This window comes from Periplaneta americana, chromosome 5 (assembly GCF_040183065.1).
Source record: "Periplaneta americana isolate PAMFEO1 chromosome 5, P.americana_PAMFEO1_priV1, whole genome shotgun sequence".
Taxonomy (NCBI): Eukaryota; Metazoa; Arthropoda; class Insecta; order Blattodea; family Blattidae; genus Periplaneta; species Periplaneta americana.
The window spans coordinates 23,445,446-23,733,803 of record NC_091121.1 but is presented as its reverse complement, the minus strand read 5'-3'; the positions used below and the strand labels follow the sequence as shown (position 1 = coordinate 23,733,803).

General features: G+C 35.0%; 1 non-coding gene across 1 annotated transcript; it reads left to right on the top strand.

The window, feature by feature from the left end:
- The first annotated feature begins 250,369 nt into the window (after positions 1–250,369).
- TRNAT-UGU (transfer RNA threonine (anticodon UGU)) lies at positions 250,370–250,441 on the top strand. The gene has a single exon. It is a non-coding gene; the product is annotated as a tRNA-Thr (tRNA).
- The last annotated feature ends 37,917 nt before the right edge of the window (positions 250,442–288,358 follow it).

The following is a 288,358-nucleotide window of genomic DNA, read 5'->3' as shown; positions in this document are numbered from 1 at the left end:
TCTGTTCCTCTCTCAAAGTGGGAGTCCAAGTTTCACAACCATACAGAACAACCGGTAATATAACTGTTTTATAAAGTCTAACTTTCAGATTTTTTTAACAGAAGACTAGGCCTAGATGACAAAAGCTTCTCAACCGAATAATAACACGAATTTCCCATATTCATTCTGCGTTTAATTTCCTCCTGAGTGTCATTTATATTTGTTACTGTTGCTCCCAGGTATTTGAATTTTTCCACCTCTTCGAAGGATAAATCTTCAATTTTTATAGTTCCATATCGTACAATAATCTAATCACGAGACATTATTATTAGTATTATCATTGTTATTATTATTATTATTATTATTATTATTATTATTATTATTATTATTCTTTTTCTACATAATAGGCACAGAGGCCTGTTCCGGCTCAAAAAATCTCTCCATCTGATTCTAGGATGACCGACATTTCTATGACCTTCTGGTTTATAATACAGAATATTTTACTTAGATATTCTAGTAGGATCCATTCCCAATTAGTGATTATAGCAGCTATTTTTATTTGAAACATTTTTTTTTTATTTAGGTTAAATATATTTAAACTATACAGAGCTGCACGCATTGTATTCTTCATCTAATTGGGAATATTAAATCCAGACGTTTGACATGAGCAGGGCAGCATATAACGCGTACTTATGGGTAAATTCAGAAATGTAGATAGAGTGTTAGCTGGAAGATCCGAGGCGTAGATGGGAGGACAATATTAATATAGATTAGAGAGAGGTGAGATATGATGGTAGGGACTGGATTAATCTTGCTCAGGATAGGGACCGATGGCGGACGGCAATGAAGCTCCGGGTTCATTGAAAGTCATTTGTAAGTAAGTAAGTATGATTTTGGATTATTTCGTTCTCACCTCTTCATATGACATATCATACCCAAGATAATTAAAAAAAGAAACTTATTCTACTGGTTAATTATTTATAATTATTTCTGATGTGATCGTTGCTTACCTTCAAAGGCCATTACTGCAGTTTTATTGCTTGATATGAATAAATTATTTTCGGAATATGTATGGTAAGACTTTCCTGTGTTAAATTTCAACGTACCTCGTTCACATGTTTCCACCTATTTATGGGTCATCTTCAGAACTGGTCGTTGTTGGTCTTGGCGCCAATTGTTCTGTTTCCTGTGAGGGTGTGACCCATGAATAGGTCGAAACATGTAAACGAGGTACGTTGAAATTTAACACAGGAAAGTCTTGCCATACATATTCCGAAGTGATACAGTGTTAAAAGTTGTGTAATCAAGATGCATAACAAATTATTATTGTTAGTAATAATTATAATAATAATATCAGTAATAATAGTAATAATAATAGCAATAATAATAATAATAATAATAATAATAATAATAATAATAATAATAATAATAATAATAATAATAATATATTGTAAATTTATTCCAACTCAACAATGTAATTTTATTATCTCAACAATAATTATCACTCTCTACAATTTAACTGCACTCCCGTCAACAATGGAATTTGCTCTCCGCACAGCAACACAGCGTTCGTTATTGCACTCCACAAACGACAATGACAATTTACTTGGACTGTTAACAACAATGAACTGTTAATCTTAACTAATGTTCACAAAGTACTATTTACAACACAGAACTGTCAGTTCTCAGTTCACAGCTCGTTTGTCTTGGCTAGTTCTTCTAGCTCAGTCACTCGCGTTCACAGAATCTCGAACCCCAGACCTTCAGAGACGATCCGCTGCACTTCGAACTCAGGTCCCCCAACTGCGGTCCACTGCACTCGAACTCCGGGCTTCAGGCTCCACAGTTACGGACACAACTCAAGTCGCGCTCTGGTCTCGAAGCTGGCTTCATTGCTACACTGACTTTAACAACACTGACTGACTGACTGACTGACTCAAGTTCACTCGCGTTTCTTCTTTTATAACTAAACCATAGTTACGAGAAATTTCTACGGGTGTCCTCTCGAATTATCTGGATATCTCCACTGGGACGGACTTCTGGACGATTCGGGAGGGTCCGTCCCCCCTTCGCTCCGCACGTAGCAGTTTGCTTCCTTCCTCACTCGGCAGTAGCAGATGCGCGTGCAACCTCCCCTCGCCGCGTTGCCGTAATACACCCCCTCTGCCCTCTCAGCATGCTGATGCTCCCCGTACAGGCGTTTCGTCTGCCGCGCGCCCTGTCGGACACGGGTTCGAACCCCGGTGCAGCTGTCACAATATCTTCACATATAAGCCTTCATAAGGTCAATAAACACGAGTAGCCTGTATTCAGTAAATAGTAAGCTATAGAAGGGCTACCTTCAAGGGTTGAGGATGCTAATTAACTTGTTAGAGTAAAGTATATGATTGAACAGTTGGTAATGTATTGTCAAGTCCTATAAAGAAGTCAAAGTTATAACAGTCCATATCGAGACAGTTTTATTACATGATTTCATAGTTTATAGCTCTTTATGGCACGACTGAGAGGAGAAGAAATCCTGAACGACCTTCCTGAGTAGGAGCACACGCTGAATGCATCAAGCTTGCGGCGATTATACAATAGACTTCCTTTTTAACATATAATTTGTTATGATTATAATTTCTAATCCTTTTACAACTGTTCAACTGCTAGTTAGGAGCACGCCGACTTCATTTAGCAGTACTAAGGAGAACAACAACCTGCTGCTGTGAAAGTAGGACAGAGGAGTTTAAGGAACGTGTTCATAAAGCACAAGATAAAGTCATCATTATTATAATCGCTATCAGCATCTTATCAAATATGCAAGTATTATCGAGATCTGAATTCATACGTTTTCCTTACCTACATTTAATTTTCTATTTTTTTATACATCTTGATTACACAACTTTTAACACTGTATCACTTCGGAATATGTATGGTAAGACTTTCCTGTGTTAAATTTCAACGTATCTCGTTTACATGTTTCGACCTATTTATGGGTCATCTTCAGAACTGGTCGTTGTTGGTCTTGGCTCCACTTGTTCTGTTTCCTGTGAGGGTGTTTTCCTGTGGTATAGTGTAGAGTCAAAGAGTGTGTGTGTTTTGAAGTTGAGTTGTGTGTTGAGAATTTCGTTGGGGGTTTTTTTTCTTTGTGTCATATCTTCTTTTTGTTCAATTTATTCTTCATTTTTTCCTACTTATCATAATATTTTTTCATATATATTTTTCTTTTACTCCGATTCACTTACAGTAGAACCTCTATTATCCGTGGTAATGAAGGGAGTGGACTGAACGGTTAATCGAAAAAAATCGGATTATCCGTACCATAAAATATTTTCATAAATTAAGCATATAATACTTGGTTTCATAATTTGAAATCCCTGCCATACTGAAACTATTGGTGTCTTCATACTGCACACTATACAATGTTATGCTGGTTATAACTAATGAAAACAGTGAAGTGCAATAATACGTAATACTTTGTTTTATTCTATTAAATTGCGCATATTTCTAATGCATTCTGATGCTCTATGAGCCACAGTTTTTCGTTTCCCAAACAGCCCAACACTTTTTCTTTGGACATTTTACACAGAATGACCAGATGATGCATAGGTTTGCAGTTGTGTGAAAGTTTTTGGGGTCATTTCTTTCAAAGCTGTTAGTGACTATTTTACAAGTTGTGAAAAACCTCCTCCCAAAAGTGTTTCTACTGCCGGTAACGGTAGCATTCCTACTACACAGGTCTACTGTGTAACGGTAAAGGCTGGTAATACCCTCCCGTAGAAAAATGCGTGTTAACATATTGTACAGTACTTAGTATTTTTCTGCAGCAAAAAAAAATAAATAGCGACAGAGAAAAAAATCGGATAATCCACCAATCGGTTAATAGGGTGACGGATAATCGAGGTTCTACTGTATTTTTATACCTAGTTCTTATTCGTTTCTTCATTACTTGTTTGTTTCTCTTCTATTATTCCTTACGTTTTTTCTTCTTTCTTCCTCCTGATCAAAACGAAGATTGTGATTACGGTATATGAAAAAACTAAAAAAATTATAATTTTCACAATCCTGTCCTCGATAAACAACCAAGTATTGGCACAGCGTCATTAAATAACCAATTAAAATATCAAATTTTATCAATGACTTCCACAACCTATTGATAGTCATAAAATCATAGACTTTTTCTAAGTCTATAAATACCATATGTAGGCCTGTTTGTTAGCCTTTTGATAACATATTCTCAGTAATGTGCCTGCCATCATGGAGAATTGCTCCGAATCAACAGACATAATACGGTTCGTTCTCTCATCGCAACTTCAATCCGTCAGAATGCTTCCCATGAGGTTTATGAGGAGGTTGGTTGCGTCTCTTCTGATGGCTCTACTAGACGTGCTGATATCATCATAATTGATCGGCAGAAGGATAAGGGTGTCATTCTCGATCCCGCAATCCGTTTCGAGATGCATGAGCAACAGCCACAAGAGGTGTGTCGTGAAAAACAGTCATATATGAGCCTTGTTATCAGCATCTTGGAGAACAATACTACATCACATATTGGACAGTTTTTGGGCTCATGTTCGGTGCCCGTGACACGATCCCACGACAAACTTTAAATCAACTTAAACAATTTAAAAATTTCTGATGCAACGATTAATGCCATAGGATCTCATGTATTAAAATCATCCTTAGCTATAATTAGTAATCATTTGTACCCAACAAACTTTTATTGTATATGATTTCCTATGTTTTCGTATCATTTATCTTAATGTTTTCTTTTTCCTTTCAAATTATCACACAATTGTTTTTAATGATTATTCTTTATGAATTGATTAGTAGGCCGATCTATTCGAACGCTTATTTAGGGCGGCTTTTTTTTTTGTAAAAAATTAACGATTAACAAACATATTGTTTAAACATGATTTGTTTGCTGTAAAACCTCTTTGTCCTAAATACTGGAGATAATTTCTCTTCTTCTTGAATCAGAGAATTGATTTCCATTGGAATTAGGGAACTTATGTTTGATGGTATAAAAACCGTAATTTTTCTCTCTCGGATGCTGTTAATTATCTTGAACTGAAGTTGGTCGTAAGAAAAAATTATTCAGAAATATGTATTGCCATAATAGATCATTTAATTTGTAGAATATAGCTTATATCCTCTCAAATAGTTACAGCGTTCAATATTTGTCAAAATATGAAAATAATACACATTCTTTCTATTACTACGATCAAGAGTACTAACCAATTAATTTTTCGTTGCTTTATTTAAAATATACACGTTGTTCTTTTTTAAATCCATTTCACAATCGCCTGAAGAAACGAAATGAAATTATTTTCTACACATGCGTGAGATTATTTGAATAATTCTTCAAGCAGGAAAAGAAAAGAAAGTTGAAATTATAGTTATGTGAGATAATTGCTATGTCAACTTAAATATTTGAAGACAACGGTAACGTCCTACAAAAGTAATTCTGTAATAGAATTTTTGTTTGATGGTAGCAGCTGGATATAGCTTGAGGGAAAATATTATGTGAAACAAAAACAGAAAGAAGAATAATCTATTTAATTACCAAAGATAAGTTATAAATTATTTGAACGCAACCTGTTTCTTTTCAAAGCTAAGTAAAGATTAATCCATTTGATTTGTAAGTCAGTAGAAAAAAAAATAAAAATTACAAAGCAGAAAAAGTAGTTGTTATAATTCAACAATTGTTCGTAGAAACATGAACTACTAAGTGACCAGTTGTCATTGAATGCGCAGGTAGTACCAAGCTTTTGTGAGGGAGCGACCTTAATGTGCCGCTGTTGCCTGGAGCGACCTCACCCGGGGTTGCGTGATGTGCCAGTCGCTGGTTCATCACTTCACCCGGCCAGCGATAGATAATACCGCCACGAGGAGAGCCGCCACAAAACACACAGTCAGACAGAAGGATGGACGGACAGGGACTGCTGGAATGCAAGGGGCCTTGGTCCGAACATCTAGCCTCTCGTAAATTTCCACTTCCTGTCCAGTTTCCAAAAAAACTGATTGACTTGTATCAAAGTCGGGCTTTCATTCAAGTTCATTTCCAATTCAACGATTTCTTCTTCGTTAAGAATGACTGAAGGCCTAAATAAGAGAAAAACTTCAAATGAATGGCGACACTTTCAAGGTAAACCAATTCACAGGCGAACTTATCAAGGTTACTCACGTGGCAAAAAATAATGCTATCCTCAAGTAGATTAAATGATTATGGCATGGTGGGTGAGTCAAAAAGGACTAAAGGGACTTGGTTCCACAAGCTATTTTGACATAAGAGTTTAGAATTTTCCCATTCTTTATATCTCAGATAAGATTAATTAAATTTAGGCTATATCTAAGTACCATTATCCTGAAATAATAAATGATATCCAAAATGCAAGTATGATTATGTTACAGGTTTTATAGTTTTATCCTGACATAGGGACTAATTCGCTCTAGCCACCACCGCGATTATTGCTAACTGCTTCGAAGATCAACCCGTTCACTGACTCGATAACTGAATGAATAACATACAGTAGATGAGTACCTAGCTGAATGTTTGATTGACTGACTTGATGACTGAATGAATAACTAGATGAGTAGCACGCTGATGGATTGACTGACTTGGTATGTGAATGATGTTTAGATCGCTGACTTATTGACTGACTCGATAAATGAGTGGATAACTACATGGTTAGCTAGCTAATTGACTCAATAACTAAATTAATAATTAGATGGATAACTCGTTGGCTAATTGGTTGACTGACTCAATAACTGAACGAATTACTATATTGGTAGCTTGCTGACTGATTGACTGACTCTATAACTGAATGAATAACTAGATGGGTAGCTCGCTGACTGATTGACTGACTCTATAACTGAATGAATAACTAGAAGGGTAGCTCGCTGACTGATTGACTGACTCTATAACTGAGTGAATAACTATATGGGCAGCTCGCTGACTGGTTGACTAACTCGATAACTGAATGAATAACTAGATGGGTAGCTTGCTGACTGATTGACTGACTCTATAACTGAGTGAATAACTAGAAGGGTAGCTCGCTGACTGATTGACTGACTCTATAACTGAGTGAATAACTAGATGGGTAGCTCGCTGACTGATTGACTGACTCTATAACTGAATGAATAACTAGATGGGTAGCTCGCTGACTGATTGACTGACTCTATAACTGAATGAATAACTAGATGAGTAGCTCGCTGACTGATTGACTGACTCTATAACTGAATGAATAACTAGAGGGGCAGCTCGCTGACTGGTTGACTAACTCGATAACTGAATGAATAACTAGATGGGTAGCTTGCTGACTGATTGACTGACTGACTCTATAACTGAATGAATAACTAGATGGGTAGCTCGCTGACTGATTGACTGACTTGGTATGTGAATGATGTTTAGATCGCTGACTTATTGACTGACTCGATAAATGAGTGGATAACTACATGGTTAGCTAGCTAATTGACTCAATAACTAAATTAATAATTAGATGGATAACTCGTTGGCTAATTGGTTGACTGACTCAATAACTGAACGAATTACTATATTGGTAGCTTGCTGACTGATTGACTGACTCTATAACTGAATGAATAACTAGATGGGTAGCTCGCTGACTGATTGACTGACTCTATAACTGAATGAATAACTAGAAGGGTAGCTCGCTGACTGATTGACTGACTCTATAACTGAGTGAATAACTATATGGGCAGCTCGCTGACTGGTTGACTAACTCGATAACTGAATGAATAACTAGATGGGTAGCTTGCTGACTGATTGACTGACTCTATAACTGAATGAATAACTAGATGGGTAGCTCGCTGACTGATTGACTGACTCTATAACTGAGTGAATAACTATATGGGTAGCTCGCTGACTGATTGACTGACTCTATAACTGAGTGAATAACTAGATGGGTAGCTCGCTGACTGATTGACTGACTCTATAACTGAGTGAATAACTAGTTGGGTAGCTCGCTGACTGATTGACTGACTCTATAACTGAATGAATAACTAGATGGGTAGCTCGTTGACTGATTGACTGACTCTATAACTGAATGAATAACTAGATGAGTAGCTCGCTGACTGATTGACTGACTCTATAACTGAATGAATAACTAGAGGGGTAGCTCGCTGACTGATTGACTAACTCGATAACTGAATGAATAACTAGATGGGTAGCTTGCTGACTGATTGACTGACTCTATAACTGAATGAATAACTAGATGGGTAGCTCGCTGACCGATTGACTGACTCGATAATTGAATGAATAACTATATGGCTAATTCGCTGATTGGTTGACTGACTCAGTAACAGAATAAATAACCAAATGGTACGGTAGCTCGCTGACTGACTTGATAACTGGATTAATAACTACATGGGAAGCACGCTGACTGACTCGATAACTGAATGACTATGAGTAGATGGTTATCTCTTTGGCTGATTCACTGACTCGATAACTGAATGAATAATTGGCTGGCTGCATAGCACGATAAGTGACTGACTGACTGATATTTTATATTTATTATATAATAGATCACAGACAAGTACATACAAATAAATCAATTTAACCCTTACATTACACACTTTACAACAATTTTACACAAAGATATAGTATTATTTAAATACAATTTCTACAATTTACATATTTACATGTTTTTGTTTTATCTTGCACTTGGTTTTAGTTTTGTGCAAGACTCAACTCATTCTAGAATACAAATAAAATAAGCTTTAAAAACCTATTTGTTTGATAATTATTTATTTATTTATTTATTTATTTATTTATTTATTTATTTATTTATTTATTTATCTGACTGACTGACTTACCGAATCAACGAAATATTTATTTGATAAACCATTCGATTAAACGATCGATTAGCGAATCGACTATAAGAGTTTTTATTTGGTGAAAAATGTGTTTTCTGGTATCAGACTATATTACATTCTCTTGCTTTTTAGGGAATAGAAGAAATCATATTGACCTCATTTGTTAGTGAAATATTGTACATACTGTACACGTGTTCATTGGCGATGTGAAAAGAGTGTACCGTTAAACTGTAACGTGATAAGCAATTGTACCCGCGGCCCTCGTATGACATAATGGAGGTCGGGCGTGTGAAATGACAGGCCAGATCAAATACTTGCCTTCGGTCACAAACAAACAAAATTCGGTAACGACTGTGTAATTCTAATTGCCATCGGTCGTTTCATAACAACGTACTGATTAAATGAATCACAATGACGTCACTGAATGTATCGCAAATACAGGATACATCGTTATTATTAAAATGTTATCATGCTTTATCAATGAATAACATTAAGAGTAATCAGGATCCGTCTGTGCTTATCTGTTTAACAAATATTGGTTGTTATAATACTTGTCACATTAGTTTATTCAGTTTTTAACGTTTTCGGCTTGAATAAGCCATCTTCAGAAAAGTTATGATATATGCCTAATTACATGAATGAAATTGGTACATGTCTATATAATACAACATAGATGAATCAGTTGAAATTATAAGTCTCTATGGTGATAAATATTGAACATTAATTGATTAAAATATTAAAACAAGGGCTATATGAGCCATGGTCAAAGGTTATTTAAAATACAAAAATATTAAAACATGTGCAATAATGTTACAATTACTATAGGGTAAACTAGGGTCTGTTGGACAGTCCGGCATATTGGACACTCTGTACTTTAAAGTGTTACCTCGCCACTTGTGGGCAACACATTCTGCTAGAAGTCAATGACGGAAGTAGCCCCACTCGTGGCTACTTCCTTCATTGACTTCTAGCTGAATGTGGTGCCCACAAGTGGCGTGGTAACACGTTAAAGTATGGAGTGTCCAACATGCCCGACTGTCCAACAGACCCTAGTTTACCCTAATATATTTTTTCCACCTTGTATCAGATACTGTATATTATAGCTGCTTCGGCGGCAGAAAACAAGCATACATAAAATACAAAGAAAAAGAAATTAATTTATCGAGTAATGGAACTTGAGAAGTGGTTGTGATATTTTTATGCTCTCCTCACATAGCCTACTGGGCAAAAAATCTAATTTGAAAGCTTGATTCTAAATGTGATAGGTAGGCCTAGTACTTGAAATCAAAGTATAGTGCATTTGTAGAGTAATGCAAGTCCTCCCCAGAACACTCAGATGAAATTACATCATTCATCCGCGTCTAACGGGTTCTCTCTCAGTAATTGGCATGAAGGTCCTGATCGTTTTCTAATCGCTCTCAGAATTAGAAGGCTGGAGTAACAAAGCTACAACTAACAACAAAATATCTTGTTTCGAACATCAGTTCACTAACACTCCCCTATAATGACTATTGTCAGAAAGTTAGTCTGGAAAAGTGGACATTAATGACAGAAGTAGTAACATTAGGAGAGATTGAAGAAAGCGGAGTAACTTTACCTGCGAGACAAACAGGATGCTGTGGAGACGAAGAGAAAGTTACTGTATGAAAATATTTAATAATATTTTTCAATAAATTATTATTGTATTGATACCAACCAAATCTTATTGTAGATAATTAAGTTTTTTTTTAAGTTTTATCATGGATATTTATAACATTAATTTACATTTTCTTTTTTCTTTTGTTCATTTGAATTGATTAGGATGCCCATATTTTAAATCCTGGATTTGGACAGCTATTGATATGATGATACTATCTTTCCTATATACAAGTAATTACAATTTGTCGTCCACACCTGTGGAGTAACGGTTAGCGCGACTATCCGCGAAAACAGGTGGCCTGGGTTCGATTCCTGGTCGGGACAAGTTACCTGGTTGAGGTTTTTTCCGGGGTTTTGCCTCAACCCAATATGAGCAAATGCTGAGTAACTTTCGGTGCTGGACCCCGGACTCACTTCACCGGCATTATCACCTTCATCTCATTCAGACGCTAAATAACCTAAGATGTTGATAAATCGTCGTAAAATAACCTACTAAAATAAATAAAAATTACAATTTGTCGTAAGCAAGCACTTGAATACATAGCTAACAGATATTAAGTACATACTGGAACTTAGAAAGGCCAATGAGTTGCAGTATTTTGTATAATATGTTAATTGTACCTATTTTTTTTACATTAGGCCTACTTCTATAAATTTATGCAAATTATGATTATAATAATTCTTAATGATGAGTGTGACTTATCTGTTATGTTTATAATGATTATAGTAGATAAATTGGATAAATTGATCTTTAAACTATTGATAATGATAAACAAGATGACGGCAAGAACAGAAACTAAAATTGGATTTTTAACAGTAGAAAGGTGCTAAGTGAAAAAAATACGTATATATATATATATATATATATATATATATGTATAATATTTCACTAGAATGGCGCAAATTGCCAAAGGGTATTACACATCAACAGGGCTAGGCCAACAGAAGATTGTAGAGCGTTATTAAGACCACCAAAATATGGCAGTAGTGCGAAATTACCAAGGCTCTCTCATAAAAAAGGTGAATGTGCCATTTGTTTTGATTTCTCTCAGTTGTTTACTTGTCGTGTTAATAGTGAAGTTATGGCAAAATACATTATACCGTGGTTTTTTCTACAAACAGGAAGATCAACGTAGGTGGATCTTAAATACAACATAATGCGTAGGTAATGTAGGACTATGAATTACATAGAAACAAACGGTCTTACTAATAAACCATATATAGTTTTATACGAGACTTATGCAGAGTTGAGACAGAAAACGTTATTAATAAACCATGCATAAGCAATGAATGTATAAACAGCCTGTAATTATACATGAGAATTGCTTTGCAGCAGTTATATAATATACGAAACCCCTTGTTTAAGCGTTGTAGTATAGGCCTATAGAGAAAAAAAAGGCCGCTCCTCTAACAGATGATCGTATCGATTGTCATTTTATGATGATGATTGCCTTGTAACCACAGAAGAACAAACCAAAGAGCACAGAATAATTAGAATAATATTGCTGTAGCTGTAGTCTTTGACCAAAATATAGTGTGGTAATCGATCAGACTAAATTGTACGATACTTAGCGCGGCAACCTAGCGCGCACTATCGGCTGTAACAGAGAACCTCAGTTATTCTAATATCTTTTGTAATGAAGTAATGACGAAACTATGAAGTAGGTATGTAATAGTTGCATTGTTATAGAAGATGCATGTAGTGATTATTAATTTATAAGTAAGGAATCTATACACGACTTATAAACGAGCTATTCACTGAATAATTTCAAGGAAAAAATTGTTCCGGGGCCGGGTATCGATCCCGGGACCTCTGGTTGAACGTACCAGCGCTCTTTCCAACTGAGCTACCCGGGAACTCCACCCGACACCGTCTCAACTTTTCCTTTTATATCCACACAACTCGCGTGGGCTGACGAAACGCCAGAAACCCACATCGAGTGCTCGACTTGGAATTGTGGTTTTCTGTTAACGTACACAGTGACGTATATATTATGCAAATCTAGTCTTTCACGTAAAGCTCCCTGTAAAGCAGATTTGAATAATTTCAAGGGAAAAATTGTTCCGGGGCCGGGTATCGATCCCGGGACCTCTGGTTGAACGTACCAGCGCTCTACAACTGAGCTACCCGGGAACTCCACCCGACACCGCCTCAACTTTTCCCTTTATATTCACAGAACTCGCCTGGGCTGACGAAACGCCAGAAACCCACATCGAGTGCACACAATCTCTGTGTGACTTGGAATTGTGGTTTTCTGTTAACGTACACAGTGACGTATATATTATGCAATTTTTCCCTTGAAATTATTCAAATCTGCTTTACAGGGAGCTTTACCTGAAAGACTACATTTGCATGAGCTATTCACTGTTAAACGTTTGTACAAGAGTTTTTATTAGGAGTTTGTTATTTACTTATTTATATTTATTTCATTTGTTGTAAGACACATAAAATGTAGTCTATTACTTCTAGATGACACAGCTGGCTTGTTTTAAACTTTTCAATTCCTAGTGTTAAAAATTCAGAAAATGGGGGAAATATCATTGAATTAGCACGTTTTTTTTTTTTTTTGTATGTGACATGAAAATGCAGAATAAAATGCAGTGAACTGACACCCAAGTAGGAAATAGGTATATTTTTTAAGTGATTCATGGATTTAGCGGTGGCTGAATGGTCAGACCTTCAGACTGTCACGCAGGCGGCCCGTGTTCGATTCCCTGTCAGGTCTGGGATTTTTTCATTGACACTTGTGACTGACAAGGTTGCAGTTGGGATTTTTCCAGGAGTTCTTCCGTTATTTACATCATTCCGTCAGCATTTCTTCATGTCATTATCATTCCGTAGCGTTCCCCGAACGACGGCCGGCAACGCATGGAGGGGCTGGCCTAGGAACGAGTGGGGTTGCCTGCTCGAAACCTGGACCAAAGAACCTTAGTGTAGTCGGCCGGTGTAGGTTTGGGAATGCGTCATCAGAGGGCTAGCGCAATAGATCTGAATAAGGTCGCAGTGTCGCCCTCCGTTAAATTCAATTCAATTCAAGTTATTTATGACCAACAGCAATCAACACTACCGACATTTCTGCTGGGTCTCTTTACTGTCATACCAATACAACGATGTCAACATAGAACGTATAGTAATAATGATTAAGTCCAAATTGTAAATAAAGGTGGTTTGCTTTCAGTATCCATAACCACTTTAATGGAAGTATTTGCAGAAATTAACATATCTGTGAGTAATAAATGGATCATAGTACCTAAGAAATGTTTATGCGACTTAACAACTTTCATAATTTTATGAAGTTTGTTTGTCCCTCATTGTGATAATTTTAGTAGTATCATCATTAAGGGGGGGCAGAGGTGAATATTTCAAAATCCACTGAATTTATCCGATTTGTTTGAAATTGATCATGGTTACTAAGTATGTTATTAGTAATGGACATACCAAGTTTCAACTTTCTAAGTATAATAGTTCTGTAAATATTAATAATTTTATAAAACTTTACATCGTTTGATATAAAATGCTTCATGCACCATATTGTAAGAAATTTTCAATATTTGTTTTTATTTATATGTTCAGAGAAGGTATATAAATAATGATAAGTATTAGTTTATTATGGGAATAATATAGTAATACCAGTTATCTTGGTTTTAATTTCATACTTTTAAAGGGCACAAAATCAAAAACTAACATCGGAATATGAAAATAAAGATAATAAAAATGGAAAAAACCAAATTTTCATATTTCTTCAGTTTTGTTCGAAAATTTCACCTCTGCCTCCCCTTAATAAACTATTAATAAAGAGATATTCAGCTAAAGCGAGAATCGAACCCACGCCCGAGCGCAGCTTCCGATCAACAGACAAACATGCTATCACCTGAACTACACCGATGGTTTGTAATATAATGCATTAAGTAGTGAGATAAATATACGAATTCTTGGTACTAGATCCAAAAGTTTGTAACCCTCTTGTAGATGAAGTCTGTAATTATTTATGCGAGAAAAAAAGTAACCCACAAACAAGATACCAGGAATAACACATAAAGTAGGTCTAAACATCCATCTAGTTTAAAAGCTAAGCTGAAGTACTAATTCAGATTTTAACCTTTCATGTGAATTAAGTTATAAATTATTCCTTTTCCAGATTTCTCCCTGTGAATTAGAATGCTGTGTGTTTTAAAGCAGTAAGTTCTATTAATAAATAATGCATTACGAAGATGAGCTAGCCTAAAGCGCAATTCAATGTTATACCCTGCTGGTTGGAAATGGTTGAAATTCTCAGAAAACTTAATGCATAACTCTATTACAAATACAAAACTTTTAGTCACAAAATTCTTTGCTTCTGATAGGACTAACTGTATATCCTAGTTCTCCATTCTTCTTATTTAAGCCTAAATGCTCATCACATATTAAGATTAATATCACACTGTGGTTGAAGTTCACAACAGTAATATGTTCTCATTCTCTGAAAGGCCTTTAGCGGTCTCAATTTACTAGTAAGGTGTGTCATATTACTTTGCATCTCTCTTCCCTGTATCGAAATGACACAAATTCTGCTTAACCATTGCATAAAATTGTAAAAATTGTAGAAAATTACTAAATTGTAAAACTGTAAAGATTTGTAAAAATTGTAATTGTAATATTGTAAAATTTTGACTTGTTCCATACCTTAAAGCTTCATTGCTCATGTAAGATCTATGGAATGAATGAATGAATGAATGAATGAATGAATGAATGAATGAATGAATGAATGAATGAATGAATGAATGAATGAATAACCCAGACAGTTTAAAATGACATTTCTTCAGATCTTGTGAGAGGTTAAGGCGATGAGCTACTGAAAGTAGCCGAATTTTGACAAATTTTATATTTTTTTTTTATTTTCGCGCTAAAAAAAGTACGACTTCATGAAAATTTTATATAAATATTTTAATCATAAGTATAGGCCTACTTTTATCTTTTATACTATCTCTAGCCGTACCCGTGCGCTCCGCTGCACCTGTTAGAAATTAGGAACAACAACGCTATAATCTGAGGCGGCGCGGCGGTGAAAATGTATTGTATTGTTATTTAAAAGTCTAGTATATCCTTAAAATAAATATCAGTCCTATCAAAAGTTTATATAGAATAAAACTTATCGGAAATCATTTTTAAAGAAACGTTTGTTATGTAACATTTTTCACAAAAAGCAATAATAAGCGAAATATTTCGATTTATTTAATTCAGGCCCCTTTAAATAAAGTATTTTGAATGCCATATAGCCTAAAATCTAAGTTACAACGAACTTAATTCATATTTCAATTTTCATCGAAATCCGTTCAGCTATTATCGCGTGAAAAGGTAATAAACATCCAGACAGACAGATAGACAGACAGACATACATACAAACAAAAATGTCAAAAAAGCGATTTTCGGTTTCAGGATGGTTAATTATACATGTTAACAGCAATTATTTTTGGAAAATCGAAAATTACCAGAAAAATTTTGGCTACAGATTTATTATTAGTATAGATTGGTAGAAGTTGTGTTAATGTATGTATTATGTGTAACCAGAACTTCAAATTTAATTATCTCAAAAAATAAATTTTTTACGTTTTCAACCACACGTCTTCATTTTATTTTTCAGTGTTTAAAGCTAGAGCGATGAAACTTGGCATACTTATTCATTAATATCTCTGTTGTGAACCGGAGCATTTGATTGGCTGTTTTCAACATAGTGTTATTACTAGAGAATTATACGTAAGGCAGTATTATTTTTTTATTAATGTTTGAACATAGATGAAATTATTTTTTTATAAATGAACAAATTAGAGTAGTACATTACTAATGCTCCATTGTATAATATGCAGTGTTATCTTTAAGAAAAATATTAGATTAAAAATAATATATATATATTGTTTTTTAGAAACAGGATTTTCACAAAGAAAATTAAAGAAATAATAACTTTAATTTTTTTAATTGTTTGTAATACGCAAGAACTGAACAGACTGCAGTGGACTATAGTGGACTTTATGTTGTCAGCAAACAGCTGGGTACATTAAGAAGATTGAATTAATTGTTTTAAGACAGGATTGAAATTTAGAATGTGTGATTGTGATATTGGTATGCATATTTCAACTCTCGAACTAAAAATTGTGCATTTTATAAATTTCATAAGCGCATCGCCTTAGTGTGTGCAACACTTTTATAGGCTTCATTAAATTCAGCCGAAAACCATAGATATTGTAATAGTAATCAAAATCCTTAGCATATTTCCCAGGAAAAAATGAATCCAACACCTCTTTGTTATAGATGTATAACATAAAGTAAACTTGGCTGGGGCAAAATTATCAGCACCTATTTCTCAACACACCAAGTTCCCTTGTTTTGCAGATAGATTTCTCCTCGAGCCAAAGTCTCGATAAATTAAAAAAAAAAAAAAATAAATTGTTAACTGCCTCCCATTGGAGGTAGCCCAGAAGAACTCAGTATACTCTTCTACATGAATTTTACAATATTAAATGTTTACATAAATTTTTGTTGACAGAAAATTAAAATAAACCTATATGAAATATAAAGTGAAGAAAAAGAAATTAAACAGAGTGAATATGATGACTCAGAATTTGGCAAGAGCGTTTCAAAACTGAAGTTATGATGTCAGTATTAAGTGTCTGTGGTAATTGAAAAGTCTTCCTGAAGCTTTCAAAGAACTTGGAATAACACCACGAGCTCCAATAAGAAGACCAAGGCTGTTTTCGAAAATAAAACTTGTTAAAAAGGTTTACAATAAATCATCCAAAAAACAGTAGTGCTTATTTATATTAAAACATACATTCACACGCATACACATACATACATACATACAAGCACGCACGCACACACATACATACATACATACATACATACATACATACATACATACACACATACATACATACATACATACACATATTGGGCAAAGAAATACTAGCGTTCATGCTATAAATTTAGAAGAGTAAAGTTAGGATAATTTAATCTAGGATAGATAAGAATAGGCACTAGATATAATGAAAGACTCAGATTTTCATAACAAAATAACAAAGCTACATACGCCAAGAGAGTGACAGAAACGAGGCATAATGTATTATATTGTATTACCTGATTGTGTTTTTTCCGAGGTTTTCCCCAACCATAAGGCAAATGCCATGTAATCTTGTGGCGAATCCTCGGGCCTCACCTCATCTCACTACATCTCACCAAAATATTGTAGAAAATTGTAAGAAATTGTAGAAAATTGCAAATTCGTAAAATTGTAAAAATTCTAAAATATTGTAAAAATTGTAACTGTAATTGTAATCCTGTAAAATTTCGACTTGCTCTACATCTTAAAGCTTCATTGCTAATGTAAGATCAATGGAATATAATAAATGAAATGAAATGAAAAAAAAAATGAAACATACAGCTAGCAAGACATGTAGTGTCACCAGTGGCGTAGCGTCAATGTAAGCTAAAAAGCTTAGTTTCCCCAGTTAATAATAATTTCATAATAAACCTGCAGTTTATGAAGAAAATTATTTATTAATTTTAATAGAATTTATATTTACGCGTTAAATATTGTGATGCGGCAGCTCAGGACTATTTGTGATGCAGCAGTAAACAAGAAGCCTGCACACACCAGCTTCCAAACAGACTGGTTTCTTCTGTGTAATCCACCCCGCAGATTTTCCATCCCTTTCTAACTAAACTACCCTAGTCGCAAGGCTCGCAAGAAGCTAGCTTTAACATTTAAAATAAGTAGTTTCCGAGTTATCCCTTTTCGTCAGTTGTGTTCAGTTGAAGTGTTAGTGTGCATTGTGGCTGATATAATAAATTATGAGCGAAATAACAGTTTTTGACGCTAATTTACTTGAATTTTTTAGGACAATTTAGGACTGACTTACGAACAAAAGTGTGATTTAAAAAACAAATGACCGACTCGCTTGCTGTCAATGAAGGACACAACCAAAAGACAGACGCATACTTACGTAATGATACTAATATTGTGATTTCTCTAAGTATGACAGGGAGTAAGCTAATGTTATACGTATACGTGCCTATTTGTTAAGAGATATGTGCAAACCGTGAAATCATATTTTACTACGTATCATTTGAGGTCATGCCTTATTGGTGTTACTTACGATGTACCAACCAATCTTCGACTGCTGACTTGAAATTGACTACTATTTATTTTAAGACTGTATTTTTGTAATACGTTTTCTCATATTGCATGAAAGACAACTTGAGTTAGCTTCCCATGCTCAAAATTTCATGCTACGCCACTGAGTATCTATCACCTTTATTGTAATGGGTCATGCTGATGAACTAATATAAAAAATGCATACATACAGTAAATACACACACATACATACATACATACATACATACATACATACATACATACATACATACATACAGTCCACACCTGTGGAGTAACGGTCAGCGCGTCTGGCTGCGAAACCAGGTGGCCCGGGTTCGAATCCCGGTCGGAGCAAGTTACCTGGTTGAGGTTTTTCCGGGGTTTTCCCTCAACCCAATACGAGCAAATGCTGGGTAACTTTCGGTGCTGGATCCCGGACTCATTTCACCGGCATTATCACCTTCATCTCATTCAGACGCTAAATAACCTAGATGTTGATACAGCGTCGTAAAATAACCCAATAAAAAAATACATACATATATACATGCATACATACATACATGCATGCATGCATACATACATACATACATGCATGCATACTATAACATACATACATACATACATACATACATACATACATACATACATACATACATACATACATGCATGCATGCATACTATACTATACAAGACTGCGATGCACTACAGTATGCTACACACATAAAGAAATGTGCACATTCTATGCTTTCAGCTAGTTGATCTTAAAACAAGTGCCTTACCACTGGGATCGTTCCCAGAGGCCCTGAAGCGGATAGCAGAGACAATGAGCGGTTCTCTCTTGTTTGGTTTCCACCCCCAAACGTGCCGCAGACGTAAGTTGATCCCCAGATTCCCACCTGGACGCAAGGCGCCACCTAAGTGAGGTAAATGTGTTCTTGTTAATTAGAGGCGGGTTACTTTGGCCAAAGTTCAAGATTGAGGGCTACCGCAGGCCGCGTCCGGACCATAAAACCTTCCACCTCGCCAACACGAACAATTTCCACGCGGCGATGCCTTTTTAGTTGTTTCGTTTACTCTACACCTTCAATGGTAATTCTGATTCCTCCTGCAAAGTAAACTCTAAATCCCGTTTAGCTTGTTAATGGAAAGGGAGGCGTAACTCCGTTGCTAGCTTTAACTGGTGGTCCCTTTCAGGAACATTTTTAAGTTCGTATAAAAGAGATACAACTATTTCAAGCTGACAGCCGAGCAATAGAGATAAAAACGTTGTCACTCAAAAGCAAAAGATAATGGTTTTTGGGTGGTCCAATAGTTTTTATATTGTTAAGCTAGTAGATGAATTCGTTCCAATGCTTTGATTTTTCCAATTAAATTTTAATTAGTTGGAACATTTGAGTTTCATCTACTGTTAAATCTGTTATTTTTTACGGAGTAAACCTTTGTTTTTTTATTTCTCTGAAGTTCCTCGAACGATTTAATAATTCAAAAGCCGTTTTAATTAATGTGGTTAGGAATTTATAAGATCAATGTCAGAGGAAGATTAAGACTGTGTTTTCCAATGAATGTATGCCGAACAACTCTCTCCCACTATTGTTTTTATAACTCGATTGGTATATCAAATATAAGAGAAAAAACAAAGTCTCAATTCCATGAATCTTTAACATCTGATATCGTCAGTCTTGTTCATTCTTCAATGAACACAATGATAATAAAATTACAAGAATATAATGACTTGAGATGTTACTTGCTCATTCCAAACTTTCTGTAAACGTGAAACTTTTGAAGTACAGGAATTATGATGCAGGCTCGTATTCATAATTGGTCTCACCGGGGAAATGCCCGCGAGCGTGAGTTCCTTTCCTCATAAGATCCATATATCTTAATGTCGTCTGTCATCTGATATCTTCTTCTGCCTCGAACTCTTTTTCCGTTCACTATTCCTTCCAGTGCATCCTTCATTAGGTTGTTTCTTCTCAGCCAGTGACTCAACGAATTCATTTTCCTCTTCCTGAATAGTTTCAGCATCATTCATTCTTCACCTCAACACAGCTTCATTCTGTCTGTCCACTTCACATGCTCCATTCTTCTCCATACACACACTTCAAATGCTTCTGTTCGCTTCTCTTCACGTCGTCGTAATGTCTATGTTTCTGCTCCATACAATTCCACACTCCTTACAAAGCACTTCACTAGTCTCTTCCTTAGTTCTGTTTTGACAGTAAGTCTTAATTATTGTGTTTTAATTGATATCACAATTCCGGTTATGTTAATTAATAAGTTGAAATAGAGTAATTAAGACTTTATATGATAAAAGCTTATACCTCCAATATCAAACTACTAATAAACAATATGTATAAAATTTTAATTAAACTCTAAAATATGGCTTCCGAGAAAATGGTATCAAAAAAGAATCCGAATTTTTCATTCCATCGTTTAGTTACTGGCAACAGAAAGAACATAATCCTATAGCGTTTACTTATTTTGGCTATCAGTCAACTTATCACGGTCAGTTTTGTGATTGGTGAAAGATTTGAATGTCTATCTGCTATAGATCTGAAGAAAATTCAATTTTTTATGAAGTAAGGTAAAGTATGCGGAACAGCTGACAGTCATTACTAAGTGTCCTTCAACATGTAACAAATATATGCTTAGGCTATATTGTAACATTTTGTAGTCTACTCCATTTGCACCTTGATTGCCGCGATCAGATCCCGAAATTTGTGTCTAATTCTACACAGCAAAGTAAATGCTTTCCGAAACATCAATGAAACAGCAAGAACTAGTAATAAATCTTATGTGTTATAGTTATGTTTCTGTAATAGCTAGGTAAATAATAATGCAATAACTAGCCTTGATAAATTTGATAGGTTTTAAAATTTTGTAGGTAAGCTAAAAAGTATTAAGTGGTCTGAAAAGTCATTGCAATTAGTATGATTTGGTATATCGCCGGAACGAGATGTATGTTAGTTACCACCGGTTGCTCCAAGAATCGATAAGTGCAACTTAATATTATAAGAAAAAGATACCAACTTCTAGACAAACTTGTTTAGATCTATAGATTTTTGATTATGTAAAAAAAATGAATTTATGAATAATCGAAAGAAATATTACAAATATTTTAAAGAATCGCATGTAATTTTATGAAATTGTACGGAGATCACACAAAAATGCAGGTAACCATGTATATTTCTATCGAAAAGTTTTTTTTGTCAAGTTAGTCTTCGTCAGAGATCATAGTCTATATTTCCATAGTCAGAATTTACCTATTTAGGACGCTTTTCAGACCTTTATTGTCTTCCTGTACGATATTTTAAGAGGGAAAGTTAAGATTTATTCGAGAAAAGACTTTTTTGCATTCAGTGAGCGATATTAAATCCTGCTCTTGACGGTACTTCTCAGACTGTAATTAATACTTTCATGTCATTAGGGATTAGGGTAAAGGTTGGTAAAATTGTGATACGGGTAATATTGTGACAGTTCTAGTTCTTTTTGAAAATTCATTACAGTTTTACTGAGCGAGAGAAGGACCGGTTTTGTGCAGAAACTTGTCCATGAACATTCCCTTAATATGTTGACGTAAAAGAAACCCATCTTCCTCTTGCTCAGTAAAATTGTAATAAATTCTCAAAAAGAACTATCACAATATTACCGACCTTTGCCCTATACCAAAATATAAAACTTATGTAGGAAGCTCAATCTGAAGTTAAAGTATTTCTCACTATTTTTGTTAAAAACATGACGTGCTTTGTAGGTTGATTTATTTATGTAAAAATTAAATTTTGTGCGTTGCAATTACTATTAAGAGCACTGAATCATCACTCCCTTACTTCAGAGTTATTTTGTAGGAGAGATAAAAATAATAAAATATAGTTGTTGTGAGTATGAAAACTTAAATGCCTAGGTGTGAAATATAGAGGCCGTATTCAAAGACATTCTTAACGTGAGCTTCTGGTGGATGATCAGCGAACTAACGTTTTTCGTATTCATAAATCAGTGTTAGCGATATGATATGATATGATATGATATGATATGATATGATATGATATGATATGATATGATATGATATGATATGATATGATATGATATGATATGATATGATATGATATGATATGATATGATATGAATCCTGTACAAGTAATCAATCGATAGCTGGGGCTAGTTTAGCACGCTCGTGGCACGAGCTAGCGAAATGTCTATGCATAGCACCCTAGATTTCGTTTGTATTTTAGAACACGTTTATATGTTTATTTCAAAATCAGTACTTTAGTATGATAAAAGGAAAATAAATAAAATAATAAGACAATAAAATGAAGATCAGTGGGGATTAAAACTCGTACACTCTCTTGTCATGATATCGAGTATTATATTTTCATTACAATATATTACATTCTAAATCTTGAGCACATATCTCTTTCAACAAGAATGTTTTGTCTGATCGTCTGATAAGCTATTATTTTGAATGTATCCTTGAATCTTTCCCGTTGGCTACTTTCTAAGATATGCTTAACCACAAGATAAAGGTACAAGTTTAAGGAAGTATATTATTAAGGATTTTAACTGATAAAGTATCTGAAAATATATAAGGATATATTTCCACACCAGGAACGGATCTTCAGGTCACGTAAGATTCTATTTTACAGCTTCAAAGTGTGTAACGTGCCACACCCATTATTGAATGCATTAGCATGAACAAATGTTAGCGTGTGAAGTCTCATTAATAAGCTGATTTAATCTTTTAATCAATTTTATTCGTATTATCATACGCATACACTAATACATCTCTCAGACCTTAAATGTGAGGTTCTTATAGTAAGTTATCTTGAATTACCACCTTACTCAATAGCGTGTTCTTGTTCTATAAAAATTAGTAATTTTCAATTACGGAAGGAAGGGTGTTCAACAGCTATATTTCATCACACCCGGTCGTTAGATCTTCTAAATTATGGTAATTTGATAAATTATTTTATACTGTTAAAGAAATTGAATTCTATTTTAGATAAAGTATTTATTCATAAGTTTCAATAGCGGACGTCAGCATGTTAGTGTAAGCACGCGTTGAAAGTGAAATATTTTTTTCTTCCTCTTTTTTTTGTAATATTAAATAAACTTATTGTTATTCAGAAAATTTTAAAGCATATGTCCATGCGTTAGGTATCACACAATGCGGTACAAACAGAAAATACTATAATTACTATTTGATCGTCGGCAAATAGTAAGATGTGTATAGTAGAATTTCCTGTTATTTGCACACTCATAACACTGCTTTAGGACCATTTCTCTAAGAATATTGTTAGGCATACACAATTTTAAAAGGGTTGCAGATACAAAAGTAATTTTAACATAAGCCCTTATTTACAAAGAAAACTTTATGAATATAATTTTACATTCCTACTGAATTGATAGTATTTTCATATAAGAACTAGGCCTACATAACTTCAAATACTTGGGGTGTACTATAAGTAGTAACATGAACTGCTATCGAGAAGTCAAATAGGATAGCAGTGAGAAAGGGAGCTTTTAATAGGAAACGGGGCATCTTCAGTGCACCTCCGGAAAAAGAGCTAAGGAAGAGACTAGTAAAGTGCTTTGTGTGGAGTGTGACATTGAGTGGCGCAGAAGCATGGACTTACGACGAAGTGAAGAGAATCGACTGGAAGCTTTTGAAATGTCGATATGTAGAAGAATGGACAGTGTGAAATGGACAGACAGAATAAGAAATTAAACTAGGTTGGAAAGAGTGGATGAAGAGAGAATAATTCTGAACCTTATTACGAAGAGAGAAAGGAATTGGCTGGATCACTGGCTAAGAAGAAACTGCCTAGTTAAGGATGTACTGGAAGAAATGGAAAACCGGAAAAAAGTTCAGGCAGAAGACGATGTCAGAGGATAGACAACTTTAATATAATAATAATAATAATAATAATAATAATAATAATAATAATAATAATAATAATAATAATAATAATAATTTATTTATTTATTTAATCTGGCAGAGCTAAGGCCAGTAGGCCTTCTCTTCCGCCCAGCCAGACTCTAATTCTAATTGAATGGTTACATAGTTATTACATTAATAGCCTATCTAAACCATAAAACAACATGAAAGTAAATAATGAAAGTTGGATAAGTAATGCTAGTGTGACAATAATAAATATTGGTAAGAAATAATGATGATGATGATGATGATAATAATAATAATAATAATAATACTAATAATAATAATAATAATTATTATTATTATTATTATTATTATTATTATTATTATTATTATTATTATTATTATTATTATTGCTATTATTACAATGAGATAATTGATAATTTAAGTATTTATTCTGTGATATATACAACCATTAAACATTAAGAAACCTGAAAGAACCATTATTGTTAACAAGAATTGTTAGAAAAATATTTCGTTAATCTACATTCTTAAATTGGTTTGATGTCTGACAGTCCCTGATGTTACTCGGTAGGGAATTCCAAAGCGTCCACACCTGGGGAGTAACGGTTAGCACGGCTGGCCGCGAAACCAGGTGGTCCGGGTTCGAATCCCGGTCGGGGAAAGTTACCTGGTTGAGGTTTTTTTCCGGGGTTTTCCCTCAACTCAATTTGAGAAAATGCTGGGTAACTTTCGGTGCTGGACCCCGGACTTATTTCACGGGCATTATCACCTTCATATCATTCAGACGCTAAATAACCTAAGATATTGATAAAGCGTCATAAAATAACCTATAGTAGAACCTATATTATCCGTGTTAATGAAGGGGTAGGCTGAATGGTTAATCGAAAAAATCGGATAATCCGTACCATAAAAGATTTTCGTAAATTTTGTGAATATGCTTACACACTCTATGGTCTTGTATTGAATACGCTGATTTAAGTGTGGTTGTTAACAACGGGTTAAGTTGCAAGGAAACTCCTTATAATAGCTGTCTGTCGGAAGACAGGAAGAGTGGACGTTTCATGTTGTAGATTTACGTACCAGTACTTTATATAGTTTATTTATTAAATTGCAAAAAGTTGTGATTCCAATCTCGTATTCTGAGATGAGCCACAGTTTCTCGTTCCCCAAACCACTCTATTTCCATTTTTTTATACTTAGTACAACACGATTTCTTTTGATACCCGTGGAAGAAATTCATATAGAAGTTATACAGTACAACAACTAGAACAGCAGACCGTACTGTGTAATGGCGAAATCTTGTAATAATCCTCTCTCGAAAAAATAACGTGCTAATGTAATGTATAGAACTTCATATATTTCTGCAGAAAAAAGAAGCAAGAGGAAGACAGTCGGATAATCCGACAATCGGTGAATGGGGTGATGGACTTAAAAAAATTCCAAAGCCGAGGAACAGCCACTGTGAAAGAAGATGAATATGAGGATGTTCGGTGGGAGGGAATGGATAATATTGAGGAGTGTTGTGATCGTGTGTCTAGGCTATGATGGGTGGATAAATTTTGAAAACGAGACGCAAGATAGACAGCAGTGGAGAAATGAAATATCTGAAAGAGAAGAGAAAGACAGTGGATTTTCCTACGATCTTCTAGATGGAGCCAGGACAACATTTCGAGGGATGGTGTTACGTGATCAGCCCGGCGAATATTGCAGACGAAACGGACGCAAATATTATGAACACGTTGTAGTCTCTGCGCCGAAATAACGCTTAGGTCAGTAAGCAGAATATCACAGTAATCGAAGTGGGGCATCACGAGTGTTTGCACTCTTATCGTATGTGGAGACTCAGAGGAAGTCAGAAAAAGGGAAGATTGGAAAATGTTGTGTTTGCAGTGAAAGACCGGCCCTTGTGCGGAAGCCATGCATGAATGAATGTAATAAACAGCCATAAAATTTTGCAGCAAAGAAGAGAAGTAATGTAAACATTAGTTTATTAATATGAAATTGATCGAAAATGAGTATTAACTATTTGTAACGTTAAAATTGTAGTTAGTTATGCAGTACTAATATTAGTAGTACAAGCATGAGTACATAACAGCAGCTAATTACAGTACTATATTTTTACAGACTGATACTTGAAACTTTTTGGTATATTTTCTGTATTCAGATTTTCGATAGCTCAGCATGACCCATTTCCGAAAGGACTTCGATATATGGAAGTTCAACTGTATATTCATGTTTAGATACAATACTACTGTATTATAAAAATATACAACATTTAATATTTCATTTTCAATATTTTTTGTATCTTTAGAAAGAAATAACGATAAGTATGAATAATATTTCAAGAAACAAAATTTTTGTACAATAAAAACAACGTTATTCTCTAACATATAATTCAAATTATTTCGCCTGAGAACTGTACAATAGAGAGACAGTTACAGTGCAATTGGTTGTACCCATGTTTGCTTGTAACTGTGTTTTCCTAGGAAAGTGATATGTTCTCGCATTCAACAAAGCAAGAGAAATACAGCGAGTCGTAACTAACATCTGTTGACTTTATGGACTAGAATGAACAAAAATATCCATGTCGCACAATTGTGTGATCACTATGCAAACATGGGATGCAAATGTACATACAATATTTTCTCCAGAAAGAGAAAAATAATATTATCACTAGTTACATCGTAATATATTTAAGTGTAAGGTCCCTAACAGACAATTACACAAAGAAATATCACAGGTATCCATATTTTTAGGGGAAATATATTACCAATAGGCTGATGTGTTTATTTCGATAGTGCTTACACAACACACCAGTACTATTGAAAACGCTATTTTCAAAATAATTAAGTAATATGCAAATCTAGCTTATTAATAAAGTATTAGTGTATAAAAAATATAATTAATTACACTCTCTTAATACAACAACACAGAAAAATGTTCTGATTCCTACATTTTATTTCATTTATTTATTATTGCTAGTAAATTTGAAATGAATACAAATTAATAAATACAATGAAAGATAATCTAGCCCACTCCTGAATGAGTAAGACTCGTGCTCAGGAGGGGATTCCAATACAGACAAAATAAAATTAAAATTGAGAGTGAATACAGATTAAATAGTGTTTAATATAGTTAAACCCAAACTATAAATCCAATACAATTTTTTTTAAGTCAAAAGTGTCCAAAATCAATTTATTTGTGTTAGGCCTATAATATGAATCTGTATGTGTCTGAATCTGTATCTGATTAAATCACTAATAGTGCTTTAATTTTCTTACATTGATTATATTCACGATTTCATTTCATTACACTTATTCTTTTCCTTCAATACATAGGTTTCATTAGCTAATATGTTTTTATTTCCTTATATCGAATATTTTCAACCCCTAAATGTTTAAAAATTAGTTCTTATTTCTTTACACCGAAGGTTTTAATCAGGCCTGCAGAACTGTAGCCCTTGAGAGCGACTGCTTTCCTCCCCTCTTTTACCCCACCCACCTTTTCTACCTGTGCGGTCACGGCGTTCTAATTACACTCGGCTGCATCAACATTCATTCTCGGGGCGGAAGTCGATCATCCCCAATAGAAGTGGAGTGAGGCTGACGTCATAGTTCCCCCTACTTTGCGAGTTCTGCAGGCCTGGTTTTAATGATATGTTTGTACATCTTTCTAACCCTCGCTGGCAAACATTCTACGTCCATACACTTTCGTCTCATTTCACTAGTGAGCCACTGTTACTTTCTTCCGATGTTTCTCTCAACTGCAAGGTGAATGCTAGGTAATTTCACATCGAATCCTCGACTGATTTCATAAAACATTTCGCTAACACCAATGCAACCTACATTTCGTAAACTCGTTGTCATTACAGTGTCATTAAATAATGGAATAGAAATAGAAATAACGGAGGAGACAGAGCAGACGAAGCATAATAGAAGAAAGAAGAGAGAGAGTAGAAGAAAAATATACACAGCAGAATGAATAAGAACAAAAGGAAGGAACGCGAGGGAGAACAAAAAGAACTGGAGGAAGTAATGCAGCAGAAGAAGCAAAGCAAATAAAATGAACGAAAAGGGTAAGTAGGAGAATATGAGCAAGTGAAGAAATGCAGTAAGAGAAGAAAGAGGAAGAAAGGTAACGGAGAAATATATGCAGTAACATAAACAGGAATTAGAGAATATGAAATGGACAAATATGATATGAATATAATCAAATCTTAAAGTAAAAAGGAGAAGATGCTGTGTGACAAAAAGTAATTTGTCAGATGGAAAAATAATATATTATTTTGGAATGACAAGTTTAGGATTATGACAAAAAGAAGGACTACAATAAGAATAACGATAAGGACCAAGACAAATACAATAATAATCACGACATGGACCACGGTAAAAACCATGACAAAGATATCAAGGATCATGATAAAGACAAGAACTACGACAATGGCAACGACAAGTTCCACGATAAGGATCACGACACGGACCACGATAGGTACCTGCAATAAGGGTGTCTACGATAATAACCATGGGAAACAACAAGAACCATAACAAGGATCTTAACGCGATTCTTCTCGTGATCTTTATTGTGATCTTTGTCGTGATCTTTACCGTGGTACTTGTCATTGTCCTTGTTGTCTTTGTCATGGTCATTATCATGATCGTGTTCCTTATTGTGTGAGGTGGTTATCGTGATCCTTGTCGTGGTGCTTGTAGTGGTCCATGTAGTGATTCTTTATCGTTGTCCATGTCGTCGTCATTGTCTTTATTGTGCTTGTTGTCGTTCTTCTCTTATCATGATCCTTGTTGTCTATATCATGGCCCTACATTTGTCATTCGAAAATAATATTATTTTCCCCTATTTTTCAAATGGCTTTTGTGTCACATAGTATAAGAACTACAGTACTTTAGTTTTAACTAATAACGGAGACAGAGATATGTCTTCCAATATAAGTTTGACATAGTAATAAAGAAGAGAAATGGAGTGCCCTTAATAACAAATATGAGGTTCAGTTTTATAAGATCTTTCCAATATAATTTACGATCTTGAAGTATATAGAGTGTAAATGAATGAGTTTTACAGACTACAAAAGACTAAAGTGGATACGAAATAGGTCACGTATCCATTATAAACATTATTATCGATATTTTATGAAGCTACAGTGATGAAATAACAAATACTCTACATTAACTAAAGTATAGCTCGGGTAGTGATGTAAGTTCAAAGCATTTTTTGTATTAAATAATTGTATTTATTTATCACAGAAGCTTTAGAAGTGGCAGCCAGCGGCATTGACACCAAAGAATGTTGCGTTCCTCTCTTGCTTGCTTTTGATGTTAGTGGCAGACTTAATAATTATGATATAAGAACATAATTATAAAATAAAATAAAAAAAATCATTAACTTTACATCACTACGAGAAAGTTAGTTCATCTGAAGCACATATTTATTTATTTTTATTCAAGTAATTTGCCTTCGGTCCCCATATTTTAACTAGCGAATGTACAAAATAAAAGTATTCTATTGTGAAATTTCAACGCCAGCGTTTTTCCAGGTAGTCTGAGGATCTTCTTTCTCTTCGTGCATGCTATAGATCGGGGGATCTTTGTGAACTCATTCTTTGAAGATGGGATTTCCAATTGTGTTGCCATTGGTGGACGTATTCTAGAGGTGACTCAGTTCTGAGTTCATTAAAAATATCAATATTCCGTTTCAGGTCCCAATTTTAATATATCCTGCTGTTCTGTACATGAACCGCATTTCAGAGGCTGTTATTCTGATCTCATCATAATGTCCATGCTTCGCGCCATACCTAAATAGCTACGGGCCGTGTTAAGATGCTGAGATGTATTCTAATGCGCTTATGAACAATGGACCGTCTCATAACTGTATTAATAATGCCTGTTGTTCTGTTGTACCATATCTAATGATTATAGAGAGAATGAAGAGATTACATTCGAGGTGAGAAAAGTTATTTATTGTCTCAATTACCTTCTTATAAACATAAATCTTACTTTGTAGTGATTCTTTTTCACAAAAGTCATAATTTTTTTCTGTCTCTTGATATTTTGATATTGTATTTATTTGCTACTTATTGTAAATTATAAATCGATCATCTTCTAGAGCAGCCGCGGCGAAAATGCGACTCACGAGCACATTGTGGCTCGCAGTGCTTTTCTCTCGCTTCCTACCTACAACTCCCACCCTCTCACTCAGTGGAGTCAAACTCCGTTCTATTTGTATTTGTCTCGGACCTGCGAGTGGCGTATTGTCGCAATATCTCTCTCGAAACCATGTACCTCTATAAAAAACGAAAGTTTCAAGTAGGATGGGAGGATGCATTCTTTTGCTTACAATATGATGAAAATATTAAATGTATGATTTGTTCACAAATATTACTAGGAAAACGGTTGTATAACATAAAACGGCATTATAAGTTACTACATGTTACTGATGAAACATTAAAAGGTTAAGTGTTATTATTATGACTATGATTATTATGATTATTATTATTATTATCATTATTATCATCATCATCATCATCATCTCTGTACGTCGATTCTTTTACAGCAGATGTACGAATAATGCGGTTAGATTTTCAATTTAAACTCACAGATTTACAATGTGACGTTAAATGAAAGCTAGATGTAAGGACTTGACAGATATTGAACTTTTCAAATCTTTGGAAAAAAGTAAATATTTGAAACTCCGTTCTTTCGCTTGCTCTGTTAAAGCCATGTTCGCTGTAAACTTACGTTTGTGAAAAATTATTTTCAACAATGAAAATAGTAAAAACCAAATTTATATCAGACTGACAGACAAATACCTTCGTGATCAACTACGATTGGCAGTAAGTGACATAATTCCTGATTTTGAAACTTTGTCGCAGAGACATTCTGAAGACAGTTAATTTTATGTTGTGATAATGTGTCCTATGTTTTCTTGTTCATTTCTTTCTTCGTTATACGTCCTAAACATTAACTTCCCCTTCGGTTGTCCGCCTCCCTCCATAGGTGCTATGCACGTTGCAGCTTACACAGTGGCTCGGCGCACCATGGCCTTTTCGCCACGGCTGTTCTAGAGTGTCGGAAGGTCTAAAACGTCTGCAAAGTGAAGTGTATTCCATCTACTCTCAGTTTTCTGTGAATTGGTATAATTCCTTGCTGTGCTTGCCTCCATTCTATTATTATCCTATTCATATAAATTATGAAAAGGACATAGTCCACACCTTATCTAATTAGAGTATTGATTTCATTCCATTCAAACATTTTCCCATTTAATTTGTTCGAAATTATATTTGTTTTACATATTTCATAAATATTTTGAATATGCTGTTGTGAAACACCATGATTAGCTAAAATATTTAGTAACTGAAATTTATTCACTGTGTCAAAAGCTTTCAAATTCTACAAAGCGATATATTCGCCAGATTAATAAGCATTGTTATTATTATTATTATTATTATTGCTATTATTATTATTATTATTATTATTATTATTATTATTATTATTATCGAAGTAAAATATGTTTAGAAAACAAAATTCTGGAAAGGGCAATTAAATTAAATTACTTCGGGTACAATTTATCTTTTCAATCTGAAAGGGATATATCCCAGAAAATCAACAAATACACTAAAACTGTGAGCATAAAAAATAATGTTTTCAATCCAACAATTGTTCAGAAATATACCCGTTTATGCCTGTATAATATTCTCGTAAGTCCAGTTTTCTTATGAAAGAGAGGCATAGAACTTAAGTTCTCATGATATTAGCGGAATCACAGCATGTGAGATGAGATTCATGAGGAGGACTGCGGTATAGGCTACACTAAATTCGACCACAAGGGGAATGAGGATATCGTGGAGGAACTGTAGGCTGAACCAACGATGCGATGCATTTGGGATATCAAGAAAACTGAAAAAATCACGTCAACAGAATGAGCAACAACAGATTTTCAAAGGCAATCTTAAATTATCTACAAAGGGGGAAAGGATCCATAGATAGAAAACTAAGCCTAATAGTTGTCAGGATGATGATGATGATGATGATGATGAGGACGACTGTTATTATTATTATTATTATTATTATTATTATTATTATTATTATTATTATTATTATTATTTTATAGAATCCGTAAGATTGAAAACTATTTCCAAGATCAAATGAACTTACACAGATTAAAAAAAAAAAATTCGAATCAGTGTTAAGATTAACTGTCATAGAATACAACATCCATAAGTAGTTACATGTCCAATTTCTTTGTAACTGACCTACATAATCTATTCTAATACCGGCATGAGAAAATAGCTACCTCATATGTTTCGTAGGCGATGTTTTAATATGTAAGCTATAGATTACAGAAGCGTCAACCCAGACGCATATCAACGAGGAAATCTGCATATTATAGCCTGTTAAATGCGTGAGTTATTGCTGGGGGCGCCTCCAAATATCACCAGTTCATAATACCTTCCTGCGGTGCACAATACAGGACGGAACTGATCCATAGTTTTCTGATAATTTATGGCTCCACACTCCCATAGTCAGGATTTGAATTTCTGTGCTTCGCAGCTCAGTAGTTCGTGTTGTAAACTTTATTAACATTTGATTCTTTGCGGTTAGCAATCAGTAGAACGTTTGTAGTTCCACACTTTGTATTGAGATATCGGTTAGATTTAATCATACTAATAAGGGAAGGTTACTTTGGAATTTCCTCTTCGTTAAGATGAGATCAGAGGCCCATATTACCTATGTCAAATTATTCATATTTAAATATTTACAATAATCCGTGGCGTGTACAGCCGGCTGCTGGCCTCACGGCCACATGACGAAGCAGAGGTGGACGATCATCCAACCAGAATGGAGGAATCGTGTGGTTAGCACAATGAGCCTCCCAGCCGTTATAGCTGGTTTGCGTAACCGAATTTCGCTACCTATCGTAGCTACCCACGTGCATCACAATGCTGAGTGGGCACCGGTCCCATACACTGGCCTAAATTTCATAAGAAAATTTCTTCCCCCATGAGGTCTCGAACCAGCGCGCATTCCATAACGAACGTCCTAGAGAAGACGTCTTAGACCACGACGCCACGGCGAGGGACATTTAAGTATTTATATCAAGAAATATTTTTATGAAATTTGTATTATTTTTGTCATTGTTTGTATTTGTTGTTATTGTATGTGTTATCTGGTAGGATGGAAGAAAAGGCCCTATGGCCTTAATCCTGTCAGAGTAAATAAACAAATTAGTAGATAGATATAAGATGAGTTTGATGATCAAGTTTTCTTCTTAAACATATTTTAATATTTTTTTATGTAGTAATATTAATCTTGCTCAGGATAGGGACCGATGGCGGGCTTATGTGAGGGCGGCAGGTTCCTTAAAAGTCATTTGTAAGTAAGTAAGTAAGTAATTAATTAATATTAATGGGCGAATGGTATTCTGTGATAATCCACCCCATTCTATAATTCCATACTGTATTATAGACTGAACCAGGAATAAAATGATGTTCTAATTAGGTTTACTGGCATAAAGCGATGCAGTTGAAAAAATTTGTACAGAGTTTTACGTAATTTAATACATAAGTAGTTAATATGATAATTCCATTTTAAGTTTTGATCGATGAAGATATCTAAATATTTCACATGGGTTGATGGGAGTAGTTTAGGACAATTGCAATTATTATAGATATTTGCACAATTATTGCTATGAATTTTTGAATTATAATTGTTTTCCACTTTCTAATAGCGTTTCACTTTCTGCTTTTCATATAGTATTTTTTTTCATTTTCTTCTTTAGGCCAGAAGCTGCTTGTCATTTCAGCCACAGTCAGGATTATTTGTACTGTTCATACATATAGCTATAGTTATCTGGGCTGGTGTCACGTTACGACAATGTCATCATAATATGTGAGTATAATTTCAGGTTGGACAATCCAAAAAAAATGAGAACGGAAAAACTTTCTTGATACGCACTTAGACTTTTGCACTTAAAAACGGAATGAAACTCGTAGCCATGCGTTGAATTCCGCTGAGTGAAATATTTCCTTATAAATGACGACCGAGTTGTGACACGGACCTCTGGCCGTAGAAGTTGTTTTGTAGGCTTGTCGTTCTTCTCAGTCACGGGTCTATCTTTTCCTATGTCCCCTTCTCGACCTTCCTTCCGAATTCTTTGCATTCTTTTACTGTCGTGTGTAATATCAGTCAAATAGCTGACGAGCTTTGGAGCTAACATAGCCATTTCAAATCAATGCAGTTACCTTCCCAAGAACACGAAATATGAGCTTCATTTATTAAAGAAACTGGGTAGTGCAGACGATCAAGAATCACATTTTGTTCTGTTTGTACCTTAAAAATGTAACCTTTTCCCTAAATAAACAAATTGTAGGTTTGTATTCTTTCGAGTACAATAAAAGAAATAGTTACAACTTCAAAAGTACGCGTTCAAATGGGAAAAGGTTGATACTATTTAAAGATGAGATCTGAAAGTTTCAATTTATTGTTGTTGTTAGATGAGTCATGCATCACGCACATGCGTAGATCATTTCATTTGATAAATCTTATCGTACTTTGCGTCTTGGGGAAGAGTTAGTCGCTATGTGGACACCACAGCAGAAAGTCTTTTGTGTGCTATCATTAGGAGAACAAAAATCTGTGATTCGTGTGCAGCGCGTGTTGAGTCATTGGTTCGAAGCCGTTCCAAAGCATGTATCAATAATGAAATGGGACAGGCAGCTCAGAGGAACTGGAAGTTTGTTATCCAAAGCAGGTAAACATTCAATGCGTAAAGTGTCTCAGGAAGAGGATCACCTTATATCGTATGGCCTGCCAGATCACCAGACCTAACCACCTGATTTTTTCCTGTGCTTATTTGTTAAGGACCAGTATGTGATTTGGCAGACTTACAGAAAAGAATTTATGCTGCTGTCAACATAATATGTTAAAAAGGTAAATTTTCCTTGTATGACGGTTGTCACCGTTTTGACACTGGTATCGTGTCTTCGTCAGCGTCTGTTGGACTACTGCTTGTCTTGCTTCTAGTTTCGTTGTATCCTATGATGAGGGTATGTTGTTTTGATGGTCGTGGGGATTGTTTGTATGTTATGTATTATTAAATTGAATAGACCTAATGTATAATGTACTGAATAAAATTGTAATTTAATATTAATTATATGTTTTGGATATACTATTGTGTGCTTGTATATTTCTAATTGTTCTAATATGTTTTTATCATGGATTGTTTTGTGTGATGTGCTATCTCCATACATATCTGATTTTGTTATTGTAATATTATAATGATGTGTTCTGAGTAATTTGACGTAGTGTATTGTTTAGTTCCGTATTGTTTTAATATGCTCATCACTAATAACTATACACTCACTCATTCATCCACTCACTTACTGTTTCTTATTTCTAACGGTGAAAATTCATATTTGGTAACAATTCATGGGACGTTTTTGAAATTCATAACTGGTTATTATTGAAAACAAGCATTATGGCCTAAAATGTTGCACAACACTGGAGATAATGAAAGTAGTTTCTGATTGACTAAACACTAATTTTATTTTACTGAATTGGAAGGTATTTCTTCAACAGTAATTCCACTAGAGGTTTTGATTTATATAGAGAAAATAAAAACTCGAGTGGAATTTAATTGACTATTATACCATTAGAAGAAATAAAGTAGCCTACTCTAAAACAAGAAAATATTAATTGACTTACAAAATGAGACACAAGATGAACATTTAGCTTCCTCCATGTTTCTTTTCCCTGTAACTGAAGATGACATTATTATTTTGGTTAAGAAGTTAAAAAATAATGTTGCTCCTGGTATAGATGGAATTAAGAATAATACTTTCAAAATTATTATCAAATATATATATATATTAAAACCCATGGTTCATATTTTTAACTTATGTTTTGAGCAAGGTATATTCCCAGATGTTTTGAAATGTGCCATAGTAATTCCAATATACAAATCTGGAGATAAAAATAATTTAAATAACTATAGACCTATATCTTTACTTCCAACATTTTCAAAATTGCTTGAAAAATGTTTAAAGAATAGATTAATAAATTATTTAGAAAAACATAAAATCCTCTCTAAAAATCAGTTTGGTTTCCGCAATAATATTTCTACTGATGATGCTCTTATTAATGTTACTGGAAAAATTATCAATGAACTAGATATCGGAAACAAATGTTTGGGTATTTTCTTGGATCTACGGAAAGCTTTTGACACTATCAATCATAATTTACTTTTGGACAAACTACATACTATTGGAGTTAGAGGTAGCTATATTTTTAAAATTATTCCAATCATATTTTAGTAACAGAAGGCAAATGACCAAAATTGAAGATCAATTTAGTGAATAGAAATATATAGATATAGGTGTACCGCAAGGAACAATTTTGGGACTTATTTTATTTCTAATATATGTTAATGATCTGCTAAATATAAATTTAGAACAATTTAATGGATCTATATATTCATATGCGGATGATACAGTAGTTATTTTCAGTGGTTTTTCTTGGCAGGAAGCATATAGAAATGCAAATATAGGTGCTAACATTGTTAAAAAATGGCTTAATTCCAACTTCCTTTCTTTAAATATATCTAAATCAACTTTAGTTCCTTTTTCGTTAACAGCTACCAGTGTTCAAAATTTAAAATTCAGCGATAAATATAGACTAATAATACACAGTGAAAATTGTTTAGATCCCAAAAGTTGTAAATGTCCTCCTCTGAAAGAAGCCACGCATGTCAAATATCTGGGTATCATTATTGATCAGAATTTAAAATGGCCTCATCACATTACTTATCTTTGTAAGAGGCTTCGTAAAACAATTTATAAATTCGTTAATCTTCGATGCTACTTACCTATTAGATTTCTACGAAATGTTTATTTGGCCATTATTCAGTCTATCATTCAATATGGTATAATTGTTTGGGGTGGAAGTACAAAAATTAATCTTAGCCCGTTAAATTTACTACAAAAACGAATAATTAAAATTTGTTTGAAGAAACGTTTCGACTATCCAACTAAATTAATTTATTCTGAATTTAATGTATTTAATATTGAACAAATTTTTAAGTATACGCTGTTAAAATTTTATCATAAAAATCGTAATAAGTTTGTATTACAGACACACAATTATGTCACAAGACAAAATATTAATTCAACATTAGTAGAACCTAGATGTCTCACATCTGCTGGTCTAAAGCACAGCATACATTTTGGCCCTCGGTTGTACAATGCTTTAACTAAATTACACCCAGAACTTCTAACATGTAACGCACTAACATATAACAAGACAATTAGAAACGTGTTAATATCTTCAATTTGATTAAATAAATTTATAGCCTATGTGTATGAATTAATCAACCTATATTATATTTGTATTCTATAATTTTGAAATATATATTAGCCCTACTTTTCACGTGCGATATTATTCTTCTCTAGTGTTAATATTATATTATATAATTCCATCGCCGCTGTAATTATATTTTAGTTCCTATTTTATTTCACTTATTTATTTATATTATTATTATTATTTTTTTTTTATTTTAATATTATATCTGAACTGCGACCGAGCACGAGCGCTGCTCATTCGGTCTCAAATTTTGTTAATACTACTATATCTTCCTTTTATATTGGTTGTATTATCTTTTTGTATTTCTCTTTGTTTTGTTTTGTAATTATATTTCTTTATTATTATTCTGTAAAAAAAAATCTTTTTACTAATGTTAGATTCACCAAAACGTTTCGATGGAACCTCCAATTTCAGTTGACTGTCTATGTGGGAAACAAATGATCGCAAAGGATGTTTTACAGTACTGTAGAGAATTTACAGTTTGAAATGTTGGCAAACAAAGGAACAAATGCTAAGGATACGATAAAAACAAACAAATACTAGGAAAATAATAAAAATAAATAAGTACAAGGGAAGTGATAAAATTGTGCGATAAGCAACCATGACTGGTTGATAGCGTCCTTTCGTACCGTTTTATTGGTCAAAAGTAATGTGACGTAGTAAAAGTGTAATAGTCAACAGTAATCTCACTAGAGGTTTTGATTTATCTAGAGAAAATCAAAACTCGAGTGGGATTTAATTGACTATTACACGATTAGAAGAAAGTATATAAAGATTAGAAGTAACAAAGTACCCCAATACAATAAAATATTAATTGGCTTACGAAAATACAACTGTCTTCAAATGTATTATTGTACCATCTCAACATTACAAATATTACGCTAGATGCATGATAGATGGCAGTAGTGTCTTTATACAGACACTGTAATGATTACTATTCAATAAATCTTAATATTAAACGATCTCTGATACGTGACTATCCATAATATCATATAGCAGAAGTTCTTTTTATCCTCTCAGAGCAGAGGCTATAACATAACGTAACTAATATACACAAGTGTTAGAAAAGTTTTAATTAACGACGATGACATAAAAAATAAACATGAATAATTTTAAAAGGAATAATTATTGAATGTACAATTTTCAAATTTGAATGTGGTTGGTGGTTCAATTGATGTTATATTGGACGTGTGCGTAATAGAAGTGGAACTCGTTGATTTAGGCCTACATGGTGTATTCAACTTATTCAGAATTTCCGAATGAATAATTTTGAAAGGAATAATTATTGAATGCACAATTTTCAAATTTGAAGTGGTTGGTGGTTCAATTGATGTTATATGGACGTGTGCATAATAGAAGTGGAACTCGTTGATTTAGGCCTACATGGTGTATTCAACTTATTCAGGATTTCCGAATGGTGCTCTTCATTTATTTGTAAATAGGATTTCAGAAGATGCATAGGTATGATCAGTGATTTTTATTAATTCTTGTTCTTGAATGCCAATGCGAGTCATATTTGAAACTGCTGTGCATCGACTGGAGTGGTTTGTAATTTTATATATATTTTTGACGTCCAGACGAGCGCAGTTTCAAATGTTGGCAAACAAAGAAACAAATGCTAGGGACGCGATAAAATTAAAAAAATGCTAGGGACGCGATAAAATTAAACAAATGCTAGGGACGCGATAAAATTGTGCGATAACCAGCCATGATTGGTTGAAATACGTCCTTTCGTACCGTTTTATTGGTCAAAAGTAGTATGACGTAGTAAGAGTGTAATAGTCATGATAATATCATGTCATAAACTATTTAGTTTCTACACAAATATTTACTCTCTTGTTGCCTGTACAGTATATATATAAAGAGAAACTACGTCTGCTTTCAGTATTCGTAAAAAATCTTGTTTCAATTGACGAGAAAGAGGAATATTACGAGGGAAAATATGTTTCGTAAATAAAGAGGTGTCAGTTGTACTGCTTACATTTACCTATCTGTTAAGTTGTAATTTGCCGGTGCTACGTTGCGTATATGCCCTCAGTCTAATGAAGTGTTTCAACCTAACTGGATGTGAAGTTTCACTCCCACAGAAATAAAATTCTAACCTGTAATTATATACGAAATTATATTTCAAAGCCTCTTGTCATCAACCCCGTTCCTTTTACATAAGATGTCAGTCATAAATATTTTAAGAGCTGATTTCTGATTGGGTGGGTTGCATCTATATCACGTCTTTGTTTTTAATTTCCCTCTTAAATTGGAATTCGTCCCGCTTGTTCGGGTGTGTTGGGAGTCCCGGCAATTAGGGCGCAGTCTAACCGCGCGGCCTCATTTCTAAGTGCAGTGGGTGTGGTGTGTGCTTGATTAACGCCGATAGCCGTTTTATTAATTCAATCTACAGGGTGTTCAGAAAAATAGTATGAGGTGGACAACACCAATAGAAGTGACAAAAACACATACAATTCCGAACAACAGAACAACGGCATTCAATATTTACCTAATCCTTGTGGTGTGGTCAGTGTTTGAATTGACTATTACACTTTTTTTTATTTATTGAGTATGCCCCAACGACTATAACTCATATGTAGGGGCTATACAAGAACACATACATAATATGTTATACAATGTAATTGAAAACGTCATGAAACTAAAGTCTGTGAAAAACAAACAATAACACAAGAATTTGTTAAGGGGAGTGGGTAGTGATGCCTATACGATTGAAACATTTCGATACAAAACTTTAGTTCACTATTTCTAGGCTTTTAGTGCTCAGAGTGGAATAAGAAATTATCATGGTTATACAATCAATCATTCTGAATTCAGTGGTATAAAAGACAACTAAATAGTTTCGTATCCAAGTGCAAAATAAAGGCCCCAACCGATAACCTCTTTTCCCACTTTGCTAAGTGTACCTCATTCTTCAGGTGCATATTACTTGCTACAATCTTCACTCATATACTTTGTATTTTGTTAAGTTATCAAGTAATTTATATTGTAAGTTCTAAAGCAAAATTTAGTTAAATACTTCATCCCTAGTGAAACAGAAAAAATATTGAATTTTCTTTAACATTTCTTGCAATTTTTTTCAATGCGTATATACTTTTTCTCGTGTTATGTGTGTGAGACATTCTTAAACCCGTAGGTCTACTGTATAGAACATAGCCTGCAGAAAATACTGTAAAAATTTCATGTAAATTGATTCAGTAGTTTCAGAGAAAAATGCACTTGTTTGAAAAATGTCAACTGCATTTAAAAAAAGAATGAAGTATGAATTAGATGCACCGCCAAATTTAAAGAGGTAATTTAAAGGGCATATCTGTACATTTATATTATTTTGAAGAGGAAATTTTGTACTCTTATTTTTTTAAAACACAAAATAAAAAAATCGAATTTTTGACCCCTAATCACTACCTGGTTCCCTTAAAGAAAGAAAGCAAAATAAGAACAAATAGTAAATAACATAAAGTTTTGGGCAGAAAGAAGAAAAAGTTTGAAACCATGAAATAAATAAATCAACTGAGAATTAAAATAAATAATCTTCCAAAAAACGTATTTTTGAACAATTCTTAAAACACCGGCAATTTGGTAAAAATCTACATTCTAAAGGAAGTTGGTTAAAAGTTGTTGTTAAAAATGGTTAAGTCCTTTCTTTCCATAAGTTACCTAGCTATGCTGAGAAAAATATATATTATCTTTTTGTCTTGTTAAATAAGTATGTATATCTTTATTAAACCTCATACTATTTTCGACCAATAAAACGGTACGAAAGGATGTGTTTCAATCAATCATGACAGTTTATCTCTACAATTTTATCAATTCCCTGTCATTTGTTTAATTTTATCACTTCCTAGCATTTCTTTGTTTTTATCACTTTCCTAGCATTTGTTTGTTTGCCAACATTTAAAACTGCAAATTCTTTAAAACATGCTTTGCGATCGTCATTTGTTTCCCGCATACATAATGAATTAATAATTTGGCTTCCAACATCACAGAACATACATAAAGGAGCTTTATTTGAGGAACTGTAAAGTTTGTGAATAAACAAGGTACAATACAGTATGAAGAATTTTACAGCAGGTGTTCCAAATTACATGAATGCATATCTCTAGTCTTCTCCACCAACACCCGCGAATGCGTTCGAGAAATCCTGGTTCATTAATAATAATAATAATAATAATAATAATAATAATAATAATAATAATAATAATATAAATATTGATAATAATAATAATCATCATCATTATAATAATAATAATTATTATTATTCTTTATTTATACTGGCAGAGTTAAGGCCATAGGGCCTTCTCTTACACTCTACCAGGTCACAAAGTCTTCATTTGCTAGAATGCGATGCTGCAATTCTTCAGGTGTGGTGATGTCTGTTGTGTACACTAGACTTTTTGCAGGACTCCATAAATAAAAATCCAAAGGATTTAAATCCGGTGATTTATATACAGGTCCTCCTCTACCTATCCACCGTACATCATATTCTCTGTTTAAATATGTGTAGGAAATGGGATGGGGAGAGTGGAGCATATGTACGAGCGGTTAAACTCCGTTTACATTTCTAATTTATATAGTTTAACAATTTCGATCTTTAAACTTAAATAATTTGGCGGTATTTTAGTCTTTTTAGAGGAATCTGTCCCTTAATCGATAGTCCGTTATGAATGTTGCCGCTTTAACGTATATCCAGGCGATCGGTTCTCTGGCGACCTCTGTCACCAAAAAATGGCATTATCTCATAAACGGTTAATTTGCGGACCCATGTTTAGTGGAATGTTTTCCTTCTCTCCGTCTTTACTCCTCATCCCTAAATTGTTTACCATCACTTTTGAAACACCCTGTATATAGAGCCTATTATGTACACATACGATGGTAAAGTAAAATAAAATAAAATATAGTATTAAAGAAAATATATTTTTTATTTTATTACTTTACTCTGAGTGCTGACGTTCACGCAATCATTGTTACTTTATTAAATCGCCTGTTGATTTTATAAATCAAAGAGAATCTGTGAACGTGGGTTGTCAATATCCCATATCTTATACCATGTTAACCTGACATCAGGTTTGTGGGAGTGGGCTATTACTTTGACGCCTGTTTATTCATGCAGTTCCATTAAGCTTCACATGGAATTAATTCACTATAAGTAATTACATTTTCAAATAAACTAAACGTCAATCGGAATTTCACTTTGATTACAAACTAGTAAATAATTTGTTGAGCGAACCTCTGAAGAACACCTGATAGTTAATCACTACGAAAATATTCAACGATCCTTTGTTTACATATGTATACATACATAAATTTAAATAAACTCTTAAGTGTGGTGGTTCTGGTAAACACTCAATAAATTATCTCACAATATCGACAAAATATATACCACACACATGGAGTTGTGTGTTTAATATCACTACTTTCGAAATGTTAGACACACTCTAACTGTTTTGTAGTATCTCAGTGTACTGTGTAGGGGTTTATCAGTTTACCAATCTCGCTCTGTTGTTACGGGTGTCCGTACTGTGGAGTCTGTAAACGTATACTGTCCTCATTTGCGTGTCAGCGCTTCCGGCTATACAAATACAACGGATCTGACTTCGATTCCTTGGATGAATGTCACTTTTCTTATGTTTATCTCTTATATGTTGCCCCAAGCTGTGATTTTGTGCTATTGTAACCAACTAATAATAGTCTTTTTCTTTAGTATACAGCCTCCACAGCTTTGCTCATTATTTCCTCAAGAATAATAATAATAATAATAATAATAATAATAATAATAATAATATAGTAGTATTTGTTCATACTGTAAATGGATAAATACCTGGTGGCAGTGGTAACTAATTACACTCAATAATGACAATTAATAATAAATTAATAATTAATACTAAAATAATAATAATAACAATAGTATAATAATATTAACAAGGAGCACTCTAAATTAAATTAAAGTAAACTAATTTGTATCTTAACACTAATAATAATAATAATAATAATAATAATAATAATAATAATAATAATAATAATAATAATAATAATAATTTATTTATTTAATCTGGCAGAGCTAAGGCCAGTAGGCCTTCTCTTCCGCCCAGCCAGACTCTAATTCTAATTGAATACAATTGCTTACATTGTTATTACATTAATATCTAGACCATAAAACAACATGAAAGTGAATAATGAAAGTTGGATAAGTAATGTTAGTGTGACAATAATAAACATTGGTAAGAAATAGTAATAATAATAATAATAATAATAGTAATAATAATAATAATAATAATAATAATTTATTTATTTAATCTGTCAGAGCTAAGGCCAGTAGGCCTTCTCTTCCGCCCAGCCAGACTCTAATTCTAATTGAATACAATTTATTGCTTACATAGTTATTACATTAATATCTAGACCATAAAACAACATGAAAGTGAAAAATGAAAGTTGGATAAGTAATGTTAGTGTGACAATAATAAACATGGGTAAGAAATAGTTATAATAATAATAGTAATAATAATAATAATAATAATAATAATAATAATAATAATAATAATAAGAATGAGATAATTTAGATATTTATCTGTGATATATATAGGCCTAACCATTAAACATTGAGAAACCTGAAACAGCTATTATTGTTAACAAGAATTGTTAGAAAAATAATTCGTTAGTCTATTCTTAAATTGGTTTGATGTCTGACAGTCCCTGATATTACTCGGTAGGGAATTCCAAAGCCGAGGAACAGCCACAGTGAAAGAAGATGAATATGAGGATGTTCGGTGGGAGGGAATGGATAAAATTGAGGAGTGTTGTGATCGTGTGTCTAGGTTAAGATGAGTGGATAAATTTTGAAAACGAGACGCAAGATAAACAGGAGTGGAGAAATGCAATATGTGAAAGAGAAGGGAAAGACAGTGGATTTTCCTACGATCTTTTCCTAAGTTCGAAATAAAACCCACGAGTATGATATGTTCATACATGCACAAGTACCTTTCAACACTACAATCATTTCGCTCTCAACTCACTCACTGCACTGGAACTACGACACATTTCACTGATACTATCCTGATTTCACTAACACTTCAAAAACATTTCACTGTTCAAATACTTTGTTCTACCAATATAAACTATAAAACTTCACTGACACAGCACACTTTGACTGACACAACACACTTCTTCATTGATGCAACACTTCAAATAACAAAACATCTATTACACCCTTTAAATAGTGTGCATAATATACTACCGTCTATTATCGAAGTCCTTAAGCCTATTTTAAATACATTTTTGGTTATTGGTAAAGCCTTTATTAAGTCTGCAGGTAAAGCATTCCAGTCCCTGATAATACGATTCAGAAAAGAAAACTTTCCAGTGTCCGTCCTCTGTCTTTTTTCCATCAATTTATATTAGTGGTCGTACCTTGAGTAATTTGGCGGCTGAAACCTAGTTTTTATTACTCTCCAGGCAAGCTCACCTCTCTATGTTTTGAACATTGCAGTAATAATAATTTCCAATACTGACCTGTAATATAAGCCACGAGGAAAAAGAGATGCTAGCCGTCCTATAAACAATAGCCTGAGTAAAGCTAGAACAGACTACCGCTCTAATCCTTGTCGATAATCGACATTTTCGCTGAAAGATAGCAATAACACATTTTTTTTAGTCCCATCACCACGGCATGGCGCGTCCTCAGGTTGCGGATAGAGGAGACGGCCTCCAGATATGGAGGGTAGATGCGAATATATTGAATAAACAGTCGTGAACAGCCGATAAGGGGTGGTCCTCCAGCTTGGGGGTTGGGTGAAAGGCTAACAACCCATCACCGTAAAAAACAGCTTGTTACGAAACCTAATATTATTCAGTTGAGAAGCTATTGTCATCTAGTCTGCTGTCAAAAAATCTGAAAGTTAGAATTTATAAAACAGTTATACTATCGGTTGTTCTGTATGGCTGTGAAACTTGGACTCTCACTTTGAGAGAGGAACAGAAATTAAGGGTGTTTGAGAATAAGGTTCTTAGGAAAATATCAGGGGCTAAGAGGGATGAAGTTACAGGAGAATGGAGAAAGTTACACAACGCAGAACTGCACGCATTGTATTCTTCACCTGACATAATTAGGAACATTAAATCCAGACGTTTGAGATGGGCAGGGTATGTAGCATGTATGGGCGAATCCAGAAATGCATATCGAGTATTAGTTGGGAGGCCGGAGGGAAAAAGACCTTTTGGGGAGGCCGAGACGTAGATGGGAGGATAATATTAACATGGATTTGAGGGAGGTGGGATATGATGGTAGAGGCTTGATTAATGTTTCTCAGGATAGGGATCAATGGCGGGCCTATGTGAGGGTGGCAATGAACCTGCGGGTTCCTTAAAAGCCAGTAAGTAAGTATAGTCAGCTATTCCTATTGCTGTACCAAAATATTTTCATTAATGATTTTTGTATAGATGCGAATGTTTTAGGACATGACTGTAGAATGAGCAATAGGCTATAACTCTTAATTCTATTTGAAGTATATTGTAAAACGCAATCCTCTATTTCCAAAAATTAAGCGGAAGTAACTAAGAAGTTTAATCCTTGTAGCTGAACGTAATACAGATGATGATGATTATGATGACGCAATCTGTAATACATTTTCACATAGTTTTAGGCGAGGTGGTGAGGAACATAAGAATGATTTTAATCTACAGATTCAAATTCACATCGTCATCTCTTTCCTTTTACTTTTTCTTGATTTGTTGTATTTGTTTCTCTTTTCCTTTCGCTTCAAGTTTTAAGCCTTGGGGTGTCTTACAAATCAACAAAGAGTTGTCATTCTCTCTTCCACGGATGGCTCATAGATTTATTTTTTCTTTCTGGATGATATTTCAGCACTGCTTTCGAGATTTTGTTAGAGCTCATTCTTTGGGGATGATCTTTGCAATTTAATTCATAATCAGGATTGCAGTTCAAAAGTGGTTGAACGTTGTGTTCCCTAACGTAGGGTACTAATTTTCAATTTGTATACGTAATGACAGTTTATTGTGGTTATAAAGTTGTTCCATAGTCAATTGTGTAGAAAATATGAAAAACCATAGGTATATATTTAAAAATATAACAGAAAAATGAGCATTTATAACACAACTCATAAACTGCATTAGGACCTACATTTTATTTTCAATGATATTCACAATCTTTATAAATAAGTAAAAAAAAAAAAAAAAAAAACGTTAAAAATACAAATATCATAATAACACTCAAATTACAGCATAAACGTTTCACGCAATTACTTGGATCCCATGAATCCCTTGTCCTTCCCCCCCCCCCCCCCGGATTTAGTGATTCCTCCAAAGTACATATACTATAAAGAAGACAATGGAAATTCCTCTAGGCTATTACTTAGTAACAAAGTCATTGTACCTGCCGAATTTCGAACTAAAGTGTCTTTGTATAAAAGCTGTACGCTTACTGATTACTCTTACATTATTTAAATCTGTAGAAAGACTTCTGTACGGTACAAATTTCACAGGGCCTAGAGTAAAACAGACCGTAAATCCACGTTTATACAAGAGTTCACTACATGTTTCGTATCAAGTTATCCGGCATCGGCATTCAGCGCACAAACTGTCAGTAACAGAGGTCAGAGCAAGCATCACAGATTTACCACTGATTAGATCTAGAGATAAAGTGTGGCCTAATGCTCTCCATTTAAAACGCCGTTTAATTAACTTTCCTTAACTTCTCATAATGAGGGTGTGCGTTGAGGTATTTCCACTATTAGGCCCTAATGCCCGAAACCAATTAGAAGCAACGTTAACTTCACCACAATCTCAATTAAAATTCAGAGTTGACGCTCAATTTTGAAGTCTTTCATTAACACTTAAAGGAATGTATAAAATTATAACCCATTTCAAAACATAATGAAAATAAGGAATATGGACTAACTCGTAACAAAACAAGACAAGAGATGCATATGTATTGCATTGTATTTTGTCTGTTTAAACAAATATATGTATATATATACAATTATATTGGGATTTCAATTTCATTGACGTCTTCAGGTTGACCGTCTTCGTTTTCTCTATCATGTCAAGATCATCTTCCAAATTTCTTGTTTTATCACTGCTGTTATTCCATCTCGCCAGGTAGTTCTAGTTTTTTCCATCTTCCTTCTGGTATCCACTAGAATACACTTTTGGGAAGTCTGTCTACAGTCATCCTTTGCAAGTGCCCATATCATCTCAACTGATTGGTTGAGACGTCATCCAAATTTGTGTATTTTATTCCCATTTTTTGCCTAATAATTTCATTTTTAATATTTTCTATATTTCCGTTGTCTATACTCGTAATTTAGCTTCATTTGTTTCCTTCAATGGCCAAATTTCTGCTCCAGAAAGGGTAGTATCACAGTCTATATAGTCGCGAAGCTTGAGTTGTTGAAGTTGCTAGGAACAATAGACTGTGCAGGTACTATTTCGCATTGTCTGTAATGAGGTGATAGTAGCGATTTAGTGGTTAGCAACTATCTATGGATGCATATTTATTACATATTGAGCTTCGTGACTGTGTATACTAGATTGTAATAGTTTTAACATTGTGATATGAATTTTTTTTGTTTTGTTGTTGTTATATTCTCGTTTCACAACACTCCACTTAAACTTAATAGAGAAAAATTTACCTTTATTATTGCTATGTTTAATAAAATTTCCACTTTTACTTATATTTACTCCTAAGTATTCTACTTCGTCCTAATCTCTTGTTCTGTAATTATTTGTCCTTCAATTTCAACATTGTGCGAATTATATCAATAATCATGAAATATACCCACTCTGTCTCCGAAACTACGAAATATACACCAAAATCTTATTCACTGTTGTTAAAAACATGCTTGTGACTTTTGTTTCAGTCAATTTGTAAATCAATTAGTATTTCTGTATGTTATCTGTGGACTCTATGTAGATTTACTTTTACTATATCAATGGCTACCGAAAAAAATTAATTTGTGTCGTCGAATGCAGTATGTTATGCACCGGAGGCTATAGGTATATTTTGATGCGAAGAGGTTTTGGCGAACTATTAGAGCACCACAATGAATTTGATGTGATTTTTTTTCAGGAAGTTTGGTTACTTACATGTAATGTGGACAGTAAGAGAGGGGAACTTTTCTGCGTACACGAAAATACTCACTAACTTTCCCACAATTCCTCGTGCGGGCAATGTAGAAACCATGCCTAGTTTATATTTTCTCTATGCTGATGTGTCATATGTGTAAACAAAAAAAATAATAAAAATTTTATAATATTTATTTATTTATTTTGCTAATAAGTGTAACAAAAAATATATTATAAACAGAAAAACTTTAGCTGGCCTCTAAAAGAGTAGAATTCGTGCTCAGGGGCGGATTCCTGAATTGAAATTAAGAAGTATATAATACAATTTGTCTTATGTCTACTACGCAATAAGAATATATAAATTTAAATTTACAATTTTTCATTTTTTATAAACTCCACACATAACTTTTTAAATTTAATACTAGAACTATTAGAATTGACAAGATTAGGATATTTAAATATATATTTGTTATATATTCTTGGGCCTAAATTATTACTATGATTAAATACAGTAGCAGTGTTGCATTAAAAATTATTTTGATTTTTATGTATGAATTTTATTAATACAATATAATAAATTTGTCTTATTTTAAGAACATTAAAGTCTAAAATCAATTTTTGAGTTGGAAAATCAATAGGTTTATCAAGACATATTTTAATTATTTTCTTCTGTAATAAATAAAGTGGTTTAAAATTGGGTTTAAATAAGCTACCCCATCCTATAATTCCATGCATAATTACTGATTGAAATAAAGTTAAGTATATTGTGCGTAATAAACTTATTTACAAGTAATTCCTCAATAAAACAAAATAATATGAAACATAACACAATACATTAAATTTACAAGCTGTAAAAAATACTCACCGAATTGACAACCTACTTTACGAAATACCCACAGCAAAAATGATAAGTTTAACACCGAAAACACCCAATTTATTTTACCAAAAAATGCGGTTCCTATGTATTATCAATGAGATTCAGTATTAATAAACACACTATACTTCGAAAAGATGCCACTTCTTATAACGAACCGGAAATTTTTTAAGCGGTTGTTAATACAGATGTTACCTGATTGCAGTATAAATGATACCCTAACCTCACTACTCCTGACGACCTGTCGTACGAGAGAGATATATGGGCTTGCTATTAAAATTGAGATGCTTCACTTCCGAGAGAATGGGATATAAAGAAGCGACCCACGCCGAGAAAACCGCCACTCCTCAGGGGAAGGAAGGTGGGTTCAAATAAACGTTTAAAATTATGGTTTGGTTTAAAGTAAAAGAATTCGTAACGTAATTGTAGAAGTAGGTATACAGACCTGAGAAGCACGTGGAAGACATTTTATTAACCTGAAGGTGGAAGGCGAACTCTAGCGATACGTCCATCATAGGGAACTATTACGCTGAGTCCCAGCTAGGCACATTTTCACCCAAAAGGGCTGACTGTGCTGAGGTTCCCTCACTGTGACCTAAGTTGCATGCAAAACATGCGACTCAGAACAGTATTAAACATAAGCCAGGTCTGCACAAGTTTTGCGCTCTCCGAGCCGGCTCACAGCTCATGAGCGGAATGCAGATATTAACTGCGCTCTGTATAAAGGTGGACTGGAAGAAGGGGTGATCTCGTACAAAATATACACAAAAGGAAATACAGTACTGGTAAGAGTGTTTATGAAGTGAATTCCCGTTCAGTGCTTGCAAAACATCTTGGACTATTATTAATTAATAAAGAAATATTTATTTTACAGAAATAATAGAAATTCTATAGCTACTTAAATGTACAATATCATTTTGTTATATTTTTATTTATCAGTACATCAAAACGAGGTTTTACGCTGTTGGCAGCTGAAAGGAACAGTAGCCTACTGATCGGAATGAAACATCAGTTACAGATGTTCGATGTCTGCCTTTATTAAAGTTGATTATAGAAAACAGTTGCTCACAAATATAAATGTTGAGCCAAACATAGCAATCATTTTCACAGCGAGCCTGTGTAGTCATAGATATTATTGCTAATGTTTAGTCTTGTAAAACTCAACCAGGCTAGTAGTATTATTCAAAAGATCTTTAGCTCTTAGGTCACAATGAAGATCAATAATTTCGTGCTGTAAATCGTTAAATGTTAAATGTTACGTTCCGTCTTTTAGATTCCTCCATACTGTACTATAGCAGTAGGTAAGCATCGTGAAACAGTTACTGAGAATAGGCCTACACACTGCACTCCACTAGATAGCTGAGTGGTCATTTCCCTCTCCTCCACCTATAGCAAGTCTGTGTCATTCTGACGTATGAAGCAGGAATTAGGAGAGGGAGAGACCGATTTATTAGCGAAGTAATATCTCCATATTTTTATTACATGTATTCGCGGGGATGTTCTGGCGACTTCGTTAGAATTAGCTTCCCACACAGGTGTTTCGTCACTTGTCAGCGTCGGACAGATTTAGGGCCACCTTGTGCGTGATTGTATATAGACACTCAGCGATGCGTAAAAGCCGGAGTTAGACTGGACCCGTGGGAAAGCAATTGCAAGCTTGGGTTTTCCAAAGAACGGGGTTCTCCAAATCGACAAACTAATTTGATGTTATGGGAAATCCAAAGTTTAAATTTAAAGATGACGTATTTCGCGCCCAATAAGAAGAGATCTTGGTTCAGCTTATGAGGTCACTTTGGACCAATAGAGAATAGATTTTAGGCCAGTTAAGTGACGTAGTTTTTAACCAATAGGATAGTTAGTTTTAGCGTAGGATAGGTTTTTATAAATAAGGGTGACGGGGCGCGGAGAAGGGACTACTATTTTCGCTTCGTGTCGACACAATCACAACATCTCATCGTGTCGGCGGCCCTACATACAGGGCACAATCAAAACAACTTTACATCGTGTCAGCGGCCCTACATACAGGGCACAATCACAACTTCTCATCGTGTCGGCGGCCCTACATACAGGGCACAATAACTACTTCGTTTTGTGTCGACAGGACGACGACTTCTTTTCGTGTCGACGGCACGACACACTGAGTTTTTTGGTGTCGGCGGCCCAACTTAATAGTCTTTCTTTAGGCGAAGACTCGATAGATTGAACTTTGTCATCGGCGAGACTACTCGCCAACGTTTAGGAGCTTCGATCATAGTGTACGGGACAGAGTATTGAATTTATAGTATCGGATAGAGCTTATGCAGAGCTGCAACAGAGTCGATACAGAATTGCGACCAACGATTGAATTATAAGTCAGCCGGAAATACATACTCTAGGGTTTACCAAGTGAATACGACAATAAACTTATAGTTTTGGAATTTACACTGCCTTTTATATAAGTAGCCGGCTTGGGATTATTCCCGACATCATCCTACACCACAACCGTACCTCGGCTACCCTGAGTGAATCTCACGCAACACCGAGACGCTCCCACCCTCAAATGGCGCCCAACGTGTGGTCACAATAACCACCCACCCTCAAATGGCGCCCAACGTGGGGTCACAATAACCAACCCACCCTCACGTATCTTCCTCTCCGTTTCGGCGAGCGGTAAACACAGCTCTCCCGCTCCGAAGGAGCGCGCGCGCTCGTTGAGCGCTGTTTGTGCAGGTATGATATAAGCGGTACCCGTGCAGTGATTGTGTGGTCAGACCTCTGACTTGTCACGCAGGTAGCCCGGATTAAAGTCCCGGTCAGGTCTGGGATTTTTCATTTAAAAATCCATAGTGACACTTGTGGCGGACAAAATCGCAGTTGGGGATTTTCTCGGGGTTCTCCCGTTTTTCCCCATATTAGGCACCTACATCATTCCGTCACACTTCTCCAGTTCATCATCATTCCACAGCATTTCTCAATCGCCGGCTGGCGACGCAAGGAGGGCGGCTGGCCTAGGGACGAGGGGGGTTGCCTGCTCGACTTCTGGGTACGCAGCGAACCTTAGTGTAGTCAGCCAGTGTGGGTTTGGGAATGCGCCTAGCTTGAGGGCTAGCGTAATAGACCGTAACAAGTACCAGTGCTGGGCCATAATGTCCCTCCTCCCGTAAATTCAATTCAATTCAAATATAAGCGGTTGAAATGTTATTACCCACCCAATTTAAGGAAAGATAGATACTAAAACTGTCTGCCTTGTTATTTATTCCAAACACTTTCTCAATTTTACTTAAGAGACAACTCGACATTCGCTGCAGTTTCTTCTTACAAATAGAGACGATATTTCAATATTTTCCCCGCTGCTATTTTCCAGTTCTTTCAGGATATGTGGATTATTTTTATACATTTTACATATAGAGATTCTCCGAAATGAAAGCCACAAGAGGTTAGACCGGGAGAGATAGGGACTACACATTTCCAATGAAAATTGTATCCTCGAACACCGTATAAATTTCGTTATTTTTAAAGCAGGTGCCACAAATGTTTGAAACAAAATAGCAGGCAGGTTCAGTATCCTTTTTAATTAGGGTCAGTAAATAACGTTTTGACTTTTTCTGTTTAATAATGTGTTATATTGGAAGTTTGTGGTTTGTCGAATGACCCATACTGCGTTGTCTCCATGAACAGCGTGTGGGAACGCACCAGGCAATGGCATAGTAGGCGTTTTCCACGCCGGAGTTTGCTCACTCGGTAGAAGCATCATTAGAGACAGTAAAAGTTGTAGCTACTTTAGTGTTAACAATTACAACAGTGGTAGTAATATTAGCTATAGGCCGTAATTGTAATAACAGAAATAACTGTAATATTGGTAGTAATAACAGCGGTAGTAGTAGAAGTAGTATAGTCGAAACATATGGAGAAGTACTTTTTCTGTTTAATAATGTGTTATATTGGAAGTTTGTGGTTTGTCGAATGACCCATACTGCGTTGTCTCCATGAACAGCGTGTGGGAACGCACCAGGCAATGGCATAGTAGGCGTTTTCCACGCCGGAGTTTGCTCACTCGGTAGAAGCATCATTAGAGATAGTGAAAGTTGTAGCTACTTTAGTATTAACAATTACAACAGTAGTAGTAATATTAGCTATAGGCCGTAATTGTAATAACAGAAATAACTGTAATATTGGTAGTAATAACAGCGGTAGTAGTAGAAGTAGTATAGTCGAAACATATGGAGAAGTGCAAAGTGAGTCAGCCAAGGCTAGACCGGCGTCAGCGGAAAGTCGTATGCATAGTAACTGCTGCGCCATCGCAGTGGTCAGACATTTTGCTCACGTACGTTCCGTGTTTAGTTACGTAAACACGTTCACACTTTACAACCAATATCATATATCAAGAAACAAATACGACAACAGACTCATAAAAACTGGAATACTAGATGGACGACGTGCACAACCGGATCACTAACAAGAGACACCTACTTCCCAACAATCCACGACCGACTCAAAAGCCATCACTTCAAACCCACTTTCGTAACAACGCAGTTTTTTCTGGACATGGGAAATTTGGCACTTACTTCGACAGATTCAACATTCCAGCAGACATCGACTCTACATGCTCCTGCCGCGAAGACCTTCACAGTGCGAAACAGCTTCTATTTGACTGTCCTATTATTGAAGCAAAGAGATTTCAAATAAAGTCACATCTTCTAGACTGCAACACCGAATACAGGACTCCACTAAGTGAAGTGATCAAAAAACCTTGTTGCTACAGACAATTCATAGACTTGCTAAACTTTATTTTTAAAATACTGTACATATATATTTCACCATTATCTGTGTAAAAATAAGTAGTATAGATAAGTACTATACCGTATAACAAAACTAAAACCCTAGCATACCGCTTGGTGAATTAGGGTTCTTTTCCACGGATATTTAATAATAATAATAATAATAATAATAATAATAATAATAATAATAATAATAATAATAATAAACACGTTCACACAGTCAAGGTGGAGCTGTATACCGTACATTTAGAATGCAATAGTGTGTCCATTATGAAATATAATCTTGAACACTGAGTGTTTATTTGCGACAACTTTGTGAAACACGAATCTTGGAGAAGAGTTGTAACAAACTACCTTCAGTCGTTCCCTGTCGTGTAGCTCATCAGGTAGGGTGTCACAGTATTCAGTAATAATAGGTACGAAACAATTGAAATTAAAACCTTACAAAATTCGTGTAGTTCAGAGGTTAACGGAACCCGATTATCAGAGCAGACTTAGGTTTTGCATGTGGTTCCAACAATCAGTGTATGATGGACTACTTGACTCCACCTTAAATTTTTATAGTGATGAAGCATGGTTCCGCCTCAGTGGTTAAAAGTAAATTTTACGCGAATAATCCATATTCACTTGAGGAGCTGAAACAAAATATCAACACGAAATTCAAGCCATTTCGAAGAATGAACTGCCGCGAATTGCTGGACATGTCTTTAGAAGATTTATAGCCTGCTAGATATCACAAGAACATGAATTGTGAATTCAGTAAGTACATCATTACGCAATACTAACTGCAAAAGCGCGGAACGAATCCTCCGCTTATGGTAGCGCCGTTACGTATGAATCAGCCGCCGTGAGTGCGGTTAGGATTCTAGCCCTGGCTGGTTGACTCTGTATTACTTCTCACAGATCTTAATGCGGCGAGTAATAGTAGCAGTAGCAGTAGCAGTAGTAATAGCACTAGCTGTAGTAATCCTAATAACAGTTTGAAACTCATCAGAAAAAAGCACGTATTACTAGTACGGAGATCCTTAACTTTTTACGCTTACTTTATTCCTATCTTATGATAACTCATTTCATGAGCCTAGATTTCGGAATCCGACAGTCTATTGTCTCAATTTCAGTTCCGGCCCTGGCCTGTGGTGCCCCGCATACCATGCATAAAGTAGCGGAGAGGGTGTTGAGAGTCAAATTGTAATAATTTTCTAGGCGAGTATATTTCGAAGTCAAATGAGATGCGATATATCACATAAGCTGTTGATTTCACGACGGATAACAGGCATTCTGGCAACAGATGGTCACAGCCATGAGTCCGCCAAGGTCGAAATCCTTCCTCAAAATTTCTTCTCGTATTATGAGCATAATTCATGCTAATTCAACCGAGTTACACATTCTTTGATATTTATGTTATTCTATGAAATAAGACAGTTGGTGAAGTCTCAGTCGTAGATTGAACATGGGAAAGGATATCCTTCCTTTCTTCCTTCCTTTCTCCCTTTCTTCCTTCTTGTCTTTCTCTCTTCCTTCCTTCTACCTTCCTTTATTCCTCACTTTACTTTTTTCCTTTCTTTCTTCCTTTCTCCTTTTCTTCTTCTTTCCTTTCTTTCTTCTTTCATTCCTTTCTTTCTTCCTTCCTCCCTTCTTTACTTTCCATCTACCTTTCTTCCTCTTCTCTTCCTTCCTCTCTTCCTTCTTTCCTTTCTTTCTTCCTTTCCTTCTCCCTTCCTTTCTTCCTTCCTTACTTTCTTTCTTATTTCCTTTCTTTCTTTCTTTTTATCTTTCTTCGTCAGTTTTGCATCACCTTATATTAGAGACTTGCAATCCAACGAGATGTTGGAGAGCATGTTATCGAGGTTTTTTCTAGGGTTTTCCCTCAACCTAATATGAGCAAATGCTGGGTAACTATCGGTACTGGATCCCGGACTCATTTCACCGGCATTATTACCTTCATTTCTTTCAGACGCTAAATAACCTGAAATGTTGATACAGCATCGTTAAATAACCCACTTAAAAAGTCCTTCTTCTTAGACGCTTTTAGCCTACATAAAAAATATAGGAAAAGCATTGGACATCTAAAGAAACGCTGGATTCAAGAAATCTGGACACTTACCAAAGACAGTGTCCATGTTCACACTCGAGATTCCTGGTGATGTGTACATGGCCAAGGGGGTGATAATGATGGCTGTAATGGTAATGATGGGAAGGGAAAAAAGTGTAATACGAAATATAGCGTCTGAATATGCAGTGAAAATTAATCCCGCGAAAGTGAACATACTTTGAAAATAACGAACGAATGTGAACTAACGTTCCTGTAAACTGTAAAGAAACAAGATTATAGCCTACTATTTTCTACATAATATAGATTTATCACATACATACTTTTTCTCTTCGTTTTGCGCAAGGTGTTAATAAAACAAAATATTAATTTAAATGACGGTTGGAGGCGAATATTCTATGTTTTTTTTTTTACAGTAATCTAGAACATATAAATGTTTCTCTCTGTCTTCTCTCCTCCGGGTGAAGAAAGTTTTCATCTCTGAGTGGGAAGTTTGTTTTATATTTTTATATTTGTTTCGCTTCATTGCCTTCGGGTCCATATGAAATTTCATTTTCTACTCCTCTTCACTTCACATCATAACATTATTTTCTTTTCCAATCAATACGTACAGTATACGCTACACTCCATTTTGTAAAATATCACACATTTTATTGCCATAAACATATTCATTTTTTGTTCCACTATTATTATTTTAATTGGTTAATTTACTACGCTTTACCTACTGCTGTGGTTATCTGGCGTCTGAGTGAAATGATGATAAGGCCGGCAAAATGAATCCAGGGTCCATCGCCGAAAGTTACCCAGCACTGGCTCTTAATGTGTTGAGGGAGAATCCCGGAAAAACCTTAACCAGGTAACTTGCCCCAACCAGGATTTAAATCTGGGCCCGTTCGTTTTACAGTCAGAATGCGTTACTCCACAGCCGCGGACTATTATTATTATTATTATTATTATTATTATTATTATTACTTACTTACTTACTTACTTACTTACTGGCTTTTAAGGAGCCTGGAGGTTCATTGCCGCCCTCACATAAGCCCGCCATCGGTCCCTATCCTGAGCAAGATTAATCCAGTCTCTATCATCATATCCCACCTCCCTCAAATCCATTTTAATATTATCTTCCCATCTACGTCTCGGCCTCCCTAAAGGTCTTTTTCCCTCCGGCCTCCCAACTAACACTCTATATGCATTTCTGGATTCGCCCATACGTGCTACATGCCCTGCCCATCTCAAACGTCTGGATTTAATGTTCCTAATTATGTCAGGTAAAGAATACAATGCGTGCAGTTCTGTGTTGTGTAACTTTCTCCATTCTCCTGTAACTTCATTCCTCTTAGCCCCAAATATTTTCCTAAGCACATTATTCTCAAACGTCCTTAATCTCTGTTCCTCTCTCAAAGTGAGAGTCCAAGTTTCACAACCATAAAGAACAACCGGTAATATAACTGTTTTATAAATCCTAACTTTCAGATTTTTCGACAGCAGACTAGATGATAAAAGTTTCTCAACCGAATAATAATAACAGGCATTTCCCATATTTATTCTGTGTTTCATTTCCTCCCGAGTATCATTTATATTTGTTACTGCTGCTCCCAGATATTTGAACTTCTCCACCTCTTCAAAAGATAAATTTCCTATTTTTATATTTCCATTTCGTACAATATTCTCGTCACGAGACATAATCATATACTTTGTCTTTTCGGAATTTACTTCCAAACCTATCTCTTTACTCGCTTCCAGTAAAACTCCCATGTTTTCCCTAATCGTTTGTGGATTTTCTCCTAACATATTCACGTCATCCGCATAGACAAGCAGCTGATGTAACCCGTTCAATTCCAAACCCTCTCTGTTATCCTGGACTTTCCTAATGGCATACTCTAGAGCAAAGTTAAAAAGTAAAGATGATAGTGCATGTCCTTGCTTTAGCCCACAGTGAATTGGAAATGCATCTGACAGAAACTGACCTATACGAACTCTGCTGTACGTTTCACTGAGACACATTTTAATTAATCGAACTAGTTTCTTGGGAATACCAAATTCAATAAGGATATATTATTATTATTATTATTATTATTATTATTATTATTATTATTATTATTATTATTATTATTATTAATTATCACTACTTCCATACATAACATTGCGATTTTACCTGCTTTCGCGATATTTGGTACCAGTTCGAAGCATTGAAAAACGACCATATTCGCTCCTTTAGTAACTAATCTTAAAGTGAATGCCACTGTAGTTTTCGATGTTCACAACATGATTGCCTCTTTAAGAACAGCTTCAACAGTCACCGCTTGAGCCTTTTCTCTGTTGTGAATATGTGAGTGTGGTGACTAGGTATCGCTTTTGACACTATTCTCGCGTCCTTCAGTGATATCACCGGCCTAGTTTTTGACAATCACAATTTAAGATCATAGAAATCTTTTCACACATTCCTCGGCCTCACTTCACTTAGGGGAGAGTTGGGTAGTATCGGACATCGGGTAATATCTACCACCAGATCGTAGTACCTGAATGACATGGTTACGTTTCTGTATGCGACATCACAGAAACGTAACCATGTCATTCAGGCACTATCATTTGGTGGTAGATGAAAGAAACTCACTGTCCAATATTACCCGATGTCCGATACTACCCAACTCTCCCCTAGGCCTAGATATCCCCTAAACTAAACCACTAACCTTGTCACATACCCTGTAAAAGACCGGCTCTTCTCGGGAATTACCTTAATTATTAATAGACCTACAGAAGAATATCAGATAATTCGGTATAAAACGTTGGTGAATATGATGACGTCATTGAGGATCAGTGTAGGCCTATTGAGTATTGATTGACTTTTTCTTTCTTTTGAAAAATTATGCCCTGTCTTTCAAATACGAGGTTTCATAACTATCTAATATCAATAGATAACATTTTGGTTTAGTAGCCATGTCGTAAATTTTCATGGAGTAGATTATCGAACTCTGGTTACCAAGCGATGGCAATAATGTCAGTCCATCGGTGTGGAGTAATGGTTAGCATGTCTGATTGTAATACGAGTGGACTCGAGTTGAAATCCTGATTGAGACAAGTTACCTTATTGAAGTTTTCTGGGGTTTTTCCGTCCACCATTAAAAGCAGATGTTTGGTAACTTTCGGTGCTGAACCCTGAACTTATTTCGCTGACATTATCACCTTCATCCCAATCACTAGATAACCATTTCAGTTGATACAGCGCCGTAAGATAAACAAAGAAATATCTAAATTGTTAATAGGCTAATTACTGCATAGCTTTTACTATGGCAAACTTCAGGAAAAACACCTAGGGTAAATGCTGCTAATATTGTGATATGTGTAATATTGTGATAGTTCTTTTTGAGAATTTATTACCTACAATTTTACTGAGCGAGAGGAAGATCTTTTCTTGCGTCAACGTATTAAGGGAATGTTCGTGGACAAGTTGCTTGCACAAAACCGGTCCTGCTCTCGCTCAGTAAAATGTAATAAATTCTCAAATGTAGTATCACAATATTACTCGTATCACAGTATTACCAACCTTTACCCTATATATTCGAGTTTTTGGATTTTCGGGAAATTGGATGGAGAAAAGTATCCATTCCGGAAATTGACTATTCAAAATATTCATCATCATCATCATCATCATCGTCATCATCATCATATTCCAGGCACGAAATTAGGCCATTGTTGGCCTGTTTCGGTTCCAGCTATACAGGAACCAATAGACGTTTCTGTGGACGTCCAGGTCGTCTTCGTCCTTGAGGGTGTTATTTTAGCATTTCTTGGGGGTCCGGCCAACTTCCATACGAGAAATATTTTCAAGCCTTCTATAATAATAATAATAATAATAATAATAATAATAATAATAATAATAATAATAATAATAATAATAATAATAATAGTAATAATAATAATAATAATAATAATAATAATGGCTTTATTTAACCTGGCAGAGTTAAGGCCGTAAGGCCTTCTCTTACACTAAACCAGAATTAAAACTTCCTTACATAGTTGAACATAAAACTGGATCGGAATTAAGTAATTACATACTGATACAATTTAGGTACATAATGAGCTCAAAAGAGGTAGTTACATAAAAATTTACCTCATAAAATAAAAATAAACATAGTGGAATGCATATTAATGTTGTTAGAATCAAATACGAATCACATAAAAACAGAAGCCGATAATTCAATAACAAAAATGTACACGGTAAAAATAAAAATTAACACATTAGTATACATATTAGTATTAGATTACAATTAAGTAGGATTAACATAATTAAACAAACCAGAAACCGACAATTGAATAAAATGTACACATAAAAATAGATTAATAATAATAAAAACACCACAGTGGGATACATATTGGCGTTAAGTGATAAATGAACATGATTTAAATTATTACACAATAAAAATAAGAAACAAAAAAATAAAATAAAATAAAAATAAATACAGTGGAACACATTGCATTAAATATTTGCAACGCGTTAGGTGTGGCAACTCATAATATATTTTTCTAATTTACATTTAATGGAAATTAAAGTTCGGCAGCCCTTGACTTCAGGCGGCAGAGAATTCCAGTGACGAGAAGTAGCAACAGTGAAAGATGAAGAATAAAGAGATGATGTGTGGAGTGGTATTTCTAGCGTGTTGTCATATTGTGACCGAGTATTTAAGTTATGATACCGAGAAAGACTGTGGAATCAGACAGATAAGTAAGAGGGAGCAGAGGTGTGCAAAATTCGGTATAAGAGAGAAAGGGAATGCCATCTTTTACACCTATCTTACTTATAAGTTGATGTAAAAGGAGCAGGTAAAGCAGATTGAGAAAAAAGAAACAAAAAAAGAAAAAAGAAAGAAAGAAGAAAAACTTGTCCACTGAGATTTACCATAGACGAAATAGCCATGAGGCTGGTTTCCTTGACAACTTCTCCTTTTCTAGCAACTGTTATTTTATCATTGCTCCATTATGCCCTTATGACCATAATTATTATCAGTTCACGTTTTATCAAAAACGTCGCAGTTGGCACCTAAGGGATATTAAACGAAGTGTCATTACTCCGCCAAGTTACAAGTCTGCTAGTACAATTCTGACGTCTCACATTGCTTGGAAATGGGACGATCAATCTCTCCATTAGTGGGGGTAAAGATTTTACTGTTAACGCTTCGCTCTTTGCAAATAAAATTCGTCACAATTAGTGGGCAGCACAGATTGCACAAACAGGACGGTCGAGGGGAAGAAGGGGCGGGAAACAAATCATGCCTCTGCAGACATTATTAGATTCTCAGCAGATCCTCGGAATTGTTGATGCAATGGGAATATATAACCAATTTGAAATGATACTGAAAAGTAAGACTGAAGTCTCGTTATCGGAATCCTATAGTAGACAATATCAAGAGCAGCCAAGAGACAGTACTAGCAGTGTACAAAACATTGCCTCTCGAAGTAAGATTGATTCGAAGTTATTTAATAATAGCAGCGTTTTATTTCTTGTCTTAAGCTTTCCAATGAAGTCATTGGCCGTTCCTTCTTTTATTTTAGATAACCTGGACTCATACTACACCTTCGATTGCATTTCTCGCCTATCAGTCACATTACAGCATTTTCGGTATTTCTCTAGTAGAGTCAACTTGATAGTCTTCTTGTGTCAATATCATAACTTGCTCTAATTATATTTTTATCGTACTTCTAAGAGTATTTTTATCTGTAAAGTTTATGTTCGATCTACACCATTCATTCATAGTATTTTTTTAACCAAGGAGAGCACTTTCACTGCAAACTCAGCTTTCTCCAATCTTCCCTATTTTCTGCCTTCCTATTTGTCTCCGCACATGATCCATATACCTTAATGTCGTCTAACATCTGATAATTATTATTATTGTATAAATTGTATAATACGGGATAATTCCGTCACTTTGTCATCCATATTGTTGCTGAGCATAGATGTATCTTTCTTTTAACAATCCCGCTGTCAGATGCCGGAACAGTTGCCCGCTGTTCTAGCAAATAGTGACGCAATGTTGTACAGGCTGAGTGTGCGCAGCGGCGTGGTATATTAATTACAGGGTGTTCATTTCAAAGTGTGTCATGACGTCACTGTTGATGAGTCAGCGATTTGAAGCGAGTTTCAGCTTTTGTGTCAGAGAAGTTGCCTAGTAATCAAACGTTCAATCTGAACTTGAGAATATGTATGGTATAACTTGAACGTCGTAGCAACAGATGGAGGTCTGTACGGTCTGTGTGATACCATAACCTCTTTCGAACTGTGTATTGCTTGGGCAAGTCGTACATCGGTTGAGTACGGCAACATTCCACAATACAAATCAGATGCTCCGTGTCCATGTTGACCGTCGAAGTTAATGTCAACAAATACGTAAGTAATCGTCTTAACCCTCTCCACATATCCCGACAGTAAGAAAAAACTCACCTCAGTACGTGTTTCGAAACACTTCACATTCCTGCCACTACCGACGTTACCGTACGTATCGGTAAGTACTCTTCTGAATGAACGCCGTACTTACTATGCAACTTCTCTTGCACATAAGTAATACACCTCTGCGGAAGTGTAGGAAGATTGAATTCTCTAGGCTCATCGGCTAGCCACATGACGGCATACAGCGAGCCATGACACACTTTGAACTGAACACCCAGTAGAAACCATCATAACGTAATGTCATAACAGATATCTTTGCGTGGAAATAAAATTCTGACCCCGCATTACCTGACGGGACATGCGTGGCTCTTGGAAACCACTGTTTAAGGCATCCTGCCTAGGACTCGCATGCGTCGGTTCAGAAAAACCAAGGCTTTGCGGAATCCACGCTGGTCCGAGTCCTCATAGCAGAAGAAAATTTTCTCATGAAATTTCGACCTGTGTAGCCTATGGAACCGGTAGTCACCCAGCATCGTCAAGCTCTTGGGGAGTCACGATAGGTAGCGAAATTCGGTTACGAAAGTCAGCTATAACGGCTAGGGATCATCGTGCTGACCACATGATACTTCCATTCTGATTGGATGATCGTCCACCTCTGCTTCGGCATGTGGACGTGAGGCAGCAACCGGCTGGTTATCATTATTATTATTATTATTATTATTATTATTACTACTACTACTCTGAATGTTTATTGTCGAGACCGAGATATTTCTCTTTAGTAGTTATAAATTTGCTGTCCACTGTATCTTATTTAGATTCATCTTTGGGTATTAATTCATTATTCTGTTCTTTAGAAAACTTACTCGACTGTCTTGCTTTAGTCATATCAATCCTTCTACTACCTTTCTAGAATTATACCTAACAACTTGTTCTGGTCAATTCCATATTTTAAATAATTATCCTATATCTCTCTTCCATTAAGTTTCAAATTGTAAGGGCTTTTTTGGAATCATCAGTTCTTCCATGCTTTTAAGATCCCTTTCTAGTTTTATTTATATTATTCTACTGTAGTTCGTCATTTACTGAGAAAAAAAATAATTTCCCTGTGAATTTTCGTTAGGCATCCTAATCCATTTTTCTGCAATCTTTAATTGGCCTTAAGGGATTAGGTACAGCTCACAGCAGTAAAATTTATGGAAATATTCAACATTTTTTTCCTCCATTACTGTACCTTGTACAATAATGAAATTTTGTATTAGTAAAACACTGTCCTTCTGGTATATGAAAACAATATTTTTACGATTAAAAAAAATTATATAAATTTTTAATTCAAAATGGTGGCAGTTCACTGTGTAGTGATGTAGTGTTTCCCTCATAACTCATACACTTGTTAACTTTTTTATGTTCTCTCTCTTTTATTTTATTACTGAAACTCATATTTACAATATCTTGCTCTTTCGACAACATTCCTTAATAGGTCTAAATAATATTATTTTTTTACTTTTTTTGTCCATTTTTTAAATGAATTTATTTTTATGAGACAATCTATCAAAGGTAGAGAAGTGATCTTGGATCATATTGTAGATATGACACGCATAAATACACACAAAAATGTCATTACAGAATGTTGGATAGTTTTTTAGTTATGTAGGAAACACTTCAACACTGCACAGTGAACGTAATTTTGAAAAAAAAAAAACAAAGTAAATATTTTTTTTTTAATTTGTAAAGATATTTTTTCATATAGCAGAAGGGCAGCGTTTTACACATGCTAATTTTCATTATTGTATATGATACAGTAAAGAAGGAAAAATATGTTGAATATTTCCACAATTTTACTCCTGTAAACTTTACCTAACCCCTTAAAACTTCATTCATATTGCTTGAATATGGGTGGGAAAGTCCTCCTTCATAAACTAAGGTTCACTGCCACGGAGTAAAGTATTGGGATAGCCTTCATCTTGTAAAATTTAAACATTTTGTTGTACCTATATGCGTTTCTCAGTATCCTGTTTATTGTGCCACACATTGATGGCCATGCAGATTTAAAGTAAAGTAGTTTTCTATATAATTGTTATTTTGTACTTGTTTCAGTATTTAGCTTTCAATAAAATTTCAGATTTAATTCCGGCTGAATATTTTCTGTGGAATGATATTGGTTTAGTTACTTGCTATCTGGAGATAATATTCCTTTCCACTCGTATCTTTTTTTCCACATAGTTATTTTTCACTAAAGTACAGAAATTGTCGAATTTCAACGTGAGATGAAATTTTAATTATTTCATCTTTGTTATTTTCTTGAACTTCTTGATAATGTTGTCACAGTAATGAATTCAGATACAGATATGATTACAAGTAATTTCTTTTCATTTTATTTCTACTTTATAAATAACATTGCAATTTGAATAGTTTGAATATGAAATCCATTGTGTATTTAACATATTTTTGTCACGAAATATATTTTGTGCGAGATTGTGCGTATTTGCTTTGTTTTCCGCACAGAACCAATAAGCGGTAAGTGTGAAATACCACATTCAGTATTCCCAACGTAACACACATAACAATCTCCCTCTTCTTACCGCTTAAGCGCGACATTCATTTTACTGCTTTAGGCTTTTAACATATTATTTTTAGAGACGTTTAACATAGTAATAATTATAAATTGGAAACTTACCACTGCAATTTCACCTAAATTGCACAGTTAATTATTGTTTTTAAATATTTGCAAAAATTAAGTAAAGTCTACTACTCCACGAAAGCTATTGTATTCCTGATACAAGTAACATTAAGGAAGCCGTGAAAAAATCAACAAGACTCCAGATGCCGATGTAATTACTGCAATATGTTATATAAATAATATTGTTAAAATATTAAAATGAAAAAATAAATCATTACATAACCTTACCGTTTGTTTTAAGTTCGCATTTATAGACTGGGGGAAAAAAAAGATAGACGTATATCACGGCCTGCTGGAGTATAGATATTTTTGTTTTCTAAAGTTGCCGTCATTTAACAGAAACCAAGATGGAGATTTCATTGCAACTAATTAGAAATTCGTCTTTCAGGTATGTAATAAACGATCTTCGCACAAAATAATGTAGGATACACGAGCGGTATGTTTGTTTTCATGTTCTCGGAAATTAAAAAAGCTCAACTGCGTTTCGCTTTTTCAATCTTTTCCTCGAACATGAAAACGTCAACATACCGCTCTTGTAACGTATATTACTATTCCTTTAGAAGTTATTATTACCTGTCTTTACTCCATAATATTCGTTTACCGATACGTTTTAAAATATGTATTTTTCTACAAATAATACATGTAGAGTTAAATAGAAATGTAACAAGGAAATGTTTTTATTGTTTACATTACTATCAACGACCGCAAAGCAATGATATATCTAGTTCTGTAACACAAAGAAAGTCTCCAAGTTTTTCCTGAAGCTTCTCACGGTCTGCAGTTAAAGGTCAGACAGCTTGTACAGCCAACCCGTAGGCGTAGCACAAATCTACGATCTTTACATATGAGTGCGCACTACACAGGTCCAGTGTGAATCACACCATAAGCTTTTGAATGTACGTAAATGAAGAACCTTTGTTTCTCTTAACCGTATGTGATAAAAGTGGATCTAGGCAAAGTGTAGAAAGTTATTTTTCTTCATTGAAAAGAAAAACGGTATGAGATCTAAAATATTAGTACCAATCTCGTGTGATTCTTGTGGTAGCATGACCAGATGAAGACCAATGAACCTGAGTTCGATACTTGGCAGGGAAATGAAGATTTAACTCCCTTCTACAGAGACTGAAGAAGTCCACGGGTAAAAAACAAATGCTCGGGAGATTATATAAAATTATTGTACGATAAGCAGCCATGATTGGTTGAAACACGTCGTTTCGTACCGTTTTATTGGTCAAAAGTAGTATGACATAGTAAAAGAGTAATAGTCTTAATAATTTGCTAAGTATGCCTACATATTTATGTACAGATGCGGAATTAAAATTTGGAGAAATTTTTTATGGGAGCCCACTTATATGTAGGCAACAATTTCACATGACTGTGCAGAATTAGCATATATACAGGGGACGTTATTTGCTGCACATACGCAGTGTGTTCTTTTATTTTTTTTATTTTAGTAGGTTATTTTACGACCCTTTATCAACAGCTTAGGTTTTTAGCGTCTGAATGAGGTGAAGGTGATAATACCGGTGAAATGAGTCCGGGGTCCAACACCGAAAGTTACCCAGTATTTGCTCATATTGGATTGAGGGAAAACCCCGGAAAAAACCTCAACCAGGTAATTTGTCTCGACCGGGAATCGAACTCGGCCCACCAGGTTTTGCGGCTAGACGCGCTAACCGTTACTCCACAGGTGTGGACCCAGTGCGTTCTAAGCGAAATTTATACAACAACGGAGCTCCAAATTCTATTTCCGTATCTATACACTTTCACATTAGATAAATTCGGGCTCTACTCATAAGTAACAACAGCTTTGTTTCTCTATGATAAATTATCTAGCTTTAATTATTCAGGTAATCTTTTCGTACTTTGATTTTATTGTAATTGTAAATTTAATACTAACTGTAATATTATTTGTAATTGTAATTGTAAATTTAATACTAATTGTAATTTTATTGTTGATATTGTAGTTGGAATCTCCTGGTAGAGGGGCAGAGAAGGCCTGACGGCCTTATCTCTACCAGGTTAAATAAATAAATACTACTACTAATACTACTATATTAAAATCCTGCCCAGAAAGACTTAGCAATGTTTATAAGGTGAAGACTGTGACTATAAATTAAGACTTTATAACAGTATTAAGTTTTTTGACTTGTTCCATATTCTAGCTGTGAAGCAATGTCTGAATACCATGGAATTTTAATAAATACAATACAATAAAATACAATACAGCAAGATGGTGGTAAGAACTGGTGTTATTGTAGCGAGAGGAGAGTAAGTACTGCTCTGGTAAACTGTTTCAACAAATTTCTGTACATCAAAACAAGTATTCGCCGGAGTTTCAAACGGGTTCTTCCAGTTAAGTTCATGGATTCAATAAGAAGACTTAAAATATTGGGAAGTAAAAAGAAAATATGTCCCATTTGATGTAATAGCAGTTGTAATCGAGTTTAGAATAAGTTGTCACTTCTTACGCCATCTCCGTCCTGACCAATCTCTATAATTAATTTATAGTTTTTATTGTGGCAACGGGCCATAATCACTTGCTCCACTTATGCATGGACATATTTCCAATTTCTTTCTTTTTTTCCGAATAGGGGTCAATATATCATTTTAGTCTATACATTGTACGCCGCTTGCTCCAAGTAGTGTGTTGATGTAGTGGTTCAAATATCTTAGGAACAGTGAATGAGCTTTTGACCTTGAGATAATTAGACCCAGTATAAGATATACCAGTCCGCCCTCGGGGCTAGGTAATTTTAAAATGACTAGTATAGAATGGATATATGTCTGTGTATATGTTATTTTGTGTAGCCTGGATTTGTATGGCAGAAGAAATAGCCTCCAGGAGATTTTGGAATCCTTTCAAAAAATCTTGGTCGCTTATTGCCGTGTTCCAACCTCCCCTTGACGAGCAAACCGACCAACGAAGATGCTCGTTAATGCTGGAACTGAACTATAAAGCTACTACTCATGTCAAAAATATGTTACCGCCTCTATTACAGGTGGTCCTGTTTACACACTATTCCCACGGTGAGAAACGCTGGCTATACATACAGGGAATCCGATCGCCGGACCGGTTCTTGGATTCGTATTTTATATCACCTAAGACTTTCGATAACCAATTAAATCCGATAAGAGTACAGAATTACTGCATAACTTATTAAAATGTAACGGTACCTCGCACAGTACAACCTCACGTAGTGCGTCAGTTAAATGAAATGTAATAAATAATTGTGGTATTAAATTCAGAAATTTCAATAATAATTTTTTTATAATTTATTTACTTATTCGTTAATTCATTCGGTAATTTATTTAATGCATTATTTTTTTCTTTTCCTTGACAATTTTTCCTTTATGTATTATTTATTATTCCTCATACTCACTTCATAATTTTCTTCTCTTCGGTCCTTTAATAAATCTGTTTGCCTGTCTGTCCGTCTCACCCGTATACCATCATTCCTGGCATACTTTTCTCTTCTTTTTTCTGTTTTATGGTTTCCATTCTATCATTATTACCCTTCATTCATATTTATTTAATTTCCTTATATACTCTTCCTTTGATGTATATTTCACTATATTTTTTTTGCGTTCCTAAATTATTAATAATTACCTTCGTTTCTTCTCTCTTCATTCTAATTTCTCTACTTTCTTTAACCTCTTTTCTTTTATTACTTTCTTTCTCTCTACCTCTCATCCTTTCTATAACCTCTTTTCTTTAATAGTTCATGCGTTGATTGCTTTTCTTTTCTCTTCCTTCTTTTAATCTTCTTCTCTTTCACCAATTTCCTTTAGTTGTTTGTTTATTAATTACTTTCTCTTTTTCTCTCTTCCTTATTTTTTCTATTCCTTTCTTTCAACTCTTTTCTTTACTTGTTTATGTGTTACCTCCTTTTCTTCTCACTTACTTTTTCACCTCTTTTTCTTAGTTATTTATCCCTTACTTCCCTTCTTCTCTCTTCCTTCTTTTATTCTCCCTTTCTTTCACCTTTTTCCTTTAGTTCATTTTTAATTCCTTTCTAGTCTTCTCTATTATTTTTTCCTTCTTTTTCTTCCATCCTTTCAACTCCTCTCTTTTAGTTGTTTGTTTGTTACTTTCCTTTCTTCACTCTTTTCTCTGCCTCTTTCTTTCACCATCTTTCTTTAGTAGTTTATTCTTATTTATTTTTTATCTCTCTCCTTCTTTCACCTTCTTTCTTTACTTGTTTACTTATACTTACTCTCAAATATGTTTGTCTTAATATTATTTTTTGCATTATTTATTACGGAGTATTTAAGACCATTGCTCCTTCCTTTTCACACAACCAGAAAGTGACATATACATACAAATAATAAAAACGGCAGTAAAGTTAATAGTAATACTCAAATATAAAATCATTATCTAGCAAGTTAATGATCTTACAAGTAATTACATATTTTACTAAACATGAAAGTTTCCTTATACTTAAGTAATTTACAGAAGTAACAATTTACAATAAAATGTGTTAATTTAAAAATAAGATTATTACACTACAACTTCAGAGTTAATAGAAAATGTATATTCTAATTCTGCTTCATACTAGGCTTATAATGATTTTGTACATAAGTACATAGAATAACCTATGAAAACCAGCTAACACAAATCAATTCCATGTAGAAATAAACGATTTTTAATTCTTAATTTAAACTGATTAACCGTTCGGCAATCCCTGATATAACGAGGAAAGGAATTCCATGGGCGACAAACTAATACGGTGAAAGAGGATGAATAGAAAGAGGTATGATGACGAGAAATTGATAACAAGACTTGAAGTTGATCCCGTAAAGTTGTAAGATATTCAAAGCGAGTTATCTGGTATTTTGGAAAATAGGTGAGTATTACCATTATTATTATTATTATTATTATCATCATTATTATTATTATTATTATTATTATTATTATTATTATTATTATTACCTAGAGAAATGGTGGACGCATCAGCAATCTAAGATCACACATTACACAGATATTTTCTACTTCTTTGTATAGGCCTATAAGTACAGTTCGACCAAGTTAAGTCTGCGAGCCGAGAGGGGAAGTTAGAGACAGTTCTGTAGTGAAAAGAGGCGGTAACGAGAGCAGACCAGTACAGTCTCATATGACAGCAAAGTTTTCCTACTGTGCTTCAGTTCATAGAGCGGTAACAATTTAAGACGCTTTGAAATAGACTGTACTTCTACTTCTGCTTGACAGTGAGGTTTGGCGTTCTGATTGGCAAGCGTGGGCGTAGGAGAGAAAGTTGCATGAGGGGGGAGGCAGCGTAACTATTGCCTTTATCTGAAGACAAGGACAACAAATGCGTGCGCTCCGTAGCGTATTTTAAACGATGTGCACACGTTGAAATCTGAGCGTCAAGTGACCTATGTGGCAACTGTGTTTTGCCTCTACATTCCATCCCGATATCCCCACTCGCAGACTTGACTTGGACGAGCTGTACATTCGTATATAGGCTATAGATGTATGTTTTTTTTTTTTTCTAACCGGCCAGAGGCCGTTTTCTGTTTTCGTCTTCACTTGTTTCCTTTGTTTTACTTACACTAATACAAACACAACACCCATGCTCGAGGCGGGACTCGAACCCACAACCCTTCGGACCAAGCGATAGAGGCACGCCGTGCCCCTACCGCTTGAGTTATCCGGGCCGGCCGAATAATAAATTTTAAAGCAATGTATCGCGCGTGCTTCATCGTTGGATTAGGTAGGACTACATAGGCCAAATTACAGGTAAGACATTTACTTAGGCATTAATATTACACAGATATATGCATACATAAATGCCTCATTAAATTATAGCCCTTCAATTATAGGTAAGAGAGTGTTTAGCAACTTAGAATAGCATAGGACATAAGCATAGAAACTTTTATTTCTTTTAGAACAACTACTACCAACGAATACGTAAAAAAGACTAATTAAAACAAAAGGTTCGCTAAGAAAGAGACCAATACCTGCATTCCTCTTCTCTTTGCTTTTTTCTTTGTTACAGTGTTACATTCAGCATTTCAATGCAGCCAGTTTTTGTCAGACTCGTGAACATTTGAATGGGTGCTGAGCGGTATTTTTAATTTCCTTTGATATTTCCATCGGAAAATTCCAACGTAATGAAATGACATATACAGCACATCCAAGAAATTGTGTTTAATTGAAGCTCAATGTAGCTACCAGGAATACGTCTGCGATTCAAATTACAAAATTGTCTTTAAAATTGCTGTTACGAATATCATAAATGTTTTCTCTTGTAGCCTACTAAGGTTTGGCTGAATTAGTAAACTTTTATATAGGCCTATGCATAGTTGCCGAATCCGATGTTATGATAGTACATTATGCAACGACCTTATAATGGTAGTAATTAAGACGCAAGTATGTTTGTTTATGAAACTCGCTTGCGCTCGTTTCATAATTTTCATACGAGCGTCTTAATTACCATTATAGGCAAGTTTCATACGACTTTTTATGCTCGACCATATTTCTAACTTGAAATTATTCAAAAGTAGGTCATGTTATAGTTATGTGAGAGCGAACTGACCTGAATTATGAGATGTACGCAGACGCGAAAGTATTGATTTTTTCCGAGGCCGAATGTCATTGACCTTGATATAACGTTGAGAAGTCTTGATATAACCTGGAAATTGATTTAGAATTGAAAAACGAGATGACAAATTGAATTAATTTGAATATTATTTACAATTAACGCTAATTATTATAGTAACAGAACATAACCTTCTGCGACAGTATTAGACTGCCAGCCTCCGTGACTTTTCGCTAATTGTCTTCCGATTGCATATCCGAGAATAATCGATACTTGCGGTTTTATAATGGTACAAAGGTGATTTGTTATTGGCTGAACACCTGAACTTTAATGAATAGGTGTACTTTAATGAGGTGCATTAAAGGGCTACTACCAGGTGTATAATTACTACATTTCGGCATGGTCGAGGATAAAAGAAATTAACAGATTGCAAGATTAAATGTAGCATCAGAAGGTATAAATATTTAAAGTTTCCAGGATAGATATTTATAAATACATTTTTATGTCTATTTTAACTCAGTGTCAGAGATATTGAACGTTAAAAAACAAACAGAATTAGAAATACGTTGTAAATAACCGCGCATGTGGCTCTGCGCTAGTGGTCCGCCCAGGTGACCCGAGTTCGATTGCCGGGCTGATCGTGATGTAATTTCTGGAGATTTTCTCGGAGCACTACAATTCTGTTCTTTCTTTCCACTAACATTTTCTACTTTCCCTTCATTTTATATAGCATATGAAATTAGTAAAAACAGGGTGTGGTGAAATATCAGGGATTAGGTGGGATTTCTAATGCTAATATACCTTATAAGGGCTTGAGATTCTAAGGTCTTCTATAGGGGTCAGATCTTCCCCTGCAGATCTGAGACAGAAGAGCCCGTCTATTAATGTCGTATTCACGAATTCCACCCAATGACCGTCGGAGTTGGAAAATTGTCGCATAGGCTTAGAATGTGCCGTAGTTGACTACAATGAGGCGCTCTTCACTATAAGGTAGTAGTTAACATCCTTAGTCTGTGGGCTGAGTAGAATTAATTCTGCATATAATATACAATTTCTACATAAGGAACTTTATTTATTTATTTATTGTTTGTTTGTTTATTCGTTCATTCATTCATTCGTTAGTTAGTTCGTTCGTTCATGCATTCGAAAGCTGTTCAATGACACTTCACTATCGAATTGAACTGTTCTGCTATATAGGATCTGATAATCAATAGAAGTGTCTGGGACAATAGCCTATCTCTTCTCATTGTGTCTTACCTATTGATTCAGGCATCGAGGCTATTAAGCGGCTTCATGTTTATTTATGGATCTCATGCAATAGGTGTCGTTGGAATATTATGCGGTGCAATGCAGTTCCGTTTCTTTATGTTTCTTACTTTCTTTATCCACTAAAAACTTTACTGTCACGAGGATGAAACAAAGGCCAATTTTAGTACAATATTAAATTGTTATTAGTGATAACTTTACTTTTAATTTTTCTTCAGTCAGTAACATTCGAATTAGGGGTGCGCTGCATGAGAAAATCATGAAAAGCCACAGATTTGTTCAAATGATTATATCCAAAAAAGTATTTTGTTGAAAATAGCCAAAATTTTAACTGAAGAATATTGCTGGAGAAACTTAAATGTAAAGTGAATCGGGGGGAGATAACTATCGGGGGAAGATGCTTATTTCTTTGTAGTTAGTTTTACATTCTTCCAAGAGAGAACGCCACGCGCATGTCCGCATGATCACTGAGACAGTTGAATGTCTGTAGAGTGGAAGCTAACGCATTTTGCCACGTCTTATTGTTGTAACAAGAAGAAAAGCAAGAAAACAGCTCATTTTTCTGCTATAAAATAATTGCAAAGGTATGTTAAAACTTTAATACATCCTTGAATTCGTAATAACTGTCAAACCTTTGTAATGGATATTGTAGTAAAGGTTCTAAACTTTGTATTGTTAACAACCAATGACCTTCTTCCGCCATCTTAGGTTGCGTCACAGCACTAGGCATCTTACCCCGATACTTGGGGAAGATGATCACTTTTTTCGGGGTAAGATGGCAACTTGTTGCAAGAGTTTTATTTGTTGTTTTAGTGCAGGGAATGTGTAAACATTAGTAAGATCCTCTGATAGAAGACAGTGGATTGAGGACAGACTTCAATTTGCGACGGAACATGTTATAACAGAGGGTATGAACTGTTTTAGAGCATCGCAAGCACATGGAATTTCTTACCGTACCCTTAAATGCGTCCTAAAAAAGAATGATGACAAAAAATGTACTGGATTGAATTCATTGTGTGCAAGAAGTGATTTCACGAGTCTTGCACACGACAATAAAATATGTACAGTGATTGTGTTCCTAAGGAGTGATAAACTTGTGAGCTTTAGATTAAGTCAATTTTGTTATATACATGTATCAAACCAAGTTCAGGTAAAATACATATATCAGTAAATGTGTTAATTGCATTTTCAATCTTACCCGACTGTCGGGGAAAGATACCTACAGTGCAGATAAGAAGAAAACCTGTATATATAAACAAGGTAATTAATGTTTTCTCTTTTGTACCAAAAATATAGTTTCAAAATACCTTCCAGACTTTGATATTTCAATACGAAATTCAAAACTAAATGTATGTATGTATGTATGTATGTATGTATGTATGTATGTATGTATGTATGTATGTATGTATGTATGTATGTATGTATGTATGTATGTATGTATGTATGTATGTATGTATGTATGTATGTATGTATGTATGTATGTATGTATGTATGTATGTATGTATGTATGTATGTATGTATGTATGTATGTATGTATGTATGTATGTATGTATGTATGTATGTATGTATGTATGTATGTATGTATGTATGTATTTATGTATGTATGTATGTGTGTATGTATGTATGCATGTATGTATTAACACTACAATTGGGTATACACCCGGTGGCAGTGATATATAATATACAATAATTACAATTACATGAAATAAAATAAATAAACGTAAATGAAATAAAATAAAATAAACGTAAATCTTTAAATAGTAAATGCAATAAACCTAGGACTATAAATAAAAACTATTCTATAATAACGCCTAACGATAAGCAAAAGTAAATCTAACATATAAGTACTTCTATTTCACCCAACTATTACCAATTTAAGTAATTACATATCACCTTAATTAATTACATACCAACTTAATTACATATCATCTTAATTAAGTACATATCACCTCAATTTATTTACATATTAACTAAATTACGTATCAATTAACTTAATTATATATCAACTCAATTAGTTACATGGCACAACTTAAATAATTACACTGCACCTCCAATTACATTTTCAGTCTAATCTTCTCAACCTTTCCTTAAATATATTGATTTTAAGAGGACCACCCTGAAAGATTGCCGCAGGTAAGCTGTTCCAGTCTACTATTGTGCGGTTAACAAAGGAAAATTTTGCCACGTCCGTTCTTTGTTTTCTACATTTAAACTTCCTAATAAGATCAGCCCTTCGTAAGTATGATGGCGTTGCTAATCTAGCATTGATGTCGGTCCATGCTTTGTGTCCCATTTGTGCCTTGAACAATGCGGTGAGCCTGGTTTTTCGTCGCCTTGATTTGAGAAGTTCCCACCCTAAATCTTTCACTATCTCCTCACCATGTCCCTTCCCCTTTTTGAAGATGAACAGTATCTTAAATTTTCAATCAAAGAAAAAATCAGTCATCTTCCCCGGATCCACTCTATTGTAAATATTCATAATTTAAATACATATGTCACTATTGTATTGGTTAAGGCTGGTTGAGTGAAAGGGAAGGCCTTATAGCCTTAACTCTGCCAGCAAAATAAAACATTCTAATCAATTACAGCGGTCCCTCAACTCCAAGATCCCAAGAGCTAACACGAGAACCAGGGGAGAGTCAACGGTACGTATCATTACCACCAGCACTAATGGCCAGTTCGGTGATGGCCTACAGCTGACTCTACATTGGAATACGCCAGAAAAATGAAAAAGAAACGGAGATGATGAGAGAGGGAAAGTGTAATTTATGATGGCGAAATAAGTTTCATATCCAACGCCGAAAGATAGCCAGCAAGTCTGCTTTAGTGTGTTAAGGAAAAGCTCGGTAAAAACTCAACCAGATAACTTGTCGCAACTAGGATATGAACCCGAGCCTACGGTCAGACATGCTAACCTTACTCCAGAGCGATAGTCTACAAGATAACCTGCTCCGACATTGACTTGATTAGCTTAAATTTCCATATAGTCCCGCTGGAATTTTAACCCAGAACTCCACTTGTATTACGTCATAAAACTACATTTCTCCATCTTCCATACAAAATTATCATCGATGCTCACAGGCAAAGCTCTGTTAGCAGAAATATTCGCAAGAAACGGACCGTTGTGGCACAAGCAGCAAGAAGAGAAACTCAATGGGACGTCCGGGTGAGCTCCAAGAAAGAAGAAGAGAGAGAAAGACTTGTGATATATAAAAAGTCACGGCAATATCAAGGCATACAATACACTTGAGGTAGGAAAAAAAAGCCTATATCCAAGAGTTGATTAATGCTGCGTACGCTGCAATAATCTATACACGTCAAGGGTGATGAATGTTGCAAAAACAAACGACGACAATAGAACGACGTTTCGGTTCTTATTAATAAAAAAGGAGAGAATTTATTTCTTCTTTTTACCTTTATTGAATGAAAATTCTTGATCATTGTTATCAGCTTCTTTGACTGTTGTAATTCTCATCAAAGTTGTTGTCATATATATTTTGACATTTTATTGTGTGCTTTGATATTGAATGTTTTCAGATAACAACAGAAATACTAGACCATTTGTAGTTTTATATTGTTAGTTCTGGAAGATATGTGTTGGTATTGTTCAGTTTAGAAGGCTTCACTGCAATTTGCCGGCATCAAAGACTTGAAAACTATTCGATTGTATAGAAGAAAAGAGACGACGTGTCAAACTAAGAGATAAAGTGTCACGAAGATAAGAAAGACATATATACGAAACACTGACTGCTTATTTCTATCGTAATTTTCCATATAATGTCATACATTTTTAATGAGAAAGGTTATGAAGCTGCGAGTGGTATTTTATTCATTATCTAACGTTAGTGCGACCGTTAATGGAATAAGGAACTACATGTTGGGATCCCTATAGAATATATCAGGTAAATTCGTTAGAAAGAATCCAGTATAGGGCAGCGAAATTTGTTAAAGGTAAAAGAGAAGATGGAAACGATACGATAAAAGAACTTAAATGGGAAACTTTGGAAAACAGACGTAGGAAAACTAGAATAACATCATTGTATAGAGCACATCTAAGTCAGAAAGCATGGGTTGACATAACGGCTCGATTAGAAAAGCCAACTACTATGGTAGGAATGATCATGATTTTAAAATCAAATGTAGGAAACAGAAAACGGATGTAGGTAAATTCTCATTTTAAATAGAACTATAAATGATTGGAATGATCTACCTGCTTCGGCCTTTGAGGGCTGTCCTTCCTTAAGGAGATTCAAGAAGAACTTAAAAAGCTGTGTATAAAGTGCAAATTAAAATTAAGGTGACATTTAACATTTAATTTCTTTAAGGTGACATGTATTTATTTAGCCTGACGAGTTACTCCCTTCGTTTGAATTGTAAATTATTTAAAAATAGCGTGTAAGAGGGCCTTAGACTAGAAATGTTTAGTTTAAATGTAGTTCTGTTTATAAGTATGCATAAGGGTGTAATTATCTGTCTTATTTGAACTGTTGTATCAGTGAAGCGAGGTGAGTCAGTGAAGTTATGGTTTTACAGTGCAGTGAATAGTTCCGATCAGTGATAATTTATAGCCTCAATGAAATGTGTTCTATAGTATCAGTGAAATGAGTCCTAAAGTGTCAGTGAAATGCGTCATAGTGCCACTACAGTGAGTGAGATGAGAGTAAAGTGAAAGACTATTGAAACTTATGTAAGGCCGATACATATGTAATTATTGTGTTAAATTGTATTGTGTATTCTTATTGTATTGTGTATATAATTGTATTGTGTATTGTAATTTTATTGTGTATTGTTTATATTGTGTATACCAGTGCCATCGGGTGCTTGCCCACTTGCAGTGTAAATAAATAAATACATACATACATACAAAAATGTGAGATCCTGGAAACATTCTTTAAAAAATTGCCTACGGTTTATTTAACGACGCTCGCAACTGCCAAGATTATATCGGCGTCGCCGGTGTGCTGAAATTTTGTCCCGCATACTTTTTTTAATGAAGAGTTCTACAGTGATAAGAAAATTCGTTAGATTAAAGCTATGATGTGAATATTATAAAATTATATAATATTCTGTCTTATTCATTATCAACATAATGCAGAATTGAAATTATATAAACGTTAGATATTGGCAAGTTAAAACTACTACAAATAAGATCTAAGATTTAGAAAGGGGAGGTTTAGATAGTCTAAATGATCAAAGTGAAGATCGAATAAAACCACAGGAATCCAGTCTACATAGGAGAAGAAAGGCAGTAACCGATTTCAGTGTGCCTACTTACATAATGATTTTACAGAGATTATACTGTATTTCTAAATTGATGGTAATTTATAATACGCAACCTCAAAGGTTAGTTAGAGATTACAATATTTGATGATAAAGTGACAATAAAGAGACGGTAATAGGTCATGATATGGACAAGTAAGATACTAGAAGAAATAGCTTTGTCATATTATAATCCATTTCGAATCCCTCTTTGTTGAGAAACTCTACAATAAGCGAAATTGAACGCGGTGAATACCAACAGTAATACTGAGGTAGTCTGTTCTTGTAACAAGCCGGCGTCACTTGAGCTCGTAGTTGTTCGCGTAAGCACGTGGTACTGAAGTATAATTTCTGCATCCTCGGCGTGTGTGGTTATTAAACATGAGTAGAAACCCTCTCAAAAGCGGAGAAAAACAAATAGTCTTAAATGTATATAATAAGTTAAGTGAGTTTTAATTATAGTAATTATAAAGTAAATGTTTCCTAGGCAAACGAATGCATAGTAGTGAGGTTAGGCCTACTTGACGAGTAACGGGAAATATTTAACATGAAACAGAATGTACAACAGTAGGCGGGAACACGTACTGAGAATCTATGGCGCCAAACAGCGGCCAATGAAGCCCCACTTCAGTCACGTGCTATTGTTTATGTTAGGATTTATCTTACAGCGAAAAGATTATAGTGTAATATGTAGGTAGTTGACGATGTATGCAAAGGAGGAGGAAAGAAACTGGCCATCCTACCCCATTATCTCCTGGCATAGTTTCCTCATAAGTGGTGACTTTTTGGTATCACTTGTGAGGTTGAGACCTGTCTTCGAACAGTTGACTAAACAATGATGATAATTTCATTTTTGGTTTGGTTTTCCGATAAGCTCACTATAATATAATAATAATAATAATGATAATAATAATGATAATGATAATAATAATAATAATAATAATAATAATAATAATAATGTCGAACCGGGTTTAAATGATGGTTCGAGTATAAAATTGGAGAACAGTGACCATATTCGTCCCAAACGCTAAATTTTTAACTTCGTTTCAAAAAATTGAAACGAATAGTTTAGAGTATGATTGGGATGAGACAGAGTGAGTAGAGGTCAACACACATTATAAATAAAAGTATAACATCACTCTGCAGTGAATGAGCCGACCGTTCGTAATACAATCACAAATTATGTAGTAATTAGAGTAGAAAGGAAATACATATATTTTTCCAACCATTGTGTACAGAATTGAATGGCAACATTTGTCTGATAGCGACTTCGTGCTAAAGTGATTCAGAGTCACAATCAAAGCAAGAGAGAATAACTGTAGAACCTATCTACTTTAAACTTAAAGCACATAATAATGAAACAGCAGCAATAAGTATAATATATTACACTGTACAATGTAATGTACAATAATCCTGACATTTGTATTTCGTCTATGAATTTGTGGGTTTCTACTACTGTCATTTCAATATATAAAAATTTTTAGACTCTAAAATGATTTCCAAAAATATAATTTATCAACTGTGTATTAGAAATCCATTTCTGGTTGCATACATTTTTATCAATGTTAAACCTGCGATATGATTATCTTCTACAGCACTGTGGAAAGATTAATTGACAAATCCAAGAGGATGGGTTCTGTTGTAGATCTGTCCATATAGGGAACGTCACGTAGTGACGAAAAGATTCAGGAAACGGTGACTGCCAAATTCTACGTCAGTTCAAAGAAGTCAATCCTGCGAACAGCCTGGAACTGAACGTTCCCAGGTCCACCGTCCAAGCTGCAACTTCTGAATAACTCAGCAAAAAATGATCCTGACCGCTGCACAGAGTGCAATTTTCCAAATTTAGGTGGACAAAAATCAAATTTCGGCTTGTTTAGTTAGAAATAGGTGAATATGAATTCATGTTCTTTGAAATTTGGAGAATGTTGTGAGGAATATCTTTTACTGTTTTATCAACAGTAATCTCACTAGACGTTTTGATTTTATCGACAAATCTGCGAGTGGAACACGAGTGGGATTTAATTGACTATTACACGATTAGAAGAAAGTATATAAAGATTAAAAGTAACGAACTACTCCAATACAATAAAATATTAATTGACTTACGAAAATACAACTGTCTTCAAATGTATTATTGTACTATCTCAACATTACAAATATTACGCTAGATGCATACTAGATGGCAGTAGTGAGCAATGCCTTCTCGTCGAGAAGTTCTCAATCTATGCATGATGGTAATGTTACTAGTCAAGAAGGCTTTGTTGATTCAGTTTCATTTTTATTAAAACAGTTGCATTCCACTTCAATTATCCGAATCCCAGTAATCAACGTCACTTGACAGATGATTTTCAATAAAGCTTAATATTAAACAATCTCTGATACGTGGCTATCCATAATATCATATAGCAGGAGCTATAACATAACCTAACCAATATACACAAGTGTTAGAAAAGTTTTAATTAACGACGATGACATAACAAATAAACATGAATAATTTTAAAAGGAATAATTATTGAATGTACAATTTTCAAATTTGAATGTGGTTGGTGGTTGAATTGATGTTATATTGGACGTGTGCGTAATAGAAGTGGAACTCGTTGATTTAGGCCTACATGGTGTATTCAACTTATTCAGAATTTCCGAATGAATAATTTTAAAAGGAATAATTATTGAATGTACAATTTTCAAATTTGAATATGGTTGGTGGTTCAATTGATGTTATATTGGACGTGTGCGTAATAGAAGTGGAACTCGTTGATTTAGGCCTACATGGTCTATTCAACTTATTCAGAATTTCCGAATGAATAATTTTAAAAGGAATAATTATTGAATGTACAATTTTCAAATTTGAATATGGTTGGTGGTTCAATTGATGTTATATTGGACGTGTGCGTAATAGAAGTGGAACTCGTTGATTTAGGCCTACATGGTGTATTCAACTTATTCAGGATTTCCGAATGGTGCTCTTCATTTACTTGTAAATCGGATTTCAGAAGATGCATAGGTATGATAAGTGATTTTTATTATTTCTTGTTCTTGAATGCCAATGCGAGTCATATTTGAAAGTGCTGTGCATCGACTGGAGTGGTTTGTAATTTTATATATATTTTTTTTGACGTCCAGACCAGCGCAGTTTCAAATGTTGGCAAACAAAGAAACAAATGCTAGGGACGCGATAAAATTAAACAAATGCTAGGGACGCGATAAAATTGTGCGATAAGCAGCCATGATTGGTTGAAATACGTCCTTTCGTACCGTTTTATTGGTCAAAAGTAGTATGACGTAGTAAGAGTGTAATAGTCAGCAGAAAGCTATTTAAAAGGGTATACACAACGAGTTCTTTCTAATACTTTTCGCTTCTGTTCAGTCGTAGACAGAGAGACTTACTATATGGGTGAAAAGGAGCCAATTGTTAGTGATTTATTGTGTTATGAAACATAGAATCTGTTCAGATAGGTATGTTCTTACTAATGCAACTTTAATTTTAAGTTTATATTTTTCTTCATATACTACGGTTTAAATATCACAAATGAAAAAAAAAATTAAGTTCTCCAAATATAATGTGAGTTTTAGTACAGTGGGTCATGTCCTGTTAAACGTTTTTTTACCATTAAATACAGTACCATTTAGAGTGTTGAATCCTTTTTTTAAATTTCGCACGTTCTTGTGCATTTGTCAGTAATAAAATTGGATCAGAACGAAAATCTAGTAGCTGGACAAAATTAAACTTTAATCCTATTGACCAATTAAGAATTTTTAGTTTAAATGTAAAGAAATTTGATGCGAACAAATGTAACGTAGTAAAATTCCTTTACAGAAGAAGTTACATTTATTCGGCTCAATGTTCTGCACATTTAAAGCACAAAATTAAAATTCGTTCAATCATTTATTATCATAATACACTACTTTCTTAAATTGACTGAACAGTTTGGAAATTAAATTAATGGATTTCATTGAATACGCTATGAAATATTTCATATGAAACAATATTTATCTCGAAAAGGATGTAAAAACGAGAAACATTTTATTGAACAGTTTTGTTTGAAATATCTGAAAAAATAACCAACTGAAATTAATGACACTACTTACGGTTTATTCTGTATATAACTCTAAGAGCTTCCTGTTTCGCAACGAAACGATTGGGAGCTCAACTATCATACCGTTCTTGCACTAAAAGATCGCGCATATTTTTAACGTATGAACCAAGCAAAACATTTATTTGTCCAGAAAGTGGAGCCACTTCCTTTTTGCAGGGAGCCCTTCAATTATGATGGCAAAATGAGTCCGAGGTTCAACACCGAAAGATACACAGCAGTTCTGTTTCAATTGGTTTAGAAAAAATCTTGGGGAAGAAGAAAGTGAACTGGGAAGCTTCTCTTTGACGCTAAGCTTCTATTTGCATCTAGCTAATAAACCAAGCCCCCACCATAAGGTTCTAATTATCTGTCTATTAGTCCCGTCACAACATAAAACTAAGTAACATTGTTTCATAGGAGTACGATCCACTTTCGCAAAGAACTGCATGTACTGTATTTCTGAAATGTTCAGTTCGAAGTCACCATTCACGGGTTTCAGAAAACATTTTTTCTGGTACTGGAACAGTTTTGGTGTTTACTCTCACTAACTCTCTACTCATACTATTCGTTACAGTCCACACCTCTGGAGTAACGGTCAGCGCGTCTGGCCGCGAAACCAGGTAGCCCGGGTTCGATTCCGGTCGGGGCAGTTTACCTGGTTGAGGTTTTTTCCGGGGTTTTCCCTCAACCCAATACGAGCAAATGCTGGGTAACTTTCGGTGCTGGACCCCGGACTCATTTCACCGGCATTATCACCTTCATTTCATTCAGACGCTAAATAGCCTAGATGTTGATATAGCGTCGTAAAATAACCCAATAAAATAAAAAAAAAATACTTGTTACAATTTCGATTTAGTGAATTTGTGGCATTAATATTTTTGTGATGTACCGAAGTAGTCTACATATGATATTTCCGTGCAGGAATTCTGCATTACCGTATGATGAAGGATGAGTGGAGCGGAGAAAAATTCTCTCCAGCACCGGGACTCGAACCCGGGTTTTCAGCTCTATGTGTTAACGCTTTATGCACTAAGCTACAACGGATAAAGCGTCAGCATGTAGAGCTGAAGACCCGGGTTCGAGTCTCGGTGCTGGAGAGAATTTTTTTCTCCGCTCCACCCATCCTTCATCATTATGGCATTAAATTTTGGTTTTGGTTTTGATGTTGTGGCCTCTTGAGCCTTTACCTTCTAACAGGAATAAGAGTTTCCCCGAAATCCTCTTTCAAAATTAAAAACACATTTCTGAATATTACTAAATGCGATTAATTTCGCCTCTGTAATCCTCTCAGTAATGATTAAATTTCTGTAAATCCGCTACATTAACTATCACAATGACGTACTGAATTCATTATCAGCTGCAAACACTTCGTCCAATTATGCTACGATTTTGCGTCCTTGCTGACGCATCGATGGACTTTGTGGTAGAAAAAGTAAACATTAAAGAGTTTTTCTCGGAATACTCAAGTTTATCTCTTTCACTCCACCAACACTTTACAGTTTCTCCTCATTACATCTATCATATTCAATAGTTAGAATTAGGCGGGGATGATAGTCTTGGAAGTTGTACTGTTTTCCGATGCTGAAATAATATTTAAAGACTTTAGGCTTAGTCTGGGGATGGAACCTGGCTCTCTCAGGACTGAGGTCGCATGGAACGCACGTCAGCGCCAGATTCACCAAAGTAATCTAGGCGACTTGTCCTAATATAGACCCAGATCTTGGAAAGCCAACTAGTCACCTCATTCAATTCACTGACATTTATAAAATAGAGATAATATCATAACATATTATGTTAAGATCCATTAATTATATAGTATCTTGAACACATCAAGTCTTTGGATCCTTAATGTGTATATCGAATGCCTACCCACTTCACTAGCGTGATTCGGGTTCCGCACATTGCAGATACATCGCAGGACTGTGACCCATTTTCAAGTTGCACACCACTCCGGTGGGCCACGTTATGCTGTGTGGAGAGTTATATCGTTTACTAGAGTGAGTGTATGTGTAAGTGTAGTGTAAGGAATCGGTGAGATGATGATGAAGATGAGGAAGGAAGAAGGGGGAACCCGGTGCCGGAACGTAGCCTACTCCTGTCCAATTACACCAAAGAGACCGCCAGGCTTAACGTCCCCGTCCGACGGATGAATCACTATGAATAGTGACATATGCCTTCTCTTCTTATGCACTGCGAAGAGATTTGGGATTTAACTCAGGGGTATTGTTGTAGAATCTAGTGATTAGGGGTTGTGCACCGCCACCTCCCCTATTCCCGAAGTATAAATTTTACACCGAACGGCTTCAGGCTGGTATTTATTTATTATTTTATGCTTTATTGGCATCTTTTCCTTTATTAGTTATTTATTTCTGACCCCGCCGGGAATCAAACCCGGTCCGCTAGTCTGGAGGCAGATGCGCTACCACAGAGTTAACTCGGCGGACAGGGAGCCTTATGACCCGTCCAGGAGAACTCTGAAATGCAAGAATTCCTGATCTTTTTTTCATTTTGAAACTGGATGGTCAAAGTCCCGTTTTTCCTTAGCTTTACGGCCTATGTGATAATGCAAGTTTTGGAAATCTGTTATCAATGTCAATGTGTTGTAGGCATTGTTGCTGGTATTCTTTCATTCCCTCATATAGTATTCTGTATTTTGAAATTTATCAAATACTCTCATTTATTGTTCAATTTAAAAGGGTGAATCTTAGGAGAGGTCTTAGAAAACATATCTGTGCCGCTTGCAACACTTTTTGTTATTTGTTTATGTAAAAGCCAAGTTTCGCATCGAAAAGTTTTAAATTACATTGAGTAATCTTAATTCTGTGCCATAATTCTATTTTGTGTATTGTATTTTTGCAGTTCATTTCTATATTTGTACTGTATTCAAACATTGTATTCCCTAAGCAAATGAACCCGGTCACCTGTTCAATGATTTTGTCATCATCATCAGTTTCAATTTTAACCCTCCGAAGATGTTTGCCACAAATTTCCGTAACTTTCATTTTCCATGTAGTTATGTTTAAGGCATATTTCATGAGAATTTTGTGTACATGGTACTGTGTTTCCCGGTTTTAAAGATCTAAGTAGTTATTTTAGTTATTGTTTTATAATTATTAATAATAATTATTTAGTATTGATACGTTATTCGGCTTTAATGGATTCTGGATTTTCAAGAAATGAATTTAATTCATATGTTTTTATTATTGCTCTGTCTTTTAAGTTTTTATTTTATTAATGTAAATGTTATGGGGGATAAGCCCTTTTGTACGTAGCTCATCTTGGTATTTAACAATAGTAATTTGATCGTCTGCACATAGAAAATGTCTTCACAATTTCACTTTTGAAAAATTCTTCTATTGATTTAAGTTCGTCGTAGGAATACATTTTAGCATCTAAAGAGTTAATTTTTTGTTCATAAATTCAACTGCTATTAACACTCATAGATGAAGACATGGAGGGAATAATGATGAATGTCACATTTTCATTATTCTGAGATATTACAATTTTAAAGTTTGAAACTGTAAATAGATACAATACTTGCAATTAAATTGCACATACATATTATAACAATGGATTCACAAAGTTTCGTGAAGTTTTGTTTACTAACAATGGAGAATGAGCAACAATAACGTTGTAGTGAACAAATAAAAGCGGAAATAAAGGTAAATGTCTAAACCCTTAATTGTATAACGCTGTTAATATCCTACTTTACTTGATTTAACTCAAACTTGGACGTGTGTAAAACCATATATGCAATTTAACACTATAATTATATAAAATACTGGATCAAGAGAATGTATTTACATATCTTCTGAAATCATTCACAGTGTGGTATATTGCCATAGAATAGCTTTCATTCTTCTTTCGTGAGAAGCTTTGACAATTCCTGGAAGTAAAAAATTAAATAAGTAAAATATTGTATAGTACTACAGATGTAAACTAGTGACTAAATATTAATTATTAAAAAATACCTTCAAATCTTTCCACTGTATCAAAGGTATTGGTAGGATCTCGGTGTAAGCAGGACCTGGTATAGTAAATTCCCCCTCTTGCAGCCTTGAAGGTGTTTTCCTTGTATCTGTGATATAACTATTGTATTCCATGATGTGTTGTAGCTCCCAGATCTTAATGACATAATACGTGGCTGTTCCATTTCCACGTTTACTTGTGTCAGAGGTCTAGTACGTACATATAAGTTACTCTTGTATTCTCCACTAGAGGAGAATAATACTGTCCATTCTTTAAAAAATATCTGATTGCACTCAACAACTTGGAATGGGCTTGGCTTAAGTCTGCTGTGCCGTATAATTTCATACCAGTCTTTAGACACTGCAGTTGGTGATATTGATATTGAATATGGTCATGAATTGCATTCTTAGTTTCATCACTTATAGCATGTAGTCGATTTTTATGCTTCCATCGTACAGCCTTTCCACATTCTTTCAACTGCTCCTGTAATGTTCTTGCATATATCCCATGGAGAGCCATTTTAAGAGTGTTATTTCAATTAAACCACTCAAATAAAATTTTATGCTCATTTCGGGTATCTATTAAAATATACTATTTCAAATATAAATTGTGAATAAAATTGAAACATTTGAAATTTGAAACAATTTGAAACAAAATCTCTGAGCATCACGATCCGGCAGACTATTAACATGTTTGATGATACCATTCCTATCTAGTTCAGTAAAGTTTTGAAAACACTTCAATCTAGTGCACTTACAGTCCTCTCCTGTTTCATGTATTTGGGTTTCAGTTTTCTTTGTATCATCGATATACGGTCAAGCTTTCGTTTCTTCTTCGTACTTTGACTCAATTCTGGGTTTATATGTAGATCCATCACAAGAGCAATCTTTCACCACATTTAACTCAATACTAACTGATATTTAGCTTCACTAAAGACAATAGAAATAAAGCTTGACTTCAATTCCAACAATGTAACACCAATCACATAAATAATAGTAAGAATTTCGAACTAAAAACAACTAAAGCATTCAATTTTAAAGAAAGATTGGAATGGACATTCATCATTTTTTCGTCAAATACTAGGACTCTCATCAGTCTTCCATCTTCCAACTTATATTAAATCAAGAACATCACAGGACCAGTACTGTTTTTGACTCAAATGAATATACATAATGAAACTACATGAGTTTCTCTAACAACTGACACCATAATCTAAAAATGTAAAAAAAATTGACCTTCATCATTATTCCCCCCATGTCTTCAGATATAAATGCATATGCAAAAATCACTTCAAGATTGAAGGACAGTTTTCTGTTTATGATACCAATTTCAGAATTGCTCGAATGTGTTACAGATACTGTCCTTAAGTAACATTGGTTTAGGAAGAAAATTTTAATTTGAGTGTGTTGCGGCAAGAAATTAATCTGATCTTCAAAGTAAAGGCCAGCGGATTCTATGTTATTGAGCCACCTTCTGGTTTTTTATGTGAAGGAACAAATGATACCCATTTCAACGGTTTCCAAGTTTTAGAAATTTCTTCCACACAGAAAGTGAGCCATGGATCAAAACTTGTGTTAATCTGAAAGCGCAAGATCAGAGCTGCATGCCTGATGTGATAGCAGTACGATTTCTTCCAATTCCTGAATTTTTAATGGTTGTTTGAGCTGTATAGGATCTCGCATTATCCTGTTACAAGGCAATTCTATTTCGATTAACTAATGCCGAGTATCTCTCCCTCAATTTTTTTAACTCGTTCTAGCTGTTGAGAATAAACATCCGCATCGACTGTTCGTCCCACTGTCTTCAAAATTCCATTACTTTGTGTCCTAACTAAATTTGTTTAATTATGATTTCGGCAGGTTCACGGGGGTCGAACCCGGTATACTTGGATGCGGCTGAAGGTCCAGCCGACAATGGGTTGTGCAAAGCACGCATGTTAAAACAACCCGACAAAAATGCTATTCAACTGCAAATTTTTAATTTTATTTTACAATTTTGTTCTGTGTTTAATAAGCTTATATTCTCAGTTTATTTTTCTCTGTCTAACCTTTCGTTTGCTACATCTCCCTTTTTACAAATATACGCTCGTGGTAGACAATAAACAATACTTGTAACAACAAACGAATCAGAATTGGAAGTTGAAACATTTTTTTTAAGTCGTATCTACAGTTACGCTCATTTCAATTAATAAAAATAAATCTCAGTTACACAGTCCGAGTTCATTTTGTTCTCACGTTAATTTAACTTTTAAAGAGCATTTTTATTTTCCTTCAAAGCACGAAGTTCTTCTATTCTTGATACTCTGTCAATTAACTCCTCATTAGCTCGCTTTTACACGGGACCACATATTTTTAATTAGAGGGAATAAAACCTCACAAATATGTTATATTAACACGAGAGAAGGAAGCATCAAAGCCTTGACTAATTAGCTTCCCACAGCGCTGGTAAGTCTGAAACAGAAGCAATCAAAATACATACAGACCAAAGTATCTTGTCTGTACTAAATAAACCATATTAAATTGCGAGACGGGAAACATTTTCGTACTCTATTCACAGTATGCAGGAGGTTTAAAAACTGATAAAACGGAGCTTGAATTCTGCATGAAAGCTGGGTTCGAATACCACCTAGGACATTACTGACATTCGCTGTGAATGTAGGATATACTCGACTAATTTCGTGATTCTAAGCTTTCGGTGCAAAAATAAGGTTCGAATTAAAAAAAGAGTGATATTAATGTACGTTCATTAATAGGGTTCAGGAAGTTACATGTTAATATTTTGACCTCAAATAAATTTATGCAATAATAATTACAAACAAGCAATATAAATAAACAATAATAATAATAATAATAATAATAATAATAATAATAATGGTTTATTTTAACTGGCAGAGTTAAGGCCATTCGGCCTTCTCTTCCACTCAACCAGAATGATAGAAAATTACTACAATGCTATGAATATAACATAATTAATACAATACAATTCAAAGCAATACAATACTACAATACAAGAACAATATAATACATAATTAATATAATACAATGACAATTCTTTTCATCTTCACAACACCAATAAAATAATTATGTAATAATAGTAATAATAATAATAATAATAATAATAATAATAATATTAATGATAGTCATACCTAAAATAAATTAAATTATTAAACTCGATCACAATTATAACTTCAATTTGACTGCGCCCGTAAGAAATCTTTTATCCTTTTCTTGAAAATTTTTATTGTCTGGCAGCCCCTAATCTTCTGAGGTAGAGAATTCCATTCACGGGGGACTGAGACAGTAAAAGAAGATGAATAGTGGGATGTTCTATGGGCAGGAATTGCTAGGATATGGCTCTTCTGTGACCTGGTGTTTAGATTGTGTTTAGAGGATAAGTAGTTAAACCGGGAACGAAGATAATTTGGAGTAGAAGTGTGGAGAACTCGAAACAGAAGAGAGAGCGAATGAAGTGTTCTACGGTTACTAAGTTGCAGCGAGGATAAAGATTTGAACGAGGATGTAATGTGGTAAAATTTGTGAGCATTACTGATGAATCTGACACACATATTGTGCACACGCTGTAGCTTGTTCGAAAGCTCAGTTGTCAAGTCTGTAAGTATTACGTCGCAATAGTCAAATAGTGGTAGCACGAGGGTTTGCACTAAAGTCTGTTTTAATTCTGGCGGGAGGAAGTTTCTGAATGGGTTAAGAGAATGCATATATGCACTCTATAAGGGCTGATATAATTTCGTGATAGTAAAAGAGTATTTTCGTGATAGTTCTTAGATTATAAATATTTAGGAGTGTTTCATTATTTCTTCATTTCTTAGTTGGTTTAGTATTATGCATCCTTTTGTACTTCTCAGAAATCTCATTTTCGCACTCTGTATTTTGCTTTTAAATTTCTGTGTAAATACCAATGCTTCGGAACTGAAGAGAAATGTGGGTACAGCCAATGTTTTATAAAACTTTAACCTGGTTTCTTTTCTTGTTTTGTTTTTAAATGTCCGATGAATGGTACACATATATTTTGAAATTTTTATTTTTTATTTTTTTGGTTATTTCTTTTTCTGCTTCATTATTTACATTTACTTCATAACCTAGATAGTTGAGATTTTTTACTTGTATTGTGTATTGTATAATTGTATTGTGTATTGTAAATTTATTGTGCATTGCTTATTTTTTGTGTATTGTTTATATTGTGTATACCACTGCCTCCGGGTGCTTGCCCACTTCCAGTGTAAATAAATACATAGAATACAAAAATATGTTTGTCATCAAGCGTGACATACATTATTTAAGTGGTACAGGGAAAGTTGCAAGTGCTCTTCAGTCTTTTGCAATATTACCACGTCATCAGCGTATAATAAAATGTTCATACTTTTTAAGTTTATGTTTATTATTGCAAGCAAAAATTACATTCATTAACAAAGATTTTACAATACTACTGTAATACTCGTATATGAATATTCTTAAATATTCGAAATTGATTTCCCAATCTCATATTCAAATGCTTTACAAATTCTTGTATAAATAAAATTGCAACACCCGAAAAATCAAGATGCTTGAGGTCGGGCGTGACAAAAAAAAAACTTGTTTCCCGATTCAATTTTATGCCAAAATTAATAACCCTTTTCCAATTTTGGATGATGATGATGATGATGATGATGATGATGATGAGTGGGTGAGATAGTTCCTCTGTTGATTAAAATTTCTTCAGTTATTGCATTTTCTGTATTTATTTTTGACTTGCACGAGAGGCCTTTTAATGCACTAATTAAATGCTGTGGGTAAACTTTTCTCTCATAGTAGTCCATAATTTATTCCTATTCACAGAGTTAAAAGCCATTTCAAAATTAATAAAGTTACATTGATTTATGGCCTAATTACTGATAATAGTAACATTCTGTTGTGACTCATAGTGTTATTAGAGTAAGAATTTAAAATTCTGCCATTTTTACGACGGATCCCGGAAAGGGTGGCCGTACTCGGTCCGGAAAAAGACATTTTCTACGTCAATAAAGAAACTCAATATATTCGTTAAGAAACTTGCTCAAAATTAACCTAACTACTAAAACAACATAGACAAAAATTTATATGCTATATGTATTTTAAACTATTGTTGTGTATTGTTAGTAAAATAACATGTACAAAAATACAGCCTTAATTCTTCCCTGAAGGAGTAAAAACTCGAGCTCAGGGAGTTATCTAAACACATACCTAAGACAAACAAAAATAATTATTTGGCACAAAGTGGGTCAAGGAAAAAAAATAGGAATAAATTAACTTTAAAAATACAATTTCAATTTTAACAATTTCAATCATACAAATACATATACAAATTAAATCAATATATATTCTTTAAAAATTAAATTCCTAACGCTACTTTTTAAATTTCTGATGCTAAAGTTTCCCAAATTTCGGTATTTTTTCAATTATTTTATTATATGACCTTGGACCAAAATAGGTACCATGGTTAAGAGCTGTGCTTGTGAAACTCTAGTCGTATAAAATCGGATCTTTTAGTTCCAAATTTATGATGATACAATTTGAATTTATTACGATTTTTATGTATAATGTTTAATAAGGCAATAGCTATAATAAATTTCTTTAATATTCAAAACATTAAAATCAGTGAATAAAAGCTCGGATGAGTAATCAATTGATTTAGTAAGGCATGTTTCACTTATACTTTTCTGAATAGGTAGTATTAGTAGAGTGAGATTAGAATTACAAGCATTTCCCTATCTTAAAGTCTTTCTTCTTTTATTGCTAGGAAATAATATATAATAGGCGCGTTAAAGAATAAGTTAGGAGACACGGATAAGCAATAATGTTATGTTATGTTTTATTTAACGACGCTCGCAACTGCAGAGGTTATATCAGCGTCGCCGGATGTGCCGGAATTTTGTCCCGCAGGAGTTCTTTTACATGACAGTAAATCTACTGACATGAGCCTGTCGCATTTAAGCACACTTAAATGCCATCGACCTAGCCCGGGATCGAACCCGCAACCTTGGGCATAGAAGGCCAGCGCTATACCAACTCGCCAACCAGGTCGACGACAAGCAATAATGCATTGCTAATAAAACAGAGAAAGATTCGATCCATCAGTCTACATTTGAGAACCCAACGAGGAACTGAAAAAAAAAAAACGGAGATCAAAAACTCATTAGAAATAGCCAGAGGCTCACAATAAATGGGCTGGGCATGCGTTAAAATGGGATAGTAACAAGTGAACGAGAAAAATTCTGCCACCAGCCGAGAATGAACTCCGGAACTTCTGATCTATAGTCAGCTGCTGCACCAACTGAGCTACCGAAACACTACTTGCTTGAAGACAGAGAAGATAACATTAATGGATAGTTCCAATAGTGATGTTATGAAAAAATAGCTTGTAAATTATTTTCAATTGCCACTGTTTATTTTCCACCCGCTACATATTGGTACTTGTAAATCGGATTACCACCTCCTCCTTTCTTATTCGTGACAACGCCCATCATTTGCATGCTGCTATATATCAGTGGAAGTGGTTATGTTCAGTAACAAACTGAGCGAAGACTTGATTGCCCGGCTAACGAACTAATTAATTTGTAAATGACCTTCCCTGAATATTCCGACTAGGCCTATCGTTCGCCTCTAATTCTATTGCAAGCGATTACTTCAACCACGGGAATTCATTGTGGTCATACCACACATCTATAAGCAATCGTTATAGCTAAACATTTAGAGACAAATGGGCACGAAGAGACAAATATAGAAAGAGGGGAAGAAAGAAGGAATGAATGAGGAAGCAACGAAAATGAATAGAAAATTCAGGTAGGATCAATTCATTGAACAATAAAATAAAGAACATTTCATGACTGATTGACTCATTGATCGACTGAAAGAGAAAGGAAGACAGAAAGTATGGATGAATGAATGAATGAATCAGTGAATGAGTAGAGAAAACACATAAATATATAAACGGCAAAAGTGCCGTTTTCCATGTAACGGGCACTATTTTGAATTTCGACTATATTACTTGGATTTATTTTAGTACATAAAGATACTGTTGAAGCTGGGTTTCAAGAAACATGATTATTGTACGTCAATATTCTACTACATATACTGAAACTGACACCTATAAAATTAATTAAATGGGTGAACTTACTATAATTACTGGTATTACCATGGATTTGGTGAACAGCAGGTAGAACAAAATTATCTACGAGCGAGATAGGCTATAATCACAGACTTGGTTAAATGTAGCTACATGGAGACAAATCACATATACAGCATACACATAAATTAACTAAAAAGCAATTATTAACTAATGCACCACTGAGAAAAATAAGATAAAGACATGCCTAATTATAAAAGAAGGGAGAATAACAAAAGAGAAGGAAGCAAGTAAAACCAAAATAACGACGCAAGAAAAGATAACAAAGTTTCAGCAAATATCACCTAAAAAGAGGAAAAAACGAAGCAAGAGAAAATAATGAAACAAGAGAAAATAATGATAGGAGAGAAAATGTCGAGTTAAGTCAAAATAACGAAAGTAATTAAAAAAAATGTAACTGAAAATGAGAGACTAGCAGAAGCAGAGAGAATAAATAAAGAACAGAAAGTGACTGAAGGAGAGACAGTAACTAAAGAAGAAAAAGTAACTTAAGAAGAGAATGTAATTTAAGAAGAGAAAGTAAAGAAAGAAGAGAAAATAACGAAAGGAGAGAAAAAGAAAATTACGGAAAATATAAAATAACGAACGAAAACAAAATAACCATACGAAAAATTACGAACTAAGGGAAAGTAACGAAATAAGATGAAGGAATCAAATAGAGAAAGTAACGAAACTAGAGATAGTAATTAAGTAAAAGAAAATAACTGATAAGGAAAAGTAAGTGAGAAAGAGGAAATAAAGAATGAGGAGGAAATAACGAAAGATGAGGGAATAACGGAATAGGGGAAAATTATGAAAGAGGAGAAAAAACGAAAGTAGAGAAAAAACAGCAAAGTAAAGTGGAAAATAACAATAGAAAATGAAATAACGAAAGAAGAAAAAATAACAGCAAAATAAAAAAATGGAGGGAAAATGACAGAAGAGGGAAGAACGAAATAAGATAAAAACGAAAGAGGAGTAAATAACAAAAGAGAAGAAAATAACCAAAGAAGAGAAAATAGCGGAACAGGAGAAATTAACCAAAGAGGAGAAAATAACGAAAGAGGAGTAAATAACGAAGGGGAAACAAAATTTATAACAAGAGGGGGTAAAATAACGAAAGAGGCGAAAATAACAAAGAAGGAAAGAAAACCGAAAGAGGAGAAAATAACTAAGGAGGAGAAAATAACGAAACAGAAGAAAATAACCAAAGAGGAGAAAATAGCGAAAGAGGATAAAAATAACCAAAAAAGGGACTAATCAAAAAGAAGAAATTACGAAGGAGGAGAGAATACAGAAAGATGAGAAACTAACTAATGAGAACAAAATAACCAAAGATGAGAAAATAACGAAAGAGAGCAAAATAACCGAAAAGGACAAAAATAATTAATGATGAGAAAATAACAAAGGAGGTGAAAACCAAAGAGGAGAAAATAATGCAGGAGAAAGTAATGGAGAAGGAAAGAGAGAAATGAGAGAAAATAACGAAAAAAAGAAAAAAAAAGAACAACGAAAAAGAGAAAAGAACGCTTTTTCCTCATTTGAATTGTTTCCGTTTCCTGCTTTTTTTTTCTTTTGGTATTATTTTCTTCTTTAGTTATTTTCTCTTCATGCGTTCTATTTTCGTTATTTTCCTTTCTTTCGCGATTTTCTCTTTTTACTTTATTTTCTCTCCTACTGGAAACAATGACATAACAAAGAAAAAGAAAGTAACGGAAACGAAGTAACAAATAAAATGATATAGCAATGGACAATAGTGGAACAATTAAAAAAAACGGAGCAGTGAAAAGTAACGGATGGAAAGAATATAACAAGGAAAGAATAAGTGGCTTAAAAGAGACAATAAGTAATGTAAGGAAAATGGCGAAAGATAAGAAGAAAATGGGGAAGTTCGTATAAACGATAAAGTGGAATCAAAAAAAGAAATAAATTTAAGGAAAATAAAATATTTGGTAATTATATTAATGGGTAAATGACGATAGGAAAAAAAGTAATCAAGGGTAAATAAGTGGAAAACGTATAATAAAAAGGAGACGAAATATTCAATGTTTTATTATTATTATTATTATTATTATTATTATTATTATTATTATTATTGAATATCAGCAGAGGGCCCTATTTTACAAAGTATTATTAGTGTTATAATTATTTACATTTCTGTTATAATTAATTTACAATTACTAGAAATTAATTAGGATGTCAATTAAAAGAAAAGTGATTAAGATATATAAAGAGAATATTAATAATATAGAGCCTATAATATAAATTGACAATTCATAAGAAAGAATCATTAATATGAAATTTAGGTCAGGGCAGGGCGGAACTAGAAAATGAAAAAAAAAATTCGAATAAGCGGCGCAAGAAATTTACTTATGAACTGAGCTGGGTGCATCCTAATAATGATGATCATAACCAAGTAACTTCCTTCTCACAGTATATTAGGTTATTACATCACTCAATTACATTGTCTCCCGCTGCGTTGCGACCTCGGATATTTATGGAAGATGTCCTACGGAAGTCTCCTTCCGTCTTTGCATGCAGGGACTTCTTCTTCTTTTTTGCGTCGAAGTGGTGTCCACTGAGTGCAGCCGCCGGACACGATGATAAATTCTTTCAATCTTTGTCGTGGAGCCGCAACTAATGCGCTCAATTAGGAAGCATTCAGAGTTTGTGTGCCGGTGGATTTAATCTAGGTATCCTGTTCACCGCGTGAAATAAGCTGACCTTAGAGCTGCAGACTGGTTGATGGTGTTGTTGCTAAGCCCCGTGTCCAATCAATTAAAACAATATGTTTGTTCAGAGCCACCTCTGAATATTTACCATTGTGCTGTCGTGTTCAGTGAGAACTCGAATGCGATCCACAATCCGAAGGTAGATTTCTGGTTAATGTACAATGCGCTAATCTCACGAACTATATGTGATTATTATGCTATTATTACGTATGTTTTATTTTTCTCACCTAATTCGGTTTTTTGGAAAGATCCACCTGTGAAATAACATACGTTTTCTACAAAGACTAAGTAACCTTGAATAATTTCAAGGGGAAAATTGTTTAGGGGCCGGGTATCGATCCCGGGACCTCTGGTTGAACGTACCAGCGCTCTACCAACTGAGCTACCCGGGAACTCCACCCGACACCGTCTCAACTTTTCCCTTTATATCCACACAACTCGCGTGGGCTGATGAAACGCCAGAAACCCACATCGAGTGCACACAATCTCTGTGTGACTTGGAATTGTGGTTTTCTGTTAACGTATACAGTGACGTATATATTATGCAAATATAGTCTTTCAGGTAAGCTCCCTGTAAAGCAGATACCCGGCCCCGAAACAATTTTTTCCTTGAAATTATTCAAATCTGCTTTACAGGGAGCTTTACCTGAAAGACTAGATTTGCATAGTATATAAGTCACTGTGTATGTTAACAGAAAACCACAATTCCAAGTCACACAGAGATTGTGTGCACTCGATGTGGGTTTCTGGCGTTTCGTCAGCCCAAGCGAGTTGTGTGGATATAAAGGGAAAAGCTGAGACGGTGTCAGTTGGAGTTCCCGGGTAGCTCAGTTGGTAGAGTGCTGGTACGTTCCACTAGAGGTCCCAGGATCGATACCCAGCCCCGAAATAATTTTTCCCTTGAAATTATTCAAATCTGCTTTACAGGGAGCTTTACCTGAAAGACTAGATTTGCACTAAGTAACCTTCTTTTAAGAAAAAAGTTTTCAAACAGATTTTTTTTTCTGAGAAGGGACCGATGGCTTGCAACGAAGCCTGAGACTTATTCCGTTTACCTCACTTGGAAAGGGATGATTGTTTTTAAGTCCCCAGGACAGCACTCCTATATCGTGATTCACTGTATGGTGCCATCTATCGATTCAGCTACACATCGCACAATTCCGATGGAGTCCGCTATGAAACCCCTTCCCCCAGTGATTTTTGCAGCTTCTTCAAATAGATTCTATCTCTATACAAGTCACGACATATATCCTGATGCATCATGCATTGACCTGAAGATCACGTTACTGTAGGTATCATGATTCATTATTGTTGCCATTTATTGGTTCAGCTACACATTATCCAGTCCCGATGGAGTCCACTTCGAAAGTCTAGGATGGCGGAGGGTCCCCATAGGATTTATGCAGCTTCTTCAAATTAATACCTTCTATATGTAAGTTACGGTACTGCATCCTGCTGCATCCTAAGTCGATCTCAAACTATAGAAAGAATAATAGATGAAAGGAAAATTAATTCGAGAGTCAACGCCCAAAGTTATCCAGCAATTCTGCTTCAATTTAGTTGAGATGGGAATCATAGGGGGAGAAAAAACAGCCAGATAACTTGTCCCAACCAGGACACGAAACCAGTATCAAGTACTTCTTTCCACTCCCTTTACACAGCTTCTTTATACTCTTTTGCCTCTGGAATTCTGCCCCTAATATAGGCGGTTTCAGGAAATGAACATCTATGACAAATAACAAGTCAAATCTTAGTCTCTTTAAGGGGAGATGATGGTATTTTTTGCTGAAAAATGAGTAAATTAAAAAAAAAAATCTTTAAAATGCTCTGTGATACATGTAGAATGCATAGCATAATATTTTGTGGATATTTGTGCCCTTATCAGACGTTGAGACGCCATTTTTAAACTACCTGCGCTATGGATTTTTAAATCACTCGCCTCCTTTTATCGGTTTATGGTAACTTCATTTTTTTTTGCTACATTGCCAGACAAAAATGGATATAATTTCTGAAGTATTAAAGATACATGCATGAAATTTAGAACACACATTCTTTAGGCTATTAGGAAACTTTTCTCTGTAACAGAATTTCGTTAATTGATTTCATGTTAAAACTACGTCCGTTTGTTTGCAAGAAAGGAATTCAGAAAAGTGTTATTAAATTTTAATTCTTTATTTTACAACCGTAGGGACTAATATCAACATTCTGTTACATACAGTTTGTAGAGCATTCGTTTGCAAGTACATTGCAAAAAACTGGATGAATCTACTTTTAAAAATGGTTTAGATATATCGATTTTAGTAAAATCCTGCATTGGGTATATATTTTTTTTCAAATCTGGGCCCCCAAATAATTTTTTTTCAAAATATTTTTATTTGGTTGAGTTGCTACAGCTATGAGCTCTCTACATACAAAAAATTAATATTTACCAAATAGAAAAAAGTTAAAAAAAATACCGTCCTCTCCCCTTAAGAAAAATAACTGTAAAAACTTTCCCGGCAATATATTGAGGAACTTCGTTTCGGCACATTAATATAGATCAACTTTTAAAGTAGCGTGGGCCTATATCCTTAAAATATCACAATCCAATTAAACGTTCTTTTAAAAATCACAATAAAAATCCTATGAATAAAATTATATTATGAGTATTTTCATTTATTATATGCTAGTTTCCTTTTCCATGTATGTAATGAATATACTTCTGAGTCTTTCCTTATGATGTGAAATATGTGGAAAACCAGGTTACGTTGTAGAAGATCTAAGAATGGACACAGATGTAACAGTTATAGTATGAAATACAATGACTTCACCGAGCAAGAGGAAATGCATTTGTAAAGGTTATTACCAGAGCTACGATTCCAGCAAATGCAACAAGAGCTTCGTAACGGTGCAGTGCTTGTACTGCAGCTCTCATTATCCCATTTACATACTCTATACCAGCAGATTTACTACGAGTTCGTGGCTCGAATCTCTCTCAGAGCCTTATATCTGCTAAGTCCCACAATAGCGTATGAAGCCTGTACTCATAATGTTCAATACAATGAGTGAACATCTCCTTCATGCATAACCAAATATATGAACAGTTCGTGCTTTCTAATTCTACTTAGCTTGGAGATCTAGCGTTATATGCTCATGCTTTGGAAAAATTACCTCGTCATCATGATCTGTCTTCCAAGACTGCACCGAATTATTATTATTAATATTAATAATAATAATAATAATATTATTATTATTATTATTATTATTATTATTATTATTACTTACTTACTTACAAATGGCTTTTAAGGAACCCGGAGGTTCATTGCCGCCCTCACATAAGCACGCCATCGGTCCCTATCCTGTGCAAGATTAATCCAGTCTCTATCATCATATCCCACATCCCTCAAATCCATTTTAATATTATCCTCCCATCTATGTCTCGGCCTCCCTAAAGGTCTTTTTCCCACCGGTCTCCCAACTAACACTCTACACGCATTTCTGGATTCGCCCATACGTGCTACATGCCCTGCCCATCTCAAACGTCTGGATTTAATGTTCCCAATTATGTCAGGTGAAGAATACAATGCGTGCAGTTTCTGCGTTGTGTAACTTTCTCCATTCTCCTGTAACTTCATCCCGCTTAGCCCCAAATATTTTCCTAAGCATCTTATTCTCAAACACCCTTAACCTATGTTCCTCTCTCAGAGTGAGAGTCCAAGTTTTACAACCATACAGAAGAACCGGTAATATAACTGTTTTATAAATTCTAACTTTCAGATTTTTTGACAGCAGACTGGATGATAAAAGCTTCTCAAACGAATAATAACATGCATTTCCCATATTTATTCTGCGTTTAATTTCCTCCCGAGTGTCATTTATATTTGTTACTGTTGCTCCAAGATATTTGAATTTTTCCACCTCTTCGAAGGATAGATCTCCAATTTTTATATTTCCATTTCGTACAATATTCTGGTCACGAGACATAATCATATACTTTGTCTTTTCGGGATTTACTTCCAAACCTATCGCTTTACTTGTTTCAAGTAAAATTTCCGTGTTTTCCCTAATCGTTTGTGTATTTTCTCCTATTATTACTATTATTATTATTACTATTACTATTATTTTTATTACTACTATTCTAAGGTTTCGTAACAAGCTACTTTTTACGGTGATGGGTTGTTAGCCCCTTTGTCCAACCCCCAAGCTGGAGGACCACCCCTTATCGGCTGTCCACGACTGCTTATTCAATATATTCGCAGCTGCCCTAAATATCTGGAGGCCGTCTCCTCTATCCGCAACCTGAGGACGCGCTACGCCGTGGTGATAGGAAAATATATGGCCATTGGGAAAGTTCAGGATAACATACAGGATTTGGAATTGAACGGGTTACATCAGCTTCTTGTTTATGCGGATGACGTGAATATGTTAGGAGAAAATCCACAACCGATTAGGGAAAACACGGAAATTTTATTTGAAGCAAGTAAAGAAACGGGTTTGGAAGTAAATCCCGAAAAGACAAAGTATATGATTACATTTCGTGACGAGAATATTGTACGAAATGGAAACATAAAAACTGGAGATTTATCCTTCGAAGAGGTGGAAAAATTCAAATAGCCTATCTTGGAGCAACAGTAACAAATATAAATGACACTCGGGAGGAAATTAAATACAGAATAAATATGGAAAATGCCTGTTATTATTAGGTTGAGAAGCTTTTGTCATCTAGTCTGCTGTCAAAATATGTGAAAATTAGAATTTATAAAACAGTAACTGTTTTATGAATTCAATTTCACAACCATACAGAACAACCGGTAAAATAACTGTTTTAGCTATTACCGGTTGTTCTGTATGGTTGTGAAATTGGACTCTCACTTTGAGAGAGGAACAGAGGTTAAGGGTGTTTGAGAATAAGGTTCTTAGCAAATATTTGGGGCTAAGAAGGATGACGTTAGAGTAGAAATGAGAAAGTTACAGAACGCAGAACTGCACGCATTATATTCTTCACCTGACATAATTAGGAACATTAAATTCAGTCGTTTGTGATGGGGAGGATATGTAGCACATATGGGAGAATTCAGAAATGCATATAGAGTGTTAGTTGGAAGACCGGAGGGAAAAAGTCCTTTGGGGAGGCCGAGATGTAGATGGGAGGATAATATTAAAATGGTTTAAGGGAGGTGGGATGATGATAGAGACTGGATTAATCTTGCACAGGATAGGGTCCGATGGCGGGTTTATGTGAGGACTGCAATGAACCTGCGGGTTCCTTAAAAGCCATTTGTAAGGAAGTAAGTATTATTATTATTAGTAATAGTAGTAGTAGTAGTAGTAGTAGTAGTAGTAGTAGTAGTAGTAGTAGGAGTAGGAGTAGCAGTAATAGTAGTGTTTAAATTAATTACAGTTGCTGATATTAATCAGTATCGAAGTTCCACTTTCAATATTTATAATGAAAAAATAAAAACATTACAATTCTACGAAAATCGCCGCAATCTATTGGTACAAATTCCGGACGTATAGGCCTACTAGACTAAATACTACCAGTTTCATCTGTCTTGAATTAACGATATGCAGCAAGAGAACCTGCAAATAATTATGAAATCTAAGCTTCACGGAAATAGCACAAAGGGTCACATTGACTGTCCTGTGAAATGTCAGCCTGAGTGTCACGCAGACCGCACGACATCTCCCTATTACAAAACCCCTGGAATACGGTGAGCTTGATTCTCTCTACAATATCACGCTCTCTTGAGCACTTACTTCATGCAAGCAATAAACTAGACTACAAGACACCATTACTACAAAGGATGGCTAATGTAATACTCGCAGAGAATTAAAATGAAGCACTACGAATGTTAAAGCTGTGCCTTTATAGACGAGACTCGTGAAATACATTATAGAGTGATTCAATAAAGTTGACACGAGATGAAACAGATGACTGTTTTACAAAGAGAAGCTAATGAGATAAAGAATCCATTGATGGAAATATCGGAATCTATCCCAGACACATTGTTAATTTCGTAATTTAATTTAATTCTTATGTTTCACATTTCGGTGAATAAGGTATGAGGATTAGACTGATTGAACAATACGTAATATCTAGTGTATTTAAGACCAAACAAAACGTAATTCAGTACTTGGAATCTACAAAATCTTAACTGTGCATTTAAATATTTATTATTATTATTATTGTTATTATTATTATTATTATTATTATTATTATTATTATTATTATTATTATTATTATTATTATATATGTTAATCGAAAGTTAGTGATTAAGGGGTTACGTATAGCCGGAAGCAGTAAAACTTTTGGAAATATTCAACATTTTTTTCCTCCAGTACTGTACCTTGTGCCATAATGAAAATTGGTATGTGTAAAACACTGTCCTTCTGCTATATAAAAAAAAAATATTTTTATGATTCAAAAATTATTTATATATATTTCTTTTTTCAAAATTCAAAATGGTGGCAGTTTACTGTGCAGTGATGAAGTATTTCCCTCATAACTCATGAAATTGTTAAATTTTTCATGTTCTCTCTCTGTTATTTTATTGCTGAAAATTATGTTTACAATATCATGCTCTTTCAACTACATTCGTTAATAAGTAACATTTTTTTTTAATTTTGTGTTAGAAGAAAATACTGATGTTTGACCATTTTTAAAAATGATTTTACTTTTTATCAGACAATTTATCAAAGGTAAAGACGTGATCTTGGATCATATTGTAAATATAACATGCATAAATATCCTTCACACAAAAAATTTCATCATAGAATGTTGGACAGTTTTTGAGTTATGTGGGAAATGCTTCATCACTGCACAGTTAACTAAATTTTATTATTTGAATTTCTCTCCATACATATAGGCCTACGATAATTTCGAGCTATTCGTTATATTATGTTTTTCAATTTATATTTATCTTATTATTTCTTCTGTATATTTTCATAATTGTATACGTCAAATAGAATAATTCAATATTGAAATACATTACCTATTCACTCCTTTGAATATATTATTATAATCAATTCCAGTTGTTGACAAAATCATCTCAACATCCCCATCCAGTACTGACTAAATTCTTCTTGAGGTCAACTGAATACATTATTCTATTTTTTATTTTAATTTTTCATTCTTTTAAGGTGTTTTATTTCATACATTGTTGCCATCGGCTTACCACTGCCCTCATACCAATGCAACCCGATTTACACTGACGTATTGAGGGAAGCATCGAGCAATTTGCTAGAGTGGTCTCTTCATCATCAGCAAGCCAATCGAGATATCGGCGTACGGCATAAATGGCTTCTGCGTTAATTATAATTTGCATACAGTAATAATTGGAGACGCGTTACGTCATACGAGGGTAGAATGGGGAAATTAACTTAAATACATTTGGTAATACAAATGTGTGTTTGAAAGTGGGGAGTGAACGCGTGGAAATGTACAAATTATACAACCGAAGGGCGTGTCTAGTAATAGAAAATAGTTCAAACATTTCATTAATCTGATACTTCTAGCAATTTAGATTGATGTTTTCAGAAGTTTTTGGTTTTCATGCATGCCATTAGATAAGAAGTCGGCCTAGAACTGTTTATAAGAGGAGTAAAACCAAGAGTTGCGCTTTGTAGAATTACGAGATTTACTACAGATAACAAAAACTCTTACTGACGCTTTAAGGTAAAATTTACCTGTCAGTTTTTCTTCATAATACCATGTTTCCCGGTTCACCAGTGTCTCAATAAGATTACAAAGTTAGTGGCACAACACAAATCAAGAAAAATATTTTTCCCTTTTTATGTTAAAATAAGAAATTTTTCACACTTCAAAATAAATATTTTTTAATATAGGGTAAAATGGGGTCTGTTGGACAGTCGGGCATGTTGGACACTTTGTACTTTAACATGTTACCTCGCCACTTGTGGGCACCACATTCTGCTAGAAGTCAATGACGGAAGTAGCCACGAGTGGGGCTATTTCCGTCATTGACTTCTAGCAGAATGTGGTGCCCACAAGCGGCGAGGTAACACGTTAAAGTACAGAATGTCCAACATGCCCGACTGTCCAACAGACCCTAGTTTACCCTATAGGTCAAGAATGAAAGCTCACTGAATTGCTTTGTTCAGCAAGGTTTCATTTAAATGTTAAAACTGAAGAAGAGAAGTTTTGGAACTATATCTAAGATAAGACAGGTTTTGGAAACAACATAGTTGGGAAGGCATGATTTGGAAAAACACAAAATCTTCAATGTAAATTAATTTTTTTGTATTACAAGACTTCAAATCAAAAGTAATACATTGTTAGAGAAGTAGTTTAATGTCAATGATTAATAAAAAACTGAAATCCTACTAAAAAACTCAAAATACTCTCATAATTAGAAACTCAATGTAAATTACATTTTGTATTAGAAGATTTCAAATCAAAAGTTACACATTGTTAAGGAAGTAGTTTAAGGTCAATGATTTGCAGAAAAAAACTGACAGCTTACTATTCAAAATAATCTATAATGAAGAAGTTTTCAAATCTTCTTAAGCACAATGAATTCATTCAGAGTTTGGTTCACCACAACAGTCAACATCTGATTCAACATTCTGGACTTCATCAGTACGATTTGCATTCAGGAGGTTCATGTAGAAAGATAACACCGTTCTGCATGGATTTTGTTGTTTTGAAATAAATTAGCGTTTCTGAACCACAATTTCACACTGAATGCAAAACGGAAATCCGTTTTCGCGTACCACGTCAGAATTTTTTACAATTCAAAATTGTATGTTTTCAATATTTTTCGTAATATAGTAATATTACAGTGTTCTTTGCATTTGTTAAAAAGGCACGACAGCCTAATATTTAAACTTTATTATTTAAAATGTGACATAATATATTTGATTATGTTTGTATTTGATATTTATTAAAATCCACTAACTAATATCCTCTCATGAGGGATGTACAAAATTGTGTCCTCCCCCTTAAAATGAACTGAGGTTAAGACATCCGTTGTTTATTCTTGGAGATTTTTATCTGTCTGGAACCAACGAGCGTATTCCGAATCTCACCGGTGAGCAATCCGATGGCATCATGGTGTTCCGAATTCCACCGATGACGTCATTGATGCTCCACCGGTGTCGCACCGGTGCCATCAACTTGCAGAGGTGGTGGCAGTCTCCATCAGCCGCCATCAGTGAATCTGATTGGTTCTTGTATAGGGCGGAAATTAGCAGACAAATGACATCGTGCACTGTTGTGTCATGGCGGTATGTTCTGCTGTATTGTTTGTAATGAGCACAACGTAAAAACAATATGTTAATGACTTATGAGTGAACATGTCAACGGACCAGTTTCTTACTACCGGTTCAAGAAATAAGTTGTTTATGATCTCTTTTCTTTGAACGAGATGGCAGTACGGAAATTTCGCAAAATTTTGCTAGCGTAGCACAGATAACCACTTAACACAGTCGCCATGACAGCATCGATCCTTCCAGCAGTTTTGTTCCTTATTTCGTTGCAACGTGACGTCATTGATGCCACCGGACCGGTGAGATTCGGAATACGCTGAACGTTATCTATAAACAGGAAGTTGAAATGTTTAGTGTCTCAGGCCATAAAAATAATTATGAAGGAAATATTTACTCTTAGAGATTGCTATTAAAACTAACAATGAATTAGAGAAATGGCAGAGGGTCCACGTATATTTATTTATGGAAGTGCAATCGAGCTTATGAGGCTACAGATTTCCTTACTGAGATAATAAACCTATCCCCTTTTAAAAGTTGTTTTAAAATTAGAGGTTCAGTTTTGTGTTGTTGGTTGTCGCGTAAAAGTGAAGTGTGTGAGTTCTCATTTTCTGCGAGAGTACAACTTAATAGCGTTGTTTCATAGAAATCTCGAAACGTGGTTGTGTAAATGATCCAAGTTTATTTTTCTATATATGTGGGTCATAAACGTTGGTAAAACAGAGACAGAATACGACAGCTTTTGTAAAGAATACTTACTTTCAATATTTTGGCATTAAGTTAGGAGGCCAGGACAAATCCTGGTGCCCCCATAAAGTGTGTCGTAGATGCGTTGAAGAATTGAGGAGTTGGAAAAATGGAAAAAGGAAATCATTGTCCTTTGATATCCCTGTGATTTGGAGGGAACCTACAAATCATGGAGACGATTGTTATTTTTGTGTAGTTAAGGTAGCCGGATATACTGCTAAAAACAAGAAAGAATATCTATATCCTAGCATTCCTTCTGCCATTCGGCCCGTACCTAATGGTCCTGATATTCCCGTTCCGGTACACGCTGAATCAGATACATTGCCATCTGCATCCAGTAGCAATGAAACTGAATCCCCAGTGGATCATACTCATAAACCAGATAATACTGGCGATGATAGATGTTTTAATCGAAATGAGCTTAATTATTTTAGTGAGGGATTTAAATTTGCCTAAAGAATCAGCAGAACTATTAGGTTCTAGGTTAAAAGAAAAGAAAGTATTGGCTGAGGATACATATTTTTCATTTTACAGGCATCGTGAGAAGGAACTTGTCCCTTTTTTGCTGAAGAAGAAAATTTAGTGTATTGCCAAGACATCATTGTCGTCTTAAAATTTTATAACATAAACTATAATTCTAAAGAGTGGTGGTTCTTCTAGATTCTTCTCGGAAAAATCTTAAAGGTGTTTTGCGTCATAATGGAAACATTGCGGACTATTGCTGGATGTTGAAAAGGAACTGCTCTGAACAACATGCGAGAAGGCCAAAGAGGAGAAAATTTGAAGTGCAATATTGAGTTAAGATTATGAAAGTGCTTATAATTATTAATTAATATTAATTAATGATTAATTAGTGGCAAACAACAAATTGTGGCCTAGTTTTATTCACAATGTTCTTGTTGAAAATAATTTTTATGATGTTTCACAAAGCTATAATTTCATTTCTGGTTACTCATGAATTGTCTGAAAACCTGACGTGATGGGGGAAATGGAGATTATTTTCGAATTCAGCACAAAAAATCCGTTCAGAATCGCCTATCAGATTGTTAACAACAGAAAATAAGTTTTGAAATGCGGAACGGTGTAATTTGGCCTGATTTTTTCATCCATCGCCGAAATATTTTGTTAGAAGATCGTTAACATAATTTAATTTTGCTTCTTTAATGATGTTCCTTTTGCGAATAACTTGAGGCTTAATATAAAAAAAATTGTTTTGCCCCTTTTTGACAACACTTCTATGGAGTATGGAGTAGGCAAGATATGGCTGACACATTTTGGAACATCAATCATATTTTCTCCTATTAAATTGAATGGGAGAAGATTTTTTGTACATCATTTTGTGACAGTATTGTGAATTGATCATAGTGTGTAGTAGTGTACTTATCTGAATTTTCGATTTTTCGGGATAAAACACGTTTTGGAACTGTAGGACTCAATTGGTCAGTTAAGTATCAAAAGCTTGTTCATTGGCTGCGAACTGTTCGCGCTGAATAATCGGTATTGTTTTCTCTTACCGAATAATTATGAACATTTCTATTATGGAAAAAGAAAAAGTAGTAGTGTACTAGAATGTGAAGAGTCCACTGCAAGAATGATGGATGTCATTTGGAATACATTTTCCAGGAGAAGCAATTGGAAGTTTGAAATGCTTAGCGCTCAAAGCTTAACTGTGATTTTCCGATCATTACTGGACAATGACTATCAGTGTTAATGCCATATAACTCTCTATGTATATTCTATATGTCTTAAGCTATGCATTGAGAGTCTTTGTTCATTTTCGACAAGAAAGTGACATCCATCATTCTTACAGTGGACTCTTCATGTATAATCCAGAAATGTAGATTATATTTCTGTGCTAAAAGTTCTATGTGTGGTAAGTAGAAGTTAAAGGTTTCCTGGGAAAAGTCTTACTACGCATTTTTTTAGTTGGTTATTTAACGACGCTGTTTCAACTACTAGGCTATTTAGCGTTGGTGAGATTGGTGATAGCGAGATGGTACCTGTTGAGATGAGGCAGAGGATTCGTCATAGATTACCTGAAATTCACCTTACTGTTGGGGAAAACCTCGGAAAAAACCCAACCAGATAATCAACCCAAGCGGGGATCGAACCCACGCCCGAGCGTAACTTCAGGCCGGCAGGCAAGCGCCTTAACCGACTGAGCCACGCCGGTGGCAACTAAGTAATGAATTTTACTTTAGCTATACGTCATTTTTTTAAGATTAGTGAAAATGAAGAACAGTATTTATATTTTTATAAAACTGCCATTTGACTGGTTCCTACACTACAGTGGCGTCCGGTCTTCTGTAAAACAAATCTTGTTATAACATTAACCACCCCTGCAAGAGTCCTGAGAACTCCCGTAGTGAGCTAATAAACACGAGAGGCACAAAAAATAAATTTCTTATTCTTCGGGTCACGATCCTATCTTTGGAACATGACGTCCGTCGTGCCTACTTAAATGAGCTGTGAGAACTCTTTATACTCAGCGGGCCGGCTGGTCTTCATGCAAGTCTTCTTACATTGTCCAGTCACTTCGAAAGAAGTTCAAGTTATTTCTCATTGTCACGCTGGTACATACTAGTTCCTTCGTTATAAAATTTAAGCAAGAACTCCATAAACTATAATGCACTGATAACATTTTCTGCAAACTAAACAGTTTCGTCGAACCAGGATCGATTCCCAGTGAGGAGCTGAAGATTTATGTCGCTAAATAGGGGATTTTTGCGCTCTTTTCTATTAACATTATATGAGAGATAATCTGGCATTATTCTTATTTAATAATAATAATAATAATAATAATAATAATAATAATAATAATAATAATAATAATAATAATAATAATAATAATAATTTATTTAACCAGGCAGAGTTAAGGCCATACGGCCTTCTCTAACTCTCAACCAGGAGTAAAACTGCGTTACAAAAAACACTACAAATTTACAAAGTACACTACAATTTTACACACAAAACTGAATAAGATAATAGTAATAATAATAATAATAATAATAATAATAATAATAATAATAATAATAATAATAATAATAATAATAATAATAAAATGTAAACAACAAGTAAGTAGAAATCAGACATAATATATAACATACAGAAAGAAAGGAAAAAGCATAATAAAATGTGTACAGCAGGTCAAAAATAAATGAGACATACAAAGTATAAAAAATAAGACAATTATTGATAATAATAATAATAATAATAACAATAATAATAATAATGATAATAATGATATATTTAACCTGGCAGAGTTAAGGCCATACGGCCTTCTCTAACACTCAACCAGGAGTAAAACTGCGTTACAAAAAACACTACAAATTTACAAAGTACACTACAACTTTACACACAAAACTGAATAAGATAATAATAATAAAATGTAAACAAAAAGTAAGTAGAAATCAGACATAATATATAACATACAGAAAGAAAGGAAAAAAGCATAATAAAATGTGAACAGCAGGTCAAAATAAATGAGACATACAAAGTATAAAAAATAAGACAATTATTGATGGTAATAATAATAGTAATAAAAATAAATAATAATAATAATAATAATAATAATAATAATAATAATAATAATAATAATAATAATAATAATAATAATAAGAGTAATAAAATAGTGCAGTAAAAACATACAATGAATACAATATTTTTAGGTACATACAGTAAGGAAAATTATGATTATATATAGCTCAACTTATCACATTATAGATATACCATTATCAGAAAATATGAATACAAAAATATAAAATAAGTTAAATATCACTAGAACATAAAAAAATGTGAATACGTGGAAACATGCAATACAACACATGTCATAATAGTAAGTTAGTTTGGCAACTCGTCATAAGATAATTTTCTAACTTGGATTTGAAAGATTTCAATGTTCGGCAGCCCTTGACTTCCGGCGGCAGAGAGTTCCAGTGACGAGAGATAGCAAGAGTGGAAGATGAGGAATAAAGAGATGATGTGTGAAGTGGAATTTCTATTTATTTAAATTATTTAAATTATCTAAATTGCTTAATTCTTAATTGCTGTTTCCATTGCCGGAAAACATTTCCAATATATAAATTAAACAACAGAGGAGAGCCCACGTCCTTGACTTATACCTATGTCCATTTAAAGCTGACAGGTATCCCATTCAATTATTTTGAACATGTTATATCATAATGCAAGAAGTATAATTTGAGAAGATGTTTAATAAATATTATCTAAATTTGTGACAAAATTAAAAAATAAAACTGACAAGCACAAGGAACCGAAATTTTATGAAGTAGTAGTTACTCTGCAATAGTAATATACGTTACAAGAGCGGTATGTTGACGTTTTCATGTTCGAGGAAAAGATTGAAAAAGCGAAACGTAGTTGAGCTTTTTTAATTTCCGAGAACATGAAAACAAACATACCGCTCGTGTATCGTACATTATTTTCTGCGAAGATCGTTTATTACATACCTGAAAGACGAATTTCTAATTAGTTGCAATGAAATCTCCATCTTGGTTTCTGTTTAATGACGGCAACTTCGAAAAACCAAAATATCTTTCTTCAACATTGTTGCTATAAAACGTTTTCTATGTTTACTATACTCCAGCAGGCCGTGATATACGTCTGTCTTTTTTTCCCCCAGTCTATAAATGCGAACTTAAAACAAACGGTAAGGTTATGTAATGATTTATTTTTCATTTTAATATTTTAACAATATTATTTATATAACATATTGCAGTAATAACATCGGCATCTGGAATCTTGTTGATTTTTTCACGGCTTCGTTAATGTTACTTGTATCAGGAATGCAATAAGTTTCGTGGAGTAGTAGACTTTACTTAATTTTTGCAAATATTTAAAAACAATAATTAACAGTGCAATTTAGGTGAAATTGCAGTGGTAAGTTTCCAATTTATAATTATTACTATGTTAAACGTCTCTAAAAATAATATGTTAAAAGCCAAAAGCAGTAAAATGAATGTCGCGCTTAAGCGGTAAGAAGAGGGAAATTGTTATGTGTGTTAGGTTGGGAATACTGAATGTGGTATTTCACACTTACCACGTATTGGTTCTGTGCGGAAAACAAGCAAATACGCACGATCTCGCACAAATTATGTATGAAGGTGAGTCATGGGGTCCTTAAAAATGGGATTCTTAAAACCGCCATCAGAGTGACACAAGCGATAGAGGTATGGAATGTTTCTACCGTTTGTCCCAAGAGTTGTGGGTTCGAGTCCCGCCTCTGACGTGGGTGTTGAGTTTGTATCAGTTTAAGAAAAAGGAAACCCAAAAAGACAAAACTGTAAAACAAAGAAAACTTTAGGAAAATAGTCTCTGGCGGAACAATTAAAAATATACCTTAAAGGATGTAAACTAACGAATTAAAGTTAGATCAATGTGTTTGTAGATATCGATGGTGCTAAAAACGCTCATTTCTGTGATAATCGTGAAATATCAATACTGTCCATAATGAGAAAATAAAAGCATTATAGAAATTTGCAGACAATTTTTTTCTCTTTTCACTTGTGTCCCTAAATCGCGGAAAAATATGCTGCAATCAAAGTCACAGATGTGTCTGAAGTACCATACCCTGTAGAGCAGTAATTTCTAAAATGTGGTAATTGTACCACGATTTGGAAAGTGGTATGCCATAAGAGTGTGAAAAGGAAAAACAATAACAATTGTCAGCATGCAATTAGCACAATCGCCAGTTTCTCAGTTGTGATGATGACAATAGCAATAGTTTTTTTTTCGCTTCTGTGTTTTCATTATTCACAGAAAAACAAATACCAGCGCTACTGCTTTAATATCAATGTTTCCGAAACTTGCAAGAACAGTCTAATATCTAATATGGAATTATTGCTCTGGGTGGAACTCCAAATATTTCTTTAGATTCTCTAATTTTGTTAACAAAAATGGATGTTCTAAGTCTGTTTAAACACCTACGTCTACAGATTATCATTTTAAACCAGGCTTGCAGAAATGGGCGCCAATTGTGGCATACGTCATACGGCAGATTACGTCACTCATCCCTTCCTTCCACCCCTGCGTCACTGACTTGCTAGGGGAGGGGATTTTTATTCAGTGTCTGTGTTATGTGATTGCATACGGGTCACAGATACGTCATTCAACGCCGGTGGACTGTGGACGGGGAACCAACGCTTTCCCCATATCTTCACCCCTCTCTCGCCAGTTCTGCATCCCTGTCCTAAACTCATTTTTTTTTTCTGAATTTAAAACCTAAATTTAAATAACTATAAAAATATATACTAAGAAGTATTATCACAAAAATCACAACATTAAAAGAACTAACATTTTTCATAATGATTGGTTTAAAACACAGTATTAATCTAGGTCGAGATTGTAATAGAGCACCCTGAATTTTAAACACTTTCCGATCCTAAGCTAAAGAAATTAAATATCTGGTTATATCTTAGATTGCATTTATGTTCATTCTATTTATACAGTCTTTTGCGCTTTAATTTTTTGTTTATTTTTTATACTTTTATTTTTTTATTTTTTATTGGGTTATTTTACGACGCTGTATCAACACCTAGGTTATTTAGCGTCTGAATGAAATGAAGGTGATAATGCCGGTGAAATGAGGCCGGGGTCCAGCACCGAAAGTTACCCAGCATTTGCTCGTATTGGGTTGAGGGAAAACCCCGGGAAAAACCTCAACCAGGTAACTTGTCCCGACCGGGATTCGAACCCGGGCCACCTGGTTTCGCGGCCAGACGCGCAGACCGTTACTCCACAGGTGTGGACTATTTTTTATACATTTCTGTAGGAATATGTTGACTTTTTGTATATCTCCCATGTACAGGGACATCATTTTATTTTTACTTCAATTTTTATTGTACGTGCGTTTCTAAATGTACTTGACTCCCACCCCTTTCACTAATGTCCTTGAAAACTTACGGCCGCTGTTGCTAGCAGTAAAATAAACAGTACAGAGTACAGTGTGTTTCAGAAATATGTTGTATTTTCTATAGAAGAAAGAGCTTATTTTATTGAAGTTTATTTTCACACAGGTATCGTGTGTAGCATAACTGAATTTATCTATGTGGACTGAGTATAAGTGAAGATTAGAGTTACCGAAAGTACGGTACCCTATAATATGGTGCGATGCGAGTTTTGTTTTACTGTTCGTAGGTATGAAGGACGATGATGGAAACTGGAATTACAATATAACCGAATGTGAACAACAGTTTTTTTTTTCACAATTTTCTGATTATATCATTACGGAATATTTTCGTAGAAATGTCATTAATCTGGTAGATAAATTTAGAGCAACAGAGTGTACAGAAAGGAAGAAAAGTGTAAAATGGCCAACAAAGGTGACAGAAGATGCTGTGGAAGATGCTAGAGAAAGGATGCAGCGAGGTCCTAATAAGTCGGTCAAGAAGCTAGCTGTAGACATTGGGGTTTCTTACGGAAATGCTCACAAAATTCTCAGGAATAAGTTAGGTTAGTAATATGCTCAATAAAGTAGACATTGCATAATGAATATAACCGCCTGAAGAGTTGAGCTTGTCAAAAAAAAATTGTTACTATTCTGCTGTTTTTTGATAAAATACTGTAAAAGTAATGATCAAACTGAAAACCGTAATACTGTATTTCCCTGTAACATAAATGGATACATTACTTTTCTCTCCTCCTATAGCTAGTAAAATGATTTGTTTACATATTGCACTAGTAACACCAAACTCCTGTAATGGAAGGGGGGTAATAGTTTTTCCGAGTACAGCCAGGTTAATGTTAAAAATGTTGGTAAAAATAAAGTGATGTCCCTGTACTTGAGTTTTTGAATGTACTTCACTCCCACCCCCTCTACTTACAACCGTCCACCACACAGAACCAAGGCCGCGTATACAGTCAAAGTCGCCGTACAGTACTGAGTTAGTAAGTATGGTACGTTTCAGAAATATTTTCGCGTTTTCCAGTGACGAAAGAGCTTTCAATATTGAACCAATTTTTGCACAGGTACTATCTGGGCTGTCTTAGCTCTTTTCTGAAAACATTAATTTCTGTTAGGAATTGGACTTCTACGTAATTTTATACAACTGTTTAAAATAACTTAAATAAAAGAGCCTCGTTAAGTAATTAATTGTCACGTGATTTTTCTCCTTTCTACGACCCTGCGACAAACTCACTTGGACGGATAGTAGATAGCATGTCTGAGTACTTTTATCTTTTCGGATCGGGTAGAAGTGAAGATTGAATTTACAGTACGTAAGATACTCTTTTATGGAGTAGATACACAATTAATTTAACATGAGTTACTAGTACGAAGGACGAAACTGGTAGGCCTAATTAAAATTAGGTACAATAGGCTATATTGCGATAATGTGCACAAAAGAACTGACGCCTGTATCGAAATGAACGGCCACCATTTTCAAAAATGTATTTAAATATCCATATTATGATTATTTTTTTCAATTTAACTTCATTCTCTATATTGTGTGCTAATGTCCTGTAGACAGTATAATATACACTGCATAATGAATACGTCCGAATGGATAGCTCAGTTCGTGAGTAAGAACACTTATTGTTAATACAGTACTGTATTTTTATTAAAGAAAATCCTAATGAAGATTATCAAACTCAAAATCGCGATATTTTCTAGTTTACGTAAATGGATGAACTACTTTTCTTCCCTCCTATACCTAGTAAAGCGATTTGTTTGTATTTTACGCCAGTATCGTCGAACTCCAGTCGTGGAAGGGGGTAGCAAATGGTGTTTCCGTTTCTAAATTGTTAATCCTAAGGTATAGCCAGGTTAATATTAGAAATGTTAGTAAAAATAAAATGATGTCTCTGTACATGTAATACACTTAGTCATGAGTTCTGCTCATAGAGGTGTTCGTGATTCGTTATATTATATTTTATGTAACTTAGTATAAAATAAATAGGCCTATCAATAATGTTATTATTTATGCATATGCCTAATGCTACGTACAAATATTTCAGGCTATTATAGAACTTGTCCTGGATATTTTTTTTTCAAACAATCATACAATATCGTTATAGCCAGGCAACATACATTTCAGAGAGTACAGAAACCGAATACTCCTATCGGTCAGATTGAATTGGAGATTAAGTCATATAGAACAATGATGTCATGCGCGAATCGAGAATGGAAGCACTATGTTTTGAATGTTACCTGGAAAATTTTATTATAATTGGACTGTTACGAAGAAATTACACGGAACGATTATTACGTAAGTGTTTTGCATATGCAACACAACTAGGACAATATTCAGTTCAATAAATCTGTATAAAGGATATCTTTGCTTACTAGTCCTTTAACCTAGTTTAGTCGCTTAACATAACTTCAAACAATTCTCTTTCAATGCTTAAATTTATAATTTTCATGGTTTAGTAGTCTAATTTATCTAAAAGTTTTTCTTCTGGCTGAAATTAATATAGAAACCAAGTTGAGCGCAAGCAATGCAGGTGCTACTGAGGGTTGGAGAGCTTCTATGGTTTGATTTAATTAAGAAGTGGCTGCGAACGGGGTCAATAGCAAAGGGGGCAAAATAAAATTACATATTACGTTCATACACGAACGATATCTCTCCTAGTTTAGATGTCAGTTTCTCGCTGAACTTTGGATAGTTTCCTACAGGATGGGCAAAAGTTTTGTCTTCTCTTCAACGGAAAAATTATACAATTACTTCATAAATGTCTGACAAATACTTAAGAGACTACTGTGGTAGATTAAGTTAATTACATGAGTAAATTTTATTATACACACTAAATAAGCCTCGCTAAACCGATTTCTCATTCAATTAATTCAGTACATTTAGACTTCTCATCATCATCATTCACCAAACACGAATTTAGGCCATAAGTTGACCTGTTTCGGTCTCAGGAATACAGTCGTTTTTGTGGGCGGCCAGGTAGACGTCTTCCTTATGAATGGTAATGTAATACAGAATTACGTATCCTAGTTGGTGGTATTCGTGACATAACATGTTGGAGTCATCTTTTCCTACAATTGTAAAGTTTTTCTTCTAACGGCTGTATGTGCAGTTCCTCTAAAATATCCTCACTTCTCTTATAGGCGAACAGACTATATCCAGCTATATATATCCAGTATATATTTAGATTTCTACCCTACTAAATATCATTGATTTAGAGGAATACTTTTTGTGATTTCTAATTTATTTTCTAATATTCCATTTCTAAATATTTATCTCTCCCAGATATTTAAATTCTTTCACTTCTTGTATCTTCTAATGTCATATTCTAAAATATCTTCTTCATCAATTCACACATAGGCCTACATTATTTTATTAATATTGTAAATTTATTCACAAAAATAATGCGACTTTTATTTACCCGTCAACAATGGGCATTCAACTCAACACAGCAACACAGTAATCGTTATTGCACTTCACCGAACGACAATGACAGTTCACTTGTATTATTGAGAAGAACAACAATGTACTCCTAATTTCAACTATTGTTCCCAAAACACTATTTACAAAACAAAACTGTCAGTTCTCAGTTCATAGTTCGTTTGCCTTGGCTAGTTCTTCTAGCCCGCTCACTCAAGTTCACGGTACATCGAACCCCAAGCCTTCCAGATACAGTTCACTGCACTTAGAACTCGAGACTTCCAGATAAAGTTCACTGCACTTCGAACCCAAGCCTTCCGGATACGCTGCACTCGCCTGGACGCTGCCACAGTTGCGGACCTACTCAAGTTCACTGCACGTCGAACTCAGGTTCACCTCGTTCCAAGGCTTGAAGACTAGCTAGCTCTCTCACAGCTGACAAACTAACTGACTGACTCACTCGCTCCTTTTATTCATTTAATCACACGTTCTCGAATCTTCTGTGTCGCGAAGCCTCTGGAACCCGCAACAATCGGTCTTCAGAAGTTTCCTTACTTCCGTCGCCAACTCCGCGCCGGGACCGCAGTCTTCTTTCCCCTCGCCGCGCCGAAGCGTCCACCGAAGCTCGAGTTGCGCTTCCCCAGCGCCTTCCTTCTCCCCAGACGCGCGCGAAACTCCCCGACGAGGCCAGACACGACTAGAATGTTCGGCCTGCCGCCACAATATTTATTTATAATTTCAATTATTAATATTTTCCTCGATTTCTTTGCTATATATTTAAAGCTGTCTTCTTCTCAATAATATTCTATTCTGTTTATAATCTTGCAGTTAGTTTGAAGAACTGATTTGTTTGCATTTCTGCATCTGCTGTGGAGATCCAGTGATTTAAGCAGTTTGAGGGGAGAATTCTACTTGATCTCATTAAGAGTTCCCTTGGCAACATTTGAAAACCTATTCGAAACTCTTGATTGTCGCTAATAATCGGTCGTCCCTTACTTTCAGAATTTGTTTTTCGCATTAAATACAATTATCAAAATACTATTTATTCCATCTAAACAGAAGTTTATAAGCCCCTTTAAGTAAAACAAATGTGTGGTTCTTCATGACAATTGTCCATATTTGAACACGGTACGTGATGAATAAGAGTCACTCTATTATTGAGAATAATCCTTACTGGGCTGAAAGTGATATTAAAGCCAACAAGTAATGAAAGAAACATCGCCTTATTTACCAAAACAATCGCAGTAGAACTGAATAGTCTAGTGTTTACAAAGCAAAATCATTAGGATTACCCTGCATTGTGCTGTGGTGCGCACAGGTTTACCAGAGATTCATTTCCTCGGTCAAAGAGGAATTTCGAATAGTCCCTCATAGTCCATCGGCGCATTGGTAGTTAGCAGACCAACTCTTCAAAAGACTAAGCTTGCAAAGTACCTGCGAGCAATGACTACGTTAAAAAAAAGTAACCTGCCCTTGTGAACGGAGCTTTATATACGCAATAATTACCACTTGAGCGTCCTATATCCTAGCAATAAACCCCAGCTATGGTACATATTGTTCGATGAATACCAGTAAATCATATATTGCGTGTGAGTGTGTATGTCTGTGGAAAATGGGCAAATATTACAACACAACTTGCTGCTGTATAGATAGGTAGTCTGTTGCAGGTCTATTAATTCTGATGGTGAAGTTCGAACTAGTCCTCATACCCGTCCTCCGATACGTTCTGCACCCCCTTGCTCCCAGATCCACGCCCCCAATACTACTCTCCATTACACGGGTTATGAATTAATAATCTCTCTTCTCTCTCCGCTTTTGAAATAGGGTAGATACGAGTTCTATACAGAATCCTCTCGCATTCTTTTTTAAACTAGTATGTAACTATACTTATTTGTTACGTGTCCAATTTATTAATAATGTAATCACTCTTTTTGCAGTAGACTAGTACTTTTTTGTTTTGTATTGCTGTCTATTCTCCAATAAAATTTTTTATACAGAAATATCCATAATTATGATTTATAATTGAGGAAGTTAAATTCATTTCACTCTTCAAAACCAAACCAATATCCACAGCAATAATAACCAATACTAATGAAAACTTTATATGCAATTTTATATTCACATTTGATAATTCACACAGATAGACAAGGCAAAAAATATAGACAATCATAAATTTTATTTTACTGATGCCGTACTTTGACATGTATAATTGTTTTGTTCCCTATAAATAAAGTTATTAACTATAAGCATTTAACTCAATAGAATTAAATCAATTATAGTGTTTTATCTTTGCTGGGAGAGTGGTGCACTATTTACGTTTATGTATTCAACAGCTTCTGCTAATATCACTTGGCATTTTTTTCTCACTATGAAAAATATTAGAGAAATACGTTCTGTTTTGTGAAGGATTTAGTTTACGACGTCCATCAATATCTTCGAGCTGTTATTGTCCAAGATTACATAGCCTTATTGCATTTAATCAATCATTCCTTCGGGTAAAAAGTCTTTCAATAATGATTTAATAATAATATTAATAATAATAATAACAATAATAATTTATTTATTTAATCTGGCAGAGCTAAGGCTAGTAGGCCTTCTCTTCCGTCCATCCAGACTATTAGGTCTTTCTTTCGTCTACGTATACATTTCAGATTACTGTTTACTTATGCACTTGTATTAATTGTAGATCTGGTTGAGTATAAGAGAAGGTCTTAAGACCTTAAGTCTGCCAGATACAGTGCGATTATTTAGTCCTGACAGTCGCCGGAGATGTGCGCCTGGGACAGGTGAGTCTATTTAGTTACGCCAAGAGGTGTTTGGATTATTCACTCGCTTGCCTTCGGAGCGATCGGGTGTCATGCGTGCGGTAGAGTGGTATGTTTCCAGTACAATTATGCTGTCCTTCATTCCTTTACCGACCGCTCGCCCCTATCTCTACTCCGGAACTCTCCCCACTCCTCCTATTACTTCTCCTCTTTCGCGTCGTTGAGCTGTCAGGACTAAATAATCGGTCTGTAAAATAAAATGAGTTATTATTAGACAGTCTTTCAAACGAATATTTTTAACATGCTTATACAAATTTCAGTTGGAACATTAGCTTTTATACAAATCGACCTTCCAGTTATAACACCCTGTAAAGTTGATTTGAATAATTTCGAGGGAAAAATTGTTTCGGGGCCGGGCTTCGAACCCGGGACCTTTGGTTAAAAGTACCAACGCTCTACCAACTGAGCTACTCGGGAACTGTACCAGACACCGATCCAATTTTTCCCTTTATATCCACAGATCTCAAAGTGGGCTGACAACCGTCAAGCAACCAACATTGAGTGCAAACTAACTTTGTGTGACTTAAATTGTGGTTTTCTGTTAACGAACAGTGACGTGTCATTATACAAATCGAGCTTTCAGGTATAACTCTCTGTAAAGTTGATTTGAACAATTTTCCCCTCGAAATTATTCATTAGCTTTTATAGGCCTAGAATTTTGTCACCCATATAATGTGAAGTGGGCGAAGAAAGAATAATTCTCAAACTGATCAGGAAGATAAATAGGAATTGGCAGGATAACTACCTACTGAAGGGTGCACTGGAAGGAATAGTGAACGGGAAAAAGGTTAGGTTCAGACAAAAATATCAGGTGACAGACAACACTAAAATCCATGGATCATATTATGCTGAGACTAAAAGGAAGGCGGAAAAGATGTAAGATTTGGAATGCTGGGTTTGTAGTGAAAGAATTGGCCTCGGGCAAAAGTATGAATGAACAAACGAAGGAATGAATTAATTAATTGTGAACATGTGCGTACAGTATTAATTTATTTTAATTACTATAATAATGTAGTAGTTATTTATGTAACGTGTGTAAAGTGGAACTTTTTTGCACGAGTTGACAAATTCTTACCAAGAGTCTTAGACAGCAAAAGAAATTTTATTTATTACCATAATAATAACATATTCCTAAATGAAATCGATTTTACTTTCATAATAAAAACATACCAACCATGTCCATAGAGAACAGAAGCTTCAGTAGGTATGGCAGACAATAATGGTAGTAATGTCCATGTTTCAAGGTGATTGATGTTCCCACAAGCGGTATAAGCACAAAGAAACAGCACTTGAAAGATGGCGACACTTTCGCACGAGTATACTAGTATGGAGCACAATCCGTTGTGGGATTTTTCTGGGAAAAATATCTGACTGCAAAGGAAGTTATAAAGATATTTTGTGCTATGTGGTGAGCATTGTCCTTCATGTCACGCTGTCCACATTTGGGTGCAGAAGTTCTCTTAAGGATGGACAAGTATCGAACACAGAGTCGGTCTGCCAGTGGAGATTGTTACAAAGGCAAATATGCAACAGATTGCCTACTTGATGTGAACAGTCGGGATAAAGGGAACGATTTGATAGCACGGAGAGTCACAGGTGATGAGTATTGGGTATATCATTACTAAAGACAGGAATTTATCCACAGACACTACAAGGTTAGGTATGCATTGAGTGTTCGTTGAAAGCACGAGAAACATATCCCCATTCAATTGCTGCGATACAAAACACATTTCAGTTGTAACCTGGCCATACCTCAGGCTTCACTTCATCCATGACGTAACAATAGTCTAAGCACAACTAACCTAATATCCTCATGTTGCGGTATAAATTTCTACCTTTAATTATTACCTACCCGACACAAAGCATGTAATCAATGCTCGTATGAAAGATACATTCGTTCCGCTATCTTCTAAGTGATTGTTTTGCCGCTATCTTGTAACTGATTGTTTCGCTTGAGCGCACATCGATCGACATCTGGATAACACTGGTAGGTACCGGTAATACTAATATTTATATTATTGTTATGTGATATTTTCAGGGTAATTTTCGAGAAGAAGTACACCAAAAGAGGTATAATTTTTTTATTTTATTATTGCCTTCTACGAGAGGAGAGGAGAGGAGAGGAGAGGAGAGGAGAGGAGAGGAGAGGAGAGGAGAGGAGAGGAGAGGAGAGGAGAGGAGAGGAGAGGAGAGGAGAGGAGAGGAGAGGAGAGGAGAGGAGAGGAGAGGATTTATATATCTACCTCTTATAAACTGACTCAAATACAAAACAGTTGAGACTAACTGACTCGAAGCATTGTGCCGTCCAGAAATGTGGCTCAAATTCGTTGCACCGGGTGTACTATTAAAGTTAAGCGATTGTTGTTTGTTATGTGTTGGAAACAGAACTCCATACATTTGTTACCTCGAGATTAGATTAATTTGTGGTCTGCACTATGTTCCGATTGTCTTTTACCTCCGTGATAAACCCAGTACTAAATTTGATAGGATGCTGAGTTTATTCCGAAGAATTTACAACCCTCCTGAATTGTACCTTGGAACTTACAGAACCTCAACCTCTGTTTATTAATGGTTAGCATGCCTGGTTGTATAACGAGCGAGCCTGGGTTGAAGTCTTGGTTGGTACAAGTAAACTGGTTGAGTTTTTTTTCTCGGATTTTTCATCAATCTCTTAAGAGCAAATGCTGGATAACTTCCGGCTCTGAATCCTAGAATCATTTCGCTGGCTTTATCATCTTCATTTTACTCAGTCCCTAGGTAACCATCGAACTAAGTAACCCAATTAAGGACCTTCGAAATCTTCGCCAGTTGCTCTGCTTTTCCTCCAATATGCAATACATTACGTTACAAAAATGTATTAAAAAGTGATATTTAGAAAACAAACTGGCATAATAATAAAAATGAGAAACGCAATTGAAATGTTAATTACAGTGAAACCTCTCCTTTCGGACACCCCCAAGATACGGACACTTCTCATATAGGACAGATTTTTATGTCCCAACTGAAATAATATAGAAATAATGATAAATTTAATTCTCGTTTACGGACACTCTCAGACACGGACACGGACAGCTGTTTCACAGTCCTAAAGCTTGCTTTACCTCCTGACTGCGGACAGAACTTGGATTTCAAGACCTAATGTGTTACAAAAATGGAAAATTTAGTTTTCAGAACTGTACAGACATTCCTTAATATAAATGAAAACAATAAGGGTCCCGTAGGCTACCACTAGCCCAACCGGCTACCCCTTGTTAACTGGAAGATGGTGGATAAATAAAGTCATAAAATTTAACCTGTGTGATGGGTCCAAGATTTCCGCGATTGTGAAATTGTATTCGATACATGATAGGGTTAGTAGGATTATTCTCTTCACTTCAATCAGTTGTTCTGTTTCGAGAGACATGGCACCTGAACGTAAAGTTTAAGTTGAAAACTATAAATTACAGTACAGCATATCTGTAGATCTAGAATAAAATTGCATGACACAGTACTGTGTTTTTCTTCTTCGGTCTTATCTACTGTAGTTCAAAGTTGCAAAGAATTTACTGTAGTATACTGTATTTAGAATTAAACTACAGTAATATATTTCATTTAAAGCGTGAAGGGATACATAATGCATGTTATAAATATACTGTTAGATTGGGGAGCCTCCCTCCCAATAAAGGACACCTCCCAGATGCGGACAGATTGTTACGTCCCTTCGATGTCCGTAAATGAGAGGTTTCACTGTACTTTTATGTATGAAATATGCGTCCAATAAAAGACTAAAAAAACAATTACGGTATTAATGTAATTTGAAGAATAATTTTGTCTATGGTGCACGAAGATATATCAACTTAAGCATTTATTTACTCTATGCGAAAACTGGAAACGAAATGTTCGTACGTATTCATTGAACACTCTCAAAAGGATCTATTTTAACGTCAACAAAATTATGAAACAATAGTAGAATAATTTAGTTTTGCAATGCTTGTTTATGCGCTCATAATTGGACATACAATACTCAAACAATTTTCGAATGTGAATGCATAATAATGCCTCTTGATGAACTGTTTATTGTGCCCCAACGTTGTAACCAAGGTCATTAGCGAGCAGTGAAGTCAATCTTTGGTTTTAGCGGTTTTGGGTTTGATTCCCGATAGGAAAACAGAGATTTTTGTGATTTATGTGATCGTGTTTCGTTACCACCATATGTAATCAATTGTTGGTGAGGCTTGGACCACAGTTGCGAGGGAGAAAACGATTCGGCAAATAAAAGATTTTTGACGATTTCAGTTTGTGGCTGGTTTACAAAGAAATGTACTGTTATTTGTAAATTACCGCACCTCATATCCAAATTATGTATTTCGACAAGATGAACACTACAGTAACGGACTAATCCAAAGGAAAACAACAGATTAATTATTTGTATAAAAATATTGTTGGTAAAATATTCATTAAGTAAGATATTTAAACTGCCTAAAATGTTATACTTGCAGTTTCCAAGGAAAATATGAACAAATTAAAATGAAAATATGTCACCGTACTTGTGAAATAAGAAAACCAAACTCGTACATAAAAGTTACAAAAGGGTCATTCCAAGTTGCGCTTGTGATATTTTGACAGCAGATTCATTTACAAAAGACACTGTAGATTAAATGTTTTAAGAGCTAACATTTTTATTTTCATATATTATATGAACCATCAACTTAATTCAGTTATGAAATTTTGAGTTTGTTAAGAAGAATACACTTAACAAAAATAAAATGTCAATTTTTGTTGCGTGTGTGACGAAATGATACATCTCCTTCTCACGCAAGTGAAGATTGTATTATAATTGTTCTTTTGGATTATGAATATGATATAAATAAAATGTATACTTTTAAGATGATGTAATAGAAGTTGCTGAGGAACATTAACATCCCACGTAAATTCTAATTTGAAAATGTTGCGTGTGTGTCACTTGGAGACATGTTAGGATTACATATTTTTATCAACAGCAATGTGACATAGATATTTTTTATTTACAAAAAAAATATCACTGCTATTGAAATTAATTAAAAAAATAAACACATAGCCTACAAATTTCAAACATTGTTACAAAAATTCATGTAAACGCAAGCACAGACAGAAGCATACTCAATTTAGTCCTATGTGCTTGAAAAACTAACCTGATTTGCTGCAAAATTTCAGAGTAGATTGTGGAACATCTATACAGCAAGTTTTTCAAACAAAAACAAGCAAAGATGATCAGAGCAAGCAACGTATCAGGTGTATTTTGCCTATTGTCAGCAATACTATTAATGCCAAAGTAAAATATGCATAGACATTAAATAATTTAATACTTTCATAAAATTAACTGTTTGTCTGGTATAAAGGTTCATGTACTCTAGAAATATGGATATTACAATTACTTTGAAATATTTTAATTTTTTTTTGCATACGGGGTCCTTTGACAAGGAATGGCCCAAAAGTTACAAAACAAATCCAATAAAGTTTCATTAAGAATTAGTAGTAATTAAAACAAGAATATATGCTATGATTCAGAGTTTTATATAACATACGCTTTTATCATAGAACACGATAGTAGTATTGATTATTATTAGATAAGATGTTTTTAAAGGGGATAATATTCGTTAAATAATTGTTGAGTAAACAGACAAATTTCGAGAAATATTGGTCCAAAACCATTTCCTTTACACAACAAATTCCGTTTTCATTCGCTATAATTCTAAGTCAGGTCTATGGAGTGGAAGTACATTGCATACAGTATACAGAGTTCTTAATTCCTCTCTTCAATGGAAGCTGAAAGCTTACTTTTAGTCTCTCGTTTCCTATGTTGTCTTAACCCTTAAATTCGCAAAGTATCCTATAGGATACAAGAGGTTAATAGGCTATATGCTATAATTTTAATAGAACAATAGAAAAAAATTGGTAGGAAAATTAAAATTTCACAATATTGTACGACATATAAAATATGGACATTGCGATAGTTGTTTTCTTTACAGTCCGACACGGTTTAATAAACTAATGTGAGAAATTAAGTATTGCCAATTTAAGGGTTAGCCTCGTGACCACTTACTTACAACAGATTTTTGCTGGTTGAGTGACTGATCATTGATAAAGAATTTATGTTATTCTTTTTATAGTGCAGTTACTGTAATTTATATAGTAAATAGTTATACGTGTAACAATATTGTTTTCGACATAACGGATTCTTCTGGTGAAGGAATTTTAGAATGAAAAAAATATTATCAAGAAGAAGGCATTTAAGTGACAGACATGAATTGTTTTTATGTATAATGACAGAGAATTTGAGCAAAGATTTAGGTTAAGTAAGGATTCGTTGCTTTGTTGCTTTCAAAAATTGAAACAAATATATGCAGACAGACAAATCGAAATCTTCCACTTTCTTCTGTGAACGAAGTTTTAACAACGCTGACATTGTATGCTGTTGGAATTTTTCAGGCGGTCTTGGGTGATTTTGTTGGGGTCCACAAATCAACTATTTGTTGAGGAGTTAGGAATGTTACGTATGAAAATGCTTTGTTATCATAGGATCTCGAAAACTCCCCAAACTCACAGAGGGCTTCAGCAAATTTCGGGTCATTTCTCGCAGATGTTGAAAACCTCTTGTAATATTACCTATGACAACCCAGTTAATGAGCATGTCAGAAAGCAGCTCTTTTTCTGGAAAAGGACTTTCAGAAAGCTTATATGCAATTATTTGCATAGGTAAGGTAGATCAGTATCAATAAAATGTCAATGTTGTATAGCTGTCTGAAATGGAAGCCGCAACTAGCGATGTGAATTCGTGCTGCGATGTGCCACATTCCAACACAGCGGAAATTGTAAAATCAATTAGCATACATTTTGTTTCGCGTCATCTGTTTAATGGGCTATGAAAAAGAGAGGCCGCTATATGCCCTCCCATTTCCGATTCCAGTTGTGAGATGAATCCTACCAAATTTGTGAACTTGCTTTTCCAAAGGTGCCTTCACACTGGGAAGAGTTATTGCGAAGATTAGAAAAATTCTTACATATTTTCTGGATTTATTTCCTATGTCACGACAGTAGTGGAAGTTCAGAAGGCTTATAAAATGCAAAAGTAACATGTGAATTTATATATTTATTATAGATTACGAAAAAGCCTTTGACAAAGTCTTACGGGGAAAACTATGGAACATAATGAGGAACAAAGGATACCCCATCCAACTAATAAATGTTATACAAAGCCTGTATCAAAATACATTAATTACGATTGACAACGGAACAGGCACAACAGCTGAAGTAAACGAAGGTGTTAAACAAGGCTGCCCGATGTCTCCAGCACTTTTTAGTATATATATTGACGAGGCCATTAAGAGATGGCAAGATACTATAACGGGGGGTATAAAACTGGGAAATACAGTTTTAAACACAACTTTATTCGCTGATGATCAGGCTATCATAGAAGAAACAGAAGATGGACTACAAATGCATCCTTCAAATTACAGAACATAATGACAGAATATAACTTGAATATATCTACTACGCAGACAAAATCAATGGCCTTTATAGGGAAAAATCCACTTAGATAAAAAATTATTATAAATAATAAAATAATCGAACAAGTATCCAACTTCCAATATTTAGAGTCTAATGTGACACACGTGTAACCAAAACGAAGATATAAATATGAAAGTTCAGAAATTTGGGAGAATATGCGGAACCATCAGGAGACACTTACGACAGAAAACTACAAAAGAAACGCAACTGAAACTTTATGAAGTAGTAGCCACACCAGTCCTAATGTATGGATGCCAGAATTGGACCTTAAAAAGGAAAGATAAGAGGAAAATAGAGACTTCGGAAATGAAAATCCTAAGATCAGTTGCAGGGACTACTCTCCTAGACCATAGAAAGAACACTGATATCAGAACAGAGCTGAATATATTTAACATGAACAACAGAGGGGAACAACAGAAGAGAAATTGGCATGATCACATAATTAGAATGAATGAAACGCGACTTCCCAAAATAATGCTAAATTATAAGCCCAAAGGACGTAGAGATGTTGGGCGTCCAAGAACAAGACGGACTGACGATATTCCCTGAGGACGGAACAGGTCTGAAGGCCTAAACCTGAAAGTTGATGATGATGATGATGATGATGATGATGATGATGATTAAAAATACGTCTCTAAGTTAATTTAAATATCTTGATTACTCTTTGTTTATATGAAACAATATAATATCAAGGTTTTCACCGTACAAGAAAATAACTGACTAATGTCAATAGCCATAATCGTAGAATTTCAGGTTAAAATCCAGAGAATACGGTTTCGAACACAGAAATAGAAATGCACTTCAATGTTCCTTATGTGTGTAAGGAATGGTTACAGACCAACTCTAGTTTCCTTCTGTTTCTCTTGTATTCTACACGAGACTACCCGTCATACTGTAAATATGAGTGACATATTTTAATCTGATCCATAAAATATAAATTAAGAATGCAGACATGCCCTTTACATCTGTTTAAAAAAGAATTACAACAATAACAATATATTAATTTATTCATAGTGTTCGTTCATAGTACTTCACTAGACTTATGGCCGGTTTTTCCAAGTATTGTTAGAAAATTTACTTACTTACTTACAAATGGCTTTTAAGGAACCCGAAGGTTCATTGCCGCCCTCACATAAGCCCGCCAGCGGTCCCTATTATGTGCAAGATTAATCCAGTCCCTACTATCATCATACCCCACCTCCCTCAAATCCATTTTAATATTATCTTCCCATCTACGTCTCGGCCTCCCTAAAGGTCTTTTTCCCTCCGGTCTCCCAACTAACACTCTATATGCATTTCTGGATTCGTCCATACGTGCTACTTGCCCTGCCCATTTCAAACGTCTGGATTTAATGTTCCTAATTATGTCAGGTGAAGAATACAATGCGTGCAGTTCTGTGTTGTGTAACTTTCTCCATTCTCCTGTAACTTCATCCCGCTTAGCCCCAAATATTTTCCTAAGCACCTTATTCTCAAACACCCTGAACCTATGTTCCTCTCTCAGAGTGAGAGTCCAAGTTTCACAACCATACAGAAGAACCGGTAATATAACTGTTTTATAAATTATTATTCGGTTGAGAAGCTCTTATCATCCAGTCTGCTGTCCAGAAATCTGAAAGTTAGAAAATTTAACGACTGTTAAATTCTAAACAGTTTGTTAATTAATAAAATTGTATGTTTTCAACACCAGTGTGGTTTAACAGGTTGTTAACAGTTTGTTAATTTTAAATGTAGGATTTCGGGCAGTTAACTCGTTTAACAGTTAGTTAAATATGGCCGATGTCCCCACAGCTGTTCGAACACAAGTTGCGAAATTAATATTTTGTGTCTCTCTGTAGGGAATGTTTAGCATATGACTAGTAATATAGCATTTAAAAAATACTTTGGACTGTTTAAATATATCAGTGTTATTTTATTTCTTTCGTATTTCGTATCCATAATAGCAATGAGGAAATATAACCTTACTTTGTAATTATTATTCAGCACGTCACCTACAACTTTCATTTGTCAACTGTTTGTTTATGGAGCATGGCCTACTATAACAGGTTGCCATTTTATGCAAGTTTCATGACTCACTCTATAATGTAGAATTTAAAGATTAATTTTTTCCAATCAAAAATAGTCTTACATGTGTAGAATCATTACCAACTGCTGTTGAGTAGTTAAAATAGTGCTAACAGACGTTATAGTTAAGTCTTGGTTATCTTAAACAAAATTATGTTGAACAAATGGAAAATACATTAACAAAGCGTTAAAAATAAACAGACTGTTAATTTAACATTCGTTAAGCAAAATTAAACATTACTTAGACAACTGGCCATTACAGTCAAGTTTTATGTAAGATAAGTTATAAAGTGAACAATTCATTAAAAATTTTACGAATATTAACAGTAAGTAAAGGATAAAATAAAATATTCAAAACCTGGAAGTCACATGTCAGAAGAAGACAGATAAATAAAAGAAGAAAGTAAAAAACAATTGAAAAGAAAAATAAAGAAAATATAAATATGATGCCTAGATTCGTTCATTTCTTGTTGTTTTCTTAAGCTTGTGTTAATGAAAGAGGTGAAATATCACAGACTTCATAATAATATTCGTGCGCTTTCCGTGCTTCTACATGTGAACGCCCCTCGCATGCAACACCCAGCACATTTTATGAATGGAATTCCTCAGCAACCGCACTATGGCGTAGTTTAGTTTCAAGACACACAAGATTCGCATTATCATTCTGTCAGAGGACCACAACGACCGAACCTTCAGTTCATAAAAATCTTGCCTGGTCGCATTGGAATCGGACCAATGATCTTGAAACTTGAGTGGAGAATTCCAATGTCTTGGATAATTTAGCTTAATTCTACTGAGGTTCAAGCTTCAGAACTGGTTTGTATGTTAAGATATGCTATCCAACTCGAATCTCTGGACGGCCCAATTAATTTTCTGATCTGCGTCCACTGTGGTTACTTCAATGTAACATTCTTTTTCATGTCTGATATCTGGGTAGGTAATGAATTTGAAGTTAGAAAGGACCAGCAGAACTTCTACGAGTTCTTTAGGGGTACGAAGTTCATTAACGTTTGGGAATATCATAGTCTACTGGTGAAGAACTAGAAAATCGCGAAACAATGTTCTTGCGTTGTGTTCTCCAAGTTTTATCTTTAATTCAAAGTACATTGTGATACATTTTTTCTTGATATTCCCCGACTTCGCTAGAAAGATATACTTGAAACCTTATGGAAAGAGGAGGCGGATTTCTATTATTATTATTATTATTATTATTATTATTATTATTATTATTATTATTATTATTATTATTATTATTATTATTATTTAGTAGTAGTAGAAATATTAATAATTTATTATTATTATTATTATTATTATTATTATTATTATTATTATTATATTATTATACCAGAACAATGGAAGGAGTCCATAATTGTACCTATTTTTAAAAAGGGGGACAAAACCAACTGTGGTAACTTTCGAGGAATATCACTTTTGTTGACGTCGTACAAAATTTTGTCCAATATTCTTTTGAGAAGATTAACTCCGTACGTAGATGAAGTTATTGGGGATCATCAGTGTGGTTTTCGGCGTAATAGATCGACTATTGATAAGATTTTTTGTATTCGACAGATAATGGAGAAAAAATGGGAGTATAAGGGTACAGTACATCAGTTATTCATAGATTTCAAAAAGGCATATGACTCGGTTAAGAGATAAGTATTATATGATATTCTTATTGAATTTGGTATTCCCAAGAAACTAGTTTGATTAATTAAAATGTGTCTCAGTGAAACATACAGCAGAGTCCGTATAGGTCAGTTTCTATCTGATGCTTTTCCAATTCACTGCGGGCTAAAGCAGGAAGATGCACTATCACCTTTACTTTTTAACTTCGCTCCTGAATATGCCATTAGAAAGTTCAGGATAACAGGCAGAGTTTGGAATTGAACGGGTTACATCAGCTTCTTGTCTATGCGGATGACGTGAATATGTTAGGAGAAAATTCACAAACGATTAGGGAAAGCACGGAAATTTTACTTGAAGCAAGTAAAGCGATCGGTTTGGAAGTAAATCCCGAAAAGACAAAGTATATGATTATGTCTCGTGACCAGAATATTGTACGAAATGGAAATATAAAAATTGGAGATTTATCCTTCGAAGAGGTGGAGAAATTCAAATATCTTGGAGCAACAGCAACAAATATAAATGACACTCGGGAGGAAATTAAACGCAGAATAAATATGGGAAATGTGTGTCATTATTCGGTTGAGAAGCTCTTATCATCCAGTCTGTTGTCCAAAAATCTGAAAGTTAGAATTTATAAAACAGTTATATTACCGGTTGTTCTGTATGGCTGTGAAACTTGGACTCTCACTCTGAGAGAGGAACATAGGTTAAGGGTGTTTGAGAATAAGGTGCTTAGGAAAATATTTGGGGCTAAGCGGGATGAAGTTACAGGAGAATGGAAAAGTTACACAACGCAGAACTGCACGCATTGTATTCATCACCTGACATAATTAGGAACATTAAATCCAGACGTTTGAGATGGGCAGGACATGTAGCACGTATGGGCGAATCCAGAAATGCATATAGAGTGTTAGTTGGGAGACCGGAGGGAAAAAGACCTTTAGGGAGGCCGAGACGTAGATCGGAGGATAATATTAAAATGGATTTGAGGGAGGTGGAATATGATGATAGAGAATGGATTAATCTTGCTCAGGATAGGGACCAATGGCGGGCTTACGTGAGGGCGGCAATGAACCTCCGGGTTCTTTAAAATCCAGTAAATATTAATATGTTATAATTAAAAAATAAAAGCAATACATTTTTAAAAATTGCATAGGTCATGGGAGGAGATCTGTATCAGAAAGGAAAATTAAGAAAGTCAGAAGAAAAACCGCTTAGAAGAAGACACTGAAAAGATCGTTTACGAAATATTCAGACTATATTGATAAAAGTTTGAAAACAATATTGTATGTATGGTTGGTATTAGTTATATGTTCGGCATATGTAGATGTATTGTGTCCTCTGGTTATTGTTTCAATGTGTTCTTTGTAGCGTGTTTGGAATGATCTGCCTGTCTGCCTATTGACTGAAACTAGTCAACAAGATAATCTAGTTAATTAACACGTGAAAGCATAAGCATATATATTTCATATAGCGAAGTGATATATTGTCAAAAGATGTTTAATCAAGATTTATGAAAATGGTACATTAAAAAATGTCAGCTGTAGTGTATGCAGAACGTTGAGTGGGAACTACGGCCTTAAGACCGAATTCTATCTATGACATGGATATATGCCCGCTGTCAATGAAGTCCCATGTTGTGCAAGACGATTAGGCGCCATATTACCTTAAGTAACGGGAGTCCCTCAAATATCTGTGAAATATCTGGTGGAAAAATGTTAAAAGAGAGACAAACTCCAACAAGAATACGAAAAATTCTCTATGTATAAGCGAAAAGAAACATAATGTGTACATATGCCGTTCTTTGAAATATGTATACACTTGGAGAACATCTAAAAATCAATGTTATGGAATATTACTAACTATACACGATATAAAACGATCTGTTAAATTTGAGTAGTTACAATGTTGAGTGGGGAGTATCCAGTTAAAATAAGACGTAATGATAATACCAGTCTCAACGCCTCTACCGCCCTCTATTTCGCTTTAGTGGCCGTCTAGCAGAGTGGAGAAGAGGACGATTATAAATTTGAATGGCTCGACGAAGAGTTCCCACTAAGAAACACGCAGCCAGACAACATTTAGTTAGTTAACATCCTCCCAGGACTTGTAAGTAATAAACGGCTAACTTTATTGGCAGTTAAAATTTTAACTCGAGTTAGCTAACAATTTAAATAACAGAGCTTCACAGAATATCGTGCACTTAGAGTAACTCCAGCCCTGAGATATTTAACCGGAAAATTTCATTGGTAAAACTTTTAGAAGAAAAAATAATAAAATAATAAAAAAGAGAAACGAAATTAGGTTAATGTGGCGACGAAATAAAGATCCCTTTTCAGTGCAAAATTTAATAAGTACTAAGAAGAGATAAGACTCGCCGTTAGAAGGGGTGAAAAAACTTGTTGAAACTCGATTTAACGTGGGTGAGCATTTTCAAATGAAGGGAGATATTAATACCATATTCTCCAGACTCTTAAGAAGTTTGAGAATTCAAACACAGTAACATAGCAGCCGAGAAAGAATACTCAACCTTTTTTCCTGAAAAAATTCAATTCCGTTTAGATGAACAATGCACTTGGAGTAAGACAAGTAGCCCAGAGTTTTGGAGCTTTCGTATTGGTCTATTGGTACCAAAATTGTTTTCAAGGACTCGAGAATCGCACATTCTTTACAGTTTCACTTTTTTTGTCTTTAATTAAATAATTCAACACAATCTTCATTATTCGCTCGTTTTCATACTCTCTCTCGCTATCATAATATTAATACTCCATCACAACGCGATAACACGCTAGAAATTCCACTTTACACATAATCTCTGTATTCCTCATCTTTCACTGTTGCTACCTCTCGTCACTGAAACTCTCTGCCGCCTGAAGTCAAGGGCTGCAGAACATTGAAATCTTTCAAGTCCAAGTTAGAAAATTATCTTATGACGAGTTGCCAAACTAACTTACTATTATGACAAGTGTTGTATTGCATATTTCCGCGTATTCACATTTTTTTATGTTCTAGTGATATTTAACTTATTTTATATTTTTGTTTTCATATTTTCCGATAATGATATATCTATAATGTGATAAGTTGAACTATATACAATCATAATTTTCCTCACTGTGTGTACTTAAAAATATTGTATTCATTGTATGGTTTGTACTGCACTATATTATTATTATTATTATTATTATTATTATTATTATTATTATTATTATTAATTGTCTTATTTTTTATACTTTGTATGTCTCATTTATTTTGACCTGCTGTTCACATTTTATTATGCTTTTTTCTTTCTTTCTGTATGTTATATATTATGTCTGATTTCTACTTACTTGTTGTTTACATTTTATTATTATTATCTTATTCAGTTTTGTGTGTAAAGTTGTAGTGTACTTTGTAAATTTGTAGTGTTTTTTGTAACGCAGTTTTACTCCTGGTTGAGTGTTAGAGAAGGCCGTATGGCCTTAACTCTGCCAGGTTAAATAAATTGTTATTATTATTATTATTATTATTATTATTATTATTATTATTAATTTATTAAAATGTACTATGTATTTAATACTCAACCACATTAACTCAACATTATTTGGTTTCTGGCAGACCGGTACAAAGTCCCCATAAAGGATTTAAAATTTACAAGTTTTTTTACAAACATCTAAATGTTCCCAATTCATAATAGAATTTTCTTCATTACAAATGACGCACTGAGGTGATGGTAAAATACCCAGTTTATATAAATATTCCGCCAGGCAGTCGTGTCCTGTGGCAATCCTTATTGCAGCTACAGTCTCTTTACCGGGATGATCAGGAAGTATCTCTGACTTGTCAACAAGACCAGCCCATTTCTTGCCATCACTATTGATTTATTTTTTTAGATCAATTACATAACAACTCAGAAAAGATTAGAATTCAAATCACAATGAATAAATAAACTTGTTGAAACTCGATTTAACGTGGGTGAGCATTTTCAAATGAAGGGAGATATTAATACCATATTCTCCAGACTCTTAAGAAATTTGAGAATTCAAACACAGTAACATAGCAGCCGAGAAAGAATACTCAACCTCTTTTCCTGAAAAAATTCAATTCCGTTTATATTAACAACGCACTTGGAGTGAGACAAGTAGCCTAGAGTTTTGGAGGTCTCGTATTGGTCTATAGGTACGAAAACTGTTTTCAAGGACTCGAAAATCGCACATTCTTTATAGCTTTACCTTTCTTGTCTTTAATTAAATAATTCAATCCATCTTGAGTCTTACGTACACTACTTTTTTAACACTTTATTACAGAAGATTGATAAATGGACAACTTACTAGTGTTATGTATTTAAGCACGTGGGCTTACAGCTGTTTCGGTATATACAGAAAACCAACCACTACCACCACACACATACACAACACATCCAACCACCCCACACAACACAAACAAGCTGCATTCAGGACAATGGTACACAGATTACTCACCACACCCATCAGCCAACAACACTACAATGAAGAAGTGAATACAATCAAATACATAGCACAAGAAAACGGTTAAAATCAAAAAATAATAGACAACATCATAAGGAAGACAAAACAAAAACATAACATACCCAAAAACACAAGAACACAAGAAATACATCACACTAACATACGAAAACAAAAACACACATAAGATCGCATCCTCATTCAAAAAGCAGAAATACAACATAGCATATAGAACAGAAAATACACTACAAAGACATCTCAACACACAACCAACACAAACAAATAAATACAACCACACAGGCGCATAGAAACTCACATGTAATAGTTGCGACAAATTCTACATTGGACAGACAGGCAGATCATTCCAAACACGCTGCAAAGAACACATTAAAACAATAACCAGAGGACACAATACATCTATATATGCCGAACACATAACTAATACTAACCATACATACAATAACATAAATACAGACATGGAAATCCTACACATCCAACCCAAAAACCAAAAACTCAACACACTAGAACAATATGATATATACAGACACACTAAAACACACCCAAATCAAATTCTCAACACACAGATCAATTTTAGAACACACTCACTATTTGACTCCACATTACAACACACAAACACACCCTTACAACAGGCAGCGATATCAATATGACGCTATGATCCAGTAGACTCTGACGATGTCGTATATACCGAAACAGCTGTAAGCCCACGTGTTTAAATATATAACACTAGAAAGTTCCCATTTATCAGTCTTCTGTAAATAATTCAACACAATCTTCATTATTAATTCGTTTATTAAAATAACAATACATATATTTTTAAATCAATTACATGACATCTCACAAAAGATTAGAATTCAAATCACAATGAATAATAAGGAAGGGAACAGTGTGGAAGAGAACACTCTTTATTATGTGTATCTGAAAATTATTACATCGGATGGAAGTAATATAACTGTACGAATTTTAACAGCTTATTACTTGTATAGAGGACAACACAATTTCTAATATCGTATTAGTCCCAAATTAATAATTTTTTCAGAACAAATAATTTTCCCCTAAATGTTAACAGTGTTTTACCTCATAAGTAGATCTACTATCCGTATGATTCTGGTTTTTACTATTATTATTAGAGATACTGATATGGACTGATTTATCCCTTTGCAGTTTTTAAATAAAATTGACAGTTTTCTTACAAATTGAATAGAAAGATTATCAAGTATCGTAATTTCCTACCATTAGGAAATCTGGCAGTCTACTTCAGTGGCTGAGGAACAGAAGGCTGCTGCTCAGATCTGGGTTTATGTTTATTCGTAGTTGAGCTAGCAATGCACTGTTGCCAATTACACAGACTTTCTGCTTAAATTTATAACTGAAATAAACTTAATTACAAAAACACATAATAGGTTCCTGACTTTAAATTCCATTTTATTCTTTCTTAGTTCTCGTATTTATTTCCTCTTTGTTTTCCGTCTTCCCATTTTATTTCTTCCCGTCTTCTCTTCCTTCTCTCTTTCATTTCTTTATCCTTATTTCTCTGTCCTTCCCACCTTTCTTTCTGTATTTCCTTAGATTTTATGCATTTCAATAGTTTCTTTCACTTCCCTCTTTTTCATTCTTTCTTTCGTCCTCTTTTTCTTTCTTTCTTATCTTCATTCGTCTCCATTCTTTTATTAGTGAATGTAACTTCCTGTTTTTACACCACATTTTTCTCCGAAACTTGTGCGGTAGGCCTATGTCAATAATTCTTCTTGTATTTTTGTTTGTTCATTGCTACATTTTTTAAGAAATTTCTAGCATTTCTTTATTCAATGACGAATATGTTCAATGTAGATCACTTGAACTCGAAAGTTCCCCATTTTTTCTAGTGCAGCTTCAATTCTTATTCTGTCCATTTCACACGCTCTATTCTTCTCCATATCCACATTCAAAATGCTTCTAGTCGTTTATATTTACTTCGTCGTAATGTCCATCTTTCTTCGCCATATAATGCCACACTTCATACAAGGCACTTCAGTAGTCTCTTCCTTAGTCCATTTTTCAGAGATCCGTAGAAAATACTCTTTTTTTCTATTAAAGGCTTCCTTAGCCATTGTTATCCTCCTTTTGACTTCCTAGCAGCAGCTCAAGTTAGGTCTACTGCTTACAGTACACCCAAAGTGTATTCAGACTCTTATTCAGACGCTTGTAATGCCCCATTTTGATTATTGCGATTCCTTGCTAACCAATGTAAGTTCACTCTTAACTGAGAGATTACAACGTGTTCATAATGTGTGCATACGATTCATCTGCAATACTCGTAAATTTGACCATATAACACCTTCCCTCCAGTTACTTTCATGGGTGCGTCTGAAGGAACGAAGAACAATACATTCACTGTCTCTTCTGTTTAGAATCATGCATACTTCTACTCCGAATTATCTGTTATCGCGCTTTCAATTTCTTACAAATCTTCGAAACCGACATCAAGCACTTCTTTCTACCCCTCATCATAGAACGTCTTTATACTCATTCTCCTATACTGTAGAAATACCTCGCTTCTGGAATTCGTTACATAATGACGTCAGGGACTGCCGGACTTTATCACAATTCAAAATTAAATTGGAAAATTTTGTCTTAGTTTATGTCTTTAGGTATCGCTAGAAGTATTGATTTGTGTTTTTTTCTATTTCTTTTTTAATCTAAATTAAAATTGCAAGTTTCTTGTTTGTTAGTTAAATAGTTAGGATACAATTAATTAATCATTTAAAGTTTGTGTGACTGCAACCTGTGTATATTTTTGTCTGGCTTTACTTTGTATATAGTGTATTTTTTCTGTTTATTTCTATTACATATTGTATTTGTATTCCTGGTGTTGTGAAAGAGAAGGCCTGATGGCCTGAACTACACCAGGATAAATAAATAAATAAATAAATAAATAAATAAATAAATAAATAAATAAATAAATAAATAAGTAAATAAATAAATAAATAAATAAAAAAGTATTCGAAACCGATCACTTGTTCCACTGTCTCATTTCAAAGTTTATCTTCTTTATTTGTGTTCCAAGCAATATGGTAATCGTCTTGTTTTATTTATCTTCGTCATTTAGCTCCAGTAGCATATCCCTCATCCTCCTCTTCTGCTAACAATGCCGTATCATCAGAAAATCTTACGCACTTTATTTTTCTTTCTCGTACTGCCACCCCTCCCATGTTCTGAAAGCTTAAAAACTAGAATGATTACTGGGAAGTGTTAATTATGTTACTGGGGAAAACCTGACATTAATTTTTATCTGCAAGCCTCCTAATCAGGTATTTTACGCGTCGTAAATCGATGGCAAGAATTCTTCAGTTTTCCTTTACTTCCAAATGAAATCTTGCAAACGAATTTTCCATCATTAAAAATTAATCTTTTTAAGCTAGTCTTGAATTATTAACATTTGCTCTAATTTTAAGCAAGAGACTTTAGTGAAATAAGTCAAACTGCAATTTTGCACAAAAATGTACTGTAGAGGGACATGAAATTTATCTTCCACAAGCAGACAAAATGCGCAGTATAAGGCACTACGTTCTAAACATAACAATGGCGCAGATAGAATGGTCAGTGGGTAACGTTTTCTTTACGTGCAAATAAAAAGGGCGTTAATATTATGTCGCTTGCATATAATATGCACTATACTCACCCGTGGGGGTGGACATATAGCAGATAAAACGCTTATATGTACAGGTCCGTATAAATCTTATGTAAACCCCGGCGACAGAATGGCGCTCAGATAAACCCTCAACCCCATCCCCCACCTATCAGCAATCCTCTCCTCTCACTCACCCCCCCCTACCTCCCCCGCTGGACGTGTAATCTGGGCCGCGTAACTCTAGGGGCAGGCGAGGATTTCATAGTGTCCAAGCATTGTTATACCTACGTGTGTATAAGAATGGGAAGAAGGGTATATATGTGTGAGATACAGTGAAGGAAAAAGGGGGTAGGAGAAGTAATTCATCCATGTTTTTATATGCGATAGTTTGTTGTTATTTCCATGTCATTTCTCCTCGTTTCTCTTATGTTTACTTGAAGGAAAGAGAAGTAGTAACAAAGTAAAAAGAAAATACAGAGTAAAAAATAATTCATAAATTTTCATAGGTATATGGACTTATTTTTTGCACGTTTTGATATGTCCTACATTTCATATTCAGAGCGGATAACTATTGTCATTTTATTTCCCATGTTTCTTTTTTTATGAGGATGGAGAGTAAGGTTTGACGATAAAGGGGGTGAAAGAACTTTCCATCGTCCTGGGGTAGTATAGCAAGCATTTTCTCTTACCCTCCTTTAGATTTTCCCTCGCCTTGTCTACACATCTGTCTATGTCACCTCTCCTTTTGTTGTATTCTGTGACAGTTTCACCATACCATTTCTCTCACTCTCCATTTCTCTTCCATGTTTTCTTGGCCTCATCTTCCACAGTGTTAAGTTTGTTACAAAAAGGATGAAAAAATGACGCAGAATGTGAAAAAAAGAGACATTACAACATACGGAAGCAAAATAGGAGAGAAAACATAACATGAGTTGTAGAAAATGGGAAATGAAATATATATATACTAACAAATTTGTCATCCGGAGATTAATTAAGATTTCATGGCCAGCGCAGCTAAAGAAGAAACTTCTCCTTCCCTCTCTTCCTGTTTACCACCCCCTTAAGTTGACAGTTTCTACCAAGATGTCACTTTACGAGTATAAACCCCTTTGCCCAACCCTCTCCGGACCGTCGGATGGATATATGTGGGTGGGTTGTTTCTGGTACAGCAGTTCTTGTTATAAGTTATAACCCCCTCTCGCCATTTTACTTCCCTGCTAGGCTGGTTTTGTGAAGTCAGACAACTTAATCCTATTTAAGCACTACTATAATTAGCATATAGTATAATTAGACTAGCCTTCTGTATAGAATCTCTCCGGTCCCAGTGACTAAACACTCATTCAGTTCAAGCGACTTGTAGACACGTGCAACAACATCCCCCACCACACACAAGCAAACAAGGACAAATTAACACACATTTTTTAAAATTATGTGACACACTTAAATATACGAGTATGGATGGCCTTTAGAAAATATATTATCTTCTGCAACAAAAACCATCAACAATCTGACTGAAGTCGTTTCAAATATAGGCCAATGATACAAATGAAACACGATATATAATAATTTTAAAACGCATTATGAAATACACTTACTTATTTACTTACTTACTAACTGGCTTTTAAGGAACCCGGAGTTTCATTGCCGCCCTCATATAAGCCCGCCATTGGTCTCTATCCTGAGGAAGATTAATCCATTCTCTATAATCATATCCCACCTCCCTCAAATTCATTTTAATATTATCTTCCCATCTACGTCTCGGCCTCCCTCTTTTTCCCTCTGGCCTCCCAACTAACACTCTATATACATTTCTGGATTCGCCCATACAGGCTACATGCCCTGCCCATCTCAAACGTCTGGATTTAATGTTCCTAATTATGTCAGGTGAAGAATACAATGCGTGCAGTTCTGTGTTGTGTAACTTTCTCCATTCTCCTATAACTTCATCCCTCTTACACCCAAATATTTTCCTAAGAACCTTATTCTCAAGCACTCTTAACCTATGTTCCTCTCTCAAAGTGAGAGTCCAAGTTTCACAACCATAAAGAACAATCGGTAATATAACTGTTTTATAAATTTTAACTTTCAGATTTTTTGATAGCAGACTGGATGATAAAAGCTTCTTAACCGAATAATAACAGGCATTTCCCATATTTATTCTGTATTTAATTTCCTCCCGAGTATCATTTACTTATATTTGTTATTGTTGCTCCAAGATATTTGAACTTCTCCACCTCTTCAAAAGATAAATTTCCAGTTTTTATATTTCCATTTCGTACAATATTCTCGTCACGAGACATAATCATATACTTTGTATTATCGGAATTTACTTCCAAACCTATCTCTTTACTTGCTTCCAGTAAAATTCCCGTGTTTTCCCTAATCGTTTGTATTATGAAATACGCACATAGTAAAATCTTCCATAGATCCAAATGAATTTATTACACTCTAATTAAATGAAGTATATTATATATTATATTTTGATAACATAGGATAACAGATATTGAGTGTAGGCCTAAATTATTCTAAGTTCAATATATCTGGTACAACATTTCTCACAAAGCAAGAAGGAAATTTCATTAGATATTAAATTAGGATTATATTCAACTTCTAAATCTATCTGTCATCTGTCCGTGTTTTATTCGCTTTTTCTATTCCTACGTTTTCCTCTTGTCCCGCACCGTGGCGTCGTGGTCTAAGGCATGCCGCATAGGACTCGCGTTACGGAAGGCGCGCTGGTTCGAATCCTCATGGGGGAAGAAATTTTCTCATGAAATTTCGGCCAGTGTATGGGATCGGTGCCCATCCAGCATCGTGATCACTTGGGGAGCTACGATAGGTAGCGAAACTTCGGTTTCGCAAACCAGCTATAACGGCTGGGAGGATCATGTGCTGTAGCGCCATGGATTTTTACGTTTGTCTCTCAGTACTTCCATTTTCCATAGACTGAATAGAAGAAAACGAGAATACGGTTGTTGAAGAATGCCAGTTTTGAAATAGTATGGTCATGTTAACAGAGTGGAGGATGAGAAAACACAGAAGCAGGTATGGAGATGCGAGTAGTAGATGGAAGAATGAGAGAGGAAGACCTCTAATTAAATGGGAAAATAGGATTGAAAGAATTGGACAGGAACGGGGAGAGACAGTGGTGGATATGAAGAGATTGTGTGCAGACAGATGGGAATGGGAGGAATAGATACAACAAAGCTACTCCGACATTTAAATGCAAAAGGGATGTGAAGAAGAAGAAGGCGTTCTTCAATCTGAACTTGAGAATGTGTACGGTATAACTTGAACGTCGTAGCAACAGATGTCGGTCTGTATGGTCTGTGTGCTACCATAACCTCTTTCGAACTGTGTTTTGCGCCGGCAAGTCGTACGTAGGGTATTTGTTATCATCGGTTGCGTATGGTAACATTCCACAACACAAATCAAATGCTCCGTGTCCATGTTGACCGTCGAAGTTAATGTCAACAAATACGTAAGTAATCGTCTTAACCCTCTCCCCATATCTCGACAGTACGTATTTCCAAACAGTTCACATTCCTGCCACTACCGGCGTTACCGTACGTATCGGCACGTACTCTTCAGAATGAACGCCGTACTTGCTAGCCAACTTCTCTGCCTCTTAGATTATACACCTGAGCTGCGGAAGTGTAGGAAGATTGAATTCTTTAGGCTCATCAGCTAGCCACATGACGGCATGCAGCGAGCCAAGACACATTTTGAACTGAACACGCAGTAGTGTGTGTATAGGCCTATGTGTGTTTTTTTTTTTTTTTCAATTTAGAAAGTCATTATATAAATGAGTTTCTCATAATACATTCTATTCCATAGATGAATAATTTCAGCTTGATCAGATAAATTTCTTGTGTTTTTATTTTCTGTTATATTTTTATGTGTAACATTTTACTTGCCATTATTTCTAGCCGATATTAAATTTCATGTTCTTTCTTGGCTCTACCCATATCAACGTACATGCTGCTGATGAAAATTATGAATAATAATAATAATAATAATAATAATAATAATAATAATAATAATAATAATAATAATAAAGTATAATATAGTGTATGTCAGTGTTCTATATATCTGTAAACTTACTTACTTACTGGCTTTTAAGGAACTTTTGCCACCCTCACATAAGCCCGCCAATGGTCCCTATCCTAAGCAAGATTAATCTATTCTCTATCATCACACCCCACCTCTCTCAAATCCATTTTAATATTATCTTTCCATCTACGTCTCGGCCTCCCTAAAAGTCTTTTTCCCTCCGGCCTCCCAAACTAACACTCTATATGCATTTCTGGATTCGCCCATACGTGCTACATACCCTGCCCATCTCAAACGTCTGGATTTAATATTCCTAATTATGTCAGGTGAAGAATGCAATGCGTGCAGTTCTGTGTTGTGTAACTTTCTCCATTCTCCTGTAACTTCATACCTCTTAGCCCCAAATATGTTCCTAAGCACCTTATTCTCAAACACCTTTAACCTATTTTCCTCTCTCAAAGTTAGAGTCCAAGTTTCACAACACAACCATAAAGAACAACCGGTAATATAACTGTTTTATAAATTCTAACTTTCAGATTTTTTGACAGCAGACTGGATGATAAGAGCTTCTCAACCGAATAATAATTTGTGTTTAATTTCCTCCCGAGTATCATTTATATTTGTTACTGTTGCTCCAAGTTATTTAAACTTCTCCATCTCTTCAAAAGATAAATTTCTAATTTTTATATTTCCATTTCGTACAATATTCCCGTCACGAGTCATAATCATATGCTTTGTCTTTTCGGGTTTGACTTCCAAACCTATCTCTTTACTTGCTTCCAGTAAAATTCCCGTGTTCTATATATCTGTATGCAGAATCATTATTATTTACTTTAAATGATTGAGCCTGTTTTTCCGCCCCTTTTGTATAAGGATTAATAACTTCCACTAGTCATTTACAAATCGAGATATTTCCTGGGAAAATATTGAGAATCTCTCAAGGACATCGCTTAGGGCAAAGGAAAATAAATAAATAGAAAAGAGGGACACATGCAATATCTATGGGAGGGGAATAAAACTAATTTTCCTGGTGATAATTGGTTACAGGTCATAATGATTTCTAGCCATTAACGTCTCATTTCTGTACATTATTGTACTTGAGAATCCTTCTAGTATAGTATTAATATGATACAATTCTAGAAATATACATTTGCTCTCCACACTTCTCTATGTAAATCTACAAGATTTTTTTTTCCGAAATAAAACAGTGAAATCTTTTTCATTATCATTACAATGAGTTTCTATTTTAAATAACTACCGCTGATATAAGAGGCACCTCGTAAACATTTTATGAATTTCTAAATGAAAATATTACCCGTGCATGAATTCCAGCTTCACGTTATTTCCTTTATAAAAATATACGAACATCAACACTTGTCTTGTGTAAGACACTTTCAAGTCCAATTTGCCACGGAGTTAAAATTTCAGACCATCTCATTGTAGTGTTTACGACGTCACTTTAATATCACAAATGTAGGCAACCAGGCAAGCAAGCGTACTCCAGCTTACATCGAATTATTTCCAGACTTGTAAATCTAAACCATGAAACAAGTGGAACATCGTCTGGAGGCGGGATCGTGGAGGCTGAAGGAAGATTGCTCGCTTGCTCCTGCAATGACTTGTGTTCGTGTAACACCAGGAAGCCAGCTTGTTTCCTATTACAATCATCTAGACGAGAGAACTTTGTTAGCTCTGCAGGTTGACAACAATTCTCTGAAAAGCTTTGCCCAGGGCAAGAGATCCCTTTCGAATGTTACTTAATAAATAATGGTCGGCAGTTCAGGTCTTCAGTGCTACTTGGGATCTCGATCAATTGGTCCGACAATCTTAAGAGTTCTCTAGATTACACCCTCTTTCACCATTAGAATTTACTTATTTGACACAGCGTAGCCTGGACTGGGACAAATAGCCTGCACACTTTTAGCTCACAGTGGCATCTCATGAGGAATAAAAATTATTTGAGGAATGCGAGGTCGCATACAGAAATATATTTTAACCCTTTGTTGCCGGACATAAGAAAAAATTATATTTCTACAAATTGTGAAAACCTTGTGTAACCTTCTAAATCATTGTACAAAAATATAAAATTAATAAGGTTTGCAGAAAAAGAAATTTGCTTCTTGGAGTTTTATTATCTTTCAAACCGTCTTACCATACTCTAGAGAGGCTTATATGTAACTAAATCACTAAATCTACATATATTTACAATAAATTACTACAGAACTTATATCGCATTTAAAGTATGTATATTTTTTTAGCACCCAAACATGGAATGCACTTGGGAAATCAAATTATTTCCGAGTATGCCTTACAAGATTTATTGTTAGCAGAGTGATAACTTTTTTACTGAAAGGTAGTTTCTAATTTCAGTTTTCAGAAAATTCATGCAACTAAATCCTCACTCGTTATGTCCAGTATGCAATGGAATTGTTGCGACATGCTGTATAACTAAATCAATAATAATAATAATAATAATAATAATACTGATTTATTTTAGCTGGCAGAGTTAAGGCCGTAAGGCCTTCTCTTCCACTCAACCAGCAAAAAGTGTATATACATATGCATGAACTTACAAAGTATTCAACAATTTGATTTAGATGAGAGTTACATGCATACAAGACTTATTTACGAATTAAACAACAAAATACTAGGAACTATTAATTAAACACTGAAATAAACTGTGTAGCAGAATTAAGCTAAAATACATAGAATGTTAATATATTTCAAATAATATTAGATAATAGAAAGAGGTTATTATGAGACAATTTTGAAAATACAGCACAATCAGGATGATGTCTAAAGAAAAAAGTAACAATGTAGTCAGTGATAGTTTAAATCAGTATGATTGGAGTGAAATGCTAATAAGGTTATCTTTTAAGCTGTTCTTAAAGATGTTTGTTGTCTTGCAGCCCCTAATACTTTGTGACAGGGAATTCCATTGTCGCGAGGTGGATATTGTAAAATATGATGAATAACAAGATGTTCTATGAAGAGGTATACTTAGCGTGCCACAGATAAGTGATCTGGTATTTACGTCGTGGTTAGAATATAGATAAGAGAAACGAGAAGAAAGGTAATTTGGTGTTAAGGTGTGCAGAATTCGAAAGAGTAAAGACAAAGAGTGTAAAGTTCTACGTTCTTTAAGTCGGAGCCACGAAAGACTTGCGAAGGAAGGTGATATGTGATCATATCGTCGGATGTTGCACACGTATCTGACGCACATATTCTGAGCTCGCTGTAACTTGACTGACAGTTCAGAACTTAGGTCACTTAATAAAACGTCACAATAATCGAAGTGCGGCATTACTAGGGTTTGTACTAGGGTAAGTTTTAGTTGCTGGGGCAAGAAGTTTCTCAGGCGACTCAAACAATGAATGGAGGAACAGATTTTTTTTATCGTTTCTTTAACTTGAAAATTCCAACTTGGATTATTATCAAAAAAGAAGCCAAGATTTTTTACGACAGATGAATAATGGATTAGCGTGTTGTTAAGGGTAACAACTGAAAGATTACTGTTATTAAGGGAGTTAACTAAACGCTTATGTCCAATAATTATGGCTTGAGTCTTACTTGGATTAAGTGCGAGTCCGAAATTGGCCGCCCAAGTGGAGACAGTGGCTAGGTCACAATTTAACTTGTCAATCGATTCATTGATAGTATTGGGTCTAGAATGTATGTAAAGTTGTAGGTCGTCGGCATAGAGGTGATATCGGCAATATTGTAAGTTCTTTGATACGTCATTAATGTAGATAGAGAAAAGTAGTGGTCCTAATACGGAGCCCTGCGGGACTCCTGCCTTTGTGCATCGCCATTGGGAGAATTGATTATCAAGTGAAACACACTGTTGGAGGTCCCGTAGGTAGGAGCCCATCCAGCTCAAGGTATTGTCTGACAGGTGCAAAGCCTTCATCTTTGCAAGAAGCAAGTCGATATCAATGGAACCAAAGGCATTGCTGAAATCGAGAAGAGTTAGTGCCGTTACTTCACCCCTATCCATAGCTTCACGGATGTCCTCAGTCACTTTAAGTAGGGCTGTAGGAGTGCTGTGTCCATGCCTAAAACCCGATTGATAGTCATCAAGGAGAAATTAGGGAAAACTGTTCACTTAACTTGTTAACATAAATACATAATAAAATGTTACCAACTACATTGAAATCCTATTTCTGATTGAGGTTCTGTCTGATATGTGCGTCTATTACCAGGCAGTACATCTCACTTGTTGGTATGTGTCAGAGGAAGAACATTTCTTTGTACAGTATGCATCTGAAGTCTGATTAGTGTAATATGCAGCTAGTTGGCGATGTGTGCAATGAAGGGGGGAAGGAACTAGCTACCCTACTCCACTATCTGCTGCCCTACTTGCCTCATAAGTGGTGCCTTCTTGTGAGGTTCATACCTGCCTTGGGACAGTTGACTAAACAACAACAACAACATTGAAATCTATTCGTAAACATCTATTGCTCAGTACCTTCTTGAACATTTTCCATTCCATCAACATTACATTTAAATTTAAATTCTCCAGAACTAGTTAGTTCATACACATCTCTGATTTCATTTCCTCCATAATCATCTTAGTTTTTGAAGTTTTGTCAAATCCAATGTGATTGTCGCATTTTTGCACATTTAGCCTACACTGAAAGTCTTCCACATTTTTAGAAGTCGAATAGAAAAATGCGACTGTGGCTTAAACCCTGCCTCCCACCCATCGGTACATACATTAATCTACCCGCCCACCACCCATCTACCCACATTTTCACCCGTGAATCAAATAATCTATCAATCAACCAACGAACCAAATCAATCCACCAACTCACACAACCACCTGACAACTGACTCATCCACGTTATGCGTTGATTAAATTATTATCAAAAAGTTAGTGTTTAATTGTTTTAAACTTATTAGATATCCATAAATTCATGTTTTAGAGTATGAAAATACCGTGTTACTATTGTCCTACATGTTGATAGCGGTAAGCACTTAACCTGTGGCCAGACGAGAGAGTTGAAGTAGTTTCTGCTTTTATTCAGGTATTAATATTACCTTTTTATGTAATCCATTATTGCATTGTAACAAAACTCGAATCGATACAAAACTCAAATTTTATCATATATATTATTTTAATGTACCGAAGTACATATGATAATTCCATGCAGATATTCTGCGTCATCATACGATGAAAGAGTAATATAACGGAGAAAAATTCTCTCCGGCTAAGGGATTTGAACCCGGGTTTTCATCTCTACGTGCTGATGCTTCATCTACTAAGCCACACCGGATACCCACCCCGGCGTCGGACAGAATCGTCTCAGTTTAAGTTCCAACTCTTGGGTTCCCTCTAGTGGCCGCCCTCTGCACTACGTCATAGATGTTTATGAACGTAGGATTGAAGTCCACACATGTGCTGAAGTGCACTCGGTATGAGTGACTAGTTGGCCGGGATCCGACGGAATAAGCGCCGTCTTAAATCACGAAGTGATTTACGCATATCATATACATTATTTGAATGTACCGAAGTACATATGATATTTCCATGCATATATTCTGCGTCATCATACGATGAAAGAGTACTGGAACGGAGAAAAATTCTCTCCGGCGCCGGGATTTGAACCCGGATTTTCAGCTCTACGTGCTGATGATTGATCTACTAAGCCACACCGGATACCCACCCCGTCGTCGGACAGAATCGTCTCAGTTTAAGTTCCAACTCTTGGGTTCCCTCTATGATATGCGTTGGGGTGGGTATCCGGTGTGGCTTAATGGATAAAGCATCAGCACGTAGAGCTGAAAACCCGGATTCAAATCCCGGCGCCGGAGAGTATTTTTCTCCGTTCCATTACTCTTTCATCGTACAAATTTTATCAATTGATGTCTGTATTGCTAATGTATGGTTCACAGAATTGGGCACTAAATAGATCTGACAAAGGAAAATTTAAATAATTATAAAAAAGTTTTTAAGAAAACTTGCTGGTGCTACTTTCTTTCATCAAAGAAACAACGATGAAGTCAGACATAGACTAAATACATTTAATCTAATGGAACAATTATTTTAAATAACAATAGCTGGTATGATCACATATTGCAAATAGAGCCTAATAGAATAAGAAAAAAGGTTCTACTTTATAAACCAAAAAGGCATAGAGTTGTTGGTCTCCTAGAACACAATTTCCGAAACTATTTGAAAGAGTGACTCACTTTTGGACAAGACATTCTTTGCGATCCCTTCTCCTACTTCCTTACCGGGATTTAACTTCATTCAAAAAATATAAGTTCCTGTAAAATCGAAAACAACGATAATTTTACTCGCAACCAGTGGACACCACTCAACTTCTAATGCACCGATAACTGTAAGACGAAACATCGGAATATGCAAAACTATTTTCCAATTCACCTTGGGTTCTTAGACAGATTTTCCTGCTGATATGTTTTTCAAACACTTAAAACACTTTGAACAGTAGTTTGCAAGGCCAAGATATTGACATAATAACAGTCAGAGACAAAATCATGTGCTGTACAAGGAAGCTCGTTTTTGGACAATATCACTTGACAAGGAGAAATTTGATTCATTGTAGTGACTTCACGGAAAATTTATAATATTACAACAAACACTAAGTTTGTATTTGCAGACATACAATTACATTTCCACAGTATTGAGGTATACGTCGACTCTTAGAATAGAAATCCCCCTTTCTTCCTTAATATCTTTCAAACTTTCGTGACATGATTCTTGGGAGTAAAATGAGCAATTTAAATAATTCAAAATTTAAAATCGAATTTGGAGGCCCAAAGAAAAATTTTTATTTTGAAAAAGTTAATAACATTTTGGACCGAACTAACTCCATTAGAAACTGGTGTAGGGTAAAACTTCTTTCGCCAAAATGATCCCCTACGTATGGAGAATGTTACAGACTAAAATTATTTATTTATCTTGAACGATACAAAAGATATGCCACATTATATAAGAACTTTAGAAAAAATATATATGTATATTTGTATAGTTTTGGGAAAAAATAATTATAATTGATCGAAAATAATAATATTAATTTACAACATAGCCACATATTTTAGTTTTAATTTGGTACCTCAATGAACTCTTCTGCCAAATTGGAAGTCTACTTTTTGTCCGTCGGAAGGATAACAAATGTCGGAAAATGTGAAATTGAACAGACACTGAAGATGGCATAAGGTATAGAAAGTATATTGCGCTTATATTATAAATGCCTGAATAATTATGAAATTGTTGAGATAATAGGTACAAATTATATATTTTTGGAAACTAGAAGAAATGAGCTTCCAGATGAGGTACAAACATTATTTACCAAAATTTTGAAGAAATCTGACATTTCTAGAGTCGACGTGTACCTTAAATAAACTTTTTCGTTTATATTTTCCGAAGAAGCTCAAAATAAATACGACATTCACAAATGAATATGAACTTGTCTTTGGACTATAACGTTCAATTGCAAGAATGCCTCGAGCTTAAAAGAATCTCTTACATTTTTTTATAGCACTTGCAAACCTGTATTTACGCAAAATAAGTTTCTCGTCATTATTACCATCGTAACAGAAGCGAAAAAGTTTTTAAAATTGAAAATTATATCAGTGTATGTGTATCGAATATAGAGTTCAGATTTGAGAAGCTGTTTTTTCAAAAAGGGCTTAATTATCGCATTAATTATTTTTTTACTTAACTACTGAAGCATTTTTTATTTTTATGTTGAACATTGTTTATGTTTTTAAACACATAAAAATGTATGTTAATAAGGTGTTTGTTTTATTTTTCAAACCATTTCACGACCCCCCCATCTGCTCTTCCGATGACCCCCTACTTTGGGAATCACTGTCCTAGAACCAGATGGAGAGCTCCTCGAGCCGGAAGGGGCCTTCGGGCCTACCATATGAGCAGTTCAGAGCAGAAGTGGTGTAAGTCAAAATTAGGTAATGAGGTTTAAAGTAAAAATTCTGTAAAATATAGCGCAAAGTAGCAATTAATATGTCCTTCGTGCTATCCACTGACTATTACTAGTTTAAATAAATGCAATATTAATTGCTACTTTCCGCTATATTTTACAGAATGTTTACTTTAAACCTAGTTACTCATTTTTGACTTACACCACTTCCGCTCTGAACGCCTCATATAGAAGGTGATGATGATGGTTATTGCATTGTTTGAAGCAGAGAAGTTCTTTTTAAGATGTAGGTGATGCTCAAACCAATCGGAACGGTTGAAACTTATCTTTTACGAGACGGGACGGTAAGGTTGCGGGAATTTACGAATTGCTTCTGAACATTCTAAGCTCTAGTAATCCCTCCAATTTTAACACTCAAATGGACAATGGTTTCAGGAATATTCCTATTGTTCACTGATTGTACAGATACGAAGTTGTTAACTGACGACGTGTTTTTATAAAAGATTGACTTGTCTTAAGTTTCGAAGAAGTCTGACGAGACGTGTGACCTCACAGGTCAGAGCTTGGATCTGTCTGTGAGATGGACCTCTTGTGGGTTAGGTTAGACAAATGACCTGTCACGATACAGTAGTTGTTCACGCAAGTAGCGTGCATCCTTCCTGCCGCCGCAGCAAGGCAAGAAAGCCACCACAACGTTGGGCAGTTCTCACGCGGAAAATTTCCTCTTGCTTATAGGCCTACATGAATTTAGTTAAAGCAGAACAATCACACCTTAGAATTTGATTTGGATGCAATTATCAACTACCAGCTAATTTCAATTAATTAAAATGGTTCACTAAAAATACTGTCCAGAAAGATAGCATTTCTGGCTGAAACTCAGCAGTACCCGGTTCGATTTGACGATCGTGTTTTTTAGTAGTAGGCCTTAAAAGTTAGAATTCCCACACTGAAACTTGTTGCTAGGAAAACCATTCTTTATAACTAGGCTTCGAGACTTCGGACCCGATAGAACAGTTCAGTGGGAAATCTGCATAACGGCGTACTGAGTATAGTGGTAAAGCGTACAGTGGGTGGGGGTACTTTAGAATGAATGCCAACAAATACGCAAAGGAAATCGCTCTGGATTTGAAGGTTCTGATGAATAATTTGGTTTTCATACAAACCTATTTCCAAACTGTGTCTGAAACTATTACGCGGTTAGAAAAGTCAGAGAAAGAGATGCCGGAAGCCCTCAAATTAGTTGAGGAAATGACACAGAGAATTAATGAGACACCAAGTACACCGGTTACTGACCGTGTAAAACAGAAGTGGAAATCAATTTTATGTAAAAATAACGGATATGGTGCATTGTGTAATACAAACAGCAAATTAGTGGATATAGAGTCACCCTAGAATAAATGACTGTCTCTTAGAGACTGCAATGATGTTAGGTTTTTTTCATTTTGCCGCTATAAAGTCATGCGACGTAGAGCGCATCTTTTCACAGTACAAACTGTGTCTGGTAGACAGCTGAAAAAGATTTACGTTTGAGACACTGAAAATGTATCTTGTAGTACATTGCAATTCGGTACTGTAACTGCACTTCCTAAAGACGACCAATAGGATAAATGAAGGAATTAAAATTGCTACATGTTTATTTCCACCATTAACATTGTGTATAATTAAACACAAATGCTTATAAAAGACAGGAGAATAAATGTTTTTCACATTCTTTTGACATTGTCATTGTGTAATGTATATTTATTTTCAGAATGTCCATATGTGTGTGTTTCCCCATATTACCGTACTCTATTCTAAATAGCAACGTTGTTACCTCAGCACATCTGTACCTTTCACTACCTGCAGCGAGTCAACAGCCTATAGTACAAGCACAGTAAACTTATTGTATCGGATCCGAAGTCTCGAAGCCTATTCATAACATACTACTATACTGAAATAGACCCATTACATTGTACTTATTGTTACTTAGTTACCGTTACAGTGCAGTTTTGTGAAGGCTTTGGAATAATATTGCACTAAATTTTCAATGCAAAATATATTGTATAGGTATTTGAAATTTTAAAGATATGAACATGCAAAAAATTTTGTACAATACACGTTTGTGAAGTCATTATAAATTCTCGGGAATTGAAAAACTCGAAAAACTCGCTTTACTCGTTTTCCAAACTTTTCCTTAATTTTGTAAAAAGGACTTCCCAAGCCTGTATCGTAATATAGGCTTACTATTACGATATGAGTATCGTAACGTTTCATATTACAATACTAGTTTGATAACTTGTCGAGTATTGGAATATGAAGTTACGATAAGTATACCCACTTTGATAAATAGAATGTTTTTTTTTTTGTTTAAAAGTAATAATTGTATTATTTCTATTAGTTCTGAACATGTCTTTTGTGGAGAGGTGATTGTATTATTATTATTATTATTATTATTATTATTATTATTATTATTATTATTAGTTTTCTTCCTACGAGAGGCGATTCGTTTATATTTGTTTTATTAGTTTTAAACGCGATAGGTTTTTGTTTATAACAGAAGGACAACAGTACTAGGAGAAATAAACAATCATTATTAAAATGAATTCACACAAGGATTCAGATATTAAATATGCTGAAAATTCTGCTATTGGATGTTTAATACCATCGAAATACAGCGTAAGATATGAAGTGGAATATAAAAAAATAGAAGGTTGGTATTTCAAGAAAAATGTATAAACTGTGTCGGAGATGGTCATGCCGCCACAGTTAAATAATAACAGTATCATTACCTAACTAATTGCTTAGGCTAATAGACGAATTCTTACCTAATTAAGTAGTTGCGTAATAAATGTGTTTACAATATTTTTATTAATGGTGTGAAGTCCACAATACGCAATCAAAAGGAATAAATATACACTATCTACCAAAAAGTAATTGGGCACTGTTTTTGCCCCTTTAGAACCTCGTGATACCACCTCTTGTTGCCATAACAGCAGCCACCCTGTCAGGCATGCTCTCCACTAGTTTGGGTAGGATATCCACTGGAATGCATCGCCATTCCTCTTGGAACATGGCACTCAGTTGGACAATGGAAGTTGGCCCCATGTTTCGGCGGCTAGTATGCCGTTGTATGCAGACAATAATGTTCACCGGTTGGACTGGCCTGCACAGAGTCCTGATCTCAATCCCATTGAGCACCTTTGGAACGAATTGGACCGGCGATTGAGGTCTCGGGAGATGCGGCCAACTTTCATTGTCCGAGTTATAGCAACAAGTGGTGGTACCACGATGTTCTAAAGGGGCAAAAACAGTGCCCAATTACTTTTTGGTAGGTAGTGTATTTATCTTCCATAAGTACCAGGTATGTGTCCCTTATATTGTGCGAGTATTTTCATTGCCTTGTCTTAAGCGGCGACCTTGTATCATTCTAAATAGGCCTACATGTCCAAAGAATTCCATTTCATATCAAAATGTAATGCTTATTTACAGCCTCTACGAGAGTGACCACGAAACGGGTTAAAAGAGACAAATTCTTAAATAAAATAAAGGGAGTGTTGACGATGTTGAGGGTAATGAAAATGATCATGAAGAACGTGAAAAGAATGTTAGTCAAAATGATCATAACAAGAAACAAGAAAGTGAAAAAAAAGTCGACGAGTTCATATCGTTGAATGCTGCATAACTATGTAGAACTGCATCTGAGTAGTGATGGAAATAGAACGAGGGAAGCAGGAGAACAAAGAGAAAATAATGATAACGGGAACATAAGGAAGACAAGGGGCATTAAAGAAGAACAAGGACGTAATAACGACGACGAATAGGGTGGCAGTAATCAAAATGATGATGATGGGGATGATGATAACAATATAGACGATAGACGGTCAAATCGTGTTAGGTTTATTTTATCTCACATCAGTATATTTTACGATTTGTACACTCGATACATGGAACTAGTTTATATTAATCTATTTTATTTGTACAACACATTCAATTAGTTATTCAAATATTAAATTATATAGTGAACAAGCCAGATTAAGCGAAAGGTCGCTCATTGGACAACTCAGGAGCCCTGTTTAAAATAATTCTTACTCCAAACGATTGCAAATTTTTGGGCTACTAGAAATTTTGGTGACCGAAATTGGAGCTGATGATAACCCTACGTCATTTTTAAAATGTTGTCTTTTTTCGTTCTTCTTTGAGTTCATATTTGGCATGACATGGTTTTTCGATCCCTAAATCGATTATTTCTTCCAATAACTATACGATTTGAAACTCACTACGGAACACTCTTTTTAATTTTTTTATCGAGATATCCGTCAGATGAAATTATCCGAGACTAGAGCAGATGATAGTTGCTCTGGGGCAGGAGAAAGTTGCGTCTACAGAATGTTGTATTGGCATTGAACTGTCTATCTTTCTGGCTCTTACTAAAATAGAAGATGGGATGAAATGTGAAATTAAAATAAGTTATTGCAAATTAATGTGGAAACAATCTGGCAACCTTGGAACAAATTTTAGGGTTGATGCATTCAAATTACGTAATTGATATTTGATATACTAACTGAATTTTTGTGAAAGAAATAAACGTGAACTAATTTATACTTATGAATAGTAAACAAAGACGTTCCTAGAAACACTTCAGACTGTGTTTCTATAAGGTAAAGTACCCAAATAAGAGACACTTTTTTTAACTGCTTATAAGTGAGGATGGGAGTAGACATTTATAATCTTAATGGGTGCAATACACACAGCATTTCGTCTATTTTTACCGGGTAGAATTGACAATGCAAATTTTAATCAGTTTTTATTGTTATATTAAATTAAAAAGAAATAAAACTGGGAAATAATGATGGTTTGGAAAGAGGTTCCAAATAAGAGATACGTGTGTTATTTAACTTTATTTTTTAACGTGGACAAAAATGATGAAAGAGTAATGGAACGGAGAAAAACTCTCTCCGGCGCCGGGACTTGAACCCGGGTTTTCAGCTCTACGTGCTGATGCTTTATCCACTAAGCCACACCGGATACAACCCCGGCGCCGAACAGAATCGTCTCTGATTGAGTTCCAACTCTTGGGTTCCCTCTAGTGGCCGCCCTCTGCACTACGTCATAGATGTCTATGAACATAGGACCGAAGTCCACACATGTGCTGAGGTGCACTCGTTATGAGTGACTAGTTAGCCGGGATCCGACGGAATAAGCGCCGTCTTAAATCATTTCGTGATTTACGCATATCATATATTATTTCAATGTACCGAAGTACATATGATATTTCCATGCAGATATTCTGCGTCATCATATGTTCATAGACATCTATGACGTAGTGCAGAGGGCGGCCACTAGAGGGAACCCAAGAGTTGGAACTCAATCAGAGACGATTCTGTTCGGCGCCGGGGTTGTATCCGGTGTGGCTTAGTGGATAAAGCATCAGCACGTAGAGCTGAAAACCCGGGTTCAAGTCCCGGCGCCGGAGAGAGTTTTTCTCCGTTCCATTACTCTTTCATCATATGATGACGCAGAATATCTGCATGGAAATATCATATGTACTTCGGTACATTGAAATAATATGTGGACAAAAAGTATTATCATTGGGTGAAAATTGAAGCAATATATAACATTGTTAAATCATGTGGATACTTTAATAAATTGAAGAACATTTTAAAATTGAAGGGGATAGTGCGACAGTGGTCTAACTCCTCTTACCAGCAATTTTGTTGTTTATTGATTTTTATTTGAAATATGTAGAGACTATTTCACGAATTACGCACTTATGTTTTGATGTTTAAGTAAAGTAAATATTGTCAGACTAGCCAATTTTAATTTATTTTAGCTATTGATATTATTGTCATCTCAATGAATAGTAATTGTAGTCATTAATAATGATAACTTAATCATTTAAATTAGTAATTTTTGTAATGAATAATTGAGGACAATGGATAATTACAAATTGACCTAATTCGTAATTAATTTTAATTAATAGTTCGATTAATCTTTCATTGGTTCTTACGTACTTTATGGCAGACAAACTGACACGACTAGAAGCATTAACGCCTTTCGTAAACTGTCAAATGTGAGCATCATAATAAAACCAAATAAGGGTTCTAAATAAGAGATATTATCTCTTAATAGGACCCCTAGGTATCTCTTATTAGGGAACGGAATAAATAAAAATGAAATAGCTTCCCAAGGTCATAAATTATTACCTTTCTTATTAGCAATCTACCTCATTATATGCAACATTTTCCCCTGCAATTTTATAAAATTAATAATAAATTTGTTGTACCTTACATTAACTGCTGTTCACTTCCTCAACAAAGACCATCAAAAAATTCAAAATGTGAAAAATTACTTTTCTTGCTCTCAGCTGCGTTGCTTACTTTCAACTGAGGTTAGACAAAGAACACGATGCCTTAGAAGCACAAACATTGATTTACCATAGTTTTCGAGAGATGGGAAATTATACCGGAGAAATTAACAATGTATCTCTTATTAGGAACCTGTCTCTTATTTGGGTACTTTACCTTACTTTACTTTGTATCAGCATTTTAGACTTAACACTATCATGAGTTTTATGTATCGATACATTGTTTCGTACACTAATAGACTTGATAATTATTTCCAAATGTAAATTTATTGCAATCAGATACTAACATATTCTTTTTCACTTAAGACTTAAGTGCGTATACATAAAACTCTAGAATTAATAGGCCTATTATTCATTATTATACATATCAAATTTGATGGTTTATTATAAGGAGAAAAGCTTCCATTATGTAAATTAATAATTTAGATATCGTAAAAAACGAGTTATAGGCTATCTGATTATGCTATACAAAGGCGGAAACGTTCATACATTTTTTTAAACAATTAACATGTACAGAGTGTCTCAAATTGATGTATACGCACTTTGAAACACTATTTCTCAGCAACGAGATGAGACAGAAAAGCGATTTTTGCGGTTTTGTATTCCTTAAGGGTAAATGTACGAGAACGACCACAATTATTACCAGAAAATGCAGGCTCTACATTTCTAAAATTTTATAAGGAAATGAACTCACAATTGGACAAAAATTACAAGGTATCACAACAAGACTTATTAGAACTTAAATATCTGATAAAAGTATAAAAAGGTTACTAATAATATTTTTAAGAATTTACTTTTTACTTTAAATTAAATTTTCCAAAATTTGGACATTTTCACACGTATTATTTCATAACTCCACAACCATTAGAGATGGAATTTTGAAATTTATTACACTGATTTAACATGAATTTATGCAAAAGGTAGACTACAATAATGCCCATTTCTTTGAAAATAGAAAACGTAGGTCACAAAACATTATGTAAATTTTAATATATTTTATATAGGACAAGTAAAAAATTAATTGTATTAAATTAAACAACTCTACATGTCTGAGAGTAGTCTACTTTTCAGAAATAAGTGTTTATTACATTCAGGAAAAATATCAAAGATGTAAGAGAGACCATAACAATGTTATGGTTACTAAATGTAGGCCTAACTGCAGAATTTTTTTTTTCATACCCTGATAAATCTAGTTTGAAAAATATTATTAGAAACCTTTTCTTATACTTTTATCAGATATTTAAGTTCTAATAAGTCTTATTGTAGTACCTTGTAATTTTTGTCCAATTGTTAGTTGATTTTCTTATAAAATTTTAGAAATTTAGAGCCTGCATTTTCTGGTAATATTAGTGGTCATTCACGGACATATACCCTTAAGCCCATACATGTTCAAAATGGCCCCCTTCTGCCACAGTACACTCCAAAGAACGACGTATAACAGAGCGACATACCAACTGGATTGTTACTAATGGAATATCATTACACACATGTTCAATCTGAACTCTCAGTTCCTTCAGTGTCTGTGGTTTTGTGGCGTATACTGAGTCCTTTAGAGCTCCGCATAGGTAGAAATCTGGAGGGGTTAAATCCGGAGTTCGAGGCGGGAACTCGGCAGCACTTCCTCTTCGTCCTATCCATCTCTAGGTCGTCCTCATTTAGTGCTCGCAAAATTCGATGAACATTGGATTTACTGAAATCTCACGCGAAAATTCTCTCATTGACTTCTTTGGGGATTGTGCAAAAGCCTGCATGACTGCATCAACACTCTCGTTACCGGTGGAACATCCCTTTCTCCGCACTACTCTTTCAACACACCTTGCACCGTTCCTTCGACTTCGAACATGTCTCAGATTCTTGTGATAGTTAACCTTGTTGGTGGTTATATTCCAAATTCAACCCTCCAACGTCACTGAACATCAACAACATTCTCCACTTTCCAATAACATTTCAGTATCCACTTACGTTCATCGAACGATAATTTCACCGCCTCGTCATGTTTGTTTTTAAACAGATGAACATGTTTCCATACTTCCCACTGCGTTCTGAATCAGAAACCGCAAAAATCGCATATCCATCTCACTTCTTTGCTGTGAAATAGTATTTCAAAGAGTGTAGGCCTATAAATTAATTTGGGACACTCTGTATTAGCAAATGTTAATATTGTATTAATGATAAATCATAAGATTAATCAATTACAATACTTAATAACTGACTTATCGGAAAAAGCAAACATGAATTGTAAATTACTTAACACAATCCCTTGACTGAACAGTTATATCTAGTAACTCCGTTATATCGCACTATGATATTCAGTATGTATCAACTAAGATCTTATTGTTATTGTTGCATTACCCAATCAGCATCGGAAAGTTCATTGACGTCACAGCTGACATACGAGCTCTAACGATTATTATGTCTATGACCTAGGATAATTAACGTCACCATTTAATTGACTCACTTAATCAGCTGGATATTGGCTAATAGCCGAACTGGGTTGTTCTAATTGGAGTGCATTATATTTCATAACAGAGTCTACCATGTTTATGTTCAGCAATCGGTGGGTTCACAATTCCAAGTTTCACTCCAACTGGAAACTCATCTTATTGCAGACAGATCACATATTGGGTGTGATTGTCATTGTAATTCCGTATTTTTTAATCTGGATTCTACGAACTTTTATATTGCTTACCGGAAGAGGTTCAGAAACTTGTAACTGCATTTTTGCGAAACAGAGCTGAAATACTTCTTCTTCTTTGGTATAAGCTTGAAGCTTGTTAATAACAAGACATAGAATCTCGCCATTTTCTTAGTCTCCCAATGCTTCGTCATCCCTCAGGTATACTCTCTTGTACGCCCCTTACCAATCTATCATCTCGTGGAGTAACGGTTAGTGCGTCTGGCCGCGAAACTAGGTGGCCCGGATTCGATTCCCGGTCGAGACAAGTTACCTGGTTGAGGTTTTTTCCGGGAGTTTCCCTCAACCCAATATGAAAATTCTCGGTGTTGGACCCCGGACTCATTTCACTGGCATTATCACCTTCATCTCATTCAGACGCCAAATAACCTAAGATGTTGATAAAGCGTCGTAAAATAACCTACAAAATAATCTATCATCTCCCATTCTTGATACATGTGATTTTCATTCCTCTCTTCTTGTTATAACCCATATAATAATAATAATAATAATAATAATAATAATAATAATAATAATAATAATAATCCGTGGCGCTACAGCCCGTGAAGGGCCTAGACCGACCAGCCGGCTGCTGGCCTCACGCCCACATGCCGAAGCAGAGGTGGACGATCATCCAACCAGAATGGAGGTATCGTGTGGTTAGCACGATGATCCCCCAGCCGTTATAGCTGGTATTCGCAACCGGATTTCGCTACCTATCGTAGCTCCCCAAGTACATCACGATGCTGGGTGGGCACCGGTCCCATACACTGGCCGAAATTTCATGAGAAATTTCTTTCCCTATGAAGACTCGAACCAGCGCGCATTCCGTAACGCGAGTCCTAGGCGGGATGCCTTAGACCGCGACGCCACGGCGCGGGACTTATAACCCATATAAGAAACGTAAAAGTTTATCTATTCTGTGATTTATGGTATTACAATGTAGAGTCTATATATCGTTTTCAAATTGCAAAATGTACTAAAATTTGTCCGGTTGGAAGAAAAAAAATATATACGTTTAAAACTCTGCTCCACATCTGCGGATATGGTTGGGGAATGTTTATCATCACGAATATCACTTGAATTTCGCCATCTTTCGTACCATCTGGAAATTTACCTCTTAGTGTATCTGCAACCAGATTAAGAATACTGTATCCAGAACCTCACATGTTAGAAGATGCGGCACAGCTGGACTTTCTGTTTTCATCGCACCAACGAACACAGCGGCTATGGGGCAATCAATGGAATCTGTGGTTTCGTCTATGGAAACCCAGATTTTCTCATTTTGTAATTCATTTGTAATGTACGGCATATTATGCAGTAGTCATAGAGCTTTTTCTGCAAGGCTGATTCATCTAGAATATGGCTATATGTGTATTTTTCTTGAAATGTGAGCACTTTAGTCTTAATCTGTTAAAGGGTTCCTGAAGTAAGCTAACTCATCCGGTAGCAGCAGAGCGCATGATGATGTTTTCTTAGACAACTTATCCTCCAGATGATGTTCACAAGCAGTACTGAGGGCTGAAGCACAGTACGCAATGCATCGATGCTGCACAAAGCGTGCAGAACTACTGGGTGTTCATTTCAAAGTGTGTCATGACGTCACTGTTGATGAGTCAGGATTTGAAGCGAGTTTCAGCTTTTATGTCAGAGAAGTTGTCTATTAATCAAGGCGTTCAATCTGAACTTGAGAACGTGTACGGTATAACTTGAACGTCGTAGCAACAGATGGCGGTCCGTACGGTCTGTGTGCTACCATAACCTCTTTCGAACTGTGTTTTGCGCGGCCAAGTAGTACGCAGGGTATTTGTCATCATCGGTTGCGTACGGCAACATTCCACAACACAAATCAAATGCTCCGTGTCCATGTTGACCGTCGAAATTAATGTCAACAAATACGTAAGTAATCGTCTTAACCCTCTCCCCATATCTCGACAGTAAGAAAAAAATTACCTCAGTACATGTTTCGAAACAGTTCACATTCCTGCCACTACCGGCGTCACCGTACGTATCCTTAAGTACGCTTCAGAATGAACGTCGTACTTTCTAGGCAACGTCTCTAGCACATATGTAATACACCTCTGCGGAAGTGTAAGAAGATTGAATTCTCTAGGCCCATCGACTAGCCACATGACGACATACAGCGAGCCATGACACACTTTGAACTGAACATCCAGTATAGTCTGTGCATTTCGAACGGGAGGCTCAAGGTCAAGCAATGGACTGCATTTCCCATGCGTGCTTACCCCCACTCCTGGACCGTTTTCCTCATGAAAAGTCAGCTGGACCAATGGCGCGGCATGTTAGAAGGGAAGGGGACCAGCCAGAGCTTAGGAGAAGGGGTATAGTGTGGAGGAGACGAAATGACCTTGAGCCATCGGTTCGAAATGTACAGACTGTAGTGAAAATATAAACTATATATATCTCAGACTTAGCTTTAAGAGCTCCAAATTCCGGTCCTTGATTATAAACTAAGGTAAACAGGAGTAATCCAATACTGTCTTTCTGCAGAAATTATAGCAATTAAATTTTCACTGTGATCTCCTAGGTGAAATGCCGCCGTTCTCACAGTGAAATATTTGACTGTATTTTCTAATCCGCTGCGATCTGAAATCCGCAATTTCCAACTGGGTATGTGGGATATTCGTTACTTCATTATCGAGAGAGATGAAAGCGCAGGTCTGACGAATTGCAGCAGCTGAATGCAGCGTGATGAGGCAGTTGTACAAACATGCATGCGCATTTACATACCGTCCATCATTCAATTATATTCCCGGGCTATACCACTGTTTGTATTCTGCTGCCAATTTCGTTCAATTCACGGAAAAATACTTCCCCATTCATACAAACATTACGTGATTCGACCCGACAAGTAGGGCACGTTCTGATTTATGCGTACAAAAAAAGAGTGGACGTATTCATGACTTAAACTGGGAACTACACGTATAGAGTGCAACGATTAAGCCATAGTTTAACGTTTTGTCGAAACACGATCGTGAGTTGAAAATCCGTCTAAGATAGAGGTATTCTGAAATTAATTCTCTTTATAGTATTTGGGTTGCTATAATAATTTTAATACTTCAGTAATAATAATAGTAATAATAATAATAATAATAATAATAATAATAATAATAATCGTTATTAATGTGACCTGTGCGGTGGATGGGTGGTCATACTTTCTAGCATACTAATTAAAAAAAACACAAAAGAGGACAATTCTTCATAATCATCATCCTCATTGACCATCATTCTCTTGTCGTATCCTTCTTTCAGAAGATCGACTCCAATAGATATGCCTCCAATAAGATCCCATGCTTTTTCTTCGTACAAGTATATTTCTTCCCATTCAATTCAATTCAATTTATTTGGCCATTAGACATACAGCTTTAGGCTTCGTCAGAATACATTGAAAAAACATATAAATACATTTTATGCTCGACCATGCCGAAATGTAGTAATTATACACCTGGTACAGACCTTTAATGCATGTCATTAAAGTACACCTACTCATTAAAGGTCAGGTCTTTCAGCCAATGACGACTCAGGTTACAACTGTTCAGCCAATGACAGGTCAGCTTTCTACCGTTATAAAACCGCAAGTATCGATTATTCTCGGATATGCAATCGAAAGAGAATTAGCGAAAAGTCACGGAGGCTGGAAATCCAATACTGTCGCAGAAGGTTATGTTCTGTTACTATAATAATTAGCGTTAATTGTAATAACTTCAATTTGTCATCTCTTTTTCAATGTCTAATTTAATTTCATTGTTATCTCTGTAGGTTCTTATGGCCTAGCAAGGTCAATGTGAACATCTGTTCCTCGGAAAAAATCAATACTTTCGCGTCTGCGCACATCTCATAACATACGGGACATTGGTCAAGGTCAGATACAAAGAAAATTAATAATATCAAGTTAGAAATATGGTCGATCATAAAAAGTCGTATGAAACTCGCCTATAATGGTAATTAAGAAGCTCGTATGAAAATTATGAAACTCGCTTGCACTCGTTTCATAAATATCCATACTTGCTTCTCAATTACCTTCATTATAGGCTCGTTGCATAATGTACTATTAAAAAACACTAATAACAGAAACAGTAAAATTGAAGTAATACAATGAAAACATGAAATAATTTGAAACTTTTAAATTGAAGAAAACTAACTAAATTGCAATTAAACTTATTTATTAAATTACAATTTTATACAAATTTGTGTTAAAAAAACTCAGCAACAGAATAAAAAGGATTATTTAATAACCAATTGTAAAATCTAGTTTTGAAACTATTGATTGGTAATTTATAATATTGACTTGGGAGCTTATTATATAATTTCACCCCCATAATTAAAAAGTTTGTGTTGCTCTTGTGTAATCTACAATATGGAATATTAATTTGTTCACTATTTCTAATTTCATGATCATGTACAGTATATTGGCCACTAATGAGTAATTGTCGATATTTTGTCGAGTGTAAAGTACTAGATCATATATATACAAATTTATGATTGTTAAAATCCGTGATTGTCTGAAAAGTGGCCGACAATGTTCCAGATAGTTTGATTTACATAAAATTCTAATGGCTTTCTTTTCATACAATGCCGAGCAGAAAAACCGCAACACTTGAATAAATTTGAAATATCAAACCATAATAGAAACTATAAGATTACTATGTGCATCTATGGACCTGTTTGTGATAGACAAGGGTTTATTAAATTTTTGGAAAGAAAGTATATGAATTCGGTGGTTCATGACACCCTTTTTGCCAATTTCTGTCCCTCATCCTATATTTATTGTTCACCTCTAATTATGACCATGGAATATCTTGATGTATATTTTTTTTACTGCATAAAAATCTCACCTCTAATTATGACCATTATTTATCTTAAGGTATAGTTATTGAGAGTTTAGCTCCTACTGGGTAATTTCGAACAAATTTCATAATTTGACCACATTACAGAGATTTCCATGTATGTATGTATGTATGTATGTATGTATGTATGTATGTATGTATGTATGTATGTATGTATGTATGTATGTATGTATTTACACTGCAAGTGGGCAAGCACCCGGTGGCAGTGGTATATACAATATTAACAATACACAATAAAATGATAAGCAATACACAATAAAATCAACAATACACAATACAATTTACAACACATATACAATTTTATACAAAATACAATAAGACTACACAATACAATTTAACACAATAATAATAAAACATAAAATAAAATACCTAATTTTACAATACAACCTACATAAGTATAGGTCCTACATAAGTTTCAATAGTCTTTCACTTTACTCTCATCTCATTCCCTGTAGTGGCACTATGACGCATTTCACTGACACTTTAGCACACATTTCACTGACACTATAGAACACATTTCATTGACGCTATAAATTATCACTGATCGGAACTGTTCACTGCACTATAAAACCATAACTTCACTGACTCACCTCGCTTCAATGATGCAACAGTTCAAATAAGTCAAATAATTACATCCTTATGCATACTTATAAACAGAACTACATTTAAACTAAACATTTCTAGTCTAAGGCCCTCTTACACGCTATTTTTAAATAATTTACAATTCAAACCAAGGAAGTAAACTCGTCAGGCTAGATAAATACATGTCACCTTAAAAAATTAAATGTTGAATGTCACCTTAATTTTAATTTTCACTTTATATACAACTTTTTAAATTATTCTTGAATCTCCTTAAGGAAGGACAGCCCGCTGCAGGTAGGTCATTCCAATCATTTATAGTTCTATTTAAAAATGAGAATTTACCTACATCCGTTTTCTGTTTCCTACATTTGATTTTAAAATCATGATCGTTCCTACCATAGTACGTTGGCTTTTCAAACCGAGCCGTTATGTCTACCCATGCTTTCTGATCTAGATGTGCTCTATACAATGATGTTATTCTAGTTTTCCTACGTCTGTTTTCCAAAGTTTCCCATTTAAGTTCTTTTATCGTATCGTTTCCATCTTCTCTTTTACCTTTAACAAATTTAGCTGCCCTATACTGGATATGTATGTACTGGATGTTATGATATTAATTTAAATTTCTGAATTTCTTGCTGTTTAGTACCCAATCTTTTTTATATTATTACGTGTGCAGAGATTTAAAATTATCTCTGCTCACCCAAGGGACAGACAATTTTACAGTCTGTGGGACATATCATCGTTTATGCCGTCAGAGTGAAAACGTAGACATCAATCTGAATTATTCACAGTGCTTGATCAAAGTCGGCAGCACTAAATCCTTGAGTAGTTAATATACGTAACAATGGATTTACCCAGCGCTTATTAATGTTGTATTCCTGGCTAAATACCCTCCGGTTATGCCCATTACTGTATGAAGACTTGAGCTTTGTGGGCAAGATGAATTTCAAAGTGGCTTTCGCGGTCTGTTTCAAGTTCTTATACAGGTATCATTACACACGCGAGGGTGGTCGCGTCCGTTCCCAACGCTCCCCTTTCGTAAAAGTTAAGTTTCTCATCTACAAGCAATTACGGTTTATGAAAATGAAGCATGGCGAACTCCCATGCTTTCTTCGTCTCGACACGTGAGTGGTTATAAGACTCTGGCTATCTACGTACGTGTTCGTAAAGAAAAAACCGTACTCCATCATTGGGAAGAAGTGTAGACTCAGCAATCGCTCAAAGAGTTATGAGGAACAGAAAAGTTACTAGATAGAGTCAGTCGAGGATCGAACTCGATATCTTTTTGTACTCACAATTATACAGGGACATCATTTTATTTTTACTTCAATTTTTATTGTACCTGAGTTTTTTAATGTACTTCACTCCCATCCCTTCCACTAAGGAAGTTCCAACTCCACACAGAATCAAAACCGCAGATAGTAAGCAGTACTGAGTTACTGAGTATAGTACGTTCCAGAAATATGTTCGCGTTTTCCAGTGACGAAAGAGCTTTCAATATTGAATCATATTTTCGCACAGGTACTGTCCGTTTGCCTACGTCGCATCCCGATTTCCCCCACCTGCTTCTGCTCGCCCCTCTGTAATAGCTGGGCTGTCTTAGCTCTTTTCTGAAAACATTAATTTCTCTTAGGTATAGGACGTTTACGTAATATTATACAGCTGTTTAATTTAACTTAAATAAAAGGGCCTCGTTAAATAATTAACTGTCACGTGATTTCCTCCCTTTCTACAATCCTGCGGCATAACCACTTGGACGGACAGTAGATAGCATGTCTGAGTAATTTTATATTTTCGGGTCGGGCAGAAGTGAAGATTGAATTCACAGTACGTAGAGTAGGTACAGAATTATTTCAACATGAGTTACTAGTACGAAGGACGAAACTGGCAATTGGAATTAGATGCAATAGTCTATAGTGCGATAATATGCACAAAAGAACTGAAGCCTGTATCGAAATGAACGGCCACCAATTTCAAAATTGTGTTTAAATATTCATATTATGATTATTTTTCAATTTAACTTCTTTCTCTATATTGTACGCTAATGTGCTGTAGACAGTATAATATACACTGCATAATGAATACGTTCGCATGGATAACTCACTTCGTGAGTAAAAACACTTATTCTTAATACAGTACTGTACTTTGATTAAAGAAAAACCTAATGAAAATTATCAAACTCAAAATCTCGATATTTCCTAGTTTACGTAAATGGATGAACTACTTTTCTTCCATCCTATACCTAGTAGAGTGATTTGTGTTTTACGCCAGTATCATCGAACTCCAGTCTTTGAGGGGGGAGCAAGCGGTGTTTCCGGTTCTCTAAAGGTATAGACAGGTTAATATTAAAAATGTTAGTAAAAATAGAATGATGTCCCTGTACAATCGCTAATTTTAACGAGGCGATTCGGTATGGCAATATCTTTGTTTACACATTCTTAAGTTTACAAATAAAGTGAAAATATTTGTGTGATATTTGATAAATTTTATTATTTTTTTTAAGTGTTACTAGCATTATATGGTACTAATTTTTATTGTATTTATCTTATGCATGTAACCTATAAGATAAAACATTGTAATAAATATAAATAGATCATTTTCTTAATTAATAACAGTGTATATATCCAATAAATGATTTCTTAGCATCGCCACAGATACACTTGATTATACTTGTCACTATCTCTTGTCACTAGAGTGTTCTTGAAATTTATATTTTCCGCCATTCATAAAATCTTTTGATATACCTCTTGCGCAAAAAGGGAGATCTATAACTGAAACTAGATTAATATATTTCAGTATTATTTGTATTCTGGTAATAATGAACAGTTTGACTCGTAGACATTTTGTTTTTGCAGCATTATCTTCCCATGATTCTACCAGAAGATTCGAAGAGAACGGCAGTTACGTAGACTTTCGGCTCCCCACCTACTACCATTAATCTACAACACAATGTCAATACGGCAGTTGCTGTCGTCTGCGATAAAACGAACTTTTCTGTTGATTTTCGAGTTTGGCACTTTTTCCGGTTATTATATGCTTATTTAAGTTGTGTTAACTCTCGCTAGTGGTTTTATATTTTATTTTATCCGTCTTAGTATTTATGGGCGGCCGGGTAGCTCAGTTGGTAGAGCAGCTGACTACGGACTGGAAGGTCCGGGGTTCGATCCCAGGTGGTGACAGGATTTTTTCTCGTTGCCAAACTTTCAGAACGGCCCCGAGGTTCACTCAGCCTCCTATAAAATTGAGTACCGGGTCTTTCCCGGGGGTAAAAGGCGGCCAGAGTGTGGTGCCGACCACACCACCTCATTCTAGTGCCGAGGTCATGGAAAGCATGGGGCTCTACCTCCATGCCCCCCAAGTGCCTTCATGGCATGTTATGGGGATACCGTTTTCTTTTTCTTTTTTTTTTCTTAGTATTTATTTCATTATTGTAAATATTTTTGTTTTATCACTATTATTATTATTATTATTATTATTATTATTATTATTATTATTAATGAATTATTTTGTATTACAATCTTTGTATCATTTCTGTCACTATTGTTCTATTATTATTATTATTATTATTATTATTATTATTATTATTATTATTATTATTATTATCATTATTAATATTATCATTATTGTTACTATTATTTCTATCATCAGCATTATTATTTGATCTCTGTAAAATTTATGTAGACTACTGGACTGTACCCGAGCAATAGCATATGCTCATTTCGGGTATTTCATATGTATTCATTTCAAATGTAAATTGTAAATAAATTTGAATTTGAATTTGAATTTGAACTAGGTTATTCAGCATTGACATGACGAGATAGAACATGATGGGGATGAAGATTCGCCAAGAATTATCATACATTAGCTAATATTCTTGTTTTGTGGGAATGATGCAATACTGAGTTCTTAAAGTAATACGATCGATCAAGTAACAGAATAAAGAAATATAATTACAAAACAAACAAAGAGAAATACAAATAAAATAATACAAGCAATATAAAAAGAAGATACAGTAGTATTAACAAAATTTGAGACCGAATGAGCAGCGCTCGTGCTCGGTCGCAGTTCAGATATAATATAAAATAAAAAATAATAATAATAAAAATAAATAAGTAAAATAAAATAGGAACTAAAATATAATTACAGCGGCAATGGAATTATATAATATAATATTAACACTAGAGAAGAATAATATCGCACGTGAAAAGTAGGACTAATATATATTTCAAAATTATAGAATACAAATATAATATAGGTTGATTAATTAATACACATAGGCTATAAATCTATTTAATCAAATTGAAGATATTAACACGTTTCTAATTTTCTTGTTATGTGTTAGTGGGTTACATGTTAGAAGTTCTGGGTGTAATTTAGTTAAAGCATTGTACAACCGAGGGCCAAAATTTATGCTATGCTTTAGACCAGCAGATGTGAGACATTTAGGTTCTACTAATGTTGAATTAATATTTTGTCTTGTGTCATAATTGTGTGTGTGTAATACAAACTTATTACGATTTTTATGATAAAATTTTAACAGCGTATATTTATAAATTTGTTCAATATTAAATACATTAAATTCAGAATAAATTAATTTAGTTGGATAATCGAAACGTTTCTTCAAACAAATTTTAATTATTCGTTTTTGTAGTAAATTTAACGGACTAAGATTAATTTTTGTACTTCCACCGGCACGAAATTGGCCAAAATATGTTCTTGAAATTTATTATGCCACTGACTGGAAATTATAGAATTTTACCTATTAAAACAATGGCAACCATTATGTTGTAATTTAATTATTATTGAACAATTGTAATTAAACCATATTATGCCTGAGCAGCAATTCTGAGTGGGAAAATGTCAGTTCTGTGACGTGTCTCTGACTACATCTTCAAAAGCAATTTCATTGTCATTCTAGCAATTATAAGAGTAAAACAATATTTGACAGGATTAAATGTTAGCATACCCGTGTCATTAGAACTTATAACATATTCAAGCAAAAATCTTTTTAATTTAACAAATAATGTAATGCCTTAATTGAAATTTCATTACAATAACCGTTAAAAATGTTGACAATCTAAAATCACTTCTAACGATTAATTTTAGCTTGGACTATTCTAATGATGACAATGACGAAGTTCTTGACAGAGATTATCCTCAAGAATCATCTAAATATACACCACGACGTAATACATTTTGCTTCGTATCAGTTTGGTTTCTAACGTCGTTACGAAGTAGTTTCTCTGCTTGTAGAAACATGTAAATAAAACATTACTGACAACTTGTAAAGTAACAAGTTACAGCACATATAACTTTCACTTACAACGTCAATTTCCTTCCGCTACACACAGAGTATTTGAACATAAAGCAGCTTCATACTATACAACGTCCCTTGTCTTAAAAGTTTCCTCTTCCACTTAAACCCAAAGCAGATTACTAACGCATTGTACTTTATAGTATATCTCTGCAAAATTGGAGGCGTAGTATGAGTGAAAGATCTATTGTCCTTTTACGTTTAATACTGGGTAAACCTCTAGCAATTGAAGCATTTCATGAAGTGCATAACTGCAAGTATAACTGTAAGACAGAATTCAGTTTAACATAAGGCCGGGTAGCTCAGTTGGTAGAGCAGCTGGCTACGGACTGGAAGGTCCGGGGTTCGATCCGAGGTGATGACAGGATTTTTTCTCGTTGCCAAACTTTCAGAACGGCCCCGAGGTTCACTCAGCCTCCTATAAAATTGAGTACCGGGTCTTTCCCGGGGGTAAAAGGCGGTCAGAGCGTGGTGCCGACCACACCATCTCATTCCAGTTCCGAAGTCATAGAAAGCATGGGCTCTACCTCCATGCCCCCCAAGTGCCTTCATGGGATGTTACGGGGATACCTTTGCCTTTACCTTACCACGAGATTATAATATAATTATTTATTTTATTATAATATTATTTTTTCAAAGTTATGAATAGTTCGGGAAGCATCGTGTGGGCTGTGTTTACAGGCATGCGCTTTACTTAGAAAGATTCGAAACCCGGTCTTTGTAACGAGAAGAAAGAGATCTATCGCTAAAAGCTTCGTAGGGATTATGTAGTTACGTGACATACAGATACGACGCTGATGACTTCATCTTGGGAGCTCGATGCTTAATATTGCAAGTGTGAATCTCGAGTGAACCCGAACGTCACTTGTTTAAACAAATTCACGCTACAGGAGAGAGACCATTTCCCTTATCAAATGGTGTACGTCTAAAGCCTCATTATACAAAACCCAACGTGGATAAAATACAACAAATAAATGTAGTTGAACTTTCAGAGTATATAGTGAATAATACTGGTATTGTGTACATGGTTATCTCCGTTTCAAACCTACAGTAGCGTGCAAATTAATCCGAACACGACATATTTTTACATTTTCTGTCATTGTTGGCTTCACAGCTGCTCATACCGCTTTAATTGACATCTGTAGTAAGTGTAATTCCATTGTTGAAGGTCTGTCGTTATTATTTTTTTTTATAATATGTGACATTTTGCCTGTCGTTTTGTACTTATAAGCATTTCAGTTGTGTTCAAGACTTAATACTGCAATCCTGTGTACATTCTATCGTCTTCACAAATGGATGCAACTCCACGAAAACTGTCTAAAATTATAACATTAGCAGAGCATTCTTCTATCACACAGAGGCAAATTGCTGCAGAATGTCACATCGGTTTGGCAACTGTTAATTCGATCATAAAACGATACAGGGAGACTGGATCCATCATACCCCAGAAAAAAGGAAACTATGGCCGGAAAAGGAAGACTTCACCTGCAGATGATCGTTTAATTGTCAGGAAAAGTAAATTAAATCCTAACCTAACTGCTGTCGACTTAACCCGCGAGTTAATGGCTACCACTGGGGCGAATATTCACGTCACAACAGTGCGGCGTAGGCTTTTGGAAGCTGGACGAAGGGCTCGTAAGCCTATTAAGAAGCAACTGCTAACCCCTGTTATGTGCAAAAAACGCTTAATGTGGGCAAAATTACATCAACACTGGACACTGAATGACTGGAAGAATGTACGTACTTTTTTCCGATAAGTCTCATTTCGAGGTCCACGGCCACCGTGTTTCTTACGTACGGAAAGGATCCGAAAAAGTAACAGCAGCTCATCTCCAACAAGCACCCAAATACCCCCTAAAGTAATGTTTTGGGGTTGTTTTACACATGAAGGGCCTGGAGCATTAATACCTATCAAGGGAATGATGAATTCTAACAAATATATTCACTTATTGGAAACCAGAATCGTACCCCTGCTGCAAAAATCATTTCCGGATGGCAGAGGTGTGTTCCAACAAGACCTGGCACCATGCCATACGTCTCGAAAAACTACAGAATTCTTCAACAAGAAGAATATTCAGGTACTCCCCCGGCCAGGCAACTCACCCGACATCAACCCCATTGAGAACTTGTGGTTAATTAGCAAAAGAAGAATGCAAAAAATGGATTGTTCTACAAAGGAGAAGATGATTTCTGCCCTCATTGGTGTATGGTTTCGCGATGAAGAAATGAAGAATATTTGTGGGAAATTAGTGGAATCCACGCCAAATCATCTCAGAGCTGTTATTAGGAACAAGGGAGGCCACATAGATTACTGAGGTATGTCTTAGATCATTTTTTTTATCCCGTTTTAGTGTTTTTGCATAAGTAGTTACGTTGTTCGGATTAATTTGCACGCTACTGTAGGTGCACTTTTCTCGCGGTTGAAATTTTTAAAATAATGAACTCCAAAAGGAGATCCGCGAATGACGAGAAAGCGTCAAGGTTATAGTTAGAGTTTTACTATCGTAAGACACACACATATATATATATATATATATATATATATATATATATATATATTGTCCTATGATTTGAAAATTATTGAACAAATTTACTACTAACAAGAACATAATGACAATAAAATGTTACATAGGCCATTATTTAACAGATTACAAAATGCTTAGGTATATGCAATCAACATATTGTCTAATACTAGTATAAATCATATTAATTAACTGGTTACATAAATTTTCTGTATACAGAATCAAAGTATAATAAAATACAATATGGTGTATTGATATAAATTGATTAATTAAAGAAAGAAAATTTCATCTAAATAAGAGGACTCACGGAAGGATGCAAGAATACTTGTAGCATTACCGCGCTGAATGGCGATGCCAATGCGCTGACGTAGATATTGACTGCTTCGAGGGTCCCCAGAAAGCTGCACTAAACTTCTGCCTATGGTGGAGATGAGAGCTTTGGCTTCGCTTCACCATGATCCAAACGTTTCAACCGCAAAAGGGAAAAAAAATATAATTACTGTAAGATGTTTATATTTATGGTGTTTACTGACAGCGGCACTTTCTGCTGCAGATCCTGGTGTCTTAGAGGTTGAATGGGACTAGAGTCAGACCATCGGGTCTTTTGCCGTCTGAACGGCTGATCCCGGAAAGTTCTAAGATGAATGGAACCCCTCAGGATGTTAATGCTCTTATAATGCTATCATTAAGCGATGAATGACGAGAGAGACGCCCCTTACTCATGACACAAGTTAAGGCATGGTGGCCATAAGAATCTACAATAAAGCCACAGATACATTTATGAATGTGACAGATTTTGCAACCGAGTCGTAAAGTCACGGAAACTCTAAAGGATCTGGAATACATAAGGGTATCGATGTTAGGGGAAGGAATTGCATGAAGCCAAGACCCTGAAACATTTTGTTGGAGAGCCAAAAAACGAGCACGATCTGTATCTGAAGAAAAAAGATGACTGAAGGGACTCCTTAACAAGAGAGATTAGTATTTCATCCCAATTCTTTTGAACCGCTGGAGAAGACGGAGGATCAGAGTTATTGGAAACCTCACCCCATCGAACTAAAGCCTCCTGCACAAAAGGGATTGAAACGAATCACTGTAAAGGAGGAAAATTGAATACTTTGTTCTGTTAATGAACTAATAAAATATGTGGAAATATATTATGACATAAGCTATCTTATTCATTTTCAGTTTAATAGCACAAAACATGAAGAAGGGCAGTAATAATTTACAGTAGGTATATAAAGAAAACTACAAAAATAGTTATATCGATAAATCACATACAAGTGTAGGTATAAATTTCTCATAGATACAAAATGGACTGTCGCTTTGAAGCCTATAAACAAGCGAAGAAAAATGAATGTGCAAATAATAAAGGCATCACATTTCAAGTAGCCTATTATATTAAATAGAAGTACTACTAATTTATATAAGGAATTAATTATTGCTTACCTTCGATGTGCTGAACAGGAACAACGGTGGAAGAAGAGGTCCATCTTCTGATACGAACCAGGCGTCACTCCCGTATTAGAACTCGGTGCACACCTTGCCAATTGACAAAAAAGATGCATTCATGTTCCGGGCCACTAACGGCAATTCACTTCGCTTTACAGCGTCACTTACTTCGAGAAATTTCGCACACCGATCCAACTCCCTGAAAACAATAAAATAAAATTCATGTAAAATTTCGGAAATATTGTTTTACTTTTTATGAACGTAATGTTAGCCTGTATAAAATTCAACATTATAGGAGATACCATGATTTAAAGCAGCGGTATTTTTAATATCCTCAAATATTGAATTTTAATAAAGCTATGAAAATATTTTTTCGTCTTCAGATGTAATTATAAAGAAAAATTTTTTAAGTCTCAATAACAAAGTAGACAAAAAAATCACGTTAACTATCTATGATAAGAGATCTCTTTGAGAAAATGTTTTCCTCAATTACACTAAAGGAACTACATAATTTGTTTTTGTTATTAAGGTCACAAAAAAGGAACAATAAAGACAAACAGCTTCTGTTTGCATGTTATCATCTAATGTAACATTTACATCAGTCAGGAAAGCAGAAATGACTTCTTTACCGGCTTAGGTAAACAAAGTTGAATGTTTTCGTTATTCATTCCTTAGCCTATACAACAGCTTTGTTTATTCAACTTTTAAATGCTCCATATTTTAAAAGTAAGCAATACTTAATTATTAAATGGTATTAATATTACATAGTCATGCAAATGTGAACCAAATGCTGACTTGTCACGAAATATTCTAAGAATTATTTTAGAATAAACAGAAGAAAGCAAAAAGAATAATGTCTTTCACTGAAATTCCGAGATATGTAAGAATTTAATATGAATAAACTAGACTTAATATGTCTCTAATTTATCTTTTATTGAATAGTTATATATATATATATATATATATATATATATATATATATATATATATATATATATACATTTGACATAATACTATTTTGTTCCTATGGTAATTGGGTGGTATAGACTGTCAGTCATCACGGAGGCGTTTCGGATTCGAAACCCAGTTAGGCCTAGAATTTTTTATTGACTATTACACTCTTACTACGTCATACTACTTTTGACCAATAAAACGGTACGAAAGGACGTATTTCAACCAATCATGGCTACTTATCGCACAATTTTATCGCGTCCCTAGCATTTGTTTAATTTTATCGCGTCCCTAGCATTTGTTTCTTTGTTTGCCAACATTTGAAACTGCGCTGGTCTGGACGTCAAAAATATATATAAAATTACAAACCACTCCAGTCGATGCACAGCAGTTTCAAATATGACTCGCATTGGCATTCAAGAACAAGAATTAATAAAAATCACTGATCATACCTATGCATCTTCTGAAATCCGATTTACATATAAATGAAGAGCACCATTCGGAAATCCTGAATAAGTTGAATACACCATGTAGGCCTAAATCAACGAGTTCCACTTCTATTACGCACACGTCCAATATAACATCAATTGAACCACCAACCACATTCAAATTTGAAAATTGTACATTCAATAATTATTCCATTTAAAATTATTCATTCGGAAATCCTGAATAAGTTGAATGAACCATGTAGGCCTAAATCAACGAGTTCCACTTCTATTACGCACACGTCCAATATAACATCAATTGAACCACCAACCACATTCAAATTTGAAAATTGTACATTCAATAATTATTCCTTTTAAAATTATTCATGTTTATTTTTTATGTCATCATCGTTAGTTAAAACTTTTCTAACACTTGTGTATATTAGTTAAGTTATGTTATAGCTTCTGCTATATGATATTATGGATAGTCACGTATCAGAGATTGTTTAATATTAAGATTTATTGAAAATCATCTGTCAAGTGACGTTGATTACTGGGATTCGAATAATTCAAGTGGAATGCAACTGTTTTAATAAAAATGAAACTGAATCAACAAAGCCTTCTTGACTAGCAACATTGCCATCGTGTATAGATTGAGAACTTCTCGACGAGAAGGCATTGCTCATTACTGCCATCTAGCACGCATCTAGCGTAATATTTGTAATGTTGAGATGGTACAATAATACATTTTGAGGACAGTTGTATTTTCGTAAGTCAATTAATATTTTATTGTATTGGAGTACTTCGTTACTTCTAATCTTTATATACTTTCTTCTAATCGTGTAATAGTCAATTAAATCCCACTCGAGTTTTGATTTTCTCTAGATAAATCAAAACGTCTAGTGAGATTACTGTTGAAAAATCCATAGCGACAATGTCATTCCCATTGATACGAGTATATGTCCACATCTGAATAAAGAAAACCTGGATTAAAATTCGACTACAATACTACAAATTCATGGAACAACAATTCTATTAACTGTGCTTCTAGCACGAATTCTCAGTTTCAATATTGATAATAAAAGAAATCGGAATATTAAGAAGGATAGTAATTTAAAGCCTCCAAAATCAATTCTATCTGCAAAGCAAATTACGAAGATAAAGAAACAAATGACAGAGGATTGATATGAACCCTTGAATTGCTTGAAACATTTATACTCTCGGCGGGGTGTTATTTTAATAACCATGTTCTTAGGAAATTGATTCTAAATTATAAAAACTGTGAATATGACTGACAATGAAATAAATATCATGCAATTTATATGTTGTATTACTAATTATTTATTACTTTGCATTACTTAATTAATTAATTCACTCAACCATTCATTCACGCATTTATACGTGGGATGTAACTTTAAGGGGAGAGGATGGTATTTTTTGGTGAAAAATGAGTGAATTAAAAAAAAATCTTTAAAATACCTTGTGATATGTGTGGAATGCATAGCATAACATTTTGTGGGTATTTGTGCCCTTATCGGATGTTGAGACGCCATTTTCAAACTTCCTGCGTTATGGATTTTTAAATCACTCGCCCACTTTAATTGTTGTTTCCGGTAAATTAAATTTTCAAAAAAAAAATTTGTTTTCTGTAAAATACACTTTGATATGTGTGGGATGCATTGCATAACATTTTGTGAGTATTTGTGCCCTTATCGGATGTTGAGACGTCATTTTTAAACTTCCTGCGCTATGGATTTTTAAATCACATGCCCGCTTTTATCGGTTTCCAGTAACTTCATTTTTTTTTTTTTTGCTACGTTGCCAGACAAAAATGGATATAATTTCTGAACTATTAAAGATAAATTTAGAACACACATTCTTTAGACTATTAGGAAACTTTTGTCTGTAACAGAATTTTGTTAATTGATTTCATTTTAAAATACGTCCGTTGTTTTTACAAGAAAGGAAATCAGAAAATTGTTATTAAATTTTAATTGTTTATTTTACAAACGTAGAGACTGATATCAAAATTCTTTTACAGACAGTTTGTAGAACATGCTTTTGTAAATACATTGTAAAAACTGTTTGAATCTACCTTTAAAAACGGTTTAGATATATCGGTTTTAGTACAATCCTGCATTGGGTATTTTTTTTTCAAATTTGGGCCCCCAAATAATTTTTTTTTTCAAAATATTTTTATTTGGTTAAGTTGCCACAGCTATGAGCTCTCTAAATACAAAAAATTAATATTTTACATCAAATACGACAAAAGTTTTAAAAAATTCCATCCTCTCCCCTTAATAGTGGCAACACTGCTGTAAAAGCGAAAGGAGACGGAGTTAATTGTTGTCACTTCTACCACATGTTAGTCTATGTCTGCCCTCCTCCCCACTAAAAGGACTCTTCCGTCCGACTCATAGCGCATGCGCTGTGGAGAGGTGAAATTAGTCTCCTGTTAGTTACAGCTCTAAGCGGTTGTGTTTCGCCATGTTTACAAAGCAGGAACAGCGATCTTGGCTGAATGTTAATGCACAGTATTTCCGTCATTTTTTAGCATAATCTGAGACGATCGTTGCGAAGAAAACGTCCACACGTTTTGCAGAACCCTCCCAAAATTTTGCAGGATAACGCAGGGGCGCACACGGCACAGCTTGTAGCTGAATTGTATTGTCGCTGCGGGTGGGAAGTGCTTCTCCATCCACCACATTTACCGGACTTAAGCCCCTGTGATTATGACTTAATCCCGAAGATGAAGGAACCACTTCGTGACGCTCGATTGCGGACTGTTCCCGATATTCTGCAGGCAGTAGGGCGGTCCATCAGAAACATCAACAGAACAGGAGCTGCTACAGAGAAACTACGTCTTCCACATCCCTGCAACGAGTTGTAGACAATGCTGGTTACTACATTGAAGGACTGTAGAAGTTTCACAGATGTATCACGTGTATATTCGTAATAAATAAATAGTTGCCATTATTAAAGTTACAACCTGTGTATATGTATGTCGTTTTGGTCGCGTCTGCATCAATGTAAGCATAATGCGGAGGAAGAAATGGAGAATTATGCCTTTTATTTCCAAATAGCTATTTCTCGGAGACTGTTGGGAATACGACATATGTTTATATAATCCCTTTACTTTAGCATCTCCTATTTTATAACCCCTCAATTATGGTCCTTTCCTCCTGATCACTCTGTATATTAGAAAGGACTGGCAATGACGCCTTGATTTACACTAGTTTTTTCATATATATACTATAGACGTATATAAAATTAATCCGACAATAGTAATATGCGTTACAAGAGCAGTATGTTGAAGTTTTCATGTTCGAGGAAAAGTTTGAAAAAGCGAAACATAGTTGAGCTTTTTTAATTTCCGAGAATTGAAAGAAAACATACCGCTCGTGTATCGTACATTATTTTGTGCGAAGATCGTTTATTACATACCTGAAAGAGGAATTTCTAATTAGTTGCAATGAAATCTCCATCTCGGTTTCTGTTCAATGACGGCAAATTTGCAAAACAAAAATATCTTTCTTCAACATTGTTGCTTTAAAATGTTTTCTGTGTTTACTATACTCCAGCAGGCCGTGATATACGTCTGTCTTTTTTTCCTCCAGTCTATGTATGATGAGTCTGGAATCTTGTTGGTTTTTCACGGCTTCCTTAATGTTACTTGCATCACGAATGCAGTAACTTTAGTGGAGTTGTAGAGTTTACTTAATTTTTGCAAATATTTAAAAACAATAATTAAGAGTGAAATTTAGGTGAAATTGCACTGGTAAGTTTCCAATTTATAATTATTACGAGGCGTATCCAGAAAGTAAGTTTCCCTATTATTTTAAAAAAAGAACACGCACTTTAAGAAAAACATTTATTGGCAACAGGTACAGCAATGTTTCAGCTATTTTTCAACATAGCCACCATCAGAACTGAGACACTTGTCGTATCGTGGGATCAACTTTTGTATCCCTTTGTTGTAGAACTCTGCCGCCTGTGAATGGAACCAGCGTGTGACAGACGTCTTCAGCTCTTCGTCGTTGCCAAAACGCTCATAGGAGGACAGGAATTTCTTGAGAGAGAGAGAGAGAGAGAGAGAGAGGGGGGGAGAGGGAGGGAGAGAGAGAGAGAGAGGGAGGAGAGAGAGAGGGAGAGGGAGAGAGGGGGAGAGAGGGAGAGGGAGGGAGGGAGGGAGGGAGGGAGATGTTCGGCCCATAGGCCTGACAGCTGCCGTTGAGAGCTGGCAATGCTTTGTGCATTAAAGAACTTTATCACCGACCGAATCTCGAGGCGGCGGGAGAAGGAATAAGAGCTTCAATTTCGAACCACTGCTGCCACGCTACTGGCACCAGGCGGGACCTGTCCGGCTGGCATATGATTGATACGTCATAGATATGTTACGCATGCGCAATTGACACGGCTAATTACGTTTACTTTCAAGGGGAAAAAATCGGGAAACTTACTTTCTGGATGCCCCTCGCATATTGAACGTCTCTAAAAATAATATGTCTAAAAGCCTAAAGCAGTAAAATCAATATGTCACTTAAGCGGTAAGAAGAGAGAAATTGTTATGTGTGTTAGGTTGGGAATACTGAATGTGGAAATTTAGACTTTCCGCGGATTTGTTTTGTGCGGAAACCAAGCAAATACGCACGATCTCGCACAAAAGAATTTTCTGCTTAAATGCCCCATAAATTAACAAGAAAGAGAATCAGTATGTAACGATAATGAAGTATGAGTTTTATTTCGAATGCCAAGCATGCATACTTGTTGCCTCCTCTTTAATATACGTAAATCAAGTAGTCTCGGAGAAATTTGTAGCCGCCCTTCACCGACCGGCGCTCTATCGATAGCTTATAATCTGCAGGTTAGAGGGTAATACTCAAACAACGTCAGAGCTCAGCTGGATTTGGCCCCCGTCAGTGTACATAGCCTCAGTTAAAGTCTGAGAGGCAGTCGGGGTTCCTCAACTTTGCAGACAGGGCGGTGAAGTTTCAACTTTGGATGGAATTAGTACAGTCACTTGAACAGTAATTCGCTCCTTAACATCAGACACGACTCGAGAGCAAAATCCTTCAGTTAGAGACTTTCAATCTGCGTTCAAATATCAAGTGCAATAAATAAACAGTCATGAAAAGTAAAATGAAGCATAAATTCTCTGAAGTGGATATAAAATTCATAGACAGTTAGTTATATACCAAAAATATTGGTCCGTCGTAGAAGCTACAGTTATAACTATCACACGAATCGAAGGTACGAAAGTTTGTACTTTTACTGTGTTGTCTCAGGTGGGCTCCAGAGAACCTAATGTCACACCAGTGTGTCGTATATAGTAGTATTAATAGGCCTAATAGTAGTAGTAGTAGTGTCCGTTTTCAGGCTTTCACGGTAGCTGTGATCAGAATTATGCAATGATATTGAGTTTTCCACTATGTATTGGAACTTGACATTTCCATAGTTTCGGGATTATATACAGGTTAGGCCTACAACATCAGGGCAGATAGGTAAAACCAGAGGAGTCGCCAACCCTGTACGGCTCGTTATGCCAAGCTAAATCCAGACAACTGAAAAATGCTTGTATATAATTCGCTGTTGTTTATACAGGGACATCATTTTATTTTTACTAACATTTTTAATATTAACCTGTCTATACCTTTAGAGAACCGGAAACACCGCTTGCTCCCCCCTCCAAGACTGTAGTTCGATGATACTGGCGTAAAACAAATCACTCTACTAGGTATAGGAAGGAAGAAAAGTAGTTCATCCATTTACGTAAACTAGGAAATATCGCGATTTTGAGTTTGATCATTTTCATTAGGTTTTTCTTTAATCAAAATACAGTACTGTATTAAGAATAAGTGTGTTTACTCAGGAAGTGAGTTATCCATGCGAACGTATTCATTATGCAGTGTATATTATACTGTCTACAGCACATTAGCGTACAATATAGAGAAAGAAGTTAAATTGAAAAATAATCATAATATGAATATTTAAACACAATTTTGAAAATGGTGGCCGTTCATTTCGATACAGGCTTCAGTTCTTTTGTACATATTATCGCACTATAGACTATTGCATCTAATTCCAATTGCCAGTTTCGTCCTTCGTACTAGTAACTCATGTTGAAATAATTCTGTACCTACTCTACGTACTGTGCATTCAATCTTCACTTCTGCCCGACCCGAAAATATAAAATTACTCAGACATGCTATCTACTGTTCGTCCAAGTGGTTATGCCGCAGGATTGTAGAAAGGGAGGAAATCACGTGACAGTTAATTACTTAACGAGGCCCTTTTATTTAAGTTAAATTAAACAGCTGTATAATATTACGTAAACTTCCAATTCCTAAGAGAAATTTATGTTTTCAGAAAAGAGCTAAGACAGCCCAGCTTTTAGAGAGGGGCGAGCAGAAGCAGGTGGGGGAAATCGGGATGCGACGTAAGCAAACGGACAGTACCTGTGCGAAAATAGGATTCAATATTGAAAGCTCTTTCGTCACTGGAAAACGCGAACATATTTCTGGAACGTACTATACTCAGTAACTCAGTACTGCTTACTATCTGCGGTCTTGGTTCTGTGTGGAGTTGGAACTTCCTTAGTAGAAGGGGTGGGAGTGAAGTACATTTAAAAATTCAGGTACAATAAAAATTGAAGTAAAAATAAAATGATGTCCCTGTATAAGACACTAATTGCTGAAGTGAAATGAAACATTCGGAATAGAGATTAACATAGCCTATAGCCTATAGGAACGGAACTATAAATAATTTATTTTGAATTATTAGTAAAGACAGGAAAAAAAACTCAGCATTACATCACAGTCTAGTATAAACAGTCACGAAGCTTGAGTTGTGAGGGTGCTATAATAGACAATAGACTGTGTCGGTACTATTTCGCATTGTCTATAATGAGGCGATATTAGCGATCCTAGTGGCTAGCAACTATCTATGGATGCATATTTACTATGTATTGAGCTTCGGGACTGTATATACAAAACACTTAATAAAGACAATAAACACTTTTAAAAACAGCTTAAAAGATAACCTTCTTAGCATTTCACTCCAATCATAATGACTTAAACTATCACTGTCTACATTGTTACTCCTTCCTTTAGACAAGCATCCTGATAGCGCTGTATTTTCAAAATTGTCTCATAATAATCTCTTTCTATTATCTAACATTATTTGAAATATATTAACATTCTATGTATTTTGGCTTAATTCTACTACATAGTTTGTATTTTAGTGCTTAATTAATAGTTCATAGTATTTTGTGCGAGATCGTGCGCATTTGCTTGTTTTCCGAACAGAACCAATACGCGGTAAGTGTGAAATACCACATTCAGTATTCCCAACGTAACACACATAACAATTTCCCTCTTCTTACCGCTTAAGCGCAACATTCATTTTAATGCTTTAGGCTTTTAACATATTATTTTTAGAGACGTTTAACGTAGTAATAATTATAAATTGGAAACTTACCACTGCAATTTCACCTAAATTGCACTGTTAATAATTATTGTTCTTAAATATTTGCAAAAATTAAGTAAAGTCTACTACTCCACGAAAACTATTGTATTCCTGATACAAGTAACATTAAGGAAGCCGTGAAAAAATCAACAAGACTCGAGATGCCGATGTTATTACTGCAATATGTTATATAAATAATATTGTTAAAATATTAAAATGAAAAATAAATCATTACATAACCTTACTGTTTGTTTTAAGTTCGCATTTATAGACTGGGGGAAAAAAAAGACAGACGTATATCACGGCCTGCTGGAGTATAGATATTTTTGTTTTCTAAAGTTGCCGTCATTAAACAGAAACCAAGATGGAGATTTCATTGCAACTAATTAGAAATTCGTCTTTCAGGTATGTAATAAACGATCTTCGCACAAAATAATGTACGATACACGAGCGGTATGTTTGTTTTCATGTTCTCGGAAATGAAAACGTCAACATACCGCTCTTGTAACGTATACTATTGTTGTTTAATTCGTAAATAACTCTTGTATACATGTGACTCTTATCTAAATCATACATATGTATGTAGGCTATACTTTTTGCTGGTTGAGTGGAAGAGAAAGCCTTACGGTCTTAACTCTGCCAGCTAAAATAAACTATTATTATTATTATTATTATTATTATTATTATTATTATTATTATTATTATTATTATTATTGTTATTATATACTAGACTGTGATTACATTTCTTTCATTTCATTTATTGCATTATATTTCATAGATATTACATTATCATTGAAGCCTTAAGTTGTGGAACAAATGAAGATTTGTATAGTTTTTGGCGAGATGAGGTGAAGCTGAGGATTGGCTATAGCGTACCTGACATATACCTTAAGGTTGGGGAAAACGTTGGAAAAAAACCAACAAGGTAATCAGCCCAAGCGGGGATCTAACCCAAACCCGTATTGTTGCGTGCCGAGATATCTTTCAGATTGTTATGGGAAGATAGATAAGTGAAGTGGTGTAACAGGTGCGAAGGAATGGAAGAGTTCAAGAGTTCGATGAAAAGAAAAAATGAATTAAACGTATTCTTACATCTAGTTTAAGACATCCAATTGCTTCCAGGGATGGGATAATATGATAAAATAGTTGTGAACACTGCATACAAAATATACACACAAATTTATGAGCTTGTTGGAGTTTTGTTTTGTCTGTGGAAAGATCGGTCAATAAAACAGTGACCTAGTCAAAATAGGGCAATACAAACGTGTGCATGAAGAAAAAATTTAAAGAAACGGAGAAATAGTTCTAAAATATCGTTTCAAAAAACTGAACCAAAGTCCACGAATGCCCTAATATGTGAAGATTGCCTCTATTGGAGTCAGTTGGTTTGCTAAATCGTGGCTAATAAGCTAAATCTCTTTGGATCTGAAAGCGAGAGAAGTAATGAATAAAACATGGAAATGCATTAGAAAAATGGGGCAGGTATAGAGGAGCTTAGTTTATAAGTACTCAAATGGAACTATTCAAACTTTGATATGAAAAGACTCAGATCTGCACCTCTACTCTCAAACGCTTTTATTTCACATTCACAACGAAAGGGAGAAAAGATTTCTCATTTGAAATTATTGTTGAGAGAGAACCCACTAATTATCTGAAGTGCACACGCTCACTTTACATCTTGCTTCTCGTCTGCAAGCCTGTGAATATTTTACCTCTCGTCTAAACTATAAATAACGCAACTAAGTACATTTACACTAACATCTCATCAACTTTAAGTTATTTTCGTATAATGTTGATGTCTCGTTTTATGTTTTCCTAGGAACAATTTGTATGTATGTATTTATTCACACTGCAAATGGGTATATACTCGGTGGAAGTGGTAACTAATTACACTCGATAATGACAATTAATAATAAACACAACTAATAAAAACAATAATTAATAATATTAATAGTAATAATAATAATGATAATAATAAAATAATAACAAGGAACATCCTAAATTAAATGAAGCATGGTCACTTAAAATAACATTTAAACTAAATCTAATTCGTATCTTAACCCTAAGTTCGAACTAAGACCCACGAGTGTGACAGGTTCATACCTGCACAAGTACCTTTCGGCATCACACTTATTTCGCTGTCAACTCACTCACTGCACTGATTCTACCTGATTTCAGTAACACTTCTAACCATTTCACTGTTCAAATACTTTGCACAGCCACTTCACTTACACAATAGCCTTCACTGACACTACACACTTCATTGACACAACACATTTCCTCACTGATAGAACACTTCAAATAACGAGATATCAATTACGCACTTTAAGTAGTGTGTATAATATACTACCGTCTATTAGTAAAGTCCTTAAGCTTATTTTTAAATACATTTTTGGTTATTGGTAAAGCTTTTAGTAAGTCTGCAGGTAAAGCATTCCAGTCCCTGATAGTACGATTGAGAAAAGAAAATTTTCCAGTGTCCGTCCTCTGTCTTCTTTCCCTCAATTTATATGAGTGGTGAATTTAATAACAGAAATTTTATTATTCTGCGCATTGTATGCTATACCAGTCATGATATAGCCGTGCTACTTCGGTGTAAATTACAAATTCTGGCAAACAGATGAGTAATTTCTTTGAAATTATAGTAACGGGCTGTGATTATATTTTAGCTCCCTTCTCTGTATTTATACGAAGAGGATAAGTCGTAGTAATAGTTGCAAAATAGTATATTACGATACAAGGTTTGGAAATGCTTTTTCTATTCCCTACATTACACTTACACATACACTCACCCTAGTACACGACATAACTCTTCACAGATGTACATAATGGATAACGTGGCCCGCCGAAGTGGTGTGTAACTTGAAAATGGGTCACAGTCCTGCCATCTAACCGTAGTATGCGGAACCCGAATCACACAAGTGAAGGAGTAGGCATTAGATCAAGAAATGGGCGGGCCCAGGTTCAAATCCCGGTTGGGAAAAGTTACCTGGTTGAGGTTTTTTCTGAGATTTTTCCTCAACTCATTAAGAGCAAATGTTGGAAAACTTTCGACGCTGGACCCTGGACTCATTTCGATGGTATTATCACCTTCATCACACTCAGAAGCTAAATAACCATAGCATTTCATAAAGCACCGTAAAATCAACCCATTGAAAAAACATCATATTAAATTTTAATTTCTTCAATCTTATGGGCTAGACCGCGTACATTCCAAGTAGCAATTTTTAATATTTGGTTTTAATATTGATCGCAGAATCTGAGGATGATCTACAAATGGAAAGTTACCAGCTCCAGCTAATAACAGAAAGATATAACCTAAAAATTCCTAATAAGAAAACTAAAATAATGGCTTTCAGAGGGCTTAACCATAGGCGATGTAAAATAGTTATTAATCAAAGAACTATAGAACAGATATCTTCTTTTAACTACTTAGGCTGCAATATATCTTATTTGGGTGAACAGGATGCTAACAGTAAGTTGAGGAAATTCCAACAGATGTGTGGAACAATAAGAACTTTAAGAAATAAAACACAGAGCTCAACACAATTAAAATTTTACAAAACCCTAGCAGTTCCATTATTAACTTACGGCTCAGAAAACTGGTCATTAAACCGTGCATCAAAAAGAAAAATCCAAGTAAGTGAAATGAAGTTCCTACGAAGTGTTGCCAGTTACACTTTATTGGATCATCAAAGAAACGAAAATATCTGACAATTATTAAATATTTTTAATTTAGAAAAAAAGATTAAAAATCAGAAACAAAATTGGTACAAACATATTACAAGAATGTCTATTGACAGATTACCAAAACACCAACAGGATATAGAAATGTCGGAAGACCGAAAATAAGATGGACAGATGATTTAAGCCTTGAAGACGGAACAGGCCAAGAGGCCTAATCCCTGTAGCTGAAGAAGAAGATTAAACTTTAAAATCAATCGAATGTCTTCTTAGTAATTTAGAATTTCATCTTATACAGTACAATTTATGTATATATTTCCTGCTCTTAAAATAAAAAATATAACATTTTATCTTAAGCAGCACCTGCTTTTTGGAAATAGAGATAACGTTAAAACAGTACCTTCAGCTTTACAGGGAGCTTCACCTGAAAAACTAGATTTGCATAATATATATATGTTAGTGTGTTCGTTAACAGAAAACCACAATTCCAAGTCACACAGAGATTGTGTGCACTCGTTGTGGGTCTCTGGCGTTTCGTCAGCCCACGCGAGTTGTGTGGATATAAAGGGAAAGGTTGAGACGGTGTCGGGTGGAGTTCCCGGGTAGCTCAGTGGTAGAGCGCTGGTACGTTCAACCAGAGGCCCCGGGATCGATACCCGGCCCCGGAACAATTTTTCCCTTGAAATTATTCAAATCTGCTTTACAGGGAGCTTCACCTGAAAGACTAGATTTGCATACTATATATGTTACTGTGTTCGTTAACAGAAAACCACAATTCCAAGTCACACAGAGATTGTGTGCACTCGTTGTGGGTCTCTGGCGTTTCGTCAGCCCACGCGAGTTGTGTGGATATAAAGGGAAAAGTTGAGACGATGTCGGGTGGAGTTCCCGGGTAGCTCAGTGGTAGAGCGCTGGTAGGTTCAACCAGAAGTCCCGGGATCGATACCCGGCCCCGGAACAATTTTTCCCTTGAAATTATTCAAATTTGCATTACAGGCAGCTTCACCTGAAAGACTAGATTTGCACAGTACCTTCAGCGTTTAAGGAAGTAAGCTGCAAAAAGTATTTAGGAACAAAGTTTACGGTGCTTCAGTACCTCATGAAATGCTTTTAAAAGCAGATGGATAAAATTTCATTTACGTGTACACTTGCAATATATCTCACACATTTTTACATTACCTTGTGTTGTTAAAATAAATTCAACCTTTTAAAAGTAATATAAAAAGAAACAAAACAACGTTGCGCTCACATTACTTTTCTTTTTAAAAAACCTGCGACCAGTTCATTATCTTCACATCACAGAGCAGGACGGACGGGCATAGGAGAGATGGCGTAAATTACACGATAATATGAACTGCTCAGGACTTCACGTTCTCCTGGCGTTTGGGGTTTCTTTGCTCCACACACGTCTATTTCGAGTTCTCCTGCAGGCTAGAATCTACGTCATTGGAGTTGCTGCAACAAAAGCTCTTTTCTGAAAGAGTGAAAACTGTTTATCAGTCAAACTGTACTATGTTAAGCATTACACATATAGGGAAGAAAGTACTTAATCCATTACTTATGTCAAAATATCTCAAATAAAAATGAATCAGGGATTGCAGAAACAGCACATGTCATTATTTGTCGTGAAATGAGTTTATTCGAGTTTCATGAACTGCTGATATAGGGCTATCATTCCATGCAGAAACCACATATGTCAGTATAGCCGTCTCACATTTGGAGACCTGTGAAATCCTGGAAGCGCGCAGAACAACTCAGGTCAAAGACATGTGCCGACACATTGGTTCCGATTCCAGACGGCAGATATCTACGACACAAGGATACAAAAATTGATCCCACTGAATGAAAAATGTCTCAGTTCTGGTGGGGAATACGATGAAAAATAACTCAACAATTGCTATATCTGTTCCAATAAAACTTTCCATTAAATGTTGTTCTCTTTCTGTTAATGGCCCCAGGGAAACTTATTTTTACGGCCTTCGTAATTGCGCTCGAGTGGCCAAAATTTGTGTAAACACTTCTTTTGACGTTATTAAAATAATGGAAGAAAAAACATTAATTTTTTATCTGCCCCATGAGAATGTTTGCTGGTAAGTACAAAGGAGAATACCGCATTTAACTTCTTCATTGGCATATCCAGACAGAATCATGCCAATTCAAAGAGAGAAGCTTTACGATATACGTAAACTAATTCGTTACATACCACATGAATATCAAGAATTTTACAATAATATTCTTCAGGCCTATTGTGGAAAAATAAGTTCACTTACATGTTGAACTTATGTATTAAGTACACAGTATGCCTATACATATATTATATCCCTAATTTGACAAATAAACTTTAGTTGAACTGAAATCATTATACTAAAATTTTGATTCCTTGCAGTAAAGATGAGGGATTTGTGCGGTTTGTCGTCAGGTTGCGTTATACAGCTGTATGCACAGTGCCTGAGTTGAGTTCCGACGTAAACAAACCACGCGAAGAGTACAGCCTAGAAATGACAAATGCAACACTCCGTTAAGGTGTATCAGATGACATTATACAAATATGGGGAATATTTTGAAACATTAGTATAGTTAGAAGAAGAAACTTGCCTTTATGATTCAACCATAGCTTCAGAGCCGAATTGCACTGCACTACTACTCGCTTCACACTTTTAGCATCCCACCACAACCGTGATACACGTTCGCAGCATAACCATGTTCTATCAATTCCACTCCATCAAACATCTCTCTACTCTGCTTCCTTCACAATACACACAGCTCGTTCCTGGAATTCCTTGTCACAGGAAATCAGGAGCAGTCGGAGTCTAAAATCTTTTAAGTACACTCTACTTAGAAATGTCTTTAATGAACAGAACTAGACTCTTGCGGAAGTTTCTAAATAGTCTTAAATTACCAAGTTGTTATTTTTTTCTCCTCTCTCTTTTTCTTTTTTTTTCTCTTTTTTATTATTATCTTTATATATTACTTAATCATTTGTGTTTGTGTGCCATTTAGTAGGACTTTGCTAATCAACATTTTATGTCTTGTCACCCATATGTATTCTCCAATTAGTATATTAACTGAATAATATATCTCAAGTAAATTAATCGTCCAATTTGTCTCGGGCATTTTAGATCTTATAAATTGTGTCTTTGTGTGTGTGTGTGTGTGTGTATTCCCCTTATGTTATGTAACTGATTTTGATTATTTGTAATTTTCTACTTTATTTTATATATTATGTAACTGATCTTGTCTATTGTAATTTCCTACTATATTTTATGTAATTCCTAAGTTATTCTCTTTTGTGTTGCCTTGTAATCAAATTTTGTATCTCATGTATTTGTATTATTGAAACCTGGTTGAGTGGAAGAGAAGGACTCATGGCCTTAACTCTGCCAGGCAAAATAAACGTACTACTAGTACTAATACTACTACTAACATTCTTAAATTATCGAATGTCAAACGTCGTCGTCGATCACTCACACAGGTTTTGAACTGCAAAAAGCTTCTTTCAACGTCACAGGACGTTAACGGTGCATATGTCAAGTATACTATCCTATCGCCTGATGATTTTGCATTCTCCAGCATATTACAAATTGTTAAATATCACTTATTTTTCTGTAGAATGTTTTGCCATTTATTCTTTATTCTCTGTGTGCAAGGTTCTGGAGGTCCTTTCTTGATTTATTCTGACACATCTTTTATTATTGCTATGCCCTTGGATATTTCCAAACCAGATGTTTCTGTGTTATGCTTCCCGGTATCGTTCCGTGATTTTGGTGTATGAACTTTATATCTTCAATTCATATTTAATTTCACATCCTCTGTTTGCTTAGTTTCCGTCATTGTAGATAACTACTGCCCACTACGTCTGTTCACCACTGCAGAACATTGGATATAAAGGCCTGTGTTCGTTTCGTGTTGTTATAAGACGGTAAGTAGGCAAAAGGATAGCGTGCAGTTGCATTTCTTTTGGTTGCACTGGTCGCAGTTGTTCACCTGTCTGTACACCTATGCTCCCTGTCGAGTCAACCTGTTTTTCGTGCCGCGCACAAACCCCTCATCTTTAACTTGCAGAAACAGCACATGTCAAGCTAATACATATTGATTTATTTCATGAACAATTGAGGCATTGACATGGGAAAGGTCGTAACTGCCAAAAATTCGAATTTTTAGGTTTTTCATTGAGAAGGTAGTAAATAGCCATGCCAATGGCACAGAGAAGGTAGTACGTCCGTATGTAATGAAACGAAGTTGGAAACGCAGTCACTAAATGTTGTAAGTTGTATGTGCACAGCTGTTGGCGCGGAGAAGATAGTAACTCTTTTTACATCAGAGTGTGTCTAGACAAATATGGGCTGATAACTGTGCAGGGCAGAATAAGAATCGGATGATTCTAATGGTCCTGATTTACATTATTGCCAAGAAACATTTTGATTCAGTGGACTCGAAATTCCTGGTTTCAGAACATTCCTACATGCCATGTGATAGGGAATTTGGCATCATAGAGAAAAGAAAAAAAAAAAGATGCAAGACCATGGTTCCAGAAGAGGTAAGGCATAATAATGTAATAATGATGAAGGATGAGGATTTCTTCGACTTTTCTGCAGAATGTGACAATTTTTTGAATACAACTCCTATCAAAATCAGCACCCTCAACTGGATTAGACTCTCAAGAGCTGATTTTCCTCTAATAAAAACAAGACAGTCATTTAATGACCTTGAAATATGGACAGAGCACAGGATTTTTAAGAAAGGAACGTCATTAACGTCAATCACTAACTTGCAGTGCTTGCAACGCCTTGAAAGAAGACCAGTCGTCCCTGATGCCAAAAAGAGAGACTTGTTATCTATGTTATACTTCCTCGATGAAAAGTACCATGCATTTTACCGAAAAATTTGTGCATAATGTATAAATAACTTTAATTCTCAGTTTGTATAAGGATTGATTTCAATGTTGTATTTTCATAAAATAGGATTTCACAGATAAATCTGTGCCAGACTTTTCAAATTTCATATGTAACACAAACATGAGTGTATGTCTTTCATTTAAAGCAGTTTCTGTAGTAATGTAAGTGAGAAAGTGTTCATAAATTTGTTTTTTGCTTCCCCTGAAAAATTTTGTTTTTGGCAGTTACTACCTTTCCCATGTCAGCGCCTCAATTCATTAGATTCCAATGAATTTGGTATAAAACGACACATCCATTAGGCTTCTGTCTAAAGAAGCCAGTACTATAACCAATGATATGGTCTACCACCAGTAATACCGTTTTTGTGTCTACTGAAAAATTTAGTTTTCATGTTTCTGCAATCCCCGATTTAAATGTTAACATGCATTGTTATGCCATGCCATCACGAAGTCTGGAAACCCTACTGACGCAATGCTGCTATTCAGATCTGTGTTCGTGTGTGTGTGTGTGTGTGTTCGTAGGTGAGCCGACGACGCCGTTGTCAAACTACGGAGACTTTCAGCCTAATTTTCTAATCAACTTTGCAATTAATTACAGAACGAATAGTAGGTTTTTATTTATTTTATGCTCGACCATGCCGAAATGTAGTAATTATACACCTGGTAGCAGCCCTTTAATGCATGTCATTAAAGTACACCTACTCATTAAAGTTCAGGTTTTCGATTATTCTCGGATATGCAATCGAAAGACGAGGGAAACGTCACGGAGGCTGGAAATCCAATGCTGTCGCAAAAGGTTATGTTCTGTTACTATAATAATTAGCGTTAATTGTAAATAATATTCAAATAAATTCAATTTCTCATCTCGTTTTTCAACTGTAAATCAATTTCCAGGTTATACATTCTCTGCATTACATCAAGGTCAATGACATTATTGTTCCTCGGAAAAAATCAATACTTTCGCGTCAGCGCACATCTCACAATTTCGAGCTATGAACAAGGTCACTTCCGATCTTCTGTCAGATACAAATAAAATGAATATTTCTGAATAATTTCAAGTTAGAAATATGGTCGAGCATAAAAAGTCGTATGAAACTTGCCTATAATGGTAATTAAAACGCTCGTATGAAAATTATGAAACTCGCTTGCGCTCGTTTTAAAAACAAACATACTTGCGTCTTAATTACTATCATTATAGGCTCGTTGCATAATGTACTATTAATGTATTTTATTGTCTCTTTTAATCTGCAGAGTTATATCACTTGCACTTCATAAAGGCCTATGAGCTGTATATTTAGGCGAATAGGGTCTGAAGTCCGCCTTCACATGCTATACAGACATTGAACTTGGCAGACGCGTAGCGTGGCAGACACTATGCTGTAGGGCAGGCATGTCAGAAATCAGGCTCTAAATGTGCAGTTATGCGCGCGAATCGCCGGTCTGTGCAGGTTGCATCAATCAAGCGTTGCTCTTACCCGTTCTTAGCTGGAGGCGTGTACAATAATCTATTCTGCGCTTCTAGGGTTGGATTAAATAGACATTTGGACATTATAAACATAGCAGAACGAAAAAAAAAAAAAACACAGTTATTATCAGTGTCTATATTTGACAATTGTAATACAAGAAACTTCAGGCTTACTCAGTTATACTTCACAAAGTAGTGGTTTGTAAAGCATAATTTATTAATATGATTTTTTATACAGTATTTGAAGAAAAAAAACTGTAGTAATTTTGAAACAACAAGAAACGAACAAGTATTATTTTAAAGTAATACACCCTACTCTTTCATTGTTCGTCAAGCATTATTATTTACTGTGACCATTGGTGCACAAATGTTGAAGAAAATATTATACTCCCAATTAATTATATGCAGTAGGACATTGTGAAGTTTTTGCACTGAAATCATTTCTTTGCTGCATATCAATATAAATTAATATTAATATTAATAAATATAAATTGATCTTAGAATTTAAATTCACATATAGTTTATTTGAAAACTTGAGAGCAAGTATCGAAAAGTTGGGAGTGTTACTCAAAGAAATTAAAAGTGTAGTTTACAAGCTGTGAACGACGATATTATCTTTATGTCAGATTTAAAGATTTATTAATATAAGTATACATTTTTTTAATTTAGACCGACCAGAGGCCCTTTACCAAAGTTAGCTTTGTTTTTCTGTTTTTACTTTTTCGTTTGTTTCCTTTGTTTAACTTACACTAATACAAACATAACACCCATGCCCGAGGCGGGACTCGAACCCACAACCCTTCGGACCAAGCGATAGAGACATGCCGTCCCCCTACCGCTTGAGCCATCTGGGCCGGCTGTATATTGAATTAATATTGTGACGTGAGATGGAAAATTTTCCATTATATATTTTTCCAGAAAATTTTTCCGCCTTGCAAATAGTTGTTTTCTTCTCTCCTTACAACCTCAAGAGCCTTACATGTATTCCTCACTATATTCTCATCACTTACCAGTTTATGGAATGAAAATCGAAGTCGTCTAACCTTTGATGGCTGTGTTAGTACAGACTCCAAAACAACGCCATTGTCAAGTACATTTTGCCGTGAGAGTACTGATTAAGAAATAAGCGCTGGCAATATCATATTTTGAGAACTTTACTAATCTGATCTAAATTGTCACCTTACAACACTATTACCTCGACATAGGCTAATGAAAGCCTTTCATTTTAAAATAATTGTTATTGTTGACTGAGGAAAACATTATAACAATTATATTATATGATTCGTAATTTCTCGTCTCCGTTATCTGTGAACTCCTCACTTTATTTTTCATAACTCATTCACAGACACAGCCAAGTCGGCACTCGTACTGAAACTGTGTTACTGAAACAAAAGCTGCTGCAGGTATTGTATAGCCCTGTCGCATTCCCCTCCAAGGCGATTCACTCCCTCCAGGTAGGGGAATAGAGAGTGCACATCGCAAAGAGACATTTGCACAATGTGCAGCGGTTTTGATATGCCTGCTGTAGGGTAAAGGTGCCTAATTCCGTGATATCCCTAATCCCGTGATAAAATTTCAATCGACTGCCATGGAGTTGTGGTCTCTGACTTTTAAGTTCTTGAAATACCTAACAGATGCCAAGAGATGTCTTCTTTTCAATTCTATTGACTACCCGCCTTTTGAATAGAAGCTGTGAACTGCAGAAGCTTTTGTTCAGTGAAAGGTGGTTGACCAGTAAGTTTTTCTTTCTCTGGTGACCGCTCCTGAAGAAACATTTTATATTTGATATAAGAATTAATGTAGCATTATAAAAATGATATATTGCTGTAGATTATAGTCAGCTGAATCAATGTGTATGATTATTTAAACATTATGAGACAATAACAATGCTACAGGAGCTTTCCCATTTTCGGATTTATTTTCATATTTCTCCTTCTTGGCTCACTCGACCAATGATGCCAACGCTAAATTGTGAAAATTAATGTCTATGAAAGAAAATATTTTGTGGAAATAATCATAGACATAAGTTATAGAAAACATCAATTATAATTATAATAAAATAATAGGACATATATTTAATTTAATTACTGCTGTTGTTAGGAATATAAATAATGAGAAATAATTGTGTTATAATTCAATTTATTCAAATTTGATTTCGTATTGAATTTAACTTTCAGTTTATTTTGTTTATAATATATTAATATGTAATATGCATTCCTGTACTTACAAGTATTTTCTATGAAATTTGTCACTTAGGCCCTTCTTCTATGTTATAATTACTTGCTTAATCTATATTAAAACAATATACCATGTCTTTAAAGTGTTTTTCCAAATACACGTTTATTTTCTGAGCAGTTAATGAGGATTATTTTAGTATCACGGAATTAGGATATCACTCACGGAATTAGGAAACCACTATCACGGAATTTGGATCCCTGTCACGGATTTAGGAGCCACTGTATAACAATGAAGAATCATATATTATATACCAAACTTGTGAAACTGTTGACACTGAATGTTGTAAAAACTGTAGCTAAAGGTCCAAATAACTTTATTTAGGTGTTATTTGAAAAATTGTATTACAATTTTGGCATAAATATAGACTTTATTAAATATGTCACGGAATTCGGCAAGTTTACCCTACTATAGGCCTATTATGTCTTTGGTCTGTAAGTGTCTCTGCGGCTACCCTATGCTAGATATGAACGCTCCTGTACATACTGTAATGCACTAAAGAATTTATTTGTTGTGTCTGCCACACTACGCACAGTGTCTATATAATATGTGAACGGACCTTAAAAGGGTTATGTTCTGAACTATTCGAACTAGCTAAATGAACGAAACATTAGCGCAACAACACATGACAAATCATTTAATTCTTTTCGTCCATTCGAGAACTTTTTATTATTTTTACAAATGTATGTTGTTAAAATACTAGCCTACGAAATGCATGTGTTACAACTATAAAACGGTTGATGTTTGCAAAAAATGACGTAGGTTTTATATATAGAATCGCATGATATATGACAGACCTGCATTCAGTGTTTTGCAAGTAACGGCGATTTATATTCTCTGATACGTAACATTATTCGCATCCTTAAATTGGCAAAAAGCATAAAACAAAGCTACAATTATTTTCGGAAGGTGTATTTTACGAGCAACAGTAAAAAAAGTGGTTTTATATTGAAAATGTTTGTTGACTGTAAAGGTGAAGTCCTCCCTTTTAGGTCACGCCCCTGCGTTAACTTTTTATTTCACTACGGTGATTGAGCCAGGGAACAGTGTACAAAAGGTCCGGTCTGAAGGGGATGGCCACAATGCCATATAAAACTGCAGAACATCGGAAATTCTGAAACCTGTATACCTTTGTATAGCAGCCTCCATTGTTATACCATTCGCTCAACTTTAAATAAAAAAGAGAGTCCAGCAGTCCTATAAACCTGCCACAATGGTAAAGCTCTCTTTGCTACATCTCTCCATACCGACGGACTGGTTTAGTATTAGCAATTCGACCTGCACCGAAAATTAAACAGGCAAGTGAGTTCATTGAAATGAAATGGACACTTCTGAATTAAAGGGGTTCATTCGTAGCCCGAAATGGAGTATTATATATAGGCCTACAGATACGAGACATCGTTCAAAATAATTAAGACAATTAATTTGGACAAGACAAAAATTAGGGCATATTTTTTCAGTTCGAAGAGCAACTGACTACACACTGGAAGTTCTATCCAGGGTGATCATTGAATTTTTCTCGTTACTAAAACTTCCAGAAGACCCAGGGTCAAGTTAGCATCCTGTCGAATGAAACACCGGGTACTCTTGCTCTTTCCCTGGAGCAAAAGTCGGTAGCAGCATAGAATAGGAAACACTCATTCTAGTGCAGAGGTCATGAAAACATAGACCCATACTCAGATTCCCGCCATGTGCCTTCATGGTGTATTTTATTTTTCTTATTTTATTGGGTTATTTTACGACGGTGTTTCAATATCTCAGGTTATTTAGCGTCTGAATGAAATGAAAGTGATAATGCCGGTGAAATGAATCAGGGGTCCAGCACCGAAAGTTATCCAGCATTTGCTCGTATTGGGTTGAGGGAAACCCCCGGAAAAAATCTCAACCGGGTAACCGGGCCACCTGGTTTCATGGTCTATACAGAGTGTCTCTAAATTAGACCGACAAAATTAGAGAGCAGATAGATTACCTTCGTGGAAGCATATTTTGTTACGGAACCCATGGGCTGCGACGCTTCGTTTCAGTGCAAAAAGGAATTACAAGTCGGAACAAAGTAAGTAGGTATGTGCAAATAACAAGCGATTCTGTGTCACATGATTCTGTGTGTTAATCCAAACAAAGAAAAAATACGTACAGAAAAACGAAACCAAAGACGCATTAAACTGTTCTGAACATTACAACAGAATGAGTGCAGTACAAGTACTATACTACGTAGACGAATAACGCGGATAACAAGAGGTCGTACCAATGGGAGTAAACAAACGTGCTCTAATCGATACAAAATGATACTGGGATCCGGACGTAAACAAACCGAGTGATAGTAGTTATGACACAACCTCTTGGACTGAAAAAAGTGATTATCCGTTCCCGCCTACCTGCAATGAAACGAAGCGTCGCAGCTCATGGGTTCATTAACAAAATATGTTTCCACGAAGGTTATCTATCTGCTCCCTAATTTTGTCGGTCTATTTTAGAGACACCCTGTAATGATGATATGAGTTCTTAGGGTTTGAACGTGATTTTGTTCAGAAGTAGATTCTAAGTTAAGGGAAAAAAGGAAAGATGAGAAGAAAAGAGAAAAAAAGAAGAAAATGACATGAAGAACAAGAGGAAGACAAGGAGAATCATAGGAAGAAGGGAAATATAAGAACAAAGCGAAGACTAGGAGAATAGGGCGAAAATAAGGAGAAAAGGGAAAAACAAGAACAATGGAAAGAAGATGCATACATGAGAACAAGAGGACGAAAAGGAGAGCAAGGGAAGAACCAGGAGAACAGAAAAAAGACAAGAAGATAAAGGAGAATAAAGGGTAGACAAGGAGGGTAAGGGAAAGTCAAGAATGACAAGAGGAACACAAGTAGGGAACGGGAAGACAAAGAGAACAAGGGGAAGACAAGGACAAAACGTAGAAGACATGGGGAAAAGCGGAAAACAAGTAGAAAAAAGGAGATATAAGGAGAATAAAGCGAAGGCTAATGGAACAAGCCAAAGAGAAGAAGAACAAAGGAAAGAGACAAAGAACAAGAGGAAGAGAAGAACAACGGGAAGAGGAAAGAACATTTAAAGGAAGGGGAATAAAAGAAAAGAAGGGGAATTTATAAGAGCATGAGAAATGCCAGGAGAAGAAGAGGAATACAAAGAGGACATAGGGAAAACAAACAGAAAAAGAGAAGAGAAAGTGAAAGACTGGGAAAACAAAGACAAGGGAAGATGAAGAGAACAAGAGGAAACGGGGAACAAGGAGAACAAGGAGAGAACAAGTGAAAAACAATTAAAACAAAGGGAAGACAAAGATAAGAAGGGGCAATAAGGAGAACAAGGAGAATACAAGAAAAACAAGAGGAATACAAGAACAAAGATGATGAAGGGAAGACAAGGAGAAGAAAAGAACAAGAGAGACAACAAAAGGTGAAGTCGTTGTTCTTCGTCTAAAGAAGGGAAAAAGAAAGAGATAAAAATAATACTGACAGGGAGGAATACAGGAAGAAACGATTGCAAAATTCAATAGACCGTGACGGCAGAAGTAAGAAAATAAATTATCATACCCAATAATAATAATAGTAATATGCTTTTTACTTCTGTTTTTATTATCTATCCATTATTCCATTCGCAAAAGTCTATTACTAAATATCACGTAAATTTTTCATTGCATTGGGATAAATTCACTCGACCTTTACGCAAGTGCATTTCATTACACACACATAGTATCTGTAACGTAAGCAATGAAATAGTGCCGGTAGTGGAGTACAAGCTGCTAGTGACAATAAAGAATCAAAAGGACGATAACAGTGTATTTTATGTCTAACCGTCAATTGGACTGAGTTTCGCAATAAGAGACCAAGCGCCAAAAATCTGTTTCGAGATATTGGCCATTGAAATAAATCTCTTTTTTTTTTTATAAAACATTTTATACAAGAAGTAGGCCTATTATAACATTTATACTATTAAATAGCACAAATAATACCAAAAAAGGCTAACCGATTTTTAATAAGACACCAGCAGTTGAATTAATATTTCAAAGCAAACGAAATAAATGAATTTCATGTAATAAACGAATTTTTGCTTATAAATAGCAGCAAAGTTCAGATATCGCATTCTTAATTTTTTCCGAGATAAATTAGTCTGCCATCAATAGATTTGTGCAAATATCTAATTTATTTTCAGATTGTCGGTTGGTCTATTATTGCGTAACACCGTCCAATTATAACTTTGTATGTATTTAATCATAATATCACTTTTACATGTGATGGTAGGGAAAAGTAGCCTATATCGTACCGGCGCCGAAATCGTACCACTATTAATATTGAGGAAAGTATTGCATGCAGGAACCATCAGGGGAATTATTCATGAAATACAAATAGAAACTGATACTCGTTCAGTTTTACCCCTTTCAACCAAGACAACAGCTGTATTAAATCGTGCTTAATAGTAAGTTCTGATTTCTAATATAAGATTTTCTTACTCTTTCGTAAGCTTTTATTAAAACATTGAGTTAGTTTAATGAATGTGTTTTATTATACCTAGTATATTAGATTGTTTGCATTATTTAAACTGTAAAAATAGTCACTGTAACAGTTTTGTTTAGGTTATAATCTGAATAGTTTGCTTGGAGTGCTGGTTTCCTAAATCGTACCCTTGAAAGGTTGCTCATATCGTACCAGTACGATTTTGGTAACGTGAACAAGTAACGTTAAGTGCATAATATTTTAAAATTTCAGAATAGATAATGATCAAACAAGAATACGGAAAATCGGAACCAAGTGCTGTACTTAAGGCACTGGATGAATTTCGATCAGGAGCAGTGGGGTTGAATGAATGTTGCCGTAAGTACGAAATCTCAAAATCGATTTTCAAGCGAGATTTGATGGACAAGGTAAATAGAGGTCTGGATCGTCCTCCAAACTGATCTGTTAACGGGACGCTTTGTACAAATTTGACGTTGACGGAACGGATTTCTCCCTAAACCAAAGATTTCAGTTCAAACGAGAACGAGAAAAACTGTTCAGTAAGCTGATGTGCTAACTTCAAGTCCCTGTAAGAATCAATTGCAGCAGTAGTAATCGAAAGGAAGAACTTAAAGGGGGAGGGAAAAACAAAAAAAAAAACAGCTATCAAAAAGAACGAATAAGGCATCTAAAATTATTGATGTTAATGTAAAAGAAGAGGACTGGTTTTATTTTATCTGTGAAGAAGCTGTCATTATGATTCCTTGCTCTCTGTCCAATCAATGGGTGCATGAGACATGTGCAGGAGTTTCTACGGCTCAAGAAAACGTTCTCATTTTGTATGTGACGTGTAACGACAGAATCTGACAAGTAGGTATCTTTCATATGTGTTAAATAAGATTGAATCTTAAGTGATCCTTCGTGTTTTCGTTTTACTAGATCTTGATAATATTTAAGATTTATATATTACAAAAATCTTTGTATCTTAAAACATCGCTGTTTCTCATTTGTATTAATAAAATTCCATATTAAATGATAAACATGTAATGAAATATGTTATTTTTATGAAGTTTTTATTGTGAAAATTATGTCTTTTATAAATGGGTACGATTTAAGCAACCTATAGGTACGATTTAGGAAACTAGGCGCATAAATCGTACCACCTGCAAGAGTTTTAAATAATGTCCTTTAAAAAATTTATAATTATTTAAAAATTCTGAAAAAAATATATATAAATATATAAATATATTTTGTGTCCCAAGGTACCGTCTCAATGTTTAACAGTATATGGAATTAAAATTCTTCCCATTTCTAAATAACTGAAGAAAAACTGAAAAGTAGTACGATATAGGCAACCTTCCCCTATATCAGCGTCGTCGTTGTGCCGAAATTTTGTACCACGGAACAGCTGGTCGAGGGGGTTCTAAGTTCTGCTATGCAGAAAATAGAATCCTACATTGACCGGCAACTAAACAGACTACAGGACGAAATAGTGACATTCACTATCTCCTTACTCACTACAGACACAAACCCCACGAAACGACACACGACACTTGCCACAGCCAACCAGGCAGCCAGACGGCTTCTACGGAAACGAGTAGCCCACCACTTTGTTGGTAACAGGTTACGAGTCTCCCTAGCGCCACTACAAAAACGTGACTAGAACAGAACTGACCAGAGCACTGGACTCTCCACCTCTCATTAACATCTGCGAGGCATGGTGCTAACTTCACTTCATTCATTTCATTCTCTATTCAACTGTTAGCGTTTACATGTTTCATATTACCATTTACAGGGGAAAATACACTACTGGTAGATGAGAGGGCAAACGGCTTTTAGCTGGGAACCTCGATCTAAGATTAGTGAATTGCAAGTCGGGAACCAATGGAGGCATGGGATGCTTACCCTGCCTGCAATTTTAAACATCATTCTTTCTTCGTCCCCCTTTCATTCATTCATTCATCATCGAAATTTTGTCCCGCAGGAGTTCTTTTACATGCTAGTATCACCTTTGTATCATCGCTGTTTCTCATTTGTATTAATAAAATTCCATATTAAATGATAATAATGTGATGAAATATCCCCTTCTGACGTCTACTTTATTGGTAAGGGATAATAATAATAATAATAATAATAATAATAATAATAATAATAATACATTTATAATTAATATTTGTAAATTAATGTCAAGGCATTAAATAATGAAAAATTGATAAATTAAATATTTTGCTGTTTTCTCAATAAAATTAATATAAAACAGGTATATAATTCCAGAGCGAATTAACAACATAAAATGATCAAAGGTACAATTTTTGTTAAAGATAAAATCTAGCTGACACAGCATTTGTAATAAACTCTAAGTTTTTAAACGGATTCTCAATTATGTGGGTCGTATAATATTTTAATTTCAACGTAACGACGCACCATAAAAGTTATTTTGTTTTGTTTATTGTGTTGATAGCATTGAAGTTCTCTACGGTTAGTCAAATTTAAATAAAATGTTCAGAATATAAAACTCGGCGATCTTTACAAAGCGATATGAGAGAGCACGGCGAGGCATTATTAATGGTGATTATAGGGATGTATACTTTATCTGCATCAGCGAGTAAATGATATGTGTTTGAATATATTAATACTCTCACACTACATCAGCAATGTAGGCCTACCCATGTAATCACGCGTTACAGAAATCAAACAAGTACGGACAGTCTATTTCATACAGCTAGAACAAATTATTGGTATTGACATTTCCGAAGTTTTGAAACAAGTCTTCACTTCTTGAACTAGATTAGGAAATGAAGAAGACGCATCAGTGGCGGATTGCTTGAGAGACATGTACAGTAGTGGCAAAAAAAAAACCGGACCGACCCTTGTAGCTGATTTCAGAGTCTTGTTCACAGTGACAGCACGATAGACTGGTAACTAAGACTTTCGTGGTTCGAATCCTGCTTGGGAAGGAAACATTTTTGTTCCTTATTCAAATTTAATCCCAATACTTTTCGATTGCAAAGATATTTTAATAATAATAATGATAATAATAATAATAATAATAATAATAGTGATGATGATTTATTTAACCTGGCAGAGTTAAGGCCATACGGCCTTCTCTAACTCTCAACCAGGAGTAAAACTGCGTTACAAAAACCACTACAAATTTACAAAGTACACTACAATTTTACACACAAAACTGAATAAGATGATAATAATGAAATGTAAACAACAAGTAAGTAGAAATCAGACATAATATATAACATACAGAAAGAAAGGAGAAAGCATAACAAAATGTGAACAGCAGGTCAAAATAAATGAGACATACAAAGTATAAAAAATAAGACAATTATTGATAATAATAATAATAATAATAATAATAATAATAATAATAATAATAAATAGTGCAGTACAAAGCATACAATGAATAAAATATTTTTAAGTACACACAGTAAGGAAAATAATGATTATATATACCGACACGGAAGTTCATCTCAGACTAAAATTACGCGGGACAGATCATGCATCCTCTACTGTATATCTATAAATGTTCCAACAGTTATATTTACGAGTGGAAATTAAACTCGTTGGCTTCTGACATAATAAAAATGTGTTTCAGAAAGTATATTAAACATTAGGTCTAAGATAAGCAAGATTATAACTTGAAACGTTTATGCTTCAGGACCAATTGGAAAAAAAAAGTTAGAGAAATTTCAGCATCTGACGTCAGTTGCTTAGCAACGACAACGAGATAATATTATTCTACGTCACTCGCTTAACAACGGATCAGAATCTTAGATTGATATGGTGTTTGCTAGACTTACTTTTTTGCATGAATTGTATTTTTCTTATCTTAGAGAAATATTAAGGACTATCCAACAAACCAATAAAGCCAAAACAGTCATTTCGCTGTCAGTACTTGAGCCGTTGACAGCAGAAGTGGTGCAAATAAAAAATGGGCAATGAGGGTTAAAGTAAACATTCTGTAAAATACAGCGCAAAGTAGCAATTAATATTCAATTTATTTAAACTATTAGTAGTCAGCGGAAAGTACAAAGGGCATATTAATTGCTACTTTGCCCACTATTTTTTAGAATTTTTACTTTAAACCTCATTAACCAATTTTGACTTACGCCACTTCTGCTCTGAACAGCTCACTTATAGAGATACAAGTATATGGTTACTTACTTACTTACAAATGGCTTTTAAGGAACCCGGAGGTTCATTGCCGCCCTCACAATAGCCCGCCATCGATCCCTATCCTGTGCAATATTTATCCAGTTCCTACCATCATATCCCACCTCCCTCAAATCCATTTTAATATTATCCTCCCATCTACGTTTTGGCCTCCCAAAAGGTATTTTCCCCTCAGGTCTTCCTACTAACACTCTAGATTCACCAAACGTGCTACATGCCCTGTCCATCTGAAACGTCTAGATTTAATGATGCTAATTATGTTACTTGAAGAATATCATCAAAATAAGTGAAAATTAATATCTAAGGAACTGATGAATGAAACTTGATGAAATTTGGTCTGTTATTTAAATGTAGACACAACAAACCCACCGAGTTTGAAGGTAATTAATAAAGAAACTCAGTTTCAAAACTCAATCCCAGTTTCCTTTAAGTCCTTTTCTACAAAGTTTTGTTGACCTACAACAGTTAATAAAAGCAAACAAATCTCTCTGTGTGTTTTGTCATGTAATGTCAATTGCTTTTATTTAAAGTGTTATAAATATTCTTGAAATTCTTGAGTTTGAAGGTAATTAATAAAGAAACTCAGTTTCAAAACTCAATCCCAGTTTCCTTTCAGTCCTTTTCTACAAAGTTTTGTTGACCTACAACAGTTAATAAAAGCAAACAAATCTGTCTGTATGTTTTGTCATGTAATGTCAATTGCTTTTATTTAAAGTGTTATAAATATTCTTGATATTTCTTTATACAGTATGTAATTATCCTGTCTTAATAATGGCTTATCTTCTAAACACTGCTATTTTTAGTTTTGAGGGTTAATTTTTTATAATGGCACCTTTCAAACGTCATTTGAATGAAGTATTTATGTTTTTAAATAATCTTCTCAATTAAGTACAATTCTATCACTGATGATGTGTTTGATCCTGCATTCCAATGAAGTTACAGTAAATTGTAACGAATTTTACTCGCAATATGCAACCTTACACCTACAGTTTATCATCTTGCATCTAGCGATGTTGTCCAAATATAACGCCATTCGTTGCAGTTGTTGGAGTAATTTATTCACAGCGTCTGGTTTTGTAACTTGCGGGCCGTATTTCATGGAATTCATTAGTCATTCAAGGTGAAAACTGTTTCCACCTGATAGCCATGACAGCTAACGCTCCACTGCAAATGGATGATAGGCTAGTTAGGATTCAAATAATAACAAGAACTTACCTCAAAGCAACGAAATTTTGATATACAACTAACGTATGTTTCAAATGCTTTAACACTAGTTTTACATGAGGGAATTTACTCCGATATGAATATGATTAAGAATTGAACTTTTTTCATATTTAAATAAGTTCTTAGGCCCAGTTATATTCCTAACATTTTAAGTCACTTAGGTTGAAGACCAGACACTTTGCTTTTTCCCATTTTATAAATAAAAACAAACTTTTAATCTTTTTGTTTTAAGACTACCGGGGTAGTTCAGGAGAAGTATGCAGGATGGATGCTCTGAAGTTGCGCTGCGGTATGGGCTCAAATTTCGATTTGACTCATTATATGACTGCATTTTCTGCAACATTTTTACAACTGTAAGACGAATGCTAGGTAATGACATGGTGAATCCTCAAAATCATCTTAAAACAACGTTTTTATCACCAATTTCATCCTACATATTCGTGCAGCTGATTCATCATCTGTAAATATCCTACAAGGTAAATATAAATAATTGCACACGATAGTAGCCTATTGTGATAGCGATCCGAAATTCGCAGATACAAACCCGACCAAAGGCAATAATTTATAAAGGTGTAACATTCCTGCAGTAATAGATGTAGACCATGGTCCATGTCGTGATCCTTATAGTGATCTTTGTCGTAGTTCTTGCCGTGATCCTATCTTCGTTCTTGTTGTGGTCCTTGTCATAGTTCTTGTCGTCGACTTTGTCATGGTCCTTGTCGTCATTGTCCTGGCCCTTATCGTGGTACTTATCTTCTTTCGTAGTCTTTGTGTTTGCATGGTCGCTGTTGTTGTGGTCCTTGTCGTTGTCCTTGTGACCTTTATCATGATCCTCCTTGTCTTTGTCGTGACCCTTACTGCAGTCCTTGTAGTTCTTGTCGTTGACCTTGTGGTCCTTATTCTGGTCCTTTTTGTCTTTGTAGTCGTCATTGTTATCTCTGTCGTAATCCTTGTTCTCCTTGTCATGGTCCTTGTTTTTGTCATCTTACCCATTGTGGTCCTTGTTGCTTTTATCATCGTCCTCATCGTGGTTGTTGTCGTGATCCATGTCGTGGCATTTGTCGTAGATCTTATCAGAATCTGTTACAGTAGGTCATGTAAAGTTGAAAATTATAGGTGACTAGTGTTGACTAATAATTATTACAATGTAAGGCTATAGTTTTGATGCTAAAACATGACTTTCTGTTTCGAAAAATTTCAGCATTATAACCATCAGGTAACAATGAATATAGGGATGTGTGTTTAGTCAACTGTACCCAAAATCCGAGGAAGATTTCGTATCATATAAAATTGTAATAACGTCTCAAAGAAGTCATTGCCGCTGAATCCTTTTTGGTATATTTACTCACTATATTCATTCACACTGAAATAGTTAAGTGGGACACCCTCTGTATCTAGTCAGCGATGTAAGCAATGGAGGGAGAAAGGAACTGGTCACCTACCACATTATCTCCTGATTTTATCTTATTAGTGTCATTTTTGAGGTTCAGATCAGTCTTCGGGCTGCTGACTTTGCATACATACTGATAATATCGATGGGTATCATTTTCACCCCTTAGGCTTTCTAAATATTCTTTATAATATAGCTACTTCTATAAAAGTTTCAATGTCCAGATTCCAAGTGAACAATGTCTTGGTAAAATTAAGAAATGTCTTAGAGCCACAATTGGATATTACATGTAGCATAAGCATAGGAGTAATAAGCTCAAAAATAAAGGTATCTTTCTAGTGTTCAGCCTTATGTTGACCTAATCGCGTATCTGGCCACGCAGTGTCAAATGCGCATGCTCGAGACAAAATTCAGACAACCCAAGTTACCCTTGCAAATACTCTGATGACTTGCCGGTAATAATGTCTGCCAAAGAAGAGGCTGTGGTTAATAATACACGATCAAACCAAGTCTTTCAACGCACATAAATTTAGATTTCAGAGTAACATACGACCTCAGTGCAACTGATAGACTGTGATGTATTACATGCTGAAATATGAGCCAGCTCTAGTCACGACTCTTCTAGCGTGCAAGGGAAAGGAAATCTGAGAGAGAACGAATATCAGAGGATTATATAACTTTATACAATATATGAATTTACTTTACATCGAAGCAAAAACTTGCAGACTCAACATCCCTTTGTGAAATTGTTTGAGTTTTCATCCATGCTAAGGTAATATTCGATTTGAACATTTTCACGCTGCTTTGATAAAAACTTATTTTGAATATACGAACAGATTTTTAGATGATTTTAAATATCAAGATGCGCGTGTAACTTAAGTTCAAAGACTGAGGATTTTTGTAATACTCCGTCGGAGATTTATCGTTAGCTCATTCTTAAATTTACTATTGTATGGAATAAATAAAATGCTACGATGCTCCAAAGGGTACAGATTTATAGAGTTCCGCGAGAATAGCATTCTCAATGTATCCTGATTCCAAGAAAGTAAAGTATAATATTATATACCGTCTGTAGAAAACGTACAGAGATTTTCTCTAGAACTACTAGACTGTTCATATTCAGAATATACTAAGAACCAGCATGAGTTCTGCTCTTTCAAGTATGCGCTGGAAAATGGATTTCATTTATATTTCTTAAGTGTTTTTTGTTAGCAATAAATTTATCTTCAACTTAAAGAGAAGCACATGGAATACGACAATTCTGTACAAAATTAATTCTCCTTCCTTCAATAAAATAAAATAGTGAAACAGGTACTCGAAATCATTGCTATAATTTTTTCTGCCATCACAAAAAAAGATAAAGAAATAAAGAGATAAATTAATTACAAAATAAAAAGCGATAAGAAAAATGGTAATATCAACCAAAACTTACCCATTAATATCGTTCAAATAAAATTATTATTATTATTATTATTATTATTATTATTATTATTATTATTTCATTATTATTATTATTATTATTATTATTATTATTATTATTATTATGTGAAGTTATGGAAGTTGTCATGATATTATTATATGCCTCTGAATTCTGAATCGCGTATTACCGACAGAGTACAGCAGAGGGGGAGGGGAAGGTAAGGAGTGCGGGCCGTGCTTGCTTAGAGTTATTGCAGCAGCCGTGATGTTGCCAACTGTTTCATAGAAACATAACGATTTCCTCTAAAACGGTGAATGTTACAGAAGAAACTTATTGCATTTTTCAAATCTCTCCTCATGATCCATTCCAGTTTCTTTGTGGTTAGTATTCATACTGTGTTGATACAATTAAGGAAGAATGCTATATAAAAAGTAAAAAATAAAGTAAAATACAAAACAAAACTCTAAATATGTCAGCCACCGGCGTGGCTCAGTTGGTTAAAGCGCCTGCCTGCCGGTCTGAAGTTGCGTTCGGGCGCGGGTTCGATCCCCGCTTGGGCTGATTACCTGGTTGGTTTTTTTCCGAGGTTTTCCCCAACCGTAATGTGAATACAAGGTAATCTATGGCCAATCCTCGGCCTCATCTCGCCAAATATCATCTCGCTATCACCAATCTCATCGACGCTAAATAACCTAGTAGTTGATACAGCGTCGTTAAATAACCAACTAAAATAAAAAATAAAATCTAAATATGTCGGTTCACATAGAATACAAAATACTGCATGATCTCAGTTATCGCCTATTCATTGGAATCATAAAAACTGAAGGAAGTATTCGAATTCAACAGCATGAAAAATAAGTCATTAAATATACATACTCGGAAAATGACACATAAGAGTACATTATGCAACGAGCCTATAATGATAGTAATTAAGAATCGAGTATGGATATTTATGGAACGAGCGCAAGCTAGTTTCATAATTTTCATACGAGCTTCTTAATTACCATTATAGGCGAGTTTCGTACGACTTTTTATGCTCGACCATATTTCTAACTTGAAATTACCGGTATTCAGATGTATACATTTTATTTGTATCTGACAAGATCGGAAGTGACCTTGTTCTAGGTCGTGAATTGTGAGATGTGCGCAGACGCGAAAGTATTGATTTTTTCCGAGGAACAATAATGTCATTGACCTTGACGTAGTCCCGTTAAACTTGATAATATTATAATATTATAACCTTGATTATTGAATTCGACATTGAAAAACGAGATGACAAATTGAATTTATTTGAATATTATTTACAATTAACGCTAATTATTATAGTAACAGAACATAAACTTCTGCGACAGTATTGGATTTCCAGCCTCCGTGACTTTTCGCTAATTCTCTTTCGATTGCATATCCGAGAATAATCGATACTTGCGGTTTTATAACGGTACAAAACTGACTTGTCATTGGCTGAACACATGTAAGCTGAGTTATCATTGGTTGAAGACCTGTACTTTAATGAGTAGGTGTACTTTAATGACATGCATTAAAGGACTGCTACCAGATGTATAATTAGTACATTTCGGCATGGTCGAGCATAAAGATTTATAATGAAGGATGTCTTGCAGTCTGAGACGGAAATTTGATTTTTGTAAAATATCTCTGGTTCAAGGAAAGGAGTTCAACATTTTTATGTACCATGATATGCATTTTAAGAATATTACTTTCAATAAAGTCATTAGTTACAACATCAGAGTCGGAATCCGCAGTCAATTTCATAGTGCAGCTTACATTGGAATCAAAGTCAGGACTTTTACACCAGGCAGCTGCTGATGTGACGCTATTCGCTTCTAAAGAAGCTCGTAATTAATCAACGAACCTTTGTATTTGCTATTCATCGCCATAAAACCTTTGTAATTGAGAGATGGTGGGGAGTAACGGTGTAAAGACAATAGGGTCCTAATCAATGTAATATGGTCTGCGGGTATTTTAATTACTTAAAACCTAGCAGAGAAAAAAGGGAACATCTCGTTTTGTAGCTATTTCCGCGAATCTAAAATGAATTAACAATGAATGCATTCGAATGAGTAACTAATAGGTCTTTTTGTACTATTTCACAAAATTATATCATGTGATTGTGCCGGTTCTTAATAACTTCGTTTAGAAGCTGTAAAATATTAATTAGAAAAGTAGATATGGTAGTCTAATTTATCAATTTGGTAGCGTGTGCTTTTTTCTGGCGGAACGCGCAGGAACGGCGTTCCGCACCTTTTTGTTTTATGTTTCATCCTATAACCGAGAAATGTATTAATAATTACGTTTTAATTTTTCTTTGAACTCTGCTTAGGCGTTGAAAATCTTAAAGTTGGACGAAAAAGAGGTTATAATCGACTAGTGCTGCTTATGATTAGGTTTTCTCCGGAGCGGTTGTTTGCGCGCTTTCAATCGGAGACCTCCGGTTACCTCCGATTGATGCCGCGCAGGTTGTATATGTGCCCTGGCGCAGACGTACACTTTCCGCTGAGCATTCCTTTAATAGGATCAGATAGTGATTCGAGTCCGCTGATGTCCGCATATCTTTTAAAATAAGTTCTAATTTGTTGTTGTATATTCTCTCTTTTATGCTAATCTCTCTCTCTTTCTTCGGCTCTTTTTTGTGTTGCTTAAAGTGCTACGTTAGCTGACAGATTTTTTTTTCTAGTTTTGAAATTCATAGTATATGTGGAAAGACGTATTAGTTTTATGTCATTGATCAAATTAATAACATTCAATCTAACTGCAAAACTAACGCAGAAGTAAAGCTTTTCAGTAGCTAATGTAAACATTTACACTTTAATTCTCCTAGAAACTCTCGTTTAGTCGCAAACAGGGTTTGTCAATTATTATTCTAGTCGGTTAGTTTAACGTAAAATATATTAAGCGAGCTTCAGAATGGAACAAAAGAAACGTGGGCTATCAATGGGATAAAGTTTACTATCCAATATAATTTATTCAGATTCTTCACCGGACAGGATTGTAATTGTGTTAAAGGGTGTCAGCATTTGAACTGCCTCTTCTAAAACGCGCCACTCTTGCTCTGTAATAAAAATATAAGTGGATATCAACTTAAGCATAATTGTAATTACATTATTACCACAAGTTTCTTTAGTTTCATTCAGAAATATTTTAATCCAAACAGTAAAATATAACTCAAGTTGTCTAAACAGCAAAATATGACTCAAGTCGTCTTGTAAATATTTCATATGTTTTTTATTGCCTCGAAAGTTACGTTTTAGAGAAATTTCAAGACTTTTTCCTAGACTGTGAGCCTATGGGAACAATAGCACTAAAACAATTTAAAAAGAAATCGTATCAAATGTTTTGAGTAATTGTTTTCATCAAGTTAGCGATTGTGCGATCGCTTCAAATGGTCTAACAAATTCGAAGTTCCACCATCCTTAGAGTAAGTTCGCCCACAAAGTTTGGAGTGTGCGACTTTATTATCACCTTCAACTAAATTTAAAAATTTCCATGCGACAGATATCCGATTTGGTGCCATTTTATTCCACTCACAACTGCCGTCAGTCCGTACGCGCCGGTCGTCCTTGAGCTAACTGTCGCTTCGCTCCGAACCACCGCATCCCTCCGTATGTCCCCTGTTCCGGAGATCACCGGTGGAGAGCTTTATTCGTTATCTCCGATTCCTCGCGTAGTAGTCACTCCAATGAGCAGCACTGTAATCGACAAATAGCCCGTGCAATGGATACTAACCATCTCCCCGTTGTATTATTCTACACAGAGCTCTGCCACATTTTTCGCCAGAAGAATGTTAAATGTTATGTTGTTATGTTTTATTTAACGACGCTCGTAACTCCCGAAGTTATATCAGCGTCGCCGGTGTGCCGGAATTTTGTCCCGTAGGAGTTCTTTTACATGCCAGTAAATCTACTGACATGAGCCTGTCGCATTTAACCACACTTAAATACCATCGACCTGGCCCGGAATCGAACTCGCAACCTCGAGCATGGAAGGTCAGCGCTAAACCAACTGAGCCAATCAGGCCGACTTTTCCCAGAAACTTTTGGAAGTAGAATAATGGGAATTGTACAGCTTATTCTTAGTACTCTTAGCTTAACTTTATTAGAGGCTTTTGGAAAAATATAATTTAATCTCCAAGTTATGATTTTTTTTTAATATAACGAAAATGTGAATATTTTTTGCTACATATTTAGTGTTAGGCCTACCGATATCTGCTTTGTACATTTTAATTTCATAAAATACTTGTATTAAGTCATACTCTAAGTATTAATGAACGTCCCTGAAAATCCGAAGTAGACCTAATTCTGGCTGATAGAAACTGAAAAAATTGCGTTTTGTACAGAAAATGTAAACGCAAGGAAAAATTTATCTTCAACATTTTTTAGTATTTCTCACCTGTATATGACAGATTGTTACCAATAAACAAGCTCTTCTGAATTGAGTAGTCTTTATATTTCATATACCGTTAGGAAAAGGAAAGAGTGCTACCAGAAAATATAATGTATCAATAAGCCAGAAATGAACATTTTCAATATTTTTCAAGGTAAGCTTAATGACTTTTAGTAGGCCTACATCCCACCTACATATGTTACAAAAAGTAGCTATTTAGAACTGAGTGCTGTATAAATACTGTATGTTTCATATATGCTTACCAATGGAATGAGGAAATTTCTGAGAATAGAATAAAGATTAAAAAAAAATGAAAATGCTAGCCGTTTTTTAAGGTTGAGTTTGCTTAAGAACGCCATTTTATTTCTACTGGAACTTTACGATTTAAATAGAGTGGATATTCTCTGCGCTTTGTATTAGCATTTCTGCCAATATTGTCCTATTCATTCTTCGTATAAATAGTCGCTTTACAAGCAAAACACATTAAGTCAAAACTATTACTCCTGAGTAAAAGGTGTAGGTATAATATACATAATGCAAGCGTATAAACTTAGAATAATTACAAAATTAAATACACATAAAGAGAAACAACTTAATAAAAATAATATTTTAATGATTCAGTTTTGTCATCAGCTTTCAAAACGTCTTTTTTTCACAAGTAATATTTTTTTTTTATCTAGTATAATGTATTTTGTTTGTAAACCGGAGCAATTTAATATTTCATTGTGTCTGGTGAAAAGGTGCTTATGAATGTCCTACGTATGGTGTATGTATTTTACCAATGTAAAAAAAAGACTTTATTCTCATCACCTTAGCTGATACCACATTTGACTTGCAACTTTCCCTCTTGATTTGAACTTATTCTGTAGCAAGGCTCATACTTTCTATCAATACTATTTAAAGAAAATGTTTAATAATAATATTTCATTTTGACAATGAACAGAATAAAAAATTCGTGAAAATTCGTGAAAATTGTGTCAGTATTTATCATTTCTCTTTGGGCCAGCGACTATTTTCACGAACGAATAGCTCTCGTCTTTTACAAAGGAATCTATCACAAATGAACCTACCATCCATGGTACGTAGATTATTGGATTGCACCTTCCTGCATTCTTCATCAACCATCGCTACAGTTTTTAGTACAATAATAACGAACAGTCTCGTACGGCTAACAATACAACCCGGCAACGAGAGAACACAGTCAACCACAGTTATCTAAAGCCTACATAGGCTAGGTTCTAGTTCGCTTTGCCTGCACAGAGCCAAATATTTGCGGTGACGCCATGTTCGTTTTCACATACCTCGTGGAAAGAGAAGTAACATACATGATTTACAATAAACAGGTATTTCTATTGAACTATATAAGCTTATATATGCACATTCACAACTTGGTAAATATGCCTCACTTTGCACGTATAATGAGTCACAGAACGGACTATACCATATTAACACTTCAGTGGAAACAGAATCGCTATTGTCAAAGTGCTAGAATGTTGGATTTTTAATCCGAAGGTTCAAGTTCAAATCTGTGAGGTCAGGTCAAATTTGTTACGAACAGAAAAAAATGTCAAAAAAGGTTTTATCTACATGCTCCTACCTAACAGTCATTATTCCACCATGTCTTCATAATTCACGATCATCCACAGTATGACTTAAGTGGCAAACGTAAATTACAGCACCCTAACATTTTTCCAACGGACTACAGAATGAGTCTGCGTCTAGATCTGAATATATCTATGGAATGAGCTGAAGAAGATAAATGATACGAAATCGAATTTTTCTTTCACGAAAGGGGAAGGGAAATGGACTGCGGCAATGAAAATTCCAATCCGGATTTGCCTAAGTAACTGTGGTAAACCAGGGAAAACCACGGTCAGGTTGGTCGGTCCCGGCATCGAACCACGGACCCCGCAAATGCAAATCCCATGCGGAACGCATGAGCCATCTCGCTCAGTCAGTAAAATCCAACATCTGGCTAGAAACAAGCACATTGGTGCTGGTTCACATGTGAGTTCGTAATCAGTTCGAATTGGTGAATTAACTTTTTCAAATATCCGAATCCTGCTTGCCAACGTGGATAGGTTAGTGTCAAATGAAAAAAAGTATTCTTTATAGCGAGTTTAATAATTAATATCTTTGAACTTTAAGATCGTTAAAGATCGTTTTCCTCTCATACCCTTAGTAACACGCTCGAGTACATGGCTAAATGTCCTAAAATACTATGACAAGCATTCTGGAAGTTGTGCGTCTGCTGTGGACAAAAACGATGCATCGTCGATTGAGGTACATCAAAATTTACTGACAGATAACTGTTTAAAAATAATTGACGTTCAAATCCGCAAATCTAAGCTTTTTGTGTGGCACAATTAAAAACACTAGTAAACTCCTTTGTGAAACTGTCAGGAAGGTACAGGCCGTTGAAGAAAAACTGAACTCAGTACCTGGTTCAAAAGTACAAGTGCTAAAAACAAATTATGAAATATTTCTAAACACAGTGTAGCCTTTATAAAACGATGTGTAAAATTACTCAGGTTTCGGAGGGTACAACTGTCATTGATTGTGACCTCCCGCTCTTTAAATATTATGCATGGCTGGAGATCTGTAATTATAAAGCATTGCTCAGAGATAATCGACATGCATTTAAATCCGAGGGTTTGGAGATGACATTTGTTATACACTGCAACTCTAATGAAACTAACAGCATCTGTTTCTCCGTTTTTGATGAGTGCTTCAAATTATCTTTCTTTTATAGAAGAAGAAGTACTTGAGTCAAATTTTGGCTAAATGCTTTTAATTTGTTGCCAAATATTTTTGTATTTTTTACCACATAAAATAAATAAATTTCCTAGACATAGCCCTAACAAAAGCTGACAACAAACATACCTTCAAAATATACAGAAAACCGACCATCACCACCACACACATACACAACACATCTAATCACCCCATACAACACAAACATGCTGCATTCAGGACAATGGTACACAGATTACTCAACATACCCATGAGTCAACAACACTACAATGAAGAAATGAGCACAATCAAATACATAGCACAAAAAACGGTTACAACCCAAACATAATCGTAAGGAAGACAAAACAAAAACTCAACAAACACAAACACACACAAAACACAATACAAACACAAGAACACAGGAAAAAGATCACACTAACATACGAAAACAAAAACACACACAAGATCGCATCCTCATTCAGAAAACAGAAATACAACATAGCATATAGAACAGAAAACTCACTACAAAGACATCTCAACACACAAACAACACAAACAAATAAATACAACCACACAGGCGTATACAAACTCACATGCAAGAGTTACGACAATTTCTACATTGGACAGACAGGCAGATCATTCCAAACTCGATACAAAGAACACATTAAAGCAATAACCAGAGGATACAATACATCTACATATGCCGAACACATAACTGATGCTAACCACACATACAATAACATAAATACAGACATGGAAATCCTACACATACAACCCAAAAACAAAAACTGAACACACTAGAACAATATGAAATATACAGACACACTAAAACACACCCTAATCAAATTCTCTACACACAGATCAATTTCAGAACACACACACTATTTGACACAACTCTTCATCACACGAATGCACCCACACAACAGGCAGCGAAGTTGAAAAAGCGCCGAGATCTATTACGCTCTGAGGATGGTGTCAAGTAACACCGAAACAGCTGTAAGCCACACATGCTTACATAATTAAAACGAGTAAGATCGCCATTTAATCAATTATTTAAATAAATTACATTTTTACACATAAAAACCTGATCCCTATTCATAAGCGCCCACAATTTTACTTATATATATATATATATATATATATATATATATATATATATATATATATATATATATATGGGAAGGGATCATTTGATAGCTTCTATCTGGAAGATTGTCATTAAGGGACAATTTTTCTTACGCGACGTAAACCTACGACACGGATTTATTACTATATTTCTCTCCAGTAGGATATCATTACTGCACTCTTCTAGATTGTTCGTAATCATGCTATGATCTGATAGTCTAGTCTTATAATTCATATTACATGTAAGTACATTTCACCACTCAAATTATTTTCAATTCTGTGATGTTCAATGGAACTATTATTTTAAATTGATAGCTTGCCAGTTGTATTGCCATGGATTCTTATTAATTTATTTCTATTAAAATAACTTTTACGCCCTGTAGAAAATAGTGTAAAAATTAGTTTTTCTACGTGACGTAAATTGTATTAATTTATTTAAAATACGGAGTGTCCCAAATAGATGCATAGGCCTACACTCTTTGAAATACTATTTCACAGCAAAAAAAAAGAGACAGAAATAAGATTTTTGCGGTTTATGATTCAGAACACAGTGGAAAGCATGGAATCATGTTCATCTGATTATAAACAAACATAGAGGTGCAATTATCGTTCGATGAACGTAAGTGGATACTGAAATGTTGCTGGAAAGTGGAGAATGTTGTTGAGGTTCAACGCCGTTGGAGGGCTGAATTTGGAACATAACCACCAACAAGGTTAACTATCACAAGAATCCGAGACAAGTTTGAAGTCGACGGAACGGTGCTAGGTGTGTTGAAAGGGCGATACGGAAGAAAGAGAAGTTCCACCGATAACGAGAGTGTTTATGCAGTCATGCAGGCTTTTGCACAATCCTCAAAGAAGTCAATGAGGCAATGTTCTCGTGAGATTGGCATCAGCAAATCCAGTGTTCATCGAATTTTGCGATCTCAAAAATGGGAGCCTTACATTCCGAGACTTGTCCGCGCACTAAATGAGGACGACCCAGATAGGCGACTGAAATTTTGTGAGTGGTTCTTGAACATGTGTGATGAAAGGGAAGATTTTTAAGACTTAACTGTTTGGTCAGATGAAACCACATTCAAACTTAATGGCACAAATAACCGGCACAATTGTGTGTACTGGGCTAACGAAAACTCACACATTTCAAGAAAAGACCGGCAATCTTCCAGGAGTAACAGTATGGTGTGGTCTGTCTTCCAGTGGAATAATTGGGCCGTACTTCTTCGAAGGGACTGTCACGAGTGAGAAATACCTGCAAATGCAAATCTGGCTTTCAGGTAGAAGCTCCCTATGAAGCAGGCTTGAATAATTTCAGGGGAGAAATTGTTCCGGGGCCGGGTATTCAATACCTACAAATGTTGGAAACCACGATTCCTAATCTTAATGACCTCTTTGAGAATGAAAATGGGTTTTACTTTCAACAAGACGAGGCTTCAGCTCACATTCATGTCTATTTGAGGAATTTTCTCGATCGCACACTCAATCAGAGATGGATAGGACAAAGAGGAAGTGCTGAGGAGTTTCCGCCTCGATATCCGGATTTAACCCCTCAACAGTTTTACCTATGGGGAGCGTTAAAGGACATAGTGTAGGCCACAAAACCACAAACACTGGAAGAACTGAGAGTTCATATTGAACATGCTTGTAATGATGTTTGTATGTCCCTCTGTTTTACATCGTTGTTGGGCGTGTACTGTGGCGAAAGGGGGCCATTTTGAACATGTACGGGCTTAAAGAATACAAAACCGCAAAAAATCGTATCTTTGTATCATCTCGTTGCTGACAAATAGTGTTTCAAAATGTGTATGCATCAATTTGGGATACTCTGTACATATCAAGTAATTTACGCGCATACCCACAATTATATTCCACAATTTTCTTTCCAAAGTTGTGTGAGAATTCAACGAACTTCAATTCATTGCTTCTGCAGCTTTCCCTGAATACGCGCAGACTCAGGCTTCGTAATAGGTCAATAACGAACACTAAAACGTAATTATATTCCACAATTTTCTTTCCAAAGTTGTGTGAGAATTCAACGAACTTCAATTCATTGCTTCTTCAGCTTTCCCTGAATACGCGCATATTCAGGCATGGTAATAGGTCAATAACGAACACTAAAACGTAATTACATTCCACCATTTTCTTTCCAAAGTTGTGTGAGAATTCAACGAACTTCAATTCATTGCTTCTTCAGCTTTCCCTGAATACGCGCATACTCAGGCTTCGTAATAGGTCAATAACGAACACTAAAACATAAATATATTCCACAATTTTCTTTCCAAAGTTGTGTGAGAATTCAACGACCTTAAATTCATTGCTTCTTCAGCTTTCCCTGAATACGCGCATACTCAGGCTTGGTAATAGGTCAATAACGAACACTAAAACATAATTATATTCCACAATTTTCTTTCCAAAGTTGTGTGAGAATTCAACGAACTTCCAATTCATTGCTTCTGCAGCTTTCCCTGAATACGCGCATACTCAGGCTTCGTAATAGGTCAATAACGAACACTAAAAAGTAATTATATTCCACAATTTTCTTTCCAAAGTTGTGTGAGAATTCAACGAACTTCCAATTCATTGCTTCTTCAGCTTTCCCTGAATACGCGCATACCCAGGCTTGGTAATAGGTCAATAACGATCACTAAAACATAATTATATTCCACCATTTTCTTTCCAAAGTTGTGTGAGAATTCAACGAACTTCCAATTCATTGCTTCTGCAGCTTTCCCTGAATACGCGCATACTCAGGCTTGGTAATAGGTCAATAACGAACACTAAAACATAATTATATTCCACAATTTTCTTTCCAAAGTTGTGTGAGAATACAACGAACTTCAATTCATTGCTTCTTCAGCTTTCCCTGAATACGCGCATACTCAGGCTTGGTAATAGGTCAATAACGAACACTAAAACGTAATTATATTCCACAATTTTCTTTCCAAAGTTATGTGGGAATTCAAAGAACTTCAATTCATTGCTTCTGCAGCTTTCCCTGAATACGCGCATACTCAGGCTTGGTAATAGGTCAATAACGAACACTAAAACATAATTATATTCCACAATTTTCTTTCCAAAGTTGTGTGAGAATTCAACGAACTTCAATTCATTGCTTCTGCAGCTTTCCCTGAATACGCGCAGACTCAGGCTTGGTAATAGGTCAATAACGAACACTAAAACGTAATTATATTCCACAATTTTCTTTCCAAAGTTGTGTGAGAATTCAACGAACTTCAATTCATTGCTTCTGCAGCTTTCCCTGATTACGCGCATACTCAGGCTTGGTAATAGGTCAATAACGAACACTAAAACGTAATTATATTCCACAATTTTCTTTCCAACGTTGTGTGAGAACTCAACGAACTTCAATTCATTGCTTCTGCAGCTTTCCCTGATTACGCGTATACTCAGGCTTGGTAATAGGTCAATAACGAACACTAAAACGTAATTATTTTCCACAATTTTCTTTCCAAAGTTGTGTGAGAACTCAACGAACTTCCAATTCATTGCTTCTGCAGTTTCCCTGAAAAACTCGGACGCTGTATATCGTAATTCCGTGGCCGTCGGTAGCTATGTATTGCGTTATACATCACTTTAGCACAGCGGGGAGCAGTTATTACCAGAAGGAGCATCTCTCAACAATCACATTGCTCGCGTCACGTGGAGCCCGTCGTGTGAGGCATTGTTTCGCGCGCCGTGGGACGTGTAATTGATTTCTGACTGGGGAGGGCGGTAGCTCCGAGTTCACAACCTGCACAACGGCCGCCATGTCTAATGCCTCATCAACTGATCATTCTTTCCATTATTCCGCGTTCTTTCATCACGCTTAAAAAATGGATTACGAACGTTTGTACATACGCAAGCCCCTTATTAGTTTACATGTCCGTATACACGCCAATGAAGCGTGCACGAAGGTAAATACCTCGTGCTTAAGGAACGTAAGAACTCGAATAGTCTAGTGCAATGTTTTCAACCCCTAAATTTCATAGGCCTACTTCGTTTTGGCGGACCCTTTCATATACAAGGTGAGTTAAAAAAGGATGGTGCAAAAGTAAAGTTGATAGGCCTATAACTGAACGAACCTAACACAACTGTATTGACATGAAAAGACACATTAACTGTCCAAGCTCTACACTACGAATGCTTAATGTGGAAGGAGAGAACTATACACTCTTAATCGAAAATTCAATTTCATTGTGAAATAATTATAATATGGTTATCATATTACTATCAAATTAATTATATAATAATAATAATAATAATAATAATAATAATAATAATAATAATAATAATAATAATAATACTTACTTATTTATGGCTTTGAAGGAACCCGGAGGTTCATTGCAGCCCTCACATAAGCCCGCCATCGGTCCCTATACTCAGCAAGATTAATCCAGTTCCTATCATCACATCCCACCTCCCCCAAATCCATTTTAATATTATCCTCCCATCTACGTCTCGGCCTCACTTAAGGTCATTTTCCCTCCGGCCTCCCAACTAACACTCTATATGCAATTCTAGATTCCCCCATACGTGCTACATGCCCTGCCCATCTCAAACGTCTGGATTTAATGTTCCTAATTATGTGAGGTGAAGAATACAATGCGTGTAGTTCTGTGTTGTGTAACTTTCTCCATTCTTCTGTAACTTCATCCCTCTTAGCCCCAAATATCTTCCTAAGCACCTTATTCTCAAACACCCTTAATCTCTGTTCCTCTCTCAAAGTGAGAGTCCAAGTTTCACAACCATACAGAACAACCGGTAATATAACTGTTTTATAAATTCTAACTTTCAGATTTTTTTCACAGCAGACTAGATGACAAGAGCTTCTCAACCGAATAATAACAGGGATTTCCCATATTTATTCTGTGTTTAATTTCCTCCCGAGTGTTTTTTATATTTGTTACTGTTGCTCCAAGATATTTGAATTTTTCCACCTCTTCGAAGGATAAATCTCCAATTTTTATATTTCCATTTCGTACAATATTCTGGTCACGAAATACTCATCACCGTAAAAAAACAGCTTGTTACGAAACCTAACAATAATAATAATAATAATAATAATAATAATAATAATAATAATAATAATAATAATAATAATAACAATAATACTTTATTGCCAGAACAAAGATACATATTGATTTATTTTTATACAAGAACTCTCTAGGACACCCAGAAAGAGTAAGTTACATACTCGTGCACAGGGGGCATTCCACATAAGTTAATGTTCAGATATTTTATTGAATAACAGAGTAAAAAGTAATAATTAAAGAAAAACAGAAGAAGAAAAACACATGTCACAGTAATTTAACTTTAAGTTTTTCTGTTAACAGCAATTTATGATAGATTTTTTTGAAATGAGGAGCATTATCAAATTGTATGTTTGGAAATTTATCTATTATCATGTTATAAAGCTTTGGACCAAAGTTGCTACTGTGATTATATGCTACAGTTGTGGTACATCTAGGAACTGTCAAGCATATGTTTTCCGATCTTTTGGTTTTATATTTATGTGAATATAAATTAAATATTTTTCGGTTTTTATGTACGAAATTTAGTAATACATTGTTATAAATTTGATGGAAGTCAAATACTTTAAATTCTGAATACTGCAGCTCTGAAGGATAATCAAGAAGGTTATTAAGGCATATTTTTATTATACTTTTCTGTAGCAGAGTTACTGGCATGAGGGAGGTACTATAAACACTACCCCATCCTATAATGCCGTATTGTAATATAGCTTGTACTACTGCGAGATAAATCAGTCGTAAAGTATGGACAGTCAAGTAATTTCGTAATATAAAATAATATAATAATAAACTTATATTTATAATAACCAATAACACATACAGTAGACAACAATGAGAGGTTTTATGCAATAAAGTAACAAAACCTAAACATAAGAAACACAGAGAAACAAGACTGAAATGTTAGTTTCTTGTGTAATCTTTCTTTTATGCACTCGCTGGAGGCTCGGTGTTCCGGAGGGGAATTCATTAATTAACAACGAACCGTCCTTAGAGACGAGTCTCAATATTTAAACATGGCTCTCCCTCTAACAAGATTTGCATGGCATCCGGAGCTTTTAAAAAGATTCTACTTAACAGTTTATAAACCAGGTGACTCCGCTCCCTGATTACGGCCGTGCTACGTGGCATCACATAGCCTACTATACTGCAAGAGGCACTGTACAGCATTAGGATGTGAAAGTTCAGCGCATTCCTACAATGTTGTAAGCATTTTCAACACTAAAGATTATTACGTTAAAAAAGTGATAATATATTAAAACAAAGGAAGGAAAGAAAGATTACAAAAAGGCAATATAAGAAAGGGAGAAATATAAAATGAATTAAAAGATTAGAGAGCGAAGGAAAGGACAGAAATAATGAGTGAAAAGAATTACGATAATACTAAACGAAGGTGTGAAAGAAGAATGGAATAGAATTGATAAAACAAAGAGAAAGAACGAAAAAAATAAAGACACGGTAATGTGAATAAGAAGCAAAACGAAAGACGTAGGAAAATAAAAGACAAACGAAAAAGGAAAACTTAAGGTATACGTACACCTTTACTTACAACAAATTTTGTTTTGTATAATTTTGCTCTGTAAAATTTTCATACAATTGATAATAGTACCAGAAAGAGAATGAAGTGAACAGATCCCTTGAAATTATGTCTAAATTGTTTTTAAAAATTATTTTGTTTATAATTTTGACATGCAACTTGAACATGATAGCTCATGCAGTTTTTAAGATAGAGCCAAAGTTTGTTTACTGTTTTATAGCTAAAACTATTCTTTAGTGCCTGACATAGGGCTACTTTTTATTTACATTAATTAAATATTACCATATATGTAACTTACAATAACATTTATGTTGCATAAATCATGTAAAAAATCCATAGATAATTATTAATTATATTAATGTTATTTTACTCATTGTCAGGCACTAGGGGACATTTCAAGCTTCAAAATGACGCCATTATCTTCTTGGTATCACCATATTTGGCTGAGATATCATGTTTGAAAGAATTAAATATTCTAAAATTACTATTTACAGGAAATGAGTCATAAACTTTCAGAGCCTAGAAGACTCCATCATCATATGTCATCCCTTAAGCAGCTTCATGTCGGTCCAGTTTCAGCTTCTTTCTGCCTTCAAATACCTCCGCCTTGTTTTAACTTCAGGTGTTGAATGTTTTTTTAGCATTTTTGTCACTGTTCCCATTGATGCAACAAATCCTGCGATAGTGTTTGTACCAGGGCTTATGCCCATCCTCCTCAGAATTGTAATTTCTACTTTTGGACTCTTATTAAAATGACGTAAAACATCATTGACACACAAATTTACAGTTCTATGACTAAGAGTAAAAGATTATAAATTACTTCATTATGTAAAAAAGATTTTTCAATCTAATGATCAAGTCCAGATATCTATGCATCTATTTCGGGACTAGAAATAAGTTTATTTTACAAGCAATGCTGGACGAGGGGATTGACTGCTACGAAGATCACTCCAAAAGTAATGCACTCCGAAAGTAAGTGGCCGTGGCTGATGACACAGCATTTTGGAAAATGGGACTTCTCTGAAAAACCATAAGGCATAAATCGAAAATTCTTATATCAAATTAAAGGGGAGAAAATTCACTATTAAAATAGTTATATTTTGAAAATTCTAATTTTCCATCATTTTTTTGCGTTTTATGGGTGTACATAGGCCTATACCTTAAGAAGAGTAATTGAGGCAAGAATGAAAGAAGGTTGGAAATAAAGAGAGAACAAAATGAAGAAGACAAAGAATAAACGAAAAAGTAATTGAAAAATAATTAATAAATTGAAAGAGTTAGGAAAAAGGAAAGGGCGGAAGATGAAAGAAACAATATATTTTCAGCCTAATTTTCAAATTAATCATGTACTTAATTACAAAACGCATTACAGACATTTTATTAATTTTAGTGTATCCTATTATTCCCTTCGATCTACACAGGTACAGCTCGACCAAGTTAAGTCTGCGAGCCGAGAGGGGAAGTTGGAGGCAGTTCTGTAGGGAAAGGAGGCGGTAACGAGAGGAGACCAGTACAGTCTCATATGACAGCAAAGTTTTCCTACTGCGCTTCAGTTCATAGAGCGGTAACAATTTAAGACGCTTTGAAATAGACTGTACTTCTACTTCTGCTTGACAGTGAGGTTTGGCGTTCTGATTGGCAAGCGTGGGCGTAGGAGAGAAAGTTGCATGAGAGGGGAGGCAGCGTAATTGTTGCCTTTATCTGAAGACAAGGACAACAAATGCGTGCGCTCCGTAGTGTATTTTAAACGATGTGCACACATTGAAATCTGAGCGTCAAGTGACCTATGTGGCAACTGTGTTTTGCCTCTATATTCCATCCCGATATCCCCACTCGCAGACTTGACTTGGACGAGCTGTACTCGCATATCACTTCCACTCTATACATATCTGCCGTGTCTCTAGAAAACCATCGCTGGATTAGCCATTAAAAGTTATGTAGGCTATATTACAGGACATGGAGACCCACAGGATAACGGGAGGTTAAGGCTTCTATCGTAGGAGATAATCGACAATAGTAACAGCATGGATGTCTGTCTCATGTGCTGTCTGCCTTTACCTTCACGGAAGACACCCAGATATTAATTCCTGTTAGTGGCTGAGTTGATCTCAGAACCATGCTGCAACCGGAAGAATTGTTGAATTAAAAAACCTATGACTCCTCGGAAATCGAATCCGTGACCTCCTGATTTGTTACACAGCGTCTTAACCACCGTGATACTGCGTGCTTTGAAGTTATCATTGCTTTGTAAAATATGAAGAAGATGGCTTTTGGGGTCTCTTTACAGCAGATATAGGCATTGTGCCTCACTTGAGAATTTGTGCCTCACTGACCTTCACAGAGCTTATCGCTCTGAGTGACATCATCTTCACAGTCCCCGTTCCTCCCTCACGTAGCTCCTAGGCGTGGTGCAGGTTCTATATCAGTTTCATAAGCAGTATCAGTGGTGGCATAATGGCATTATCAAAGCAGTGTGTACGCGTTAAAAACGATTATTTTATGAGAAATGGGAGGAAGAGTTTTTTTGCTGTTTAGAAGGGGAGAACATACGATGTATGTTATGCTCGAAAATCCTATTAGGCATTTATAAATTTAATATACAAAGACATTACTCCTTATGTCATAAAGAACCTGCTGAAATAGAAGGTAAGACAAATTAAATGTTATTCTTCGTACTATTCCGAAGAAAATTTATGATCTTAACATTTGCATAGTATAGTAAATACGACATTATACCTTAAACACGCTGCATTAAAAGGTACGAGGAATTAAATGTTGTTTAAGTACGTATTATTTCTAAAAGAAATTTATAAAAAATATATATATCAAATATGCGTAGAAAACGAAATATGATTTTCTGAATTTTAGGTCGAGAACGTGCAAATCTATTAAATCATCTTGAGAAACGCCAGAATATTCAAGAAAATAAATGTAGACAACGTGACGGAATATTATTGGCTAGTTACGCAATTTCTCGCCTGTGATTTAAATCGATTCAATGACATGAAAATAGTAAAGAGGTTTATGATTAAAACTGCCGAATTAATTTGCCAAATTGAACAAAAGTTTTCGAGTCTCTCACGTTAACCAAGCGCTTTCTTAATAATTCGGCACTGACCGCCTTAGCGATTACCATAAGATGACGCAGGTCACAGCAGTTTATATTTCCCATCCTACTCTGCAGTCTCCTTTCCTAGTAAACAAACTATTTCAAATCGAGTGCCACAAGTAACCGAAAATTGTGCCCATGTATGCTTTACAGTATGTCTTGTTGTTTTTAAGTTTACATTGAATGGTTACGTAGAACAATTATTATTCACAGCGGATTGTGAGAAAATATAACAGGAGTAATTAAAATTTGTATTGAACAATAAAATCTGAAGCCAATTGCCATATTCTATGCATCGAAACACAAAGAGCGTGAAAAATATCAGCGTGTGTGAATTACTCTGACAGAAAAAGGTTAATTTCAAAGCAAATATAAGGTATCAAATTTGATCAGAATCTTCAATATGAACATCAGGTAAACACAGACCTAATCCATTCAATGTACGAACAAATACTACAGGTAATTGTCGACGAGTTTGTTATGTCGGTGATCAGGTTGATTATACAAGCATTTCATATAGTTAATTAAAATTTCAACTTGCAAAAAATACTTCCTGCCACTAGGCAAATATTTTCTTTGCTTTCATTTATTACGAAGAATTTTGCCCTCACTCAGTTTCAAACAGAAATATATCTAAAACAAGAAAACATTAATCAATAGACTAGCAATTACATAATAGGATGCTATTTTATTTGGAGACGAAGATGGGTGGACAGTAATATGAAATTTGGAAAGTGCTCGTGGTATGGTGAATTAAAAGAACTATGTGCCGAAGGAAACTCCGAAAGTGATATATTACAGTTTATAGAACATGTGGGGTGTTTCAGTAATATTTTGCCAAGTTTGTAGGACTGACAACGGGTGTTATAAGGAGTATTTCGAGAGAAAAATCTCAAGTCCAGTAACATCTATCTTAGAAGTTATGAACCTTAATATTAGTCGTAACCATGTTACCGGAAATTAAGTAACCATTATGAAGTTTGAGCAATTTTTATCGAAATATGTTACAGAAACATGGACAATACGACGAAATGAAGAGAAATGACTAGAAGCACTTAAAAAATGGATGTGGAGAAGAATGGAACGTGTGAAATGGACAGACAGAACAAGAAATGCAGTTACGTTGGAAAGAATGGGTGAAGAAAGAATGTTGCTAAAAGTGATCAAAAAAGAGAAAAAGGAATTAGCTGGGTCACTGGCTGAGAAGAAACTGTCTACTGAAAGATGCACTGGAAGGAATGGTGAACGGGAGAAGAGTTCGGGGCAGGAAATATATCAGATGATAGACGATATTAAGATATATGGATATATCACTATACTATTTTTTATTATTACTACTGTTACTACTACATAATGTCTAAAGTCTTTCCCTCAATACAGGATTTAATTATACAAAATCTAGGAAAGTTACAAATAAGCGGTTTTAGTAGATTATAAGGCAAGTCACGAAGTATCCTTTACCATAGTAGAAAACTTCCGCATATGTGCCGTTGCTGTCACGGAGGACATCTAAGCGCTAAGTATGCTGCAGCATTTCTTCCATAATGGAAAAAGAAAAGTTTCCTACCTTCATCAACAATGTGCTGACAAGTAACATACGTTCGTAATAAACTTTTTCACAAAGTCCCACAGAAGAAAACTTAGGGGGTTATATCTGGGGATCTTGATGGCCAGAATGTCGGATCATCGCGTCCAATTCATATATCGGGAAATTTTAATTTAATGATTTTCTGAACAATTGTTTGAGAAATCTTCTAGCTGAAGCGCTACATAGAACACCATCATGTCTAGGTACAATGCGGATGTTACTGTGTTCTCAGTAAAAACAAAGAGTCCAATAACTCTCTTATGCATGAGGCAGCACCACACGTTCACTTTTGCTTAACTCCTCTCCTGTTCACTAACGACATATGCGCATATTGTGTCGTTGACTTTACCGTGGGTGGGTGTGGAATGTAGCCTCATTCGAGAAACATACATGCTGCAGGTAACATTTTCATCATCAATGCGAAACAAACAAGAGAAAATAAACTTCATTAATTCCTCTACATTTTTTTATTTTTATTTTATTGGGTTATTTTACGACGCTGTATCAACACCTAGGTTATTTAGCGTCTGAATGAAATGAAGATGACAATGCCGGTGAAATGAGTCCGGGGTCCAACACCGAAAGTTACCCAGCATTTGCTCGGATTGGGTTGAGGGAAAACCCCTGAAAAAACCTCAACCAGGTAATTTGCCCCAACCGGGATTCGAACCCGGGCCACCTGGTTTCGCAGCCAGACGCGGTGACCGTCACTCCACAGGTGTGGACCCTCTACATTTTGGTATAAACTTTGTTCTGCTAACATTATCAGATTATGTGTAAATGGATGTTGTAGGAAGTAATGAGGAAAAGATTTTGTGGACACGGTTTAAAATAAAACACTTAAAATGCTGTGTAGTCTATCGATAACAATGAAAATACGCAGTTAAAAGTTTTTTAAGATAAAAATGATCGAGAGAGGAGGATTAATGACAGGACACTAGATTCGCACTCAGGAATTTCTGGTACAAATCGTTGGGTCGGTCAATTTAGAGTTTAGTGATTTCTTCAAACATAAAATTACTAGAAATTTACTTACTTCAAAATACAAATGGCCAATTGCTTTCCAGTTATAGTGTCACAAAGATTTAATAATGATTCAGAATGACTGAGTAGCGTACATAGATATTCATGAATAACTGTGTTTCTGTAATTCAAGTAAGAGGAGAAAGCACTAAGCCTTTATACTAAAAAGAAAAATCAGAAAGAAAAAAAAAAAAGGATTTTGATTTGCATTTACCAAGAATGATTTCAGTTTTATATATATTCAAATTCATCTATATTTAACACTTATAAACCACCGGCGTAGCTCAGACAACTGAGGCGCTTGCCTGCCGATCCACAGTTGCGTTGGGGCGTGGGTTCGATTCCTGCTTGTGCTGATTATCTGGCTGGGTTTTTTCCGAGATTTTCCTCAACTACAAGACCAATTTATGGCGAATCCTCGGCGTCATCTCACCAAATACCATCTCGCTGTCATCAAACCCATCGACGCTAAATAACCGTGCAATTGATACAGTATCGTTAAATGACCGACTAAAAAAACTTTAAGGATAAGAATTCCCTTCCAAATGCCGTATTATTTTCATTATGTGAAGAACTTGAGGATTTTGTTTCCTAATTGTTTTTGAGCAGATTTGATATTATTATGAAATGATCTGTTAATATTTGTTATCTTTCATATTACGATTAATATATAAATAAACATATAAGTATAACAGTTAAAAAATAAGGAAGAATGATTGACTGAATGAGTAAATGAATGGAAGTGTAGCGAAGAATAAAAGTAACCTGCGATGACATAAACAAATCGCGATAAAGAATCATGTAGTTCGAATGCTCAAAATGATAACAGATCAATTTCCTGTGTTATTGGTTGCTAGCTTCTCCGCCAGAGGTCGGGGACGCTGGCGGTTGATTGATCGCAGGATCTCGCTGACAGGTGTTACATTAAAGAAGTGTGGGAACCCTCCAGCCGCCTCTTGCTGCATTCATTCGGGCTTCATGGTTTCATACATTCTCTCTCGCTCTCTTTCACTTCGGGGTGATAAAAGAGTTTAGATGGTGTCAGGACATTGTATGCACGACACGCCACCTACAAATAAATCACTTATCGTCGTAACCTGTCGCGCTATACAAAAGCCATACGTATGAGTAGGTGAGCCCCAAAATATTATTTAAAATCTCTGCGTATAATTTGAATTTATTTCCGTTATGAAGATAAACCTTCCTTAAAAAATAATCAGTTGAAATTAAATAGAAAAGTCCGTGTGATTGTAAAATTATACAGTTCATTTGTTTCAAAATTGAATGAATGAATGAATGAATGAATGAATGAATGAATGAATGAATGAATGAATGAATGAATGAATTATTACATTATGAATAGTCAGATACCGGGTGGTAATATTTGTACAGATGTAGAAAAAAAATGTGTTATACCTGAATTTTCTAAGTTCCAGTTGAAGGGTTCATAGCAAAAACCGGACAAGTCCAAAAATTCAATTTTTGAGCTTAGTACAGTTCTCTTCAATTTATTTCAAGCGGCATCTATTGACTTAACAAGTTTCTACAAAAACCGGATTTGTGCCATTGAAATGAGTGTTTGAAAATGTAGCGTTTCCGCAAAAAGCAAATTAGTCCAACGTCTTTCTAGCAAAGACGGTCAAGTCACAAACTTATCCGGTTCTTGTTTAAAAAAAATATCATGAAGATGCATTAGTGTTGACATCTTTTTTTCGTCGCCATATTCGCTGTTAGTGACGTGTTATTTCGTTTTACAAATGATCATCAAAGTGAACCAGGTCCAAATATGCAATAGCCAAACAAGAGAAAGAGGAAAGAAAATGGAGACAAAATAAGAAATGCTAAATTTAAGAGCGAAGAACATATAAATCATGTTGGGAAACTGATTCTAAGGCATGTGAAAACTGCTATAATAATTTTATTAATTGAACTTAGTTTATTGTGTTATTAGAATAATAAAATTATATTTCGGTACTTAATATACCTGACGTGCCAAGAATTCGAAGACTGAACGACACAAATTTAGAAAGAGAAAAATATGAACATAACAATATTGTTTTTCTTCTTCAGAAAATCATTCCAACATTACATTTTTAATTTAATAAAACACTTACAAAGTATTTAGTTGTATGTTGTACAGTTGACAATATCAATGAAACATAATTTCATACACTTTTTCTCAATTAATATATAAAATTTTTTGCAAAAAGTGAATATGTCCAAATGTTTTATTTTTCAAGAAACCAAATAAAATACCAAAGTAGGTAGATATATAAGATACCTGTACAACATATGTCAGATTATTCTATTGTAAGAAAAACGTGAGGGACAATTTTTTTCCGTTTTCTGAAAAATTAAATTTTGGACTTGTCCGGTTTTTTCTATCAACCCTCCAGTTATAACAGTGCTTACTGAGTGTGCCCACAGTATGTTATAACTGAAACTTTGAAAATTCATGTGGCCCAAATTTTGTTTCTGGGACTATACAGTAAAAAGATAAACAAACGTAATTTACACAAAAAAAAAACATTACAACACACTAAAGAGCAACAAATTACAAACACAAAACAAAATACAACATAACACGTCAATAAAAAGTAATTGGAACAACACAATTATAAAATAATAACAAGATAACAAAAAAATAACACAATTTAAAAACAATAACACAAATAGGGGAGAGTCGGGTAGTATCGGACATCGGGTAGTATCGGACAGTGCGTTTTTTTTCATCTACCACCATATGGTAGTACCTGAATGACATGGTTACATTTCTCTATGCGACATTACTGAAACGTAACCCTGTCAATCAGGTACTATCATCGTGTGGTAGATGAAAGAAACTCACTGTCCGATATTACCCGATGTCCGATACTACCCGACTCTCCCCTATAAAACTACACAAGTACAATGCGAGATTCCATATCGCTCGAACAACCATGGCGGAAATGCAGAAATTGAGAGAAATCAAACTGCCACCATACCCGGCATTATAGCGCTGATCTTGCGCCTTCAGATTACCATCTGTTCCGATTAACACAATGATTGACAGAGTATCGTTACATCCTCTTCCTCTATATTCTTTTTCATGTTGTTTTATTGTCTAGATATTAATGTAATAACTATGTAACCAATTGTATTCTATTAGAATTAGAGTATGGCTGGGCGGAAGAGAAGGCCTACTCGCCTTAGCTCTGCCAGATTAAATAAATAAACTGTTATTATTATCATTATTATTATTATTATTATTATTATTATTATTATTATATATTTTTATAAATTATAGACATCAGCTCAAAGAATTTGAGTGACCACAAGGGTCCTGAATACAATAAACATGTACAATATAATGTGATTTAATACATTAAAGAAAAAAAAACTTAATTGTAGAAGGCAAATATAAGTGGATTAATTGAAATAGAATACTTTGCACACCTCTGTCCCCTACTACTAATGGAGACTATCTCGCTTAAACGTCATTCGTGTCGAGTAATTCTGTACCTGTGGACTTCGGATATAATTGAAACGGTTTAATTTTAATAAAATTTAACATAAAATCTCATTAATTCAGTTACCTGAGAATAAAGTTTCAATGAATTACCAACTGATTGAATGCGCTGTCTTCCGTTGTATCTCTTTGTTTCACATTTTATAAACGGGCTCCTATTTATCTCCGTCATCGCGTGCTACAAGCGAACAAAACAATGGAATGTAGCTATGATGTTCTGCTGTGAAATATACTTGTGGATGAGCAGTTCTCGAAACCGTTAAAAAAAAGAATAAAAAAGCATTGAATAGAAGACACATTAAACTGGAAAGTCTAGAGCAAAGAGGAATTGCAGTTCAATTCATTTACATTGTATTCCAAAATCGAGCGAGTTTAAAGAGGAAGTTCTCGTACTCTTTGCTAATTGAAATTTTGTAATCTAGAGTTTCCAGTGGATTGAATGCAATTTCCCTAAGACAACGTTAAATCCCCACTGCTACAGGAAATGGATTTCTACCTGATGTTTGCTTTCGTAAGACTAGACGTTGCCATTGCAGACTGATATATGAGGGCAGAATAATTGTAAGATTGGCTGAAAGATATGTATGAGGATTTTATGTGACCGAGTTAATAAACATTGAAAAAAATATTACATCTAAACAAGAGTGGATCAAAAAGCTGAAAAGAAAGCATACATATCTTCCACCGCTTTGAATTAACAGTTAATATGTCTGACCATAAAACCAGCGGGCCCGGGTTCAATTCCAGATTGGGACAAGTTCCCTGATTGAATATTTTTCCTGGTTTTCCCTCAACCCATTAAGAGCAAATGCTGGATTATTTTCGGTGCTGCACTCATTTTACTGGCATTATCACATTCATATCATTCAGACGCTAGATAACCACAGCAATTGATACAGCGTCGTAGAATAACCCAATGAAACATACCTAGCGTCACTGTGTCCTTACTAAGATCGATGTGCAGTTTGTGGAATTAATTTTGCTTTCAATGTGCCGTTCTACTAATAATAGCTAATGATAATTTAAAAAAAAACTATTAATTAATTATGAAGTAGGTTGGGAATTGGTTCTCTCAGAAACTTAGGCTCCCCTAAAGTTAATACTTACTCTCTTCCATCGTCTACCCTTTTCCTCCATATCTTCGCTTTAATTTTCCTTTGACAATTTTCAATTTTCTTATTGCGTATGTATCCTTAGTTTCTCTATTGTGGTATACGTGTATAATATACACTATCTACCCAAAACTAATTGGGCACCGTTTTTGCCCCTTTAGAACCTCGTGGTACCACCTCTTGTTGCTATAACAGCAGCCACCCTGTCAGGCATGCTCTCCACTAGTTTGTGTAGGATATCCACTGGAATGCGTCGCCATTCCTCTTGCAACATGGCACTCAGTTGGACAATGGAAGTTGGCCGCATCTCCCGTGACCTCAATCGCCTGTCCAATTCTGCCCAGAGGTGCTCAATGGGATTGAGATCAGGACTCTGTGCAGGCCAGTCCAACCGGTGAACATTATTGTCAGCATACCACTGCATAGTAGCCGCCGAAACATGGGGCCAAACTAGTGGAGAGCATGCCTGACAGGGTGACTGCTGTTATAGTAACAAGAGGTGGTACCACTAGGTTCTAAAGGAGCAAAAACAGTGGCCAATTACTTTTTGTAGATAGTGTATGTAGGGTGGAAGTGAAATAGCCTTGCAGATTTTCAGAGCGAATAGCTCTTGTTGTATGTAACAAAAAACTATATCATCAATTCATCATATTCGTGGAAAGTTCACAGTTTTTTTTTTCAGATTTTTTTCCCCCACCAAATGTTTAACATCCTCTTATTCGGTAACTATTACGAGTAGGATCGTGATTTTTGTCCATATCGATAGGAAATTTAATAAAGAATAATTTATCCCTCTGGAATATTTTAATAACGTGGATGATTTTCGTTTAAATTTAATTTTAAAAATCTCTAATTTCAAGCCACTACACGATACAACAAGTGACAAGTCGAGGCAGAGAGCAGCTCACCTACCGAGACACACCGAGTTCATTGACCTCTTACATCTGTATCACGAGTAGAGTGTGTTAGAGGCGTTGTTGTCGGACTTAATTTTCTAATTAACCGTGCATTTAATCACAAAACGTGATATAGGTTTCCTATTAATTTAAGTATAACCTATCGTCCCTTTCAATCCGCAAGGTTATATGCAGTATACAGAATGTTTCAAAAATACGGGGCATAATTTCAGGTATGTATTTCCCACATGTAGACAATCAAAATAGTTCATTGCAACGTGTCCGGAAATGCTTCATTCCCGAGTTATGGCCTTCACAACATTGAAATTCACCGGAACGTTTTTCTTTCCGCAGGTCGTTGTCATTACAGAAGATGTTCAAAATGTCCACCTCCTGCTTGAATACAGACCTCACATCGATGTCTCATTGACATCCTCATTGACAGCCTCCAGAATCTCCTCCTGTACTTTTGGAGATGTAGATCTTGGTCGTCCCTTTCCCAAACCAGGAGAGTTAAATTTTCCATACTCGCACAGACGGTAATGGAGACGTACAAATGTCTTCCGATCTGGACATTGTCTCTGTGGGTCCCTCGCCTGGTACAAACGATGTTCCAGCGCAGCATTGCCGTCCGCCTTACCGTACATGAAGTGTATCTCTGCCAGCTCTTGATTTGAATACATGTCGCACAGTCTAACGCCTACACAACACTGAATGTAACCTTCGCCTCGGAATGAACTGTCAGAGTGCCCTCTTAATGTCTCCTTTGACGGCAACGACTTGCGGAAAGAAAAACGTTCCGGTAAATTTCAATGTTGTGAAGGCCATAACTCGGAAATAAAGCATTTCCGGATACATGTTGTAATGAACTATTTCGATTGTCTACATGTGGGAAATACATACCTGAAATTATGCCCCATATTTTTAAACACCATGTATATTTATATAAATACTTATTACTTCATAGAATAAGAAATTAGTCCATATCTATGGAGTAACGGTTAGCGCGTCTGACCGCTAAATCAGGTGGTCCGGGTTCGAATCCCGGTTGGGGCAAGTTACCTGGTAGAGGTTTTTCCTGGATTTTCCCTCAACCCAATACGAGCAAGTGGTGGGTAACTTTCGGTGCTGGACCCCGGACATTATCACCTTCATTTCATCCAGGTGCTAAATAATCTGGGATGTTGATACAGCGTCGTAAAATAACCCAATAAAATAAAAATAAAATAAGAAATAAAGGTAATAATTAGAGTTATGATAATGAAAAGACGGAAAACTAGATTAGGGCATAAACTTAGATTGTCTAAGTTATATTCAATATTCGTCATACAAAGATTTATTTATAAAAATGTAATATTGTCAGCGATATTATAGATAAAGTTCAGCCACTACATCCATTTCAATTTAAAAATAGATATCTACAAGTGGTTATCTCTGTTACATCAGCTACCTAATGCCTTATTCAAGCCGATGTTGTTAAATAATCTGCAGACGAATTCTTGAATTTTAGCTACGAGGGACGTAGAACTGGAAATCCAACCAGCAGAACATACTTGTTCCGTCAACTAGCCAATTTATTTCAGATTTCGTTCAGCTGAGTTTTTCTCATCAACGTTTCTGTCTCAACATTTTTAGCTTCTCTTTCTCCTTTTTACGTAGCACCGCAGGAAGTGATGCGTAGAGAACCGGAAATAATGGATGGTTGAGAAACGTCTCAGAAGAAAAGGAAAGAGAGAAAAGAAATTGCTCCTGACGTAAAAGTTTCTGTACTTGCCTTTACCGGGATATAACTGCGGGGCTATACGATTCCTGTATCATAAATTGGATACACTTACATATACTTCTCCTGACAGCAAATTGTGTCTTTCTTGTTTAATTTATTTGTCCACTGCAGTTCTGTTTTTTGTTGGGTGTTCTGTTGTTGAAATAGCGATTTTATGATACGGTACGTAATAAATGACTGCTACTGTGATTTCTACATGATTCTGAATCATGTCGTTAGTAAAATAAAGTTTATTTTAACCTGCCAACAAATTGAAGTTTATACACAAAGAAACCAAGAATTGAGCGTGTATACATTTCATCCGCTTAATGTGGTTCTTACTTCGCATACTTCGTTCAAATTATTAAATTTAAAATTATTGTATTTCCAATTCATAATTAGCTTTTATATTTAGCGTGCTATTTTCATATACAGTATGCGAAAAGAAATTAATGAGCTAAAATATGTGCATGTAAACATAACTTATGGAAATTAATGAGCTAAAATGTCTGGATGCAGACATACGGAGAGCAACAATGAAATTAATAGGTTGAAATATCTGGATTCAGACATACGGAGAGCAACAATGAAATTAATGAGTTGAAATATCTGGATTCAGACATTGGAGAGCAACAATGAAATTAACGAGCTCATATAATCTGGATGCAGACATAGGAGAACTTCTTCTTCTTCTTTCCCTCAGTTTAACCTCTCTCCCTTTTAGGTTCTAATTACGACCGGGCCTTAGAGGGTCGCGACCAGTCGGGAAAGGAATTAATCTATGGATCACTCACACATATGAAAGGATTAAGGGAAGGATCGCCGACAATGGCCGGACTTCAAGAGGTACAATCCCGGCAATTGCCTGGAAATAACTGAGGAAACTATGGAAAACCTCAGTTAGGATTGCCGGCCCCTGGGATCGAACCCCGGACCTCCCGAATGCAACGCCAGCCCTCTACCACACCGCTAGCCCGCTCCGTACATAGGAGAACAACTATAACATTATTGCGGTAAAATATCTGCATGCAGACATACGGAGAGCAGCAATGAAATTAATGAGCTCATATATCTGGATGCAGACATACGGAGAACAACAATAATATTAATGAGCTAAAATAGCTAAAATATCTGAATGCAGGCATAAGGAGAGAAACAATGAAATTAATGAGCTCATATATCTGGATGCAGACATACGGAGAACAACTGTAATATTAATGAGCTAAAATAGCTAAAATATCTGAATGCAGGCATAGGGAGAGAAACAATGAAATTAATGAGCGAAATTATCTGGATGCAGACATATGGAGAGCAATAATGAAATTAATGAGCTAAACTATCTTATTGCAGACATACGGAGAGCAACAGTGAAATTGGCGAGCTAAAAGATCTGCAAGTAGACATGACTTATGGAGAGGAAAATGAAATTAATGAGCTAATATATCGGCATGTAAACGTAACTTATGTAGAGCAACAAGGAAATTAATGAGCTAAAATATTTGGATGCAGACATAGTGAGAGCAACAATGAAATTAATGAGCTAAAATATCTGGATGGAGACATACGCAACGCAACAATGAAATTAATGAGCTAAAATAGCTGGATGCAGACATACGGAGAGCAACAATGAAATTAATGAGCTAAAATATCTGGATGGAGACATACGGAACGCAAGAGTGAAATTAATGAGCTAAAATATCTGGATTCAGACATACTGAGAGCAACAATGAAATTAATGAGCTAAAATATCTGGATGCAGACATAGTGAAGGCAACAATGAAATTAATGAACTAAAATATCTGGATGGAGACATACGGAACGCAACAATGACATTAATGAGCTAAAATATCTGGATGCAGACATACTGAGAGTAACAATGACATTAATGAGCAAAAATATCTGGATGCAGACATACTGAGAGCAACAATGAAATTAATGAGCTAAAATATCTGGATGCAGACACAGTGAAAGCAACAATGAAATTAATGAACTAAAATATCTGGATGGAGACATACGGAACGCAACAATGAAATTAATGAGCTAAAATATCTGGATGCAGACATACTGAGAGCAACACTGACATTAATGAGCTAAAATATCTGGCTGCAGACATACTGAGAGCAAAAATTAAATTAATGAGCTAAAATATCTGGATGCAGACACAGTGAAACCAACAATGAAATTAATGAGCTAAAATATATGGATGGAGACATACGGAACGCAACAATGAAATTAATGTGCTAAAATATCTGGACGCAGACATACTGAGAGCAACAATGAAATTAATGAGCTAAAATATCTGGATGCACACATACGGAGAGCAACAACGAAATTAATGAGCTAAAATATCTGGATGGAGACATACGGAACGCATCAAAAAGAAATTAATGAGCTAAAATATCTGGATGCAGACATACGGAGAGGAACAATGAAATTAATGAGCTAAAGTAACTGGATGGAGACATACGGAACGCAACAATGAAATTAATGAGCTAAAATATCTGGATGCGGACATACGGAGAGCAACAATGAAATTAATGAGCTAAAATATCTGGATGGAGACATACGGAACGCAAGAGTGAAATTAATGAGCTAAAATATCTGGATTCAGACATACTGAGAGCAACAATGAAATTAATGAGCTAAAATATCTGGATGCAGACACAGTGAAAGCAACAATGAAATTAATGAACTAAAATATCTGGATGGAGACATACGGAACGCAACAATGAAATTAATGAGCTAAAATATCTGGATGCAGACATACTGAGAGCAACACTGACATTAATGAGCTAAAATATCTGGCTGCAGACATACTGAGAGCAAAAATTAAATTAATGAGCTAAAATATCTGGATGCAGACACAGTGAAACCAACAATGAAATTAATGAGCTAAAATATATGGATGGAGACATACGGAACGCAACAATGAAATTAATGTGCTAAAATATCTGGATGCAGACATACTGAGAGCAACAATGAAATTAATGAGCTAAAATATCTGGATGCACACATACGGAGAGCAACAACGAAATTAATGAGCTAAAATATCTGGATGGAGACATACGGAACGCATCAAAAAGAAATTAATGAGCTAAAATATCTGGATGCAGACATACGGAGAGGAACAATGAAATTAATGAGCTAAAGTAACTGGATGGAAACATACGGAACGCAACAATGAAATTAATGAGCTAAAATATCTGGATGCGGACATACGGAGAGCAACAATGAAATTAATGAGCTAAAATATCTGGATGCAGACATACGGAGAGCAACAATGAAATTAATGAGCTAAAGTAACTGGATGGAGACATACGGAACGCAACAATGAAATTAATGAGCTAAAATATCTGGATGCAGACATAGTGAAGGCAACAATGAAATTAATGAACTAAAATATCTGGATGGAGACATACGGAACGCAACAATGACATTAATGAGCTAAAATATCTGGATGCAGACATACTGAGAGTAACAATGACATTAATGAGCAAAAATATCTGGATGCAGACATACTGAGAGCAACAATGAAATTAATGAGCTAAAATATCTGGATGCAGACACAGTGAAAGCAACAATGAAATTAATGAACTAAAATATCTGGATGGAGACATACGGAACGCAACAATGAAATTAATGAGCTAAAATATCTGGATGCAGACATACTGAGAGCAACACTGACATTAATGAGCTAAAATATCTGGCTGCAGACATAATGAGAGCAAAAATTAAATTAATGAGCTAAAATATCTGGATGCAGACACAGTGAAACCAACAATGAAATTAATGAGCTAAAATATATGGATGGAGACATACGGAACGCAACAATGAAATTAATGTGCTAAAATATCTGGATGCAGACATACTGAGAGCAACAATGAAATTAATGAGCTAAAATATCTGGATGCAGACATAGTGAAGGCAACAATGAAATTAATGAACTAAAATATCTGGATGGAGACATACGGAACGCAACAATGACATTAATGAGCTAAAATATCTGGATGCAGACATACTGAGAGTAACAATGACATTAATGAGCAAAAATATCTGGATGCAGACATACTGAGAGCAACAATGAAATTAATGAGCTAAAATATCTGGATGCAGACACAGTGAAAGCAACAATGAAATTAATGAACTAAAATATCTGGATGGAGACATACGGAACGCAACAATGAAATTAATGAGCTAAAATATCTGGATGCAGACATACTGAGAGCAACACTGACATTAATGAGCTAAAATATCTGGCTGCAGACATACTGAGAGCAAAAATTAAATTAATGAGCTAAAATATCTGGATGCAGACACAGTGAAACCAACAATGAAATTAATGAGCTAAAATATATGGATGGAGACATACGGAACGCAACAATGAAATTAATGTGCTAAAATATCTGGATGCAGACATACTGAGAGCAACAATGAAATTAATGAGCTAAAATATCTGGATGCACACATACGGAGAGCAACTACGAAATTAATGAGCTAAAATATCTGGATGCACACATACGGAACGCATCAAAAAGAAATTAATGAGCTAAAATATCTGGATGCAGACATACGGAGAGGAACAATGAAATTAATGAGCTAAAGTAACTGGATGGAGACATACGGAACGCAACAATGAAATTAATGTGCTAAAATATCTGGATGCAGACATACTGAGAGCAACAATGAAATTAATGAGCTAAAATATCTGGATGCACACATACGGAGAGCAACAACGAAATTAATGAGCTAAAATATCTGGATGGAGACATACGGAACGCAACAATGAAATTAATGAGCTAAAATATCTGGATGCAGACATACTGAGAGTAATAATGACATTAATGAGCTAAAATATCTGGATGCAGACATACTGAGAGCAACAATGAAATTAATGAGCTAAAATATCTGGATGCAGACACAGTGAAAGCAACAATGAAATTAATGAACTAAAATATCTGGATGGAGACATACGGAACGCAACAATGAAATTAATGAGCTAAAATATCTGGATGCAGACATACTGAGAGCAACAATGACATTAATGAGCTAAAATATCTGGCTGCAGACATACTGAGAGCAAAAATTAAATTAATGAGCTAAAATATCTGGATGCAGACATAGTGAAACCAACAATGAAATTAATGAGCTAAAATATATGGATGGAGACATACGGAACGCAACAATGAAATTAATGTGCTAAAATATCTGGATGCAGACATACTGAGAGCAACAATGAAATTAATGAGCTAAAATATCTGGATGCACACATACGGAGAGCAAGAACGAAATTAATGAGCTAAAATATCTGGATGGAGACATACGGAACGCATCAAAGAAATTAATGAGCTAAAATATCTGGATGCAGACATACGGAGAGCAACAATGAAATTAATGAGCTAAAGTAACTGGATGGAGACATACGGAACGCAACAATGAAATTAATGAGCTAAAATATCTGGATGCAGACATACGGAGAGCAACAATGAAATTAATGAGCTAAAATATCTTGATGGAGACATACGGAACGCAAGAGTGAAATTAAAGAGCTAAAATATCTGGATGCAGACATACTGAGAGCAACAATGAAATTAATGAGCTAAAATATCAGGATGCAGACACAGTGAAAGCAACAATGAAATTAATGAACTAAAATATCTGGATGGAGACATACGGAACGCAACAATGAAATTAATGAGCTAAAATATCTGGATGCAGACATACTGAGAGCAACACTGACATTAATGAGCTAAAATATCTGGATGCAGACATACTGAGAGTAATAATGACATTAATGAGCTAAAATATCTGGATGCAGACATACTGAGAGCAACAATGAAATTAATGAGCTAAAATATCTGGAAGCAGACATACGGAACGCAAGAATGAAATTAATGAGCTAAAATATCCAACTGTAGATATACAAAGAATCTCAATTAATTTAAATCCAAGTGTATACATTTTGGAGGAACTAAATATTCTAATGTAGACATACGGATAGCAACAATCAATCTCCAGATACACAGATTTTTATTGAAAACCAAAAGTATCTGATGATTCCACGAATAGTGGCGAAAACCTTTATACAAGGAATATGTACAGTATGTAATATGCAAAGAATTTCACTGTGTGATATTACAATTGGTGACATTGAAGGGAACTAAAGAAAACAATTTTATTTCTATACTAAACCATAAAGTCATCGAAGAGACTAATCAATACAGTAAATTATATATACACTATTCTGAGTTCTCTTATGATTTGTAAACTAGAGCACATGTGGGAAAAGATGTACCCGTCAATTTTTGTTTCTATAAACGAGTTACTCCACGTTGTTACGTATATAAATTTACTAAAATTAATGGCCTTAAGTGCAATCGTGACCTCGGTTCGATTCGAAAGTTCTTGTTTATCAGTGTATCTATTAAATGTGCTCTTTATAATATGTTACATTGCCTAGGTATACACCATATCCATACATTACATTTTCAATAGCTCTGGAAGGAATCCGTAGCTTAAAACCCCAACTCTGTACTGTTTCACTTGTCGGCCATATTTATTAGTCGGACAGCTGTGGTTGATATATTATACAACTAACAGCAATATGGAGGCATCGTCCTGACTATACGGTCTAATTTTCTATATTGTGGTACAGAGATTTCGACCTTTATATCGATACACATAAGTCAATTTTGCTTTTAAGTTTCAAATATTGTTCCCAGGCTATGAATCTCGTACGCAGTACATAAACCAAACTACATCGAAATCGAAAGACGGAGTGATGAGAGAAGCATTACAAACGTCCCAACGTTATTTTTAGCTTTATCAAAACATGATTTCCCCTCTGGCTTCTCAATTCATCCCTAGATCCTATTGCTTTGAAACAAGTTCAGTAAAATTACGATATCTATAATTATATGTGGGGATGACATGCTCGATTGTTTAATACCGTTATACTGTGTTTCATTGTATAATTACTTTAACAGCGCCATGGTAACAAGACAGTTTAAGGATATATGTACGTGAACGTCCACAAATATTATTAGAAAATCCAGGCTCTAAATTTCTAAAATTTTGTAAGAAAATTAACTCACAATTGGACAAAAATTACAAGGTACCAGAACAAGATTCATTAGAACTTAAATGCCTGATAAAAGTATTTAAAAAAGGTTACTAATAATCTTTTTCAAACCAGTCTTCTCAAAGTATGAAAAAAAAAAAAAAAAAAAAAAATTCTGTAGTTACATCATTTGGTAACCATAACATTGTTATGGTCTCTCTGACGTCTTTAATATTTTTTCTGCATGTAATAAACACTTATTTCTGAAAAGTAGACTACTCTCAGACATATAGAGTTGTTTATTTTAATACAATTAATTTTTTATTTCTCCCGTATATAATACATTAAAATTTGCATAATGTTTTGTGACCTAATTTTTCTATTTTCAAACAAATGGGCCATTATTATAGTCTACCTTTTGCATAAATTCATGTTAAATCAGTGTACAAAATTTCATAATTCTATCTCTAATGGTTGTGGAGTTATGAAATAATATGTTTGAACATTTTCAAATTTTGGAAAATTTAACTTAAAGTAAAAAGTGAATTGTAAAAAAAATATTATTAGTAACTTTTTATAGTTTTATCAGTTATTTAAGTTCTAATAAGTCTTGTTGTGGTACATTGTAATTTTTGTCCAATTGTGAGTTCATTTCCTTATAAAATTTTAGATATTTAGAGCCTGCATTTTCTGACAAAATTTGTGGTTGTTCACGTACTTATACCCTTAAAGAAATCAAGATGTATATGTATTTCAAGTATTGCACTATACAGGTGCTGTCTCTTAAGTAAAGCCAGTTTTGGAGGAAACGTTTTGTTGCAGTGCGTTATAACAATAAATTAATATAAGTTTCAAAGTAAAGACTAGATCCTATGGTCTTGAACCACCATTCAGTGAGGTTTGTTATCATGCGACAGTACTGCTTTCTGGTTTCTGATGTAAAGAATTATGTGATACACATTTCAACGGCTTTTATGTTTTTGAAATTTCATCCATACAGGAAGTGGACCATAGATCGAAACAGACGGCAAACACACTGAAGGCGCAAGATCAAGGCTATATGTCGGGTGTGGTAGCAGTTCCATTCCTCCCAAATTCTGGATATTTTACACGGCTGTTCGAGCGTTATGAGGTATCGCATTGTTCTGTCCTATTTCGATTAACTAATATCGGGTATCTGTCTCTCAAAACTTCATTAAGGCATTCTAGCTGTTGATAATGAAGATTCTCATTGACTGCAAGACAATTTTGAAGAAGCTCTTTAAAATTCACTCAGACACATAACATTAATTTGGGGACGAACCAATTGTGTTTAACGACAGCTTTGGCAGGCTGACGAAGATCAACTCATTATTTTTACGTGTCAGGGTTGCGGTAATATACCTAATTTCATCATCTGTGACAATTCTAATAAATTTATAACTCTATCATCTATGGGATTAGCAATATGCTAAGGACAGATATCCATTCTGCGTTGAGCCTGGTCAGGTGTCAGTTCATGAGGTACATAATCCTGTGACAGCTGCAACGGGGTTTGAACACGCGTCCGACAGGGCGCGCGGCAGACGAAACGCTGGTACTGGGAGCATCTGCATACTGAAGGGCAGAGAGGGTGTATTACGTCAACGCGACGAGGGGAGGGTGCGCGCGCAACTGCTGCGTGCGGAGTGAAGGGGGGACGGACCCTCCCGACTCTTCCAGAAGTCCGTCGAAGTGGAGATATCCAGATAATTCGAGAGAGCTATCTCTGCACACCGTAGAAATTTCTCGCAACTATGCTTTTGCTATAAAAGAGGAAACGCGAGCGAACTTGGGCAGTTTTCAGTTTATTCAGCCATTCAGTGAGTAAGCCAGAGCAAGCAATCCAGTACCGGAGTTCGACTCGAGTGTGCGTCCGCAACTGTATCAGCATCCGAAGTCCTGAGTTCGAGTGCAGTGGACCGCAGTTGGAGGGACCTGAGTTCGAGTGCAGTGGACCGCAGTTGGAGGGACTAGAGTTCGAGTACAGTGGAATGTCTCTGAAGGTCTGTGGTTCGAGATACTGTGAACTCCAGTGACTCAGCTAGAAGAACTGTGAACTGAGAACTGACAGTTCTGATTTGTAAATAGTGCTTTGTAAATATTAGTTAATATTAACAGTTCATTGTTGTTCGTAATAGTCCAAGTAAATTGTCATTGTCGTCAGTGGAGTGCACTAACGAATACTGTGTTACTGTGTGGAGAGCAAATCGTATTGTTGCGATAATAAAGATACATTGTTGTTGAGTTTAAAAAGTTACAATACGTAGATCTGTATGATTTTCCAAGCGTCTTCATATGGTAATACATTGCGTCTTTTGAGGTATCAAGTTCTTCTGACAACCTACCAATACTTTTTATGGTTTTTCTTCCAAAACATGTGTGTATTCTCAGTATTCCATACCTTATATCTTCCAGGACATTGTAAATATTTAATTTCTCCTTCTCCATTGAAAAACTGAAACTGTGGTTGTGCTACACGCTCACTAACGACACCTTCACCTTCGACTTTACATATACTTCGTAACGCGGCAGCAGCTTTACTGTATAATCTTGTTTCCAGCATTGCTTTAGAAGGACTCTAATGTCAGACTTTATCACCTCCATTTTAAAATATTTGTAGTGACAATTATCGAGAGTCACATGCTCACAATATGCAATAATAACCATAGTATCCTTTAAATTGCATTGCTCAACTAAAGAAAAATACCATTAAAATCTTACAAAACACCAGACTTAAAAACTCACATTAGGCCTACCTATGAGAGGACTTAATAAAATAATCGTTTAGTTAATGGCGTTGTGCCAAATGCGAATTTGCCCAACGTTGATGGAACTCCTGATAGCGAAATAGTATTTTTGTGAAATAAATCCAAAGTTTCGCTCCCAGATTGCCTGACTTTCGTCTTACAGTTCGATACAAATCTCCATTAAAATCAAAGCAGGTAATTAATTCAAAGCGAGATTCGAACCCACATGCGTGTGTAGTCTGAGCACAAGTCCCGATCGTTAACTCCTATTAACCAAATCAAGGCTGCGGACGTGTTGTGTATGCTGTTATATTTGTGATTGGTGAAGAGGACATAGTAAGTTTGTTTTCTTTTTAGTTTTACATGATTTTCGCTATTTTCTTGGTTTTCAGCATACCAAAAAATCTCTAAAATTGAGATTTTCAAAAAAAAAAAAAAAAAAAAAGATTAGTATTATATCTGTTCTACCAAAATTTTACCAAAAACACATAAACCTTTTTTTGTGCGAGATCGTGCATACTTGCTTGCTTTCCGCACAAAACCAATACGCGGTAAGTGTGAAATACCACATTCAGTATTCCCAACGTAACACACATAACAATTTCCCTATTCTTACCGCTTAAGCGTCATATTCATTTTACTGCTTTAGGCTTTTAACATATTATTTTTAAAGACGTTCAATATGGTAATAATTATAAATTGGAAACTTACCACTGCAATTTCACCTAAATTGCACTACTGATTATTGTTTTTAAATATTTGCAAAAATTAAGTAAACTCTACAACACCACTAAAGTTACTGCATTTGTAATGCAAGTAACATTAAGGAAGCCGTGAAAAAATCAACAAGATTCCAGACTCATCATAGACTGGGGAAAAAAAAGACAGACGTATATCACGGCCTGCTGCAGTATAGTAAACACAGAAAACATTTTATAGCAACAATGTTGAAGAGAGATATATTTGTTTTCCAATTTTTCCGTCATTGAATAGAAACCAAGATGGAGATTTCATTGCAACTAATTAGAAATTCCTCTTTCAGGTATGTAATAAACGATCTTCGCACAAAATAATGTACGATACACGAGCGGTATGTTTGTTTTCATATTCTCGGAAATTAAAAAAAGCTCAACTACGTTTCGCTTTTTCAATCTTTTCCTCGAACATGAAAACGTCAACATACCGCTCTTGTAACGCATATTACTATTTTATCCCATTACCTTTGTAAACCAGGTTCTTGAGTTAACACCTAACAGGAGGCATTCAGAAAGGTTTTTAACTGTACAATAATTCAAAGTTCTATCCTGTGCGATAGCTTAGAAGATTTATAACTGTTCGAGCATGATGAAGGTGAGTCATGAGTGTAATTTGGACCAAATTTAATCAAAACAATTTATTAAACTTTTTAAATCTTAAAATTATTCCATACTTCAGGAAATATCCAAAGAAGAAAATAATGAAGACTTCTGGGGTGAGGGCGACAACATATGGAGGAGGGCAATTTTGAACAAGTAACTTAGTGAAAATCTTGGTAATCAAATTATTTGTTGCTTATTTCTCAACACAATTTTTTTTTCTGCGTCTTGCATCATGTAAAAAGTTCCACTTGTTCTTTATGCCCTATTGAAACAACATTTCGCAAGTAAGTTAAGAAGAGTATGAGGAACAAAAATAGGTACTTTGTTTTAACGCAAAGGTTAATCAAGTGCACATTTCAGAAGTTTAACTATGTATTATGATTGTTTTCAATTTTAAAAAATCAGACAAAAAAGTTCCTACACGTCAGACTATTCAAGATACATAAAAATTTGATATCAAATCTGAAGAAAAAAGTATCTATGCGGAATGTCTTCTCAAGTAATTATAAAATGGAGAATATTTTTGGTGACGTAATTAGAAGAAGTATAATTATTTTATAACTCAATTTAGTCCAGAGATTTCAAATTTTGTCAGATTTTTTTTATTGCAATTTAAAAGAATATGCGGTGAAACAACTTCCAGTTTAAAACACAGTGTAATTTCTTTCTGAAATTGTAGAGCTACACTATATATACATTAATGCTCTTAATTGATATGCAGATAATTGTGACTGCAGTCTGTACAAGTCATGCGGACTATTTCATCATTCAATGAATTTTCCGATAAACCAATATAAACTGCTTTACAGTAACAATCATATTCCACTGATTTAATTTCTGAAATTGCTCGACCAATACATATAATATTAGTAACATATTAATTTCGTTACTGTGGATATATTACGCAACGCCGTTATGTGTACAACGTTAAGTTTTAATGCTACGCAGTCGTTGGTTTGTTTGTACTATTTATCCTACTAGGCGGTTCAATAAGTAATGCACATCACATTTTTTTTCTCGCTCAAAGTTTATTTATTACAAATCCAAGTATACGATATTATTCCCCGATTAATTGGCTACAAACATCAATTTTTCCACGTAGTCTCCATTAAAAATTTTTGGTCCTGCGTCATCTATAGTTACAGCCTGTATGCCATTTCAGTACCATTCAGCTGGTCTTCCTCTCATCCAAATCCTGATGTCTCCAATGACTTGCTTATCGTCGTCATATCGCTTTCCACGAATCGCATTCTTCAGGGGACCAAACAAATTAAAGTCAGATGGTGCGAGATCCGGACTGTAGGGCGATTGAGGAAGAACACAATCCAGCCAAGTTTTGAGCGTATTCCGAATCTCACCGGTGAGCAATCCGATGGCATCACGGTGTTCTGAATTCCACCGATGACGTCATTGATGCTCCACCGGTGTCGCACCGGTGCCATCAACTTGCAGAGGTGGTGGTAGTCTCCATCAGCCGCCATCAGTGAATCTGATTGGTTCTTATATAGGGCGGGAATTAGCAGACGAATAACATCGTGCACTGTTGTGTCATGGCGGTGTGTTCTGCTTTAGTTCTGCTGTAGTGTTTGTAATGAGCACAACGTAAAAACAATATGTTAATGGCTTATAAGCGAACATGTCAACGGACCAGTTAATACTACCGGTTCGAGAAATAAATTGTTTATGCTCTCTTTTCTTTGAACGAGATGGGAGTACGAAAATTTCGCAAAATTTTGCTAGCGCAGTACAGACAACAACTTGTACAGTCGCCATGACAGCCATCGATCCTTCCAGCAGTTTTGTTCCTTATTTCGCTGTAACGTGACGTCATTGATGGCACATCGGACCGGTGAGATTCGGAATACGCTGTTTGTGATTTCTTAACGAGTGCGCACGCTTGTGTGTGGCCTTGCATTGTTATAAAGAAGAAGAATTTTTGTTGGCATTTTATGGGGACGAACAGAGATGTCGACTTGAACAGCAAGTTTTTTTAATGTTACTCGCCTGTCGTCCCGAATAAGCCTATCGGTTCGTTCAACTGTTGCCGGTATTACAGCAGTATGTGGTCGTCCCGAGAGTGGAAGATCTGAAAATCTCGCTTTAGTCGCTGACACTCTGCTAACCCAACGACTGACATTACTCCTATCCACTGCTTGTTCCCCATAGCCATGTTGTAAGTGCCTGTGAATGTTTGTAATAGTTTCCTGCTCCGCAAAGAGAAATTCAATCACAGCTTTCTGATTTGTACGTGTTTCACGTGCAGTCGCCTTTTTAAAATTCAACTACATCACAGCCGTATAATGGAAATCGGCGAAACTATATGACGAAATGTATGAAGTTTTAAAGATGTTGGGTATAAAATTTCGTTATTTTCCAGTGAAAGACAGCCTAGAAAAAAAAAAGATGTACATTACTTATTAAATTACTCAAGTAGGGTGGTTTTTTCTGTCAGGATGATGTTCTCCGCAGTATTAAACGCAATGTAAGACATTATGTATCGTTTCTTCTCCTTTCGTTGCTTACGTTTCTTCAATGGGGTTACTTTTGCACCAAAAGATGACTCCATAACTAATACAACAATTCACGTGAGTTATTGTCATTACAAAAATTTTGGGTGATTTCCTTTGATAACGTATAATAAATGAAAATACGAGCATATTAATTATTTCGGACTCTCTTATTTATTTTTATCTTTGATAGTCATCAACATGGATTAAAGAAATAAAGGGAACAAAATTCTTTTTTATTTATCAAGTATAATAATTAATTTTAAATTTCAAACAGTATGAAAAAGTAACACGGTCCTATGTGAGCCTCCTTAGCTCAGTGGTAGAGCACTGGTCTTGTAAATCAGGGGTCGTGAGTTCAAACCTCACAGGAGGCAGTCAAGTTTTTTTTTCTAGGCATTTATTTCAAATTCTGTGAACAAAAATATTTAGCAATAGTTCAGAGTTCGATCCTCTTACAGAGGTGGCGAATGCACTTAACTATTCCGAAATAATTGAAGAAAATTATTTGTAATCAAAGCTTTTCGAAATATATTAAGAAAAGTAGGCCTAATTAAATATTTTGTACTATTCTTCTGGGTAGGTTATTCAATATATACTTGTTGATAATAAGACCATTATTTCCTAAACAGTATCATGAAATAGAGATGTGTCTAAATATTTTATAGTATTGGTGTAATTTCTTGGCGAAACAAGAATTTAGCGCCTCAAATTAAATATACTGTATTTCAAATTTATACAAACACAAAGTTGTGACTAAAACAATTTTTTTCCAGAATCCAATGTAGGTAATCTGTTGTATTTGAAGAAAACATAACCTATCGATTTAATTTTTAAAATTATTAAAGAAATGTGACCTGTAATAGAAACTAATCTACTTCACTTCGGTTCCAGATATCTATACATCTTTCGTGGTATACCTTACCTTTGTAGCGATAGAATTTTAAATCTTCAGGATAATAATGGAAATGTTAAATATCATTACCATCAAGAGTTAGGCTTATATACAGTATTTAATTTTCTCAAAGAACTCTAAGACTGAAACGACTTTAAATTTCGTATCCTGTGATCTCTTGTTTGTACATTGTAATGGAAGTATCTATTTAATTTTGTTTGTTGTTTAAGTATTTTACTACCTACAAAAATAGTCTTTGCTCGTATCGACTCTGACCCAATAAGAGTGTTAATAAAAATTCAAACAATTATCCGCCAAATTATATGAATGAGTGAGAATGTTATAGTCCTAAATCATAAAGACAAAATTTTACAGGAGAGCTTATTGAAAGTATAGAGTCCAATGCTATTAGATGCGGTATCACAAATTCTCCAGCGTATACTTACATCATTTGTTGATTAAATTTTATAATATTCTACCAGTAGATGTGCTCGGGAAAAGTGGCACAAGTCAAAAATGTTAATTTTACAGGAGAAGGAATAAAACTGTCTTCACACTGGTTTCTGTCGATTTGATTTTCTTCTGTATGAATTATTGTAATGGGAGAAATACTTATGTCTCTTTTTCCAAGCGTAAGTTGTCAATAAATTAATAAAAAATGCTTGTTGAAACTGACTTATGCCACTTTTCCAAAGCATTGCAGATATATAAGAAATGAACTCGCACAAAAAATTAGTTTGTTAAAAGTGTGGTTTCGGACTATCTCATTCTCACCCCGTCAATATGGAGCATCCGGAATTTTCGCCACCGATGTTTCGTCACATGGTGATTTCGTCACATTACATTTTGTCACTGTAACATTTTGTCACCACCATATTTTGTCACCAAATCACTTTTGTCGCCACCATATTTTGTCACCAAATCACTTTTTTGATAGTTTTCGACTCATAATAAAAACAACCTACATGTAATTTTCTGCATTTTTGGTGACGAAATCCCCTCAGTATAAAAGAAAATAACAAAATGTATATGATGACAAAATATGTTCGGTGACAAAATTTCCTCAGTGACAAAAAACAAGATGACAAAATGTATTTGATAACCAAAAAATTAATGGAGAAAAATAGGTTACGGTTACGAAATGCCCTAGACCCGTTATATGGTTAAATACAAAGTCTCAACTATTTTTGTAAAGTTCTCACTCCGTAATCAAAGAAATGCAATACTTTTCTCCATTTATACAGTATGTCCATAATAAGTCACAAATTCACACAAAGTTCTATTGGGTTTTCATGCTATAAACAGTAACAAAATAATAAGATAATATAGTATGAAGTTTTCATTCCGTAATCATAATGAAACACAATGAATGAAGGTGAATATGGGTTAAATAGGGTCCGTCTTCTTGCTTATCAAGTAATGTGTAGTCTTAATTATTAACTATGTCACATTTATTGATTGGATTAACGTATTCGGCAATTATTTGCCATCATCGGATCAACATAAGTGTCTTATTATACATACTGAATACTGGTTTCGAAAATTAAGTAGAATAAAGTAATATTCAGACAAGCAAACATGATTCCTACTTGACTAGATAGATGATACATTATAATTAGTCGTGCACTGACTCAACTGTTTATATAATGTTCATATTAAACACAGATAAATTTATAACATGCAATAATTATATATATTATTAAATTTTCACGTAGAAGTATTGTGTATGATACGTAAATTAAACTAGCAGGTTATGAATATGCTTAATGCTATACAATTACTATGTTTGAAAATTCTGCTATTGAAGGGTACATCAAGATATCACCCTATGGTATTCCTTTCTATCATAAATGTTGAAGTTTGAGCACTTAAAATTAAATTGACATATGTCATATGGAACATAATATTATCCTCATGAAGTATCAATAGCATACTGTTAATTTATTTTTAAGTGCACAAACTTCAACATTTATGATAGAAAGGAATACTATAGGGTGATATCTTGATGTACCCTTCAATAGCAGAATTTTCAAACATAGTAATTATCAGGGAACGGATTTATATGGACTAAAAATATATGAAATATGTAAATATATATGTAGTTATTTTTACCAAAATATGGAATTAAATATGGATTTTTACCAAAATATGGAATTAAATATGGACTTAAAATTATAAAAAAATGACTATGTACGTTAAATATTGGTACATTTTAATCAAACTAAACAAAAAATATAATGGACGTACCTTATCTTCCAATGTAGTTTCAACAAAACACAATTTTTATTGTCTGTTACCATAACAATAGGTTACAAACATTTCTTTCAAGTGCTGAAAAGTGAATCTTCTTCTATTGTCTCTGAGGATAGATTTATACTGACTAAAAGAGCGTTCGACGTCACAAGAAGTAACTGGTACATAATTCAATTTCACAATGTCTGCTGGGGATAAGTCCAAGTTAATCTTCACTGTTGATTCACCACTCATCACAGCAACAACCTTTTGTAGTTCTTCATATCCAGGGTTTTTTGAAAGTACAGTGTCCACCTTAGCTCTTACTGCATCTGCAACTTTACCTCTACCACGATTCAGTTGTTCCACAGTACTATTTATAATTTCAAAACTTTCAGATAGTGAAAGGTGCCTATTTCGGAGACTTTTGAGCGTTTTTATGATGCATGAAAATGTATGCTGAATGTGAGCTAAGTCATTCTTCACACTTATGTCACAGGTAACTGTTTTCGCAGTATCAATTGAGACTGCATCTTCAGAGTCCAATGCAAGGAGAACATTGTTAATAGAGTCTATATGTTCGGCATAATATTCAACTGCTTCTAGCCATGTACCCCATCTAGTTAAAATTGGCTTTGGTGGCAATGGAATTTCAGGGTACATTTCTTTCAACACGTTAACTCTACTGGGAGCTTTGAGAAATACTTTTTTCACTGATGAAATCAACAAATCTACTTTAGGGAAATTGTCTCTGACCACTTCTGCCACACGATGAAATGCATGCGCCACACAAGTAAAATGAGTCAATTTAGGATATACAACAGATAATGCTTGTCCAGCTTTGACCATATAAGGGGCAGCATCGCTAATAAAGAATAACACATTATCGTACATAATACCCTTTGGCCACAGGATACCCATAGCTTCGTTGAACAGTTTAACTATAGTTTTGTTATTGCACTTTTCTAGAACATCACAATGTAAAAGAATTCGTTCAGAATATTGTTCACTTAACAAACCGATAACTACATTACCAACAAGTCTACCTTCTTTGTCGGGAGTCTCATCAATGGAAACCCAAATTGAACTATCTTTAATTTCATCTCTTATCTTCTGTATTGTCTCATCGTAGATGGATGGAGCATACGTCTTCCTAAGTGTTGACTCATCCGGGATTGTATGTTGAGTATATTTTTCAAGGAATTCCCTGAAGACCTTATTCTTTAGTTTGTAGAGAGGAATATCAGCAGAGATGAGAGAACGGCACAGGTCGATGTTAAACTCAGATCTTACATTCGATGTTGTTGGTTGTGTTAAAAACAATTGTCTCTGCTTGGAATTTAGTTGTTTGTTGGCCTGATGTTTACTAGTTGTAATGTGTTGTTGCACCAGGAACTTTTGTGTAGATGATACTGCACACTGACACAAATTACAAAATAATATTTTATTGTCAGTTGATAAACCATCTTCTTTAAATTCTGAAATGTAACTTGTTAGTTTTGATTTTAAATTGACTGAATGACGTACTTTTGGCATATTTACCGTCTTTATAGTATGATTTACAAAACTGAACCTATGTGTACTCTGACTGGCATTTAACTGTTGAGCTGCACAACTGAAGTCTGTTAAAAATTTTAAATTAAATTAATACAGTTTTGTAACTTACTTTCCCATTGTTGATAGGACTGCTAATTTTCAAATAACTCTGATGTTAAAGGGATTACTGAACATGTGTTTAAATCTCTATTGTTGAAATGTATTTTTAAAAGTTAATGGAATTTTGTTTTGTTTTATTGTTAAACCTAATATAATATGGACTGTTTTATATGAAATATGGAAAATATATGGAAATTAACGAAAATATGTACTAAACTCTAAAATATGGAAAAATATGGAAAATAAAAGTAGGATTTTTCAACCCTACACATTGTGAAACATAAAGATAATGCAAAATATAAATTATATTAGCTTTATAAGTAAATATGTATTTACATATAAATCCTTTCCCTGGTAATTATATATCATTAAACATATTCATAACATGCTAGTTTAATTTACGTATCATATACAATACTCATACGTGAAAATTTAATAATATATGTAATTATTGTATGTTATAATTTTATCTGTGTTTAATATGAACATTATGTAAACAGTTGAGTCAGTGCACGACTAATTATAATGTAACATCTATCTAGTCAAGTAGGAACCATGTTTGCTTGTCTGAATATTACTTTATTCTACTTAATTTTCGAAACCAGTATTCAGTATGTATAATATGACACTTATGTTGATCCGATGATGGCAAATAATTGCCGAATAGTTTAATCCAATCAATAAATGTGACATAGTTAATAATTAAGACTACACATTATTTGATAAGCAAGAAGACGGACCCTATTTAACCTATATTCACCTAATTTAATTGCTTATCGGTCTAAGCTCCTTTCAAAATGAAAATAACAATGAATGAAGCCACAGACTTGTTCTGTCTCAATTCAGTGTCCATTCCAGCGCTTTAGTGCTCGTATTACATTCCTCCTTCCTTTAGGTGTATAATTAAGCAGTTTATTTGGCATTCGGTCTGTAGGAATTCTGGACACATGCTGCTTCCAAGTTGTTTTGTAGTCCACAATCAGAACAGGAATCATACACCATGAAACAGATTAAAATGGCTATGATGACAACTTTTGTTTGCAGCATCCTTTTAGAGAAAATAACTGTTGCAACTGCCCCCTGTCTAATCGTGACATGGGTACCAAATCAATTTCACTGTGACCTGTTAACACAGTCACGTTTCTGTACGATAGAGTTTATCACATAGAGACGAACGATAATTTGTGCTTCGAAATTTGAATGTTGGGCTCCACGTGTAATGTCCCCCCGTCTCCCGAAGCACAGCCAGTTCTTGAGCAACCCTATATTTTATTCCCCAATAACAGCAGCAGCTGTGAGAATTAACGCATGCACCACAAGAGCGGGATCCTCCGCGTCCTGACAGAGAGGCGGTTCTCGCCCTGGGCAACTACTGCACACGGCTCCCACCAACGACTTGACCCCTGCGTCATCGCGGGGAAAGGCGGCCGGCTTCTGAGGAAACGCGGTGTCATCTTCATGCTATTGTTATGTGATGCTATTTCGATTCTAACTTCTACACGTAAATGCGTGGGATATCTAGACAAAAGAACAAGGTTTACATCCTGCGAGCCCTAAGTGGTACAATTAATTGTGAACAAAGACTGCATTTGAAGAGTTTCTTTCTAAGTTCCCCTATTTTTCCTGTCACTACTGCAAAATTTATGTTTACGTTCTAGAATTAGAATTAGAATTACAAAAGCCCATTACATCCTTAGCAGGCAAGGGCCTTCTACCATTGGTAGCTCTACTTTTGCTCAGGGGGTGAGCTAGTCCCTGTGGGCCTTACTTAAAGTTGAGTCACTTCACATTTCCTCACTTCACTTCACTTTACTTCTCTTCACTTTACTTCACTTCACTGTTTTGTGTTCTACTGTTACTTATTCTAAATCTAAAATTATGTCTTTCCACTTTTCTCTGTTTCTCGCAATACGCGTCCACTGCGGTCCTATCGCTTCAACGAAGACCTGTGCCCATCTCCTTCTTGGTCTTCCCCTTCCTCTTCTTCCCCTCCTTGGGTCCCAGACTGTAGTGGCGTATGTCCATCTGTCTGCGGGTAGTCTGGTTACATGTCCTCATTTCTTATATTTACTATCTTTCAGAAAATAAAGATTCTGTATTTCTACGTACATGAAACTTCCGTTGAAAACAGAAAAAACGAATGCCCCGGAGATGACACATATTTCTTATTATATGCAATGCAAACATTTTATCTTTCCACGCTCGCGAAAGTAGAGTGGAGGCAGCAGTGCAAAGCGCATCTGCCCAAACGCGGCCGTACTTAGCGCCCGGTTATGAGTCAAGGACATACGAGGTAAGTGGAGTAACGGTTAGAGCGACTGGCTGCGAAACCAGATGGCCCGGGTTCGAATCCCAGTTGGGGCAAGTTACCTCGTTGAGGTTTTCTCCGCGGTTTTCCCTCAACCCAATATGAGCAAATGCTGGGTAACTTTCGGTGCTGGACCCCGGACTCATTTCACCGGCATTATCACCTTCATCTCATTCAGACGCTAAATATCCTGAGATGTTGATAAAGCATCGTAAAATAATATACTAAAATAAAAATAAATAAACACGAGGTAAACCTTACAACAGGGAGTTTTTCACAATTTCAAGTTGTGGAAGTATTAAAAAATGATCATCTTTACAAAGACGTTGTTGAAACTGTTGAAAAATAAATAATAATTGGGGTAGTTGCTTATGTTATGTCTTACATTCCTGCTTACTTTATTTCATTCCATTCTTACATTGTACTTATCATTCGTCATTCGTTACATCACTCTACAGACACACGAGCTGACACAAATCCCAAGGCACAGGCTGCCTAATTCACATAAAAAGCTATTAATTATACGAGAAAATAAATATTATATGGAAAGAGATTGTGGAAGTAAACATAATAGTAAACAATTAATAAAAAGGGAATGATAAAATATAAATAAATAAATAAATGAATAGATAGATAGATAGATAGATAGATAGATAGATAGATAGATAGATAGATAGATAGATAGATAGATAGATAGATAGATAGATAGATAGATAGATAGATAGGTAGATAGGTAGATAGGTAGATAGGTAGATAGGTAGATAGGTAGATAGGTAGATAGGTAGATAGGTAGATAGATAGATAGATAGATAGATAGATAGATAGATAGATAGATAGATAGATAGATAGATAGATAGATAGATAGATAGATAGATAGATAGATAGATAGATAGATAGATAGATAGATAGATAGATAGATAGATAGATAGATAGATAGATAGATAGATAGATAGATAGATAGATAGATAGATAGATAGATAGATAGATAGATAGATAGATAGATAGATAGATAGATAGATAGATAGATAGATAGATAGATAGATAGATAGATAGATAGATAGATAGATAGATAGATAGATAGATAGATAGATAGATAGATAGATAGATAAATCTATACTAATAATAAATCTGTAGCCGAAATTTTTCTGGTAATTTTCGATTTTCTAAAAGTAATTGGTCCTAACATATATAATTAACCGCCCTGAAACCGAAAATCGCTTTTTTGAAATTTTTGTTTGTATGTCTGTGTGTCTTTCTCTCTGGATGTTTGTTACCTTTTCACGCGATAACGGCTGAACCGATTTATATGAAAATTGGAATATAATTTAAGTTCGTTGTAACTTAGAATTTAGGCTATATGGCATTCAAAATATTTTATTTAAAAGGGGGGTTATAAGGAGGCTAGAATTAAATAAATCGAAATATCTCCCTTATTATTAATTTTCATGAAAAATATTACATAACAAAAGTTTCTTTAAAAATAATTTCCGATAAGTTTTATTCCTTGAAAAATTTTGATAGGACAGATATTTAATGAGATAAATGAGTTTCAAAATTACAATAACAATGCCATCTAAGGCGGTGTAATGAAATAAAAAACAAATGACTTCGTCTATAAGGGGCCTTGGACAACAACAATCGAAAGCTATGATACATAGCCTACAGAGAATGTTTCTGTGTTTGTATGAAGTAATATCGGAAGCTAAATTATCCGATTTGTATAATTAATTATTAATTCACCATTGGAAAGTGTAGTTTCTCTAGATGGACATAATGCTATAATGTTATTACAGTAACTTTTGAGTGAATCGAGGACATGTAAGATTAAAATAGCTTCTTATGCACAGAAAACTTAATAGGCTATTCTGTACATTCGTTTCCTGTATTTCCTAAAATAATTTTTATGACCAAATGAGTGGTCTCTGGATCAAAATGATCGCATTTTAATTTTTTAATACAATTTAAATTAAGTAACATAATAAACGACTTATCCTTCTATCAAACACGAATGTTCCCTGGATCAAATTTCCTGTTTTAATTATGTAATTACTATATATTTATGTCTAACAGCTGCAGCGCAGCGCACGGGTACAGTTAGTAAATAAATAAATAAATAAATAAATATAGGTTATGGTGTGTGGATAAGCTTCAGGGCTTCTACCGCGTTGTCTTGGTGTTCTTGGCTGACGTTTAGACCGCTGTGTTGTGGCCATCTTCAGAGCAGTTGTTGGATAAGGAAATAGTCTGCCAGCTCTTATATATATATATATATATATATATATATATATATATATATATATATATATAAGAGCTGGCAGACTATTTCCTTATAGAAATGGGCCACGGACCTGCACTCATATCCCCATGAATCTCCCTAATTACTCTAAATTAATTAACAATTACATCTCTCCCCCTCTTCGTAATTGACCCACCATATAGCCAAATGGCTGGTCTCAAAATTGAGATTATTCAACAAGGCCATGACAACAATCACCTCCTACATAATAGCCAAATTGGCTAGTCTCTTATATATGATACAACTCATCCTGCCTAAGGTATTCCGTGGTTTTCCTAAGGCGTAAGACAAATGTCGGGATGAGCCCTATAAGAAATGGGTCACGGACCTATATGCCCTTCCCCATATATATTCCCCTTTATTATAAACGACGTATGCCCTAGTTCAGAACCTATAAATTGTCTATTAAATATACGAGGTCACTCAATTAGTCGCAATTTGAAAGGACAGGGACCTCTCAAATTGCAGATTTAGATTTCACGGCGCTTCTTCCGACGGCCTTCACATGCTTTGTCATCGAACAACAGATGACAGCGTCTCGCCATCCTAACGGCAGACACCAGCCATCTCCTCCTCGCCCCGTTCCGTGATCACTTGATCAAATCTCAGTCCCCCTCGCGTATGTGGTACCTAAGAGGTAACGTCCAATTTCGGCTTCCCCTTCAAAATTTTCTAGAGCTCCTTCAGTGGAGCAGCGTAACCCGGAGTGAGACTAGCGGCCAACAGGCTTGGAGCTCACATACTTAGTTTTGTACAGCCCCCAACCCCTTGCAAGGACGCGTTTTGCGTACCTTTTAAATTTGTCCTCCCAATTCTCTTTCGATTTTTCGATATTTCCTTATCCAACAACTGCTCTGAAGATGGCCACAACACACCGGTCGAAACGTCAGCCAAGAACACCAAGACAACGCGGTAGAAGCCCTGAAGCTTATCCACACACCATGTACACCAGCCGCGGAAGCCTAAGCGAACACTAAAATATAGGTCATGCCTGTCAAACTCGCGCACCGAAAGTGTGAAGAGTTGCTTGTGTATCTGTGCGCAGTGGTGAAGGCAGTTCGTACGTCTCAGCACTAGTTCCTCTCTGTTGTTTACCCAGGACGGCTGTGCAGTGGCGTTTAGATATGATGGCGTGTAATATGTATTTCAATCACGAGTGTATTACATAATGAAAAAGAGCGGTGTTTGATTTGCTCCGGGGAATGACAAATTTAAGAGGATGAAATGAATGAGTGAGTGAGTTAGTGAGTGAGTGAGTTAGTGAGTGAGTGAGTTAGTGAGTGAGTGAGTGAGTTAGTGAATGAGTGAGTGAGTTAGTGAGTGAGTGAGTGAGTTAGTGAGTGAGTGAGTGAGTGAGTTAGTGAGTGAGTGAGTGAGTTAGTGAGTGAGTGAGTTAGTGAGTGAGTGAGTAAGTTAGTGAGTGAGTGAGTTAGTGAGTGAGTTAGTGAGTGAGTGAGTTAGTGAGTGAGTTAGTGAGTGAGTGAGTGAGTGAGTGAGTTAGTGAGTGAGTGAGTGAGTTAGTGAGTGAGTTAGTGAGTGAGTGAGTGAGTTAGTGAGTGAGTTAGTGAGTGAGTGAGTGAGTTAGTGAGTGAGTGAGTGATTGAGTGAGTGAGTTAGTGAGTGAATTAGTGAGTGAGTTAGTGAGTGAGTGAGTGAGTTAGTGAGTGAGTGAGTGCGTTAGTGAGTGAATAAATGAATGAATGAATGAACAGAATACAGTACATTACAAAAATGGAGAAACAAAAACAAAAGAGAGATAAAAGGAAGAAGAGGAAGCTCGGAACTATGTTTCGCCTTTTAACAACAAACGTTTAGAAAGACTTGCTTTCACAAAAATGTTATTACAAATCTGTTCACAACACGTGGGCTGCTACTCGGTGGTTAATGTGATGGATGTGCAGGAGGCTTCCTAATTGGGGTGATTTCTTTTAGCCTCAAGATATATGAAACATAACATATAATGCCCGAGTATAAAAAAACAGCCGAGCCACATTCTTCTTACGAAAGAAGCTTTGATCCTCTGTTGGACCAACTAGCGCACACACCGTTTTACATTTTAAAGTGAATGCCTCAAGGGTACTCTGCTTAACGAGTGAAAAAGTATAGGGTAGTTATCCCAACATTATATAGAGTACAGTCTTCATAACATTTACTACGCTTTTAATCGAATAAGGATAATACAAATATTTTGGATATTTGTACAGAGTTACATGGTATTGGTTTGTACAGACATAGATATCTCCTATGCTCATTATCATTGCATCACCTATGGAGAAAATTCAATGGTGCTTTGAAATCACGATCAGTCTTAGTTTCGAAATCTACTCAAAATAAGAATATTTCTTCCTTTTGGAAGTAATATTTTGAGATATTTAGACTTTTTTTGTTTGTGATCTTTTATGAAATTTGTTTATTTTTTACTATAAAGTGCGACGTGTTTAAAAGAGGCCTATTTCTATTATTGTATTTGTATTTCTGGTGGTGTGGAAGAGAAGGCCTGACGGCCTTAACTACACCAGAATAAATAAATAAATAAATAAATAAATAAGTAATTAAGTAAGTAAATAAATAAATAAATAAATAAATAAGGCATTTGGTTAATATCCAATAACAAATTATGTCTTGAAGAAAAGATGAAAACAATGATACGGTGATGGTTATTATTATTATTATTATTATTATTATTATTATTATTATTACGATAATAATGATATTATTATTATTAATATTATTATTATTCTCTCAATTACAAGGCCATAATACTTTCTTGATTTTTCTTTCCATTTTGAAGACTGTATTTCAATAGTAGTCTATGTTTGGATATCGTGTATTATTAGCCTTTATATCAATAAGATTTCTCCAATTATTGGTCGATTGTGATGTAGTCCACCATTTATTCAATCCCAGTCCCAAATTCTTCCAAAATTTCGTAATTTTTCATGTGATCGGATTTGTTGTATCCATGTTCGTCTCATAAAACAAATTTCATAAACTGTAATTCTCTTAATGAGAGACTTTTTCAGAGTTCACGCTTCAATACTATAGCAGACACTTGATCTTGTTAGAATTATATGTTGTAGCAACACCTATACGAGAAAAGGATATAATTTACTCTTTCACTATCATAAGTACGCTATCTACCAAAAAGTAATTGGGCACTGATTTTGCCCTTTTAGAACCTCGTGGTACCACCTCTTGTTGCTATAACAGCAGCCACCCTGTCAGGCATGCTCTCCACTAGTTTGTGTAGGATATCCACTGGAATGCGTCGCCATTCCTCTTGCAACATGGCACTCAGTTGGACAATGGAAGTTGGCCCCATGTTTCGGCGGCTACTATACAGTAGTATGTAGGCAATAATGTTCACCGGTTGGACTGGCCTGCACAGAGTCCTGATCTCAATCCCACTGAGCACCTTTGGGCCGAATTGGACCGGCGATTGGGGTCTCGGGAGATGCGGCCAACTTCCGTTGTCCAACTGAGTGCCATGTTGCAAGAGGAATGGGGACGCATTCCAGTGGATATCTTACACAAACATGCCTGTTATAGCAACAAGAGGTGGTACCACGAGGTTCTAAAGGGGCAAAAACAGTGCCCAATTACGTTTTGGGAGATAGTGTGTATTTGGTAGTTTTAATGTAGCAATAAGTGCGTTTCATTACAAAAGACTGAACCACTAATACTTATATTAATATTAAATGCCGATTATATAACAATATATTTTAATATCTGCTTAAGATGAGGTACTAATGAGTTTTTTTTTTTATTTCTACAATTTTCATTTCATCTTCTTGAAGATTTTACATCTGTTAAATATTGTTATAATACTTTCGTACAAATTTTTCAGATATTAATGTTGAAAACTGTACCCAGAATTTATTTTATATCTTCTGTTTAAAAATAATTGTTATTTTTAGTAAAAACCTGTCTGGGTCTCCCATAAAGATAATCAATTTCCTAAAAGTTTAAAACATAATTAACACTACTCATAGTGAAATGGTGTATTGGTAATTTCCTGTGAAATATACTTCTTTAGTATATAAAATGTTTTTGAATATTTGATTCTTTGTTTTTAACTTCACTGCCCGACATAAAAATCCGAGCTTTCTTAATAATAATCATAAATCCAACATTTCATACATAGATCTGTTCTGAATGTGTGTATGAAGTTTTATTAGTCTAGCTATAGCCATTCAAGAGATATCTTATTTCTAGAAAGTTAAAATGTAGCCTAAAAAACCTGATTGGCGGTAAAATCATTTTAAAGCTTCTATTAATTCTGAAAAATAACCGATTGCATGAGATAAACTAAATTTCCAACTTAGAATGAAGATATCGCGATGAAAAATTCACTACAGTAAGTATTGCTCAAGAAATTGTAGATTTTTTACACTATTTAAAAAAAATTAAGAAAATGACAAAAATTAGCCAGACTTCAGTAATGCGTCCCCTTAAAGTGTAAAACTCAAAAATATGGTTAAACTTATTACTTTCGAGACCATGTAATGGCCTTATGTTGTCTATTCAATAAGTGAAAGTTAAGTAAAGCAAACTCTACAAAAGGCCCTACAGAAAATATAATTGGTGACATGACTGAATTATTGCGAAACGAGTAAAACTTTTAACATAACATGCTATGTATATATCATCTTTACTATACCGAATTACTTGTATGTTGTGAATTTTATAAGGAATTATTAGATTTCTCGATTTTTTCAGTAGTAAATTAATATTCTTGGTTTCTCACTTGATGACGAGTGTTCTTCAGCGCCAAAAAATAAGTAATAAAAATGCAGTTAATGAAATATTATATTTAGTGCGACTAGAGATTGTGTTAAAGATGTCAACACGATTCTAAGCTGGGGAACGAAAAATGCGTATTACTTCCACTCCCATTACATTAAATTGCGACAAATTGAGTCCGAACTGTATGGTTACTGATTTCACAAACTGAACACAGAAGCTATACAGTAACTTGAACTGGTGGTTAATTCCATTTTGTACATTGAATATTCTGACGAATTATGGTTGCTCTGCTACGGTTTAATTACACACACACACTACAGACATTATCACTGAAATAATTAATTCTTGTTGATTATTATTAATTAGTGCAACTGAGTTATAATGCTAAGGAGTCTGTTGAAATGCGAACATATCTGACTGTCATAGTTACAGAATTAACGCAACACGTTTACACAGTTCAAAGGTAAGTGACGACCCATGAATGGAGAGATTAAATTTACAATAATGAATTGTATTTGCCAAAGGTCCAAGTTCGAATATCAACTAGACAAGAATGTGCAGGGAAATCTCTCGAGGCATTTATATTCTCAGTAAAATTATCATATCATTCACCCGTATGTCCTTTTATCCCATGTAAGTATGTGTAAAAATATTGATCGCCTTGGGGCCGATTTAGGAATTTTTTTCCCTGTAACAAAGCGTCGCCCTTGTCGTGTGTGTTGAAATTTTTGTTCTGTCACTCTTGAAGAGTCCATGCTACAATATGTTGAAATACTGTTGCTTGATCTGAGCCAATTTATTTTCCAGGTTATATGTAGGATGAATAGTAAGTAATGTCATCAATTTCAGGGGGTTATTCATTGAACTATTCCAAACAAGAAAGAAGTTTAATACAGTTCGTTCGTGTTTGCTTCCATTTCGAGATAAAAATTATTTTATGTGAAACATGTCATAGCGTGTTTTTGGAAAGACACTGATTTAATTCCCACTATTCTCAGTCAGTTTAAGAGAGCAGTGTAATATGATATTAAATTATTGAAAGAATTTTAGTTTTGTCCTTTAAGTTTGCAGACATTTATCTGAACAAATGCAATTTTTCGATCTGAAAAGGAACTTTAAAGTGTTACATTTTACGGATCAAATTTCTACATATTTAAAGGACAAAAGTAAAATTAGGGGAGAGTCGGGTAGTATCGGACATCGGGTAATATCGGACAGTGAGTTTCTTTCATCTACCACACGATGATAGTACCTGATTGACACGGTTACGTTTCTGTGATGTCGCATAGAGAAACGTAACCATGTCATTCAGGTACTACCATATGGTGGTAGATGAAAAAAACGCACTGTCCGATACTATCCGATGTCCGACACTACGACTCTCCCCTATATAAATCATTTGATAAAGAAGCAAATACGAGCAAAATGGTATTAATCTTTTAAAAAAATCTTAAAGAATAACCCCCTGAAATTACGAACATCACTTACTGTTTACTGTGTATTTTATTTCATTTTACTAGGTTATTTTACGACGCTTTATCAACATTTCAGGTTATTTAGTGTCTGAATGAGATGAAGGTGATAATGCCGGTGAAATGAGTCCGGGGTCCAGCACTGATAGTTACCCACAATTTGCTAATATTGGGTTGAGGGAAAACCCCGGAAAAAACCTCAACCAGGTAACTTGCCCCGACAGGGAATCAAACCCGGACCACTTGGTTTCGCGGCCAGACGCGCTAACCATTACTCCACAAGTGTGGACAGATTAAGTAAATTATTATTATTATTGTTATTATTATTATTATTATTATTATTATTATTATTATTATTATTATTATTATTATTATTATTATTATTATTATTATTAGTGTGTGAGAAAGGAAAGCTTTATAAAATTAAGTCAAATTAATTAATGGAATAGGTAGAAAATGCCAATTTATTGTGATACACTTTGACATATTGTATAACAGAGATCATTTTATGAATGTATTTATACTTTTCCACATTCTTCACATATGAACTTTCTTCCGGCGCCGAACACACATGAATTTTTTTCGTCAATTTTCGTATATTCTCTAAGAGAATCTCAGTGGGTAAGAGTACAGTATTAATAAAGCAACTAAAATTGCATAAATATATCAGTTCCTTCTCTTAAAGACCACGTTTTTTGAAATCTAATACTTTTTACGGCACACGAATAAGAAATGTTACGCCTGAAGAACATTAGATAAAACCAAACTATCTGATAATTTGCATACTCCTGTTTTATACATTATTATAACTGATGGCATGGCTATATCGCAGATATAATAGCCCTAAATTACCTGCAGATATGAATCATTCTCGGTTGACAAGAATGTTAAACAGAGTTTGTATAGATGACCAGGAAAATATTCAGCAGATTTCCATAGTAAATCGCTGTAAATCGCACCTGAGGCCCGAGACGCAGCCGTTATGCAACATTACCTATCATGCATATCTAAAAGATGTCATGTTTTTGTAGTATGATGCGACAAGTAGAACATCACAGGGCTATCCTGCCAAGACTCATAGAATTAAGTGATCGCTGAAACACGTCAGAATACTTCTTTCCACTCCTCTTATGGTTCTTGTAGAGACCTATCTTCTGTTGTAGTATACTATGTAATACGTCTTCGCTATAGCTCAATTGGTGGCGGGATAAATCGTGTAGCTTACGTTCAGGAAACTCAGATTCCTATACTGAATATTTTTTTCTTCTTCATAGCTATTTGCTGTCTCTTGTGTATTAGCGCAATTGATGGCCTTATGCCACACTGGTCATAAACAGATTTCCCTTTTTCTCAGTGTACTATGCTGCTTTAAAATCTGAGCAGTTTTATGAAGTATTGGTAATTTTCGGTGATGTTTAAATCCTTAATAATACTTTTCCTTTATTTCGCCTTCGAGGGATTTCGTATTATTTACAAAGTTGTAATTTTTGCTCTCTATTTTTAGATGAGTATATATGGTGAGACTTTTAATACTTGGTGTCAGAGTAATATGGAACTCTTACTTAAAATATGACAGATTATTATATCGTAAATAGGAAAAAATATTCATGCTCTATACAGCATTATGAACTACAGACTCCAACTTTCACGCAATATCAGAGATACTCCAGCTTTAGCATAGAATCAAGTCTCCTAAAAATAATATGATTATTATTACACATTCATACACTCACACTTCCCTGCCCAAAGACAGGCTTTCCACTGCAAACCCAGCATTCTCCTATCTTTCCTATTTACCATCTTCCTCTTCGTCTTCGCATATCATTCATATCAATACCAACATATACATGTCATCTATCATCTGATATCTTCTTCTGCCCCGTACTTTTCTCCCGTTGACCATTCCTTCCAATGCATTCTTCAATAAGTAATTTATTCTTAGTCAGTGCCAGCCAATTTCCCTTTCTCATCCTGATCAGTTTCGGCATTATTCTTTCTTCAGCCACTCTTTCTAGCTTAGCTACATTTCTTATTTTGTCCGCCCATTTCACACTCTCCATTCTTGTCCATATATCACATTTCAAATCCTTCTAGTCGTTTCTCTTCACTTCGTCGTAATGTCCATGTTCCTGCCCCACAGTATACCACACTCTACACAAAGGACTTAACTACTTTCTTCTTTAGTTCTTAATCCAGAGGTCCTCAGAAAATTCTCCTTCTCCTCTTAAAAGCTTCCTTTGCCATTGCTATCCTCCTTTAGATTTCCTGACAGCAAATGCTATAATAATAATAATAATAATAATAATAATAATAATAATAATAATAATAATAATAATAATAATGGTTTATTTTAACTGGCAGAGTTAAGGCCATTCGGCCTTCTCTTCCACTCAACCAGTATGATAAAAAATTACTACAATGCTATGAATATAATATAATTAATACAATACAATACAATACAATACAATGCAATTCAAAGCAATACAATACTACAAATACAAGACAATATAATACATAATTAATATAATACAATGACAATTCTTTTCGTCTTCACAACACCAATAAAATAATTACGTAATAATAATAATAATAATAATAATAATAATAATAATAATAATAATAATAATAGTAATGATAGTCATACCTAAATTAAATTACATTATTAAGCTCGATCACAAGTATAACTTCAATTTGACTGCGCCCGTAAGAAATCGTTTAGCCTTTTCTTGAAAGTGGTTATTGTCTGGCAGCCCCTAATCGTCTGAGGTAGAGAATTCCATTCACGGGGGACTGAGACAGTAAAAGAGGATGAATAGTGGGATGTTCTACGGGCAGGAATTGCTAGGATTTGGCTCCCCTGTGACCTGGTGTTTAGATTGTGACTGGAGGATAAGTAGTTAAACCGGGAACGAAGATAATTTGGAGTAGAAGTGTGGAGAACTCGAAACAGAAGAGAGACCGAATGAAGTGTTCTACGGTTACTAAGTTGCAGCCAGGATAAAGATTTGAACGAGGGTGTAATGTGGTCAAATTTGTGAGCATTACTGATGAATCTGACACACATATTGTGCACACGCTGCAGCTTGTTCGAAAGGTCAGTTGTCAAGTCTGTAAATATTACGTCGCAATAGTCATTACTACTTGTAGTAAACAAAAATATTTGAAGCTGCCCACTTGTTCAGCTAGACTATCTCATTTCGATTTTGGACGTTAACCCTTTCTTACCTATAGATACCATATGGCAATAATTAACTTTATAGCATTTATATACTTATATACTTGTGTGTTAAATATGAAGGTAAATTTTGCTGGATAACTTCTATTTCAATACATTTTCATCAATATAGTTTTGTTTCAAATGTTGCCACTCCCGTAATTTGGTCACTGAATTGGTCCTAATACAGCTATTTGTTTCAACATGGATTGCTTGTAAATTTAATTTGGGTTAGAAAGGGTTAATCTTCTTTATTTATCTTCCGTTAATCTTGGAGATCATCTTCTTTCCATGAATAATATTCATCCTTTATTGCTCATAGCTGTTATTTAACGTCAGTGGCATATCCTTCAAACCGTTATGGAACTTATATTTTAAAGGCAAATATAAATACATAGATTTGGCGAAAGAAGTATAAAATAATGCACATACTCGTACTTATATGGAAAACAGTGTAACATTTGAAGAATGCAGTATTGAGGAAATCTGTCTATCCTAACAATAGAGATAGACGGATTCTAGTTGGAGCGTGGTGCCAACCACACCACCTCATTCTAGTGTCGGAACCATGAAAGCTTGGAACTCTACTTCAATGCCTACCATACGCCTTCGTGGATTTTAAGTGGGATACCTTTACTTTTACCTAAAATCAAAATATTGAGAAACCCCTACGTTAACTCGGTGGAAATTCAGTAGGAAATATTAGACAAAAAAAAAAATAAAATGTCTAAGTTAAGTTTACAGGTTTCTGACGATGACCTGTGTAAGCACGTGTTCCAGTAGTCTGATATAAAGGTTACCCAAATGCAGGTTTTAAACTACTATTAAAGGTAATTTCTGTCCTCTGTGCTTCGTAATATCAGATGATTATTTACATTTAATATTCCCTTTACATATCTCCCCGTATACAACTTTTGAATGGGAGGTTTCAGCCCGATGATTTTGAAAGATTTCCCCTGTTACATTCTTACATTTAGGTTTTTAGCGTCTTTCTTAATCAAATTTCTATCTTCAGGCACTGCCACATCGATAATTACACTTCTGTTACTCTTTTGTCTTTAATGACTCTATATGTATGTCCCTATTATTCTCTTGCCAATGATTATTGGTTTCATAAGAGAATGTTTATGCTGACCAACCGTTTGTGTTTCACTCGCATTCCAATGTTTCTTTTTTCTTCCGTTCAAATGCTTACTTAATAATAATTTACTCAGTTTGCATTTACAATTTAATGTTCGTTGCAGGGAAGATTTTGAAGTTTATAGAGAACACGAAACAACTCTGAACATGGGATAAGATAATTGAATGTTGCTTTTTGAGACACACTGTTGCCATAGAAACACAGCGACACGGCGAGAGCGAGAGAGACGGAAGATAGTAGCACAATCTAGTATATACAGTCACGAAGCTCAATACGTAGTAAATATGCATCCATAGACAGTTGCTAACCACTAGGATCGCTAATATCGCCTCATTACAGACAATGCGAAACAGTACCGGCACAGTCTATTGTTTCTAGCACCCTCACAACTCAAGCTTCGTGACTGTATATACTAGACTAGAGGTCTCCAAAAAGTGTGTCGTCATTCGTGCTCTCGATGCTGCCCGCCGAACACAGTGTGCTGTAAGGCTAGAAAAGGGGGAGAGACTCGTACCTCAACAGATGGGAGCGATCAGTGGGGGATCGCGGCAACGGTCTGCTTAAGTTTACAAATAATAACATCAAAAGAATAAGAAATATCATACGTTTGACATACTATGAAGCTGGAGCCCCGTCTGTTCCTATTGACACAAGCCATTGCAAATTCAACCTCTTCTGTTCTATGGTGCCTTTAGTGCCTGGAAAAGATCTTCTCCAGTTGTATTTCGTAATTACATCTAGAAGACATTCAGACGCAGTAAAATGTTCATTAACTCCTCGGATGAAAATGGCTAGGTGAGCTTTGTCATTTCTATCTGTGCTTTCGTTCAATTCAAGTGAGTAAGCTACAAACTGGTTAATTGTGGTTTCGACTTCAGATTCAATTGCATTTACAATCTTGAAATTCCTTCTCTGAACTGTAATTGGAAACATTTTAATTTTCTTAAACTTTGACTTTGTTCTGAACACAGTATTTTAGTAACGTTCTGTACGCACGATTTTACAAATGATGCTTCTGTAAAGGGCTTCATTGATTTTCCAATATTCCAAGCTAAAACATAGCTAGCAGAAAGCTTTTTTTGTTTAAGATTGAGGACACGTGTGTGATTTGTGTTTCTATTTTCTTGGTTTATATTCATAAAAATATTTGTAGGCCTACGCATTTCACCTAAAATTAAACGAAAAATTATATGTTTGTCATGCGGAACTGAGTATAAACGTTTTGTACTGTACTGATTATTATGTATAACCAACAGTTATACACATAGCCCCAAAATAAATTATTTTCACATGTCCAACAAGCCTGTAATTGTATTATATTCTTCGTGAAGAGTCGAGTAGTGTCGTCGCATGTTGAATTTTAACACAGCCTTAAGAATTTTCGAACAAATTAAAAATTTCACGTTCTCCCCACTAACTAAAAAAAAAAAGTCTGTTCCTATTCATCCTTGAATGTACTACGTCCATGATTAGATTGTGAAAAGGTGGAACACAGAGACCAACAGAATGATAATGGCAGTCCGCCACTGCTCTTCGTTTACGCATAAACATTGAGTACAGTACAGGTGGGGATGGGTGAGGCGGAGCGCGCTCATTACGTACTGGCTTCGGTTCCGTTCAGGGGCTTACTCGCGAGTACGCTTTTGGAGACGTCTGTACTAGACTGTGTTAGTAGCTGTTCTCGCTGTCTTATATTGCACATATTATGTACGTTTAGAAGAAAGTAAAATGGCTTCGCCACAGCGAGCTAGCAAGATCGTTAAGTAGACAATGTTGCAGCTATCTGAGTGGCTGATTTCAGATCAACGGGTACGTATAGTGGAGCCTCTTTTTCATAGTTGTTCTGTGTTCACTATAGTATGATGTTTCTGTTATTTATTCATACTCTTTATAAGGTTTGTGTACATTGTTTGTTTTCGATGCTATTCTTACAATATTGTCATTTTATTTCGTACCTGCTTGTTTCTTCTACTGACCCCTGATTCCAAGAATTTCTGACTTTTGTTTGGACTAAAGAATGTTATTTCTAATATCACAAATATACACGATATTAATCCTCTTTGTATTTCATGTACCGCAGTTATTAAGAATAATTTTGATAATTGTGTTTTAATATATGTTTATGCTAGACCATGCCGAAATGTAGTAATTATACACCTGGTAGCAGACCTTTAATGCATGTCATTAAAGTACACCTACTCATTAAACGTCAGGTCTTTCAGCCAATGACGACTCAGGTTACAACTGTTCAGACAATGACAGGTCAGCTTTCTACCGTTATAAAACCGCAAGTATCGATTATTCTCGGATATGCAATCGAAAGAGAATTAGCGAAAAGTCACGGAGGCTGGAAATCCAATACTGTCGCAGAAGGTTATCTTCTGTTACTATAGTAATTAGCGTTAATTGTAAATAATATTCAAATAAATTCAATTTGTCATCTCGTTTTTCAATGTCTAATTTTATTTTAATTTTATCTCTGTAGGTTCTTATGGCCTAGCAAGGCCAATGTGAACATCTGTTCCTCGGAAAAAATCAATACTTTCGCGTCTGCCAACATCTCACAACATACGCGACATTGGTCAAGGTCAGATAGAAAGAAAATTAATAATATCAAGTTAGAAATATGGTCGAGCATAAAAAGTCGTATTAAACTCGCCTATAATGGTAATTAAGAAGCTCGTATGAAAATTATGAAACGAGCGCAAGCGAGTTTCATAAATATCCGTACTCGCTTCTTAATTACCTTCATTATAGCCTCGTTGCATAATGTACTATTTTGTGGTATTACTCCTGTGCTATAAATGAACTTAATGAAATACACTGCAAAAACATCTCAACACTCAAACAAATACAACCTCACAGGTATTTACCAATTAACATGCTATACCTGTAACGACTTCTACACCAAACAAACACAGAGATCCTTTCAAACACGATATACAACGAAAAAATCACAGCCGTCACATAATACATCCAAGCAGAACACATCACCAACACCAACCACAATTACAGCAATATAGAAACAGATGGGAATTCTACATATTGAACCGAAAATGACATTAAAACCAATTATGTTAAGTCTTCTCAAGAAATTTTCGTAAGTTTTCAAAGTTTAATTATCCAGTATTAAATTTGTAAGTTACAGATAAGGCCCAGCATGTTATAAGGCCCACTACATAGTTTTGCCATTAGTTATAAACTTTTGCAAAAGAGAGCAACAGCTCTTAAGACATATTTCTTCTTGCATTCGAGTGAGGTATAAAGAAATTAGATTCTCGTTCTTGTTTACAGCTGACTGGTGGCAGCAATTTATGTGTGATTATTTCTGCTTTCATTATAAAATTTTATAAAATTTAAGTTGGTATTTAATCGTTTTACTGTGTTTTATTAATATAATATTAAATGCACGTTATTGTGTAAACATTAAGAAGTTTGGGGCGTCCGTGAAACTTTCGCTAATGAGCATATGAGCACTTCCTAAATTAAAATTGGCGCGAAGTAACAGAGCAGGAAATAAGGTCCATGAAATAAATACGTGGAAACGCTCACAAGTTCATAGAATCCCTGAACTATAAAGTTCAAACTCTGAAGCATTATTTTTTTGCAAGAAATGAAACAGACGAAAGACTGACAATTCCTAATGCAGAAAGAGCATTGGATGAACCATCAACTTCAGGATTTGTAAACATCCAGGAGATGCGGATGTGTTCTGTCTGCGAAGAGAATTGTTGTAGACATACATGTGTGTGTGTCTTATGAATGTTGGGTGCACGATGAAAGTGTAGGTCTCACTAAGGAAAAAAACTGAAGACTTTGTATGCCCAAATTGTGTTCAATACTTATATTCTTAATTGTGGGCCTTATTATCTGTCACAGTAGGATATAAGGCCCAATGAAATGATGTTAATTTTCATTGCTCACAGCATTTATGTGTCTGTTTGAATATTTATTTGAAGTAAAATATTATAGGATGTCTATAAAAGTATGCTATTCCATTATTTGAAAATTGCTAAAGCTCTCCATTTCAAATAAAGCGTTTTATTCCTTAGGTGGGCCTTATTACCCCCGGTTACCTTACATGGTGCATAGCCTACTCAATAAAGTAAAAACCAAAACAATGACACAGCACATAAACTTGATGTAGTGTTTGATAAATTTACCGCCAGATGACATTCAATATCACACCTGTCGTGTCTATCAAAACAAAATGAGATTTGAAATCAATTCCACTAGGCTCTTGGCCAAGTAAGTATTCTGTCGGTTCCATCCTCTGGGACGGATACGGTCCACGTAATTTAATTCTGCAGGATCATTAAAGATAGGGATGAGAACAGAGCGGCTTTCTGTAATTAAACCAATAACAACACTTTAGCAGGCTAGGGGAGTACAGCCAGCTATTACGAGGTCGGGTATTCATCGGAGCATAATTTTGGGAGAGACGAACCGCTCACTTTTATAACAAAACATGTTTCAGTTTGCCACTTCTGCTGCAGCTGTGCCTTCAGGGACTCCCGCCAGGGATTCCCTTCAGCAAGTACATTCTCTGATCCCTGATTAGAGCAGTGGAGTGAAAATTAGCCGTGTATGTCCGGCTGCAGAGATAGGATTGTGCAGCTCGCATTCTCAGGTGGGGGAGCCCGGATTCCATTTCACGTCTGGCTTACAATTTTTCACTCCTGTAATATACAGAGAGTCACTTCGAGAGAGACGGCCGTGCGAGAATGCGCAAACAGAACATGCTGCCAACTACTACACTACTTCATTTTTTCGTGAACTTCAAACAGGGCAAGTTTCCTTTCCATACAAAACGCTGATGGAAATATAAACAGAGAGGAAATTACTCCCTCTGTTCCAAAATATGGTATAGAAAGATGTCATTAATTCTGATCCAAAATATGGTATACATTTGTTAAAGTTCTCAGTAATATAATGTAACTTTAATACATCTTCGAGATACTTATTTGATAGATAAATTAACACAAGAAAAACATAAAAATTAGGTGCATAGGTACAATAGTTCTGTAAATATTAATAATTTTATAAAACTTTATATCGTTTGATATAAAATGCTCCATGCACCATATTGTAAGAAATTTTCAATTTTTCTTTTTATTTATATGTTCAGAGAAGGTATATAAATAATGATAAGTATTAGTTTATTATGGGAATAATATAGTAATACAGTTATCTTGGTTTTTATTTTATACTTTAAAGGGCACAAAATCAAAAACTAACATCGGAATATGAAAATATAGTGTATAAAGATAATAAAAATGAAAAAAAAAAAACAAATTTTCTTCAGTTTTGTTCAAAATTTCACCTCTGCCTCCCCTTAAAATCTTCAAAATAAATTAAGAAATTATCCATGTAGGCCTTAATATGTAATATTCAAAATTTTGTCTTGTAAATGGTATTCTTTTCTTCTAGGCAATCCCTGTTTAGGGAAAGTATAAAATAAAATAACAATATGGCCAGGTACTGTAACATACAGTGTCGAAACTATATGACAGTGGACAAATTATTTTTAAGAAAGAATGTTATTAAATTAACATCGAATTGGGACTATCTTATCTGCAGAAAACCTGGTGATTTTTAAGCAAGGAGAAGACATATTTCAAAGAACAGCCAGCAAATGAAAGAAGTCATGGAGACATTTAATTTCAAGATATCAAATGCTAAAATAAAATACATGACATTTAAGGGGAGAGATTCACAAACGATGTAATAATTAAACAAGTATCTAGTTTAAATTATCTAGGTTTTAATTTGCCATACTGTGCTAAAGAAGGTTTAAATATTCATTGGGGTAGTAAACAGAACATTAAAGAACAAGACAATAAAAACAACGCAGATGAAATTTTACAAAGTCATGGCAGTGCCAATGGCAACTGAGGGATGGAGTATTGGTATCGGAATAGAACTGATAAACGGAAAATAGGATCCGCTGAAATGAGGTTCTAGAAATCAGTACCCTCTTGGATCGGATGATCACGAAGGGCTTGGGACTCCAGGTCCCTGGGGCTTATTGGACTACTCGTCCGCGAAAGGGACCTGGCTCTATCAGGGACTGAGCCAGGATTCACGGATGCCACTCCATCCACGTGTCGTACTTAGACAATCATCGCATATAAGGCGCACGATGAGCCAAAGAGTGCCTAAGTGTACGGACCCGTCCGAGCTCCAGCACTTGTAAAGCCAGTCATATCACCAGATAACACCAACTAACAACAGAAGCGTTGGAATGAAATGGAATTTACGGGAAGGGGGGGCACTATGGCCCAGTACTACGACCTGCTAGGGTCTATTGTGCTAACCCTCAAATTAAGCGCATTTTCAAACCCACACCGGCCGACTACACTAAGGTTCGCTTCGTACTCAAGTTTCGAGCATGTAATCCCTCCTCTTTCCTAGGCTTGCCCCCTCCGTGCGTCGCCAGCCGGCGATCGAGGAATGGTATGTAATGATGACGAAATGGAGAAATGATGATGGAATTATGCGGTTCCGGACAATTGGCCACAGAAAATTGGTAACTGGAACAATTGGCCACCGAAAATTGGTGATAGGGACAATTCGCCACAGATAGACAATTTGCCACAATAGACAATTCTCCACGCCGTCCATTATCCAAAAATGGGACTGTAACTGTTTATTTAAATGTGAATTAGTGACAAATATGATAACTTTCATGTTGTCGTCCAGTTCAAAATACAACAACCACCTTTCTCCTTGTACGGTCTTAGTGTATCTGTCGGCTATAACGTTCAGTTCGTCAATATTCCTTGGTTCAGGTGGTAGGTGCAGCTTCCTGGCACGGAGCACAGTTTTTTTAATAGATGGTTTCTTCGGTAGATTCACATTGGCTTAGCTTGCAATACGTTGTAACTCATTTTGAATAATGACAGACGTTGGATCTCGGGAAGTTCCCGCCCTTGCCTTCATGTTCTCTACACATTCCTTTGCCTTAGTCCTTCCCCAGTCTGCAGAATGATTCTTGTGTTCAGACGGTTCTTTGACGACACTGCTTCCATCTTCTGATAACGTGACTGTTGCATTACACCGCCACGCATGTCACAGCGCCAAACTACTCTATTCTTATTTTCTCTAAGTCTCGTGTACATGTAGCCAAGATATATTAATTTGTCAGAGCCTTTTTCTGATTTTGTGAAGCGAATTTCTTCCGCCATAGTTTCTAATTAGTTTACAACTTCTGGATTTGTCTTGTGTTACCATAGAAATATATTATAAATTGTTGCTAATTTGAGTATGGCCTTGACTTTTAATGTGTGGCGAATTGTCTTTGATACGAATTTCAATTATGTGGGGAGTTGGCTCTGTGGCCAGTTGTCCCCAACCCGGAATTATGTAGATGTCTAATAATGGGAAAATGGGAGAACTCAGAGAAAACTCCTAACTGCAACCTTGTCCGCCATAAGTGTGACTACCGATTTTTGAATGAAAAATCCCAGACCTGACCGGAACTAGAACACGGGCCGCCTGCATGACAGGCCGTAGGTCTGACCACTCAGCCACCGAACAGCAGGCTCAAGAGCCTAAAGCTTGTTGTAGAAGTGGAAGAAGAAGAGAATAAGGAGAAGAAATGGGACGGATATAAATATGTAATTCTGTCGAGAATCGAACCTGAGTCCGCTGGGTCTGGAGCTTGTTCTTCTACTCATTTGGAGTCTTAGTGGATTACGAGAAAAATTATCTACAATATAAATAACTGATTTAATGCAGACTTTTGAAACGCATTTATATGTATAGCCTACTACATTGAATGCCACGTAAACCGGTAAATGATACACAATACTGCAATTACCTCACATTACTGACGTAATTAGTGCGTGGTATTACTGTTTTGTTGCGGCGTTTGCGCATTCGGCTCTCCTCGAGGCGCCGAGTGTTGTGTGTTGCTTCTCATCGGGTAATTAGCATCCTCCCAGTTCTTCGATTGCCCCGGGCCGATCCCTTTCGCACCTGACAAGAGGCCTTGATTAGACTTCCGCGGTGTATGTAAATATAAAACAAAGAGGTCCTAATAAAGTAGCGCTCTGAAAAGCTTCATGACAAGCACTTCCCTATCTTGGGTTCTTGACGTGTATTTATACTTTGAGAATATATTTTGAATTATGAAATCTAAGGTTATGCTTTTGAAGATAAACAGACACTGAATAAATGCGGTAAAAAGGAATAGAAGCTGCAGAAATGCGCTTCCTAAGACGAATATCAGGATACAGAGATCATCTACGCAACACAGTAGTAAGAAAAGAATTTAAAATATTCGATTTTGTTGACAAAATAATAAATGCTAAATTACAATGGCTTCACCATATATAAATAAGCCATATATATACTGGTGTTTATTTCAAAGTGTGTCATGACATCACTGTTGTGAGTCAGCGATTTGAAGCGAGTTTCAGCTTTTATGTCAGAGAAGTTGCCTATTAATCAAGGCGTTCTATCTGAACTTGAGAACGTGTACGGTATAACTTGAACGTCGTAGCAACAGATGGCGGTCTGTCCTGTCTGTGTGCTACCATAACCTCTTTCGAACTGTGTTTTCCGCGGGCAAGTCGCACGCAGGGTATTTGTTATCATCGGTTGCGTACGGCAACATTCCACAATACAAGTCAAATGTTCCGTGTCCATGTTGACCGTCGAAGTTAATGTCAACAAATACGTAAGAAATCGTCTTAACCCTCTCCCCATATCCCGACAGTAAGAAAAAAACCCACCTCAGTACATGTTTCCAAACAGTTCACAATCCTGCCACTACCGGCGTTACCGTACATATCAGTAAGTACTCTTCAGAATGAACGCCGTACTTGCTATGCAACTTCTCTGACACATAGCTAATACACCTCTGCTGAAGTGTAGGAAGATTGAATTGTCTAGGCTCATCCACTAGCCATTTGACGGCATACAGCGAACCATGACACAATTGAACTGAACACCCAGTATATATATATATATATATATATACCCGTGAATTGCTGCCACTCGAAACACTCACACGATGCAGGAAAATATAGTTCGTATTTGGAAACCACAATCTTGTATTATTTGAAAATAGAAAATTGAATTCTAGTTGTTAAATACGATGAAACATTTAACTTCACTGATGTGTAAAACGCTATGTACAAGAAAAGCTACTTTTATATTTTATTATGTACTATCCCATCACCGTAAAAAACAGCTTGTTACGAAACCTAACACTAATTAAACGAAGAATAAATATGGGAAATGCCTGTTATTATTCATTTGAGAAGCCTTTGTCATCCAGTCTGCTGTCAAAAAATCTGAAAGTTAGAACTTATAAAACAGTTATATTACCGGTTGTTCTGTATGGCTGTGAAACTTGGACTCTCACTTTGAGAGAGGAACAGAGATTGAGGGTTTTTGATAATAAGGTTCTTAGGAAAATATTTGGGGCTAAAAGGGATGAAGTTACAGGAGAATGGACAAACTTACACAACGCAGAGCTGTACGCATTATATTCTTCACCTGACATAATTAGGAACATTAAATCCAGACGTTTGAAATGGGCAGGGCATGTAGCACGTATGGGCGAATCCAGAAATGCATATAGAGTGTTAGTTGGGAGGCCAGAGGGGAAAAAACCTTTGGGGAGGCCGAGACGTAGATGGGAAGATAATATTAAAATGGATTTGAAGGAGGTGGGATATGATGATAGAGACTGGAATAATCTTGCTCAGGTTAGGGACCAATGGCGGGCTTATGTGAGGGCGGCAATGAACCTCCGGGTTCCTTAAAAGCCAGTAAGTAAGTAACTATGAACGCGGATGAATACCAACAGTAATACCGAGGTAGTCTGTTCTTGTAACAAGCTGGCGTCACTTGAGCTCGTAGTTGTTCACGTAAGCACGTGGTACTGAAGTATGGCTTCTGTATCCTCAACTGTCCACTGTGAAGACATAAGACTTAAAAATAATTTAATTGCAATAATTATAAAGTAAATGTTTCCTAAGAAAACGAATGCATAGTAGTGAGGTTAGGCCTACTTGACGAGTAACGGGAAATGTTAAACATGAAACAGAATGTACAATAGTAGGCGGGAACATGTACTGAGAATCTATGGCGCCAATCAGTGGCCAATGAAGCCTCACTTCAGTCACGTGCTATTGTTTACATTAGGATTTTTCTTACAGCGAAAAGATTATAGATCTGATGGACGCATGAACCTAAAATTGACGCACAGTGTGCAATTTTCCCAATCTAGGTGGACAAAAATAAAATGTCGACGTGTTAAGTTACGTACAGGTGAATATGTATTGTGTCATCTGCATTTATATATGGTGTCAAACAGGGGATCACCGTACTAACAAGAATGCAATCCTGAGAACTTTAACAATATTAGAAGTAGTAAACTCAAAAAGCATCAGACTACGGTGTAAGACTTCTTTAAAATGACAATTGTACAGTAGTGGCAAAAAAAAAACCGGACCGACCCTTGTAGCTGATTTCAGAACCTTGTTCACTCCAGAGCACGACAGACTGGTACTAAGACTTTCGTGGTTAGAATCCTGCTTGGGAAGGAAACTTTTTTTTGTTCAAATTTATTCCCAATAATTTTCGATTACTGGTAAAATTCATGTTCTGGAAATAATAAGTTAATTAAGTAGTAAAGTATATTCTATTATCCATGTGCTAAGAAGGGTAAATGTTCATCTTCCCTCTTGCTTAAAAAAGTCCCTTGTGCAGATGCTTGTATTTCCCAATTTTGACTATGCTGGCAATTTACTGACTGACCTTTCCAGCGACAACAAAACGAAACTTCAACGTGCTCATAATTTGTGTGTACGTTTTGTAAGCAATGTTCGTAAATATGATCATATTACTCCATCCCTGAAAACAATAGGTTGGCTTAAACTAGATAAGGAAGGAAATTTACATTCACTTCTCTTCCTCTTCGAAATCTTGAACACTTCTATTCCTTCGTACCTGTCGTCTCGCTTCACTTACCTTTCTTCCCACCACAATCTGAACACACGCTCTCGCCATGAAACAATACTAACAATACCATCCCATCGCACCTCCTCATACTCATCCTCTTTCACAATAGCCCTGCCAAGACTCTGGAATTCGTTACCTGCTAGCATCAGGGACTGTCGAAATAAAATTGAATTCAATCGCTAACTTACTAGGCACTTGGTCAGTAATTGAAACTCGTTCAGACATGGTTTCTTGTAAATAGTTCTCTTAATCTATCACAAAATATCTCAATATAAGGTAATTTCATTACTATAGAATTTTGTTATTCTAGGTTTAATTTGTAATTCAGTAAATACAAAAATATTCTTTGTTCTTAACTTCTATGATAAATTGTCTAGCTTTCATTAATCAGGTAATCTTGTCGTACTTTAATTTTACATGTAATTGTAATTTTAAATTTAATAATAATTGTAATTTTATTCTTGATATAGTTGTAATTACCTGGTAGAGAGGCAGAGAAGGCCTGATGGCCTTATCTCTATCAGGTTAAATAAATAAATACTAATACTAAAATATCGCTGCAATCGAAAAGTATTGGGAATAAATTTGAATAAGGAACAAAAAGAAGTTTCCTTCCCAGGCAGGATTCGAACCGCGAAAGCCTTAGTTACCAGTCTATCCTGTTCTGGAGTGAACAAGGCTCTGAAATCAGCTACAAGGGTCGGTCCGGTTTTTTTTTTTTGCCAGTACTATACATAAAATATAAACATTTTGAAAGAAAACTCATGTTTTAACACAGTTCTTCAAAGAAAAGACAGAATTTCACTGTGGCCCATGTTATAAACCGCGGGATAGTAATGGAAGTTATCTTTTATTTGGAGCGATGTCTGTTTTTGTAGTCAGACTGTGGGGCATTTCTCATCAACAACGTAATGCCACTTCTAAATTACAGTTCGTGATATTGCTTCAGGACATAACAGAATTAATGCATTCTTATGCATAACCTTATTAGCTACATTAATAATCATTAGTAGCACAGTTTTACTAAACACGGTCTTGCTTCTAAAAAAAAGTTCATAATAACAGTAATACTGTAGAAATCCGAGTAGTGGAGAAGCTTCGTCTCTTACTGTCAAAATAGAACATACTACAATTTAGAGTTTATTTGTATGCAATACACTAAAATTAACAAGTCAAGCTTGTAGTTATCTCCTTTCAAGAATTTGACGCCTTTGGTTCTCCCGGGCTTGTATTTCCTTGAGACAATGTGAGCTAGCTCGCATAAGAATTAGTATGAGAAAACCTTCCTTAAGGAAACAACACTACAAAGATCATAACTGGAGGCAGTTTACAGAAATTAAATATAATCCAACTACTCCATGTATTTAATATACAGTATTCTATCCGCGAATGTAACACAGAACCGCCAGGAAACCAATCACACAAATTAACCCTCGCTGCTCTAGAATTTCATACCACTTACCTGGGTTCTTTTTGACCCCGAACATATTTGTTTTAAATAATTATGATATTTTATAGCTTATTGCATTTTTATAAACAGTACAAGCAAATTGAAAGTTTTTATTGCACTTAGATTTACTCACTATGTTTAAACAATTAATTACTTAATTTAATTACTTTAATGGCAGTCTATTCTGTATGTTCTTTTGTTTGTTTTTCCAATTATCATATAACACATTCACTTTCCTTGAAATAAAGTACGAAAAGGAAATTTCTTACTGCATCAAGTGTTAATTCTTATGTTTATACAATTAATTAATCAATTTAGTCTCATCACCTGCTGCAGTAGAAAAAGCAAAAAGCTAGTTTTACAAACACAAATAATAATTTACTCTTCAACCTACAGCATTTTACACATAGCCTACATGGCAGTTTATGCTATCTTTATTTCATTTGTTCACATTTCAAAGTACATGTTCACTTTGCTTACAAAAGAAACTATTACTGCAAAATAATTCTAAATAGAAACTAAAGACATGTTCTGTAGTTGGAGCTATCCACGAACTCAAGCAATAAACATAAAAAAATCAACATATAATTATGAAGTTTTCTACCTATGCAATTTTGAACTTAAGTTCATTAACTTTATTGTCACTCCAGATGGAATTTTTTTTTCAATGTATATTACGTTTAATACTGCGATCCTGTTTCATTATTATTATTATTATTATTATTATTATTATTATTACTATTTTTATTGTTGTTATTTAGTGTTGCTGTCTGCTTCTAACTCTTGCACAGGATAGGGACCGATGGCGGGCTTATGTGAGGGCGGCAATGAACCTTCGGGTTCCTTAAAAGCCATTTGTAAGTAAATAAGTCTGCTTCTAACTACTGCATTTCTGATTTAAATAATTTTTATGAACAGTAGAAACATATTGCACAGAAATTAATATACATTATAGTATTTTAAAATTGTAATACAGAATTACTAAATATAATGAATTATTGTGTGCTTTTAATTTTGTAGTATTTTATAAATAAAACTGAACTATATATATTTTAAATGCTTAAAACCACTCAACATGTGATGATTCATTTATAACCTACCTCAGGGTATAGAGATAGTTTTAACTCGTCAACGTCCCTCTTGCGAGCTTCGTCAACATAATCATCATACACAGCTTTATGTATGGTAATTCATATTTGAGGAGAAAAATTCGCTCCGGCGCCGGGATTCGAACCCGGATCCTTGGTTCTACGTACCAAGCGCTCTGACCACTGAGCTACGCCGAATTCAATCCACAGCACCGGATCGAATCCTCCTCCTTCAGTGTTTTCCTTTGTGGCCTGACTCCAAGTTAGGCATATATGTTGACGTATATGTCTAGTATCAACTGCCATTATACTAGGAGCGCACTCAGTTGAATGACTTATTTGGCCGGGATTCCGCAGTTATGATGCACTGCTAGCTATGAGAATATTATGGATTTATTTATTTGTCCTACAGAATAATCTCTGTAATGTTGACAATTAATATCTGAGGAGAAAAATTTGCTCCGGCGCCGGGGACTGAACCCGGCCGAAGGAGTAGGATTCGATCCGGTGCTGTGAATTGAATTCGGCGTAGCTCAGTGGTCAGAGCGCTTTGTACGTAGAACCAAGGACCCGGATTCGATCCCTGTCGCCGGAGCGAATTTTTCTCCTCAAATATTAATTGTCAACATTACAGAGATTATTCTGTAGGACAAATTAATAAATCCATAATGATATTATTTATGTGTGGTGTCGTAGTGGTGCATTATCTTATGTTTTCGTCTTCCTTTTATAATTTTCTGGCATGTAAGGCACTGAGAATGTTCTCCAGCTGCTACAACAAGAAAACTCCTTTCTCGTAACTGCAACATGCGAAGATAACATGGTTGGTGACCACGCTTCTTTCGTTTCCCTACGTCCATTATGCACTCCATGTAATTACAACTCAAGAGGCAAGAGAATATTGAATAATTCTGAATAGTTAACTAGAGCACCCCACTCCTTCTCCACCGCAACGATACCACTCTACTCTGCGCTCGCGAGTTATTTCTTCGACTCTCCTTTAGCTGAGTGCTCGCCTTCAATGAGCACCGTTTGGACAGGTTTGTTCCAAGTAATGGAGATCAGATATCAAAATCTCACAACAAAATATCAAAATCTCACAACTTACTACCTCTTTGCAAAATTGACGTCTGTTCTGAAATTAGAGTCACTTCCATCATTTGATAACCGTTTTTTGAACAATGCGCTCCTAAGCAATACTTTATTATTGTTTCGGATTATTTATTTATTTATTTATTCATTCATCATTTATTTATTTATTTATTCATTCATTCATCATTTATTTATTTATTCATTCATCATTCATTTATTTATTTATGTATTTATTTATTCATTCATTCATCATTCATTTATTTATTTATGTATTTATTTATTTATTCATTCATCATTTATTTATTTATGTATTTATTTATTTATTCATTCATTATTTATTTATTTATTTATTTATGTATTTATTTATTTATTTATTTATTCATTCAACATTTATTTATTTATTTATTTATTTATTCATTCTTCATTTATTTATTTATGTATTTATTTATTTATGCATTCATCATTTTTTTATTTATTTATTTATTTATTTATTTATTTACTAGCCGCACCCGTTCGCTCCGCTGCACCCGTTAGAAATAAATATAAAGTAATTACATAATTAAAATAGAATGTTTCATTCCGGGAACATTCGTGTTTGATAGAAGGATAAATCGTTTAATATGTTACTTAATTTAAATTGCATCTAAATAATTAAAATGCGATCATTTTGATCCAGAGACACTCATTGGTGCAATGACAATTCCATTAACATGATTCTTAATTTTTATTACATGCAACCATAGTTTAATGAAGATTGACATCATTTAGATTTAATGTGTATATTTTATTTCACTTGTTATAGGTTTCCATTGAATTATGGTAATAACTTAATTTTAACACTTGTTTTCTACGTATTCAGCCAATGGCGTTTGGCCCACTATGGTTCTGAACCCTTCAAATAACTTAAATTATATTATATAATATTACATATTATATTATATTATATTATATTATATTATATTATATTATATTATATTATATTATATTATATTATATTATATCAGAAGTTACTGTAATAACCTTATAGCATTATGTCCATCTAGAGAAACTACACTTTCCAATGGTGAAATAATAATTAATTATACAAATCGGTTAATTTAGCTTCCGATATTACTTCATACAAACACAGAAACAATCTCTATAGGCTATCTTTCATAGCTTTCGATTGTTGCTGTCCAAGGCCCCTTATAGAAGAAGTCATTTGTTTTTTAATTCATTACACGGCCTTAAATGGCAGTTATTTTAATTTTAAAACTCATTTATCTCATTAAATATCAGTCCTATCAAAATTTTTCAAGGAATAAGACTTATCGCAAATTATTTTTAAAGAAACGTTTGTTATGTAACATTTTTCACAAAAATCAATAATAAGCGAAATATTTCGATTTATTTAATTCAGGCTCCCTTATAACCACCCTTTTAAATAATGTATTTTGAATGCCATATAGCCTAAAATCTAAGTTACAACGAACTTAATTTATATTCCAATTTTCATCGAAATCCGTTCAGCCATTATCGCGTGAAAAGGTAACAAACATAGAGACAGACAGACAGACAGACAGACAGACAGACATACAAACAAATATTTCAAAAAAGCGATTTTCGGTTTCAGGGTGGTTAATTATATATGTTAGGACCAATTATTTAAAAAAAATCGAAAATTACCAGAAAAATGTCGGCTACAGATTTATTATTATTATTATAGATTATTTATTTATTTATTTCATCAATCTTTGTTCACGTCATGGCGGATTAGATGTGTTCCAGCGTTTCGGATTAAATACTATTTCCTGTTTTCTGTGGTTCAGTGTAAAATCTGTACCAAGCTCACTTGTTCGATTTAATTGACACAATACCTTCAATAACAATGAAAAATATAAAATAAAATAGAACATCAAACTGCTACTTTAATAACGTCTACAAGAGAATAGTGATGCCATATTCTACAAACTCAGCTACTGTATATGAGGCAATCTGATGTTAAGTGTTAAATCAACATGATTTTCGTTGCCACAGAAACGAGGTAAACATCCGACACAATATTTACCCACAATAGGCTACTCCTTCAATCATATTTCTTTTTCAGTTTCTTTTTTGACAGTGGAATGAAGGGATGGGACGATTTTAAACTTTGGAAAGTTAAAAACCGAAGTAGGCATTTAAGGCTTCAATTACAGAAGTAGGCATATCACCAAAATAGGCAATTTTAGGTACTATAGAACTTCCATATCTTAATCAAAAGACTTAATAAAGAATACTTAATTAAAGTACACATCTGTGGAGTAACGGTTAGCGCGTCTAGCCGGGAAACCAGGTGGCCCGGTTCGATTCCCGGTCGGGGCAAGTTACCTGGTTGAGAGTTTTCCGGGGTTTTCCCTCAACCCAATATGAGCAAATGCTGGGTAACTTTCGGTGTTGGATCACGAACTCATTTCACCGGCATTATCACCTTCATCTCATTCAGACGCTAAATAACCTAAGACGTTGATAAAGCGTCGTAAAATAACCTAGTAAAATAAAAATACGTAATTAAAGAGCTTTTAATTTTGATTACAGGAACAAAATAGGTAAAAAGGGAAAAGTCACGGCTCTACTAATAACAAAGAAAAACTTAAGTAGTAACCATCTATATTAACAGGAACGACAAATAAATGAATGTTATTTTCATACCTCGAAAGAGTTTCATAAAGGACTGTCTGCTTTTAATGCATGTGCATCATTGGTTAGTTGTACATCTTGATTACTAAACTTGTGAAGTTGATGTGTTGTTTCTACTCTGGAGTATGGAAATAGAGTACGATGGCTTTTTAAATATAAATAAAAAGCCATAATGTCCCCAATATATCATAATAAAAGTGGGCGACAGACCGGGAATGGAGTTACAAGAGAGACAAAGAGAGAGTACTGTAACACAGTTTGCCTACGAAGGTACTAGAAAGAATGGAAATGTGCTGGAAATTGTAGTCACGGTGTGTGTTATACATTCTACAGGAGAAGACCGGGGGAAAAGGGGATGAGGGAGCAAAAATAGCCATAAAATTTTTATACCTTGTCGTGTTGGAGGTGTTCGTGGCAGGAAGAATAAATACATCAGAAATGCAAGTGTATTACATCATTGGGTTTCTAAAAAGAACAATATGGTTATGGAAGTTAGTTATTCGGGTATATTTGTATCAGATGTTAAAGTGCATTTCAGAAAACTGAGTTTTCGTGCTGAATACAGAGTCTAAATCTTTTGAAAACGAAAAAGATTAACTTTAACAATCTCTTACTCTTTTTTCGGGGTATGCAGAGTGTGTAATATTGTGGCAAACAACTAAAAAATTTATGACTAAAGAAGAAGTTAGGCTAGGATGCGTAGCAAGGTCTTTATCAAAATATTGTTACAACATTCATCTGCATGAAGTACTTCACAGTTTGAAGCCATGTCAAAACCAGAAAATTAACTTCAAGAAATATAATATTTTACAAAGACCAAGAGTAGGCCTATATCCTATACAACACAAAACATATTTATCAGCAATACTTCGATTGAAAAGATTCACTATATCATGATATGATATGATATGATATGATATGATATGATATGATATGATATGATATGACATGATATGATATGTTATGATATGATATGATATGATATGATATGATATGATATGATATGACATGATATATATATATATATGATATGATATGATATATATGATATGATATGATATGACATGAT